The sequence below is a fragment of the Heterodontus francisci genome, chromosome 3 (assembly GCF_036365525.1).
Source record: "Heterodontus francisci isolate sHetFra1 chromosome 3, sHetFra1.hap1, whole genome shotgun sequence".
NCBI lineage: Eukaryota > Metazoa > Chordata > Chondrichthyes > Heterodontiformes > Heterodontidae > Heterodontus > Heterodontus francisci.
Window position 1 is genome coordinate 142,179,606 of NC_090373.1, and position 284,770 is coordinate 142,464,375.

A 284,770-nucleotide genomic window follows, 5' to 3' on the forward strand; every position below is an offset into this window, starting at 1 on the left:
TATATAGTTCTTTAATATGTAGTTATTGTTAAAACTTACTGAAGACTCAGTATTGCATTTTGGGAGGACTAACAAGAAAAGGGAATATACAAATGGATGGTAAGACCCTAGGAAGTACAGAAAGTCAGAAGGACCTTGGTGTACTTGTCCTTAGATCACTGAAGGCAGCAGCACAGGTAGATAAGGTGGTTAGGAAGGCATATGGGATACTTGCCTTTATTAGCCGAGGCATAGAATATAAGAGCAGGGAGGTTATGATGGAGCTATATACAACACTAGTTAGGCCACAGCTGGAGTACTGTGTACAGTTCTGGTCACCACACTATAGGAAGGATGTGATTGCACTGGAGAGGGTGCAGAGGAGATTGACCAGGAAGTTGCCTGGGCTGGAGCATTTCAGCTATGAAGAGAGACTGAAAAGGCTAGGGTTGTTTGCCTTAGAGCAGAGAAGGCTGAGGGGGGCATGATTGAGGTGTACAAGATTATGAGGGGCATTAAAATGTTAGATAGGAAGAAACTTTTTCCCTTAGCGGAGGGGTCAGGAACCAGGGGGTATAGATTTAGGGTAAGGGGAAGAAGGTTTAGGGGGGATTTGGGGAAGCATTTTATCACCCAGAGGGTGGTTGGAATCTGGAACGGACTGCCTGAAGAGGTGGTGAAGGCAGGAACCCTCACAACATTTAAGAAGTATTTAGATGAGCACTTGAAACGCCATAGCATACCAGGCTACGGGCCAAGTGCAGGAATATGGGATTAGAATAGTTGGGTGCTGTATGGCTAGCACAGACATGATGGGCCGAAGGGCCTGTGTCTGTGCTGTATAACTCTATGACTCTAATCTCTCCTAGCTAGACTAACCAAACATACAACAAAGATCAATACCATCATCTGCAGTCCCTACCATTCACATGCCATTAATTCATCTCCTTCTCCAGCCAAGCTGTCTCAGGGTAAACCAGACAGCATCCTATTTGACCTTAAGCTTATTTTCCAGCTGCAGATTGTGTCCAGCACAAAGGCTGTCTACTTCTACCTCTGTATCATTGCCCATCTTCATCCCTACCTCAGCCCATCTGTTACTGACACCGTGATCTATATGGTTGTTATCTCCAGACTTGGCTATTCCAATGCTCTCATACCAGTCTCCCATCCTCCACCTTCCAAAAACATTAGTTCATCCCGGTGTCTTATCCTGCACCATGTTACGTTTGTCCATCATCCCTGTGCTCACTCATTTACCTCAGCTCCGGGCACCCCAATGCCTCAAATTTTAAATTCTTAATCATGTTTATTTCCGTCCCAATTCTGCAACCTCCTCCTGTGTTAACCTCCCGACCTGCCTGTTGCTTTGACACTTCTGCATTTTCCCTCCCTTTGCCCCACCGTTGGTGTTTGTGTCTTCTTCTGCCTACACCACATGCTCTGGACTCCCTTCCCTAAATTCATATGCTTCTCTTCCTTTAAGATCTGTCTTAAAACTCACTTCTTTGACCAAGCTCCTAAAATCTGCTTTGTGGACATGGCATTTTTCTTTTGCTCCTGCCTCTGTGAAGCTGAGCTATTAAAGTTGTTAATTAACATTTAAATTTTGATTTATATTTAAAATTTAGTAACGGGGGAGGGAGTAGATATTAACCACTCCATCTTCTCCTAAAAAAGTGTCTTAAATGTTTTGACATTTAGCAAATACCAGAGATCTATAAACTCTCTCACTTGACTTTCATGGTACTTACAGTATTTATAGGTCAAAATGGTATATATACCAATCTAAAAATAAAGAAATTTCCATATGTTTATATATTAAACTTGTTTTTTATTCATTAGAGTATAGAAAAGCTCACCCGCCCCTCCCCACGTTAAGGTTATAAGCTCTTGCTTTGAAAAGGGTGAAGCCATACTTTCCCTTTTACTTGAGTTGTTAAAGAAAAACTAATTTGCAATTTAATTTAATCCAGGAAGGAAAGCACAATTTCAGAATTTCTGCAGCATATAATAGAAGAACAGAAAAATTCAAGAACACTTCCTTATTTTTTAAAGATACTTGTGGGATTTCCTGGTGGGCTACACCAATTACTGCTGTAAGAACTCTCATTGATCACTGGACAAATCTTGTTACTGCTTGAATTTACCAATGAGGGATTTAAATACAACAGCTGGGTGGTGCTCCTGCCGTGGTGCACCCTGGGCTTTGTAGTTCCCTTCCCCATCTCCAGGCCGTTGTGTGGGGGGTTTTAGGACTACAAGTCCCCGGAGGCGGCGCGGCCGGTCCTGGCCAGGGCTGGGCGGGGTCACGCCTGCGCGTTGCGGCGGCGTCCGGGGCCAGAGTGAGGCTGGCGTTGTTTGTTGTGGCCTGGGCCGCCATCACGGTGCGAGGCCGGAGAGAGACAGGGAGGCTGAGGCCAGGGGGGGGGGAAAAAAAAAACCATCCGTCCGCATCGGCTCCGCTGCTGGGTGACAGAGCCTCGGCTGGTGTTGCACGATTACTGTGGCGAGTGGCGCTTTCATTCCGGGAGGATATTGGAGCGAAGCACTTTCCGGGCGAGGGTAAAAAAACCAACCGGCTTTTTAGTGGTAACCGAACCGCCAGCGCCAGTCGGAGCGTCAGCGTGAAGAGAAGCCCCGGTGCCTGCAGTCGCTCTTCCTCCTTTTTTCCTGACTACCCCCGACCGACACCATGGCCTGCGGAGCCACTCTCAAAAGGACTATCGATTTCGACCCTCTGCTGAGCCCCTCGTCTCAGTCTCCGAAGAGGAGGCGCTGCACCCCGCTCAGCTCAGCGGCCGGCTCCCCGCAGAAATACCTGAAAATGGAGCCGTCTCCCTTCCGGGAAGTGACCCCCCGCCTTACCACAGGTCAGTTAGTGCCCGGGGGGAGGTGGAAGGGGAAGGTAGCCGAGGCTGGGGGCTGGCGGCTGGGCGCTGTCTAACTGAGGGCGGTGCCTGGAGCCCGCTCAGATCTCCGGGTTACAGGCTGGGCGTGTGTCCCACAACTCGCATTTATGCCCACCTCTTCCATCTCTCCACCCCTCTCTTTCCCCCACTCCTCCCCCCTCTTCCCTCACCCAGATCTCCCCCATCCCACCCAGATCTTTCCCTCCCCCCAGATCTCCCCCATCCCACCCAGATCTTTCCCTCCCCCCACGTTCCCCCATCCCACCCAGATCTCTTCCCCCCCCCCCCACGTTCCCCCATCCCACCCAGATCTCTCCCCGCCCCCCCCACGATCCCCCATCCCACCCAGATCTCTCCCCGCCCCCCCCCCACGATCCCCCTCCCACCCAGATCTCCACCCCCCCCATGTTCCCCCATCCCACCCAGATCTCTCCCCGCCCCCCCCCACGTTCCCCCATCCCACCCAGATCTCTCCCCGCCCCCCCCCCACGTTCCCCTATCCCACCCAGATCTCTCCCCGCCCCCCCCACACGATCCCCCCATCCCAACCAGATCTCCCCCCCCCCCCCCACGTTCCCCCATCCCACCCAGATCTCTTCCCCCCCCCCCCACGTTCCCCCATCCCACCCAGATCTCTCCCCCCCCCCCCATGTTCCCCCATCCCACCCAGATTCCCCCCCCCACGTTTCCCCATCCCAACCAGATCTCCCCACATTTACCCATCCCAACCAGATCCCGCCACAATCCCCCATCCCAACCAGATCCCGCCACAATCCCCCATCCCACCCAGATCCCCCCACAATCCCCCATCCCACCCAGATCCCCCCACAATCCCTCATCCCACCTAGATCCCCCCACAATCCCTCATCCCATCCAGATCCCCCTACATTTCCCCATCCCACCCAGATCCCCCCATATTTCCACATCCCACCCAGATCTCCACATCCCACCCAGATCTCCACATCCCACCCAGATCTCCACATCCCACCCAGATCTCCACATCCCACCCAGATCTCCACATCCCACCCAGATCTCCACATCCCACCCAGATCTCCACATCCCACCCAGATCTCCACATCCCACCCAGATCTCCACATCCCACCCAGATCTCCACATCCCACCCAGATCTCCACATCCCACCCAGATCTCCACATCCCACCCAGATCTCCACATCCCACCCAGATCTCCACATCCCACCCAGATCTCCACATCCCACCCAGATCTCCACATCCCACCCAGATCTCCACATCCCACCCAGATCTCCACATCCCACCCAGATCTCCACATCCCACCCAGATCTCCACATCCCACCCAGATCTCCACATCCCACCCAGATCTCCACATCCCACCCAGATCTCCACATCCCACCCAGATCTCCACATCCCACCCAGATCTCCACATCCCACCCAGATCTCCACATCCCACCCAGATCTCCACATCCCACCCAGATCTCCACATCCCACCCAGATCTCCACATCCCACCCAGATCTCCACATCCCACCCAGATCTCCACATCCCACCCAGATCTCCACATCCCACCCAGATCTCCACATCCCACCCAGATCTCCACATCCCACCCAGATCTCCACATCCCACCCAGATCTCCACATCCCACCCAGATCTCCACATCCCACCCAGATCTCCACATCCCACCCAGATCTCCACATCCCACCCAGATCTCCACATCCCACCCAGATCTCCACATCCCACCCAGATCTCCACATCCCACCCAGATCTCCACATCCCACCCAGATCTCCACATCCCACCCAGATCTCCACATCCCACCCAGATCTCCACATCCCACCCAGATCTCCACATCCCACCCAGATCTCCACATCCCACCCAGATCTCCACATCCCACCCAGATCTCCACATCCCACCCAGATCTCCACATCCCACCCAGATCTCCACATCCCACCCAGATCTCCACATCCCACCCAGATCTCCACATCCCACCCAGATCTCCACATCCCACCCAGATCTCCACATCCCACCCAGATCTCCACATCCCACCCAGATCTCCACATCCCACCCAGATCTCCACATCCCACCCAGATCTCCACATCCCACCCAGATCTCCACATCCCACCCAGATCTCCACATCCCACCCAGATCTCCACATCCCACCCAGATCTCCACATCCCACCCAGATCTCCACATCCCACCCAGATCTCCACATCCCACCCAGATCTCCACATCCCACCCAGATCTCCACATCCCACCCAGATCTCCACATCCCACCCAGATCTCCACATCCCACCCAGATCTCCACATCCCACCCAGATCTCCACATCCCACCCAGATCTCCACATCCCACCCAGATCTCCACATCCCACCCAGATCTCCACATCCCACCCAGATCTCCACATCCCACCCAGATCTCCACATCCCACCCAGATCTCCACATCCCACCCAGATCTCCACATCCCACCCAGATCTCCACATCCCACCCAGATCTCCACATCCCACCCAGATCTCCACATCCCACCCAGATCTCCACATCCCACCCAGATCTCCACATCCCACCCAGATCTCCACATCCCACCCAGATCTCCACATTCCCCATCTCCCCCCACCTTCTCTCCCCCCACCTTCTCTCCCCCCACCTTCTCTCCCCCCACCTTCTCTCCCCCCACCTTCTCTCCCCCCACCTTCTCTCCCCCCACCTTCTCTCCCCCCACCTTCTCTCCCCCCACCTTCTCTCCCCCCACCTTCTCTCCCCCCACCTTCTCTCCCCCCACCTTCTCTCCCCCCACCTTCTCTCCCCCCACCTTCTCTCCCCCCCCCTTCTCTCCCCCCCCCTTCTCTCCCCCCCCCTTCTCTCCCCCCCCCTTCTCTCCCCCCCCCTTCTCTCCCCCCCCTCTTCTCTCCCCCCCCTTTCTCTCCCCCCCCTTTCTCTCCCCCCCCTTTCTCTCCCCCCCCCTTTCTCTCCCCCCCCTTTCTCTCCCCCCCCTTTCTCTCCCCCCCCTTTCTCTCCCCCCCCTTTCTCTCCCCCCCCTTTCTCTCCCCCCCCTTTCTCTCCCCCCCCTTTCTCTCCCCCCCCTTTCTCTCCCCCCCCTTTCTCTCCCCCCCCTTTCTCTCCCCCCCCTTTCTCTCCCCCCCCTTTCTCTCCCCCCCCGTTTCTCTCCCCCCCCTTTCTCTCCCCCCCCCTTTCTCTCCCCCCCCCTTTCTCTCCCCCCCCCTTTCTCTCCCCCCCCCTTTCTCTCCCCCCCCTTTCTCTCCCCCCCCTTTCTCTCCCCCCCCTTTCTCTCCCCCCCCTTTCTCTCCCCCCCCTTTCTCTCCCCCCCCCTTTCTCTCCCCCCCCCTTTCTCTCCCCCCCCCTTTCTCTCCCCCCCCCTTTCTCTCCCCCCCCTTTCTCTCCCCCCCCTTTCTCTCCCCCCCCTTTCTCTCCCCCCCCTTTCTCTCCCCCCCCTTTCTCTCCCCCCCCTTTCTCTCCCCCCCCCTTTCTCTCCCCCCCCCTTCTCTCCCCCCCCCCTTCTCTCCCCCCCCCCTTCTCTCCCCCCCCCCTTCTCTCCCCCCCCCCTTCTCTCCCCCCCCCCTTCTCTCCCCCCCCCCTTCTCTCCCCCCCCCCTTCTCTCCCCCCCCCCTTCTCTCCCCCCCCCCTTCTCTCCCCCCCCCCTTCTCTCCCCCCCCCCTTCTCTCCCCCCCCCCTTCTCTCCCCCCCCCCCTTCTCTCCCCCCCCCCTTCTCTCCCCCCCCCCCCTTCTCTCCCCCCCCCCCTTCTCTCCCCCCCCCCTTCTCTCCCCCCCCCCCTTCTCTCCCCCCCCCCTTCTCTCCCCCCCCCTTCTCTCCCCCCCCCCTTCTCTCCCCCCCCCCCTTCTCTCCCCCCCCCCCTTCTCTCCCCCCCCCCCTTCTCTCCCCCCCCCCTTCTCTCCCCCCCCCCCTTCTCTCCCCCCCCCCCTTCTCTCCCCCCCCCCCTTCTCTCCCCCCCCCCTTCTCTCCCCCCCCCTTCTCTCCCCCCCCCCTTCTCTCCCCCCCCTTCTCTCCCCCCCCCTTCTCTCCCCCCCCTTCTCTCCCCCCCCCCTTCTCTCCCCCCCCCTTCTCTCCCCCCCCCTTCTCTCCTCCCCCCCTTCTCTCCTCCCCCCCTTCTCTCCTCCCCCCCTTCTCTCCCCCCCCCTTCTCTCCCCCCCCCTTCTCTCCCCCCCCCCTTCTCTCCCCCCCCCTTCTCTCTCCCCCCCCCTTCTCTCTCCCCCCCCCTTCTCTCTCCCCCCCCCTTTTCTCTCCCCCCCCCCTTCTCTCCCCCCCCCCTTCTCTCCCCCCCCCCTTCTCTCCCCCCCCCCTTCTCTCCCCCCCCCCCTTCTCTCCCCCCCCCCCCTTCTCTCCCCCCCCCCCTTCTCTCCCCCCCCCCCTTCTCTCCCCCCCCCCTTCTCTCCCCCCCCCCCCTTCTCTCCCCCCCCCCTTCTCTCCCCCCCCCCCTTCTCTCCCCCCCCCCCTTCTCTCCCCCCCCCCTTCTCTCCCCCCCCCTTCTCTCCCCCCCCCCTTCTCTCCCCCCCCCCTTCTCTCCCCCCCCCCTTCTCTCCCCCCCCCCTTCTCTCCCCCCCCCCTTCTCTCCCCCCCCCTTCTCTCCCCCCCCCTTCTCTCCCCCCCCTTCTCTCCCCCCCCCTTCTCTCCCCCCCCCTTCTCTCCCCCCCCCTTCTCTCCCCCCCCCTTCTCTCCCCCCCCCTTCTCTCCTCCCCCCCTTCTCTCCTCCCCCCCTTCTCTCCTCCCCCCCTTCTCTCCCCCCCCATCCCCCCTTCTCTCCCCCCCCATCCCCCCTTCTCTCCCCCCCCATCCCCCCTTCTCTCCCCCCCCATCCCCCCTTCTCTCCCCCCCCATCCCCCCTTCTCTCCCCCCCCATCCCCCCTTCTCTCCCCCCCCATCCCCCCTTCTCTCCCCCCCCATCCCCCCTTCTCTCCCCCCCCATCCCCCCTTCTCTCCCCCCCCATCCCCCCTTCTCTCCCCCCCCATCCCCCCTTCTCTCCCCCCCCATCCCCCCTTCTCGCCCCCCCCATCCCCCCTTCTCGCCCCCCCCATCCCCCCTTCTCGCCCCCCCCATCCCCCCTTCTCGCCCCCCCCATCCCCCCTTCTCGCCCCCCCATCCCCCCTTCTCGCCCCCCCCATCCCCCCTTCTCGCCCCCCCCATCCCCCCTTCTCGCCCCCCCCATCCCCCCTTCTCGCCCCCCATCCCCCCTTCTCGCCCCCCATCCCCCCCTTCTCCCCCCCCATCCCCCCCTTCTCCCCCCCCCATCCCCCCCTTCTCCCCCCCCATCCCCCCCTTCTCCCCCCCCATCCCCCCCTTCTCCCCCCCCCCTTCTCCCCCCCCCCTTCTCCCCCCCCTTCTCCCCCCCCCTTCTCCCCCCCCCCCTTCTCCCCCCCCCCTTCTCCCCCCCCCCCTTCTCTCCCCCCCCCCCTTCTCTCCCCCCCCCCTTCTCCCCCCCCCCCTTCTCCCCCCCCCCCTTCTCCCCCCCCCCCCTTCTCCCCCCCCCCCTTCTCCCCCCCCCCTTCTCCCCCCCCCCCTTCTCTCCCCCCCCCCTTCTCTCCCCCCCCTTCTCTCCCCCCCCTTCTCTCCCCCCCCTTCTCTCCCCCCCCCTTCTCTCCCCCCCCCCTTCTCTCCCCCCCCCTTCTCTCCCCCCCCCCTTCTCTCCCCCCCCCTTCTCTCCCCCCCCCTTCTCTCCCCCCCCCTTCTCTCCCCCCCCCTTCTCTCCCCCCCCCTTCTCTCCCCCCCCCTTCTCTCCCCCCCCTTCTCTCCCCCCCCCTTCTCTCCTCCCCCCCTTCTCTCCTCCCCCCCTTCTCTCCTCCCCCCCTTCTCTCCCCCCCCATCCCCCCTTCTCTCCCCCCCCATCCCCCCTTCTCTCCCCCCCCATCCCCCCTTCTCTCCCCCCCCATCCCCCCTTCTCTCCCCCCCCATCCCCCCTTCTCTCCCCCCCCATCCCCCCTTCTCTCCCCCCCCATCCCCCCTTCTCTCCCCCCCCATCCCCCCTTCTCTCCCCCCCCATCCCCCCTTCTCTCCCCCCCCATCCCCCCTTCTCTCCCCCCCCATCCCCCCTTCTCTCCCCCCCCATCCCCCCTTCTCTCCCCCCCCATCCCCCCTTCTCGCCCCCCCCATCCCCCCTTCTCGCCCCCCCCATCCCCCCTTCTCGCCCCCCCCATCCCCCCTTCTCGCCCCCCCCATCCCCCCTTCTCGCCCCCCCCATCCCCCCTTCTCGCCCCCCCCATCCCCCCTTCTCGCCCCCCCCATCCCCCCTTCTCGCCCCCCCCATCCCCCCTTCTCGCCCCCCCCATCCCCCCTTCTCGCCCCCCCCATCCCCCCTTCTCGCCCCCCCCATCCCCCCTTCTCGCCCCCCCCATCCCCCCTTCTCGCCCCCCCCATCCCCCCTTCTCGCCCCCCCCATCCCCCCTTCTCGCCCCCCCCATCCCCCCTTCTCGCCCCCCCCATCCCCCCCTTCTCGCCCCCCATCCCCCCTTCTCGCCCCCCATCCCCCCCTTCTCGCCCCCCATCCCCCCCTTCTCCCCCCCCATCCCCCCCTTCTCCCCCCCCATCCCCCCCTTCTCCCCCCCCATCCCCCCCTTCTCCCCCCCCATCCCCCCCTTCTCCCCCCCCATCCCCCCCTTCTCCCCCCCCATCCCCCCCTTCTCCCCCCCCATCCCCCCCTTCTCCCCCCCCCCTTCTCCCCCCCCCTTCTCCCCCCCCCTTCTCCCCCCCCCCCCCTTCTCTTCCCCCCCCCTTCTCCCCCCCCCCTTCTCCCCCCCCCCCTTCTCCCCCCCCCCCTTCTCCCCCCCCCCCTTCTCCCCCCCCCCCCTTCTCCCCCCCCCCTTCTCCCCCCCCCCCTTCTCCCCCCCCCCTTCTCCCCCCCCCCCTTCTCCCCCCCCCCCTTCTCCCCCCCCCCTTCTCCCCCCCCCCCCTTCTCCCCCCCCCCCCCCTTCTCCCCCCCCCCCCTTCTCCCCCCCCCCCCCTTCTCCCCCCCCCCCCTTCTCCCCCCCCCCCCCCTTCTCCCCCCCCCCCCTTCTCCCCCCCCCCCCTTCTCCCCCCCCCCCCTTCTCCCCCCCCCCCTTTCTCCCCCCCCCCCTTCTCCCCCCCCCTTCTCCCCCCCCCCCTTCTCCCCCCCCCCCCTTCTCCCCCCCCCCTTCTCCCCCCCCCCCCCCTTCTCTCCCCCCCCCCCTTCTCTCCCCCCCCCCCTTCTCCCCCCCCCCTTCTCCCCCCCCCCCTTCTCCCCCCCCCCCTTCTCCCCCCCCCCCCCCTTCTCCCCCCCCCCCTTCTCCCCCCCCCCCTTCTCCCCCCCCCCCCCTTCTCCCCCCCCCCCCCTTCTCCCCCCCCCCCTTCTCCCCCCCCCCCCCTTCTCCCCCCCCCCCCTTCTCCCCCCCCCCCCCCCTTCTCCCCCCCCCCCCCTTTCTCCCCCCCCCCCTTCTCCCCCCCCCCCTTCTCCCCCCCCCCCTTCTCCCCCCCCCCCCCTTCTCCCCCCCCCCCCCCTTCTCCCCCCCCCCCCCCCTTCTCCCCCCCCCCCTTCTCCCCCCCCCCCTTCTCCCCCCCCCCCTTCTCCCCCCCCCCCTTCTCCCCCCCCCCCCTTCTCCCCCCCCCCCCTTCTCCCCCCCCCCCCCTTCTCTCCCCCCCCCCCCCCCTTCTCCCCCCCCCCCTTCTCCCCCCCCCCCCTTCTCCCCCCCCCCCCTTCTCCCCCCCCCCCCTTCTCCCCCCCCCCCTTCTCCCCCCCCCCCTTCTCTCCCCCCCCCCTTCTCTCCCCCCCCCCTTCTCTCCCCCCCCCCCTTCTCTCCCCCCCCCCCTTCTCTCCCCCCCCCCCTTCTCTCCCCCCCCCCCTTCTCTCCCCCCCCCCCTTCTCTCCCCCCCCCCCTTCTCTCCCCCCCCCCCCTTCTCCCCCCCCCCCTTCTCCCCCCCCCCCCTTCTCCCCCCCCCCCTTCTCCCCCCCCCCCCCTTCTCCCCCCCCCCCCTTCTCCCCCCCCCCCCTTCTCCCCCCCCCCCCTTCTCCCCCCCCCCCCTTCTCCCCCCCCCCCCCTTCTCCCCCCCCCCCCCTTCTCCCCCCCCCCCCCTTCTCCCCCCCCCCCCCTTCTCCCCCCCCCCCCCCTTCTCCCCCCCCCCCCCTTCTCCCCCCCCCCCCCTTCTCCCCCCCCCCCTTCTCCTCCCCCCCCCCCTTCTCCCCCCCCCCCCCCTTCTCTCCCCCCCCCCCTTCTCCCCCCCCCCGTTCTCCCCCCCCCCCCCCTTCTCCCCCCCCCCTTCTCCCCCCCCCCCCTTCTCCCCCCCCCCCCTTCTCCCCCCCCCCCCCTTCTCCCCCCCCCCCCTTCTCCCCCCCCCCCCTTCTCCCCCCCCCCCCCTTCTCCCCCCCCCCCCTTCTCCCCCCCCCCCCTTCTCCCCCCCCCCCCCTTCTCCTCCCCCCCCCCCTTCTCCTCCCCCCCCCCCTTCTCCTCCCCCCCCCCTTCTCCTCCCCCCCCCCCCTTCTCCCCCCCCCCCCCCTTCTCCCCCCCCCCCTTCTCCCCCCCCCCCTTCTCCCCCCCCCCCCTTCTCCCCCCCCCCCTTCTCCCCCCCCCCCTTCTCCCCCCCCCCCTTCTCCCCCCCCCCCTTCTCCCCCCCCCCCTTCTCCCCCCCCCCCTTCTCCCCCCCCCCCTTCTCCCCCCCCCCTTCTCCCCCCCCCCCTTCTCCCCCCCCCCTTCTCCCCCCCCCTTCTCCCCCCCCCCTTCTCCCCCCCCCCCCCGCATCCCCCCTTCTCCCCCCCCCCCCCCAGCATCCCCCCTTCTCCCCCCCCCCCCCCCCCCCGCATCCCCCCTTCTCCCCTTTCTCCCCCCACCCAATGGTCTGCCCAGTGATTTACATCTATTGATCTGTGCATGAGATTAGGGGAGGGGCAATCGCTTTTTCAAAGCGAGGTGAACTGTCAAGATTTCTGACAGCCTATAAATACGTCTCCCTATTTGACCTGGAGACTGTTGTACAAATGCTTTTAGTCTGTTTCTCATTGATGTGAGAATCTTTTTGTTGCCTCAATGTACACTTTAAATCCTGCTTTCCCTAACTTCGTGACCCTATAACCCAGAAGGGAAATGATGTATGGCCTGTTTTGAAAGTGTTTGCTTTGTTTAAGGCTGTATTGCATATCTTGAGTAGGATACAGAATATTTAATCATATGCTATGTAAAACCAGATCCATTTTGTACAAGATCAAAACTTGTTACTTTCCAAAAAAGAGTGTACTCTATTTGTCTGAATCCACAGATAAGACTACGTTCTGCCTATGTGGTAAGAGAGATTATTGCGGTAAAGCTCTTGAGTGAACCATATGTTTTCTTTTCTGTGCAACATTTTTGTTAACCATCACACTGTTGAATCCTGATGTGAATTGGCTTGTTTGGGCATTTTGATTTCAGTGTTAAAGCTGTTCAGAATATGTAAATTCAGTTCTAATATCCACTTTTGTTAATTTGTAGCTCAATATTTATTTTACAAGAAAAGGATAGGAGTAATTGTGGTATAATGTGTTTTTTTTAAGAAGTTAAGGTTTGACTGTGTAAGCTGGTTAGTTTCACCTTTCTGGTTAGACCTGAGATTGCAGAGGAAAACTGGGTGGGAAGATTCTATGCAATAGTGAAAGTGAAACCTAGACCTTTAGTTCTATAGTTATTATATAAATATAACACAAATTTCTACACAATGAGATAAAGTGAGATGTTGGTTTTGAGGAATGAAATGGAGAATCATGTTGGTTATCTTGTTATCAAGCACTCCTAGAACAGATGTAGGCCAGATGCTCCCTTTATTCTCCTGTGATGTGCCTTAGACTCAGAAGGGGCCCTACTTCTATTGCATCAGATTGAATATGTTTATTTACTAAACTGGCCACAATGATCTCTCAATTAAACTTCTTAAATTGTCCTGCATTAGCACGAAGAACTAGGTTATGATTACCCAAACCCATTAGTCCATAGACTGTCATTGATTTGAGCTAAGCTGGTGCCAAGTTCAGGACACAGGTGAAGGCTAATAGACTGTAGAACTCCATCCCGAGTATAACAAATGGTTGGCATCCTTCCATCTATAGAAGAAACACAGCAGCAAGCAGTCCATTTCGGTGGGGTGTCTTCTCTTGGTGCACCTTTGCTGAAGGCTGTGAAGGCCAACCCTCGAGACAACAGCTGCACCTGAATCTCTTAAGAGATGCTGAGTTGTTTTCGGTGTTGGCGCCTGTTGTCAAGCTGCTGTAGCCACTGGTCATTGTGGTAGTGCATGCCAGTCCACAGGATGTGTTGCCATTTGCCTCTTTTGCCAGCTAGGGTCTCCCAAGTGTGATAGTCGATGTTTAGGGCCTTCATGTCACGCTTGCAAGCATCCTTGAAGCAGAGCTTTGAGCACCCCACTGGTCATCTGGCCCCAGCTACCTCACCATACAGAAGATCCTTGGGTTTATGACCGACTTCCATCCTGTGGACATGTCGGATCCATTGAAGGTGCCTTTGTTTGATCCGTGCCAACATGCTTGGGAACTCTGACTTTGAGAGAACTGCTGCATTTGTCATTTATGTCCTGCTGGGATATACCATAATGTGTTGCGCACAGCTAAGATGGAAATTATGTGGTTTATTACAGCAACTCATCTGAGAATTTTGCAATTCACCTATAGTGTTCATTTCATTTACAGGAAACTGCCAGTAACAGCCATGTAGTTTTAAAATGCTGTTCTTAATTTTCAGGGATGTTGCAGTATGTAATTGGGCTAACATTTTTCATCTGTAATTTATTTTTTACTGACAGTTTTTCAGAATGAGTTTAAGATCCCTCATGTAGTAGACCGATAACTTGTTAAAGTCTAAATATGGCATACGTTTGTAATGATTTGCCCTTTTTGCTATGGGGAACCTTTGTGCAGGCAGAAGCTATATCTCTAAATTTTTGTCAGTGATCGGTCAAATTGAGAACAGGGATTTAAGATTTCTCTGCTTCAAGATGATTACTTAGAGTATCAAATTTGCCATAGTTTCACAGTTAAAGGTATTGGAAACTGGGTGTAAGCATTTAATTTCACTGTGTATTTCCAGTTGGGCTCCAATCTGCCCCAGAAGCTTTTGTTTTTAGCAATATTTTTTTTAAAAACTGTCAACACACTGGCCGGAATTTTACGCCACCCCAACGAGCTGGTGGGGGGTGGGGTAAAATGCAGCAGGAGGCCTTCCCGACCCACTCGCACCTCCATCCCGCTTTACGTAGAGCGGGGCTTGAGGGGGGTGAACAGGCTGCCTGCCCCAGACCAATCAAGGCCCTTAAGTTGCCAATTAACGGCCACTTAAAGGCCTTCACCTGCCTCCATGGGGATTTTTTACCCGTGGCAAGTGGACGTCCTAAAGCCGGGAAAGACCGCCCAGTGAAAGCTGGTGGCCTTTCAGCGCCCCGGGGGTGGGCCCTGACAAATGGGCACATGGTGCCTGATTGAGGGCTGCCCCCGCTTCCCCCAACCACAGGACCCAAGACACCTCCATTTCCCCACCCCTAAACGACCACCCTTGCCTGGCAGGGGCCCGACCAATTTCCCCCTGTGAGGCAAACCAAACTTACCTGCGCTCCTGGCTCTGTCATCAGCTGGCCTGCAGTCCCAGCAGTGGCCACCGCTGCCAGTGGCACTGCTGGGACTAAGCTGCCGGCCCGATGATTGGCTAGCAGCTCAGTGAGGTGGGACTTCCTCCCTCAAGCGGGTGGAAGCCCCGCCTCAGAACAGTTAAAGCCTGGGGACCCGTAAAATGCGGGAATGATCCCCAGGCCAGGTGGAAGCGGGTTCGCCACTGACTGTTACGTTGGTGGTCAGCTCCCGTCCATCCGACGTAAAATCCAGCCCACTGAATCTACACAAATCAGCATAATCTATCGTCTGATAGATGATTTGAGTCCTATGAGTGGATTGGTCACTGTCCTGGCTGGGGAAGATGTGAGGTATTTAAAAATGTACCACTTGGCTTGCACATCTTGCCTTATATTGCAAGTGGAGTACAAGTATTAAATGTTGCTAATGCTATACACATGGGGTGTCAAACTTATTTCATCTTTGTACGGTCTTTAACATGTGGTCTGTTTACGTTTTCCATTCCTCTGACATCAAATAGTAGGTGGAATTCAGTTGTATGCACCTTTTTTTAAATTTCCTAAACGCCAGTTAAACATGCCATCTTTCTAATGCTATTGGTTTGTGCTATGGACAACAGATGTCTTTCAGAACCATATCCAAGTGGCCATTCTTCATTTGTGAACTTAAGCAATGCGCGCCAGTAGACCACACCTTAAGGAGAGCGTCATTGACTATAAGCTGACCTTCATTTCACATTCACAACACAACTGCACTTTATGTCTATTTCTGATGCACTAAGGCATTAGTTATCCCGGGCTCATTACTGACCAGAGCACAATTCTTTTTATATATAGACAGTTGATTGGGCTGAGATGTGAACACAATGTAAAATCTGGTCATAGATCTCGCTCTTTTATTCCCATTGCACCAAATGTTTTCATTAAGTCAGCATTTGAATTTAGTACGTTCAAATTTCATGTGCAAAATTTGTAGAAAGATCACTGCTGACTGGTTTGCCTGTCTCAGTACAATACTTAGTGCAAAAAAAGACTGAATATGGTTGTGATTTATAAATATCTATTGCATTCAGTGATAGCAGGAAGGAGACAGCTCTTCATCTGGGCAAGGTTTCCAACTGGAGGATGAGATTGCCAATGCCATTGCACTCCATCTTCCTTGTAAAACTCTGTTCCATCTTTTATATCTTAGGTTATTATTTTGAGTCATTGTTTTTATAAACCACCTTAATCTTGGAAGATTTGACTGGTCAAATTGATCCTTTTTCAACAAAACTATAAATGATGCATATTGTCTGATTTGCACTTACATTAATTTCACAATTAAATTTCTGAATGCTATGCTGCCTATAGCAATTGTCTTTGAAGCAAATTACCTGAACTTTATAGATAAGGCACATTTTATAGGTAATGGGCTCCAAAGTACTGTTTTAAAATTTTTATCTGTTAGATAGCCACTACAGATGTGGTTCTCTATTGCATTGTACCAGTTCTATTGTCGACGGTATCACAAATATTTGTATTTATAGACGATTAAAAGGCAACTAGTGATGCTGTGGATTGGCATCCTAGAGATGCTTTGAAAACTAATTAAAACTTTTTATTGGTAAAATATTCTGAAAGGATAATAGATTGACTCTATTCTATGAAATTCCACGGATAGCAGCTTTGGGGGCCTCCTAGGCAGAGATTTGCATTTTAGTTTTTTATATGGGTAGCCATTATAAAGTGTAATTTTATTTTGGTTACAACACTGCAAATCATAAGTGACTTGCTGTTACTAACTTGTTTAATAAAATCCAGAGTAAACGGTGCCCACTATCTTTAGGGCTGCTTCCTCTGCTTAAAAATCCATTCCAGGATCACTGGTACCATTTCTCTCATTTCTTTCAGCCCACCCAGTTTGCAGATCATTTAAGGACTGATATAAAGTTGTGAACTCTGTGCTTTGAGTAAACTTTATCTCAGAAACAAAGGACAGGTCGTTCATACTTTACAGTCTGTTAAAGGTAACTAATGGCAGAGTTAGATTGAATTCCCAGTAGTTAACTGTAGTGCAGAATCCTGTTATTTAAAAAAACTAATCATTTGAATCAAGAAACTTTGAACTCAGAGTAACTATATTGAATAAAACTGAACACTTTTTTTGTGCTGAAAAAATTGGTATATTTGTACCTAGTCCAGTATGTTCACAAAAATACACGCTCATTATCTCTCCTTATTTTGCCAATAACATAAGTCAATGCTGTTTACTAAAATTGAAGCAGTGGAGCAAACCCATACAAATAGACTGTTGGTGCATTGACACTTGTAAAGTTGTTTTTTTTTTGAGTCGTGACCATTTTAGTTACTTACCAGAATAAGGTGGTCAGCAGAACTCTCGGGAATGTTGCTATATGCTGAATTATTTCCTGATGGCTTCAATTATATTGGCTTAAATTAAGTATACTGCTTATGCAAATATTGTTTTTGTCATGTTACCTTTTTATTTTTTAAACAGATGTTCTGTTTTTAAATGTGTATGTTGTTACTTTTCAATAACTTGATTAGCAGTGAAAACATTTTAAGTCTCAAACCAATGTATTGTTTACTGGCAGAATCTCTAGATTGTTATGCGTCTGATTTTAAAGACGTTCTTTCAGTTGAAAAGTTTTTTTTGTTTTTGTTTCCAGAACAAATTCTGTACAACATAAAACAGGAGTACAAACGCATTCAGAAAAGGAGGCATTTAGAAAGTTTCCTGCACCAAACAGAGGGCAGTTGTTCGAGTGATACACAATCTCATATTCCAATATTAAATGGACCAGCTTTGCAAGGTATGTGCAGCCTTAAGTGTGGATATCCAGATTCCTTGTTAGAATTTGCATTACTGATGGGGTTAACATTTGTCTGCAAAAACTGTTGTGATCTGTATGCTTCAGCAGCAGCTGAGATGTTTATAAAATGATCCCTGGTTTTAAACAAGGAGGTCAGGATACAAGGCACTGTGATTATCCATCACTTACTAATTCACAAATGGGCTTGGTGGAGGCTTAACATATTGCACAGAATTATCCTTGGAATTGGTTCCCTTTGTGCAAGAATTAATGTTTCACAATTTTGTATACATTCAAAGTTACATGGCTGATAGATGTGTATAACATGTTTGTTTTTAGTTCTTGGTTCATTCTGAGCAGAAACTCACGTTTGTTTAAATGCTATCAGATATTTAAGATGAGTTTAGCAACTGACTTCAGGGAAATAGAATATCTGTACAGAAACCACTCATCTGCAACGTGGATCACTTCCATTGTAGTACTCATAAAAGTAGATTTTAACAGTGAACAGAATTACTTTTTTTGTTCTTTCTGCTTAACCTGTGTAATGTAAGATGTGGTAGCTTCTTGTCACTTGGCCTTCTGTTCATGTGGCAGTTTTGAATGATGTTAGGGCAGACTGCCATTGGTAAATGACAAATTGATTATAAATGTATATAGACAACTGCTATTTAGTTCAGGAGAAATTCACAAAGACTACACAAACATTCTTTTCAAACTGATTCAAAGTTACAGTATTGTAATTTAGAATGTGTATGCAAAACAATGTAGGTCAATAATATGCAAGCAGTTATTAATATTTGTGGAAACTATTAATGTGAGTGTGTACAATTTTTGCAGTATACTGAATCGTGTAAAGATATGACTGAAATACCTGAGGTTTTAGTCCCTATAAGCAGCCTGGACTAGATTGCAATATTCTAAGCTACTAAAGGAGATTAGTAAAAATATTGTGGGATTCTGGCCATGTTCCTGAAGGAATTATTGGACAACAGTGAGGTTTCATAAGATTAGAAACAAACATGGCACCTGTACTTGGAACTGACAAATCTGACCCAAGCTACTATGGGCTCATTAGTCTAACATCAATAACATGTTAATTAATGGAAACCATTTTAATGATCAGGCTCCAGCAGTGCCTGTCCACTGATGGCATAAAATGTCTGCATGATTTAGAAGGGACAGAGTGCTTGACGCATCTCCTAGAATTCGAGACTATTGCAATTGTAGTGATGGAGCTCGCTATGATGAATTCTTCTGGACTTTTGACATGTTCCACATGAAAGATATCTAATTCTGTTAGATAAAACCACTGAACTCTAACAAAATAATATGTTTAAAATAGGAAACTCCTTATGCAGTGCAGTGTCAGGAAATTGGAGGAAAGGATATATAGGCGACATGTTTAGGTAGAGGATCTGGATCGGCACAGGCTTGGAGGGCCGAAGGGCCTGTTCCTGTGCTGTAATTTTCTTTGTTCTTTGTTCTTTTGATATTATCTGGAGTAGTGCAGGGGTTAGTGCTTCAATCCTGTTTGCATCACAGTATTGAAAAAAAAATTGTCATATTTGCAGAAAACGTGAATGCAAGTGATAACAAAGAATACAGAATGAGGGGAAATTAAGTTTGAGATACTGGCATGTAAATTGCTACACTTTAGGCAAAGAATGTGAGGTACAAGTGCACAATGAAAGGGAGTAACACAGACATATCTTGGATCCATCAGTTCACCAGCTGAGATCTGGGCAGATACATAGGCCAATGTTCATTATCGAGTGGGAAGCCTGATTGGGGAAGGAGTAGGGGGTAGAGGGTCTATTGGGATGGAAGAGCAGGTAGGTGAGCTCTGGACATAAAATGTAGACTGCCCCCCCCCCCCACCCCCCTGGTAATTTCCGGAGTCCGATGTTTGTTTGAGAGAGAAATCCTGAACTGTTGAAACTGGGATGAGCTTACCTACATAAATTTTTCTTGTCTAAAATAATGGATCTCCTCTGGTGATTCTTGAGTTGGGGAGACAGCCATTTTAAAAATTCTTTCATGGGCTGTGGGCATTGCTGGCAGGCCAGCATTTGTTACCCATCCCTAACTGCCCTTGAACTGAGTGGCTTGCTAGGCCATTTCAGAGGGCAGTTTAGAGTCAACCAAATTGCAGTGGGCCTGGAATCACATGTCGGCCAGACCAAGTAAGGACAACAGATTTCCTTCACTAAGGGACATTAGTGAACCAGATGGGTTTTACAACATTCAATAGTTTCATGGCATCATTACTGAGATTTAGAATTATGGGAACATTATTCCATGTATCATACAATCAATAATATATTAGAAATCTTAAAAGCTGCATGCCTATTCTGTCTACAAAACCCTTACTACTTGTAGTAGGTATTCCTGTATCCACCTCTATTATGGAACTACTTACGTGATTATGACTTCAGTTTCACTTTTTTTCTGTCTTCTTAGTTCTTAGCCTATATTGGCTTCTTCTGTGCTCCAACTCAACTACTTCCCAAATTGCCATCAATTTTGCTCTTCAGCTATCAATAATATAAAATCAAAATATTCCATATAAAATTTAAGGGAAGAATGTATGACTCTAAAATGGAGACTGAATTATGCTTGGATCAGTTATCCTTGCCTTCTAACCTCATTTCACCATAAAATATAAAATAGCTAATCTTGTCAGTGTATATGGAATTTAAAATTTATCTCCCATTTTCTTTTCATATCCTCCTTTTGTCTTTGTTTCATGCACCCACAGTCTCATTGTTTTGTTTCTCTTGTCACTTCTCATAACTTTGTCTCTTACATGTATTTCTTTACTGATTGCGTGCCATAGAGCTCAGAAAAAGTAAGCAGCAAGGTGAGATGCATACATTGTGTTGGATGCAATGTTCCCTCTAATTTTTTTTGAGTGCGCGGCTGCACACCTAATTTAAAGGGGCCAGCCTGTGCACAGGGACTTTCAGGTTGCTGCGCAGCTTAGTGGGAACGTTGGTTGGATGTGGTGATTATTGGGGTCAAGTATGGAGATGTTATCAGAGAAGTTCTGCAAGAGGAGGAGAGATTGGAATAGAGTTGGGGATGGGTCTGGCTTGAAGCTGCAACTATGAGAAAGTATTGGGTTGGCATGTGAGGGGAGTGGGTGAAGCAGGCCTGGCCTGGGAGAGAATAATTAGGTTTGACCTGGAAGTGATTGCGGGATGTGAACTCAGGCACTTGGATATTTTTTCTTTTTAATGTTCTGGGGCCTAAAGGGAAGGGAGCACATCAGGGGGTGGCTTTGAATTGGGGAGGAGTGTGGTGTAGGGAGGAGAAAGTAGAATAATGGGGCCTGGAATAACTTGGAGAATATGGTTAGAAGTAGTCCATAGTACAGTTATGGGCTTCAAATATACACTGGTGTCCACCAGCTCTGGAAACATACTGGGAACAGTGATACCATGCTAGAGTATGGCAAAGTTTTGGGGGACTGGAAGAGAGTCATTGCAGATAAGGTACCAAAGAGGCATTGTCATTTGCGGTACTGAAGGAGGCCATTCGGCCCATCGCATCCATGCCAGCTCTCGGCGGAGCTACACAGTCATAATTCAAGAGTGAACAGTGCCTTTTAATGGGGAGGGCAGGTTGAACATATGGATGGCACACAAAAATGAAGATCTCTCAGTGGTCCAAAACTAGCTCCATGAAAGCAGCAAAAGTGAAGTCCTGGGATCTTGGAGCAAAATGTATTGGATGGATTTCTATCAGGGTTTGGGCAATTTTAATAGGTTTAAATATTGCAAAAATTGCCCCTAGTGTAGGTAGGTGGTAGGGAAATATAGGGACAGGTGGGGATGTGGTAGGAATATAGGATTAGTATAAATGGGTGGTTGATGTTCGGCACAGACTCGGTGGGCTGAAGGGCCTGTTTCAGTGCTGTATCTCTAAATAAAAAATAAATATTTTTTTATAAATTGTACTTTTTAGGGATGTTAGCTTGCTGAGGAAACCTGACCAGCCAGAAATCAGAATTTGTTTGTGGTGGTTTTTAATTCCTGTTAACAGGAATTTTTAAAAAAAGGAGCCATTTCTTGTGCTAGTTTGTGATTGGTATTTTTTATATAGGTAGCTAGCATATGTGCAATGTTATGTTGCACATGGACTTCTTCACACCACAGCTTGCTGGTCCCCAGACATTTAACTTTGCCTTGCTTCATGTTTCTCTTCCCTGTTTTCTGTTTACAATCATTGTTTTGCCTGATCACAGCCATCCCCATGTAACCCAGAATGTTGTTTTGTGTCTGCTTGTGTGTACTTTTGGTATACAAGTATTTTTTCTGTACAAAAATTAATCGTGCAATTCAAATTAATTGATTTTACTTAATGTGAAAGCTATTGCTGGTGCTGATCAGGAATTCTGTCAAGATGTGGAAGTATCAAATTAGAAATTTATCGATATCTGGTATGTATTGTATACGTTTGCAATGATTTTTCTTTTTCTTTTTTGTAATTTATCTTGCTGCTGCTGATTTACTGTTTTGTGATGAGGTTGGTAGTGCTGTTGAGACCGACAGTATTGACAGCTGTATCAGCTCTTGTTTCTTCCCTTGTCCATTACTGACGAGTTGAGCGGAGTGCACCCGCTGTGACTGGATGCCATTTCCATGACAGTATGGTGGACTGATGGCCATGAGCCTCTAGGGCCATGTGACTGTTTCCACGGCAGACCCAGATGTCATTCAGTGATGTTCTGCAGCAGCTATAGGCATTTATTTTTGGTGAACCCCTTGAAACCTTCTTGCAGACCCTGGGTTGAGAAGTGTTAATTAAGGATAATATGTATAGTGTGCTACATGTTAATCCCAAGTGAACAGGAGCAATGTAAAATAATGATGGATGCAAAAAGGAGTTCTGGGGAAATGTTCCACCTGAAATGTTCACTGTCATCCTCTTTTAGATGCTGACTGATTTTTTTATGTACATTTCCAGCTTTTTTAAAATTAAAAAGTTAGAATAACCAGTCTTGTATTTCTTTTTTAAAACCCTAGGCACTTCATCTGGATCATTGTCACCACAGTCAAAGAAAGACCAGCCACTGTTCACTTTGAGGCAAGTTGGAATAATATGTGAACGCCTGATTAAAGAGCGAGAAGAGAAAGTCCGTGAAGAGTATGAAGAAATACTGGATACAAAGCTGGCAGGTAAACCTGTGGAGACTTCGCATTTTGCTCAGTGGAATCTCAAATAAGGCAGCACAATGGCCAGTACTGAATTAACGCATTTGGAGTGTAGTATTTTCCTTTGCCTCTTACTGAACTCTGCTTTTCCTTTGGGAATGCTGAGATAACATGGCTTATTAGGATAGTTGTTTTAATTTAATGCAGATATTTACACTTGTGACTGGAGCTGTGTAATAAAAAGATTTTTTTTTTATTGCACTCCAGTACCTCAAAAGTAAAAAGAAAAAGACTTGATGATCAATCTCAATATAATCAGTAGTTTCACAAATTTTTTTTTGGCCCAGATCTTGGTGTTTTCCAACTTTTTCATTTGCAGGTAGCATCCAACAAAGTAACATGTAGTTTGGAAATGCTAGTATACTCAGAGACCCAAGTCCTAGCTTCCAAGACCAACTCAGCCATTGAAAGGAAATCAGAGGTGTGGCCAAAAATAATTTTTATTAGCATAAAGTAACAAATATTGTGCCAGTACGTAATAATCTCAAGATCCTTTTGTGGACCCCACTTTGAAACCTCGCAATCAGCGTTGGCTTGTGTTCAACGACAAAACAGAACTGCTTTCAGTAGAAATTAAATGACTCTTGTTCTAGTCTTTGTTCCCAGTGGTGTGGAATCTGTTGCATGGTAGATTTCACAGCATTGCAGCACCATCAAAAATGCTCTGTCCATGGCCAAAAAAAAAGTAGCTGGGGTTGTGGGTGTCGAATATTCAAATTGTACTCTGTCAATGGTAAACCTAGAGGCAGTAGTTAGTGCCTGTTCATTTTAGTTTACAGTCCTGTTGCTAAAGTTGGAATTGTTCTAAGGCTTTGATAGCTTGCCATATATACATTTTGTTTCAATTTGTAGCTATAAATGTATTGAGAATGGTCTTTGCTGTAACTTGTTTCCTTTTTTAAATTGCATAAATGCTGCTGCTGTAACTGGGTTGTACCAAAAATTTGAACCCTCCCATCCCAACTCCCCAAAAGAAGTAGATGTGCTACATCCTGATTTTTTTTTTTTGTTCAAGTTCATAATTATATTTACAGATATGGTAGTTTGGACAAGTAATGGATTAATTAGTCTTGGTAGTGTGAGAAATCATTGCATCACAAGTTCCTTTTTTATTTTCTAATTTTTTCACAAAAACAAGTGATATTTGTGCAGTTTTGGTACCTTGGCTCCACAGCTGATCTGCATTTGGCTTGTGCCATGTGGTTTACTGCATTTTTTTTTGTGGGCTGTGGGTGTTCATATTATGTAGTGGTTCCTGCATCCAGACATGTTGGAAGGTATACATGGGAACGGGGTAGAGAAGAAAGGGAAGTCGTCTGAGTTTACTTGTTGGCTTTTCATGAGTATAGCATTTAGGAGCTGGGGGTGGGAAAAGAGAAGTTAGGTTGCTGGCATGCTTTGGCTCAGCAGTCCTGAGTACATTTTTAAGGCCTTCTGTCAGGCTTGATTGATTGTGCTTTCCTGACTCGACTGGAAAGGGTGATAGAGGCATCTTGGAAGCAGGAGGCACTTGTTTGGTTCCCAAATATTAATTCAACCATCTTTGCTAGAGGATATTTTTGGAGGTGGAAGATATCCAGTCTTTTCATTTGTGTCATCTGTGACTCTGCTAGGGGCAGCATGGAGAGCTGCTGTTTGAGCGCAGGGTGGAATGGGGAAGCATTCCACCACATGTTGTCAGTGCATGCTCATTCTTAATTATGGACAGAACTGCCATGTAGCATTTGAAAGAGTTTCCTTTATACATTAATTTTTTTTCATTTTTTGATCAGAATGGGGGTACCTAGTCTTTCACTGTAGCCTGGGTTAAAAGTCTTTTTTTAAAAATGGATTTCATGAAGTTGATTTGATCTGAATGTTTTTTCAGAACAATATGATACTTTTGTGAAGTTCACGCACGACCAGATTATGCGACGATACGGCGAACAACCTGCAAGCTGTATGTATATAGAACAACTTATATTTTTTTTCAAATGCTGTAATGCTAAATGTGTGTATCTCCATTTTAGGTTTGTATGTGCCCTAACCTTGACTGAGAGGACAAGATCTTCCAGTCTCTAGTCAGCAACAACTAGTTGCCTTGAATGTGGCTTGAGGTGACTCACCTTGCACTTTTCCTCCAGGAAAAGAAAAGATGCATGTCCCTGAAAAGCAAGGCTGAATCTACACTCTGCCACACTGTAGCATTGCATGTTTTATTTGCAATAATATGCCTCGTCAACAGAAAGCTGCTTTTGCAGTTACTGGGAGGAAAAAAGGAAAATCCTAATTTAAAATAGACGGCTTCTTGGCTTTTCAGCGTTCCAGCTACATACGTTCAGAGCAAATCTGATGCTGTTCTTATATTGTAGAATTATAGATGAATCTATACGATAAACTGGAGCTTCTAGTCTTTTGGAATTTGCTGCTTTATATTACAACAGGATGGCGAGCAGAGGTCTGAATGTATTTGAGCTTCTTCACTGCCCAGCCCGCGTATGGTCAGTTTATATTCTGAATCACTTCTTGTAGTCTCTAGTTCCATTTACCCAATCAGATGGCATTGACACTTGTGGCAATGTGAGACACCATATAATAGCACAGTTAAAAAAAATTCATGAGAGCAACTTTAATAAAACCCACATTGCCGGTTTGTATGGGCATGCTACACATCTAGCCAGAATAAAATGGGCAGTATTGGCTCATACAAGCGACTGTTGGTTTGCATTTTACTGTGCCTTCACAGAGAGCCGCCATTTGTCAGGTGGAGAACCTGGTGCTGTAGGCATCAATGCAGCAGCTTGCTGAAGTTCAGTTGCTTTAGCAGCTACAATGTAATTCAAAGGATGTACAGTCAATTTGTTCAAAATCTTGGGAGGGAACTAAATGAGGTGTCCTTGTTTCTGATGATTGAAAAATGGCCTGAGGAAAAGCCAGTCCTTTATGGAGTATTCAGTTATTGTCCATTGGTAGTTGGACATTAAGCTCCAGTTGTTAGCCGTTCCTGTGCAAAAGGCAGACTTCTATCTTTGCAGCAAAACAAAAATACGCTAATTTAAAACTTAGTATCTTAGTGTGGCGTGGAGTTGACATTTTCTTTTCTTATTCACAGATGTGTCATGAATTGTCCCACCTTTCTGCGGAGTGCCCTTTTCCTTTTGAACACTGCAAGTTGGCTGTTTCTGGGACTTATAGCAGTGCCATGTTAACAACCTGTGAGCAAAGGGTGTTTCCAGCTTGTGTCAATGGCAACCACTTTTCTGCAGCATATGTTTATTGGAGTGCTCCCTGATGTGTCATCACCTAATTGGACCTTTGCTACCTGTACTTATATACCAGTGGCTCCCTGTTAAAATTTTGCTGTATTAAAATCTGAAAAGCTTTTTTCTTTAATTTTAATGACTTTAAAGGAGCAATGCTGGTTCCCAGAATTTGCCCTTTGCATATAACTTCAGCATTGTATCTTAAATGTCAGATTTTTAGGAGAATAATCAGTCCAGTATGGTTTTGGTAATGAGCCTTTTTTGCAAACTTTGACTTCTAGCTACCAAAAGGCAGAAGAGGGGAACCATCAATCTACTTTTTTTATTACTATTACCTGTGTAAGTGTTCTTAAATTTTCTCAAGCTGGATTTGTGAAGGCTTTTTGTTGCCTGGTTTTTAGGAACCAATTCATATTGATACAATACTGAGGTTCACTATCTGACCTGCAGGTGAACAAGGTGAAATGTGGCTTCCTTGTTTTAATGTGATTTAGGATTTTCATTCAAACTAATTAGTGAAGCATAATTCAGTCTAGTCATACATGTTCTGAAGAATCCAAACCATTGAACTTGAATGAGTTGCAGCAGCTTGATTTGTTTTCTGACACTCAATAGGGGAGTGCCTGCATTTTGACCTTGTTTCCATTTTGGATATTTACCAATGTTAATAGTAGAAATGTTAAGTCAGAATGTTGCTTTCCAAAAACAGTTTGGATACTAGATGTTTAAATTGCATACAAATTTGACTTTAAAAAAAAACTTGAGATTCTTGATTTCTAATAAGCTTATTACTGTGGTAATTCAAGTGAATTTTGAAAATGACTTGCAAGAAACTAGGTCTGGTTAACCATAAAACTACAGATGTCCAAGAAAAATGATAATGAACAAGCTTCCAAGAGAGCAGCTGTGAAGATGCAGTAACCAGTAGCAATTGTCTTCAGTGACTGCAGGCCTATGATTAAGATGGCTGGAGGGCAAAGGTTTGCAGAGGCTTATTGTGCACTACAACACTTCTGCAGGCAAAAAGTCAGTTTGAATGTTGAATGATGAGATTAATTATCCCTACTGTAGGGTATGAGAGATTGCCTGCATGTAGCTGTGGTCTTGCCTGTCAAATGAAGGGCTCAGAAGGGAGTTTTTTCAAGGAAGAAAGAGGGGATAGGAAGGGGTAAACTGAAGCTTCATAGTAATTTTTTGAGAAATAGTAAATTTTATTTATTCTAGCAGTCTTTCAAAGTTTATTTCTGCATTTTGATGTACCATTGTTTTACTGTTCTTTGTAGTGTAATGGAATTTAGTTGACAAATAAAAAGTTTACATTCAGTTTTAAGGACTACTGTTTAAAATGTTATGTGAAGAGCCTAGTTTAAAAAAAAAGTTTAATCTCCAATGTATTTAAGACTGAACGTTCATCTTTAATACCTTGTGATGCAATGTATTTTGGTTTCTGACTACTGGGATATGACTGACTTGGGACACTATAACTGATGTACACAATTAATGGAGTACTATTGTACTGCTATTTCAGCATTTCTGGTCTGCAAAATTGGCATGCGTGGTTAACTTCTACAGTGGCTAATGCTAAACTCACTGCAAACTGTATGGGAACACAGTTTCCAGAATTATGTTCTAAGTATTAGCTTGGTTCAATGGTAGCACACTCTGCTGAGTCACAAGGCTGTGAATTCAAGTCCCATCCAGGGATTGAGCGCACAGTCCAGGCTGATAGTTTAGTGCAGTTCTGAGGGAGTTCCATTTGAATGTATTGACCTCTATTTGACCACTATAATTGAGGCTATGTTTGTGGACCCAAAGTAAAAGTTGCCTGATTAACCTGCATTGTAATGTGAGATTTTTAATACACTGATGTGAAATTAATATTAACACCTTTCTCATCCTCAAGTTGTCACAGGCAATAAATTACCATTTGACATGTAGCCTCTCAGGTAGACAAAGTTGGCAGCTAATTTGTTCACAGCAAAGTTACCACTGAGCTTCAATTTAGTGTCTTTGTCAGGCGTGCTGTTGTACAGACAATGTAGCACTCTCTCAGAACTGCACTAAAGTGCCAGCCTGAATTACTGCTCAAATCCTGGATGAGGCTTGAATTCACAACCTTGCTAATACTGGTCATGACTCTGGAAATTCATGATTCTGTTTGGAGTGACTTTAGCGTTATAGACTTATACAAAGAACAAAGATAATTACAGCACAGGAACAGGCCCTTCGGCCCTCCAAGCCTGCGCCAATCCAGATCTTCTCTCTAAACATGTCGCCTATTTTCTAAGGTTCTGTATCTCTTTTCTTCCTGCCCATTCATGTATCTGTCTAGATACATCTTAAAAGAATCCATCGTGCCCGCATCTACCACCTCCGCTGGCAATGCGTTCCAGGTGCCCACCACCCTCTGCGTAAAGAACTTTCCACGCATATCCCCCCTAAACTTTTCCCCTTTCACTTTGAACTCGTGTCCTCTAGTAATTGAAACCCCCACTCTGGGAAAAAGCCTCTTGCTATCCACCCTGTCTATACCTCTCATGATTTTGTACACCTCAATCAGGTCCCCCCTCAACCTCCGTCTTTCTAATGAAAATAATCCTAATCTACTCAACCTCTCTTCATAGCTAGCGCCCTCCATACCAGGCAACATCCTGGTGAACCTCCTCTGCACCCTCTCCAAAGCATCCACATCCTTTTGATAATGTGGCGAACAAAACTGTACGCAGTATTCCAAATGTGGCCGAACCAAAGTCCTATACAACTGTAACATGACCTGCCAACTCTTGTACTCAATGCCCCGTCCGATGAAGGAAAGCATGCCGTATGCCTTCTTGACCACTCTATTTACCTGCGTTGCCACCTTCAGGGAACAGTGGACCTGAACACCCAAATCTCTCTGGACATCAATTTTCCCCAGGACTTTTCCATTTACTGTATAGTTCACTCTTGAATTGGATCTTCCAAAATGCATCACCTCGCATTTGCCCTGATTGAACTCCATCTGCCATTTCTCTGCCCAACTCTCCAATCTATCTATATTCTGCTGTATTCTCTGACAGTCCCCTTCACTATCTGCTACTCCACCAATCTTAGTGTCGTCTGCAAACTTGCGAATCAGTCCACCTATACTTTCCTCCAAATCATTAATGTATATCACAAACAACAGTGGTCCCAGCACGGATCCCTGTGGAACACCACTGGTCACACGTCTCCATTTTGAGAAACTCCCTTCTACTGCTACTCTCTGTCTCCTGTTGCCCAGCCAGTTCTTTATCCATCTAGCTAGTACACCATGGACCCCAAGCGCCTTCACTTTCTCCATCAGCCTGCCATGGGGAACCTTATCAAACGCCTTACTGAAGTCCATGTATATGACATCGACAGCCCTTCCCTCATCAATCAACTTTGTCACTTTCTCAAAGAATTCTATTAAGTTGGTAAGACATGACCTTCCCTGCACAAAACCATGTTGCCTATCACTGATGAGCCCATTTTCTTCCAAATGGGAATAGATCCTATCCCTCAGTATCTTCTCCAGCAGCTTCCCTACCACTGACGTCAGGCTCACCGGTCTATAATTACCTGGATTATCCCTGCTACCCTTCTTAAACAAGGGGACAACATTAGCAATTCTCCAGTCCTCCGGGACCTCACCCGTGTTTAAGGATGCTGCAAAGATATCTGTTAAGGCCCCAGCTATTTCCTCTCTCGCTTCCCTCAGTAACCTGGGATAGATCCCATCCGGACCTGGGGACCTGTCCACCTTAATGCCCTTTAGAATACCCAACACTTCCTCCCTCCTTATGCCGACTTGACCTAGAGTAATCAAACATCTGTTCCTAACCTCAACATCCGTCATGTCCCTCTCCTCGGTGAATACCGAGGCAAAGTACTCATTTAGAATCTCACCCATTTTCTCTGAGTCCAAGCATAACATTCCTCCTTTGTCCTTTAGTGGGCCAATCCTTTCTCTAGTTACCCTCTTTCTCCTTATATATGAATAAAAGGCTTTGGGATTTTCCTTAACCCTGTTTGCTAAAGATATTTCATGACCCCTTTTAGCCCTCTTAATTCCTCGTTTCAGATTGGTCCTACATTCCCGATATTCTTTCAAAGCTTCGTCTTTCATCAGCCGCCTAGACCTTATGCATGCTTCCTTTTTCCTCTTAGCTAGTCTCACAATTTCACCTGTCATCCATGGTTCCCTAATCTTGCCATTTCTATCCCTCATTTTCACAGGAACATGTCTCTCCTGCACGCTAATCAACCTCTCTTTAAAAGCCTCCCACATATCACATGTGGATTTACCTTCAAACAGCTGCTCCCAATCTACATTTCCCAGCTCCTGCCGAATTTTGGTATAGTTGGCCTTCCCCCAATTTAGCACTCTTCCTTTAGGACCACTCTCGTCTTTGTCCATGAGTATTTTAAAGCTTACGGAATTGTGATCACTATTCCCAAAGTAGTCCCCTACTGAAACTTCAACAACCTGGCCGGGCTCATTCCCCAACACCAGGTCCAGTATGGCCCCTTCCCGAGTTGGACTATTTACATACTGCTCTAGAAAACCCTCCTGGATGCTCCTTACAAATTCTGCTCCATCTGGACCTCTAACACTAAGCGAATCCCAGTCAATGTTGGGAAAATTAAAATCTCCTATCACCACCACCCTGTTGCTCCTACATCTTTCCATAATCTGTTTACATATTTGTACCTCTATCTCACGCTCGCTGTTGGGAGGCCTGTAGTACAGCCCCAACATTGTTACCGCACCCTTCCTATTTCTGAGTTCTGTCCATATTGCCTCACTGCTCGAGTCCTCCATAGTGCCCTCCTTCAGCACAGCTGTGATATCCTCTTTGACCAGTAATGCAACTCCTCCACCCCTTTTACCTCCCTCTCTATCCCGCCTGAAGCATCGATATCCTGGGATATTTAGTTGCCAATCATGCCCTTCCCTCAACCAAGTCTCAGTAATAGCAATAACATCATACTCCCAGGTACTAATCCAGGCCCTAAGTTCATCTGCCTTACCTACTACACTTCTTGCATTAAAACAAATGCACCTCAGACCACCAGTCCCTTTATATTCATCATCTGCTCCCTGCCTGCTCTTCCCCTTAGTCACACTGACTTCATTATCTAGTTCCTTACAGGCTTTTGTTACTACCTCCTTACTGTCAACTGACCTCAATTGGTTCCCATCCCCCTGCCACATTAGTTTAAACCCTCCCCAACAGCGTTAGCAAAAGCACCTCCAAGGACATTGGTTCCAGTCCGGCCCAGGTGTAGACCGTCCAATTTGTAATAGTCCCACCTCCCCCAGAACCGGTCACAATGTCCCAAAAATCTGAACCCCTCCTTCCTGCACCATCTCTCAAGCCACGCATTCATCCTGACTATTCTTTCATTTTTACTCTGACTATCACGTGGCACTGGTAGTAATCCTGAGATTACTACCTCTGAGGTCCTACTTTTTAACTTGGCTCCTAACTCCCTAAACTCTGCTTGTAGGACCTCATCCCGTTTTTTACCTATATCATTAGTGCCTATGTGCACAATGACAACTGGCTGTTCACCCTCCCCCTTTAGAATGTTCTGCAGCCGATCTGAGACATCCCTGACCCGTGCACCTGGGAGGCAACATACCATTCGGGAGCCTCGTTTTCGACCACAGAACCGCCTATCTACTCCCCTTACAATCGAATCCCCTACGACTATAGCCCTTCCACTCTTTTTCCCGCCCTTCTGAACAGCAGAGCCAGCCACGGTGCCATGGACCTGGCTACTGCTGCCTTCCCCTGGTGAGCCATCTCCCTCAACAGTATCTAAAACGGTATACTTGTTTTGGAGGGAGATGACCGCAGGGGACTCCTGCGCTGCCTTCCTGCTCTTTCTCTGCCTTTTGGTCACCCATTCCCTTTCTCCCTCAGCAATCCTAATCTGCGGTGTGACCAATTCACTAAACGTGCTATCCACGACCTCCTCAGCATCGCGCATGCTCCAAAGTGAGTCCATCCGCAGCTCGAGAGCCGTCATGCGGTCTAACAAGAGCTGCAGTTGGACACACTTCCTGCACGTGAAGGAGTCAGGGACATCAGCCATGTCCCTGAGCTCCCACATTGAGCAAGAGGAGCATGACACGGGTCTGAGATCTCCTGCCATTTTTAATCTTAAGCTTAACTTAGTTAAATGAAAAAGGAACGAAAAGTTTTTACCAATCACAATAAAACCAGAGAAATCGAAAAAGCCTTACCTTATAAACACCCCACCGAGTCCTTTTTTTTTGGTTAGAGGAGGAGGGCGGGTGGGAGACACGACAAGTGTGGTGTCTCGGGTTCAGAAACCGCCCAAATATATAGTGTTTTACTTACCCAGCAGCCCCCTGGCCTCCGCCGAAAAACAAAAGGAAATTAAATTTACTTTCAAACTGACCTTCCCAGCTGCTCACTCGCTCACACTCTGCTCCCGAAAAAGCTGCTTCCCAGCTGCTCACTCACTCACACTCTGCTCCCGAAAAAGCTGCTGCCTGTAGTCTACCTGTAGACTACCTGTAGTCTTAAATGTGATCAATCTAGATTCTAAATGTCTAAATTCCAAATCTAGATTCCCGTATCCTGGAGAACCATTTGTGCAGGAAGTGTAGTCAATTGAAGCAGATTGAGCTCTGGGTTTTGGAACTTGAGAGGCAGCTGGCGACACTGTGGTGCATTCATGAGGATGAGAGCTATGTGGATAGCACGTTTATAGATGTGGTCACCCCACAGCTTAAGAGTATGTAGGGAGAGAGGGAATGGGTGATCATCAGGCAGTCAAAAAGAATCAGGCAGGTAGTGCAGGAGACCCCCGAGTGCATCTCACTTTCCAACATGTATTCAGTTCTGAATACTGAGGAAACTGATGCTTCACCAGGGGAGTGCAGCCAGAGCAATGTCCGTGGCACCATGGGTGGCTCAGCTGCTCAGGGTGGGTACAGGTAAGACTGGAAGAGCCATAGTGATAGGTGATACAATAGTCAAGGGAACAGACAGGTGTTTCCATGGCTGCAGACGTGAATCCAGGATGGTGTTGCCTCCCTGGTGCCAGGGTCAAGGATGTCATTGAGTGGCTGCAGAGCATCCTGAAAGGGGAAGGTGAACAGCCAGCAGTCATGGTCCACATCGGAACCAACAACAGAGGTAGAAAGAGGGATGTGGTCTTCAGTTAGAATTTAGGGAGCTAGGGAAGAAATTAGCAAGCAGGACCTCAAAAATAGTAATCTCCAGATTACTCCCAGTGCCACGCGCAATTGAATACAGAAATAGAATGATAAGACAGATGAATGTGTGGCTGGAAAGATGATGCAGGAGGGAGAGCTTCCGATTCCTGGGACATTGGGACTAGCTCTGGGGAGATGGGACCTGTACAGGCCGGAGGGGTCACATCTGATCAGAGCCGGGACTGAGTTCCTTGCGGGATGTTGTGCTAGTGCTGTTGGGGAGGGTTTAAACTAGTTTGGCAGGGGGAAAGAGACCTAAGGGTAGACTCAGTTGGGACAAAATCAGAAATGAAGATGGAAGGCAGAAAATTAATGGATGAGTCTGGAAGACAGAGGAAATGAGGATTAGAAAATTAAAAAAAAGTTTGGCAGTGCTCAAGGATTTCAATGCAAGGAGTATAGCAAATAAAGCAGATGAGCTGAGGACACAGATAGACATGTGGCAGTATGATGTCATAGCTAATCCAGAAACATGGCTTAAGGAGTGATAGGAATGGCAGCTCAGTGTTCCTGGTTACAGGGCTTTCAGACACGATAGGGAGGGGGATAAGAAAGGATGGGGAGTGGCAATTCTGGTCAAGGCAACTATTACAGCTGTGAGGAATGATGCTATGTTGGAAGGTTCATCAAATGAGGCCATATGGATTGAGCTAAGGAACAAAAAAGGGGCAATCGCACTGCTGGGACTGTACTATAGACCCCCAAACCCAGGCAGATAGAAGAGTAGATATTGAGGCAAGTCTCTGAGAAGTGCAAGAACTATAGAGAAGTAATAGGGGATTTTAACTACCCCAATATTAACTGGGATAGCTTTAGTGTGAAAGGAATTGAGGGAGCAGAATTCTTGAGGTGCATTCAGGAGAACTTTTTTGCCCAGTATGTAGCAAGTCTAACAAGAGAGGGTGCAGTTTTAGACTTAGTTTTAGGAAATGAAGATGGGCATGTGGAAGGGATGGCAGTGGGAGAGCATTTTCGTGATGGTGATCCTAATTCAGTCAGTTTTAACATAATTATGGAAAAGGATGGAGAACAGAAGTTAGAGTTTTCAATTGGGGCAAGGCCAATTTTACTAAACTGAGGAGTGATTTAGCGAAAATGGACTGCAAACAGCTACTTGAAGGTAAATCAGTGTCAGAGCAGTGGGAGGCATTCAAAGGGGAGATTTAAGGGGTTCAGAGTAAACATGTTCCCACAAAGAAAAAGGGTGAGACGGCCAAATCTAGAGCCCCATGGATGTCAAGGAGCCGACAGGGTAAGATGAGGCAGAAAAGGAAAGCTTATGTCCGACACAGAACTCAATGCTACAGAAAGCCGAGAGGAGCATAGAAAGTGGAGGGGTGAAATCAAAAAGGAAATTAGGAAAGCAAAGAGAGGGCATGAAAGAATACTGACAAGCAAAATCAAGCTGAACCCAAAGATGTTTTATCAATACATTAAGAGGTAAGAGGATAACTTAGGAGAGGGTAGGGCCCATAAAAGATCAAAAAGGTAACCTTTGTGTAGGGGTGGAAGGTATTGGTATGGTTCTTAATGAGTACTTTGCGCCTATCTTCACAAAAGAGGGGGATGATGCAAATATTGTAGTTGAGGAAGAGTGTGAAGTATTAGATGTGATAAACATGGGGAGAGAGGAAGTATTAATGGGATTAGCATCCTTGAAAATTCATAAATCACCGGGGCCAGATGAAATGTATTCTAGATTGTTAAAAGAAACGAGAGGAAATAACAGAGGGTCTGACCATCATTTTCCTGTCCTCGCTGGATACAGGTGTGGTGCCGGAGGATTGGAGAACTGCTAATGTACCTCTGTTTAAAAAGGGAGCGAAGGATAGACTGAATAATTACAGGCCAATCATTCTAACCTCAGTAGTGGGCAAATTATTAGAATCTGTTCTTAGACAGGATAAACTGTCACTTAGGCACAGGTTAATCAAGGATAGTCAGCATGGATTTGTTAAGGGAAGATCTTGTTTGGCCAACTTGATTGAATTTTTTGAAGCAGTAACAAGGAAGATAGATGAGGGTAGTGCAGTTGATGTGGTCTACATGGATTTTAGCAAGGCTTTTGACAAGGTCCTACATGACAGACTGGTTTAAAAAAAAACTCCCGTGGAATCCAGGGAAATGCAGCAAGGTGGATACAAAATTGGCTCAGTGGCAGGAAACAAAAGGTAATTGTTGACGGCTGTTTTAGCGACTGGAGGGCTGTTTCCTGCAGTGTTCCGCAGGGCTCAGTACTAGGTCCCCTGCTTTTTGTGGTATAAACAATTTGAACATAAATGTAGGGGGCATGACCAAGAAGTTTGCAGATGACATAAAGATTGGCCGTGTGGTAGATAACGAGGAGGATAGCTGTAGGCTGCAGGAAGATATTGGTGGTCTGGTCAGATGGGCAGAAAAGTGGCAAATAAAATTCAACTTGGAGAAGTGAGGTGATACATTTGGGGAGGTCAAACAAGGCAAAGGAATACACGATTAATGGGAAAACACTGAGAAGTGTAGAGTAAGTGAGGGACCTTGGAGTGAATGTCCACAGATCCCTTAAGTTAGCAGGACAGGTCGATAAGGTGGTTAAGAAGGCAAATGGAATCCTTTCCTTTATTAGCCGAGGTATAGCATACAAGAGCAGGGAGGTTATGCTGGAACTGTATAACTCATTGGTTAGGCCACAACTCGAGTACTGTGTGCAGTTCTGGTCACCTTGTTACAGAAAGGACGTAATTGCACGAGAGAGGGTACAGAGGAGATTTACGAGAATATTGCCTGGGCTGGAAAAATGCAGCTTTGAGGAAAGATTGGATAGGCTGGGGTTGTTCTCCTTGGAACAGAGAAGGCTGAGGGGAGATCTGATTAAAATGTACAAAATCTTGAGGGGCCTGGATAGAGTGGAGGCAAAGGGTCTATTCACCTTAGCAGATAGGTCAGTGACGAGGGAGCATAGATTTAAAGTGATTGGTAGAAAAATTAGAGGGGAGATGAGGAAAAACCTTTTCACCCAGAGGGTGGTGGGGGTCTGGATCTCACTGTCTGAAAGATAGTTGAGGCAGAGACCCTCAACTCATTCAAAAGGAGTGGATATGCACCTCGAGTGCTATAATCTGCAGGGCTACGGACCAAATGCTGGAAGGTGGGATTAGAGTAGGTGAATTATTTTTTGGCCGGCTCAGACACGATAGGCCAAGTGGCCTCTTTCTGTGCCTTTTTAAACTTTCTATGATTCTGTGGTTTTACTGCACCATTTATAGGCCTAATGCATTACACAATTTATGATTGTCCTATAACTTGCTTTTAGGACTTTTCATCTCTGGACAATCTCCATTGGTTTGTTAATTTAAAACTGCAAACATATAGTGTAAATTGTTTGAGTTCATTACGTATAAACTAGTGCACGGTCCTCCAATCTGCCAGGGCACTGTGACCTCGATCAGTTTGGCTGTGAAAAGTTACGATGCAGTTGTAAGAGTTGGATACAATGTGAGCTGTGCGTGTGGAATGGGAGTGTGATGGTGACATCAGTCCCTTTCCAAAGTATTGTGACCAGCAAATTATCTTTACAACCTATGAGCAAATTTGATAAATCTAGGAAAATGTTCTACATTGAGAATTTCACAATCGTATAACACAGAAGGTGGCCATTGCGCTCTTTGAAAGAACTATCCAATTAGTCCCATTCCCCTGCTCATTTTCATAGTTATGCAAATATTTCCTTTTCAAGTATTCATCCAATTCCCTTCTGAATGTTACTATTGAATCTACTTCTTCACCCTTTCAGGTCATGCATTCCAGTTTGTAACTTGCTGTGTTTAGAAAAATTCAAGTCTTTTTGGCTCTTCTGCCAGTGTCAATTCTGTGTCCTGTAGTTGCTGCTGCTCCTCTGTGGAAACAGTTTGCCTATGTATGATATCAAAGCACCTCTATCTGATCTCCCCTTAACCCGCTCAGCTGGAAAGAGAACAATCCCAGTTTCTCTAACCTCTCCACGTAACTGAAGTTCCTGTAATGTTGAAAGAACACATGACCTGTTCTGATAGAGAAGGAAAACTCTTCAGACAGAGTGCATAAACACGGAGTTTTAAATCATTTACCATGTATGGTACAAAAATCACAATTGTGTGCCTTCTGGAGCATGGAGTAGAATCTGACTTTAAATTGGAATATACGTCTGCCACAAAACACAGGAGGATATTTCCCACTTTGGGTGCAGTTGACAATCCAGGTGCAGATTATGCCCATTTTTCACTTTTTTTCCCCCCTCAACTTCCACTCACTGGTTTATGCATCACTAAATGCAGAATCTGCCATGAACTAGTACAATTAGCCAGAGTTTTGAAACTTTTTTTAAGTTTTGCTTTAAAAGATATTCTTTGGTTATATATTGAGTACAGTTTGATTACCACAGCTAAAAATGTGTTAATCACTGTTGATCCAGCGTCTGAGTAATGTGCTTTTTAAATTACTGAATGATGTAAATATACATAACCATTTGTTGGGGTACATTAGTTACTTTGTAATTTAAAAAAAAACTTCCAAAAGCAGTTAAAATGTTCCTATTGACTTTGTGCCCAAAAGCTCCAGTTTAATTTTTGAGTCACTCCAAAGGCCTGCGAATGAGTGTAATTAGCAGAAACTCTCAATGATTAATTCATCCTGGGGGCATAGTCAGCTTTGTGGGTAGGGCTTCTAGCACAATGTTTTTTTAAACTAGCACAAAAGATTATGGAAACGAGTTGTGTTGAACATAATTTGCACTTAAAATTCACGATCTTTTACATCGGTTGTGCTGTTTTCAAAACACTAAAAAAAAAAGCAGTGCAACCGAGTAGAAACTCTACCCCTGGGTATTTTACTGTAGTAGGCAAATATTCTTCAGTGTGTATTTTACTATGAGATATGCATATAGCAAGTTTGCTATATTTTGCCATTACCTAGCAGTTTAACATATATGATGGAAAATTTAATCTGAACAGTGAAAGTAGAAATACACTCCATTCATATTGGCTATAGTGATCTTAAAAATTCATTCATGTTTCTACAGTTTACAATGGCCACAGGTTCAGTGAAGGGAGTTACTTAAAAGTGCATGTATGATTGAGTCAAGTCCCTAAGTGGCGAGGGGAATGTAAACAATTGAACGCCACCTGGGAACTGTTATCACAACCTCTGCAGATAGTTTCACTAATTCTGAGCTTGATTTTTGCAATATTGACAGACAAATGGATGTCACTATTTCTTGCATTAGGAAAGGTATCAATGGAAGCAACTGAGATTTTAAGTAACAAAAACAAAGTGCTGGAAATATTCAGCAGGTCTGGCAGCATCTGTGGCGAGAGCAGTGTTAACATTCAGATTGGTGACCTTTTACCACAGCATAAAACTGCTTACAGCAATTCCTGCCACCCTTAGTTAATGGCCATTCTGGCTGCTGATCGTTAGTAAATAATTTATAAACATAGAATTGTAATACGGAGTCTCTTCAGCTGACTAATTTTTGGGAGGCTCAACGATAGACATAGGATTTGGACAAAAACCATTGAGGCATTCCAATTTCTAGAATCATACAGCATAGAAGGAGGCCTTTTGGCTCTTTTGAAAGCTATTCATAGTCCCACCTCCCCTGTTCTTTTCCCATAGCCCTACAAAATTTTCAAGTATATATCCATTCCCTTTTGAAAGTTACTAATCAATCTTTTACCACCACTGTTTCAAGCACATTTGTCTTTATTGTAATACAGATCTTATTTGCAGTACCAAGTCTTCAGTGCAGAAAGAAAGGCAACTGAAAAAGTATGGGACTGCCTACTTTTGAACTTTGTCATTTTCATTCCTGCTTTTCTCATTTTGATTCATACATTCTTTCCCTGTTTAGTTATGATTTATAGCTGTTTAGTGAATAGATTTGAGCAAATTAAGTGCAAGAAATCTATTTAGTCTAAAAGGGGATGAACAAAATGTATGAGAGCAGTAATATGACAATTGAAGCTCGTGTATTATTCCAAGTAGCATCATCAGTGATAATTTTATTGGGGCCAGTGATGTGGGAACATTGAGAAAGGGGCTTGATTTGTACTATTAGGAATGTGGTCCAAGGACCTGAAAGTACTTTGAGGAGCTAAGGGCACTGTTGAGAGGAGCCTTTAGAAAGAGGGCCTCAGTCTACAAGAAACGAGAAGAGCGCCCGAAGGTTTGGGAGCATTCAAGGTGATCCAAAGTTACAGGAGCGATGGGGTGACAGGCTAGAGGTTTGTGAGCAGTATCAGGATTTGCAATGAGGGAGAACAATGTCCTGCGGTCTCAGGAGGGGGAATGGGAAGAAAAGTCTGCTCCTTTAGGGAGCCTGCTTTCTAGCCTCCTGGAGAGGCAGGGAAAGGAGAAAGGATGCAAATGCAGGAGAATGTTCTGAAATACCTTTGGCTTCTTTTGGACTAGCCAGACGCTTCCTAACCATGTTTTCACTTGTTAGTTGCAACCCTTTTCAGGCCCCTTCTTGTATTGCTTTTTCTGTCGTTAGCTGGTTCATGCCTTTCAAAGCAGTTACATCATAACCTGCTCAAAAATCTATCATTTATGCAGTTACCAATGCTTAAAGTTACACCCTGAAAGTGGTTTACTGTATATCTCAAAATTTAACTTATTTTCCCATAACTTGTCTGTTTTGCATTATAAGTAACAAATCACTAGTGCTGTTATTTGCAGCTATTGTCTAATTCTGATTAAGCAGTTCATAATAGAACAGGGGTAGTTGTCACCTATAAATATGTGGAAAAACCAAACTCAAATCTTCACACCGTATGAGAACATCCTTTAATTTAAGCCAGAAACTTGCAGGTGCAAGCTGCAAAATTTTGCAAACTGCACATGCTGAGAAGCATAAGTTGGTAACTGGTCAGCAAGACACAAAAGACAATTTAATGGGCTAATTCAGTAGTTTTCATTGTTAGGGCATTCAAAGTTCTTGACGGATTAATGGACAGAACCATCCTATTTACCCTAAATAGCCAATGAGATTGACTTCCCAAAAATCTTGGATTAGTGGGTTTTACTGACAACTGTAATTGAGGTTAAGAATTCAGTCTGATCTGAGGCGACAGTGCCAATAATTCTTTGTAGTGTCTTTGGCAAACTTCTGATGCCAAGACCTCCTGATTTTGGGCTCAGTACCAGTTCAGGAAAAAATGGGATTCCTGAAGACGGATCGTGTAAGATGTCCTACACTATTCCCTCCTTTGAATACTTCTAACAGCCTCTGCTGTTCGGTACTGCCTTCCTTGCTGCTGTTGCTCCTCACCTCCAAAGGCTGACCATACACCATAGCCATCTTTTAAGTTTATGCTGAAGCTAATCCTCATGACTGCAGTACCTCCTGAAACTCACTCAAGGCTTGTCAAACAGCAGGAAATAGCCCAAAGGGGCACCAACAGCATAGAAAGGCTAACCAGATACTTTAATGGAGGTGAGGATCCCTTTAAAGGCTGCCACCTACTTAGTGACTATTCCCTGCATGATACGCTGGATAAGCCTAAGTTTGAACAAAAGTGGGAGGGCAAGTTGAGAAAGCTATTAAAATTGGATCCTAGGTTTATACATTGAATTAGAGTACAAAAGCAAAAATGTAATACTAAACCTATAGAAATTATTGATGAGGCTACAGTTGAAAGAGTATTTTGTGCAATTTAGGGTAGCCTATTTAAGCAAGAATGTCGAGGCCATCAAGACCCCGAATACATACACTAAGGCATAGGTTGATGGGTTGGAGCTTCAGTTATAAGGAACAAAGCAAGCTAGACCTCTTTCATTAGAACAGAGAATGTTAAGAGGAGATCGGTATAAACTTATGGAGGGGTTTGATAAAGTGAAGAGGGAAGAATTATTTCCACTTGATGAGTCAGAAACTGGAGGACATTCATTAATAAAGGGAAAAGTTAGAATATTTTTAAGCAGAGGAATGTTGAGAAACAATCTTCTTTCTTTGGCCTCCTTGTCTCGAGAGACAATGGGTAAGCACTTGGAGGTGGTCAGAGAAACAACACCCTACAAGAAATAGAAGGGGAACAAAATCCAATAGCTTTTAAAGGGAAGTGGGTAAAAATGTTAAGTAAAATTTTGAAGGATTTGGGAAAGGGCAGGAGAATGGAGACGAGCAGATAGCTCTTTGATAGAGTTTACACAGATGGCCTCTTGCTGAGCTGTAAAATTGTTATTCTATGAGGGTAGTAAAAGGTGACTGGATTAATTTGTTATCGCGAAACATGTAATGTTTGTTTTTATTTTGTTTAAAGTCTTATAGAACCTGTCAGAAATGTAAGACAATCATTCTCATTCATTATGTCTAGTACTGTTAGGTTTTGGGGTCTCTAACTCCAGATAATTTTCCTGGGTTCAACATTTCAGATTGTTCTCAAAAGCAGATATTTTCTCCCGAGGACCCAGAATATATCTTTACCTATCCAATATCCAGGGCAATTCTAGCAAGGCCAAAGATGGAACAGAAAAACTTTGCTACTCATTATATCAAGTGAACAACTGTGATCATCATTGACTTCAGCAGGTGGCAGAATAAACACTTCACCACTGTGGCTTATGACTAAAAGCTGCCAAACAGATTTATTGAACACTAACAATAATACTCTACGAAGAGTATTCCAGCGCACTCCTGACTTGTACCTTATTGAGAAGTCAGGAGGTGAGTTATTCGCCTCAGAATTCCCAGTCTCTGACCTCCTACAATATTTATATAGTCATTCACCTCACAGAAGGAGGCCAGTTGGTCCATCAAGTCCTTGCTGGCTCTCCACGGAGCTACGCTGTCAGTTCCACTCCCCTGCTCGATCCCCATAGTCCTGCAAGTCTATTTCTCTCAGGTGGCCATCCGACATCCTCTTGAAGTCATTGATCGTCTCTGCTTCCACCGCCCTTGTGGGCAGCGAGTTCCCGGTCATTACCATCTGCTGCATAAAAGAAGTGCTTCCTCATATGGCTGGTCCAGTTAAGTTTCTGGTTAATGGTAACCCCCAGGATGTTGATGGTGGGGGATTCAGCGATGGTAATGCCTTTTAATGTCAAGGTTAGATTCTTTTTTGTTTGATAGTCATTGCCTGGCACTGGTGTGCCATGAATGTTACTTGCCACTTATCAGCCCAGCCTGAATGTTGTCCAGGTCTTGCTGCATGTGGATACAGACTGCTTCAGTATCTGAGGAGTTGCAAATAGTACTGAACATTGTGCACTCATCAGCAAAAATCTCTAATTCTGACTGTATGATGGAGGAAAGATCACTGAAGCAGCTGAAGATGGTTTGGGCCTATGACACTACCCAGAGGAACTCCTGCAGCAATGTCCTTGGGCTGAGATGATTGGTCTCCAACAACAGCAACCATCTTCCTTTGTGCTAGGTATGACTCCAACTATTGGAGAGTTTTTCCCTTGATTTCCCATTGACTTCAATTTTGCTAGGGCTCCTCGATGCCACACTTGGTCAAATGCTGCCTTGATGTCAAGGCCAATCCCTCTCACCTCACCTCTTGAATTCAGTTCTTTTTTTTCCATGTTTGGACCAAATCTGTAATGAGGTCTGGAACACAAACTGAGCAGGTTATTGTTTAGTACGTGCCACTTGATAGCACTGTCGACGACACCTTCGATCGTTTGGCTGATGATTGAGGGTAGACTGATGGGGCGGTAATTGGCCAGATTGGATTTGTCCTGCTTTTTGTGGACAGGGCATGTCTGGGCAATTTTCCACATTGTCAGGTAGATGCCACTGTTGTAGCTGTATTGGAACAGCTTGGCTAGTTCTGTAGCACAAGTCTTTAGTACTCCAGCTGGACTGTTTTTGAGGACTGTAGCCTCTGCTGTATTCAGTGCGCTCAGCCACTTTTTGAAATCACGTGGAGTTAATTGAATTGGCTGAAGACTGGCACCTATGATCCTGGGGACCTCGAGGAGGCCATGATGGATCATCCACTTGGCTCTTTTGGCTGAAAATGGTTGCAAATGCTTCAGTCTTGTCTTTTGCACTCACGTGCTGGTCTCCCCCATCATTGAGGATGGGGAAGTTGTAGAGCCTCCTTCTCCAGTTAGTTATCGTCTGCAAACTTGGATATATTACATTTAATTCCCTCATCTATATCATTAATATATATCGTGAATAGCTGGAGTCCTAGCACTGATCCCTGTGGTACCCCCCTAGTCACTGCCTGCCACTCAGAAAAAGACCCATTTATTCCTACTCTTTGTTTCCTGTCTGCCAACCAGTTCTCTATCCATGTTAGTACCTTACACCCAATCCCACGTGCTTTAATTCTGCATGCTAATCTTTTATGTGGGACCTTATCAAAAGCCTTCTGAAAGTCCAAATACACCACAGCCTCTGGTTCTACCTTATCTATTCTACTAGTTACATCCTCAAAAAATTCCAGTCGATTTGTCAAGCATGATTTCCCTTTCGTTATATATCATATCTGTGCTGGCTCTCCGAACGAGCAATTGCCCTAGTGCCACACCCCAAGCTTCTCCCTGTAGCCCTGCACATTCATTCTTTTCAGATCACAAGCAAATTCCCTCTTGAATGCTTCAATTGAATCTACCTCCACTACCCTCTCAGGCAGTGCATTCCAGATCCTAACGACTCACTGCGTGAAAAATTTTTTCTTTATGTCGTCATTGCTGCTTTTACCAATTACCTTAAATCTGAGCTCTCTTGTTCCTGATCCTTCTGCCAATGAGAACAGTTTTTCCCCATCTGTCCAGACCCCTCATGATTTTGAACACCTCTATCAAATCTCCTCTCAATCTTCTCTTCAAAGAAAACAGTCCCAACTTTTCCAATCTATCCACGCAACTGAAGTTCCTCATCCCTGGAACCATTCTCGTGAATCTTTTCTGCACTCTCTCTCATGCCTTCACATCTTTCCTAAAGTGTGTTGCCCAGAAGTGAACACAATACTTCAGTTGAGGCCAAACCACTGTTCTATACAAGTTTAATATAACGTCCTTGCTTTTGTATTCTATGCTCCTGTTAATGAAGCCTAGGATGTGTGCTCTATTAATTGCTCTCTCAACCTGTCCAGCCACCTTCATGATTTATGCACATATACACCCTGGTCCCTCTGTTCCTGCACCACCTTTAGAATTGCACCCTTTATTTTATATTGTCTCTCTGTTCTTCCTACTGAAATGAATCACTTCATACTTCTCTGCATTAAATTTCATCTGCCACTTGGCCGCCCATTCCACCAACCTATCTATGTCGTTTTGAAGTTCTACACTATCCGCCTCACAGTTCACAATGCTTCCGAGTTTCGTATCATCTGCAAATTTTGAAATTGTGCCCTGTACACCAAGGTCTAGGTCAATATATATCAGGAACAACAAGGGTCCTAACACCGACCTTTGGGGAGCTCCACTACATACCTTCCTCCAGTCCGAAAAACATCCATTAACCACTACTCTTGTTTCCTGTCACTCAGCCAATTTCAGATCCATGTTGCTACTGTCCCATTTATTCCATGACCTATAACTTTGCTCATAAATCTGTTTTGTGGCACCTTATCAAATGCCTTTTGGAAGCCCATGTACACCACATCAATCACATTACCCTGATCAACCCTCTCTGTTACCTCATCGAAAAATTCTAGTAAGTTGGTTAAAAACGATTTGCCCTTCACAAATCTGTGCTGGCTTTCCCTAATTAATCTACATTTGGCCATGAGACTATTAATTGTGTCCTGAATTATTATTTCTAGCAGCTTCCCCACCAATGACTGGCCTGTAGTAGCTGGGCTTATCTTTACATCCTTTTTTGAACAAGGTGTGACATCTCCTGTCCTCTAGCACCACCCCAACTGGAAAATTATGGCCTCAATTTCCCAGATGCATTTCAGCTGGTCCTGGTACTTTATCAATGTAAGTACAGACAGCCTATCCAATACCTCCTCCTTAACAATCTTAAACCCTTCAAGTGTCTGAATTACCTCCTCTTTCACCATGACCTGAGCAGCATCTCCTTCCTTCGTAAGGACAGATGCAAAGTATTCATTTAATACCTCCACATACCCCCTGCATAAATCCCTTTTTTAGTCCCTAATCAGCCCCACGCCTTCTTTTACCATTAATATGCCTATAGAAGGCCTTTGGATTCCCTTTTACATTGGGTGCCAGTCTCTTCTCATACTTTTTGCTTCTCTAGTTCCCCTCTGAACCTTCCATATTCAGCCGGGTTCTCACTTGTAGAGTAGTTTCGTAGTTTTATGATCATCATAAGTGAGACTAGCTTTTTATTTCAGATTTATTAAGTTAATTGAATTTAAATTCCACTTGCTGCTGTGGTGGGATTTGAACTCATGGCTCTGGAGTGCTAGTCTAGTAACATTACCACTGTGCTACCATTCCCATGAATTGCTAGAGATATTGTCTATCTCAAATTACTGCCTTTGATTTTTTTTTAACTTTTTTTTTTAGAAAAAGCACAGCTCTAATTCTTGCTTTTATCACCTCACTTCCCCAATGCTCTCCTAATCAAAAATCTCTTTGCTTCCACTATCTGAGTTATGTCATTTAAAATGCTGCAGCCCAGGTTCAATGAAAAGTGCAGGAGGGCATGCCAGGAACAGCATACCTAAAAATGAAGTGTCAGCCAGGTGAAGCTACAACACAGGACTACTTGTATGCCAAACAGCAGAAGCAGCATGCAATAGACAGGGCTAAGCAATCTGACAACCAATGGATCAGATCTAAGCTCTGCAGTCCTGCCACATTCAATCATAAATAGGGGTGGACCATTAAACAACTGGCAGGAGGAGGAGGAGGCTCCACAAATATCCCCATCATTATCAATGGGGAGCCCAGCAGATCAGTGCAAAAGACAAGGCTGAAACATTTGCATCCATCTTCAGCCAGAAGTGTTTTAGTTTTAGAGATACAGCACTGAAACAGGCCCTTTGGCCCACCGAGTCTGTGCCGACCATCAACCACCCATTTATACTAATCCTACAGTAATTCCATGTCCCTATATTTCCCTATCACCTACCTATACTAGGGGCAATTTTATAATGGCCAATTTACCTATCAACCTGCAAGTCTTTTGGCTGTGGGAGGAAACCGGAGCACCCGGAGGAAACCCACGCAGACACAGGGAGAATTTGCAAACTCCGCACAGGCAGTACCCAGAATTGAACCCGGGTCGCTGGAGCTGTGAGGCTGCGGTGCTAACCACTGCGCCACTGTGCTGAGTGGATGATCCATCTCGGCCTCCTCCTCAACATCACAGATGCCACTCTTCAGCCAATCCAATTCACTCCACATGATAGCAAGAAATAGAGTCAGAGAGATACAGCACTGAAATAGGCCCTTCAGTCCAACGAGTCCGCGCCAACCAGTAAGCACCTATTTATACTAATCCTACATTAATCCAAATTTCCCCTCTCACATCCCCACCTTCCCTCAATTCTCCTACCACCTACCTACACTAGGGGCAATTTTTACAATAGTCAATTTACCTATCACCCGCAACTCTTTGGCATGTGGGAGGAAACCCACGCAGTCACAGGGAGAACTCGCAAACTCCGCACAGGCAGTACCCAGCACTGAACCTGAGTCGCTGGAGCTGTGAGGCTGCGGTGCTAACCGCTGTGCCGCCACTGGCTACTGCAAAGGCTATGGACCCTGGCAATAGTACTGAAGACTTGTGCTCCAGAACTAGCCACGTCCCTAGCCAAGCTGTTCCAGTACAGCTACAACCTTGGCATCTAACCTGGCAATATGAAAAATTGCCTACACAAAAATCAGGACAAATCCAACCTGGCCAATTACTGCCCTACCAGTCTACTCTACATCAGCAAAGTGAAGGATAGGGTTGTCGACAAGTGGCATTTTCTTAACAATAACCTGCTCACTGACACTGTTTGGATTCTGCCAGGGCTCCTGACCTCATTGCACTTTGGTTCAAACATGAACAAAAAAGCTGAACCCCTTTACTTCAAGGCAGCATTTGACTGAGTATGGCATCACAGAGCCCTGGAAAAACTGGAGTCAATGGGAATGAGGGAGAAAACTCTACGCTGGTTGAAGTCATGGTTGTTGTTGTTGGAAGTCAATCATCTCAGTCCCAGGACATCACTGCAGGAGTTCCTCAGGGTAGTGTCCTAGGCCCAACCATTTTCAACTGCTTCATCAATGACCTTCCTTCCAACATAAGGTCAGAAGTGTGGATGTTCACTGATGATTGCACAATGTTCAGCACCATTCGCAACTCCTCAGATACTGAAGCAGTCCATATCCATACGCAGCAAGATCTGGACAACATCCAGGCTTGGGCTGCTAAGTGGCAAGTTACTTTCATGCCACACAAGTGCCAGGCAATGACCATTTCAAACAAGAGAGAATCAAATCCCCTTGATGTTCAATGGCATTACCATCACTGAATGCCCTACTATCAACATCTTGGCAGGTCACCATTGACCAGAAACTCAACTGGACCAGCAACATAATTGCTGTGGATACAACAGCAGATCAGAGGCTGGGAATTCAGCAGCGAGCAACTCACCTCCTGTCTCCCTAGTGCCTGTCCACCAACTACAAGATTGTGATGGAATACTCTCCATTTGCCTGGATGGATGCAGCTCCAACAACACTCAAGAACCTCGACACGATCCAGGACAAAGCAGCCCGTTTGATTGACACCCCATCCACTACCAACATTCACTCCCTCCACTACTGACGCACCGTGACAGCAGTGTGCACTATCTATAAGATGCACTGCAACATCTCACCAAGGCTCCTTCGACAGCACCTTCCAAACCTGCGATCTGTACCACCTAGGACAAGGGAAACAGATGCATGGGAACATCACCACCTGTAAGTTCCCCTCCAAGCCACACATCCTGACTTGGACCTATATCGCCATTCCTTCACTGGCTCTGGGTCAGAAACCTGGAACTCCCCAACAGAACTGTAGATGTACCTACACCCCCAAGGATTGCAGTGGTTCCAGAAGGTAGCTCACCAGCATCTTCTCAAGGACAATTAGGGATGTGCAATAAATGCTGGCTTAGCCAGCGATGTCCACATCCCACAATCAAATAAAAAAAGCCACTTCACCCCATTCTGGTTAAGCTCTACGGGCTTCCTCTGCACCAATCAACTGATATTCTTGGCCTTGACTCAATTTCTTCCATGGACTTGATCTCCATTTGCCTCTGATCTTCTCCAGTCTAGCGTCCTTACTGGCTTCTTCTAACAAGTTTACCTATAATTTTCTGCTCTGCCAGGTACTTTGCTGTTCCCTCAGCCACTATATCCCTACCCTCTGGAATTTTCTCCTTCAACATCTCCCTCTTGCTAACTCCCTTGCTGTCTTCAAAATCTCCCAAAACCCTTTCCCTTTGATTGTGCTTTTGCCTCCTCCCACTTGGTGCTATTAAAAATGACTGGATTGTCTCTCTGTTGTGAAGTATGTGAAATGCACTCTAGCTGTACTGTTATTAATAGATCACCTTTTTCTCTCATTTGCCGTTGGGGCCATGTTGCACAAATACATCAAATGCCTTGAAACCTAAGCTGACAACGATTGCTTTTTTTTTCAAAAAAAAATTAAATCCTAGCATTGGAATGAGATCACCTGTTGAAAAGCCAAGCAGCGTAATGCAGTCTGATGAGGGTACATAGCACAGGCTTATATTAGAAGACTTGCATTTATATTGCATCTTCCGCTGGATGTCCGAAAGCATTTTACAGCCAATGATGTACTCTTGAAGTGTAGTCACTGTTGTAATGTAGGAAATGTGACCGCCAATTTGCACACAGCAAGTTCCCACAAACAGTGTTAAATGACAAGATAATCTGTTTTTGTCATGTTGACTGAGGGGTAAATATTGGCCAGCACACTGTTCTGCAGAATAGCACCATGGGATATTTTACATCCTCCTGACAGAGCAGATGAAGTCTTCGTTTAACATCTCATCTGAAAGATGGCACTGTGCTCACGTCTCTGGCAAGGGACTCAAACTCATAACCTTCTGAATGAGAGGTGAGAGTGTAAGCAACTGAGCCACAGCAGCTTCTTTTACACTTTGCCCAATTTTCTGTTCTATTGACTTAAACGGACTGCCGATTTGCTATCGCCCAAGATGACTTCCTATTCTTCCATCTTTTGTAGAGACTCTTATAGTTAAGTTTCATCTCTTTCAGGTAAATACCTGCATAGTGTTACTCTCTACTACCATTTCTAATTTAGTAATGTATTATAATCTAGGTTTTGCAAACTGGTATAGATTTCTATGTTTTTAGATTAAGTTTTTATAAGTTGCCAAGCATAGCTAAAATACATTTCTGCTTAACCATCAGATACTCATCTTACCCTTTCTGTAAGCTTTGTATAAACAGTAGATGAATTTCAGACATTAACTTTAGTTTTAAAGAGAAATAAATTTCACTCATACAATACTAATTTAGAACCCACAATTACTGAAAGCTAATAAAACTCTTTCTATAATGCTTGAAAAAGGTCTTAATGTTTTTCTGCCCATGGCCATCACAATCTCCACAGGTGAGCAAGGTCAAGGATATGTGTCCACAACTCCCTGGCTGCCAGTCTCAGCTGGGTGGTTGTGCAGAGATAGAAAGCAGAGGACTTTCTCAAACAGTAGGAAGAAAATATTATGCAGTCAGTCAACTAGGTTATTGTCACAGACTTTTTTGTATCTGATCAAAGAATATTATGGTAAAAATTTGACTGCAGGCCCCTCATAATCTGTTAATGTGAAGATAGAAACAATGCCTTTATAAAGTCCAACAACACATCTGAAATAGACATTTTATTAGTTATTGTAAATGTTCACTTTGCATTGTAGCACACATGCTACCAATATATTTGTTCAGGATCATGTTTTCCAGTTCTAGCACAAAATGTCTAATGAACCAGATAGGATGTCATTTCAAGACTTTTGAGGCTATGATCAGACGCCACCCCACGTTAGCCTTGCGACATGATCAGTCTTCTGTTTGGTTGCTTTAATAAAACCCAAGAATTCCAGCTCAGAAACAGCTCGAATAAAACGAGCACTGATAAAGTTAGTCAAGGAAAACTGTGCATTTAGCACTTTTAGCAAATCATATGGCATTTCCCATCACTGAATACTTTTTTCTATATCCATTCCTTCACTTTTGTTACATCACTTATAAAATCACACAATCTTACAGAAGGAGGCCACTTGGCCTATCAAGCTTGCATCAGCTCTTTGAAATAACTATCTGATTAGGCCCATCCCCTTGCTCTTTCCCCATAGCCCTGCAAATGTTTCTTTTTCAACTATATATTCAATTTCCATTTGAAAGTTACCATTGCATTTGCTTCCAACACGCTTTAAGGCACATAGTCCAGATCACAACAAATAACCAGCTAATCTGTTTTTGGAGGTGTTTGTTGAGGGAGTAGTACTGCCCAAACATTGGGAGAACTCCATGCTCCATAGACTTTGTGCGGTATCATAGATTTGAATTGTTCAAATGATAACTGAAGCAATACAACACTGACTTACTCATCAATAAAGTGGCTGATGATAGCTGCTAATGTAACAGCAAAGGTATTAATTGTTTTTGAATACGAGAGCTTAAACATGATTGTTTTTGTAATAGGATCTTTCCCATAAATTAAAATTAATCTGCAAATTACTTGCCCCAATCTTCATTTAAAAATATAAACCCCTTGGGTAGGTCAGTGAGTAAATGCACCATTATGGTGTGTACTGACCCACAGAATCTAAGAAGATCACAAGTTCAATTCTTAATCAGTGCTTCATAGTCGGTCTTGACTGGGGCAGTGGCGAGGTGCTATAATTGGCCTCAAGAGTCCCTGGATAAGACAGCATGTGGAAAAAAAAACACTCAACTCTTCTCATCCCAAAAATATCAGACAGTAAGTGCAGATATCAGTATACTGGGGCAGGGCAGGACCAGACATGGCTATGGATAGCCCCTGAAATACTGTAGCTGTCTGAGGATCATATGGATAACAGATGAAGAAAATGAGCTAGACCTTGCAGAGTGGAATATACAGTTAGTTTCAGTCCACAGCTCTAAAGCACATAGCATTTTAAGAGTGCTTTGTATCTGTAACAAAACATGGCATTTATGTGCACAGCTGTATAAGTTTTAAATGTATTAACAGCAGGTCTCCTGGTGTTGCTCAGAATAAATTGTCTGATAAGGACAGGAACATTACACCATGTAATGAACAAAAGTAGTATTCTTGTAAGGAAGGGCTTTGTATCTTTAAATTCATAAATCTAATTGCTATTAAGTAAACAGGTTTAAATGCCACTCATTTACTTGTTTGGTCAAGGAGCTGTGGAGATGAAATGTATTGGTGAGAGTTTTGTGCCCATCTCCGGAGAGAAGCTAACCCTGCCTGACTACTTCATGGTTAGGTAGAAACGAACCGACACAACACACACATCATTTATAGGTTGCTTTGTATGTATTAGAAAGCGTGATGAGTAGGCTGTAACATCTGCATGTGCGCACATACCATTTTCAATATCCCAATGAGTTGCTTGCACGAGTCAGAGGATGCATTAAAGTGTAATTTATTGCAACATCTGAAGAGTAATGGCTGAACTATGGGAGAAAGTGTGCACAATACAAAAGACTTTAAATATATCATATAGATAGATGTAAACTACCTTTGCCGCCGTGAGTTCCTTATGGAACCAAGTGGCATGTAATTGTACAGAAAGGATACTGTAGAACTTCATCCACCTGTCCGCTACTCATTTTGTCTGGGTCCTTGCCTTCTGCAGCACTAACCACTGTAACAAATGCCTAGAAATAAACAATTCTAGTTCAAGTAACAGGAAAAGCAGCAGCACACGATAGTCATAAAACTGCAAAGGGATCCATATAAGTATGTCACAGTTTTTTGGCACAGTCCATCCATCCACACAACCATTTTCAGTGAAAGCCTCAATATAAGCAACTCCTGCATGGAAAAATACAATTAAGGTATAAAGTGTATTTAAGCTTGTGAGACACTAAAATGGAAAGCTTACGATGCTACAAGTTAAAGCATTTACCAATGTGGCGTGTCAATCACAGGATAATTATAACGAATGTTTACCAGAAAGGGATGAAAACTTTCACTTTTACAGTTGTTGTTTTTTTTCTGGTGTGCAATTAACATTCACTGCAACTTGACATGTCTTGATATCAATATGGCAGGATTTTCAAAATGCACACAAGATGCAGCTATAAGTACAAAGAAAATTCTAAACTATATACAAGCAAATACTAAATTTCAAATAATAAAAATAACAGGGCAGCTTAGCACCACAGCATGACAGGAGCTGTACTGCTCTGCACCATGATAACAGGACACACGAGTTGGTGCATTTCCCCACATGGTGAATGTCACACCTTTCGCTCATTATACTATATATCCTCCTCGGTCACCGGCCACCCTCTTATAGTCCAGCATGCACCTTTATTTGCCCGATATCTAGGTATACAATATCACAGCTCGTGGGTTGTTAAGAGAGAACCCTTACTCTTTACACCAGCATTCCAGCAGCCTGTGTACAGAATGAGCATTCTTTGTCACAAATCCTGGTTTGCAGTATCGTTTACCTCAAAATCAGGCAGAATGAAAGTTACACTTCACCACATCAATGTTCCTCTCTATCTGAATTGCAGACTCCAGAAACACTCTGGTTAAATTGAAATGCACCCTTTTAACCAATAAATTATATTATTTACAGAAGATAGATAGATGAACAATACACAGTGCAACAGTGATATTTATACTAAAATAAAAGCAAAATACTGCGGATGCTGGAAATCTGAAATAAAAACAAGAAAGGCTGGAACCACTCAGTAGGTCTGGCAGCATCTGTGGAAAGAGAAGCAGAGTTAACGTTTCGGGTCAGAGACCCTTCTTCGGAACTGACAAATATTAAAAATGTCACAGGTTATAAGCAAGTGAGGCGGGGGTGGGGCAAGAGATAACAAAGGAGAAGGTGCAGATTGGACAAGGCCACATAGCTGACCAAAAGGTCATGGAACAAAGGCAAACAATATGTTAATGGTGTCTTGAAAGACAAAGCATTAGTACAGAATAGGTGTTAACGGACTGAATATTGAACAGCAGCAAGTGCAAACATGAAAAAAAACAGTAGGTAAGCAAACTGAACAAACTAAGAAGAAATGAAATAAATGCGCAAAAAAAGGTTGTAAAAAATGTAAAAAAGAAAAAAAAACAACTAAAAATGAAAGTAAAATGGGGGGCTGTCATGCTCTGAAATTATTGAACTCAATGTTCAGTCCGGCAGGCTGTAGTGTGCCTAATCGGTAGATGAGATGCTGTTCCTCGAGCTTGCATTGATGTTCACTGGAACACTGCAGCAATCCCAGGACAGAGATGTGAGCATGAGAGCAGGGGGGAGTGTTGAAATGGCAAGCAACCGGAAGCTCAGGGTCCTGCTTGCGGACCGAGCGGAGGTGTTCCGCAAAACGGTCACCCAGTCTGCGCTTGGTCTCCCCAATGTAGAGGAGACCACATTGTGAGCAGCGAATACAGTATACTACATTGAAAGAAGTACAAGTAAATCGCTGCTTCACCTGAAAGGAGTGTTTGGGGCCTGGGATAGTGAGGAGAGAGGAGGTAAATGGGCAGGTAATATTGATATTTATACTCCTTGATGCATAAAACAGATGCAACTCATTTCCTCTTACTGAATCTTAAAAAACAGAATGCCACTTTCTGTAAACTCAAACTCAATCTAGCAGAGCTCCCCGGATAAGCTGTCTAGACTTGTTTACACAGACAATCCTTTGGCTATTGTCTACAAGTTTTGCACCCATTGCCAATATAAATGTGCAAGATTAAAACCTCTGCCCAACAAGCTGTCAATCATAGAGGGTTCCAACCAGATAAATTGTCAATGGGTATCGGGGGAAAGATTTGAACAGGCTGGAGTCATACGTAGCACAAAAGAAGTAAGTTGTGGTTGTTGGAGACCAATCATCTCAGCCACAGATATCAGGACAGTGTCCGAGTCCCGGAACATCTTCATCAATGACCTTCCCTCTACCATAAGGTCAGAAGTGGAGATGTTTGCTGATTGATTGCAGTGTTCAGTTCCATTTGCATATCCTCAGATACTGAACCAGTCTGTGCCTGCATACAGCAAAACCTGGACAATATCCATGCTTGGGTTGATAAGTGGCAAGCAACATTCGTAGCACACAAGTGGCGAGTAATGACTATCTCCACCAAGAGTTGGTTTAAGCACCTCCACTTGATATTCAACGGCAATGCTATTGCTGAATCCCCCATGTCAACACCACAGGGGCTCACCACTGACCAGAAACTTAACTGGACCAGTCACATAAATACCCTGGCTATAAGAGCAGGTCAGAGGCTGGGAATTCTGCAGTTAGTGGCTCACTTACTGATTCCCCAAAGCCTGTCCACCATCTACAAGGCACAAGTCAGGAGTGTGATGGAATATGCTCCACTCGCCTGGATGAGCGCGGCTCCAACAACACTCGAGAAGCTCAACACCATCCAGGTCAAAGCAGCCCCCATCCACCACTGGTGCACCATGGCTGCAGTGCGTACCAGCTACAAGATGTACTGCAGCAACTCACCAAGGCTTTAATAGCACCTTCCAAACTCACAACATCTACCGCCTAAAAGGACAAGGGCAGCATGGGACCACCATCTGTAAGCTTCCCTCCAAGTCACACAACCATCCTACATTGTCACAGGGTTAAAATTCTGGAACTCCCTATCTAACATCTCTGTGGGTGTACCTATACCACATGGAATGTGGCTCACCAACACCTTCTCAAGGACAATTAGGAATGGGCAATAAATGTTGGCCTTGCCAATGATGCCCACATCCCATGAATGAATAAAAAAAAGCCATGCCCTCATTTTAAAGGATTTAGAGACAGCCATCAATTAAAGTCTCTGCACCAGGCTATGGCACTGTTTCTGTACTGTAACCAGGGGTTTCTTACAGGCTAAGTAACAGTGTACCACACCAGGCCAATGGAATAAAATGACATCTTAAGCAGTATGATATCCTAAAGTAATTCTGAGCAAAGAAAGCACAAGATTTTTGAGACTGTAAATGGCCCCCTTGGGATGACTAATCAATCAGCACTTCAGGCTGCTATTACATGGGGCAAAACAAACTTACACCATAGGAAAATCCAGCAGACAACAGTCTATCTCCAGTGAATGGCTTTCAGTTGAAAAGAATGCTTAATGCAGTCCTCAGAGTTAACCCCTTACATGTTAATTCTAGCAATTAAAAAAATACAAGTTAAAAAATATCAAAAGAGGCAAAGAAATAATTTTGCCACAGCGAGTTTGGAGGAACAATCATCCCAACTATGCTCAGGCTCCTTCTGTTGTCTGTTGTTTCAATGGAAGAGCAGTAGCTTGCTTTATCACTGTATGCTACTATTGCACATATGCTGGTGATATCCATGGGAGAGGGAGAACTCATCCCGACCCCCTTTTCTTGTCAATGTTCCTCCCTCCCCCAAGCACTTGGTTCCTTGTTGAGACATGATTCTATGGCTACATGGACTAAGTGGCCATTGTTGTATGAATGGTGATTCGAGAGTTGCATGCTACTGGACACATGGAGCTTCTCATCACCCAGTGCACTTCCAGTTTGGGTCACTGGATAGCAATCAGGAGTAGAAATCCTCCACTATGACTTCCTAACCCAGAAGCAAACTGTAGCACCATCATTATAGTCCTAGCTGTGATAAAAAGATTTTTGCTCTTTGCTGAATTATCTTAACAAAAAATAGTTCATATCTTGCCTATATTCTGAAACGCAAGCTTTGTAACAGCTGACGGAGAAAAATAATTGTGATCACACACACTTCAATAGAGCAGGAATTCAAAGGGAATGCAGTCTAGCTCCTTGTGTGGTATAGGTGGTTAGAGCTGAGTTAGAGCTCTCTCTGAAACAGATGTTCCCACCACCAGTGGATTACATTCAAAAATATTTTGCAATTTTTTTTCCAGAAAAAAACATTTCTATCTTGGTTTGTAATGGTTATACCATCTCCATTAAATTATGATTTTAGCATAAAAGATACATGATACAAATTTAACTGAAGTAAAATCACAGGTGTCAGGAATTGTCATCATCCAGCTGTGCACATTAGTATAAGTTCATGCACAGCTGTCAAATTACTGTGACTTCCTGCGAAGGGATGTAAAACTGGGAAACTTTCTGTTTGCCTGAATTTGAACAGAATTTAACCACTGCATTTATTGTGTGGGAGAATTGGTGGTAATATTGGATGACTGGAGCCTCAGGGCCTCTACATTAGCCAAACATGCAGCTAAATGATTAATGTGGTACCAGCTGGAGATACGCTGGCTTTGGTTACTTTTCCACGTTTACTTTGCTCTTCTTCAAATTCTAGTTTCCAGGTAGAATTGCATTTCCCGTCCGAAGAAACTAATTGGACCTGTGCCTCTGCGGATGTTTTTGCTGTCTTCTAGGTTAATAAAGCTCAGAATTTATAGCTGCAAACAACTGGTCTGCGTCTTAGGTCTAAAGGTCAGTCCAGCTCAGTACAAAGCTGAACAGAAATACAAAAAAACAAACAACACTCCTGTTTTTACAGCTGAGATGGACGGCTCTTGAAGAGGAGTGTGACAGCTGGTCAAGAGATCCTAGGTTCTCAGGATGTAAGCAGCAATTTATTGCCATGACGATGGCAATCATAAAACCTTACATAAACCCCTTCAGTTTGATGAGCATTACTGTAGGTCAAAAAGGGTCTGCTTTTGTTAATGGAGTTGCAGCTGTATCTGATTAACCTCTTCTTACCCAAGCAGAATTCTGCTCAACTTACATAACTACAAGAAAATCTCCAAAAATAAAAATACATCAGCTTAAAAGGAGGTGTATGCTTTAACCTTTTCCTGATAGAATTGATAGCACACTAATTGTACAAATAATGTGTCCAATAATATCTGGTCAGAATCATCATCATACTGAAATGCAGGCAGGTGGCAATGACCCTATTTCTGTGGCAGAATGTGGTTGTGGAACAGACATGAAGGTCTCATTATTGTGTGTAGTTGACCGAGAGAGATTGTGGAAGAAAAATAGAACTGCCTGGGTTTAGGACATGCCAGAGCAATTCCCTTTTTCCCGTCAAATTTTTTTTGGCTTGGCCTTCCTCTTCAAACCATTATTATGTTCTGACTGACCTTCTGAAATTATTTTGCAGTCATCTGACGTGGAATTAGCGGAGCAGAGGAAATGTGAGCTACAACTTTCAGTTTCACAGTTCCACATGAGGCTCTGTTGACATGTGATCCTGGACAGTAGGTATCACCGCGCTATCCAACTGTGAGGCCATCATAGCCCAGCTTCATGTTGTCCATACTTCTGGTTAGAATTGCTGTTAGCTATTAGGAGTGTGAACTCCTTGATGGCTCCCCGCATCCCCCACCCGCCAATCTCATCACCACTGCATTACCTTTTCACCTCGGAGCACAAAGGCCTGTTATAGCTTTCCCAGTAAGTTCAAGCCAAGGTCTCTAACTCACTATAGCCCAAGGATCGGTCCAGGGAACTTACTGCCCTGCAAGATCATTGCTACACATGCAGAATTAGTCATCACTTTAAAGAAATAAAATGATATCCCCTGGAAGGAAGAGGCTACATTAAAATTCAATTTGGGAAATCAACAACAATTTGGGGGAAAAAAATGGCATGATGTTCCTTTAAACTGGGAAGTTACGATAAACATGATGAACATAATGCATCAGCTCTTTACATCCAAGGATCATGCACAATATATACAGTGCATATTTCTTTAAATTAGGAGGAGACCTGGGAAAGATCCATTGGACACAGTTTATATATCACAAGGGAGATGGACTACTAACACTATAGAAGTAGATAAAAGTCATTTCCTACAGATCTGTTATATTCTGGTTATTTCAGATGGCACATCTTTCTCCGCCTGTTCTACCACTGAGGACTTGTTTGCCAGAGCCCCAACTGCTTAGTATCTCTAGGTAGAGGCCTGCTCAGGTCAGGAAAAAAGAACCCGACTGGAACCTGAGTGAACCACAGCGGACCCAAGCCCGACCATCGTTTACTTACCTTCCTGACACCGAACCTGCAAGAAGCTGCAGCTCATATGTGATGACGTCATAGTAACGTCACTCGCTCACTGCGCAGACTCAGTTTCATCCCGGACTCCCAGCTCAGGTAAGTTTTTTAATTTCGATACTTGCCAGCGGAGCACTTATCGTGTGTGTCCGGCCTGACCCGACCCGACTCAACCTAGACTCGGCCCGGCCCGACACGAGCCTGAATGCCATACCCTGAAGACGGGCCTGACCCGACCCAGACACGTCATCGGGTTCGGGTGGGGTAGCAGGCCTCTATTTCTAGGCTTCCTAGCAGGCCTTCACAGTAACCAAAACAGCCCAGGACCTAAAAGAGTCCCACCGTACTTCACCCTGTTTTGATCAACCCTTTCTTACTCATTGCCCAGGTTCCGTGGCAAGGATGAGGGGATGGACTTTGAAACCAGCTCCTGTCGCCATTTGCTGGTTGCCGAAAGGCTTGGAGCATGTGCTTGGAAAGGAAGACGCCTGTGCATGACACCTTTTAACGTGGAGAACCCGTTGCATGCCAGCTTCCACAAGTATCTTGACAGAATGACAGCTTGATCCAATGCAAGGAATTGGAAACGTCAACCCCAATGGCAATATTCTCCTTACCAAATGTGCAGAACATGGGCTTATCATCACCAATACCCTGTTCCGCCAGAAGAACAAATACAAAACGTCACGGCAACACCCACGGTCCAAACACTGGCACCTGATCGATTACATCATTGTCCATGCCCGGATTCGCAAAGATGTTCACACCACTAGAGCAATGACAGAAGCTGATGACTGCTGGACTGATCACTGACTTATTTGTTCAATCATGTCCATCAAACTGGCTCCCAAACGATGGGTGCAACAGAAGAGATGTCCACGAAAGATCAACATCGAAGCTCTGAAGGATCCTAAAAAATGAGATCAATTCCAACAATGTCTTAGGGAAAAACTTTCAAACTTCAATCAAGAACAGAAGAAGTATCCACAGTGCTTGGGATCTCCTTAAGTCCAATATCAATGCCTGCAAAGATACACTTGAATTTTCTGCCAGGAAACATCAGGACTGGTTTGATGAAAATGATAAGGATATCAATGGAGTGATCGCAAGCGCAGGACTTTTTGTGTTTGGCAGAATGACCCAAACTCAAAGCAAAAGAAACTGGCTTACCAGCAAGCAAAGGCAGAGATACAAAGGAGCACCCGCAACATGAAGAACAGGTGGTGGGCAGACAAGACAAAGGAAATTCAACATCTCGCTGACATGAATGATATCCGTGGCTTCTTCACTGCCACAAAGACCATTTATGGCCCAATTACTCAAAGACCAGCTCTTTTGAGACCTAAGGATAGGGGAGATCTGATCAAGGAAAGGGAAGCTGTCAATGCCTATTGGAGGGAGTATTTGTTTCAAACAAGAATCCATTGAGAGCGTTTTCAACTCCATCCCACAAATGAAGACCAACAAAGAGGCAGGAAGTGATGGAAACCCCGCTGAAATATTTAAGCACAGAGGAGAGGAACTAACATTACAACTCTAAGCCCTCATCCTAACTATCTGGAATGAAGAGGAAGTCCCGAATGATCTCAAGGATGCTACGATTGTGAGAATCTTCAAGAAAGGGGACAAATCCAACAGTGGAACATACGAATTAGGAGCAGGAGTAGGCCACTCAGCCCCTCGAGCCTGCTCCACCATTCAACAAGATCATGGCTGATCTGATTGTAACCTCAACACCACATTCTTGCCTAATTTTTCATCCCCTTGATTATCAAATTACAGAGGCATCTCCCTGCTCTCCAGTGCAGGAAAGATCATTCCAAGAACTCTTCTGAACCAACTCATTACACACGCTGAAGAGCTACTCCCCGAATTTCAACGTGGGTTTAGGCCATCAAAAGGCATTGCTGACATGATTTTCACAGCTCGCCAACTACAAGAAAAATGTCACGAGCAACATCAACCTCTCTACAAAGCATTTTTTGACTTGACAAAGTCCTTCGACTCTAAATCGTGAGGCACTCTGGAAGATTCTGTTAAAGTATGGATGTCCTCCAAATTTCGTCACCATCCTTCGCCTGCCTCATGATGATCTGCGAGTGGTGATCCTTAGCAACGGGTCCATTACAGACCCCTTTGAGGTCAAGACAGGAGTTAAACAAGGTTGTGCCATCGCCCCAACTCTTTTTTTCGATCTTCCCAGCAGCCATGCTCCGTCTGACTAGAGACAAGCTCCCTGTTGGAGTGCAGCTTATTTATCGAATGGATGATAAACGATTTAATCTCAGGCGACTCCAATCAAAATCTAAGACCACCCCGACTTCAGCTGATGAAGCTGCAGCTGTGTCGGAAACGGATCTTCAGAGAATCGTCGATGTATTTACTGAGGCATATGAGAAGATGGGACTTACAGTGAACATTCAAAAGACCAAAGTCCTCCATCAGCAAGCACCAAATGCACACAGCCCAGTCCCATTGATTAGGATTCATGATGAGTGCCTGGAAAATGTGGAACATTTCCAGTATCTTGGAAGTTATTTCTCGCAGAAGGATGACATTGACGAAGAAATCCATCATCGCCTGAAATCTGCTGGTGCAGCCTTTGGCCACCTGAGGAAGCAAGTGTTTGAAGATTGTAACATCAAAACTGAAACCAAGCTCATGGTCTACCATGTGGTCGTGGTCCCTACCTTGTAGTACGGGGCTGAAACATGGACAACGTACAGGAGGCATCCCAAAGCATTTCATCAACCCTGCCTGCAGAAGATCCTAAATATCAAGTGGGAGGACAGGCGCACCAACATCCGTGTCCTCTCACAAGCATCGAGGCTAAGATTATCCACCATCAGCTTTGTTGGGTCAGTCATATAATTCAGATGTCAGATACCAGGCTCACAAAGCAGGTCGTCTTCTCCCAGCTCAGTCAGGGCAGATGCACCAGAGAAGGACAAAAGAAGGGCTTCAAGGAAGTGCTGAAAGCCAACATGAAGAAATGCATTGACATTGACATCAACTCCTAGGAGACCATCACCCTGGACCGAGACCGATGGAGGCAGAGTCTGTGGGAAGTATCCCAGCATTTTGAGACCCAACAACAACAAAATGAAGAGGAAAAGCAAGAGCGGCGGAAAGAATAAGCCATGACCCGAACTAATAATACACAATCAGACATCCCACATGACAACAAATACCCTACGTGCCATAAAGTCTGTAGATCCCGAATTGGTCTCATCAGTCATCTTCAGACTCACCAAAGACAATCATCCTCGCCTGCGAGGTATAGCCAATAATAATATATTCTGGTTATTCCTTACATTATATATGGAATAATTCCTTGGTGTCAAAACAATGGCCCATGAGCCAAAAGCAACTCTTTTGGCCAAGCACTCTGAGCCGGGAAGCTATGGAAACTCTTTTTCTATTTGATTCTACAATATGTGTTAGCGGGCCATGTTCAAATTTCATGGGCTTAGAAGTTTGGGCAAAACTATGAATATTGACTGGTGAATAAAGCCTAAATCAGAACATCAAGATCTGTTAGTACCAAGACCTAGCTTGAAAGGTGTGCAATTTAATAGCCTGCACTGAGAGGGATTCATGAAGATGAAAGGCTCAAACACTCCCAGTAAAATTACCACACCAACTATTAAGCAAGGGATGAATACAAATGGATTTAATTCTACACGAATTAAAGAAACAAACCCACCTGCAACCAGTCGTATAGATTAATCAATCGTCCACATTCCAGGTGAAGCTTATAGACTATACAGATATCGGGTGCTGTACTGGTAATGGTGCCGCCATCGCTCCTCAAGACATCATTCTGCTCAGTCACAAAAGAGTAAAATTAGTTAAATTTTTTTTTAAAAAGCTGGAGCAAGCCGTATGATGGCATTTGTGGAATGCAGCGAACAGACTTCAGACATTAGAAACAAATGACAGATGCTAAGGTCTGGATTTTCCTCTGCTATCGTGCCCCAAAGTGGAGGACTGTTGCTGCCTACCCAGCCTGTCCTGGATTTCCCTCTCCCTGCCCCTGTCATGAATACTGGCGGCTGCCCTTTGTTCCCCAGACACTGGATGCAAATACTAGCAGAGCCTGGCCTCCTGGCCCATTGCCCTCCCATTCATCTCTCACTGCTGCTCTTTGGGACATCTTGGTGGCAGTGGGCCCTGAGCAGAGGTGGTAACGGCCCTAGTGTCTGTAGATGTAGTGAGAAGGGGCCTAGTACAGCTTTCTTCGCTCGGAAATTTGACCTCCAGCAGTTATCTTTGTAGGAATTGATCTTTGGCAATTTGCACTAAACTGTACATTAACTAGGAGCAATTAGACTACCCAATTTCACTTCATGCAGTTGAAAGAGGAAATGCTTTTATCTCAGCAATATGGCTTGCATTCCAATTCTCAAATATGAAAGGACAGTGCTACCTGCTCATTCTATAAAATCCAACATAGACTCCTAACCCTGGCAGTATTCCCTAAACCAGCTTTTTCTCTAAAATGATCTAAGGAGTATCCATTTATAACCATATAAATCCTGGTCCTGATATTAATGGGGGGATGGGTGAAGCCAAAAGCAGCCAAAAAACGTGGCCTGACTTTGGATCTGGATTGACAGAGTCTCATTAACAAGTTCTGTCTCCTGAATGGACAGTCTGGCTGGCAGGTGTGAAAGAACACTGGTGGCAGGAGCCCACTGCTGGGACCCTTGAGGCCAGAATATGGTAATCAGGGGTGGGAGGAAGATTGGCAATTGGTGGGGTGGGTGGGGGGGGGGGGTTGGTGAGGAAGCTCCAGTTGGCAATCAGGAGGTGGAGGGGGGGGGGGGGGGGTTGTGGGTGGGCCTGTAATCGATAGGCTGGGCAAGGGGTTTGGGGAGGCCCAAGACATCCTTGAGGGACTTGGGGTGCACTCCTGCTCCGGGAATCCCACAGTTTGCGCCTCTCCCTAGTTACCTGTTAAATTTAAGTCACAGCACTGAATGTCATCAAGCCACGACTTTAGATTGGTAAATGGGCCCCTTCTGTAGGCACTCGTCTATGCCCTGAATCATGCACTTTAACATTTAAAATGGGTGGAAATGGGGTCTGGTTGGCCGATCCTGCTATTTTAACCGCCACCCCTCCCAAATCCCTGCTTTTCCTCTGCCTGTCTGGGGGAGTGGATGGGATGATGGGTTCAAATCGAGATTCAGAAGGCTGCTCAGTGCTCAGATAGTTAACCTGGTAGCCTCTCTTTTTGTAGCATTGCTTAATCCAACAGAGGTCTGATTTAATTAATTGCAAACTTTATCAGAATCTGGAATGGAAAAACCTGTACTCATATCACACATTAATTTTGTTATGGTCATTTATAGTGCGTCACTTCAGGGCATAAAACACTTACCAGCAAGTCCAACACTCCAGTAATTTGTCACTATTGCTCTTCCCCACAACTATTGTGAAAGTACTTTTTTCCCCTCACCATTATATTTTCATGGTTATTTCTACAAAATAACTCATATCTAGAGTCATTTTGTCCATTTGGTAATAAAGCTAACCATAAATTTTATTTATTCCTACTTTTTGCAAAGCTGTTAGGGGGGATGCTCTTGATGTACTGATGACTCAAGCTGAGGAATAGTTTCAGCTCCCCAAGGTACTTTACCCAAGTGGCACAGTATTTTCTTCTTTCTCCTATAATTCCCAAAGAACGTATGCAAAAGATTTGTATTTAAATATGAAACTAGTACTACATAAGTGTGGAAGAATGATGCATGTTGGTGCTGAATCAACTACTGCTCGCGTTGAAGAGCAGCAAGTATTGGCCTCAGAACCTTTGACAAGGGTGGGGGGAGGAAGCACTTCCCTTCACTTACATAAGTATTTACAGCACAGAAACAGGCCACTCAGCCCGACAGGTCCACGTTTATGCTCCTCCCAACCTTCTTCTTTAACCCAACAACATATCGTTCTATTCCTTTCTCACTCATACGTTTATCTAGCTTCCCCTGAAATACATTCAGTTCCACTCCACTGCTCTTTCCTCATAGCCCTGCAAACCTTTCCATTTCAAGTATATCATCCTCAGTTTTGAGTCCATTTGCATCTTTTATGGCTCTCACTTTTTCTCTATTACCCTCTCACTACTGTAGTACTAAAACTTTTTTTTAAAAATAGTAATGTTTTGCCTCAACAGTTGTGTATTTTTGCATGTCTCTCTTGGCCTCTCGATTACCCTGTGCCTTTCTGGGAGTTCCTCTACGCATTGCAGTCAACCCTTTATGTGTAGTCTATTGATGCTAAAGAATGGCCACTTGGGCAAGGTACCAGACAGTAACTGGCACCTGTGGCACAGTGCCCTGCCATGGGTCAACATATTAAAGACAAGGACCGCTACAAACCGACAGCTTTAAAAAGGGAACGGTTAGTGAGCACTGTTGAGATGAGGTATTCTGAGCCCCTAAGATTATTTATGCCAACCTTTTATTCAGTGGGTTACAATGTACTGTAAACTCTCATGCATTTTTCTGTCCTGTAAGGGAACCACCTACTTATTGGTAAGGTGACACAAGTGTTTGAAAGAAATGGAAAGCATTAGAATGCTTTATAAAATCAGAAAGAATTATAAAGCAAATATATCTGTAGTTAACACCCTTGTCCCTACACTAAAATGAAACAAACTAGTCAGAGACAGCTATTTAGACTTAATTTTATACTTATTAGGATCAAGGCGAATTATTTTGGGGAAGATATTAAATGTTTAAATTATTAATAACAGTTAATAATAAACAATCAACTAATAAAATAAATCTGGAATGAAAAGCTAGCATCAGTAATGGTGACCATGAAACTACCAGATGGTTATAAAATCCATCTGGTTCACTAACGTCCTTTAGGGAAGGAAATATATTAAATACTTAAATAATGAACTGGTTGTTTGCAGTGCATTACCCGTAGATAGTAGTATGGGTTACTTAAAGCTGTCTGCAAGGCAGTGCGAGGTGCAGCATTTAAGTGTCTACGAAGAGTGCTAGCAGCACTGAAATATACAACCTCATGGAGTGGCTGAGTCTCTGGTGGCAAAAGGTATTGCCTGCAAAAAGCACATAAAAACATAGATGCATTATTATCTGACACTTAAAATAGAGCAAACCATCCCCAGAGGCTTCACAGTTGAGGATGGGGGCGGGGGCGGGGAAGACATCCATTAAAAATGCACCAAGCATCTATATCAGGTGCTTCCAGGTTAAATTACTGGTTAAGAGTCTACTTCACTCCAACAAAGAGCCTTATATTGTTATGCTATGAGCACAGCAAGAAGTGAACACGCTCCCAATATTCTTCCTCTTTATTTCTGTACTTTGTGTAGTGCAACTGTATAAAATATAATGCATAAGGGGTCCATAAATATAAGGCAGTCACTAATAAATCCAGTGAGGAATTCAGGAGAAACCTCTTTTCTTAGAGAGCAGTGAGAATGTGGAACTCCCTAGCCCCTGGAGTGGTTGAGACAAATAGCACGGATGCATTTAAGGGGAAGCTAGGTAAGAACATGAGGGAGACAGGAATAGATGCATATATTGATAGGACGAGATGAAGCTCACATGCAGCATAAACACCATCATAGACCAATTGGGCCGAAAGGCCTGTTTCTATTCTACAAATTCTATGTAATAAGTCACAACTTGACAAGATTTTTCTGATCTGCAAGCTTGGGGGCGCAAGCAATGGTTTGTTGGCTCATTAGTGAGCCTGTCGAACAAATGCCATCCATACCACCTCTCCTGTACACACTTGATTGTCAGTGGGACAGAACACTGTCTGATAAGCCCTTGGGTTCAAAATTTAAATCCTTTACACACCGATGGAACAAAAAGCTCCTTTTGCTGAAGCTGCCTGAGTCTGGGGTATTAGGGCAAAGCAAGAGAGATAGCATTATCCTGAAGTTAATCTGAAACAACTGGGCCACAATTGATTTGACAGATGTCCTTGCTACTGACTCAATGTCATCCCCTCCACCAGTAGTGTATTATGGCTGCAGCAGGTACCATCTACATGATCAGCCCCAAAGTCCTTCACAGCCAGTAAGTTATTTGCCTCCTGCACCCGCTGCAATTTTACGCGGGAAGGTGGTGGTGAGCAACAGCCCAGGCCAATCAAGGCCCTTAAGTGGCCAATTAACCAATTTGTCGGATGGCAAAGGCCTCAAGAGCCCGACATGGTAAAACCAGGCGGCCTTCTTGCTTGCTGGGGTGGGCCTCCTGATAGGGCACCCTGTGCCCTATGGAGGGCCGCCCCCAACGCACAACACACCACCCCCCTCCCCTAACCGACGCCCCTTTGCCTCACTGGGGCCTGGCCGATTGAACCCGGTGAGGCCCTAAAAATTTACCTGAGTGAGTTCCGGGGCCGTCCTTCCTCTTGCCTCTGATAGCTGGGTGTAGTCCCAGCAGTGGCCACCGCTCCCTGTGGCGCTGCTGGAACTAAGAGCTGCCAGCCCACTGATTGGCCGGCAGCTCCATTAGGTGGGACTTCCTGCCTCAAGGAGGTGGAACTCCACCCAAGGCCAATGAAGGGCCTGGGGAGCGAATAATCCTGGCCTGGCTGAGGCAGGCCTCGCCACTGACTTTTCGGCCGGTGGGCAGGGCCTCCCGCCCAACGTAAAATTCTGGCCCACATGTGCAACTCCCGGAGTGGGGCCTGCACATCCCTGACCTTCTGACTCAGAGGTGGCACAGTCCTACCACCATTGTGACCAACGATGACGCTTAAATACAATTTCAACAATAATATCCAGCTCTTGCTTGGAATGTGCATTTCAGGCTGGCCTAAAAGCTGGATGAAGATTAAGCATTGTGGGTGTTTTGGGTGGGGGATCCAGAAATATGGATCAACATCTCTTACTTGTTCCTCACTTCCATGTTTCTTGCAGGTGCCAGCAATCCCAATGACTGTAAAAAGACTGTATGGCCCTCATTCTAAAGTAGAGCCAAGACTGTCTCCTGACATTACAGCATGGCAGCTGACTAAGTTTGCAAGTTAAACATTTATATCATTAATGCTTCTTCAAACATCAGAGAGAGTTTCCAAGTCATTGCCTAGCAACAGAGGAAAAAAAAACAATAAAACATTTTAAAAGCAAACACCGATTAAGTCAGGTTTAGTGAAGCAATGAATATTCAGCTCTGGCTGACATGATGAGGGTAAAAAGTCCAAATGAATCAACAGGGTACAGGCAAGCAGCAACAACAACTGCTTCTTAGCAGATTGTAAGTACAATATTTGAAACATTTAATGCTAGATTGAATTTCCCTTCTTTTCTTAAGGCACTGCTTTTTAATTTGCTTCTTCAAAATAATTTTTCAGTTTTGTTTGCAAGTTGACTGATTTTTCAGCCCTGTTAGTTTTAACCAAGTTAAGAAATGTTAAATGAATTTATTTTAAAATTGGGGAAATTGCTCACAAATAAAGAGAAAACAGGTTGTAAGTTCTATGCAAAAGGATAATACTGTGGATTCTGGAAATTGGAAACAAAAATAGAAAATGCTGGAAATACTCAGCAGGTTAGGCCCATCATAACCTCTGCCACCACTTAATTTCTTTTTTTGTGTTTTTTTGCTGGGTTGTTTTGCACCCCCCCACCCCCGTTTCTTGCTTAATCCCTTTATTTTGTGCTTGGACAGCTACTATCCTGCCATCTTTTGTTTCTTTACTTGGCTTTGTACCATGGAACCTTTTGTCATTTAATCTCTCCTGCCCTCCACCCTATCACAGACCTTCCCTTTTGTTCTTCTTACCCCCTCGCTTCTCCCTTTTCACTTGCTCAAAACCTATTACCTTTTGCCAGTTCTGCTGAGAGGTCACTGACCTGAAACATTAATTCTGTTTCTCTCTCCACAGATGCTGCCAGACCTGCTGAATATTTCCAGCACTTTCTGTTTTTATTTCAGTTTAACATCACCTGCAAGTTCCCCTCCAAGTCACACACCATCCTAACTTGGAACTCTATCGCTGTTCCTTCACTGTTGCTGGGTCAAAATCATGGAACTCCCTTCCTAACAGCACTGTGAGTGTACTGTGGGGGCGGCACAGTGGCGCAGTGGTTAGCACCGCAGCCTCACAGCTCCAGCGACCTGGGTTCAATTCTGGGTACTGCCTGTGTGGAGTTTGCAAGTTCTCCGTGTGTCTGCGTGGGTTTCCTCCGGGTGCTCCGGTTTCCTCCCACATGCCAAAGACTTGCTGGTTGATAGGTAAATTGGCCATTATAAATTGCCCCTAATATAGGTAGGTGGTAGGGAAATATAGGGACGGGTGGGGATGTGGTAGGAATATGGAATTAGTGTAGGATTAGTATAAATGGGTGGTTGATGGTCGGCACAGACTCGGTGGGCTGAAGGGCCTGTTTCAGTGCTGTATCTCTAAAAAACTAAAAACATGGACTGCAGCAGTTCAAGAAGGCAGCTCACCACCACCTTCTCAAGAGCAATTAGGGATGGGCGATATATGCTGGCCCAGCCAGCGATGCCCACATCCCAAGAACGAATAAAAAAAAAATTAGTTATGGGTAAAGTCTTAGAATGCATAATTCAAAATAAGATTAGTGAGCATTTAGAAATGAACATTAATCAAGGATGGACAGCATGTGTTTGTCAACAGTAAGCTGGGTTTGATAAATTTAAAGGTGTTTTTTTGAAAAAGTGACCAATGGAAATACAGTAGATGTAATGTAAATGGACTTACAGAATGTGTTTGACAAGGTGTCTCACAAGAGACTTGTTAGAAAAATTCAGGCATATAGGAGCAAATATAGCAGGATCCATAGAAAATTTGTTCCAAACAAGAAACAAAGTTAGGTAAAATGGGTGTTGTTTGTATTGAAGATGGGTTGGTGCTTTCGTTTTCCGCTTATAGATGATTTAAACTTGGGCATCGGAAGCACAATCTCAAAATCCGATGATGACAAAAAACCTATTGAGTTATACAAGACTTAAGGAGAACGAAGTCATAGTAACACAGGCAGGAAGGGAATGGGTGAGCACCAGGCAGAGCAAGAGGACTAGGCAGGCAGTGCAGGAATCTCCTGTGGCTATTCCCCTGCAAAACAGATATACTGCTGGGGAAAGCAGCAACAGCCCAATTTGTTGCACCACGGTTGGCTCTGCTGCACAGGGGAGGAGTAAAAAGTGTGGGAATGCAATAGTTATAGGGGATTCAATTATAAGGGGAATAGATAGGCGTTTCTGTGGCCGCAAAAGAGACTCCAGGATGGTATGTTACCTCCCTGGTGCTAGGGTCAAGGATGTCTCAGAGCAGTTACAGGACATTCTGAAGGGGGAGGGTGAACAGCCAATGGTCGTGGTACACATTGGTACAAACGACATAGGTTAAAAAAAAAGGATGAGGTCCTAAAAGCAGAATATAGGGAGTTAGGAAGTTGAAAAGTAGGACCTCAAAGATAGTGATCTCAGGATTACCACATGCTAGTCAGGGTAGAAATAGCAGGATACATCGGATGAATACGTGGCTGAAGAGACGGTGTGAGGGGGAGGGTTTTAGATTCCTGGGACATTGGGACCAGTACAAACTGGACAGGTTACACCTGGGCAGGACCGGGATTGATGTCCTAGGGGGAGTATTTGCTAGAGTGGTTGGGGAGGGTTTAAACTAGAATGGCAGGGAGAGGGGAATCTTTGCAAGGAGTCAGAGGAGGGGGGATCAAAGACAAGAACAAAAGACAGTAAGGGGAATAAGAAAAGTGATAGGCAGAGAAATCAAGGGCCAGAATCAAACAGGGCCACAGTGAAAAATAGTGGGAAGGGGACAAGTAATGTTAAAAAGACAAGCCTCAAGGCTTTGTGCCTTAACGCAAGGAGTATTCACAATAAAGTGGATGAATTAATCAAATAGATGTAAATAGGTATGATATAGTCGGGATTACGGAGACATGGCTGCAAGGTGACCAGGGATGGGAAATGAACATCCAGGGGTATTCAGTATTTAGGAAGGACAGAAAAAAAAGCAAAAGGCGGTGGAGTTGCATTGCTGGTTAAAGAGGAAATTAACGCAATAGTGAGGAAAGATATTGGCTCTGATGATGTGGAATTTGTATGGGTAGTGCTGAGAAACACTAAGGGGCAAAAAACCTTAGTGGGGGTTGTATGTAGACCCCCAAACTGTAGCGGTGATGTTGGGAATGGCATTAAACAGGAAATTAGAGACACACGTGATAAAGGAACATCTGTAATTATGGGTGACGTTAATCTGCATATAGATTGGGCAAATCAAATTAGTCACAGTACCATAGAGGAGGAATTCTTGGAGTGTATACGGGATGGTTTTCTGGACCAATACGTTGAGGAACCAACTAGAGAACAGGCCATCCTAGACTGGGTATTGTGTAATGAGAGAGGAATAATTAATAATCTAGTTGTGCGAGACCCCTTGGGGATGAGCGACCATAATATGATAAAATTCTTCATCAAGATGGAGAGTGACGTAGTTGATTCTGAGACGAGGGTCCTGAATCACAGTAAAGGAAACTATGAAGGTATGAGGCGCGAGTTGGCTATGACGGATTGGGAAACATTACTTAAAGGGATGACGGTGGAAAGGCAATGGCAAACATTCAAAGAGTGCATAGATGAACTACAACAATTGTTTATCCCTGTCTGGTGCAAAAGCAAAATGGGAAAGGTAGCCAAACCATGGCTTACAAGGGAAATTAGAGATAGCAATAGATTGAAGGAAGAGGCATATAAATTGCCAGAAAAAACAACAGACTTGAGGAATGGGAGCAGTTTAGAATTCAGCAAAGGAGGACCAAGGGATTGATTAAGAAGGGGAAAATAGAGTACGAGAGCAAGCTTGCGGGGGAACATAAAAACTGTCAAAGTTTCTATAGGTATGTGAAGAGAAAAAGATTAGTGAAGACAAATGTAGGTCCCTTACAGTCAGAAACAGGGGGAATTTATTATGGTGAACTAAGAAATGGCTGACCAACTAAATGCATACTTTGGTTCTGTCTTCACAAAGGAGGACACAAATATCATACCAGAAATGTTGGGGAACACAGGGTTTAGTGAGAGGGAGGAACTGAAAGAAATCAATATTAGTAGAGAAATGGTGTTGGGGAAATTGATGGGATTGAAGGCCGATAAATCCCCAGGGCCTGATGGTCTGCATCCCAGAGTACTTAAGAAAGTGGGCCTAGAAATAGTGGATGCATTGGTGGTCATCTTCCAAGATGCTATAGACTCTGGAACAGTTCCTACAGATTGGAGGGTAGCTAATGTAACCCCACTATTTAAAAAGGGAGGTAGAGAGAAAGCAGGGAATTATAGATCAGTCAGCCTGACGTCAGTAGTGGGGAAAATTCTACAGTCCATTATAAAAGATTTTATAGCAGAGCACATAGAGAACAGTGGTAGAATCGGACAGAGTCAGCATGGATTTACGAAAGGGAAATCATGCTTGACAAATCTACTAGAAATCTTCGAGGATGTAACTAGTAGAGTTGATGAGGGGGAGCCAGTGGATATGGTTTATTTGGACTTTCAGAAGGCTTTCAACAAAGTCCCACATAAGAGATTAACATGTAAAATTAAAGCGCATGAGATTGGGGGTAGTGTATTGCGATGGACAGAAAATTGGTTGGCAGACAGGAAACAAAGAGTAGGGATAAATGGGTCTTTTTCCGAAGGGCCAGCAGTGACTAGTGGGGTAACGCAGCGATCGGTGCTAGGACCCCAGCTATTCACAATATATACTAATGATTTAGATGAGGGAACCAAATGTCATCTCTCCAAATTTGCAGATGACACAAAACTAGGTGAGAGGGTGAGTTGTGAGGAGGATGCAGAGAGGCTTCAGAGTGATTTGGACAAGTTGAGTGAGTGGGCTAATGCATGGCAGATGCAGTATAATGTGGATAAATGTGAGGTTATCCACTTTGGTAGCAAAAATAGGAAGGCAGATTATCTGAATGGCTATAAACTGAGAGAGGGGAATATGCAACGAGACCTGGGTGTTCTCGTATGCCAGTCGCTGAAGGTAAGCATGCAGGTGCAACAGGTGGTAAAAAAGGCAAATGGTATGTTGGCCTTCATAGCGAGAGGATTCGAGTACAGGAGCAGGGATGTCTTGCTGCAATTATACAAGGACCTTGGTGAGGCCACACCTGGAATATTGTGTGCAGTTTTGGTCTCCTTATCTGAGGAAGGCTGTTCTTGCTACAGAGGGAGTTCAGCGAAGGTTTACCAGACTGATTCCTGGGATGGCGGGACTGACAATATGAGGAGAGATTGAGTCGGTTGGGATTATATTCGTTGGAGTTCAGAAGAGTGAGGGGGGATCTCATAGAAACCTATAAAATTCTAACAGGACTTGACAGGATAGATGCAGGAAGGATGTTCCTGATGGTGGGGGAGTCCAGAACCAGGGGTGATAGTCTAAGGATATGGGGTAAACCTTTCAGGACTGCGATGAGGAGAAATTTCTTCACCCAGAGAGTGGTGAACCCGTGGAATTCACTACCACAGAAAGCAGTTAAGGCCAAAATATTGTATGTTTTCAAGGAGTCAGATACAGCTCTTGGGGTTAAAGGGATCAAATTGGGGCGAAAGTGGGAACAGGTTACTGAGTTGGATGATCAACCATGATCATAATGAATGGCGGAGCAGGCTCGAAGGCGCCGAATGGCCTACTCCTGCTCCTATTTTCTATGTTAACAGAATAGGCAGACAGGTGACGCTTCAATTTAATGTGAATAAGTGGCAGGTAAACGTGGAGAAACAAGGAATGTCAACGTACACTCAATAAAAAGAAGGTATTGTTTGTGGATGGACAGAGAGACCCAAAAAATCAAATCCATAATTCCCGAAAAATGAAAGTTCATGTAGATAATTCCATTAAATAATGTCAACAGTATTTTGGGTTTATAAGTAAGGATAAAGTACAAGAGTTAAAAAGTCATGATACATTTGTACAAAACCTTAGAGCAGTTAGCATGAGGTTTTGGTCACCCCTTAATAGAAAGCACCTTAAAGCCATAGATAGTATACAGCACAGATTCATAAGGATGATGATGGTAGAGAAGGAAAACCATAGTTACGAGGAAAACTTGAGATAATTGGACTATTTTAATGGAGCAGAGAAGGCAAAGAGGAGACTTAACGGGGCTTTTAAAATTATGAATGGTTTTAATAGAGTGAACAGGGAAAAGCTGTTTTGTCTGGTTGGGAGTCAGTGATGAGGAGTCATCAAATTTAAAGTGGTCAGTAAGAGAGTGAGAGAGGTTAAGAAAAGGACCTGCTTGGGACTCTCTGGGGTCCTGGGGCAGGCTATGCATTAAGCAGAGAAGTTTTCAAATATTTCTTGACACTGTTAGCTCCCCCCACCCCCTCCTCAACCAGGGAAGCTCTAGAGGCCTCAAAGTCTTCTGGCTGTTGCTTTCCAGAAAGGAAGGAAAAGAAAGAGACAAATGATGAAACCAGAAAGAGAGAGAGAGGGGGAGAGAGAGAAAAAGAGAGAGAGGGGTAAAGAGAGAGAGTCATAGACTCTGAGAGATACAGCACCTAAACAGGCCCTCCGGCCCACGCCGACCATCAACCACGCATTTATACTAATCCTACACCAATCCCATTTTCCCTCTCACATCCCCACCTTCCCTCAATTCTCCCAACACCTACCTACACTAGGGACAATTTTTTTTTTTTTTTTACAATGGCCAATTTTCCTATCAATCCACAAGTCTTTGACATGTGGGAGGAAACCGGAGCACCCGGAGGAAACCTACGCGGTCACAGGGAGAACTTGCAAACTCCACACAGGCAGTGTGGAGAGAGAGAGAAAAAAAGTTTTTAAAAATGGCTGGTGCAGAGGTCTGCCTCAGGACCCCCATGGACTGGATACAAAAGTGTTCAAAATTTTCTTGACACGTCTCTTCCCGAGACGATCTCAAGACTTTAGGATCTTCGGGCCTACAACTGCACTCAAGTTTCCTCCACGATTTTTAGGGGCACAGCCAAGGCAAGCCTATGGGGCAGGAAAATCACAGACAGCTCCTTCGTCACAGGAGCAGCACACTTCAGATATGCTAACTGAGTCAGGCACCCATTGAAGAAAACATATCTCTTAATCAATCATACCAGTGTAACTCTTCTCATCAACTGCCCTTTTATCTCACCTTACAAGTTTGTCCACAAATTCAAGAACCTCTATCCGCAGTACCTCAAACCTGCTTAGTTTCTTGGATCTTCTCGATTTCTTCATTTCCATCAAAGTCTATGAAATTCAGAATAATACAATAACTTTCAACAACTACTCATTGGTATAACTGTTGCTTACCCCTTGGGTGTTGACTGGGTATGGTGCCTTGGTCCCAATTAGCTAATATTATGGGGAACGGTTTTATAAATATAAACATGCTCTTGTTACAATTGGCTTGTAAGCCTTGTACTGTATTGACCTTTTCCTCAGATAGAGAAACCAATTCGACGTGTGCAATGACACAATTTCACCTAATGTGGGATGGAATAATAGATGACTAGAAGGGCAATAACTTAAAGTGGTTGAGACGACCCTACAATAAGAAGTCGATCTGCAGGTCATTGGAACTGCTTAACTTTACTGCTGCCTTGGAACTCCCTGACAGGCACTAAATATGATTAAATGTCCTTTAAACAAGACTTGCACTTTCAGTACATTTTTGCACAGTTGCACATTTCAAACACACAATACTACGACTGAACTGAAATTATTAAAACAACAGCATTTTGGGAACCTGAAATTATGTGGCATTATATGGCTAACTGTTACAATAGTAACAGCCCACTTTGCCCACCTGCTGTCCACTGGTAGCAGATTATCAGAATATATATTTTAAGTCACAGATTTAAAAAATGCCTTAGGATTCTTTAAATTTACTAAATTCAGGTTTATAATACTACACATTCACGCAAAGGTGTACATTCCACTGAAATGTTTGCAATTTGGAGTTGAAGACTATTCACCATTGTTTTCAATTACTAGGTGCAGATCAAATACAGAGCTACGTAATTGCCCAATTACTGAAAATTAAAAAAACATGGTGCTGTATGATTTTTTCCCCCTGTATTCAGCAGGTGCAAATCTTATGGCTAGAATTAAAGGAACAGGAAAGAATGCAAAACATTAGCAGAAGTATTTATAGTCTTGACTTGATAGAGTTACTATGGATGTGCAGATCAGAGAGGCCTGCAAGGGGAAAAGTGTGGTAACAATGGTGCATCTTGGGACATATGGCAGTACAAGTAGAAAACAAAATTGATTTATTGAATGCATTCAAGAGCATTTCCTAAAACATGGGGCAGATATTGGTCCTCATGTGGCCGATTTCCAGTTGGATGCCTGAAAAACATCCGGTGCTGCACTGGTCGTGGACGCATTACAGGCATCCAAGGTGGCTGCCTAAAACAGAGGTTAGGTCTCTTCCACATGTTAATGAGAAGCTCATTAGGACCTCTCTGATAGAGCTGCTCTGAGCAGAGCAGGCACTCAGCTTAGCAAGTGGCTGTCACCAAAATGAGCAGCTGGTTTAAAAAATTTGATGTGGAGCCAGGAGGAGCAAGAGTGTTTCTCCCAGATACGCAGCATTCCCAATGGCTGCTGCCAGCCTGCGATCAACTTCCCACCCACTCTGTCCCTCTCTTCCCCAGGGATCACTGCCGGCAAGGCAACATTGACAGATGTGTGCAAACAAAACAAAAAAAAAAATCATTATAACTTAGCTACAAAAATTGTTCAAGTGAGGATTTCAACTAAATATGCAGTGCCAGTTTGATTTCCTTTTAAAAAAAACCCAGCAGAAACAACCTGGAAATGGAAGATGGCAACATTACAGAAAAATGAGCAAAACGTTAATTGAAAATTGAAGAACCTTTTGGAGTTGATAAAGGTCAGTCTTCTTTTGTAGTGATTTCCGTGGTGACGTCTTGTGATCTTCATCTTCTTTGACTTCTACTCCAGGAGCTACGTCTAGACACAAATGAGAAAAGGTTATTGCAGGATACAGCTAGATAATTTCTTCCAAAGAGCACTTGTTGAGACAATGCCTTTGAGACAAAAGAAAATAAAACTTGAATGAGACAAAAAAATTCCCTAGTGATGGTGTTAATTTAATGCCATTCACAATGTCAATCTGTTGCTTACCTAGTGTTGAACATTCTCATTAGAAACACTTTGCAAGAACACAAGAAATAGGAGCAGTAGAAGACTATATGGCCCATTGAGCCTGCTCCCCCATTCAAAATGATCATGGCTGATCTTAGGATTCAACTCCACTTTCCTGCCAGCTCGCCATATCCCTTGATTCCCCGAGAGACCAAAAATCTATCTATCCCAGCCTTAAATGTATTCAATGATGGAGCATCCACAACCCTCTGGGGTAGAGAATTCCAAAGATTCACAACCCTTTGAGTGAAATAATTTCTCTTCAAATCAGTCCTAAATGATTGGCCCTTTATCCTGAGACTGTGCCCCAGTGTTTTAGATTCCCCGACCAGTGGAAATAATCTCCGAGTGTCTACTCTATCCAGCCCCTATAGAATCTTATATGTTTCAATGAGATCACTTCTCATTCTTCTAAACTCCAGAGAATACCGACCCAATTTACTTAGCCACTCATCATTGGACAACCTCCTCATCCCAGGGACCAATCTAGTGAACCTTCACTGCACCGCCTCCAATGCAAGTATATCCATTCTTAAATGTGGAACCCAATACTGCACACAGTATTTCAGATGTGGTCTCACCAAAATCCTATACAATTGTAGCAGTATTTCTTTATTCCTGTACTCCAAGCCCCTTGGTAAAGGCCAACATGCCATTTGCCTTATTAATTGCTTGTTGTACTTGCATGTTAACTTTGTGTTCCTTGTACAAGTGCACCCAAGTTTCTCTGAACATTGATACTTACAAGTTTCACAAATTTCAAAAAATATTCTGTTTTTCTACTCTTCCGACCAAAGTGCACAACTTCACACTTCCCTACATTATACTTCATCTGCCATCTTGTTGACCTCTCACTTAACCTGTCTATATCTCTTTGCAGTCTCTATGTCCTCCCCACAGCTTACCTGTCCACCTACCTACTTTTGTATCATTAACAAAATTAGATACATTACTCTGTCTCTTCGTCTAAGTCATTAATATAGATTGTAAAATGCTGAGGCCCCAAAACTGATCCTTGCGGCACTCCACTATTTACCGCCTGCCAACTTGAAAATGCCCGTTTAGCCCACTCATTACTTCCTGTCTGTTAACCAATTATCTATCCACGCTAATATATTACCCCCAACTCCATGAACCCTTATCCGAATAATAGATTCCAGCATTTTCCCAACGACTGATGTTGGGTTAACTGGCCTGCAGTTCCCGGTTTTCCCTCTCTCTCCTTTCTTGAAAAGCAGTGCAACATTTGCCAACTTCCAATCTGATGGGATCGTTCCCGAATATAAGCAATTTTGGAAAATCATAGCTAGTGCATCCACTATCTCTGCAGCTATCTCTTTTAGAACCCTAGGGTGTAGGCCATCAGGTCCTAGCGATTTGTCAGATTTTAGTCCCTTAGGTTTCTCTAATACTTTTTCTCAGCTGATATGAATTTCATCACTTATTTTAGGCCCTAGGTTACTGTCTGTTTCTGGTATGGAACTTGTGTCTTCTACTGTGAAGGCAGACATAAAATATTTGTTCAATGCCTCTGCCATTTCCTCACTCCCCACGATGATTTCTCCTGTCCCTGCCTCTAAAGGACCAACATCTACTTTAGCTACTCTCTTCCTTTTTAGGTACTTATAAAAGCTCTTACAATCTGTTTTTATATTGCTGGCTAGTTTACTCCAATATTCTATTTTTTCCCTTTTTATCAACTTTTTGGCGGCCCTTTGCTGGTTTCTAAATCTCTCCCAATCCCAAGCCCTTAATTGGTCTGAGTCGGGACTGCCACCTCTTTGAGGCAGGAAGTCCCGCCTAATGGAGCTGCCAGGAGCAGTGGCCACTGCTGGGACTGCAACTCAGCTTCAAGAAGAAGGTCAGCCTCGGGAAAAGGTAAGTTTTTGGGGCCTCGCTGGGGGTGATTAGTCAGGACCCAGCAAGGCGGGTAGTTGATTGGGGGATGGGGGGGGGGGGTGAGAGGGCCTGTTGGGCGTTGGGGCTGGTTGGGGCATCAGGGGCAGCCCTTTGTCAGACACAGGGTGCCTGATTCCCCCCCCTTTCCCCCAGGCCGCCTACTTTTTACAGGTGACCTTTCTCAGGCCTGGGCCGCCCGCCTGCCAACAGTAAAATCCCCGTGGCAGTGGGCAGAGGCCCTTAAGTGGCAGCAGCCACCCCGCGTAAAATGGCAGTCAAGGCGGGAGTGGGTCGGGAAGGACTCCCCGAGCCTCCCACTCCATTTTACGCCTCCTCCCCCATCCCGCTCTTTGTGGGGGGGGGGGGGGGGTGCGTAAAATTCCGGCTATCATGTAGCTCTGTCTGATAAGGAGCAAAGCTTCCTGAATTGTAATCATGACCAATTAGCAGGCACTTTTTTTTTACCAAAATGCCTGGCTAGTTTCTTACAGATGAAACTCTGCTGCCTGCTGGAAAACTCTCATCACTGGCTAAACAACTGTATTTAACAGATATGAAATAAACTGGCCCAGCTGGCAAAACAGTCTGAGAATACCCTTTCAACTCTGAAACCAAGGTCAAAACGCAGTACTTTACAGACCGACAGTCAAAGGTCTATTTCTCTGTAGTCTTTGTACCAGCTATATGGGTTATACATGAAAAGAGTTTAGGATGTAAGTTGGTACAGGTCCATAAAATGTTCATAATTCATACAAAACTGGCAACCTCACTCAAAGGCCATGGAGAGAAATTGTGGAAGAAGTGAAAAAATTCACATTGTCGCTATTAATTTTACTTTACTTCTGGCCTGCGTCTTATCTCATCCGAGATTACTCAACTTAGAGTGCCAAATGTGTTCCACTTCTCCAGCACTGACATTCCTCAGCATGATAAACAACGCAACTCGTGATAAATACGTTGTGACCATAACAATTAACTGGAACAAAAGATCTTGTATCCATTTCCATATTCATTGCAGCAAATGATGACCAGTTCCAAACTGACTGTGTACTCCACTCAGATGACAGTAACAGACGTTAAGCAGTGATTTAAAAACATTTTGCAAAAGAATGACCAGACACATGGCAGATGAAACTTAATGCTGAGGAGTGTGAAGTGATGCATTTTGGAAGGAAGAATGAGGACAGGCAATATAAACTAAATGGTACATTTTTAAAGGAGGTTCAGGAACAGAGAAACCTCAAGGTTTGGATATGGAAATCTTTGAAGATGGCCTGAAAAGTTGAGTAAGCCGTTAAAAAAGTGTATCCTTGACTTTATTAATAGAGGCATAGAGTAGAAAAGCAAGTAAGTTATGCTAAATCTTTATAAATCACAGGTTAGGCCTCAGCTAGAGTATTATGTCCAATTATGGGCATTACACTTTAGGAAGAATGTCAAGGCCTTGGAGTAGGTGCGGAGGAGATTTTAATTTATTAGAACTTTACCAGGAGTGAGGGACTTCAGTTATTGAGAGAGATTGGAGAAGGTGGGATTGTTCCCCTTAGAGTAGAGAAGGTTAAGATGAGATTTTATAGAGGTAACTGGTTTTGATAACATTAGATAGGGAGAAACAATTTCCACTAGCAAGAGGGTAGTAACCAGAGGACACAGATTTAAGATAATCGTCAAAAAATTCCAAGGAGTACTGAAGAGAGTTTTTTGTTTACTCAACGAGTTATGATGATCCGGAATGCATTACCTGAAATAGTAATGGAAGCAGGTTCAATAATAACTTTCAATAGGGAAGTGTATATATACTTGAAAAAGAAATTTGCAGGAATATCGGAAAGAGCGGGGGAGTCTGACTAGTCGGATATCTCTTTCAGAGTGCTAGTACAGGCACAATGAGCTGTATGGCCTCCTTGGATGATTCTAAAAATTGGAATTAATTTAGGGAAATAGTAGGGAATAAAGTGTTAAATATGTAAGAATTTGTCAGGTGACAAACATTGTATCGGCTGAATACATTGCTCAGCACTTACCATCCAGTTTCTGAAACTTTGTGAGGAATTCTTTTAGCTTTTGCATTCTGTCAGTGAGCACTTTCTGCTGCTTGTAAGACTTCAACACTTCTATGCACTTCTGAAGCAGACACACCAGTTCATCTTTTGCCATCATTCTGTGCCAGATAGAACAAAAAAAAACATCCTTTTAATCGCACCACAAATGCAACAAAAGTACTGACATGAGCATCCTTTCCCACCTAACATAAAAAACAGGGACAGGCCATTCAGCCCATTGAGTTTGCTTCATCATTCATTGAGATCATGGCTGATTTGACAGTATGCCACTGTGTTTTACCCATTTTACAGAATATACAGGAAGCTTAGTACCCCACATCTTAGAATGCTCCATTGTATAATTATTGCAATGGCAAAATGGAAACTACTGCATGCAGCAACTGATTAAACAAAGATTAGAAGTGAAAAGCCCATGCCACAGTGGTGCTGAACACCGGAAGGGAATAATCAGCCCAGGCAGTTGTCTCATGCCTCCTAGTGGTTCACCTCAGGGCTGAAGTGGTTGGAGCGTCACTGGACTGGCTCACTCACCCTGCACCCAACCGGAAAACAACAGAGAATTCCACCTCTTAAAACTTAAAAATGAAAGCCAAAGACACAACAGGAAGCAGCTCTGACTTGGTGTCTGTGTTTCAAGTACTTAAACTGCAGATGTAAAAAGATTAAAATAATGATTAATCTTACACACATCTTAAAACACATTTGGCAAACAGGCCATTCTCTTGAGGCAGTGAAACTTGAAGTCTCATAATGACATTCCTATTAAAAGCTATGCAACTTTATTGTGAATACTTGGAAACTATTAAAGCAGCGAGTCCTAGAGTCAGACATGAATCAAAGAGATGATTTGGAATTGCCTGTGTGAAAGAACTGAATTAACTTAACAAAGATGCTTTTAAGAAGCGAGATAAACACGAGGGAGAATGGAACAGAGGGTTTATGTGGATAGGGTTAGATGAGGTCGATATAGAGCTGTCGTGCCAAATGGCCTGTTTCTGTGCTGCGCATTCTATGGGCTGCATTTTACCAGCCCCTCGACACCGTGGGTCGTGGTGCGGAGGCCCCTAAAATGCTACCGGCAGTGGCCCGCCACAACCCATGACGCCGAGAAGGCCCTGCTGGATATTCGTGGCGGTGGTGTAGCCTCAGTGTGGCCCCTTCATTAAAATATTAAAATGAGGTTAATTAAAATGCAGATGAACTCACCTGCCGCCGGCCGTCCCACGCTGATTTTACGGCAACTGGCCGCAACGCGCACGCCTTCAGAACTCCGTACGGAATTCCGAGGCAAGACACTGGTGGGAGGAGGGAGGAGTCAAATTATCAGGGCGTTGGGGTGGAAGCAGGAGAAACAATAATCATTGGCCGTGGGGATGGTGGAAAGGGATTGAAAGGCTAATGTGGTGAGGTTGGGGGAGGAAAAGCTCGTGCTGAGACTAAAATACATTTCAATAAAAACATCACTGTGGGGGTTGGGAAAGGGCCTCCATGTTTTATTGGAACGGGCGGCACAGTGGCGCAGTGGTTAGCACCGCAGCCTCACAGCTCCAGCGACCCGGGTTCAATTCTGGGTACTACCTGTGTGGAGTTTGCAAGTTCTCCCTGTGTCTGCGTGGGTTTTCTCCCACAAGCCAAAGACTTGCAGGTTGATAGGTAAATTGGCCATTAGCAATTGCCCCTAGTATAGGTAGGTGGTAGGGAAATATAGGGACAGGTGGGGATGTGGTAGGAATATGGAATTAGTGTAGGATTAGTATAAATAGGTGGTTGATGGTCGGCACAGACTCGGTGGGCCGAAGGGCCTGTTTCAGTGCTGTATCTCTAAACTAAACTAAAGTGTTGTGACAGCACTTTAAACATTTAAATTTACCTGAAGGGCTTGAAGCCTTTTAAAAATGGCGCAGGCGCCTTTGTGGTGGCGCCGGACAGCGTTGCCGGGGACATGGTGCCACCGCGCCCCCCTTATTCATCAGGGATGGCCGCTCCGCACCCGCCATTTAAATGAGCCCCTGCATGTAATATCGTGGGGACTCTGCAGCGGCCGCCAACTACAAAGCATGCCGCCAAGATGTGTGGCACGCTAATAAAATTCAGCCCTCTGTAACACGAACAGCTAAACAGACATTACCGAGTACCATAGTCAACCAAAATAAATGAGAAGGCAATGTTGACAGTGTGGCAGGAGGTGCATGAAAGCAGTAACTGCAGTGCAACTACAGCTGCAAAACTTTGCATAACTGTGGCTCTTAATGAGCTGGTGAATCTAAAGTATCCAATCACTATCTATCATAATTACCCAAGTAGTTGGAAGGCAGAGCTGTACTCCTCAGTTTCCCATACATTCCTCTCCAAACATGTGATATGGAGTTCCCTGATCTGTGGAGAGTCATGGGTCATGTATAAATTGCATAGAGACATTCACTGGACAACTGAATAAAGAGTAAAACAAAAGTACTGTGAAAAACCAACACCGTCACAAGTAAATAATAAAGGTTTACACAATGTTTGTATGTAACACTTGTAGCCTAGAACAGGAAGTTGCTGCTTTCTCATGACTTCGCTGAGCATTCTGTCGTGGCCATAACTACAAATTACACATTATTCTTTTGGGAGAAATCGGATAGCCTGCTTCAGTCATAGGCCCTGGTTGCCTACTATACCCTGTACCAATATGGCAGGTGGCACAATTCTGGCATGGAATGTGCCCGCACAGCGCCCACTCAATGATTAGGTGCCCGCTTCACACCTGTAAAATGGGTGCGGCATCAATGAAATTCTAGGCCCATGTTTCACGACCAATCTCTCATTTCCCCCATAGTGACTGAAATGCCTATGTAATTGCTTTCTAGGGTATGTTTTCCTCTATGTGCAACAGTAAAGAAAAATTATAGTTTAGTAAAATAATTTTATATCCCCTCAATGTCCAAAATAAACATGTCACCAGCTCACTATTTGCACGAAGCTCCTGGACCAAAAAAACCTCCCAAACAAGACTACTTCATAGCAACCTGCATGCATTCAGGATAATGGTGCTCCCTTGGCTGCAAGAATGGTCTCCCCTAATAACTGTAGAGTTCATCCATTCCACAACTCTTGACAGATGGGCTGAATTTTTGAGCTCAAAAAAATGGCGGCTCGCCCCTCAATCAAGTGGAGGGGGTGGGTTGTCCGTCCCCAGCAATGGCATCAGCTACATGCGTACAGGTGCTGGTGCCATTTTTAAAGGGCAGCCAGCCCTACGGCTCAATTTAAATTTTTAAAGTAAGATCCCCCAAAATTAAATAAATACATTTTTTATTTCCCTTTTCCACCTGCCCAATAACAATTTGCACATACTGGAAGCTACATATATTAGTGCACAGGGCTCTGTTCTTTGCAGACAGAAAGAATATATACAAACATTGCGCCTGTTTCAGCTAAACAAAATAAGTGACAGCCATTCGCTGGTTCATTCCTCAGGGCAATGCCTTGACCAGAGTCAAGCTGCCCAGTTTAAATTTCAAACACAGCTTGGCAGTTAACCACCAGTCACCGTAAACTGGTGCATTCTTCATGGCAATGCCTCTACCAATCAGAGTTCACTTGCCAACCAGTGCTTTCTTCTCATACAGTATAAAGTTGTTGTTTTCCCTCATATTGGTATTCTTGCGGAACGTCCTGATGAGTGCAAGACGAAAAGCTTCGACAAGATGTCTCTTTTCAGCAATACTCAAGTTCTGTACCAGCAATCGCCTATTAATAACAAATACAATAAGTATTTGCCCTCCCTCCCCCAAAACACTTCCTTCTACATCTGACCTTCCACTGCCTCCCCCCCCCCCGCCCCACTCAAACTGCACAAGTTTAAGGTTCAACCCTTCCTACCATCCCCTACACCCATTAAGTTTATTTGACCCTCCCCACCAGTGTGGCACCGCTTTCCCCGGATGGGGATCTGAAGGCGCAGGAATGCCAGCCACCACACGGCATGCCCTCAAGAATGGAGGTAAGTGTATTTAACTTTATTAATTATATTGATTTGCGTATTTAAATTGTGGTCCCGTCGCCCAGTGGCGGGGGGCTGTCACGGAGCCTCGCCGCCGCCGGAGGATTGGGCCGGACCCTGGCGGTATCAAGTTCTGTGGCAGGCCCCATCTAGAGCCATCTTCAAGGGCGCACCCCCCACCCCGCCGCAGATCATGACATCGAAGGCTTGTTAAAATCCAGCCCGTGACTGTGTTCCTGACCACAATTCTGTTCATAAGCCACAAGTTTCTTAACTTTTTGTTTTTAAGTAATATACTGTCATGCTAGGCCCCCCCACCTGCCAAGAATGAGGCACATTAATTTTGTCATGAACATTGATTTTAAACTGTTACTGAAGTGAAGAAAGGACTTGTTAAACAATCAGCAGTGGCTGGAAAATATATTTGCATATTAACAGGTAGTGTTTGGAAGGACAATCATAGAAACGTAGTAAATAGGAGCTGGAGTAGGCCATCTGCACCGCCATTCGAAAAAGATCATGGCTAATCGTCTAATTCAGTACCCTGCTCCCACTTTTTCCCCATATCCCTTGATCCCTTTGGCATTAAGAAATATATCTACCTCCATCTTGAATATATTTAATGATTTGGACTCCACTGCCTTCTTGCAGTAGAGAATTCCACAGGTTCACCACCCTCTGAGTGAAGAAATTTCTCCTCATCTTGGTTCTAAATGGCATACCCCGCATCCTGAGACTGTGACCCCTGGTTCTGGACACTCCAGCCGTTGGGAACATCCTCCCTGCATCTAGCCTGTTTAGTCCTGTTAGAATTTTATAGGTTTCTATGAGATCCTCTCTTATTCTTCTAAATTCTAGTGAATATAGGCTTAGTTGACCCAATCCCTCCTCATACAAAGGAGCCATTCCCTGACACATTCAACCCACAATGGACTTTTGATCACCAGACATTGAAGGTGGGTGAGCTTGCATTCCAGGTTGACTGCTAAGGTGGCCGAATACACAAACGGACATGGTCAAATCAGCTAGTCACATGACTAACCTGCTGGGCAACCTGAGTTTTTTGAATTTGTACAAACAGTTTGGGCAGAAAGTCTGTTTGCTCCTGGACTGAGAAGATTTCTCTCCTGTCTGCTTCCATCTCCTTCTCACAAGCCTCTGAATCCACTGATCACACATGAACCCCAAGTGAGAAAAGTCTCCTATAGTGAACAAGGTTTAAGAATAATACTGGGCCCCAATGAAAAGCAAGATCTACCTACAATCAAGGACTCTACAGTGAGCTCGAAGAACCGTAACAACAACTCTTCAGATATTGCCTCAAACCTTATCACTTTATTTTTCTTTTGCTCTTTTCTGTCTCTATTTGCATGTGTCTATCGCGTATGCATGCTAGCGTGGGGGTGTCGTGTATGCGTTAACCAAATTAGAGTTTAAGTTTAAATTTAATAAATTTCAACTTTTCTTCTTTAAACCTAAGAAAACCTGTTTGTGCTGGTTTCTTTACCTTACAATTGGAAAGTGGTGAACAAGGATTCACCAAGGGGGAGCTAAAAACACGGTGTGTTTAAAATTAACCCATGTTACGGTAAGACCAGGTAAAGGCTGAAAGGGACCCTTAGAAACCTTTCTCACCTGGTCGTAACATTACACATAAAAACTTTACACAAACATGAGATTGAATAATGTAGAGAAGTTTGTCGCATTTGATGCTTACTCCACAAGTAATGGAGACCCAGATAAAACATATGCATGACTGTTACAAGTTACAGGTTTTCCTTTACACAGGGAATAAACGTCATATTCAAGAACATGTTATGCCAAACCCACCATTTACTCTTTCGCTTATTAATTGTTTTATAACAATTAACATGTTCGATAAATCATTACTGACCCTCTGAATATTGAATAAGCAATGCACACTGAAGTAGTGCTGTGCAGACAAGTTTTACAAAGTTAAATATCTGAAACCTATGCTGCTCAGTGACTCACCTGGTGAGTGCAATGCATCCCTTGAAAATAGATAGCAGTTCTGATTGCATTTTTTTTCCTTTAGTGGGTGCAAATATTCACATTTGCCTGACTGAAAGTTAATATCAATCAGCAGTTGATTTTAGACACCCCCTCCTTCCTCTCAATTGCCAAAATTTGATAAGCTGATGAAAAAAAATTCAGTCTGATATGATCAATTATAGATTGCAAAGGTTCTTTGTCACCTTATGCTTACAGTATCATTGAAACAGCACAGATGGTTTCCTATAGTAGCTCATGTGTATGAGAGGAGCAGCATAATAAGGTAAGTACTTGTATATCTTTTCATTTTAATATAAATGACTGATGATAGTTCACACAACCAGCTTTCCATAATCCTGAACATAACACTTAAAAAGGTGTTGTAATCTTTAAAAGAGCAAGAGATAAGAAATATTGAGTTGTGTTTTACAGGTACTATATAAGGGAGCACCCACCTGTTTACCCAAAGGATATTTTGGAAGAGATGATATGAAAACATGCAGACATTTCAGAACTAGGAAGTAATTCTTGTGGTAAACGTGAAGGCCTGTCAGCAGCTTCTGTACATCATCCTGCATCATTTGAAGGAATATAAAGGAAGCAGCTTTTACTACTTTATCTTGGATTAACATACATCAATGAACTGAAAATTCTCAGATACTCAGCATACATTTTTGTGTACCCTTAAAGCATCATTAGGTCTTCATCATTTGGATATATGCAATGATATTACTAGGACCAAAATCCATTGTTCTTGCCAGTTTTCATGATGGCTGGTTTGTACAACTTTTGTAGATCAGGAAAAAAGTTTATTACCTTCAATTTATTGCATTTTTAAAAAATGGCAGTTTATTATCTTCAATAAATACAATGACTGGTCAGTCATTAAAGGTAAACAACAGATAAGGCTTTAAATTGTGCCCACAAACAGAACTGTAGCAATTTACAGTACATAATAAGATGGTCAATCCATCACATCTGCGCCCATCTCTGCCAGAGCAATCCAAAATTAATCCCACTGCCCTGCTCCCTCTTGCAAAGATACCTTACATTTTAAAGGTATCTTCCTCCATTTATCCAAAGTTTCCATGAAATAATCAATGATCTATGCGTTAAGAGAGTGCTTCTATTTTCTGTAAAATATGTTTTTAAGGACTTATAGTTGAATTATGGACATGATTCATCTGGAGACTTTAAGTGATGCTGAACTTTGTGTGCTTTTTTTTTTAAAAAGAGGTCAACAGAAGGTTTTTAGACTGAGCTTGTAAACAAGCCCTTACTGGAAGGCACCGGTTTTCAGATAAAATATCAGCAGGAAGCTTGTTGTTTTGATTTGGAGAAGATGTTTACAGAGAAGTAACAGGTCAAGATTTATAGAGGTCAGGAGGCTTGACTTCTGGAATGTTTTTGGTTTCACTTTGAATTGTTACAAAAGACAGCTGTTTTCTGCCTGCCAAGAAAACCCAGCTCATCTCTTTTTCTCTTGGAAAGAAACCCTGCGTATCCTGTGTGTCAGTCTCCTATTTCCTGCTGTATTTGAAGAAACCCTGTGTATCAAATGTGTGAGAATGGAAACCCCTGTTGCCGCGTTTCTGCTGTAAAGCCTGTCTGAAGCCTCTGTAGCTGCATTTCTTGGAAAGCCTACCCAAACTGATCTTCAACATTGCCTGGAAATAACTGTTCTAGGAAGATTCCAGTAACAGTTGCCTATACGCAATTGGGACGCCAAACTAAAACAACGGACATCTTTCCATATCTTCTCTTTTTTTCCAAGAATGAGCAAATATTCAGCCTAAGTGTTTATTTTGTCTGTTTATTTTTGTAAGCGTTCTAAAACAAAAATCCCTTTATTTTTTCTGGTCAACCAGTGTGTATGTATGAGTGTATGTGAGGGGCTAAGGTAAAAAAGGAGCTTTTATATTTCAATCTGTGTGTTTATGCATTACTTCATTACTGGTTAAGAATTGTTTTATAATGGTTGGTGTGTTTTATTCTTGGATAAAAAAATAGAGACTATGATTGACTGTAACGGTAAGTGGGAAAATTTCAATATATGTTGTGACCTGTGGAGAAGTGGGACTAGAATATCTGTTACAACAACTCTCTGTGGCAAGGCTTTCCATGCTCCAGTAACCCTGTGTAAAGAAATTTCTCCTAACCGCTTTCTCTCTTCCTTAATGACAATTTTAAATTGATTACTCCTCATCGCTGACTCTCAGCCAGAGAACCATAGAAAATAGTCTTTTTCCCTATTCATTTTACCAAATTCCTTTATAATCTTAAAAACCTCTCAATGAATCTCCTTTTACCTTCTCTTCTGCAATGAAAGTAGTCCTGGCATTTATTTTTTAATTTAGAGATACAGCACTGAAACAGGCCCTTCGGCCCACTGAGTCTGTGCCGACCAACAACCACCCATTTATACTAACCCTACAGCAATCCCATATTCCCTACCACCTATCTACACTAGGGGCAATTTACAATGGCCAACTTACCCATCACCTGCAAGTCTTGGCTGTGGGAGGAAACCGGAGCATCCGGCGAAAACCCATGAGGTCACAGGGAGAACTTGCAAACTCCGCACAGGCAGTACCCAGAATCTAACCCGGGTCTCTGGAGCTGTGAGGCTGCGGTGCTAACCACTGCGCCGCCCCTATCTCAAGTGTCTCTTCATAACAATAGTTTCTCATCTTTGGCATCATCCTGGTGAATCTAAGTTGAATGTTCTCTATGTCTATTGTGGTTTGACCATATTTAGCATAAACTCATCATTATTTCTTTACTCGTGTACTCCTTTCAAGTAAATCCTTCTGCTTTGCAGAATCAACACCCAGATCAACAATCTTCTGAAAGATAACAGACTTCTCGATTGTGTTGGCTTGAGGAGGCAGAAGTTGTTTCAACAGAAACTTGCATTTATAACAGCACCTTTTTATTGTACAAATATCCCAAGGTGCAGTACACGGTGCAGAGTGGGAGTGCAGAAGAAATAGCTGAGAAGTAATTGAGTGAAATTTTAATGAATTATGTGAGGGGTAGAAGAGATGAGTGAAAGACTGGTTGGTAAAATGGGTTTTGATAAGGCTGTTAAAGGTACAGAGAGTTGAAAAGTGCAGGGATATTGGGAAGGAATTCCAGAGGGTAAGTCTTAAGCAGCCAAAGGCTCTACTAGGAAAGCAGGCGCAAATGCATATAAAGCCAGAGCACGAGGATCAAAGGTTGCGGGAAGATGTGCAAGACTGAAGGAGGATGCAGAGATCAGGTAGGAATGAAGAGATTTGGAGGTGACAAAGATTTTAAATTTAATGCTTTTTTTCCAAATTCATCCATGGGATGTGGGCATCACTGGCCAGGCCAGCATTTATTGCACATCACTAATTGCCCTTGAGAAGGTGCCAGTGAGCTGCCTTCTTGAATTGCTGCAGTCCTTGGGGTTTCAGTACACCCACAGTGCTGTTAGGAAGGGAGTTCCAGGATTTTGACCCAGCGACAGTGAAGGAACGATGATATAGTTCGAAGTCAAGAAGGTTGTGGCTTGGAGGGAAATTTGCAGGTGGTGGTGTTCCCATGCATCTGCTATGTGGTAGAAGACATGAGTTTGGAAGATGCCGTCAAAAGAGACTTGGCGAGTTGCTGCAGTGCATCTTATAGATGGTACACACTGCTGCTACTGTGTGTCGGTGGTAAAGGGAGTGCCGAACAATCGGGCTGCTTTGTCCTGGATGGTGTCCTGGAGTGTTGTTGGAGCTGCACCTATCCAGGCAAGTGGAGAGTATTCCATCACACTCCTGACTTGTGCCTTGTAGATGGTGGATAGGCATTGGGGAGTCAACCGCAGAATTCCCAGCCTCTGACCTGCTCTTGTAGCCACAGTATTTATGTGGCTGGTCCAGTTCAGTTTCTGGTCAATGGTGACCCCTAGGGGGTTGATAGTGGGGAATTCAGCTATGGTAATGGCATTGAACATCAAGAGGAGATCGTTAGATTCTCTCATGTTGGAGATGATCATTGCCTGTACTTGTGTGGCATGAATATTACTTGCCACTTATCAGTCCAAGCCTGGATGTTGTCCAGGTCTTGCTGCATCTGGACACGGACTGCTTTGGTATCTGAGGATTTGCGAATGGTACTCGACTTTGTGCAACATCAGCAAACATCCCCATTTCTGACCTTATGATGGAAGTTTTCCCCGATTCCTATTGATTCCAGTTTTGCTAGGGCTCCTTAATGTCATACTCAGTCAAATGCTGCCTTGATGTCAAGAGCAGTCATTCTCACCTCAGCTCTGGAGTTCAGCTCTTTTGTCCATGTTTGGACCAAGGCTGTAATGAGGTCAGGAGCTGAGTGGCCCTGGCAGAACTCAAACTGAGCGTCACTGAACAGGTTATTGCTGAGCAAGTGCCGCTTGATAGCACTGTTGATGATCCCTTCCATCACTTTGCTGATGATCGAGAGTAGACTGATATGTGGCCAATTATCGCCCTTGGATTTGTCTTGTTTTTTGTTTACACGACATACTTGGGCAATTTATCACCTTCCCAGGTAGATGCCAGTGTTGTAGCTGGCATTGGATGATAAGAAGCCAGTGTAGATAAGCAAGGATGAGTAGGATAGGCAAATGGGCCTCATAACATATTTGGAATACACAGTAACCAAATTACCTTTAAACATTGATCATTAGTCAAAAGTCCAACCTGCTTCTCTGCATCCTGATGTTCAACGTATCTAAAATTGAAAAGCATACACAGATTAGTTCTACTGGTTGAGCATTAACGATAACAGGGCTAACACATTGGATTTATAAGTGGCAGTGCTGCAAGACAATAGCATTGAATAAAACATATCTCTTCTGACTTTTAGACTCAACACATGGTCTATGTTTTTACCATAAATAAAGTACAACATATACCCATACAGTGCTCCTCTCAATTTTGGCTACGATTTAAATCATATCAGTGAAACACAAACAAACTGATTTTCTTTAGTCAGCCAGCAACCTCCAACTCTCTTTTCTTCTCCTGGAGGTGCTTCTTCTTTGGCCCAGTGTAAAATATTCTAGCACCCTCCCTGCACTCTCACAATGAGAGTCAGGGAGTTCCACTTTAAAGCAGGTTATTGCAGCCTCCAAGCGCTTAAACTGATATATGCTCACTAGAGAAGGTAGACTGCTTCTAGAATACATACACAACCGGGATACCCTCACCACCCGGTAGCATTCCAAAACTGAGAGAATAACAGCAGGAATGCTCTTGCCTTGTAAAGTATTACAGTGGTCTTTATCAGGCAGAAAAGGGGCCAAGAGGCATGGGAAGGTACACTGGAGAGAGAAGCAGAGAAATGAGGAGGGGCAAAAGCACATATTCAGAGGATATGTATTGTTACAAAATATTTAAGTGGGACAGAATGGCAGTATTTTTTTTTTTAAGAGATACAGCACTGAAACAGGCCCTTCGGCCCACCGAGTCTGTGCCGACCATCAACCACCCATTTATACTAATCCTACACTAATCCCATATTCCTACCGCATCCCCACCTGTCCCCCTGCGGGGGGTCATGGAGTATCATGACGAGGGTGGCGGGGGGAGGGCCCATCACCTCCCTGCCGCCAAGTGATCTTCCTGGGGCAGGATGGGCTGACGATGGCCTTCCTGCCCAGTTGTCAATTAAGGCCCTTAAGCCAATTAAGGGCCTCTTCCCACCACTGCTAGGATCTTACTAGCGCTGGGGGGGTGGGGGGTGCCTCCGCCGCATAGGGAGGAAGTCTTTCAACACAAGGCACCCTCTCTGCAGGCTTTGGGGTTGGGGGGGCGGGGGGAAAAAGAGTCCCCCATTGTGGGTAATTTATTGGCCCACAGAGGACCTCCACCAGGAACAACTTTATCTCCCCCCGCACTGGGACACCCCTCCCCCCACCCCCCCTTCTCCATGGACTACATGACCACCCTCCCAGTCCCCCCTCGCCGGGGCCTTCCTGTCTGGCCCCGGCGACCCTGCCTCACCTACCTCATCTAGCTTGATGATCAGCAATAGGTACCTACGTGTCCACTTGGGCGATAAAGTCAGCTCGTCCTGGTTCCTCAACAATGGATTGCCACAAGGCTCAGTCCTCGCACCGATGCTCTTCAATATCTACATGAGTGGTTTGCCGCCAATGAAATTATGCAAATCTGCATATGCTAATGACGTTGCCCTGGCAACGCAAACAGCCACCTCTACTGACATCAAGTCCACCTTCAACGGGGGCCTAAACCCCATAGAGGAATATTACCAGAAATGGAAGCTCAAGCCAAACCCCTCACTAAACAATAATCACTGCATTCCATCTTGATAACAGGAATGCCAAGCACACCCTGAAAGTGACCTTGTGTGGTAATACTATCCCATGTGACCCCATTCCAACCTATCTTGGACTGAAGCTGGTTCGCATACTAACCTTCCAGAACCACAAGAGGTGATCACCAAGATGAAGACAAGGATCAACCTGGTCCAGAAACTTGCAAGGACAAGCTGGGGAGCATCAGCACCAGTGATTTGGAAATCAGCGATGGCCTGTGTATACTTCGCAGCTGAGTACTGTGGAACGGTATGCACCAAAAGTAGCCGAACTCAACCTGTTGATGTCCAACTGAACACTGCAATGTGATGTATCACTGCAACTCTCAAATCAACCCCAGCAGCCCATGCTGTTACACACTGTTCCCCCTGCCATTCACCGCGATGCTGCAACCCTCCAGAAAGTCCAGCAAATCGAAGAAAGTTATCTTTGTCCCATCCACCAGGACCTCAACAATGTCATTCAACACCACTTGAAGACATGCAAGCCCTTTTGGATCCAATGGCTTAACCTTTGACAATGCAACTTAAACGGCGATGAAGCTTGGAAAGCTGAATACAGTTCTCAAGAAGCCACAAACAAACACTTTGTGAAAGACCTGAAGTAGATAATCCCTGACTTCGTTCTTCCACTAAGCTCACAGGAAACCCTAAACCGAATCTGCAAAAACAAGGCAGATATAGATACCTGATGCACAAATGGGAAACTATAAACTCTCCAGTGTGTGACTGTGGTAACCCAGAACAGACCATGGAACATAAAATGACTCAATGCCCAATTCACAAATATGAAGGAGGCATCACAGCGATACACTCCGCTACTGCTGACGCAATTACCGGACTTAACCACCCGAATGCCAAATTATAGTAGTTGTTCTACATCAGGCATAAGAAGTGTTCAGTCATTCATGTAAATATCTAATAGTTTATTAATAATCTTCAAATGTCTAAATACTGTATGTGAACTATAAGTATGAATGAAGGAAACGGACAGATAGTTCTGACATTGAAATGTCCATTCAGGTGTCAACTTGGCTCAGTGCTGGCACTCTCTCCTGAGTCAGAAGGTTGTGGATACAAGTCCCACTCCATTCACTTGTGCACATACAACAGCCTGACAAAGTCGTACTCACCAAATCATACCTTACAGCCAATGGTGGTGGACAATTAAACAACTAATTGGAGAAGGAGGTTCCAAAAACATCCCCATCCTCAATGATGGGGGAACCCAGCACATCAGTGCAAAAGACAGGTCTTGAGCCGGAAGTGCCAAGTGGATGATCCATCTTGGCCTGCTCCCGAGATCCCCCGCATCACAGATGCTAATCTTCAGACAATTCAATTCACTCCATGTGATATCAAGAAAAAGCTGAAAGCACTGGATACAGCAAAAACTATGGGCCCTGACAACATCCCAGCTTTAGTACTGAAGACCTGTGCTCCGGAACTAGCAGCGCACTTAGCCAATCTGTTCCGATATGGCTACAACACTGGCATTTAACCAACAATGTGGAAAATTGCCCAGATATGTCCACTTCACAAAAAACAGGACAAATACAATCCAACAAATTACCAGACCATCAGTTTACTCTTAATCATCAGCAAAGAAATGGAAGGTGTCATTGACAGTGCTATCAAGAACACTTACTCAGCAATAACATGCTCAATTTGGGTTCCGCCAGGGCCACTCAGCTCCAGACCTTATTACAGCCTTGATCCAAACATGGACAAAAGAGCTGAATTCCAAAGGTGAGGTGAGAGTGACTGCCCTTGACATCAAGGCAGCATTTGACCGAGTTGGCATCAAGGAGCCCTATCAAAATTGAAGTCAATGGGAATCAGGGGGAAAATTCTCCACTGACTGGAGTCATACCTAGCACAAAGGAAGATGGTTGTGGTTGTTAGAGACCAATCATCTCAGTCCCAGGACATCACTGCAAGAGTTCCTCAGGGTAGTGTCCTGGACCCAATCATCTTCAGCTGCTTCATCAATGACCTTTCCTTCAACATAAGATCTTATGTCGCTGATGACTGCAGAGTGTTTGGTACCATCTGCAACCCCTCACTTACTGAAGCAGTCCATGCCAACATGCAGTAAGACCTAGACAACATTCAGGTCGGGCTGATAAGTGGCAAGTGACATTTGCACCACACAAGTGCCAAACAAAGACAATCTCCAACAAAAGAGAATCTAACCATCTCCCCTTGACATTCAACAGCATTACCATCACTGAATTCTCCTACCATCAACATCCTGAGGATTATCATTGACCAGAAACTTAACTGGACCAGCCACACAAATACTGTGGCTACAAGAACAGGTCAGAGGCTGGGAATTCTGTACCGAATAGCTCACCTCTTAACTCCCCAAAGCCTGTCCACCATCTACAAGGCACAAGTCAGGAGTATGATGGAATACTCTCCACTTGCCTGGATGAGTGCTGCTCTAACACATGAAGCTCGACATCATCCAAGACAAAGCAGTCTGCTTGATTGGCACCCCATCCACCACCTTAGACATTCACTCCCTCCACCACCGACACACAGTGGCAGCTATGTGTACCATCTACAAGATGCACTGCAGCAACTCACCAAGGGCCCTTCGACAGCACCTTCCAAACCCGTGACCTCTACCAAGTAGTAGGACAAGGACAGCAGACACTTGGGAAAACCACCACCTGCAAGTTTCTCTCCCAAGTCACACACCATCCTGACTTGGAACTAAAGCGCCATTCCTCCACTGTCATTGGGTCAAAATCATGGAACTCCCTACCTACCAGCACACTGGGTGTACCTACACCCCAAGGATTGCAGCGGTTCAAGAAGGCGGTTCCCCACCGTCTTCTCAAGGGCAATAGGTATGGGCAATAAATGCTGGCCTTGCTAGCGATACCCACGTCCTATGAAAGATTAAAAACCTCAAATTTTTAACCTGAAGTGCCTGCAGTCCTCTAGTAATATTCACATGCTTTGCTTAAGTTTATTCAGTAAGAAGTTGAGTCATAAAGAAAGGCAAGATTCCAGGTTTGATCCTTGATTTTGTCTCAGCTGCAGTGCTTTAACTGGCCTCACCATCCTTGTATTAGGTATGGGCGTGGGGCAAGGGAAAGAGGATGGGATAGGAAAAAGGAAATAATAAAAATCAGCCAATGCGGTCACAGATTGCTAGTGACTGACCACTGTTGGAAATGTGTTGTGAATGAAAGCATCAGGCTAGAAAAGGACCAGGGTTGGGTTATGATGCCACCTGTAGTTGAACAACCATTGCCAAGGCTTACACATTTTGAATAGCTACTTGGGTGTAGTTCGGAGTGAATCAATGCCTTCAGGATACAATAGATGAGAAAATAGGATGGGAGTGAAAAATTGGCAAGAGAGAGAAAAATAAATCACTGTCTTCTCTGACTCACCCCATGAAAGATGGCACTTGACGGATTAGTTCACAGTCATCATGGGTAAGATTCTGTACCCTGGCATTGGCTTCTTCTGGTGTACAGCACAAAACACTAAGAGGCTGGGAGTAGAGGTGTTCTAACAGAGATAGCTGGGAAAAGCAAGAGATTGCAAGAGGTGTGAGGAAAGAAATAAAAGATATTAAATAACCATAAATTTAAATTCTTGTCATCTAATCATCTGTTTTAAACTTGCTCAGCCTTGCCAACTTTGACTTACCTGAAAACCTTTAACAAAATTCCTCACAGAAAAATCATGGTACAAGAATATGCTGATTAGAACCTGAAGCACTTTTCCACTCAACTTAAAAGGGAATTCAGTTGTCAGCACCAACTGTGAAAGAGTACAAAAATAGAAAGAACATACATTTTTATAAAGAGTTACTCTCAAATGTCTGCATTAATAGGTACAGTATATGCATTAAATAATCTAAATTATAACAATTAGAAGTTAGAAACAAACTCCATATTGGTATTTGCAAATTCAAAGTTTGAAATAAAGCACCCTTATCTACTTTTTAAAAACATGTTGTTAAGCTTTTTACTTTTTCTATTACAAATAAAACATACTGTAGAATCATCTTCCTAATCTGTGAATGGCACACCAACTATAACCAAGACATCTGCTTAAACAAATTGTTTTAAACTTTTCTGTGTGGTGGAATCCCTTTGAAATATTGACACCATCCTGATGCCCCAGTACTACCCCTCCAAAAAAGAAGTGTTAGCGAGTTAACAAATGCAGAAACGCGATAACCTAGAGGGCCACTCAGCTGGATGAATGCAGCACTATAATACTCAAGAGGCTCAGTACCCTCGAGGACTCAGTTGTTGCACAGTGGCTGCAATATGTACACCCTGCACTGCAGAACTCAACAAAGTACCTTTGACAGCAGCTCCCTCCCTCTGAGATCTCCACCACAGAGAAGGTTAAGCATCATTTTCCCCTCCAAGTCACAGGTCTTGCTGACTTGGACGTAATATCGCCACTCTGTCATCACTGACAGATCAAAACCCTGAAATTCTCTACTAAACAGGGAAGAATGATCACCACGTGGCCTGCAGCAATTCAAGGAGAAAGCCCATCGTCACTTACTATTAATGAGCAATGAATGCAGACTTGCCATTGCTGCCCACAAGTCAAGAACAGACTTTTTAAAATCCAGTTTGATCATCTGTGGCTTCTACTTTGAGAGCAAAATACAACATTTACATTTGCAACTTGTACTCTCTCATAACTGGTCGAAATTCTTCCATCTGCTTCCGGAAAGAAATGATTCCAGAGCCCAACTCAAAAATGTCTTTTTCTTTACTCTCAGTTTTTATGCTGATGAAACGTTCTCAGCTTGTGTGTGATTGTGACAGTATATTCTGACAGATTGCCCCAACAAAAGAGAACTAAAGGTGTATTTAGGGAACTACCATCATTCTATGGCAAAATTTCAGTTTACTCCTACTCAACCTTCCCTGCTTAGGTCATCCAAAAGGGGACCAGGTGGGTGGAAGCTTTCCTTGTTCCAAACTAAGCAAGGAAGTGTTTAATTGGACTATGCTATATGCTACTTGGATATTAGTTACATTTCTACTGCAGGAGCTTCTTGGTGTTTCCATCTCAGCCATATGCACGTGCAAGTTATTAACAACAGAAACTCTTAGCAGTTCTTTCAGTTTGCCCACAGTGGATCTGGGGAATCTCTAGCAACAGGACCCAGTAGACAGTGAGCTGTGTCTAAATTGACACTAATTTGTGCACAAAGACATTTCAGGTGAATCCTGCCCCAAAACAGTTGAACAGATGGAGAATTTAATCAAACTGGAGTTAGTCTAACCACAGTTCCTCCGACAATTTGATGTGACCCACGGGCTTGGGGCAGTTTGCAGTGTAATAGTGCAGTGGATCGGCTTGATCTGCATGTCTCATGGTAATCTGTGAAGGAAGGTCTTCAGCACTTCATCACATACTGCGTCCATCGTCCCTCATCCAACTCCTTGTTCAGAACTTTCTCTTTAGTTTTAAGCATCTTTAGTTTTTTTTTAAATAAGGAGGTTTTACCCTCTAAATATACTACCCCCATGTTTTAGTTGTGATTCAAATGAAGCCTCCTGCCCAGTTCAGCTAATATCAGTCCAAGCTGGCTGCCAGGTGGTGTACAAGAGGGGCCTCCAGACAATTCTCCTGCTCTGTGGTGAAGTTGCAGGTCTCTGCTCTGCCCCTCACCAGAATGAAATGACAGAGACAATGAACTCAGCAGCAGAACTGTAGCCTAGTCCTCCAGTGTCTATTTCCACATAACAAAAGTGAAAAGAGTAGACATGTCCTTTCCATAAGGAAATCAAAGCTTCAGAGTGGCTTGGGGACATTTATAAGGCTGCATTTACACTACAATGGCCATCAGTGAGAACATAGGAATAAGAGTAGGCCATTCAGCCCCTCAAGCCTGTTCTGCCATTCTATTATTTAATGGCTGGTCTGTATCTTAACTCCATCTGGTTCCGTAATCGTTAACACTCTTGCCAAACAAAAACCTATCAATCTCAGTTTTGAAATGTTCAATTATCTAGCCTCAACAGCTTTTTGGAGAGTTCTAGATTTCCACCACTTTTTGTGTGAAGGAGTGCTTCCTGACAACAACCTTGAACAATCTAGATCTATTTTTAAGTTTGTGCCCCTTTGTTCGGTAGTGGTTTTGCGTTGAACTTAGTTTTCTAGTGCAAATTTACTCCCTCCTTCAGGCCCTTAAGCCAGATTTACACTATAACTTTAGCACTGGTGCAAATTAAACTATCAATATAGTGTAAATGCTTCTAAAGTGGTCCGATTCTGCAGATAAATATGAGGTTATCCACTTTGGTAGCAAAAACAGGAAGGCAGATTATCTGAATGGCTATAAACTGAGAGAGGGGAATATGCAGCGAGACCTGGGTGTTCTCGTACACCAGTCGCTGAAGGTAAGCATGTAGGTCCAACAGGTGGTAAAAAAGACAAATGGTATGTTGGCCTTCATAGCGAGAGGATTCGAGTACAGAAGCAGGGATGTCTTGCTGCAATTATACAGGGCCTTGGTGAGGCCACACCTGGAATATTGTGTGCAGTTTTGGTCTCCTTATCTGAGGAAGGATGTTCTTGCTATAGAGGAAGTGCAGCGAAGGTTTACCAGACTGATTCCTGGGATGGTGGGACTGACGTATGAGGAGAGATTGAGTCGGTTGGGATTATATTCGCTGGAGTTCAGAAGAGTGAGGGGGATCTCATAGAAACCTATAAAATTCGAACAGGACTTGACAGGGTAGATGCAGGAAGGACGTTCCCGATGGTGGGGGAGTCCAGAACCAGGGGTCATAGTCTCAGGATATGGGGTAAACCTTTCAGGACTGAGATGAAGAGAAATTCACCCAGAGAGTGGTAAGCCTGTGGAATTCGCTACCACAGAAAGCAGTTGAGGCCATAACATTGTATGTTTTCAAGAAGGAGTTCGATATAGGTCTAAAGGGATCAAAGGGTATAGGGCGAAAGCGGGAACAGGTTACTGAGTTGGATGATCAACCATGATCATAATGAATGGTGCAGCAGGCTCGAAGGGCCGAATGGCCTACTCCTGCTCCTATTTTCTATCATCTCTCCTTACTGCAGTAATTGACTGCTTGATCAACAGTGCAATACCACCTCCTTTCTTACCCCCTCCCGTCATGCCTGAAGATTCTATACCCTGGAATATTGAGCTGCCATTCCTGCCCCTCCCTCAACCATGTCTCTGTGACAGCAATAATATCATAAACCCATGTGCTAATCAATGCCCTCAATTCATCTGCCTTACTAGTAAGACTCCTTGCGTTAAAATAGATGCAATTCAGACTTGCATTTTTCACTTGTGCCTTAACAGGTCTATATTTGCTCTGCCTTCCAGACTGATTCAGTTTCTCTTCTATATTTGACTGTGCATCACCCACTACTGTACCTTCACTCTGTATCCCATCCCCCTTTCTGCACACATACAGTCTAAAATCCTATCTGGGTCAGTACAAGTACACAGTGGACCAGAAAGGGGAAATTAAAGCTCAGTCCCACCAACCCCTTCCAAGACCATGTACAATCTATCCCTTGATGAATTGTATTCCATCCGCTTCATTGTCAGAGGGAAAGTGCTGAATAAACATTCCTTGCTCCTCAGTAGTTATCAAGTAAAATTGCAGAATATTCATCTATTCTTAAGGTGATACTGGAGAAAGGAAAGGGAGAGAGGCAAGAGGAAAAAGGAAATATTAAATGTTGCAATTGATGTAACAGTGCTGGGATTGCAAACAACATTTCGTTTTAAGAATAAAAAAAATTTGCTTTGACAAGAACTGAACAGTTCACATAAAAGAAGCCACTTTGGAAGCATGGCCCTACAGTGAACTACTTCGGATAAACAAGGACCATTGCAGGTTGGCATACAGTACTTTCAACAGTTCTTTTTCAATTAGCAGGTAGTGGTTACCTTATCAATAACTGTAGCCAAGTGATCGGTGCAGGAAAGAGACTGGAAAAGCTCAATACAGAGCAACGAGGAAACTGCATGGGGCAGCATTCGGTGTATGGTGATCGGAGATGTGGCAATTCCAAAAACCAGCACCAGTGGGAGTTGCTGGATGTAGTTACTGAAACATTAATAAAAAGATGCAGAATTAATGACGACTTCTTCGTAAGACATTTATAACCTGTCTGGAAATATCATGAATCAACCTGATTAGACCTATCAACCTACAATCCCTATTTCAACCTATTTCTTTCCACAAAAATGTATCCACTTGCTTGGAATATACAAGAAAAAAACACACATATTTAAAGTTTTGACTGGAGACAACACTTCACACAGAGGGTAGCAGAAATCTGGAACTCCCAGAAAGGCTGTTAATGCTGAGTCAATGGAAGCTTTCAAGACCCAAGATCGACAGATTTTTGTCAGGTAAGAGTCTCGAGGGATATGGAGCAAATATAGATAAGTTGGGGTTCAGGTACAGATCAGCCATGACCTAACTGAATGGTGGAATAGAATAGAGTGCCTGAATGGCCAGCTCCTGTTCCTATGATCCTGATTTGCATGGTAAAGATGGGCAGGATACTCATCCATTTACAGACCTACCTGAAGATGACTTCAGACGTGCCATGGGCATCAGTGAGATGGACGAGGTGTCCCTGCCCCAATTTTCAATTCCTACCCTTTTCATGTGCAAATTGGATGACTGAGTTGAATTTCTTCCACTAAGAGTACCTTGGCCCCTTTAGTTTCTCTCTTTCACTGTGCTTTATCCAGACCATGAAGTTCAAATACTTTAATTACTTTGTAAGCTATTTATTTTTCCAGGTTCACTTGGTCCCATCATTGCTGACTACCAAACCATTTCAAATTTTAAGAGCAATTAACTTTCCCCCTCAAAAATAATGTTTTCTAGGTTATTTAGTTACACTTAGTGTTAAACACTGTAATTTAAGGAGCTCTTCAAATTCTTTACAACCAGCAATATAAAATAAGCTTTTGTAATCTGCTATTACCTGCTGATGATGATGAAGTCCTGCAGCACTTTGGGTAGGAAGCTCTCAAGGTCTTTGAAGATGATGACAATGGGAGGGGCCTGATCTTGCCCAAGAGAGGAGAATTTCCTCTTCTTATTTGGGCTATTTGAGGTAGATTTCTACATCAGGACAAAGTACATTTAAATTAATCCCTTTCAAGTAAAACCAGGCCTCTAACTGATATTCGTGAGGTTAATTAAAAAAAGTCATTGCAGGAAAACCAATAAAATCCTCTTCCCCTAATTTGAAAAGAAAAAGTTAAAAAGTTATGCCGTGCCACAAAAAGGCAACCCCGAATTCCTCATCCCTGCTATATTGCTGTCAAGCAGAGGGGAACTATTCACCATGGAGCAGGAGAGACTGGGGAAGGCAGATCGACAGGGAAGGGCGAAAGAACCCATAAAGAGAGAGTTGTCCCAGGCTACCTCTGCAGTTGAAAGTGGCCTGGGAGCTGGTCAACTGCCCTCCTGGCCACCAGCAAAACCAGAGCAAATAGGAAGAAATATTTGATACGATCAAAAAACAATTTGAAAATGAATACAAATTGTAAATAAAGGACTTGCATTTAGTTATATAGCCCCTTTCACAATCTCAGGACATCCCAAAGCACTTTAAAACCAAATCAGTTCTGGTCACCACATTACAGGAAGGACATAATTGCTCTGGAGAGAATACAGAGGAGATTTACAAGAATGTTGCCAGGACTGGAAAATTGCAGCTATGAGGAAAGATTGGTTCAGCTCGAGTTGTTTCCCTTAGAACAGTGGAGGCTGAGGGTTGACTTAATTGAGGTGTACAAAATTATGAAGGGCCTAGATAGAGTAGACAGGAAGGACCTGTTTCCCCTAGCAGAGAGGTCAACTACTCGGGGGCACAGATTTAAGGTGACTGGTAGAAGGATTAGAGGGGACTTGAGGAAGAACTTTTTCACCCAGAGGGTGGTGGGTGTCTGGAATTTGCTGCCTGGATCGGTGGTGAAGGCAGAAACCCTCAACTCATTTAAAAGTGCTGTAACCTACAAGGCTACGGACCAGGTGCTGGAAGGTGGAATTAGAATGGGGGTGGAGGGGGGGGGGGGGGGAAAGGGGCTAGTTTTTCAGCCAGTGCAGACACGATGGGCGGAATGGCCTCTTTCTGTGATGTAACTTTTCTATGGTTCTATGATGTACTCTTGAAGTGTTTTCACTGTTGAGACAATGATTTCAAAAGGAAACTGGATTGGCAATTGAAGGAAAGAAACTTGCAGGGCTACAGGGGTCGAGCAGGGGAGTGGGACTGACTGGATTGCTCAGTGGAGAGCTGGCATGAACTTGATGGGCTGAATGGCCTTCTATGCTGTAAATGACTCGACAACTCCATATGGAAATGCAACAATCCAAGTTACACATAGTAAGCTCCCACAAACAGCAATGTGATAATGACTGGATCATCTGTTTTCATGGGGCTGGTTGATAGATAAATATTGTCCAGGACAAAGGGCAAACTCCCCTGCTCTTCTTCAAATGGTGCCATGGTATTTTTTACATCTACCCGAGAGGGTAGGCAGGGCCTCAGTTCAACATCTCATCTGAAAGACGGCACCTCAGACAATGCAGCACTTCTTCAGTACTGCACAGAAGTGTCAGTGGCTTGAACTCTCAACCTTCTGACTCAGATCCAAGAAGACTAGCACTGAGCCAAGGCTGACATCCTGATTGTAAATAAAAGCAAAATACTGCGGATGCTGGAAATCTGAAATAAAAACAAGAAATGCTGGAAATACTCAGCAGGTCTGGCAGCATCTGTGGAGAGAGAAGCAGAGTTAACGTTTCAGATCAGTGAACCTTCTTCAGAACTAGCAGATATTAGAAATGTGAAAGGTTTTAAGCAAGTAAAGCAGGGGTGGGACAAGAGATAACAAAGGAGAAGGTGCAGAGAGGACAAGGTCACAGAGAATAACCGACCAGAAGGTCATGGAGCAAAGGCAAACAATATGTTAATAGTGTGTTGAAAGACAAAGAATTAGTTTGTTCAGTTTGCCTACCCACTGTTTTTTTTCATGCTTGTGCTTGTGGCTGTTCAGTTTTCAGTCCATTAACACCCCATCTTTACTAATGCTTTGTCTTTCAACACACAATTAACATATTGTTTGCCTTTGCTCCATGACCTTCTGGTCGGTTATTCTCTGTGACCTTGTCCTAGCTACACCTTCTCTTTTGTTATCTCTTGTCCCACCCCCGTTTTACTTGCTTAAAACCTTTCACATTTCTAATATCTGCTAGTTCTGAAGAAGGGTCACTGAACTGAAACGTTAACTCTGCTTCTCTCTCCACAGATGCTGCCAGACCTGCTGAGTATTTCCAGCATTTCTTGTTTTTAATCCTGATTTTAAATATGCATTAAAAATACAAAGACAATCATGAAGACGGCTTTAAAAAAAAAAACAGGTATGCTGTGAGAACGCAATATATACAAAGAAGAAATTTATATAGTACATCCTCAGGACATCCTAATGGGCTTCACGTGCCACGAAACATATTCAAAGTTGAGTTATTGTTGTTAAGTAGGGAAACCTAGCAGCAAATTTGCACATAGCTGGTTCCTACAAACAGCAATGAGATGTTTTTAGTGATTTGATTGTGGTATAAATGTTGGTCAGGATGTTGAGAGAACTCCACTGCTCTTTGAATAGTGCCATGGAATCTTTTACACCCACTTGAGGGCAGATGGGGCCTCGACTGAACATCTCGTTCAAAATATCGCATCTCTGACAGTGCAGTACTCCCTCCTAATCTAAGCTGACATTTCAATGTAGTTATACACTCAAGTCTCTGGAGCGGGAACTCTCAACTTTCTGACTCAAAGGCAAGAGTTCTAAGCACTGAGCCAAGGTTGATTTTTTGTAGTGAGTCAGATCCCAAGTAGGATCTGGTTTATTGCAGAATGCCTTTCTTTATTTTTACGCCTTTTATTTGTCTTTGGCAAAACAGTGCTGCTTTGATTATGGAGTTACATTATGGTGCTCTCAGCCTTGCACAGCTTGAAACATAAAGGAGAAATGATGGGAATGTAATTATAATCAATTAGTCAAATCAGTCAGAAATCAAACATTCTCAAAGCTGGATGACAAGAATGATAGTTGTCAGAAGCTGAGGCATCACCGCAAGAATTCTGCTTGTGGCTAAAATACTAACTAGTGACATGGAAAATGCACTGATGCTCATAAAAGTCAAACCCTCACAAGTTGCTTAGGTAGTCCTCATGTGCTTGGAAATATGTCAATAATAATAAAAAGGTGGTTGCTGTCATTTACCTGTGTCGTAGCATTGTACCATGCAGACAGGGAGGCCATGGAGCAATGTATTTTTCTTTGGGAGAACTGAACAGAATGGTGCACACCCTCCTCATCTTCCTCTTCGTCATTCACACTTCCACCCATGAGGTTCATCAGAACTTTCTGTAAAACCTGTTTCACAGCTAGTCAGAAAAATAAAGAAGCACCATCAGGCAGTAACTGACACAGCTAAGACACGGGGGGTGAATTTTTAGGCCCCAAGGTGGGGCGGGCACACGCGCGGGGAGGAGGCGTAGAATTTCACGCCGCCTGCCGGCGCGCTGTTTCCCCGGCTCCATTTTCTGCCCCGGACCATTTTCCCGGAAGCTGGATGTTTGTTGTTGTTGGTGGAGGGGGTAGGGAAGGAGGAGAGTGGCAGGGTGAGGCAATGGGTAGCTGATTCAACTAATTAAAGGCCTATCTGGGATTTTCCAATTGGCATCCAGGTCCCCGGAGGCGGTGGTGAATAGGCCACTGCCTGGAGGTGGCCCTCTGGTGGCCACTGACCAGGGGGTCAGTGCTCCAGGCAGGTTTAGTGACCCTCCCTGCCTGCCTGGCTTCAGCTGCAACTACAAACCGCCCTGTGGAGGAAATCCCCCTCCACAATGGTAGCCCGGCTGCTGATTCTATTTTTTATTTTAAATTTTAAAAAGTTGGAGATGGCAACTCCATCTTGGGGTTTCCTCTCCCTCACTAACCAGCAATGACATCCTGCTGTTGCTTTCAAGCTGGAGGGCTCCTGTTGGCCCTCTAGCTTAGAGAGCCCACCCACTGTCTTTAATTGGATGACGAGCCCACTCTCTGGTTACTAATTGGCTAACTTGGGGAATATCACAGATGAGGGACTGATCCCCATACCGTGCAGGCTTCTGACCCCCACTCAGCCTGATAGTGGGGTCCTGAAGCCTGCAGGGAAAATTGATATTTTATAGTATTACATATGATGTCAAATAAGGAGAACAAGTTATTCCATGGCCATTTTAAACACCAGGCAGCGCTGTACTAGCAAATGCATATTCGCCTGTTCCACTAAAACGTCACAGTCTGTGCTGTTCAGGCAACTGCCAGGACTAAAGATGGAGCTGCTCAAATAATCACAGAAAGGCAACATAAACCCATTGTAGCACATTATAGCCGGAGAAGGGGGGGGGGGGGGGGGGAGGTGGCGGGGGGGCGCGCGGTGGCATGGGAGTTGGAGAGAGCAGGCTGGGGGGGTTGGAAAGAGCGGGCCATAGCACTCTCCGGCTGCTCCCACACCCGCAGCCACCAAGGTCTTCGGCTGCTTTCTCCCAGCATCCCCCCCCACTCTCTCCCCGCGTTACGTGATGACGTCTTCTGCACGCGCCAGCCAGTCCAGACAATGCGGAACGCCACACACGCGCAGAGAGCGGGAGACCGTTTGCACAGCCTGATGACGTCAGCGGCCGCCTGCATTGTCAGGAATCACTTTGTTTTTTCTTATACATTTTCAAATTATCTTCAAAAAGTGTCAGATAACACACAACCCAGTGGAACAGCACTATCTTTTATCAAGAAATGCTGGAAATACTCAGCAGGTCTGGCAGCATCTGTGGAGAGAGAAGCAGAGTTAACGTTTCAGGTCAGTGACCCGCAGATGAAGGGTCACTGACCTGAAGCGTTAACTCTGCTTCTCTCTCCACAGATGCTGCCAGACCTGGAGTATTTCCAGCATTTCTTGTTTTTATTTCAGATTTCCAGCATCCGCAGTATTTTGCTTCTATCTTTTATCAAGTTCGTCAGATCTTAAAATATCTCTAGTTTCAGTGGCTCATCACTCTGACAGTCCCATACAACTGAAAATATCAAAAGTAGCCCCTTGCTTGCAGTGGCATTTATAAACAAAAAGAAAAAATATATAAACAAATGGGGCTGAACTTTGTTCTGGCAACAGGGGTCCCGCTGGTGGGCCTAAAGGTGGGGGGAGGGTGTGGGGGAACCGCCTTGGTCCTCCATTGGACTCCTGTTGCAATTCCATGGTGGACAGAAAATTAATTGCCTGTTGTCGGGGACACAGTCCCTTTAAGGGACGAGTTCACACCTCCTGGCCAATCAGAAGGCTGGCAGCTCTACAGCACTGTCAGCACCATTAGGAGGCCCTGCGGTACCAAGGAAATCGGAGACCGAGGGAGGGATATGTGGGGTCAGGGTCGCCAAGGCCATTGAGACAGGGTGATCGCTTTACCTGGCGGCATCCTCATATGTTGGTCCCCTCCGCCTTCTATTAAATTGACGTGGAGGTGGGAAAAGGCCCTTAAGTGGCCATTTAAGGGCCTCAATTGGCATGGGGTGGGAAGGCCGTCCTTGACCTTCCTCGCCCCGGACTACATCGGAAGGAGTTGGGAAGGCAATGGGCACTCCGCACCCCCTCCTTCCGTTGCAATTTTATGGGTCCCCTGCTGCCACCGTTCCCATTTCTCGGGGGCCCATATAATTCATCCCATGGAGTTGGAGCAAGTTTTATAGTGGGACCCCACAGCTAACTTGTAATGACAAGCACAAGTTGAATTAACTCCATTTTCATCACTGCAGAGATGGTGCAGGAAGGAGGGGTTCAGATTTTTGGGACATTGGGACTGGTTCTGGGGGAGGTGGGACTATTACAAATTGGACAGTCTACACCTGGGCCGGACTGGAACCAATGTCCTTGGGGGTGCTTTTGCTAACGCTGTTGGGGAGGGTTTAAACTAATGTGGCAGGGGGATGGGAACCAAATGAGGAGGTCAGTGGACAGTAAGGAGGTAGTAACGAAAGCCTGTAAGGAACTAGATAATGAAGTCAGCATGACTAAGGGGAAGAGTAGGCAGGGAGCAGATGATGAACGCAAAGGGACTGGTGGTCTGAGGTGCATTTGTTTTAATGCAAGAAGTGTAGTAGGTAAGGCAGATGAACTTAGGGCCTGGATTAGTACCTGGGAGTATGATGTTATTGCTATTACTGAGACTTGGTTGAGGGAAGGGCATGATTGGCAACTAAATATCCCAGGATATCGATGCTTCAGGCGGGATAGAGAGGGAGGTAAAAGGGGTGGAGGAGTTGCATTACTGGTCAAAGAGGATATCACAGCTGTGCTGAAGGAGGGCACTATGGAGGACTCGAGCAGTGAGGCAATATGGGCAGAACTCAGAAATAGGAAGGGTGCGGTAACAATGTTGGGGCTGTACTACAGGCCTCCCAACAGCGAGCGTGAGATAGGGATACAAATATGTAAACAGATTATGGAAAGATGTAGGAGCAACAGGGTGGTGGTGATAGGAGATTTTAATTTTCCTAACATTGACTGGGATTCACATAGTGTTAGAGGTCTAGATGGAGCAGAATTTGTCAGGAGCATCCAGGAGGGTTTTCTAGAGCAGTATGTAAATAGTCCAACTCGGGAAGGGGCCATACTGGACCTGGTGTTGGGGAATGAGCCCGGCCAGGTGGTTGAAGTTTCAGTAGGGGACTACTTTGGGAATAGTGATCACAATTCCGTAAGCTTTAAAATACTCATGGACAAAGACGAGAGTGGTCCTAAAGGAAGAGTGCTAAATTGGGGGAAGGCCAACTATACCAAAATTCGGCAGGAGCTGGGGAATGTAGATTGGGAGCAGCTGTTTGAAGGTAAATCCACATGTGATATGCGGGAGGCTTTTAAAGAGAGGTTGATTAGCGTGCAGGAGAGACATGTTCCTGTGAAAATGAGGGATAGAAATGGCAAGATTAGGGAACCATGGATGACAGGTGAAATTGTGAGACTAGCTAAGAGGAAAAAGGAAGCATACATAAGGTCTAGGTGGCTGAAGAAAGACGAAGCTTTGAAAGAATATCGGGAATGTAGGACCAATCTGAAACGAGGAATTAAGAGGGCTAAAAGGAGTCATGAAATATCTTTAGCAAACAGGGTTAAGGAAAATCCCAAAGCCTTTTATTCATACATAAGGAGCAAGAGGGTAACTAGAGAAAGGATTGGCCCACTCAAGGACAAAGGAGGAAAGTTATGCGTGGAGTCAGAGAAAATGGGTGAGATTCTAAACGAGTACTTTGCATCGGTATTCACCGAGGAGAGGGACATGAAGGATGTTGAGGTTAGGGACAGATGTTTGATTACTCGAGGTCAAGTCGGCATAAGGAGGGAGGAAGTGTTGGGTATTCTAAAAGGCATTAAGGTGGACAAGTCCCCAGGTCCGGATGGGATCTATCCCAGGTTACTGTGGGAAGCGAGAGAGGAAATAGCTGGGGCCTTAACAGATATCTTTGCAGCATCCTTAAACACGGGTGAGGTTCCAGAGGACTGGAGAATTGCTAATGTTGTCCCCTTGTTTAAGAAGGGTAGCAGGGATAATCCAGGTAATTATAGACCGGTGAGCCTGACGTCAGTGGTAGGGAAGCTGCTGGAGAAGATACTGAGGGATAGGATCTATTCCCATTTGGAAGAAAATGGGCTTATCAGTGATAGGCAACATGGTTTTGTGCAGGGAAGGTCATGTCTTACCAACTTAATAGAATTCTTTAAGTGACAAAGTTGATTGATGAGGGAAGGGCTGTAGATGTCATATACATGGACTTCAGTAAGGCGTTTGATAAGGTTCCCCATGGTAGGCTGATGGAGAAAGTGAAGGCGCATGGGGTCCAAGGTGTACTAGCTAGATGGATAAAGAACTGGCTGGGCAACAGGAGACAGAGAGTAGCAGTGGAAGGGAGTTTCTCAAAATGGAGACGCGTGACCAGTGGTGTTCCACAGGGATTCATGCTGGGACCACTGTTGTTTGTGATATACATAAATGATTTGGAGGAAAGTATAGGTGGTCTGATTAGCAAGTTTGCAGACGACACTAAGATTGGTGGAGTAGCAGATACTGAAGGGGACTGTCAGAGAATACAGCAGAATATAGATAGACTGGAGAGTTGGGCAGAAAAATGGCAGATGGAGTTCAATCAGGGCAAATGCGAGGTGATGCATTTTGGAAGATCCAATTCAAGAGTGAAGTATACAGTAAATGGAAAAGTCCTGGGGAAAATTGATGTACAGAGAGATTTGGGTGTTCAGGTCCATTGTTCCCTGAAGGTGGCAACGCAGGTCAATAGAGTGGTCAAGAAGGCATACGGCATGCTTTCCTTCATCGGACGGGGTATTGAGTACAAGAGTTGGCAGGTCAGGTTACAGTTGTATACGACTTTGGTTCGGCCACATTTGGAATACTGCGTGCAGTTCTGGTCGCCACATTACCAAAAGGATGTGGATGCTTTGGAGAGGGTGCAGAGGAGGTTCACCAGGATGTTGCCTGGTATGGAGGGCGCTAGCTATGAAGAGAGGTTGAGTACATTAGGATTATTTTCATTAGAAAGACGGAGGTTGAGGGGGGACCTGATTGAGGTGTACAAAATCATGAGAGGTATAGACAGGTTGGATAGCAAGAAGCTTTTTCCCCCAGAGTGGGGGATTCAATTACTAGGGGTCACGAGTTCAAAGTGAAAGGGGAAAAGTTTAGGGGGGATATGCGTGGGATGTTCTTTACGCAGAGGGTGGTGGGTGCCTGGAACGCGTTGCCTGCGGAGGTGGTAGACGCGGGCACGATAGCGTCTTTTAAGATGTATCTAGACAGATACATGAATGGGCAGGAAGTCAAGAGATACAGACCCTTAGAAAATAGGCGTCATGTTTAGATAGAGGATCTGGATCGGCGCAGGCTTGGAGGGCCGAAGGGCCTGTTCCTGTGCTGTAATTTTCTTTGTTCTCTACCATTGATAACAGTGCCTACAGCTGCCAGGCCCTAAGCTCTGGAATTCCCTCCCTAAACCGCTCTTCCTCTCTCTCCTCCTTTAAATCACTCGTTATTTGTCCTAGCTTTTGGTCACCTGTCCTAATGTCTCCTTATGTAGCTCGGTGTCAAATACTGTCTGATAATGCTCCTGTGAAGGGTCTGAGGACGTCTTTACTACATTAAAAAAGTGCTATACGAAGGGAAGTTGTTGATGTTATTGTTAGCTGAATTTCACCTCCCAGTTTCCTCTATAAACAATTGAAAACAATCACCTCGGAAGATGGCTTGGTCTTCTAGCACAAAAATTCTCCCTGCTCGTTAAAACTATCTGCTTAACTGATTCTGAACTCACAAGGGAAATTTAAAATCAAATTACAGAATAAAAAAAAAAAGAGTTTTTATTTTGCATCTTTTGGGAGTACAAACATGAGCTCGGGAGGAAGCAAACTCGAACGTCGAGCCTAGGTTTCAGCACAAAATCTCAGCTGAATACAATATAAAATCTCAGCTGGCATGCAAATAATGGCCAAAACACGGAATATGGACACAAGTGCTGCAGAAAATCTAAGATTGCACTCGTTTCTGATTATCTGACGCAGAAAGTACAAATTAGGTGTTGCATCAAAGTAGACCTGTCCTTACTTGTACACTCTTTTCCCTGCAGAGAGACCACATGCGGTGTAAGCGACTGCTGCAGAAGGTCTGATAAACTTTGAAATGTCATTTCATGGTCAGGCACATTCACACCTGCAGGATAAAGGGATGAACAAGAGACAAATAGTACGTTTGCAAAAAGAGAGGTGCAGGTGCACCACACAGTTTTGCAGAGATGGACAAGAAAATGCTTTACTCATAGCCATTGACTAATTTCCGCACCCCTGCCCCCCCACCCATCAAAAATAATACTTCATCTCCTTGCACAGCTATAGCTAAATTGCCCGCCAAAATAAACTAGTTAATTGATCCCTGTGGGGTGAGACTGCCGTGCTGTGCTCTGATATAACCACAATTACAACAAATATGTCAGAATGGCAATTTGAAAAATTATGAATTTCTCAACAGTTCTTCCTGAAATTATTCACTCATATGGGAAAGGAAAATTAGAGGTAATGTCATCCCCAAGCTGCCCCACCAATGGACTAGATTTCAGCAGCCCTGGTGATGGGCTGCATGCCTAGTCTGTGCTTGATAGATAACAAAGGAATTCAGATATCAATAAAAGAGATGCAGAATACTTCATTAATCAGCATGTTGGAACTGATCACTAGGGAGCACAGTTTCATCTGCTCATTTTTTTTTTAAGGAGAAAAGCAGGCACGAACTTGAAGTGCAGTTATTCACATCTTCTTTCCAGTAAAATAGTAGAGAAGGAATTCTACCTGTACATTTGTATTTTCATGGTGACCTATCATAGCATGACAAAAGTTAAAACCAAAATAAATCCTCATCAGCTCTCATTTTCCATTCTCAGAGAAGGCAGCTGCAGTTTACAGAAAAGAAAAACTTTTCAAGTTTCCAATCAGTGTCAATGTCCTTAAAATATCATTTTTTGGCAAAGTTACATTTGTAACAGCAGCACCAAAAGAAAAAACAAATTCTACCTCTCGAACTAGAGATCTGAAATTTAAAATTATCCAGGCTGGAACCTGCAATCCCAAGACCAAAGAACACAATAAAAGACAGCAAGAAAATAATGGAAATACACACGATCAGTATGTGTAGAAGAAAAGACTATTACTGCTCTCCTTCGGAACTGAAAGGATAAACATTTTAAGAGAACTGGAAAAATGGAAGGCAGGTGGGGTGGAAAACAGCAGATACTGTAATCAATGAGGAAGTTAACGTGTTGTATGACCTGTAACCCGTTTAAGCGATTATATGATATAAAAGATCATCCCAGTGAAGGAATGGAAAGACACCGAAAAAACAAAACATGTAGATGGCTAAGATGGTGAGAGAGACCCAAAGAACTAGGTAAGGAAATGGTGAAAATTGAAAGATCAAGACAGCCTGCAGATGGAGGTGCAAAATGAACGCTGAAATGCTGAAAGCACACAACAGGTATGTAATGTCCGACACGGAGGAAAAACACACAGGCCAACAGCAAGTGCACAGCCCTAACTCTTAAACCAGAATTGTGCGCAACAAAGGGAGCTCAACCACCTCCACACCCCCACCCCATGCCCTGGGTTACCAAAAAACAGAAGGATTATATCTAAAGTCTGAAGCTAAGACCAAAGGGAAGTAGGGTGGCTGCAGGATGATGACATTGATGCTAAAATTTGGATTGAACTTGGCTGGACTGAGAGGTCAGAGTGCATATCAGGATAAGGGAATTGAATTATGGCAAATCACAGGAAGCTCAGGGTCACATTTGTTGACAAGATGAAGGGGTTTGGCAAAGCAGTCAGGTCTCCCCAGTGTAACACAGACTGCACAGTGAGCAGCAAATACTAGATAGGTGGAAGCTGCCTCACACGGAAGGAGTCTTTGGGGCCCTGGATAGTAAGATAGAAAATAGGAGCAGGAGTAGGCCATTCGACCCTTCAAGCCTGCACCGCCATTCAATACGATCATGGCTGATCGTCCAAACTCAGTACCCTGTTCCCGCTTTCTTCCCGTATCCCTTGATTCTTTAGCCCTAAGAACTATATCTAACTATCTCGTGAATATATTTAATGATTTGGCCTCAACTGCTTTCCATGGTAGAGAATTCCACAGGTTCACCACTCTCTGGGTGAAGAAATCCCTCCTCATCTCAGTCCTAAATGGCTTACCCCTTATCCTCAGACTGCGACCCCTGGTTCTGGACTCCCCCGCCATCAGGAACATCCTTCCTGCATCTAGTCTGTCTAGTCCTGTTAGAAATTTGTAGGTTTCGATGACATCCCCTCTCATTCTTCTAAACTCTAGCAAATACAAGCCTAATCGACCCAATCTCTCTTCATATGTCAGTCCTGCCATCCCAGGAATCAGTCTGGTGAACCTTCGCTGCACTTCCTCCATAGCAAGAACATCCTTCCTCAGATAAGGAGACCAAAACTGCACACAATACTCCAGATGTGGTCTCACCAAGGCCTTGTATAATTGCAGCAAGACATCCTTGCTCCTGTACTCGAATTCTCTCACTATGAAAAAGGGTGGGGGTGTGGAGCTGGTTGAGCTCCCTTTGCACCTGTTTGCTTACCTTCAGCGACTGGTGCACAAGGACACCCAGTTCTCGCTGCACCTCCCCCTTTCCCAATCTATCGCCATTCAGATATTAATCTGCCTTTCTGTTTTTGCCACCAAAGTGGATATCCTCACATTTATCCACATTATGCTACATCTGCCATGTATTTGCCCACTCACTCAACCTGTCCAAATCACACTGGAGCTTCTCTGCGTCCTCCTCACAGCTCACACTCCCACCCAGCTTTGTGTTATCTGCAAACTTGGATATATTACATTTAATTCCCTCATCTATATCATTAATATATATTGTGAATAGCTGGGGTCCTAGCACTGATCCCTGTGGTACCCCACTAGTCACTGCCTGCCACTCGGAAAAAGACGCGTTTATTCCTACTCTTTTTTTCCTGTCTGCCAGCCAGTTCTCTATCCATGTCAGTACCTTACCCCCAATCCCATTTTGCAAGCTAAACTCTTATGTGGGACCTTATCGAAAGCCTTCTAAAAGTCCAAATACACCACATCCACTGGTTCTCCCTCATCTATTATACTAGTAACATCCTCAAAAAATTCCAGTAGGTTTGTCAAGCATGATTTCCCTTTCGTAAATCCATGTTGACTTTGTCCGATCATGTCATTGTTTTCCAAGTGCTCTGCTATTACATCTTTTATAATGGACTTTAGCATTTTCCCCACTTTCAGGCTAACCGGTCTATAATTCCCTGTTTTCTCTCTGCCTCCTTTTTTAAATAGTGGGGTTACATTAGCGACCCTCCAATCCATTGGAACTGTTCCAGAGTCTATAGAATTTTGAAAAATGACCAGCAATGCATCTACTATTTCAAGGGCCACTTCCTTAAGTACTCTGGGATGTAGATTATCAGGCCCTGGGGATTTATCGGCCTTCAATCCTATCAATTTCCCTAACACTATTTCCCTACTAATACTGATTTTATACAGTTCCTCCTTCTCACTAGACCCTATGTTCCCCAACATTTCTGGGAGGTAATTTGTGTCCTCCTTTGTGAAGACAGAACCAAACTATGTATTTAATTGGTCTGCAATTTCTTTGTTCCCCATTATAAATTCTCTCGTTTCTGACTGTAAGGGACCCACATTTGTCTTCACTAATCTTTTTTTCTTCACATATCTATGGAAGCTTTTACAGTCAGTTTTTATGTTCTCTGCAAGCTTACTCTCATACTCTATTTTCCCCTTCTTAATCAATCCCTTTGTCCTCTTTTGCTGAATTCTAAACTGTTCCCAATCCTCAGGTTTGCTTCTTATTCTGCCTATTTTATATTTCTCCTCCTTGAATCTAATACTATCCCTAATCTCTTTTGTAAGCCACAGTTGAGCCACCCTTCCTGTTTTATTTTTGCGTCAGACAGGATTGAACAATTGTTGCAGTTCATCCATGCGCACTTTAAATGCTAGCCATTCCCTATCCACTGTCAACCCTTTAAGTAACGTTCCCCAATCTATCAGAGCCAACTTGCGCCTCATACCTTAATTGTTTCCTTTATTTAGATTCAGGACCCTAGTCTCGGAATCAACTCTCTCACTCTCCATCTTCCCCAAGGGACCTCGCACAACAAGATTGTTAACTAATCCTTTCTCATTACACAATACCCAGTCTAGGATGGCCTGTTCTCTAGTTCCTCAACGTATTGGTTCAAAAACACCATCACGTACGCACTCCGGGAATTCCTCCTCTACAGTGTTATAGCTAATTTGGTTTGCCCAATCTATATGTAGATTAAACCCACCCATAATTACAGTTGCACCCTGATTGCATGCATCTCTAATTTCTTGTTTAATGCTATCCTCTACATCACCACTGCTGTTTGGGGGTCTATATACAATCCCCACCGTTTTCTGCCCTTTGGTGTTTCTTGGCTCCACCCATACAGATTCCACATCAGGATTCTCTGAGCTAATATCCTTCCTCACTATTGTATTGATTTCCTCTTTTACTAACAATGCTACTCCACCTCCTTTCCTTTTTTGCCTGTCCTTCCTAAATATTGAATACCCCTGGATGTTCAGTTCCCATCCTTGGTCACTTGGTAGTGAGGTTGATGGCGAATGAGCATTGCTAGCACTGAACTGCAAAGTGCCATGCGAAGAGAACAGAACGCTGGGTCGTGAAAGAGAGTATTGCAGAGGGACTGGTCTCACCACAAAGCAGAGAAGGAAGGGAAGAGGATGATGTGCATGCAGTGAGTTCATAGTGTAAATGGTAGCAACGTTACCTGGTAAATGTGGATGCTGGTGAGTTGAAAGACAAGGGAGATCTTATCTGCACTTGCCTCATTTCCAACACTCAGTCTGATGGAGAAATTGAAAGAAATGTATAGAATCTCTACAGGAAGCAGAGAGGGAAGAATCAAAAATAATTGTTGAAATAGTGGGCTTCCACAGTAATCTAATACAGGCCCACTGCCAATGATACAGAGAAAGAACTTCAGAAAGGGAAGAGCTTACTAGACTGATATCTGGAATGAGCGGGTTGTCTTACGAGGAAAGGTTGGACAGACTGGGCTTGTTTTCACTGGAGTTCAGAAGAGTGAGGGGAGACTTGATTGAAGTTTACAAGATCTAACGGGCGGCACAGTGGCGCAGTGGTTAGCACCGCAGCCTCACAGCTCCAGGGACCCGGGTTCAATTCCGGGTACTGCCTGTGTGGAGTTTGCAAGTTCTCCCTGTATCTGCGTGGGTTTTCTCCGGGTGCTCCGGTTTCCTCCCACAAGCCAAAGGACTTGCAGGTCGATAGGTAAATTGGCCATTATAAATTGTCACTAGTATAGGTAGGTGGTAGGGAAATATAGGGACAGGTGGGGATGTTTGGTAGGAATATGGGATTAGTGTAGGATTAGTATAAATGGGTGGTTGATGTTCGGCACAGACTCGGTGGGCCGAAGGGCCTGTTTCAGTGCTGTATCTCTAATCTAATCTAATCTTGAATGGTCTTAGGGGGATGCCCTTTTAGGACAGAGATGAGGAGAAATTTTTCTCTCTGAGGGTTGTCCGACTTTGGAACTCTCTGCCTCAGAAGGTGGTGGAGGTGGGGTCAGTTAATATTTTTAAGGTGGAGGTAGACAGATTCTTGGTAGGCAAGGGAATCAAAAGGTTATTGGGGTAGATGGGAGTGTGGAATTCGAGACACAAACAGATCAGCCATGAATGGTGAAGCAGGCTAGAGGGGCCGAATGGCCTACTTCTGCCCCTAATTGGTATGTTTGTAGTTAGAGAGATGGATTGAATGAAGGGAGGCAAGGTTGAAAACTGGAAGCATAACTTGTGAAGTTCACAAGATCAAACTAAGAGTCAGAAGTACCACCAACACAATTAGCAATATAATAAAGGAACTGATCAGAAAGGAGGTCTCCACAGGATTGGAACAAAGAGTGTTTCATATATACTACAAATAGGCAGGCAAGGATGGGACCTATGCCAGTTCCAATAGCGATAGCCCACTCACTTCCTCCAGAAAAAAGGTAAGAGTTGTTTAAGGTGATCATAGACTGAGCCAGGCAGAGGAAGACGCTGGGAGATGAAGCCTGGTTGGTCTGTTGTTCAAGAAGTAAAAATCTAAAGCACATTATTTCAAACAAGTCAGACAGCTCAACTTTAAGCACTTACTAAAACTGTTGATCATAGTCTCACCCAAAACATTAATCTGCATATCTCCTTGAGGTGTTTACTGGCCTGCTCAGTACTTTCAGCACAAAGAACAAAGAACAGTACAGCACAGGAACAGGCCATTCGGCCCTCCAAGCCTGCGCCGATCTTGATGCCTGTCTAAACTAAAACCTTCTGCACTTCCAGGGTCCGTATCCCTCGATTCCCATCCTATTCATGTATTTGTCAAGATGCCTCTTAAACATCGCTATCGTACCTGCTTCCACCACTTCCCCCAGCAGCAAGTTCCAGGCACTCACCACCTTCTGTGTAAAGAACGTGCCTCGCACATCCCCTCGAAACTTTGCCCCTCGCACCTTAAACCTATGTCCCCTAGTAACTGACTCTTCCACCCTGGTAAAAAGCTTCTGACTATCCACTCTGTCCATGCCACTCATAACTTTGTAAACCTCTATCATGTCACCCCTCCACCTCCGTCGTTCCAGTGAAAACAATCTGAGTTTATCCAACCTCTCCTCATAGCTAATGCCCTCCAGACCAGGCAACATCTTGGTAAATCTCTTCAGTACCCTCTCCAAAGCCTCCACGTCCTTCTGGTAGTGTGGCGACCAGATTGCACGTAATATTCTAAGTGTGGCCTAACTAAAGTTCTGTACAGCTGCAGCATGACTTGCCAATTTTTATACTCTATGCCCCAACCAATGAAGGCAAGCATGCCGTATGCCTTCTTGACTACCTTACCCACCTGCATTGCCACTTTCAGTGACCTGTGGACCTGTACGCCCAGATCACTCTGCCTGTCAATACTCCTAAGGGTTCTGCCATTTACTGTATACCTCCCATCTGTATTAGATCTTCCAAAATGCATTACCTCACATTTGTCCGGATTAAACTCCATCTGCCATTTTCCGCCCAAGTCTCCAACCGATCTATATCCTGCTGTATCCTGACAATCCTCATCACTATCCGCAACTCCACCAACCTTTGTGTCGTCCACAAACTTACTAATCAGACCAGCTACATTTTCCTCCAAATCATTTATATATACTACAAACAGTAAAGGTCCCAGCACTGATCCCTGCGGAACACCACTAGTCACAGCCCTCCATTCAGAAAAGCACCCTTCCATTGCTACCCTCTGTCTCTATGACCGAGCCAGTTCTGTATCCATCTTGCCAGCTCACCTCTGATCCCGTGTGACTTCACCTTTTGTACCAGTCTGCCATGAGGGACCTTGTCAAAGGCTTTACTGAAATCCATATGGACAACATCCACTGCCCTTCCTTCATCAATCATCTTCGTCACTTCCTCAAAAAATTCAATCAAGTTAGTGAGACACGACCTCCCCTTCATAAAACCATGCTGCCTCTCGCTAATACGTTCATTTGTTTCCAAATGGGAGTAAATCCTGTCCCGAAGAATCCTCTCTAATAATTTCCCTACCACTGACGTAAGGCTCATCAGCCTATAATTTCCTGGACTATCCTTGCTACCCTTCTTAAACAAAGGAACATCATTGGCTATTCTCCAGTCCTCTGGGACCTCACCTGTAGCCAATGAGGATACAAAGATTTCTGTCAAGGCCCCTGCAATTTCTTCCCTTGCCTCCCTCAGTATTCTGGGGTAGATCCCATCAGGCCCTGGGGACTTATCTACCTTAATGCTTTGCATTTTATCTTAGACTTCCAGCATTTGTGTTTTTTTCTTTTCTATCTTTACTATATAAATTTAGACACGTCCGTTGACATCAGAAATCAATGCACTTACCCAGAACAATTGCTGCTGTGGGAATCTCACTGCACCGCATCCGATAACTCCAATCATTTACTTTTGAATGAAGTTGAGTGTGGGATTTTTTAATAAATGATAATAAGCTATCAAATATCTTCTCATTTAAATTATCTTGCAAGCTCTGTAATTTAAAAAAAACACAAAATATAATGCCTGAAAATAACAGATTAATCCAAAAAAACCCCAGCTATTGATGTCAAACTGCCCCAGCAAAAGAAAGTGCCTTCAAATTATCCTCAGCACACAGGTGGCTGTAATTTCTGCCAGGATTCTCAATCTTCCACTGCAATTTTGGTGGAAACCCCAGGGAAACGGCATAAGCAGCCATTTGTGTGGGTTCTCAGGGGTTTCTGTTGAAGTTACAGTCGCAAAATTGAGAACTTTGCAGAAAATCTATCCCAGGATATCAGCCTCAGCATATTCTGGCAATTAGGCCTCAGTCTTAAAACAACAGACCAAGTGAAACACAGCCGGACCATTAGCAACAGAATAATGTACCCTGCATAATGCAGCACATTCCTGTCATTGTAAAACACTGTATCTTACCTAAGCAAGGCTACAGATCCCCAAAATACTTAGTAACTCAAGTTTTTTAAAAATTCATTCGCAGGATATGGGCGTCGCTGGTGGACCAGCATTTATTGCCATAACCAAATTACCCTTGGTACAACTGAGTGGCTTGCTGGGCCATTTCAGAGGGCAGTTAAGAATCAATCAATCAATCAATATCAATCACATTGCTGTGGATCAAGAGTCACCTGTCGGCCAGATTGGATAGGGACAGTGGATTTACTTCACTAAAGAACATTAGTGAACCAGATGGGGTTTTAAGACAATCCAATAGTTTCATGGCCACCATTACTGGATACTAGTTTTTAATTCCAGATTTATTTAATTAATCAAACTTAAATTATCTAGCTGCTGTGGTGGGATTTGAACTTATGTCTCTGGAATGCAAGTCCAGCAACATAACCACTATGCTACAATACCCCAATCCTCTCCGTGGATTGCCACCTTGACGTGGTGGAGAGGCTTGTGCGTCCCGGTGATCCCTTGAGCGATGTTGTCGGGAGCTCCTTGCTCCTGGTAGGGCCTCCCATGGCGGCAAGGTCAGGGGAAGGTGTCATATAAAATGCATTCCCCAAAAAGTCCTCAACGGCAGGACATGGAAAGGAAGACTGTGCATCTCACTGGCTGTGAAGGCGGCTGTGGCAATGGAGGATTGGTGACGGGGAGAGCACTGTGAACCTGGGAGTCCCTAGTCAAGAATCTACACACAGGCGACAGATACATGAAGGTCGTTGGACGTGTGTTGGGATTACAGCAGCGAGTGTTTTGACAACAAAGACCTCCACAAATCAACAAAATTCTTAGTGTACGGAGCAGTTGTCGTCACCACACTCCGGTACTGCAGCGAGACCTGGACTGTGCATCAGCGACATCTAAGAGCACGAGAGAAATTCCATCAACTTTGCCTCCGCTGCATCCTCCGGATTCTACGGGAGGACCGTTGAACAAATGCTGGTGTCCTTATTGAAATCAGATCCACAAACATTCAAGCAGAACTCCTGCAAAATTATTTCTGATGGACTGGCCACTGTGTCTGCATGGCTGACAATCTTCTCCCCCTACCAGGTCTTGTTTTCACAACTCTCAAATGGCCAACATTCCAGTGGAGGACAAAGAAAATGCTTCAAAGACACTCTGAAGCTCTCCTTGAAGTGTGGCTGTATCGACCTTAATGAATGGGAAGAGCTTGCTACCAACTGATCAGAATGGCGATACAGGTCCACCAAGCTGCATCATGCTTCGTGTCCCAACGCCTCAATGATGAAGCAGAGATGGAAAGAAAAGGAAGCAAATCCTGCACTCTGGATCCCACTACCTCGCGGGAAAGCCTGCCCCAAGTGCCCAAAGATCTGTGGGTCGAAAATCAACCTGCTCAGTCACGTGAAGACCGATGGCAGAAACTTACAACACTGAGTAGATGTCCTCAAATCGGGGAGACATCGATGGCGACAGTACCCCCAAGTTTTCAATTAATTGTATTTTAAAATAAAAAATGGCACATTCTGATACTTAATCTACTAGTTTTGCGTATATTCAGAGTAAATGCAGTGTTTTTACATTACATGAGTCTTTCAGCATGCAACATTTTTATTTGAAACTTTGGTTGTACTTCACAGGAAGTATGGGCACTACACACAAGATGAAAATTAGTCCATTAAAAAAAATCCATCTGAACTGTGCACCCGTGTCTGTAACAAACCCATTTTACAGGGTCTGCAGCAGTTTGGGTATTTGCGTACTGTAACAAGACAAAGCAAGATTTCATGTTTTGCAGTTACCTCACCAGGCTGCATGCCTCGATCTATTTTAAAAACTGGCTTGTTCAAACAGAAAGAATCTATGCTGCTTAGCGTAAGTAAAGCTTAAGAGTGTTTTCAACATAACAACGCTTCAGTAGATAATATACACACCTCGTGTTGAATGTGGACTGAAGAAGAGCACAGCCGAGATAGTGGCTGTGGAAATATGGCTTCTGCCAGGCATTATTAATCATTAATTCATTCTGAGCTAAAGAGTGAACTGGGTAAAATAAAGAAAGGCGTAAATTTGTGCACAAGAATTAAATTTTCAGCAAAGCTTTGAACCAAAGGTCAAAACTGAATTCTAAGTAAACAAAACTTAAAATGTTGAAGATTTGTTGAAACTCCAGCTTTACCAATTAGGGTGGCACAGTGGCGCAGTGGTTAGCACCGCAGCCTCACAGCTCCAGGGACCTGGGTTCGATTCTGGGTACTGCCTGTGCGGAGTTAGCAAGTTCTCCCTGTGACCGCGTGGGTTTTCGCCGGGTGCTCCGGTTTCCTCCCACAGCCAAAGACTTGCAGGCGATAGGTAAATTGGCCATTGTAAATTGTCCCTAGTGCAGGTAGGTGGTAGGGAATATGGGATTACTGTAGGGTTAGTATAAATGGGTGGTTCTTGTTAGGCTCAGACTCGGTGGGCCGAAGGGCCTGTTTCAGTGCTGTATCTCTAAAAAAAAATATATAGTATTCTATTGACCCGGCATATTACCATTTGGGATGATCAGAGCATGGATCATGCTGCATCCATTTAAACAGACAGAAAGTGGTGGCCTAAGGATCCAACATGGCAGGCAGCATGTGCAATCTCATTCCACACCAGATGTGCAGCAGCCACACAATGATAACAGTTCCTCCACAAGGCTCCACAGCACATGCCTGAAATGTGTTAGGCTCTCTGCAAATGCAGATGGGTTGGGATCGAACGCCTCTTTGAGGCCCCCCTCTGGATTGCTCATGACCGCCTAGATGCTGCTGGCCATTTCTTCAGGTGACTGGCAGCCAACTCAACGGAACTGCTGGAAGATGCCATCAGAAAGGAAAGTTTGAATTTTTTTTTTTTTTTAAAACTTATCTTACTGTGGAGCTAGGAAAATCAGAAGTTCTCCTCCTAGCTCCACATTAAATCCATGTGCCATTGCCAGCTACATCTTGTCCAACCCCCATTGCCCCACCTCAGAACTCTTACTTTACCTCAGCTGGCATTCAAGCTGGTCAATTTTGCTTGTCTTGGGACAAGCAAGCTGCGTCCGACAACAAATGGTGCTTGCAGCTCATCGGTTATAAGCAAATTAGGCACGCCAACCAGTGTGCTGTGATCCTGTCGCCAGTCTCGTTCGGTGTGTAGTATGCGCTACACCAGGATTGCATTCCAATTTGAGCGTGCTCCAATTCCTAGGCCCATATCTTTGCAGAAATTGATTTAAATCTCCAGCCTTTGTAATCGCATTTTATCCATTAAAATTCTTAAAATCACTGTTGCCATGCAGAGCTTTCTCAATCTAAACACGGGCGAGAACAAAGCCATCCTGTTTGGCTCTCACCAGCAACTACACCCTAGTCTCAGATTCCATCTCTCTCCTCTGTTGTTTGTCAAGGCTGAATCCACACTGCCCTGCTTGATCTCAAATGGAAATTCAAACCCAATTCATCCCAAAGAGTGCCCATTTCTATCTTCAAAACATCATTCACCCCACTGCTACTGAAACTCTCCACCGTCTTTAATTCACCAACTTTCCCAGCACGCTCCTTAGCTCCACTTACCATCCAGCTCAAGTAAACTAAACCGTACCAACTAACGTTCATCCATCTCCCCACCAGTACTCATTGGGCTGAATTTTACCTTGGGCAGATGGGAATTCGCCACCTGCTTCTGCCTAGCCTGGGGATCCGTCCCGTATTTTACGGGTCCCCGGGCTTTAATTGGCCCAAGGCAGGACTTCCACCCACTTGAGGGAGGTGGTCCCGCCTCAGTGAGCTGCCGGCCAATCAGCGGGCTGGCAGCTCTTAGTCTCAGCAGCACCACCGGGAGCGGTGGCCACTGCTGGGACTGCAGCCCAGCCAATGCCATGGACCCTGGAGCGTTGAGTGAGTTGGTCATGCCTCACCAGGGGGAATCAGTCCTTCCCTGGTGAGGCTGGAGTGGTAGTTTTGGGGGGGGGGGGTGCGTCTTGGGTCCCATGGGTGGGTTGGGAGGCGGGGACGGCCCTCACTCGGACACCCTGTGCCCGACTGCCATGCCCCCACCCGAGGCAGCTATCGCTGGACGGCCTTTCACGTCCCCAGCACGCCCGCTTGCCACGGGTAGAATACCCATGAAGGTGGGCACTTAAGGGCCTTGATTGGACTCGGGCGGGCGGGCAGTTTCCCCCCCGACGCCTGACTGCCGTAAAGTCAACCGGAGGCGGGAGGAGGGCGGGTAGGCCTGCCGGAGCCTCCCGCTCAATTTTACGCTGTCCCCACATCACCAACTGACCCGCGGTGTAAAATTCAGCCCATTGACTCTGTCTCTCTCACATCGTACTGATTTTAATCTCCACTTCCTCATATACAATTTCCACCTTTCCCTCATTCTATTCTTCCTCTCCAACACTTCTAACTTTGTGACCAAGTTCACATCCCCTATTCTTCTGATTCTGGACTCTGTGCATCACCCTCCGCTCCAGGACTGGCTGCACAGCCTTCAACCATTGAAAGAAAATTTCAGCATATAGGGTTGCAAACAATTTAACCTTAAACATTACTCCAAACCTGCAAGTGCCATTGTTGCAACCACCTTCTCCAACTCTGTGACACTTCCTGCTCAGATTAGCCTTAGAACGTTTTAATACCCAACAATGTGGAAAATTGCCCAGGTATGTCCAGTCCACAAAAAGGTCAGGTCCAATCCAGCCAAATACTGCCCCATCAGTCTACTCTCAATCATCAGCAAAGTGATGGAAGGTACTGTCAACAGTGCCTTCAAGTGGTACTTACTCAGCAACAACCTGCTCACTGATGCTCAGTTTGAGTTCCACCAGGGCCACTTACAGCCCTGGACCAAAAATGGACGAAAGAGCTGAATTCAAGAGGTGAGGCGAGAGTGACTGCCCTTGACATCAAGGAGCCCTATCAAAACTGGAGACAATGGGAATCAGGGGGGAAATTGTCTACTGGTTAGAGTCATAACTAGCACAAAGGAAGATTGCTGTGGTTGTTGGAGGCCAATCATCTCAGTCCTAGGACATCCCTGGAGGAGTTTCTCAGGGTAGTGTCCTAAGCCCAACCATCTTCAGCTGTTTCATCAAATAACCTTTCCTCCAACATATGGTCAGAGATGGGGATATTCGCTGATGATCAGTGTTCAGTACAATTCGCAACTCCTCAGATACTGAAGCAAGATCTGGACAACATTCAGGTTTGGGCTGATAAGTGTGGCATGATAACTTGCCACAAGTGCCAGGCAATGACCATCTCCAACAAGAGAGAATCTAACCATTTCCCCTTGACATTCAACAGCATTGCGATCGCTGAATCCCCCACTATCAACATCCTGGGGGTTACCATTGACCAGAAACTTTACTGGACCATCACATAAATACTGTGGCTACAAAAGCAGGTGAGAGACTGAGAATTCTGCAGTGAGTAACTCACCTCCTGACTCCCCAGAGCCTGTCCACCATCTACAAGGCACAAGTCAGGGTGTGATGGAATACTCTCCACTTGCCTGGATGAGTGCAGCTCCGACAACACAAGAAACGAAACACCATCCAGGACAAAGCAGCCGCTCGATGGGCACCCCATTCACTCCCTTTACCACCAGAACAAAGGGGCAGCAGTGGATAACAACAAAGAACAAAGAACAGTACAGCACAGGAACAGGCCATTCGGCCCTCCAAGCCTGCCTAAACTAAAACCTTCTGCACTTCTGGGGTCCGTATCCCTCTATTTCCATCCTATTCATGTATTTATCAAGATGTCTCTTAAACGTCGCTATCGTACCTGCTTCCACCACCTCCCCCGGCAGCAAGTTCCAGGCACTCACCATCCTCTGTGTAAAGAACTTGCCTTGCACATCCCCTCTAAACTTTGCCCCTCGCACCTTAAACCTATGTCCACTAGTAACTGACTCTTCCACCCTGGGAAAAAGCTTCTGACTATCCACTCTGTCCATGCCGCTCATAACTTTGTAAACCTCTATCATGTCGCCCCTCCACCTCCGTCATTCCAGTGAAAACAATCAGAGTTTATCCAACCTCTCCTCATAGCTAATGCCCTCCAGACCAGGCAGCATCCTGGTAAACCTCTTCTGTATCCTCTCCAAAGCCTCCACGTCCTTCTGGTAGCGTGGCGACCAGAATTGCACGCAATATTCTAAGTGTGGCCTAACTAAAGTTCTGTACAGCTGCAGCATGACTTGCCAATTTTTATACTCTATGCCCCGACCGATGAAGGCAAGCATGCCGTATGCCTTCTTGACTACCTTACCCACCTGCGTTGCCACTTTCAGTGACCTGTGGACCTGTACGCCCAGATCTCTCTGCCTGTCAATACTCCTAAGGGTTCTGCCATTTACTGTATACTTCCCACCTGTATTAGACCTTCCAAAATGCATTACCTCACATTTGTCCAGATTAAACTCCATCTGCCATTTCTCCACCTAAGTCTCCATATCCTGCTGTATCCTCTGACAATCCTCATCTCCACCAACCTTTGTGTCGTCCACAAACTTACTAATCAGACCAGCTACATTTTCCTCCAAATCATTTATATATACTACAAACAGCAAAGGTCCCAGCACTGATCCCTGCGGAACACCACTAGTCACATCCCTCCATTCAGAAAAGCATCCTTCCACTGCTACCCTCTGTCATCTATGACCGAGCCAGTTCTGTATCCATCTTGCCAGCTCACCTCTGATCTCGTGTGACTTCACCTTTTGTACCAGTCTGCCATGAGGGACCTTGTCAAAGGCTTTACTGAAGTCCATATAGATAACATCCACTGCCCTTCCCTCATCAATCATCTTCGTCACTTCCTCAAAAAACTCAATCAAATTAGTGAGACACGACCTCCCCTTCACAAAACCATGCTGCCTCTCGCTAATAAGTTCGTTTGTTTCCAAATGGGAGTAAATCTTGTCCCGAAGAATCCTCTCTAATAATTTCCCTACCACTGACGTAAGGCTCACCGGCCTATAATTTCCTGGATTATCCTTGCTACCCTTCTTAAACAAAGGAACAACATTGGCTATTCTCCAGTCCTCTGGGACCTCACCTGTAGCCAATGAGGATACAAAGACTTCTGTCAAGACCCCAGCAATTTCTTCTCTTGCATCTAGATACAAGATGCATTTCAGCAACTCACCAAGGCTCCTTTGACAGCAGCTCTACCACCTAGAACGACAAGGGCAGCTGTAGCATGGGAACACCGTTACAGACAGGGAGGAAATGATAGGAGTGGTTTCCTTTTTCACCTCTCAACTGACCGCAGACAGAGTTTTTATTAGAATTGTGTTTTAATCCCTTGAATCTTTTCATGGTCAATAAACACAAATGACAGATTTTCCCATCAGGTTTAAAAAAAATAAATGTTTAATAAACAAAACCCGAAAATTTGCAACTTCACACACACACACACACACACACCAGAAAAGTTGACGATTAAAAGATAGCATGCATTTAAGTATGTTTTAAAATAAAATCATTGTGAAACCTTGCTTGTTTACCCGGCAGGAAAATTTGAGCAGTGCAGACCTGTTCTTCCTTTTCTCCTGGTTCACTGGAATCAAGCTTTGGAGAGTTTCAGGTGGACGGATGCTTGGTTGCAGACTTCTTTGGTTAAAACTCAGACAGTCCGATGACAAGGATCCTGTTTCAATCTCCATGGTGGGGAGCCGTCAAAGGTCATCTTTTCGTCTTTGCGTCTTGGCAGTTTTTAAAATGGTATTCAGCAGGGTCTCCTTCTTGGCTGGAATAGATCTCTCTCAGCCTCCTGACTGGCTGGCTTTCCGTCTTCTGCTCTGCTCTGGGTTCCCGCACTGAAAATTCTCTTGTTTATTACAACATTCTTATCAGGCTTGCTTCCTGCCAGGTGACCAAAAAGTTGCTCTCCTCTGGTGTTTTCATACAATGTCTCGAGATGTGTGGCAATTGTTAGACAATGCTGTTTGAATGTTGCTCACCTTACTGAAGTGGTGTTTGGTCACACCTATTATCCAGAGTTTGAGTCTGGAGACTCTAAGTCTGCAAACATCAATGTTAGTCCAATTAGTTGAAAAGGTAGCCATTAACATTGACTGGGTGATTAGCATTTCTCATGCTTTCTTCAAGGCTGGTCTAGACATGGTGGTGGCTTCGCAGTACAGGAGAGGTCTCGTGATCTCTTACTCCATTTTGTCTGGTAGCAAAAGTTTGTCTATTTTTTGGAAGGTTAAGTTTCCAACTCATTTTTTATATAGTTCATAACTGTCCCTTGTGTGTGCGTGACAACACCACCAGCTGCAAGTTCCTCTCCAAGTCACTCACCATCTTGACTTGGAAGTATATTGCTGCTCCTTCACCGTCACTGAGTTAAAATCTTGGAACTCTCTCCTTAACAACACTGAGGGTGTACACCAGGTGGACTGCAGCAGTTCAAGAAGGTGGCTCACCATCACTTTCTCAAGGGCAAAAGGGATCGACAATAAATCATGTTTTGCTAGCAATGCTCAAATCCCATGAACGAACATGAAAAAAGGAGTTATGTAAGCACAGTGTGGGAGTAGACAAAATAGGGAGGATTTTATGTAGGCGACAGGCATCTCAGCCACCAGCTGAAGTGCTGGCGAGAGCCCCACATTGGCTCCTCTGGGGAAGGCCCACCGCATTATGTGCAAATTAGGCACTTAAGTGGACAGCAGCAGAGCTTCCCTGGGATTTAGGACCCTGGCGACAGAAGTCCCACCTGCTGACAGCTACCAGCTAATCAGAGGCCAGCAGCTCTTTTACTGAGCAGCGCCACCACGGAGGCAGTGGCTGCTGCCAGTATTGGACCCATCAGAGGCGAGGGACCCAAACCACAGGTGAGTCAAGGTGAGAGAGGTTGTGGGGTGAGGGTCGCAGGGGAGGGGGATGTAGGGGGCTTGACAGCAAGGACAGGGGTTGACTTTCAGAGGGCACCCCAACCCTTCCTGATGCTGCATTCCTCAATCAGGCACTAAGTGCCTTTGAACGAGGGACCCTCCAACTGGGGAGCTGGCAAGCAACCTGCAAAGGTTTACCTGGCGTGCTCCTTGTATGGCCACAGGCCCACCCACCGCTGGGCTAATTGCGGCAGCGGCGGGATGAGCCTCTTAATTGGGCATTAAATGCCCAGCTAAGGGCCTCAACTGGCGGCGGGATGGGAAAGCCGTCCACAGGCCTTCCTGTCATAAGCTTAATTAGGATGGAGGCAGGGGGACCGCATTACCATCCCGCCCAATTAAATGCTCTCCCCGCCTCCAAACTCGCCGCAGGGGAGAGCATAAAATTCACCCCATGTGTGTAATGTTTCCTGATGTGACACCACAAAATTCCATTCCAATACAATCATTTATAGGAATGGTTGATTGTCGATGTTGCTGCTCATTTCTGATGCCATGACAAAACAGCTGAGGAGTTCTACACAAAATATCAATTGTTTATCACTATTTAAAGTGCAAGGAATAGGCTCGCGGCACCAAAAGGTGCACAGCCTTTATTTAGGATAGTTAGGATTATAAAGCAGCTGTGAAGGAGAGCAAACCCGTTTAATGACTAACAATGCCCTCCCATCTCTCTCTCTTCCTTATACTAAGAGCAAATGGAAACTGCATATCTACAATAAAAACTACTGAAATTATCTGATTAATTTGCACCGAATTAGGTTCCCAGCACAATTAAATTCAGTGATCCTAGGCTACATTTATTTAGACAGAAGAACAGCAATGATCCAGTGAAGTGCAGAATGCTTAAGTGGAAAGAGCAATTTTATGATCATATAAATCAATTAATGACACCTTCTGTTGAATTCAGTCCAGCCTTGATGCATTATTAAAATCTAACCTAGACTCCTATAGAAGAGCTTACCTCGGTTTCCTCTTTCAGCTGTTGCCATAGCGACTCGTAAGTACTAAACCGCAACGTGTCATTCACTGAAACAGCTTTGCCTTTATTAAAGAAGTCAGCTATAATATAGAAAGCAGAGTGTATATTTGGTCAGATTAAACAAGACATGATACATATCTCAACTACTCAATAAGCAACAGTTCTCATCAACCGTCCAACCATTAAAAGCTCCACACAAAGTTTTAGAAATAAATATTTTAAAATACAATACAACCTTTCCTACTTTCTTTATATATTCAGTAAATACCTTCTTTATCCAATATAGGCAAAAGGTCCAATCGTGAGCTGGGCAGATTTTAACAATGTTCAGCTTGACTTCAGATGGTAAGTTTTTGTAAGTTACAACCAAAGTGGATAAATAATTTAACTGCAATTCTAACTAAAACTCAATGTATGTTTTCAGATCATAGAAAACTGTTCTAACTCACATCTGATATAAATAAAATTTGATACATGGGACACTGGACCAGAATGGTATGCCCCCGCCACCCCCCACGCACCCTGGGAGCAGGCGGAGAGGTGGGGAGGAGGGCGTAAAATTGGGTGGGACGTCAGGGTGCCTCACCTGTTGCCTACCCGCTTCCACCAGTATTTTACCAGTGGCATGGAAGTGGCAGGCAGGTGAATCGAGGCTCTTTGGGGTTATTTGACAGCCACTTATAGGCCTCTTCCGGATGCTGATATTTTACCAGCGACGGATGGGCACTTCACCACTGGGGAGGCCTCCCTGTAAAACAGAGCAGCCTCCCTGTGGCCACATTGGGGGTGGGGGGGGGGGTGGGGTGGTGGTCTCTCCTGATTGGGTACCCACCACCCCGCAGCGGCAAGTGCCACCCCTGCTGTAAGATTCCTCCCCCCACCTTATCCTCGCAATCGACCCTCCAACTCCTCACCGGGGCCTGCTTCATTGCCCCCTGGCGATTCCTGACCTGCACTCCAGGCCTCCTTGATGACTGCTGCTCTGGGGACTGCTGCAATCCCAGCAGTGGACACTGCTCCTAGTAGCGCTGTTGGCCCTCTGATTGGCTGGCCGCTCTTGGAGGCAGGACTTCTTGCCTTTGAGGGGTAGAAGGAATGGCCTCAGGGAATTAACTGCCTGAGGACTGTAAAATATGGTCGGGGGTTCCAGGGCGAGTGGAGGCAAGCTCACCTTGACTTTCCAGCCAGAGGGCGGGGCCATCGCCTCCTCATTAAATTCTGGCCATATTTCCTTGAAAACTCTTTGGTATCTGCTGTATCACTTACCTCAGTAGGTGACGCTGTGATAGATATGACCAATGTTAAAGGAGGCACATATTTTATAGGTTGAATATATTACCCATTGATCTGTTTTTTTTAAAATTCCTTGATTAAAATTTTAACTTGAACGTACCAGCCCCTCCTAAAATCTGGATGTGGACTTGACTATTTTTGCCCAGAGCTGCGAGTTGAGTTTAATTGTGCAGCCTTATTGTGCCATGTACTTAGGTAACATTAGGTATTTTTGTCTTCACCTGCTAGCAAGAGGACAAACTTCCAAAACAGAGTTTTTAAATTAAAAATAGTCTGCATGTGGTGAAATTTGAAAAAAAATAAACTATTCCGGTTGCACACCTGTTGTAGCTTTTTTTTGTGCTTTATAAACTTTGAAAAAAAAAGGAAGATTAAACTGAAGGGGACAGAGATACAAGTAAAAGGGCAGACAGAAAAAGTAGAAATTTGAAAGTAAAACAAACCTCAGGATAGGAACAGGGGAGCAAGAAGATAGGAGGGAAATGTGAGGGGGTGACTTTGTGGCATAGAATGGATGAAGGCTTAAGAATGAGGTGACTGGCAGCGAAGCAAGGGGCAGAGGAAAATAGAGGGGCTGGCAGTACCATTCAAAGAAGAGGTGGGGCAGTGACGGGCATACGTGTGATAGGGAGGAGAATGGGTAGTGGGAAGATAAAGGGATGGGGTGTAATGAGGTGATAGGAAGCATGAATGATTGGGGAAGGGGATAGGAGGGCAACCACTGGGGGGGGGGGGGGGGGGCCACATTTTCCCCATAATCCTCACCCCAAATGCAGTCTGCAGTCATTGGCGGCTGCTTTCCTCATCACATGGCATGCCACCTACTACCTCCCACCCAAAAGGAAAGAAGAAAGGGCATGAGAGGAGATTGGAAAGAAACTAGAGAAAGATGCGAGTTGAGGGTGAGGGTAGGAAGTAACTTGAAGTAGGTTTGGCTTGGTGGGCAAGAGAAATAGGGAGGGAAGAACAGAGGCAGTTTAATGTCTCAATCTGAGGATAATCCCGTAGTAGTGAGCAATTTTTTCAAAGGAGAGCAAGGCCTAATTATGCTTGATGTGGTCCAGCCAGACATGGAGATGGATGGCTAAACCAGTTGTGCGCCAGATATTTTCAAGTCTTCAGGCAGATGAGAACACAGATAGGTTAAAACCTGCAGCAAGAGGCAAACTTGAAATTGGAAGACATGTTTAAAGCCTTGTATTTGTGCTAATCTTTTGTCACATTTAACATAGCAGTGTATGTAAAACAAAACAATTACTTCATTGATATAGTGGAGCATTGGGTAATATTATTGGCACATTTTTTTTTGCACATAGTGTAGTTCTTAATTGGCTGCAAGGTGCTTTAGAATGTCCTGTAGTTGTGAAAGGTGTTGTATAAATCCAAGTTCTTTTTTATTTTACTGTTCACATTTACAACGGGCAAAATAAATTGTTCTGAATAAAAAGTAGCTAAGTGCTGATGGTGGGGGGGGGGGGGCAGGAGTGATCATTACAATCAAATAAAATCAATATTTTGTACTTAAAAGACTTTTGACTACTTGCTAAATAAATTAAAAAAATGGAAATATAGACAGTAGCAACTCTTCTTCTTCTTCGGCCTCCTTGTCTCGAGAGACAATGGGTAAGCACCTGGAGGTGGTCAATGGTTTGTGGAGCAGCGCTTGGAGTGGCTATAAAGGCCAATACTAGAGTGACAGACTCTTCCACAGGCGCTGCAGATAAAATTGGTTGTCGGGGCTGTTACACAGTTGGCTCTCCCCTTGCGCTTCTGTCTTTTTTCCTGCCAACTGCTAAGTCTCTGACTCGCCACACTTTAGCCCCGCCTTTATGGCTGCCCGCCAGCTCTGGCGATCAATGGCAGCTGACTCCCACGACTTCTGATCAATGTCACAGTACTTCATGTCGCGTTTGCAGACGTCTTTAAAGTGGAGACATGGACGACCAGTGGGTCTGATACCAGTGGTGAGCTCGCTGTACAATGTGTCCTTGGGGATCCTGCCATCTTCCATGCGGCTCACATGGCCAAGCCATCTCAAGCGCCGCTGGCTCAGTAGGGTGTATAAGCTGGGGATGTTGGCCGCCTCCAGGACTTCTGTGTTGGAGATACAGTCCTGCCACCTGATGCCAAGGATTCTCTGGAGGCAGCGAAGATGGAATGAATTGAGACGTCGCTCTTGGCTGACATATGTTGTCCAGGCCTCGCTGCCGTAGAGCAAGGTACTGAGGACACAGGCTTGATACACTCGGACTTTTGTGTTCCGTGTCAGTGCGCCATTTTCCCACACTCTCTTGGCCAGTCTGGACATAGCAGTGGAAGCCTTTCCCATGCGCTTGTTGATTTCTGCATCGAGAGCCAGGTTACTGGTGATAGTTGAGCCTAGGTAGGTGAACTCTTGAACCACCTAGTACATACAAAACACTTCTGCTAAGATATGGCCTCGTGCACATCATTCCCCCGATGTTAGATTTTCTATCTCTACATTGTCATCTGAGGAAGTATGGGGTAGCAGCCAGGCATGAAAAACCAGGAGAGCTGCCCAGCACCACAGCTCCCAGTACTTACTGTGAACTTGCTTGTGCTCATCCTCAAATTGCCACTTTATTTCATGCTATTGTGGAATGCTAATTTTTTTCAGGGGTGGGGGAGGAATTAAAAATATGGGGAAGAAAACATAAACAAACAGGTGATCGAAAAAATGTGGAATGCCATTAAAAATAGCAGTGCATTTTGTTATAAAATACAGTACTTATTTACCCAATGTTGTACACATGAACTGCAAATAATTCTATCTAACTAAATTAGTGGGTACAAACCTGTGACAGATATCTTTCTCTTTTTGGAGTCTTTTGGCTTGAAAACAAAGCAACCCTGTATGGTAAAAGGAAAGAAAAATCAAACAGTCGGCAGCTACATAGTGTTACAATGCTTAACAGTGTGAAACAGTTCACTAATCTCAGACACTAGTAACAGATGAGGAGATGGTTAGGACTTTGAACAGCTGCCTACATTCATTATAAAAACTAAATACTACAGATACTAGAAATCTGAAATTAAAACAGAAAATGCTAGAAATACTCAGCAGGTCTAGCAGCATCTGTGGAGAGAGAAACAGAGTTAACGGCTGGAGGTTTACGCCACCCCAGCAAGCCAGATGATGGCAGGGGGGTGGGGGGCACGGGTGTTTGGCGTAAAATGGAACGGGAGGCTCCGGGAGGCCTTCCCGCCCCACTCCTGCTCCACTTTACGTGGGCCACGGGGGGGGGGGGGGGGGGGGGGGGGGGGGGAGGGCAGGGGGGAGAAGTGGGGGGCGGGAAATGGGCCCCGGGCCAATCAAGGCCATTAAGTGGCCAATTAAGGGCCTTCGCCCGCCTCCACAAGTATTTTACCTGTGGCAAGCGGGCGTCCGGTAGACGTGAAAGGCCGTCCAGTGATATCTGGCGGTCTTTCAGTGCGCCGGGGGTGGGGGGTGCCTGCCATTCGGGCACAGGGTCCCCGATTGAGGGCCACCCCTGCTTCCTCGACCACCCCCAGGACCCGAGAAGCACCCCCCTTTCCCCCAAATGACCACCCTTACCATCTGCCCGGCGAGGCAAACCAAACTTATCGCGGTCCTGGCTCCAAGTCCTTGGCTGGGATGCAGTCCCAGCATTAATCATGTTCCCGGTGGAGCTGGTGGGACTGAGAGCTGCTGGCCCAATGATTGGCCGGCAGCTCAGTGAGGCGGGACTTCCTCCAGCAGGTGGAAGTCCCACCTCTGAACATTTAAAGCCCAGGGACCTGTAAAATGTGGGTCGGATCCCCTGGCTGGGCGGATGCAGATTTGCCACCAACTTTTACATTGGTGGCCAGCTCTCGTCCGCCCGTCGTAAAATCCAGTCCAATGCTTCAGATCGAAAACCCTTCATTAGACCCTACAGTGTCATCAACCTGAAACGTTAACTTTGTGCCTCCATTAATTAATTTCTTGCGTTGTAACATTCCAGAGGAATTTAATTTAAATAAACTCAATCAAATGGAAGCATCATGGAGCTTTGAGGATACAGAGATGGAGAATATATCTCGTGTCTGCAAGTGGCTTGTAGGGTTTTGCTAATCTAGCTCTGGAACATTCAGGCGTACATATTCACAGAATAATACAGCGCAGAAGAGGCCCTTTGGCCCATCGAGTCTGCACCGATGCATTAAAGACACCTGACCTGTCTACCTAATCCCATTTGCCAGCACTTGGCCCATAGCCTTGAATGTTATGACATGCCAAATGCTCATCCAGGTACTTTTTAAAGGATGTGAGGCAACCCGCCTCTACCACCCTCCCATGCAGGGCACTCCAGACCGTCACCACCCTCTGGGTAAAAAAGTTCCTCTTCAAATCCCCCCCAAACCTCCTGCCCCTCACCCTAACCTTGTGACCCCTCATAACCGACCCTTCAACTAAGGGGAACAGCTGCTCCCTATCCACCAGACCACTATGACAAAAGAATCTTTTCCATTCCAAATTCCACCCCTCCTCCTGAAGCTGCTGACTCACGATGGGATACAGGTCCTCGGGTGCCTTGTCTAGGTGGCTATTCATGTATGGGTCTAGACAGTGCTTGCTGGCATGAAAATCAACAATGGGGAGTCCCTCTTCAGTTGAATCTGATCCTGCCCTCACCTTGCATCTACAAGATGATGGCATGTTTTCAAGTGAGAGCCACTGAACAGCAATCAGCAACAGGAACACTGGCTGAATTTTCCTCTCCAGGGCTTCAAGTGCTATAGCCAATTCATCTGAATCAGCGAAATCAGCACCTATCAGCAATTAAACTCAGTGCTTCCAAGTTTGTATGACTCAGCTACATGCTACCTTCACCAAAAGAAACCAAGAAGTAATAATTTATACAAAGAATGCTCACTGATTTAAATCAAATTAGCATCATGTCCATGGAGACAGACACATTGAAAGATAAGATAATGGAGGGCATTAAATTGGGGCGGCACAGTGACACAGTGGTTAGCACCGCGGCCTCACAGCTCCAGCGACCAGGGTTCAATTCTGGGTACTGTCTGTGTGGAGTTTGCAAGTTCTCCCTGTGACTGCATGGGTTTCCGCCGGGTGCTCCGGTTTCCTCCCACAGCCAAAGACTTGCAGGTTGATAGATAAATTGGCCATTGTAAATTGCCCCTAGTATAGGTAGGTGGTAGGAGAATGGTGGGGACGTAGTAGGGAATATGAGATTAACGTAGGATTAGTATAAATGGGTGGTTGTTGATTGGCATAAACCCAGTGGGCCAAAGGGCCTGTTTCAGTGCTGTATCTCTAAATAAATAAATACTAATACAATCAAAGCAGCAATTTGTTAAGCAGAATGGGTTAAACATACTGGCAAATCTACCCATGTCATTGCTAGTGGAGACAGTGGCTACCCCAACACTGACAACATGGTTCCAAGCTGTACGTAGGGATAGAAAGCTGTTACTAAAGTGAGCAAATAGATGTAGCTTATGTGCTGGACTCGTGCAGTGAAGTAGTCACTTCTGTATACCAATGTGCTTGGGAAAGTGGCAGTGAGAGTGCACATAAGCTGTATCCCTAGCCAAGATGTTCCAACAGAGCTAGGACTCTGTATCTATTCAATACTGTGCAATATTGCCAAGGTATGTTCTATCCTCAGAAAAACAAGATAAATCTAATCTTCTCAAATCGCACACAAACAGCTTCCTCCCAAGCATCGACAAAGTAACAGAAGGAGTAATCAATAATATCAAGCAACACCAACTCACCCATATTTCTCAGCATGACATAGTCCAGGTTCTGCCAGAACCACTTGGCTCCAGACATAATCATAGATTTGATCCAGATGCAACAGCTGAATACTGGAGGGGATGCAAGAACAGCTACCCAAAACATCAAGCCAGCAATCGGCCAAGTATGGCACAAAAAGCCCTTAGCAAAACCATTGTCTGGGGCAGGGTGTGGAGGTTGCGAGTTATACATGATGCAAAGGAACATGGCTGATTGTCAGAGTGCAAGCATTCCTCAGGTAAGTGTCATTGGAACAAGCATCTTCAGCTGCTTTATCAATAACCTGAGCTCCCTTGGTCAGGAGTGGGGTTGTTCAATGGTGATTCCATAGTTCCATTCACAACTCCTCCTTTGGGGTATTCAAACTACAATCTGAGAGCCAAATGTGGTTGACATGCCCTGTCAACTCAGTTCTATGTAAATTTCTTACTTGCTGATTTGTATTGTTTGAATTTCAAAAGGTCATGGTTTCAAGCCCCACTCCAGGATTTGAGTACATCATTTAGGCTGACACTTCTATGGAGTACTGCATTGTTGAAAGTGCTGTTTTTGAGAGGAACTGCTAAATTGAGGCCCCACCTGCTTACCAAGGTAGATGTAAAATACCTCACTATCCTATTTGAACAAGAGAAGGGGAGCCCTGATCAATATTGATACCTCAATTAAAATCAATAAAAATAGGATTCACTGGTCACTTATTTAATCTCTTGTTCGTGGGACCTTGCTTTGTGAACTGCCTCCTGTGTTTGCGAACATAATGACCATGGCTGTCCTTCAAAAGCAATTAATTTGTTGTGAAGCATTTGCGATATCAGGAGAAATTGAAAGATGCTATATAAATTATTTATTTAATGGGCATTGGAGGTGATGCAATAGACTGTTCTTACTGCTGTTGTCTCAAGTGATAAATAATGCAAAATCAGCTGCCTGGGATATAATTAGAATATCCATTTAAATTTTCTGTGCTGTATGAGAGTTCATGGCATGTACCCAAAAGGCTCACAAGAACAAAACATTTGGGCACTTCTTCTTCATACCTTGTCTAATACAACATCAGAACGGTTTGCTACACAAAAATGAGATTGAATACACATTTTTTACATTAGTAACTACATGTTAACTGGCCTCCAATGTAAAACAACTAAAGTTGGAATGCATGTATGGAGTCCCCAATCCATCTACAACTTTACTGCAGTCCCTAATTCCTCTAGTGACAAACCTCAATCTTGGCAATTCCCAGTTCGGAGCTAGCCAATCTCATTTCAGTCACCACTGACACAGGATGCGGTGCTGCAGATCCCTAGTTTTACTGCACAATTACTGATATCCTCAACACTGAACAATCACCTATCATTACTGATATACAAGCTCATCCCATTGTTCAATAATATCAGACAATACTAAGAGTTTGCAACAAGCTAAAGCAAGAGCTTCCAATGAAAGGTCACATTCTGACACGTTAACTCTGTTTCGGTCTACACATGCTGCCAGACCTGCTGTGTATTTCCAGCACTTTCTGTTTTTATTAAAGCAAGAGCCCCTAAATTACGCCCTCCTGCAACTTTCCTCATGTGGATCTCAATATCACCTTCGATACAGAAGAAGTGGCCATTATCTCCGCGTTCTGTCACATTCTCCTTCCGAACACTGCTACAGTCACAAGAATCCCCCGACACACGCGCGTTCCACAGCTCTCCGGCCCGCCTATCAAAGCGACGCTACTTCCCGCCACCAAGCCACAGAGGCTGGGAGGGGCATCGCGATTGGTTGAGTGTGTTCCTGGTCACCGTTCAGAGTTCGGAGGTCAGAAGGCGGTGTCTGCAGCGCGCGTGAGTTTGTGCTTGAGGGCAACTGCAGCTGGGAGCTGTGAGTTTGCAGATCCAAGCAAGTGAATGACACGAGCAGAGAATAAGTCGGGGAATTGAGTGTGGATTCCTGAAATTTATTTCCTAGACAAATGTTATGGCTTGTCTTTTTCGAAGGTCTATAGCAGCGCAGGTATGTAACAGCAGGCAATGTTCTTAAGATGCGTTCGATCATCTAATTCTATATGGCTTCCATATTGTGTGACCTTCAGTTGTTGTGTGCCATGGGTTTGTTGCGTATCATGGGCTAAATACATCAGCTCTGTCGCTTTTCTAATCATAGTTGATGAAAAACATTTCCAAAACAATTTGAAAGTATGTGATAAATAGGAAAAAACTGAGCTTTGTGCCTTGTATATTATAGTAATTGGCATGCCTAAAGACGTTACTTTTAAGCTGTTATGCTTTCTCTTCAATGTAAAATGCTGATTGTTTTTTCAGGTTGGAAATAATGTACTGATAATCAGTAGTATACATTTCAGATTTACAGCATCCACAGTATTTTGCTTTTGCTGTAGTATATAATTTTGATTAAGTTATGCCAGATCAGCTAATTACAATTAGTATGAACAGTGAAATAAGGAAGAATATTTGGCAGCAAATGGTTACATCATGAAATAATTTAGTTTTCTGCATTCTAAAGCGCCAAAGTGTTTTTTAAAGAAATGAAGTTAATAAAGTAAGTTAAATGGACTTTCCACCATCAGTCATTTCACAAACTCTGCCTGGGACATTGTATCTGTGAGTTGATGCTGTTAAGGAATTCTTCATTCCAAGTAACCAAAGCTGTACCCCATAATCTAGGTTGGCACTTCAGTGCAGTATTCCTGGAGTTCTGTGTTATTGGAGGTGTGATTTAGACTACAACCATGTCTGTGTAAATATTGTAGGTCATATGGTACTATTGAAGAAGAGCAGGGAGTTGTCCTGGTGTGCTGGCCCCCAAGCCAAAAATTGCCAAAAAACATTTAATTGGTCAAAAAGTAAAATATTGCAGGTACTGGAATTCTGAAATGAAAACAGAAAATGCTGGATACGTTCAGCAGGTCAGGCAGCATCTGTGGAGAGAGGAAAGTGGGGTTAACGTATAAGATCATTGGTCCTTCATCTGGAGGTTCAAGTTACTGACTTGGAACATTAATCCCATCTTCATCTTTCCATAGATGCTGCCTGATCTGAGTATTTCCAGCATAGTTTAATTGGCCATTCATCTCATTTGTAATTTGTGGGACCTTGCTGTTCGCAATTGGTTACCTGGTTTGTTTACATAGCAATAGTATTTTCAATTCAAATGCAATACATTGGTTATGAAACACTTTTCAATGTTCTGAGGATGTAAAGTGCTATATACATACACCATTTAAAAAAATGTTCAGTACACAATGAACATAATCCATGGTTTACAGCATTTCAAGTAAACTTCATAAGACAATAGGACTAGCCAGTCTAATAGATTTTAACTATGTATAGATAGTTTGCAGCTTTGAAGTTCTATTTCCTGCTATATCCTGCTATAGCATCTATGCTCCAACACTCTGTTCCGCACCTGAAGCTAAAGACCAGTTCTATGAACAACTCCATAACATCATTAGCAGCATCCCCAACACCGAACACCTATTCCTGCTGGGGGACTTTAATGCCAGGGTTGGGGCCGACCATGACTCATGGCCCTCCTGCCTTGGGCGCTATGGCGTTGGAAGGATGAATGAGAACGGGCAGAGACTGCTTGAGTTGTGTACCTATCATAACCTCTGCATCACCAACTCGTTCTTTCACACTAAACCCTGTCACCAGGTTTCATGGAGGCACCCAAGATCACGTCGTTGGCACCAGCTAGACCTCATTGTCACAAGGCGAGCCGCCTTAAACAGTGTTCAAATCACACGCAGCTTCCACAGTGCGGACTGCGACACCGACCACTCCCTGGTGTGCAGCAAGGTTAGACTCAGACCAAAGAAGTTGCATCATTCCAAGCAGAAGGGCCACCCGCGCATCAACACGAGCAGAATTTCTCACCCACAGCTGTTACAAAAATTTCTAAATTCACTTGTAACAGCCCTTCAAAACACTCCCACAGGGGATGCTGAGACCAAGTGGGCCCACATCAGAGACGCCATCTATGAGTCAGCTTTGACCACCTACGGCAAAAGTGCGAAGAGAAATGCAGACTGGTTTCAATCTCATAATGAAGAGCTGGAACCTGTCATAGCCGCTAAGCGCATTGCACTTTTGAACTACAAGAAAGCCCCCAGCGATTTAACATCCGCAGCACTTAAAGCAGCCAGAAGTACTGCACAAAGAACAGCTAGGCGTTGCGCAAACGACTACTGGCAACACCTATGCAGTCATATTCAGCTGGCCTCAGACACCGGAAACATCAGAGGAATGTATGATGGCATGAAGAGAGCTCTTGGGCCAACCATCAAGAAGATCACCCCCCTCAAATCTAAATCGGGGGACATAATCACTGACCAACGCAAACAGATGGACCGCTGGGTTGAGCACTACCTAGAACTGTACTCCAGGGAGAATGCTGTCACTGAGACTGCCCTCAATGCAGCCCAGCCTCTACCAGTCATGGATGAGCTGGACATACAGCCAACCAAATCGGAACTCAGTGATGCCATTGATTCCCTAGCCAGCGGAAAAGCCCCTGGGAAGGACAGCATTACCCCTGAAATAATCAAGAGTGCCAAGCCTGCTATACTCTCAGCACTACATGAACTGCTATGCCTGTGCTGGGACGAGGGAGCAGTACCCCAGGACATGCGCGATGCCAACATCATCACCCTCTATAAAAACAAAGGTGACCGCGGTGACTGCAACAACTACCGTGGAATCTCCCTGCTCAGCATAGTGGGGAAAGTCTTTGCTCGAGTCGCTCTGAACAGGCTCCAGAAGCTGGCCGAGCGCGTCTACCCTGAGGCACAGTGTGGCTTTCGTGCAGAGAGATCGACTATTGACATGCTGTTCTCCCTTCGTCAGATACAGGAGAAATGCCGTGAACAACAGATGCCCCTCTACATTGCTTTCATTGATCTCACCAAAGCCTTTGACCTCGTCAGCAGACGTGGTCTCTTCAGACTACTAGAAAAGATCGGATGTCCACCAAAGCTACTAAGTATCATCACCTCATTCCATGACAATATGAAAGGCACAATTCAACATGGTGGCTCCTCATCAGAGCCCTTTCCTATCCTGAGTGGTGTGAAACAGGGCTGTGTTCTCGCACCCACACTTTTTGGGATTTTCTTCTCCCTGCTGCTTTCACATGCGTTCACATCCTCTGAAGAAGGAATTTTCCTCCACACAAGATCAGGGGGCAGGTTGTTCAACCTTGCCCGTCTAAGAGCGAAGTCCAAAGTACGGAAAGTCCTCATCAGAGAACTCCTCTTTGCTGACGATGCTGCTTTAACATCTCACACTGAAGAATGCCTGCAGAGTCTCGTCGACAGGTTTGCGTCTGCCTGCAATGAATTTGGCCTAACCATCAGCCTCAAGAAAACGAACATCATGGGGCAGGATGTCAGAAATGCTCCATCCATCAATATTGGCGACCACGCTCTGGAAGTGGTTCAAGAGTTCACCTACCTAGGCTCAACTATCACCAGTAACCTGTCTCTAGATGCAGAAATCAACAAGCGCATGGGTAAGGCTTCCACTGCTATGTTCAGACTGGCCAAGAGAGTGTGGGAAAATGGCGCACTGACACGGAACACAAAAGTCCGAGTGTATCAGGCCTGTGTCCTCAGTACCTTGCTCTACGGCAGCGAGGCCTGGACAACGTATGCCAGCCAAGAGCGACGTCTCAATTCATTCCATCTTCGCTGCCTTCGGAGAATACTTGGCATCAGGTGGCAGGACTATATCTCCAACACAGAAGTCCTTGAAGCGGCCAACATCCCCAGCTTATACACACTACTGAGTCAGCGGCGCTTGAGATGGCTTGGCCATGTGAGCCGCATGGAAGATGGCAGGATCCCCAAAGACACATTGTACAGCGAGCTCGCCACTGGTATCAGACCCACCGGCCGTCCATGTCTCCGTTATAAAGACGTCTGCAAACGTGACATGAAATCGTGTGACATTGATCACAAGTCGTGGGAGTCAGTTGCCAGCATTCGCCAGAGCTGGCGGGCAGCCATAAAGACAGGGCTAAATTGTGGCGAGTCGAAGAGACTTAGTAGTTGGCAGGAAAAAAGACAGAGGCGCAAGGGGAGAGCCAACTGTGCAACAGCCCCAACAAACAAATTTCTCTGCAGCACCTGTGGAAGAGCCTGTCACTCCAGAATTGGCCTTTATAGCCACTCCAGGCGCTGCTTCACAAACCACTGACCACCTCCAGGCGCGTATCCATTGTCTCTCGAGATAAGGAGGCCCAAAAGAATAGATAGTTTGCAGCTTTGAAGTTCTATTTCCTGCTATATTCTTTAGGAACTTCAGGAACAACAAATACTGTATAATTTTTGCAGGTCTTCAATTGGAAGGATTGGGATTGTCACTTTTGCTGTTTCACTGACTTAGTTCCAACAATTTAACCATGTGAAGAGGTGAATGGGTACAGCAAAGTATATTAAGATGTCTGAATATTTAAGCACATTCTTTTCCTACCTGTCCCTGCATTTCAGATGTTCTGAGAATTTAATGTACTGTTTCATGTGAATTTCTCAATCCTAGCTATAACATTTTAAATTGTGGATAGAAAGCTACATAGTGTGAAATACAGTAAATCACAAATACTGTATACACCTTATTTAAACAGTTTGCTAACCATGGGATTTCCTCGTAATTAGCTGCAAGTTTAGTGTAAAGTCACAGTCGGCAACTCTGTAATGTGAGCATCAGCATAAAAAACTCATTCAAAAGTAAATTTAAATGTTATACAAATAAAAGGTGCCAGGGAACAGTTCCGAGGTATTAATGTAATCTTGAGTTTAAAATGGTTGTATAAGCCAATCTTCATTCATAATTTGCCATTTTGATACTTTGTGATTAGATTACTGTCTTATCATCCCACATGCCTATTGCTGCTTATGTATTGAAATTACGCTTTTTTAACTAGAAATTTAAGTGATCTGGTGCTTCCTGCTTATTATTTCAAATACTTTTCAGAAAGTCGGGTCTGTGTTTTTTTTTCTTGGCACCATTTTAATTTAATTGTTTTTCTTAGCTTTCCAGAGTTCTGGGGACGTCAACAGAGAAGCTTATTCCAGTGGTGTCAGCCGTTCCTGTCTCCAAAAAACAGTAATTTAACAGTTTTATACTTTTTATATGCCACTGATTTTGATTGCATTGATAAAACTTTAAAATGTTTTGAGTCATTAATGTCTTTAGCAGATTGATTGTTATGTGGCCTAGTGTCTGTAGTTGGCTAATTGGTCTATGATAACTACATGCCTGATAATCACATGGTTGTTAATGCAGTAGCAGTCACATTAGGAAGGCATCCTGCCTTCAGCTGCTCTGCTGCCTCCCCTCCCTCCTCCAGCCATTCCACTCCCATCAATTCTTAGCCCACTCTATACCCATGCTGTGCTGGTCGTTGTACACACAGTCGTCTTTCCTCTGTGCTTTGCTGAGCACAGCACGCCTAACAGTTTGCTCCTAACGCAATTAAGATGGTGCAAGTAATGAATGGTGTATGAACATTGGAGAAATGGAACATAATTAAGATTTTAAGACATAAGAAAGGAAAAAACATGGTAAAGGGAAAGTGAATGATGCTCTGATTGCTGTTTTTGCTCAGGAGGAAGTTTTGCTAATCGTATAGTCTTCATGACATTTATTTCAGAGGCATCTTTACAATTAATGAAAATTGACAAGTAATATAAATCTTTTGGGAGTTACTTGATTGCTTTTTAATCCTGATTCTGGACAAGGTGCAGGGCACAGCCAAGGTTGACGTGTAGGGCAGAATGCTAGGTAAATCTAAGTTGTGATTTGCTCATGGCAAACTTTGGTCTTTGAAAGCCTGAAGGCTGTTCGATGAAGGGAAACTTGAAATAGTTTTGTGGTCTTGGGGAAAGAATGAGTTCAATGTCACAGATTGTAAATATATTGCACCTATGTTTGGTATGTGAATATACAGACAAATAGTTCTGAGGGTGTTGTGCATGTTGTTTTCATGAATGTAATGTAAATCATTGAAGGCAGACTTCAATATTTCTTTAATTTACTTTCCTGGATTCAGATTTATCTTTTTGTATTTTCTATTTTGTAATACATCGGATCTCATTACCTGTAGAAACAAATTTCCGATTCAATCCCAATCTCTATCTCTGTCATATGACGACATCTGCAGGAAGTGTACCCAGTTGCAGCTCCTCACAGACCGCATGGATCGGTTGGAGCGGCAACTGGATGAACTTAGGAGCATGCAAGTGGCAGAAAGTGTCATAGACAGGAGTTTTAGAGAAGTGGTTACACCCAAGGTGCAGGCAGATAGATGGGTGACCGCTAGAAGGGGCAGGCAGTCAGTGCAGGAATCTCCTGTGGCTATCCCCCTCTCTAACAAGTATACCGTTTTGGATACTGTTGGGGGGATGGCCTATCAGGGGAAAACAGCAGCAGCCAGAGCAGTGGCACCACGGCTGGCACTGTTGTTCAGCAGGGAGGGACAAAGCGCAGAAGAGCAATAGTTATAGGGGACTCCATAGTCGGGCACAGATAGGCGCTTCTGTGGACGTGAAAGAGACTCCAGGATGGTATGTTGCCTCCCTGGTGCCAGGGTCAAGGATGTCTCTGAACGGACAGGGGGCATTCTGAAGGGGGAGGGTGAACAGCCAGAGGTTGTGGTACACATCGGTACCAACGACATAGGCAGGAAGAGTGATGAGGTCCTGCAGGGGGAGTTTAGGGAGTTAGGTAGTAAGTTAAAAAACAGGACCTCGAGGGTTGTAATCTCTGGATTACTCCCTGTGCCACGTGCCAGTGAGGCTAGAAATAGGAAGATAGTGCAGCTAAACATGTGGCTGAACAGCTGGTGTAGAAGGGAGGGTTTCAGATATCTGGACCATTGGGCTCTCTTCAGGGACAGATGGGACCTGTACAAGAAGGACTAGTTGCATCTAAACTGGAGGGGCACAAATATCCTAGCTGCGAGGTTTGCGAGTGTCACTCAGGAGGGTTTAAACTAGTGTGGCAAGGGGGTGGGAACCAGAGCAGTAGGACAGCTAGTGAAGTAAATGAAGGGGAACTAGTAAATAAGGCCAGTAAGACTAAGAGGAAGAGCAGGCAGGGAGATGTTGCGGAGAACAGCGGGACTGGTGGTCTGAAGTGCATTTGTTTCAATGCAAGAAGTATAACAGGTAAGGCAGATGAATTTAGAGCTTGGATTAGTACTTGGAACTATGATGTTTTTGCTATTACAGAGACTTGGTTGAGGGAAGGACAGGATTGGCAGCTAAATGTTACAGGATTTAGAAGCTTCAGGCAGGATAGAGGGGGATGTAAAAGGGGTGAGGGAGTTGCATTACTGGTTAAGGAGAATATCACAGCTGTACTGCGGGAGGACACCTCGGAGGGGTCATGCAGTGAGGCAATATGGGTGGAGCTCAGGAATAGGAAGGGTGCAGTCACGATGTTGGGGGTTTACTACAGGCCTCCCAACAGCCAGCGGGAGGTAGAGGAGCAGATATGTAGACAGATTTTGGAAAGATGTGAAGGTAACAGGGTTGTAGTGGTGGGTGATTTTAACTTCCCCTATATTGACTGGGACTCACTTAGTGCTAGGGGCTTGGATGGGGCAGAATTTGGAAGGAGCATCCAGGAGGGCTTCTTACGTAGATAGTCCAACTAGGGATGGGGCCGTACTGGACCTGGTATTGGGGAATGAGCCCGGCCAGGTGGTCGAAGTTTCAGTCAGGGAGCATTTCGGGAACAGTGACCATAATTCCATAAGTTTTAAGGTACTTGTGGATAAGGATAAGAGTATTCCTCGGGTGAAGGTGCTAAATTGGGAGAAGGCTAATTGTAACAATATTAGGCAGGAACTGAAGAATTTAGATTGGGGGTGGCTGTTTGAGGGTAAATCAACATCTGACATGTGGGAGTCTTTCAAACGTCAGTTGATTAGAATCCAGGACCAGCATGTTCCTGTGAGGAAGAAGGATAAGTTTAGCAAGTTTCGGGAACCTTGGATAACGCAGGATATTGTGAGCCTCGTCAAAAAGAAAAAGGAAGCATTCGTAAGGGCTGGAAGGCCAGGAACAGACGAATCCCTTGAGGAATATAAAGACAGTAGGAAGGAACTTAAGCAAGGAGTCAGGAGGGCTAAAAGGCATTATGAGAAGTCATTGGCAAACAGGATTAAGGAAAATCCCAAGGCTTTTTATACATATATAAAGAGCAAGAGGGTAACCAGGGAAAGGGTTGGCCCACTCAAGGACAGAGAAGGGAATCTATGTGTGGAGCCAGAGGAAATGGGCGAGGTACTAAATGAGTACTTTGCATCAGTATTCACCAATGAGAAGGACGGTGGATGATGAGCCTGGGGAAGGGAGCGTAGATAGTCTCAGTCATCTCATTATCAAAAAGGAGGAGGTGTTGGGTGTCTTGCAAAACATTAAGGTAGATAAGTCCCCAGGGCCTGATGGGATCTACCCCAGAATACTGAGGGAGGCAAGGGAAGAAATTGCTGGGGCCTTGACAGAAATCTTTGCATCCTCATTGGCTACAGGTGAGCTCCCAGAGGACTGGAGAATAGCCAATGTTGTTCCTTTGTTTAAGAAGGGTAGCAAGGATAATCCAGGAAATTGTAGGCGGTGAGCCTTACGTCAATGGTAGGGAAATTATTAGTGAGGATTCTTCGGGTCAGGATTTACTCCCATTTGGAAACAAATGGACTTATTAGCGAGAGGCAGCATGGTTTTGTGAAGGGGAGGTCGTGTCTCACTAATTTAGTTGAGTTTTTTGAGGAAGTGACAAAGATGATTGATGAAGGAAGGGATGTTATCTATATGGACTTCAGTAAAGCCTTTGACAAGGTCCCTCATGGCAGACTGATAGAAAAGGTGAAGTCACATGGGATCAGAGGGGAGCTGGCAAGATGGATACAGAACTGGCTCGGTCAAAGAAGACAGTGGGTAGCAGTGAAAGGGTGCTTTTCTGAATGGAGGGATGTGACTAGTGGTGTTCCGCAGGGATCAGTGCTGGGACCTTTGCTGTTTGTAGTATATATAAATGATTTGGAGGAAAATGTAGCTGTCTGATTAGTAAGTTTGCGGACGACACAAAGGTTGGTGGAGTTGCGGACAGTGATGAGGATTGTCAGAGGATACAGCAGGATATAGATCGGTTGGAGACTTGGGTGGAGAAATGGCAGATGGAGTTTAATTCGGACAAATGTGAGGTAATGCATTTTGGAAGGTCTAATGCAGGTGGGAAGTATAAGTAAATGGCAGAACCCTTAGGAGTATTGACAGGCAGAGAGATCTGGGCATACAGGTCCACAGCTCACTGAAAGTGGCAACGCAGGTGGATAAGGTAGTCAAGAAGGCATACGGCATGCTTGCCTTCATCGGTCGGGGCATAGAGTATAAAAATAGGCAAGTCATGTTGCAGCTGTACAGAACTTTAGTTAGGCCGCACTTAGAATATTGCGTGCAATTCTGTTCGCCACACTACCAGAAGGATGTGGAGGCTTTGGAGAGGGTACAGAAGAGGTTTACCAAGATGTTGCCTGGTCTGGAGGGCATTAGCTATGAGGAGAGGTTGGATAAACTCGAATTGTTTTCACTGGAACGACGGAGGTGAAGGGGCGACATGATAAAGGTTTACAAAGTTATAAGCGGCATGGACAGAGTGGATAGTCAGAAGCTTTTTCCCAGGGTGGAAGAGTCAGTTACTTGGGGACATAGGTTTAAGGTGAGAGGGGCAAAGTTTAGAGGGGATGTGCGAGGCAATTTCTTTACACAGAGGGTGGTGAGTGCCTGGAACTTGTTGCCGGTGGAGGTGGTGGAAGCAGGTACCATAGAGACGTTTAAGAGGCATCTTGACAAATACATGAATAGGATGGGAATAGAGGGATACGGACCCCGGAAGTGCAGAAGGTTTTAGTTTAGGCAGGCATCAAGATCGGCGCAGGCTTGGAGGGCCGAATAGCCTGTTCCTGTGCTGTACTGTTCTTTGTTTGTTCTAGGAGTAGAGGGTGGGTAATGTTGCAGAGGTGAATGTCTTGGTACAAGAAAGGGTTTTGCACATGACCTTAGTTCAGGGAAGCAGAGATTATGGTGAACCCTGAAAGCAATGGTTTTCATCTTCCCAAAGCTGATCTGAGAAGTTACCACATGTCCAAAATTTGATGCAGGTCATGCAGTATGACAGCACAGGGATGGGGTGAGTTCAAAGAAGTGGTGCTGTAGTGGGTCATGGAAGCTGATCCGGTGCTTGTGGATGATGCAGATAGTTATCCTCCTACAGTCATACAAACCTTCAGTTTTTTTTATTGCTCCACCATTGACAGCCATGCCTTCAACTGCCAAGGCCCTAAGCTCTGGAATTTCACCTCCCCCCACCCCCTCCTCCAAACCTTTCAGCATCTCTACCTCTTTTTCCTCCTTTCTAAGACGCTCCTTTAAACCTGCCTCTTTGATCAAGCTTTTGGTCATCTGCCCTAATATCTCCGTACGTTGCTTGATTTCAAAATGTTGTTAGCCCTTACGAAACTACGTTTAAGGCACTGTATAAATGCAAGTTATTGTTAACGCTGCTGAGGAGCAGTATTGAGATATGGGGGTCCAGTAAGATCCTTAGGGGTTTGGGTGATGAAGGTGCAGGAGAGCAAGAAGACGTTGCAGAATAAACATGCACAAATTCAGTGGCCTGGATTTTGCTGTAATGATGGAACTGTCAGCGTTTGTTGTCATTACTCCTCTGAAACTGACAGCAACCTCTGGAGTCTGCACATGTGCAGTTAAACATGGAAATCCCAAAGTTGCTGTCAGTGATTCCGTGCTTCTCCAGAGAGTGTGATGCTGAGATTCTCCCCAGACTGTAATCAATTGGAAATCATTGAACCGGTGAGAACTTTCCACTCTTACGCTTAGTCTTGCTGTAAAAACCTTTGAAAAAAGTTGCAGCTTGTTGCCTGAGATGTATTTGGGTTCTTAACTGCATACTAAGTTCATAATTACTGCTAAACAGCCTCACTGGTCCTGAAAGAGCTGCTTTATATTTGTTGAATCCTAGATTTCTCACTATGAAAAGAAATTCTACGGTTTAAAACAGTTTTTAATGACACCGCTGACATCAAATCAGCGGTGCACACTGAGTGACGTTAGAATATGCCTCCTTGTTATACCTGCGCTGCATGCTCCTAGCACAGGCACGACTGACCTACCTAAAGTGACATCTGGCGTGGCCCGTACCGGGGGGAAGTTTTATGCTCTCCGCACATCGGGTTTGGAGGCGGGGAGAGCATACAGTTGGGCTGGATGGTGGCGGTGAGGGACCCCATCACCTTCCCGCCTCCATCCAAATTAAGTCCAGCGTAAGAAGGTCTGTGAATGGTCTTCCCGCCCCACCACCAATTGAGGCCCATAATTGGGCAATTAATGCCCAACTAAGGGCTTCATCCCGCTGCTGCCGGAATTAGCCCAATGACGGGTGGGCCTGTCGCCACATGGGGAGCACGGCAAACAAGCCCATGTGGATTTCTTTCCGGCTCTGTGGGTGGGGAGGTCCCTTGTTAAAAGGCACATCATGCCTGAACGAGGCAGGCGGCATTGGGAAGGTGCGGGGGGGGGTGCCCACTGAGAGCTACCCCCACCCTGCAAAACCCCTCCCGCTGAGACTTAACTGTGGCCTGGTTTGAGGGCCTCTGATGAGTGGTGTACCGGCAGCAGCCACCACCTCTGTGGTGGTGCTGCTCAGTTAAAGAGTTGCTGGCCTCTGGCTGGCAGCTGTCAGCAGGCAGGACCTGCATCGCCAGTGTCCTCGATCCTGGGGAAAGCTGTCCACTTAAGTGGCTAATTGGCATTTAATCCAGCAGGCCTTACTCAGAAGAGGTGACGCGGAGCTCTCACTGGTGCTTTTGCCGGTGGTCAAGCCCCCTTTGCCCAGATAAAATCCTGGCCCAGAAGTGTGTGCGCACGATCCGGATGCCATTTTGGATGTGAAACGGCACTGTAGCACCAAAAACACGGGCGCCTATGGAGCCATATTTTGCAACAAGAATCTTTAAAGTTAAGTAGCCTCATTTGAAGAAAAAAAAAATTCAGCCCTTCCAAAGGCTATGTAGAATTTTAAGTTCTAGTGTGAACTTTTCCAATGCTTGTAAGGAATTCTATTTGTTTTTCATCATGTCCAAAAACTGTATTAGACAAATTAAATGAATGGCAGTTTATTAAGGCTGGAAACAGAGTTTGTGGAAAAAAAATGGAATAACCAGGCACCAAACCACCCCTTTTTGATGGTTGGCAAAGTGGAGATGCTGCTGCATGCTTTGTGTTAGGGGAGTTGCCCTGTTCCCTATTCTACAACACCCTTCCAGCATGCCTGAAAGGAGGTGGCAGCTTAGGTAAATGTTGTCCTTGGATTATTTCAGCAAAACATGACATATTTCTTTAGGGAAACCACCTGTCAAACTTTTTGTTGCATGTTTACTGTTGATTTATGCCATGCCCTCACAAAACTCTACAACATGACCATTATCCAGCAGGGCACACGTTCAAGCTGCATCTTACAGTTTAAAGCTTTGGCACACTTGCACCTTCGAAGTGCTTTATTCAAAATCATTGTTACACAACCAAGGCACATAATGTGTGGTCATGTACTGACGCACAGGGCAGACTGTAGGTTTGACAGGTTTGTCACTGTGTATATGCTCTTTCAACCTTCTGTTAAGATTACTTCTCTACTTGCACAACAAGTTGGCATTTAAAATGGATGCTTGGAAGGACATCCAACACGTATCCATATTTCTGATATTTGGCTTGTGTGGACAAGGCTCAAGTTGAAAACTACCTCTAATAACAAAAGGGAACAGCAAAGTTGGGGAGAGCTCAGGAACTACGTCCATAATTCCCTTGCAGGAAGTCACCCTCTGCATCCTTGAATACAAAAACATGAATTGAGGAAGGTGAAATTATCACCCTTGCTCAGTGCTAGTACAATGCTGCTCATATGTCTTTCTCCTTCTTACTCACTCCTGCACAGGCATGCACACAAGTACATAAACATCACACAGAGTAACTTACAATGGAAGTCTTGTTTGAACATAGGAAAGTAGAGAACTGGAAAAAAAAAACCCTGCAATCCATCTGGCTGGTGCCAACCACTAATATCTTGGAATGCCAACATTTTTTCGATGTCGTAAATGTTGTTGCCCTGATGGTTTTGTACATATGCATTGCTTTTGTTTCAACATAAATGTTACCTCTGTGTCCTAAACAAAAATACCTTGGGCCTTCTCGCCCACTTGATAGGCAGGCGGCTGGACCACTCTGTCGATCGACTATCCAATAGTGCAAATCAGCCCCATTCGAAGCAACCAGCTGAACCCTGATTGTGGATGTGGTAATAGATTCTGGTAATACTTTATCCTCATTCAAACAATCACAAGCCAGCCAATAATTATGCATGGCACACCCACCTACTGAGGAAATATTTCCTCATGTGGTTCACGTACCAGAAACTAAAATCCCTCAATGTTGCTTCCACCAACAGCCACTTGTGTGCTGTATGCTCATTGGTTCATATGTATTTTGGGAGGCAAGATACCACTTGCATTACAGTAATTGTGTGCTTCAAAGCTACACCACTGTCAATTTATTTATATTAGCACAAAAATGGAGCACATACTATAAGGGAGAGAATAACAGGCGATGGGTTCCCAATCTGAAGCCCCCAATCTGCCTCAAGGAAATGATCCTCTAGCTAGTAATCCTAGAATCAGTTGAGTCAATTGGAAAGGGTCACATAAGAGGGTATTGCCCAGCTCCAAGATAATATCTATCATTGATGCTTATTCTTCCATCTCCTACTCATTCAAAATTCAAACACTCTGCCAATCACAGGATGTCTTGGAGTGGCTGCAGGACATTCTGAAGGGGGAGGGTGAACAGTCAGAGGTTTTGGTACACATTGGTAGCAACGACATAGGTAGAAAGAGGGATGAGGTCCTGCAACAAGAATTTAGAGAGCTCGGTAGCAGATTAAAAAGCAGGACCTCAAAGATTGTACTATCTGGATTACTCCCGGTGCCACGTGCTAGTGAATATTGGAATGGGAAGATAGGGCAGATGAATGCGTGGCTGAGGAGATGGTGCAGGAGGGAGGGCTTTAGTTTCCTGGATCACTGGGTCTGTTTCTGGCAAAGGTGGGACCTGTACAAGTTGTGCGGGTTGCACCTGAACTGGAATGGGACCAACATCCTTGCTGAGAGGTTTGCTAGTGCTGTTGGGGGTGGGGCGGGGGGGGTTAAATCTAATTTGGCAGGGGAATGGGATACAGATTAGAGGTACAGTAGGCGGGGATGCACAGTCAAATATAAAAGAGAAACTGAGTCAGTCTGGAAGGCAGAGCAACTATAGACCTGTTAAAACACAAGTGAAAAATGCAAGGCTGGATTGCATCTATTTTAATGCAAAGAGTCTTACTAGTAAGGCAGATGAATTGAGGACGTTGGGTGGGGTGGGCCGTAAAATTCCTCTGTGAGAGGACCGCCATGGGCCTCGATGCCAGGATGGCCCAGCCCCATATTGCCGGTGGGGGTGAGACCTCGTGGCGGCCCCCCCGCCACTTGGCAACGGGAGCCGCTTTTAACTATGGTAATCAATGTAAATTAAGGAATTAATGAATTAACCTGGTGCCACTGGCCGTCCTGCTCCTATATTGCAGTCAGTGGCTGGCACACGTGCAATGCTGAATGGCGGAACACTGGTAGGGAGGGAGGAGGAGGTAAGTTTATCAGTGCGAGAGCTGGGGAGCGGGGTCAAACCTATCTGGTCTAGTGTGTGATGGGAAGGGGTAGAGTTAAAAGTTTCTGATCTTTGTGGGAGAGGGAAGGTCAGGTACACAAGGTGAGTGTTTTTTTTGTGGGGCGGGGGGAAGAGAGGGCAAGGGATGAAAGGTAAATTTATTGGGGAAGTGGGAGAGGGACTGGGAACATTAATAATTTGTAATAAACTTTAAGGCAATATAACTTTAAATGAAATATAAGGAATGGAAGCCCTTTAAAAATGGCGCCATTGCCGGGCACAGATTGCACACCCACTCCACGTCATCGGTGGGGAGGGGCTGTACGCATCGGCCATGTATAATATCATGGCGGCTCTGCGGAGTACAGATCGACGGCGAGCTAGTAAAATTCAGCCCAATGTTCCGGGTCAATGACCTTTCAACAGAACTCATGGGAGGATATCAACCATGCCAATCACATGTGCACATGCTTTCTACCACGTGTCACTAGGTAGTGATCCAGAGTGAGAATTCCGCCTGTTTTTTCCTCACCCTAGCCTGAGGCTAACTGCAGTGTTCTTACTGCTGTCCAAACTGAAACTAATTCATTCATCCCAGGTTGGTAATTGTGACTTTCTGGTCTGTAACGCCTTAGCGTACAAGGCTACGGGCCAAGTGCTGGAAAATGGCATTAGAATGGATAGGTACTTGATGGCTGGCATGGACACGATGGGCCGAAGGTCCTGTTTCTGTGCTCTATAACTCTATGACTTTATCTTCTACATTAATCCCATGTGTATATCCCAATCATTTATTTTACTCGCTGTAAAATCTAAATATTAAAGATGAAGGGATTCAGTGGTTTATGCTTACTGGTTTGCTGTCTGTGAAAACACTTCAGTGTGATTGGCTGCTAACCCTGCATGATGACATCTGTGTTGCTGGATGCCTGGAGATCCCCTTGACTTGGTGCCAGATTTAAACTGCTTTTGGAAAAGGGGAACTCCGCACCACGCAGATTGCTAGATCTTTGTGGGCAGCTATCTTAAAGGTCAGTGGCGAGGGCATTGCTTTGCCACTGACGGCAAAATTCAATTAAATAATTCACGCAATCAATAAATCTTCCTATCTCGTGATGCTTTTCCCACCCTGGAGCAAAATCAACAGCCTGAACTCCAGTTACACCCTTTCCCACTGACAGACAGCACCACACCGCTGCATTTCATTGACTGGCCCAACTAAGCCCTGGAGTGAAGGAGTGCAAGGCAGATGGCAAGAACCGGCACGAGAATAATGTTTTTGACATAGAAAATGTCCCAAAGTGTTTCACAGATGAGAAACCGGCAGTGAGCAGCAGTATTTGAATTAGGCTAGATGACCAAAAGCATGTCAAAAACAGGTTTTCAGGAGTTTTTTTAAAGGCGGAGAGATTTGGGGAGAGAATAGCAAATAGACTAGGCTGAAGTATGGAGTGGGAGAAGCAGGGGAACTCCAGGTAGTCAAAATTAATGGACTGGAAAGCAAAAACTGGGGCATGAGGCTGCAGGAATAAGGAGCAATGAGACTATGAAAAAATTCTCATCCTCATTTACAAATCTTAAATTTTATGTGTTTGGGGTCACTGAGTCAATAAAGGTGAGCAAGCAAGAATTAATGCAGGACAAGATGCAAGCAGTGGATTTTTGGCTAAATTTGAGTTTATGGTAGATGAAAGCAAGAGTGTTGGAAAAGTTGAGTTTGGATATAACTGCGTGATTTGCGTGACTTTTTTTGCATGCCCAGTGCAATGGACCGAGTCCACAGACAAGCCCATGCTTTCTCAAGAGTTGAAAGCTGATTTTGCGACACCTTTATCTACCAGGTAGCATGCCTAGGATGAACAATAAATCCTTTATATTGCCAATAGGCTCTCTGGAAATTAGTACAAGATGCTTCACAATCTGATCTCTCCAGCTAATAAATAACACTGACCAAGTAGAAAGTACAAATTATGCTTATTCGATATACTAACAACCATGGCAATGTTCATTAACTTATATTTCAAATAATCTCCCATTGTCTCTTTCAAAACAAAACCAAAAAAATTTAGCATATTTTACAGTACTTTAAACAACTTGCTTCTTGATGAAATTATCTTAAGTGAGAAAGATGAGCTCAACTCACCTGTACCTGAATGGACTGGTTTCCTAGGAAATTAATGACATCCATTATAATCAGGCAGCTTGTAGCCAATCTTTTTCATCATCTCCTCATCTTTGGCCTCCTTATGTCGAGAGACAATGGGTAAGCGCCTGGAGGTGGTCAGTGGTGTGTGGAGCAGCGCCTGGAGTGGCTATAAAGGCCAATTCTAGAGTGACAGGCTCTTCCACAGGTGCTGCAGAAAAATTTGATTGTCGGGGCTGTTACACAGTTGGCTCTCCCCTTGCGCTTCTGTCTTTTTTCCTGCCAACTGCTAAGTCTCTTCGACTCGCCACACTTTAGCCCCGCCTTTATGGCTGTCCGCCAGTTCTGGCGATCGCTGGCAACTGACTCCCACGACTTGTGATCAATGTCACAGGACTTCATGTCACGTTTTCAGACGTCTTTAAAGCAGAGACATGGACGGCCAATGGGTCTGATACCAGTGGTGAGCTCGCTGTACAACGTGTCTTTGGGGATCCTGCCATCTTCCATGCGGCTCACATGGCCAAGCCATCTCAAGCGCCGCTGACTCAGTAGTGTGTATAAGCTGGGGATGTTGGCCGCCTCGAGGACTTCTGTGTTGGAGATACAGTCCTGCCACCTGATGCCAAGTATTCTCCGGAGGCAGCGAAGATGGAATAAATTGAGACGTCGCTCTTGGCTGACATATGTTGTCCAGGCCTCGCTGCCATAGAGCAAATAGCTTTCAGGTAAAATAGGTTTCAAAGGTACCAGGTTGTTCCCCTCGAGACCTGTCCCCAGTCAATCAATTATATCTCATACCAAGCCAAGCTGTGTGACAGCTGCAGGCCCTTTGAAGGCTTGGTCTATAGCATACAAAGTAGAATATAAACGTGGGCAGATCAGTGCTCTGGTGATCCACACTAAATCACTTTTATCTGGGTCATCTCTTGCATATTCAACAATAGTGTGCTAAAATTTCATTCAGCCTGTTTAATTTCATTACTCAAACAAAATCTTGCGATGCACTTTCCCTTTGTAGACATGCGGGCATTCTTCTTGACGGTGGAGGCATCGACTTTAGAACTCAAATGAGCAAAGAGAAGAAAAATTTAAGTGTGATAAACAAGCAGGAAGGAAGGAAATTGCACTTGCACGGGGCCTTTTGTCTCCTGAAGATATCGCAAAGCATTTCAGCTAGTGAATTACTTTTTGACGTGCGCTCAATGTTCTGCAGAATATCAGAAGCAGGAGTAGGTCATAGGTCTCCATGAGTCTGCTGCGCAAATGTGTCAGCCAATTTGCACACAGCAAAGTCCTGAAGACAGTTAGATGTTTTTGGTTGTGTTATGCGATAAATGTCGGCTGGGACACCAGGCGAACTCCCTTACTCTTCAAATCGTGCTATGTGATCTTTTACGAGCCTCAATTTAATGTCTTGTTTTTCCATGCTTCTTCAATACTGAGGTACTGCATTAAAATGTTAGATTATGTACTCAAGTCCCAGAGTGGCATTTTAGACATTGAGCCAAGGCTGACACTGTATAGATATCTGAAACAGTTACTGACATCACGTGTTATCACTTGGAGTATCACAAAGAGAAGGCGCTTCCTCATTGGGGAACCACAGTGCCACTAAGCCTGGCCCACTTTTGCTTGTAGCTATTTTGGTGGCGGTAGGTTGCCATCTGTGTTCTTGATTTGGTAAGGTATGTTGCGTATAGAGTCAAAACAGGGGTAAGAAAAGTAATAAAATTAGAAAACAAAAAAAGATTGATTTTTTTTTTCCTCTCCTGATTTTTTTTTTCTTACCCACTTCTTGTTTCTATATCCAACACACTTTCTGATTTTATTACTGTGCATATTTTCCATCAAAGTTTACCATCTTTTTTTTCTATTTTGTGTGAAATATTCTTGTTTAAATAATGATGCTCCATACTTTATCAGAGGAACAGTGACTGACTGGCAGAAGTAATGGAGCTCAGCGATGTGATGGCCCATAATTAATGTAATAGTCATTACCTTCAGCTAAGGACTAACGGTTAAAAGAATCAGTCAGTATGTCAGACTCAATATTTTATATCATTAATGTTCACTTTTTAAACAGTAACCTCTTGCAACACTTTTTAACAAAGGTATGTATTAGTTAGCAGTTACTAATGAATTTAACAGCAGGCGATCTGCAAGTTGCTGGCAGTAATGCTTCCTTCTGCTGCACCACTGTTTTAGATATGGATTAGGCTGAGCAGACGACATCTGCATATTTCCACCATCCTTTTTAATTAAAAAAATGGTTTTCTACATAATAAGGTGCCAGCAGAAGAATTGTAGCAAGGCCAATTGTCTCATTGATTTGATCCAGGTGGTGCCGTTGGCAAGATAAAATGTACGGGAATATCAGTGGGCAGGTTACATAGTAAAACAGAGTCTAAGGTGTACTCCAGAAACCTTGGATCAGTAGGTGATAGTTAACTCTGTGGTGCTGTGCTTGCATTTGAACCTGTTGTCTGGCTCTGTCTCTGTAAGCAGTAACATGAGATAGGGTTCTGATTGCTACTGATCCTCTACCTGTCCTGGAGTCAGGCAGAGGAAGGAATGCACGGCTGCATTAGGGACAAGTTAATGCAGTAATTCATTAATGAAATAGCAGCCATTTGAAGCACATGTGACATTGTCACTGTCCTCCAATTTTCTACAAAGTGCCTTGGAAAGTTGATAATATGAAAGGCTTCATAAATGTAATTTTTTTTACATATACCCTGTTTCTACAATGAGGAAATTGGGTGGCACCCTGATTTAGAGCACTCTTTTCCACTTCACTTCTTGGACAATGGAATTAGAATGACTGTGCTGTCTGACTATAAAGGCCCAATGTGAAATGAGTTTGGGCAGCCTCCATTCATTTCCGACCGCAATTGTTGACAACGCGATCGGTAGGTGGCGGTGTTTTGGCACATGCGCAAATACAGCCTGTGCCACGAAAACGTCACAGCTTGCGACTGCAGCAGCTGCCAGGACTAAAGATGGCGCTGCTCAAAGAATCACAGAGATGAAACCTGACAAACACGTGGCAGAATACAATGGCCGGAGTGAGAGAGTGGAGCGGGCCGGGGAGATCAGCGCGGGGGCCGGGGAGATCAGCGCGGGGGAACCAGCGGTAGCGGTGCCAGGGGGAGGAGAATGAGGGAGGGGGAGGAGAATGAGGGAGGGGGAGGAGAATGAGGGAGGGGGAGGAGAATGAGGGAGGGGGGGGGAGAATGAGGGAGGGGGAGGGGTAAGGAAGGAGGAGGGAGAGGGGGAGAAAGAGGGAGAGGGAGGGGTAAGGAAGGGGGAGGGGGAGAAAGAGGGAGGGGGGAGAGGGAGGGGTAAGGAAGGGGGAGGGGGAGAAAGAGGGAGGGGGGAGAGGGAGAGGGAGGGGTAAGGAAGGGGGAGGGGGAGAAAGAGGGAGGAGGGAGAGGGAGGGGTAAGGGAGGGGGAGGGGGGGAGAGAGGGGGAGGGGGGAGAAAGAGGGAGGGAGGGGTAAGGAAGGGGGGAGGGAGAGAGCTGGGGGAGAGGGAGGAAGGGGAGAGAGTGGGGGGGGGGGAGCAGCGGAACGGAAGAGGAGCGCCTTTTTCTGTGCATGCGCCATAAACACAACAGCAAAAGACTTACTGGCCAGTCCCTGGACCCGGTGACACCAAGGTCTTCGCACGCTCGTTCCCCGCGGCTCTCTACGGCCTCTCGCTTCTGGCCCTCTCCATTCAGACGTTCCCTTCAGCTGCGGATGCCCAATCCAGTTGCTTTCTCCCCTACCCAGTTGCTTTCTCTCCTACCCAGTTGCTTTCTCTACTTCTCCACAGTACTTCAGGCATTGCAACTGTTTGGTCCCTGCATTTTGCATGCTCCCTCTCCCCACCCCTCCCCGCTCTCCCCACCCCTCCCCGCTCTCCCCACCCCTCCCCGCTCTCCCCACCCCTCCCCGCTCTCCCCACCCCTCCCCCTCTTCACCCACCCCTCCCTCTACCCCCCCACCATAATTGAATATCTGAAGTGCAGTTGCAAAGTCGGGGAAATAGCATGCAAAACAAAACCTCAACAATTCTGGGTTTAATTATTGAAAAGTTTTATTAAGTTCATTAAGTATCCGAGGAACTGCTGTGCATGGATACATGAGTGTTGTGTCCAGCATTCCCGTTAGACAGACAGGCCGAGTCTCTGCTATGCACAGCTAAAGAGATTGTTCCTGGAGAGCCTTGTGGTGAATAAACGCTTGGCTCTCTATTCCACTACTGTATTGTCCATGTGAAGAAGGCAAAGTCACAAGAGTCTGAGCTCAGTCTATTCTTGGTGAATGTTCCCCAAGCGCATCCCAATGTGCATTCCCAATTCATCCATAAATGCAATGTTCCTTTCCACATCGTGATGAGCTCCGCAGCATGATCTAGTTGCCTTCGTTGCTTGAATGCTGACCGTAAGTCTCAAGGATTGTTTTCTCGACGGCATGTTTTACATGAAAAGAAATAAAGCAAATCAGAGTCAGAGCTTGCCTCCCTCCATCCACTGAAATTACTGTTGTGCACACCTTTTTAAGTTCTGCAGTGAAGGCACCAATTGATAACATCGCCAATTAAGCACTTATTACCCACCTCAGATGCAGGAATCAGCACATCCTTGTGTCCTCTCCCGCACTGCCTCCTTTGCTTGAATGCCGTCCTTAAGTGTCAAGGATTGTTTTCTCAAGGGCACATTTTACATGAAAGGAAATAAGGAAAGAACATCAGTGTCAGAGCTTCCCTCCCTCCAATGAAATTGCTGTTGAGCATGCTTTGTGTTCTGCGGTAAAGGCATGTACTGATAACACCGCCAATGAATCACTTAGTACCCACCTCAGCTGTAGGAGGCAGGATGATGTTACTGCCCCTATCTCGTGATGGTTCAATGCTGCTCTCAGGGAAAACATGAATGATGTGAGGGTGCTGGAAAAGAAGCACATTTCTTTTGGGCTATGAACATAAAGCTGGCCATTTAGCCCAGCAGTTCCCTGCCAGTGGTTATGTTACTCGTGTGTCTTTCCATCCATTCCCATTTAATCCTGCCTACTACTACCAGTTGTGTTCACAGCAAGAGCATTCACATTTCTGCTACCACTGGACATGGCATGCTTGTTTCTTTTAGTGCTCAGTCTCTTCTTGCTGAATGTTCCCCAAGTGCTTGACCCCTTTGGACGCCCTCTCTGCTTGACAGGCAGCAACTGGCAATTGCGGAGTCTCACAAGGCTCTGCATGGTTGTTTCAACGTCGGATGGGGAAACAGGTGGCTGTGTGTCCATGAGCACTGCCCTGATGGGTGTAGGAGCAGGTAACTGTGTGTCCATGTGCACTGCCCTGATGGGTGTAGGAGCAGGTGACTGTGTAACTGAGCAGCAAGGAGAGGGTACCGCAGGTAGGGGAAGTGGAGATTTGAACAGGCAGGCATATGTATGGTCCATCAGATCATTAGGCCAGGGGGTGAGACGCTCAGGATCCAGGGTTTGTGACACGTGACTGATGTCCAGCGGCGGCCATCTCCATCCGAAGGTGCTTCCGGGCAATTGTTGGGCATAGTAAATGGCTCCATCTCATCAGCCAGTCCTTGCTGCCAGCGGAGAGTCTGTTGCCGCAGCCAGTCCAGTCTCCTCATGAATGCTGCCGTTCCACTCTGCAGAACGGCCTGTTGTAGCTGGTACAATTGATCTGAAAGCAAGCGGTATTTTTCATTGTGGCTTAGGGGCCTTGGCTGTTCCTCTGTAATCACAATGGCAGCAGCCATGCCTGTCGTCGTTGGTGTCTGAGATGCACGCCAGCGACAATTGGGGGCGAGCCTGTCCAAAGGCAGACCCAGATGCCTCTGCACAACAACAGCATGTTTGCAGGGCAACAAAGTCTGAATGGAGAAGATGCAGCTGCAGGTAGCCTGGCCATCATGTATCTGCAGTGTGTACTGTTTGGCGCCAGAAATCACAGTCACTGTGCCTTCATCCTGCTACATGCGGTGGCCCAGCCAATGGAAATGTTTTCAGAGCAACTCACAACAGGGACTGGAGAACATGCGGTGGCCCAGATAATGGAAATGTTTTCAGAGCAACTTACAAAGGCAGAGCAACTTACCTTGGAACAATCTCCTGTGTCAAATAAAAATGAAGCAAGTCTCCAAAACGAATAAATAATTCAGATAAAATGCGAGAAAATGCCCGACGAAACCTCCCCTCCTTCCACTTTCAAAAAGTCGCGCCGAAGCTTTGACGCATGCGCAGAGGCCAAACAGGCGCGTCGGCGAGGAAGACGAAATAACGCGATGACGTCATCTGCGCATGCGCACAACGGTCCTGGCAGGTTGGGCCGCAGCGCATGCGCAGAGATGAGGAGACTGTATGCGCATGCACGACTGCAGCGCATGCGCAGGGGGCATGAGACCGTCTGCACATGTGCGCACCGCGGCGCATCCTGATGACGTGTCCGATGAAGTAGCGTTGTCATGAATTACTTTGTTCATTTCCTAGTTAACAATGGATTGGCAGTAAAAATTGCCCACCATTTTCCACAAATAGGCTCTGAATTGGCAATCATAGTCAGAGAGCCCATAAGATAGCTAGTGTAGAAAATTGTAAATTAACATTAAGATCATAATGGATTTTCCCTTTGATTTGGGTTAATTGATAGAGTAGGAATACTCAATGCTGGCATAGATTATAAAATAAGAGTCCCATTCTATAGCCTGCCAATTTTCGCTGTAGCAGATTAAAAATTGCTACTAAAAAGGGCACTGAATGTTCGTGAAGAATAACAAATGACTTGGCATTAAAGATGCTGAATCCTTAAAGGATTAAAGGATTTGTTGGGTGAAAATATAATTTTGTTTTTGTGCGTGTTCCTGCAGTTCGTAACAAAGTAAACAGTTTGAATGTAAAGTGATACTATTTGGCTGGTGCAAAGTGGTTTCAGATGTAAAAGAAAGACTTGCATTTATATAGTGCTTTTTACGACCACCAAATGAATCAAAGCACTTTACAGCCAATGAAATACTTCTGAAGTGTAGTCACTGTTGTGATGTAGGAATTGCGGCAGTCAATTTGCGCGCACAAGCTATCATTTGTGGGACTGTGATAACGACCAGATATGTTTTTCTGTGGTGTTGATTGAGGGATAAATATTGGTCTGGACATCAGGGATAACTCCCTTGCTGCTGTTTGAAATAATGCCTTAGGATCCTTTTACATCTACCTGAGAGGGAAAACGGGGCTTCGGATTAACATCCCATCCGAAAGATGACACCTCTGACAGTGCTGCACTCCCTCAGTACTGCACTGGAGTGTCAAACTCAATTATTGTGCTCAGTGGGACTTGAACCCAAAACGTGACTCAGGCGAGTGTACTACCAACTGAGGCATGGGTGCCATCCTGTAGTTTTTGGAGAACAGCACTAAGACTGCATTGTTCACAGGATCACGGGTAATTAGAGACGTTGCCCATTCAGCCCATCTTAATCATCTGTCCAGAAACTCCATTACAGCACCCACTTGTTTCATAAATGATCCGAGTTTTTTTGCCTCCACTATATCCAGAGGTCCATTCCAAGTCAAGTCATAGAGTCGTATAGCATAGAAACAGGCCGTTCGGCCCACCACGTCCATGCCGACCATAATGCCTATCTGTACTCATCCCACCTGCCTGCATTAATTCCATAATCCCTCTATGCCTTGCTCATTCAAGCACCTGTCCAGATGCCTCTTAAATGTCGCTACTGTTCCTGCCTCCATCACCACCTCAGGCAGCTCATTCCAGATACCCACTGTTCTTTGTGTGAAAAATTTACGCCTTTGATCCCCTTTAAACCTCCTCCCTCTCACCTTAAATCTATGCCATCTCGTTTTAGTCACCCCTACCGTGGAAAACAGACTCTGGCTATCTACCCTATCTATGCCTGTCATAATTTTATATACCTCTATCATGTCCCCTCTCAGCCTCCTTCGCTCCAGGGAAAACAGACCCAGCCTATTCAATCTCTCTTTATAACTCAAGCCCTCCAAACCAGGCACATCCTTGTGAATCTTTTCTGCACCCTCTCTAGCTTAATCACATCTTTCCTGTAGTGCAGCGACCAGAACTGCACACAGTACTCCAAGTGCGGCCTAACCAACGTTATGTACAACTGTAACGTGACGTCTCAACTCTTGTACTCAATGCCTCGGCCGATGAAGGCAAGCATGCCAGACACCTTCTTCACCACCCTGTCTACCTGTGTTGCCACTTTCAGGGAACTATGTACTTGAACCCCAAGGTATCTCTGCTCAAGAACACTCCCCAGGGCCCTGCCATTCACTGTATATGTCCTGCCCTAGTTTAACTTCCCAAAATGCATCACTTCACACTTGTCTGTGTTAAATTCCATTTGCCAATCCCTTGCCCACTTTCCCACTTGATCTATATCCTGTTGTAACCTTAGACAACCTTCTTCACTTTCCACTATACCACCAATTTTGGTGTCATCTGCAGACTTACTAATCATGCCCCTTACATTCACATCCAAGTCATTAATATATATGACAAACAACCGAGGGCCCAGCACCGATCCCTGCGGCACACCACTGGTCACTGGCCTCCAATCTGAAAAACAACCCTCCACTACCACCCTCTGCCTCCTGTCACCAAGCCAATTTTGTATCCAATTGGCTAGCTCACCCTGGATCCCATGTGTTCGAACCTTCTGGACCAGCCTACCATGTGGGACCTTGTCAAAGGCCTTGCTAAAGTCCATGTAGACAACGTCCATCGCCCTGCCCTTGTCAATCCTCTTGGTCACCTCCTCGAAAAACTCAATCAAATTCGTGAGACATGATTTCCCACGCACAAAGCCATGCTGACTATCCCTAATCAGACCATGCCTTTCCAAATACATATAAATCCTGTCTCTCAGAATCCCTTCCAATAACTTTCCCACTACTGATGTAAGGCTCACCGGCCTGTAGTTCCCTGGCTTATCCCTGCTGCCCTTCTTAAATAAAGGCACAACATTAGCCAATTAGCTCCAGTCTTCCTGGTACCTCACCCGTGGCTAATGATACAAAAATCTCTGCCAGGGCCCCAGCAATCTCCTCCCTTGCTTCCCATAGCATCCTAGGATACACCTGGTCAGGCCCTGGGGATTTATCCACCTTAATGCGCTTCAAAACCTCCTTGTAATGTTGATATGCTCCAGGATATCGGTGTTCCCTCCCTTGAACTCACAAGCTTCCATGACCACCTCCACGATAAATACGGACGAGAAATATTCATTTGAGACCTCGCCTATTTCCCGTGGCTCCACACACAGATTGTGACACTGATCATTAAGGGGACATACTCTCTCCTTAGCTACCCTTTTACTCTTAATATACCTATAGAATCTTTTAGGATTCTCCTTTATCTTATCTGCCAGGGAAATCTCATGGCCCCTTTTCGTCCTCCTAATTTCCTTCAATGTGTTGATTATTTTTTGTGTGAAGAATAATTTTCTGTTAGCAGTACTAAATTTAGCCCTTTACTAACTTGAATCTGTCTCCTTGTCCTACCCTTGCAATTTAATTTGAAGTAATAACTGAGATTTGCCTTATTTATCCCTCATACCTCCTATAAGGCCACTTCCCGAATGCTTCCTTTCAAAGCTTAAAAAAAACTCAAGAAAATGGCTGAACTTTTATATCAACTTTGCTTTCCTGCTCTATCCCCTTAATCTCTTGATTCCCTTAGCACCCATAGATTTATCCATCTCGGTCTTAAATATGCTCATCGCTGAACATCCACAGTTCTCTAGGGTAGAGAATTCCAAAAATTCACAACCCTCTGATTGAAGAAATTTCACCTCATCTGAGTCATAAATGGCCATTCCCTTATCCTGAGACGATGATCCCTAGTTCTAGATTCTCCAGCCGGGGGAAACAGCTTCTCTGCATCAACCCTGTCAAACCCTCTAAGAATTTTATACATTTCAATGAGATCACCTCTCGTTCTTCTAAACTCCAGAGAAAATAGGCCCATTCTACTCAATCAGTTGGTCATTCCTCATAGCTCCGACTGCTAACACTAAGGATTAGCCTTCAGCTCTTGAATCTCATATCTGTGACTAGAACTGTATGCAACACTCTGTGGATCTGACTAGAGCACTCTACAGTTTAATTATATTCCTCTCTACTCTTGGCTATGATTGTTGCTCTGCATTGGTTGCACATGTTTAGTGTTGAGTCTACTGGAGCTCCTAGGTCTTTTTCAGTTTTATCCTTGGCTGCTTCAACACCATTCACAGAGTACCTGTATTTTTTTTCCTTCCTCTCTACATTGTTTTTTACTTGTCTGCATTAAATTTCACCTACCAATGTCCTTTTTGTTTTTGTTTTGTCCAACTCATTCTCTTAATTTCTGAGCTGCTTCCACCCATTCCACTGCCTCTTCTGGTTTGGTATCGGCAAATTTGTCCACTTTGCATGAGTTTCTGCATCCAGGTCATTTATATATTTGAGAAATAGTAGTGGTCCCAACACTGATCCCATATATTACTCCCCCTACTCATCCAACCTTGGCATAACTCCTCTGGTGAGTACTATCCTTATCCTCAAAGTACACTGAATCTCCACAGCTTGGGGTTTGACCAATAGCCTTTCATATGAAACTTTATCTAATGTACCACATTGACATTTGGCCCTGCCATCACCTAAGTTGCTCCCCTGAAGTCAGCAGATGGCGAAGTACTCGCCGACAGAAGTAAACAGATGTCCCTCTGGGCTGAACACTACTGTGAGCTGTACCCCTGTGAGTCGGGCGTCTCCGAGTCTGCGCTCGACGCTTTCCCACAACTTACTGCCGTGGATGAGTTAGATGAAGAGCCCTCATTACTGGAATTCGATGAGGCCATAGACTGCCTAGCGAACAGAACAGCCCCCCACAAGGATGGAATCCCAGCCAAACTGCGCAAGCACCGAAAGTCCCATCTATTGCCACGCCTTTATGACCTCCTCCTCCTCTGCTGGAAAGTAGGCTCTGTTCCACAGGAGATGTGACACCAAAATCATCACGCTATACAAAAACAAAATCCACAGAGGAGACTGCAGCAAATACAGGAGCATCTCATTCCTTAGCGTCACGAGGAAGGTCTTTGCTCGGGTCATACTTAAAGAACTCCATTTACTTGCAGACCGAGTGTACCCAGAAGCACAGTGAGGTTTCAGTGCCAGCAAATCTACTGTGGATATGATCATCTCCATGTGCCAGCTACAAGAAGAAGTGTAGGGAACAGAGTTATACTCCTTTTACTTTTCATAAATCGCACTAAGGCATTTGACACCATCAGCAGAGCAGGGCTCTACAAGATTTTGGGAAAAATTGGTCCACCGAAGCTCTTCAGTCTCATCCGCTCCTTCCATGACAACACGCACTGCACTGTACAGTTAGATGACTCCACATCTGACAGTTTTGGAGTGAAGAATGGAGTGAAACAGGGTTGTGTTCTAGCCACATTCTGTTTGGCATCATGCTCCTGACCTTCACCTTCCCTGCAGATGTGGAAGGAGTCTACTTCCCAATAGGAAAGACAGCAAGCTCTACAATCTGTCAACGCTGAAGGGAAGGCAAAAACACATCGAGTCCTGATCAGAGAATTCCTCTATGCTGATGATGCTGTGCTTGTCGCTGACACGGAAACTTAGCTACAAAGACTGATGGACTGTCTCTCCCGTACCTGGCGAAAGAAGGATATTGCAACACATCCTGTGGACTGGTGTGCACTGCCACGACGACCAGTTGCTACAGCAGCTTGGCAACAGTTGCCAAAATCCAAAACAACGACTCAGCGTCACTTGGCAGCTTCACCTTATAGCACTTGTGGCAGAGCCTGCCTCTCAAGGATTGGCCTTCATAGCCATCAGCAAAGGTGCACTAAGAGAAGACACCCCATCTAAATGGATTGTTTGCTGCATATCCATCATCTTTCATAGATGGAAGGATGCCAACCAAGTAACCTGTTTCCAATCTTTTGATACCTCACCAGTGAGGCCCTCCTAATAGCTGTCGGTCCCTCACAAATCTTCTCCCTTGTGTCTGTGCTCTGCAATAATTCCACCTGTCAGTGATGATATTAGTTTTGAGCCCTTTTAGTCTGGCTCAGAGTTCTATCTCATTTAACACAAATTTATTGATTTTATTTTGGTTATCTGTTTGGGGAGGGCATGTTAATCATGTCTTCCCTTGTGAGTACTTAGAAGAAGTAATCATTTAGCATCACGTGCTCAGATTCATTCTGTTTTGATTCCGGTTGCATGTTTCATAATTTTACCTCTTCTCTGACGGTTCTCTTACTGTTGTAATAGTGAAAGAATTCTTTACCATTGGATTTTGGTGTTTTTTTTTTTCTTTGCTCCTCTGCCATTTTCTTGTATTCATCCCAGTGAACTCTTTTTGTAGAGGTACTTTTTATTTATTTCACTTTTTTAATTTGTATAATAATCCATTAAGAGCATTACTGTTATGACCAGGTGAGAAAGGTGTCTAGGGATCTTATACTGTCTTCACCTGGTCTTATTGTAACAGGGTTTAATTTTAAACACACTGTGTTTTGAGCTCCCCCTTGGTGAAACTTTGTTCACAGCTTTCCAATTATAAGGCAAAGAAATGAGCATAAACAGGCTTTTCTTAGGTTTAAAGAAGAAAAGCGAAATTTATTAAAACTTAAACTTAAACTTTTTAATGTGGTTAACGCCTATGGATATGCGACGCACCCACGCTAGCATGCACACACGATACGCACATGCAAATAGGGACAGAAAGAGCAGAAGAAAATAAAGTGGAGAGGTTTGAGGCAATATCAGAAGAGTTTCTTGTTTACTGTGCTTCGAGCTCACTGTAGAGTCCTTTTGTAAGTAGTGCTTTTCGTCGGGGCCCAGTATTCTTCTTAAACCTTGTTCATTGTAGGAGACTTTTCTTCTTGCGGTTCATGTGTCTTCAGTTCTGTGAGAAAGAGTTAAGAGCAGACAGGAGAGAGATCTTTTCAGTCCAGGAGCAAACCGCTTTCTGAGTTCAAATTCTCTGTGGCAAGTTCAAATTCAAACAATTCCATCAGCCAGTTAGTCACGTGAATAAACTGGTCTGTCCACGTCTGTTTGTGTATTCGGCCATCTTAGCAGTTAACCTGGAATGCGAGCCTCTCCACCTTCAACGTCTGGTAATCAAAAGTCCATTGTGGATTAAATTGAAGAAGGGAGTGGCCCCTTTGTCCTTCCCAAATACTGTATGTTACTATGCAAATGTCTTTCCACTCGAGAGTCTGTTTTTTTTTTAAACAAATTCTTTCTTTACTCCAGTAACAGTTTAAAAGTCAATGTTCATTTGGTGAAATATGAGTACCTCATTCTTGGCAGGTGGGGGCCTGCATGACAATTAGCTGTTCACATGCCTGCCTCTTTCTCTAATGCCTTTCCTTAACTGGCCTCTACAGCCCTTCACAAACAACAGTTAATCCATAATTCATGACCTGTATCTACTCTTGTACCAAACCATGTTCTATTATTCCTCTCATTCCCAATCTCTACTGGTTCTCTGTCCCCCTCAGTGTCATTTCAAAGTCTTCATTTTAAATTCCCTCCTTATCTGATTAATCTTTCCCAACCATTATTCTTGCTGAAAAACTCTATTCTTCTAGTCCTTGTTTTCTACTCATCCCGTAACTCGGTTGGCCTCCAATTGGTAACAATCATTCAGCCACTCCACCCTGTCCATTGAAACTTTTTCACTCATGACTTGTCAGTCATTTATTTACAGCACAGAAGGAAGCCATTTGGCCCATCGAATCCTGGCCAGCTCTCCAAGGAGCTATTCAGTCAGTCCCACTCCCCCGCTCGATCCTGTAGCCCTGCAAGTCTATTTCCTTCAAGCGGCCATCCAATTTCCTCTTGAAGTCATGCCTCCATTTCCACCACCCTTGTGGGCAGCGGGTTCCAGGTTATTACTGCCCGCTGCTTTAAACAAAAGTTATTCTTCATATTCCCCCTGCATCGCTTGCTTAAAAACCTTCAATCTGTGTCCCTTAGTCCTTGTACCATTAGTTAATGGGAACAGTTTTTCCTTGTCCAATTTATCGAAGCCTGTCATAATCTTGTATATTTCTATTAAATCTCCCCTCAATCTCCTTTGTTCTAAGGAGAACAACCCCAGTTTTTCCAACCTAACCTTGTAACTAAAATCCCCCATGCCTGGCATTATTCTGGTAAAACTCCTCTGCACCCTCTCAAGTACCCTCACATCCTTCCTGAATTTTGGCGACCAGAACTGGATGCAATACTCCATGCTACCTCTCTGCTTCCTTTTGAAAGCATCTTTAAAACTTGGAACCTTGATCTTGTGTTTGGTTTTTCCAGTTTCTTAATCTTTCCCATTGTCCTTGCCTGCTTGCTCCGAGAGTGTCTTTTTAATGTGCTGTATAAGTGCAAGTTGTGTTTAATGCTCTTACAAATATTTTTCAGGCAAACCCTAGATTTCCGGGTATCGGTAAGCTCTCTGCTGGCGAATGGCTGTTTAAATTGGGGATCAACTGTTCAAAGTCAAGCAAAGCAACTGTCTGAACAGGTACTATTACTTTAGGATGCCAAATTATGTGTGTTGTTATGTTGGATAGGATGGGGGGGAAGCAGGTGGTGGTTATTACTGACTTTGAGGAAGAGATATTCCTGGCTCTGTATCCAAGCCCACTAGATTAGCTGGGTACAGTGAATATAAGGAAATCAAATGGAAGGGACATCATTGGATTTCTTTCAGAGGCATGGATTCTGATTTGCATGACTTTCCAATACTAGTTGCAGCCAGGCAATCCAGTGCGCTTGGGTGTAGACGCAGGAAATTCTCCCCTTGAATCTTACCAGAGTAAATCTTTGCAGGTAAAGGAAGAGAGGATGCAGTCTTAGTACAGCATTTATATTTGAAATATGAGCTCCTAACCACAGAATTGGCAATCAGCAAAAGTGAGAGTTGGCACAGTTCCTGTTCAGAAGCATCTGCGACAGGGATATAACCATTGACTTTGGCAGAAAGGGGGTTGGAAACCCTGAAAAATTGGAGTAAGTAGTGTTTGTCACTTTACCACTTTTCCAGAGTTTTTATTCAGCTCGTCTGCCAAAGTTTGTCATGGATGTGCAGGAGCACCCCTGCAAAATTCACCCCGGCAATCTGATTTGAATCAAAAGTGGATAAAATGGAGTTGAGATACAGATATTCCATGAAGGTCAGAACCGAATTGAAGGGTTCAATACCTAACTCTATTCATATAACCGGGCTTGGTTGTATTGTAAGGACAGGACAGAGTGGAAGTTTAATATAGAAGATGGAACAGATATGGCGTCTTCATGTAGCTCAACCAAATACACCTTTTGTTCTTGCTAGGAAGAACAGAGGAAAAAAAATCAATTTAAATTCAATACATTAAAAAAATTTCTATTACAATCAAGGATTTTTACTAACGATAAGGTTAGAAAATTCATATATAGTTCCGCCCTTAAATGGACAGGGAAGTGTACATGTCTTAAAGCATTCACTTTCTTCTGATTGCCAAACTGCAGTACTTGTTGTTTTAAAAGAAACCATTCCTCAGGATGTGGGTGCTGCTGGCAAGGCTGACCTTGTTGCCCTAAGGAGGTAGTGGGTCACTTTCTTGAACCATACCAGTTTGTGTGGTGAAGATACTCCCACAGTGCTGTTCGTTCGGGAGTTCCTGGATTTTGTAGTGAAAGCACTCTGGTCACAGACTGAAGGGTCATACCAGTTCTCATTGAGTAGAGAAATGGTCATTGACATCTGCATTATTTAGGTTCCAATCAAATGTACCCAGTTAGGTGAAAGAGCATGATTTACATGGTGTCTGCTCTGTAGAGTTTTTTTTGCAATCAAGGCTACTATTTCTGGAACCAAATCACCTCCTGGTACAAGTGAGACCCAGAAGAATTCTCTCATAATGGTTATGAAAGTGCCTCTCTGTTTTGTTAAATATATTTTTTGAGAATTCATTTTTGAAAGATTGAAGAAATGTTAAACTTTGGGGTTTTCAAAGGGGGTCAGTTAAAGGCCACTTGACTTTGAAAAACAGTCCCTGGAAATGTTTTTTGAAAGGGGCACTGTGAAGAAAACAAGCCTTTCTGGGAAACCACCTGACTTCCAGCAACAACAACAAGCCTTTCTGGGAAACTACCCTGTTTCCAGCTCAATAAACAACAGAGAACTTTGGACACCTGGAGAAGTTGTTTACGAAGAAGTGACAGATCAAGGTTGCTGGAGATTAAAAGATGGACCTCTTGTAGTCGGTTTTGCTTTTGAATTGTTTTGAGTTGGGGTTGAACTGTATAAAAAGGGAGATAACTTCCAAGGAGAGAAAGGAACTTCCAAGGAGTGAAGACCACAACCAGCTTAGCTTTCCAGCACCTTTCCAAAAGACCCTGAGAAGTCCACTGTGTCAAATCATCTCATCTCCTATCTTTCAAGAAAAGCCTGCTAAATTAATTCTCAATGCTGCCTGAAAAGAACTGTTTGAAAAGATCCGAGTTACCCGTCTACGTGTACTTGGAGGCCAGACTGTATGCCCGTTTTGGAACACAGCATATCTCATCTGCTGTTTCTTCAAGCATGAGCAAGTATTCAGCCCAAGTGTTTTTTTTGTCTGTAATAAAGCTCTAAAAACAAAAATCCCTTTATTTTTCCAGTTAACCTGTGTATGTGTGAGTGTGAGGCGCTGAGGTAAAAAGGGAACTTTAATATTTCAATCAGTGCATTTATGCTTTACTTCTTTACTGGTTAAGATTTGTTTTATAATAAACTGATAATTTTGTTGTTTATTAAAGAAAGCTGATGGGTGTGTTTTATTTTGGGATAAAGATAGAGGCTATGATTGACCGTATCGGTAAGTGGGAAAAAGTTAAATATGTGTTGTGACCCGTGGGGACGTGGAACTAGAATAAACAGTGCACTCCTCCCGCTTCAGTCGTAACATAAATTCTGTTTTCTTTAAAAGTTGTCCAGAAACACACACATTCTTGCCAAGTCATAAAGTTTACCCAGTACTTTCCAATAAAGGTGATGACCCAATGGGTATTCAAACACATGGAAATCTAATCTCCACTACATCTGAGTATTGACTGGTTGGACTTGCATGAATAAGTAGATATAGACGTGTGTTGAAATCTTGGTAATGTTTGCTCTCACTGTTGCACTGAAGCCAGTGCTGTGCCAGTGCAGGACCAGCCTCCTGTTGAACTTGATAGAGACCTGCAACAAAACACAGTGACATTACTATGGGTGCAACTTTGGTGTGAATGTTTTAGTATCACATATGGTAGGATAAGACTCCAGGTAACTAAATTCTTAAGTTTCTTTCAACTATTTAACAAGTCTTCAAAAATGAAGTTACAATATTGTTTTATTGTATTTTTTTTAATAAACAAAGCTTCAAGTCTTGGCTAGGTCTAATGAATTTTTTTAATTATTTTAGTTGACTTGTGATGATGTGGTTACTGAGATTGCTGTTGGGCAAGGAACTATTAATTTCAAAGTGAACCGATCCTTACTTGCTGAGGTGAGTGCTCAAGGTTGTTTAGCTGTGTATGTTCATTTTCAGTAGAGTTCCAGGTTTCTTTCAGACTTTTCTTTCTGGAAACTTAATCAATATGGTAATGGACACCTGTCATGCTTGAAGGCTTAACATTGTAGTTATGGTTGAAGCACTCTGTTTCTTAACTAAAAATAGAAACTGCTAAAAATACTCAGCAGGTCAGGCAGCACCTGTGGAGAGAGAAGCAGAGTTAGCATTTCAGATCTGTGACCTTTCATCGGAAGTGGGAAAGGTTAGAAAAGAATTAAGTTTGAAGCAGGTGAAGGGGAGAGGGGTTGTTGGTGGGGAAGAGAACAAAAGAGAAGGTGTGATAGGGCAGAGGGCAGGAGAGATTAAATAACAAAGATATCACGTGACAAAGGCAAAGAGTGTGTTCATGCTTGTGGTGAAAGACAAAACATTAGTCCAGAGAGAGAGTTAATGGCAGAATAATGAGCAGCTCGGTCTACATGTAAAACAGGCGCATGGTTAAAAAATCAAATTCAATAAAAAGGGCAATCATGCTCTGAAGTTATTGAACTCATTGTTCAGTCCGCAAGACTGTAGAAAGATGAGGTGCTGTTCCTCGAGCTTGCATTGATATTCACTGGAACGCTGCAGCGGGCCAAGGACAGAAATGTGGACATGAGAGCGGAGGGTGCGGGGGGGGTGGGTAGGTGTGTTGAAATGGCAAGCAACCGGAAGCTCGGGGTCATGTTTTCAGACTGAGCAGAGGTATTCCGCAAAGCGGTTACCCAATCTGCGTTTGGCCTCCCCAATGTAGACGCAACTGCATTGTGAGCTGTGAATACAGTAAACTAAATTGAAGGAAGTACAAGTAAATTGCTGCTTCACCTGGAAGGAGTATTTGGGGCCTTGGATGGTGAGGAGAGAAGAGGTAAAAGTGCAGGTATTACACCTCCTGCGATTGCATGGGAAGGTGCCGTGGGAAGGGGACAAGGTGTCGGGGATGATGGAGGAGTGGACCAGGGTGTCGCATAGGGAACAGTCCCTTCAGAATGCTGATGGGAGGGGAGGGGAAGATGCGTTTGGTGGTGGCATCACACTGGAGGTGGTGGAAATGACAGAGGTTGATCCTCTGGATGTTTAGGCTGGTGGGGTGGAAAGTGAGGACAAGGGGACCCTGTTGCGGTTCTGGGAGGGAAGGGAAATATGTCAGATATGGTTGAGGGCCCTGTCAATCATTGTGCGGGGGAATCCTCAGTTAAGGAAAAAAGAAGACATGTCAGAAGCTCTGTTGTGAAAGATTGCATCATCAGAATAGATGCGTCGGAGACGGAGAAACTGAGAATGGGATGGAGTCCTTACAGGAAACAGGATGTGAGGACTCTGTTTCTTGTTTTTTTATATATTGTATGTCTTTTTACTTTACAGATTGTGATGCAAGAAATCTCTAAGAAGGGTTCAAAATATGGAATAGAGAGTGAACTCTTCAGAGGCTATCCCTGTGGGCGTGTTATAGTGGAATTTAGGTAAGTTTCTGGCACAGAAGTAAAAGACCATAAATTACAAATTAAGTCAGCTTATCTTGTTGTATTTCAAATTGGTCATTTTAAGTGCTTTCATTCACATTATATTTGCAAAAGAATGTTAAATGTTAATTTTCTTAAATCCAGGCCAATACTGTAGGACACCACTGGCAATAAAAAAAGGTGTAGAAAATGAGATAAAGTAAGACTTAGTGGTCAGGTGATAAGAAGCTAGGGCTTTAAAAGCAAGTAGATTGTACGAGGGAGGTAAGACACTCCGATAGGAACATAAGTAGGCCGTTCAGCCCATCTAGCCTGCTCTGCCATTCAGTACGATCATTGCTGATCATCCACTTCAATGCCTTTTTCCCACACTATCCTTATATCATTTGTATTTAAAAATCTGTCAATCTCTGCTTTAAACATACTCAATGACTGAGCTTCCACAGGCCTCTGGGGTAGAGAATTCCAAAGATTCACAACCCTCTTAGTAAAGAAATTTCTCCTCATCTCTGTCCCAAGTGGCTTCCCCCTTATTTTGAAATTGTGTTAATGAGGTTCCATAAACAATGAATTAAATTAGAAAATGGCGTGATAAGTCTCAATTTCAACAAGGTGAAGATGGAGGGAGAATTAAGAACGTGTAGGATGACTTGTTTGGAGCCAAGGGCTGCTTTCTCATGGCTGATGTTGAGCTTCTTGAACGTCGTTGTAAGTGCACCTGTTAAAGCAAGTGGGGAGTATTCCATCACGCACGTAATTCGTGCCTTATGGCTGGTGGAGAGGCTTTGAGGTGTCAAGAAGTGAACCACTCAGCACAGAATTCCCAGTCTCTAATGTGCTCCAGTAGCCACAGCTGATGCCTGGGCCTAGGATGCCACCCTGCGCAACAGCTACAGAGATATCCTAATTAGCCTCCAACAACCACAATCATCTTTCTCCGTGCCGGGTGCAATTCTAGCCACTCTAAGTGGGCTGGATCAAAGTAGTGTAAAGGGAGGATCACATTGAACTCAGATGTGTTTTATATTACTATATTTTAAGGAAACATTGAACATATTAACTTTTTCTTTGCAGTTCACCAAATATTGCAAAAAAATTTCATGCTGGACACTTGCGTTCAACAATTATAGGTAAACATTTCCTGTTCTTTGCTTTATGTAATAGTGTATTTATCCCATAATTACTTGTCAGTTGAATAATTCTAATCTGAAAGTTTAATGCAGTATTTAAGACCAATTCCAACACTGAATTACATTAATGGCCCAAAGCTACTTTTTTGGATAAAATTACTAACTGTTACGACCGAGGTTGCAGTAATGCACTGTCAATTCAGTCCTACTACTTCACAGGTCACAGCATATTATTTATGTTTCCCACCTACCAGAAATTAGCCAAATTAAATACTTTATTAACCACTAGAATAAAACCAAGCTAGGTATCTTTAACAGCAACAAATTAACTATTTATTAGTAAACTAAATCTTAAACAATATTGAGATAAATCTATGTCTGAAAAGATTTTATAACTTCTTATTCCTCCTAACCCTCATGCACCCGCACATACATTCAAAACCAATGATTAACCGGTTCTAAAATGATATTTTGAAAATTGGAGCTGTTTCTTAGGAATAATAAAACAACTGGGTTGTAAGTCCTGTTGGTTACTTTCCTGGATCAGTGAGGTGTCCCAGAATCGAATAGTCGGATGCCACTCGAAGTCTCCGGGCGAGTTGATCAACAGTCTGGTCGTGGATAGGCTTTCAAGGCACTTCGGCTACAGTAGGTGTCACACAGATCTTTCAACAAGGAGTATACAAACAGGTCTATTTAGATTTTGAATTAGTAATCTATTAGTAGAAACTTTACTGAGTTTCCAGAACTCCCAGAAACACAAAAGACAACAGAAAGTCATTCTGGAGGCAGAGACTTCTTAGAGGTGGGAGTAAAAAGGAATTTGCTACCTCCAACAATGCAAAGATTCCTTTCCAGGGGTCTTTTCCTCTTTAGGCAAAACACAGCCTGTCGGCCAATGTAGATTTTCTGCTGAGAGAGAGAGACAAATCCTTCCTTCAAGGAGAGTACGCTTTGCTGGTCTGCCAGATCAAACCAGTTCTAGCCAGTCTTTACACACAAACTGATACAATACGGCATGTGAGCTCATCTCTCTTGCTGTTGCTTAGGAACAGGCTTGCAGCTCGCACACACTGTTCCCAGAGAATATAAAAACTTATTTCGGTCTTAAAGGCACACAGACCCCCCCCCCCCCCCCCCAAAGTTTTTAAACAGAGGGGGGACAAACTCCCATGACACCAACATAAAAGTTAAATCCTGTATTCCAAAATTCATCACTAAAAGTAAATTTTAAACCAAGCATTGGATCATCTGATCACTTCCAGAAGATATTTAACTTGCAATATATTCAAATAAAATATGCTGATCTGGGCTCTAATGCTGCTTGACTAGAACATATTAATTTCTTACAAAGACCCCAGAACATAAATATAACTTGGCAGAAAAACAGAGGGTTCGATGAGCTAGTGCATTTTATCCCAATTTGCTTTATTCAGTCAGTACTGTGTACAGCAGCTCTGCATTTTAACCTGAGGTTCTACCTCATTCCTTGTCCTTCGTTTTACTTTAGACATTCTTGCACTTGAAGGAGCAACATTTCCACCAGGTAGATGTTGAGGAACTGCTCCTTTTGGCGCCATCAATAAAGTGTGGCAGCCTGTCTCTCACTGAAGGGAAATCTTTAGCTATTCTAGTGCCAAGCAGGAGCAAAGTCATTACCTCGTGCTTTTCTGTTACTTATTAGAGTTGGACGCCTCATGTCGAGCATAAAGAGAAATTCGCCTCAAGCAGTAGCTACCAACAATCTCAGGCAGATGGCAGTTCAAGATTTCTGTAGGTTTCAATGCCCATCACATTAGAGTATGCTTTATATATGATTAATCAAAGGACCTTAGAGATGACCCTCCTAAAAATAACATTTCGTTGCATTGGTGATACAAAAATATAGTTGAAGGAAAGAAAGCGCATTTATTTAGTGCCTTTCACGTTCTCAGGACAGAGAGATTTTTTGAAGTATACTCATTGTTGCAATCAAAGCAAATGCAGCAATTGCAAACAGCAACAAAATAAATTATTGAATTATAGAATAGTACAGCATAGGAGGTCATTTGGTCCATCGGGTCTGTGCTGGCTCTTTCAAAGAGTAATCCAGTTAGTCCCATTCCCCTGCTCTTCGTATCCCTACAATTTTTTCTCCTTCAAAATTTAGCCAATTCCCTTTTGAAGGCTACTATTGAATCTGTACCCACCACCCATCAAACAGTGCATTTCAAATCCTAACCACTCATTGCTTTAAAAAAAAACTTTTTTCACAGAATCATTACAGAGCAGAGGGAGGCCATTTGGTCCATCATGTCCACACCAGATCTCTGAAAGAGCAACTCCCTCAGCTCCGTTCTCCTACCTTCTCCCCATAACCCTGCACATTCTTCCTTTTCATACAACTGTCAAATTGTCTTCAGGCAATGCATTCCAGACCTTAACCACTTGCTGTGTGAACATGTTTTTTTTCCACGTCACTTTTGCTTCTCTTCCCAAATGATGTAATCCCTGGTGCTTTTGCTAATCACCTTAAATCTGTGCCCTCTGGTTAACAAACCTTCAGCCATTGGAAACTGGTTCACTTTATTTATTTTAACTAAACCCTTAGTGATTTTAAACATCTCTACCTAATCTCTTTAGCCTTCTCTGCTCTAAGAACAACACCAGCTTCTCCAGTCTATCCATATAACTATAATCCCTCATCCATGGAACCATTCTATAAATCTCTGCTGTACCATCTCCAAAGCCTTCAAGTCCTTCCTGAAGTGTGGTGTCCAGAATTGGAATTGTCCAAAATGACCAGATTATTTGTTTTATAGGTGTTGATTGAGTGCTAAATGTTGTCTAGGACGCTGGGAGAGCTCTCCTGGCTGTCTTCGGTTAGTGCCATAGGATCTTTGCTGAGAGGGCAGACGACACCTTGGTTTAACGTCTCATCCGAAAGACAGCACCTCAGACACTGTCGCACTCACTTTGCACTGCACTGGAGTGTCAGTCTAGATTATGTACTTGTGTCCTGAGAATAGGCCTTGACTCAGATGAAAGGGCCACCACTGTGAGCCAAGGATGAATAACTTTTGAAACATGGGTGGGGAGTGTAAAGTTTCAAAAGATTATTAGCATCAAAGTAGGTCTATAAATGGCAGCAGTAAAGTAATATTTTAGTATTTAGAAAAATAGTCATAATGTAGCTGGGATAAATTATATTTGTGTTATGCTATTTTGTTAGGTAACTTCATAGCTAACCTAAAGCAAGCTTTGGGGAATGATGTGATCAGGATCAACTACCTTGGAGACTGGGGCATGCAGTTTGGTAAGTTTTATATGGGTGGAGGAGACATTTTTGTATTGTATCATATTAGTTATCATTTGAACTCCTTGAGGTGGTGGATATACATTTACTTGAGCCACTGATGCAACATTAGTAGGGGACTGTAGAGATTATGGTTCGTTACAATATCTTCCGCCTTTCTTCAGCTATCTCTTGTTTTCATGGTAATTGGCTTGTAAGTGTTCCTCCTCTAGAAGGTGGCATGAAATGCTGGCTGTGCTATTGCTGTGGGTAACAGGAGCATCTAATCTAAGGTGTCATGGATAACATTCTCATTCTCCTTATGATGTAGGTATCTCAGCTAATGGATACATCAGTAAATTCAGGTCAAGTTGGGTGTGTTACCTTTGGCGTGACTAATTGCAGATGTTTCTGTGAAGTTGGTCTCACTGCTGCATTGCTAAATTGTGGTAATTTAGAAAGACAAATGGTTTTACTTTTCTGGGTGTTTTGTTCTTTGTCACTGATTTAGGATTGCTAGGAGCGGGATTTCAACTGTTTGGCTCAGAAGTGAAACTGAAAGCAAATCCATTACAACATCTTTTTGAAGTAAGTAAAAATGTGAAAATGTGAACATAGATTTAATGGAGGGCAGTTTTATTTTCTATAAACTTTTGAGGTTGTCTTCAATGCTGAAAGGCTTTGTGTTTAAAATTGTAATGGCTATTATAAAGTTAAATTTGGAAAATGCAGAAAGTCTTCGCATTGAACATAACGTTCATAGATGAACCAGAATATTTGAGTATTATCACAGTTCTTATTTTTGATGCAGAGATGTTCCTGTGTAACTCAAAGGGTTAGATGCACAAAGTCCAATAACTGGCTCAACTCATCCAAACAAAGCATTCAAAACTGAAGGCAGAGTTGCAATCAAGAGGCACATCCAAATCTTGGTACTGCACATCTTTAATTAAGAACATAGCAGGAAATGGTGCACATAGAAGAATGTCGAACAATCAATAACAGTTATCCTGTGGGAGAGAAAAAAAACCTAAAATCTTTATGATACACATGAAAAGAATAACTTCAGTTTTCCTACTTTAGCTTGTTTCAAACTGGAGTTACATCTTGTGTGATATATATATATATATATATATATATATATATATATATATTAATATTAGCCTTTGGAACAGAAAAGAGGATATTAAGACTTATGTTCTTCATTTTAGCTGAAATAACCATGTATAGATTACTTATAGCATGGTGGATTATTGGAGGGAGTTTTAAACCCCAAGGACAGCTGAATTAAGGGTGTGTGGGAGGTAGAAAGTTTGCATTTGCAGCACTATTTATGAGTCAGAAGGAGCAGCAGTATTTCCCAAGGTCCCTCAAACTAACCTCGTTACACACCCAGTGTTCTGACCCCAGAACTCCCACCATGATCTTCAGCTGTTCAACCCCGCTCCCGCAATCTCCAATTGCTTCTGTTTCCACCACCTCCAACTGTTCCCATCCCTCCCCAGTCTGTGATTTCTGAATTGGATTCAAGATGGCTCCAGGGCAGTCAGCTCCCTAGTGGGCTCCTTCCTGTGCACCTCTATCCTTGGCCATCTGATGCCATCTGTTGCCCTTTCTCCCCATCCCCTTGACTCTAACAGTGTGTGCATTTTAGTCTTAGATACTATTTAATTGCTAGTTTAAACCACCACTGCCCCCCCCCCCCCCCCCCAAACATGCTTGCACTCTGCTTTCTTCAGTGAGCACTGGATCTTTTCTCAAATTTTCAAGACTATACTTCTGCACTGGACTACACTGTAAGACTCAGTTGCTGTGTCTCAGATCTTTTGCTTAAATTTTAAAGTAATCTTGATCAGTTTACAGCCCTTCCTCCTAACTGCTGCTGATTCCTGCTGAGCCTGTGACTGGCCTACTGTTTTTTCACTAGTTTTTCAACTTCAGCTGCAGTTTGGTTCCTGACCAGAGATTCACTTTCCTGGGCTGAATCGTCTGGTGAAAGTTTCCTGTTTCTGCTCCGCAACACCTGGATCTTGTTTCCCATGGAAACACCTCCATCAGTGCGTTCCCCGATCCTCTATCCTTCTGGACTTCACTCACCTGCCACACCTGTCTCCGAACTGGGACGACAATTTGTTGACTGCACCCTACCTATGTCAACTTTATTCCACCACGAGGCCTCTAACTTTAACAAAAGCAAAATACTACAGGTGCTGGAAATCTTACATAAAAACAGCAAATGCTGGAAATACTCAGCAGGTCAGGCAGTATCTGTAAAGAGACGAGCAGACATTTCTGACCATAGGTCATCACCTGAAATTTTAACTCTTTCTCTCTCCACAGATGCTGCCTTACCTGCTGAGTATTTCCAGCATTTACTGCTTTTACCGCTGAATTTACTTCTGGACTCCCTCCTATTGTCTCCTCTCTCTTGCCCTTTTATTACCAGGATATATACATCCTAGTTTTTTCCACGTAATCAGGCCCATGCAACTTGAGTTTTTCCTATGCCTGCTTTTGCGTTTTGGCCGCCTCTGCAGACTTCTATTTCCCATTTTTTCCCTACTTTTATCATTTCTCTTTATCCCTTCTAGATCCCTCTCCTGTCATCATGTTTCCTTTCATTTCTCCCCTCTTGGGTACTCTGTCCTCCCATATACCTACCTCAATCCTTCAGCACTCATCAACCTTCCTACTCTCCTGCCACTGTTGCAGGCTTGAAGGGAAGCCTATAGTTTGCCTCTGAACCTCTCTTGGCATCTTCTAAAGGGCATATCAAGGCAGTCGTTGTTGCCAAAACCCCAGTTGCCCCATCCTATTCTCTCACCTGCCTACCTGCTGGGGGCTAATATTACAAATCTCCTCCCCATCCAACTCATTGCTCGCACTGCCAACCCTGTGGACTCTGCCAGCGGATCAGCTCTCACCGCTCCTCTCCACATCTCCCTCTAGAATCCTTGCCATCCATGAGCTTATTGTGGCCTTTCTGCGAACCTGGCTGAGGAGTGATGAAGCCTTCCCACCTGGCTGTACTTTCCATCAGTTGTCCTGCCCAGACCATCGTGGTGGCAGTGTTGCTTTTATCACCAAATCACATCTTGGTCTGTCCCCCTATTCCTCTGGGACGTTTTTCTCCTTTTGAGCATCTCATCTTGTTCCACCCCTCTCACCTCTCATTTAAAATCCTTGTTCTTTACCACCTGCCCAAGTATCATAAAAGTTTTCTTACCAAGATATTTTCACTGCTTTCCTTCCTCAGCCTCTGAACTGAGCGATTTCTCATCCTTAGTGATTTCAACCTCCAGCTCATCAATTCAACATGCTGTTTGTACTGAGTTCACTGCCCTCCTATCCTTACTTAACCTCTCCTTTCATATAAACTCCCTAGCCCATATCCACTGCCACCCCCTTGACCTTGCGATCGCGCATGGCCTCGTTACTCCTATCGTGTCAATCACTGATGAGGCCATTTCTGATCACTTCTTTGTATCACTCTCCACCTACATCCCCCTCCCCCTTTCAACCCTCTTTTTGTGTCCTTCCCTGGGGGACAAAACTCTCAATTTACTTAAAATTGCTCTTTCAAAATCCCAACGTTCTCGCCTTTGGCTTTTTAAACTTCTGACGAAAGGTCACAGACCTGAAACGTTAACTCTGTTTCTCCACAGATGCTGCCAGACCTGCTGAGTATTTCTCGCATTTTCTGTTTTTATTTCAGATTTCTAGCATCTGCAGTATTTTGCTTTTATCCACCTCCACCTTAATGCTCTAGTCCCCATTAAAACCATTACTTTCTCTCTCACCCTAGCCATTCCCCCTGGTATGACCCTCATCTCTGCTCCCTTAAGTTCAATGGACGCAGACTTGGAATGGATATGGCAGGCAACTGGTTTAGTCGTTCACAGCAAAATCTGGCTGGACAACATAAAGCACCATTGTGTCCTGCTCGCATGCCAAAACTGCTCACTATTCTAGGGGATCATTCTGGAATGCAAAACTTAACCCCCGACTTCTTTTCTCTACTGCAAAGCGTCTTCTTAAACCCCTCTCCCAGTCTCCTTCACTCTCTGCTCCAACAAGAAGTGCGGGGAGCTCATGGACCTCTTTGTCACTAAGATTGAGACCATCTGACCAGCTGCCTCTGCCACTTCCCTCCCTTTTCCTAGCCAATTGGGCCAAACTTCCTCTCAGCCTTTTTTCTCATCCTGGCTGCAGCCTTTGACACATTTGACCATGCCATTCTCCTCCAGTACGCCTCCACTGTCGTCCAGCTGGGTGAGATTGCACTCGCCTAGTTCCATTCTTATTTGTCCAGTGAATATAGCCAGTGAATCACCTGCAGTGGCTTCTCTTGGCACTCCTGCACTGTTACCTCTAGTGTCCCCTTAGGATCTAGCCTTGGCTCCCTCCTATTTCTCATCTACATGCTGCCCTCAGTGACATAATCTGAAAGTTGACACATGTACGCTGTCCTCACCCAGCTCTACCTCACAACCACTTCTTTCGACCCCTCCACTGTCTCCAATTTGTCAGACTGCTTATCCGACATCCAGTACTGACGAGCAGAAATTTCCTCCAGTTGGGAAGATCGAAGCCATTGTCTTCAGTCTCCATCACAAACTGTTCCCTAGCCACTGACCCCATCCTTTACCCTGTCAACTGCCTGAGGCTGAACTTCGCAACCTTGGTGGCACATTTAACCCAGAGTTGACCTTCTGATGACATAGCTGCACCATCACTATCATCGGCGATTTCCACCTCAGTAACATTGCCTGAACCACCCCTCCCTCAGCTCATCTTCTGCTAAAAACCCTCATTCGTATCTTTGTTGCCTCTAGATTTGACCATTCCAAAACACTGCTGGCTGGCCTCCCACGTTCTAACCTCCGTAAACTTGATGTCATCCAAAACTCCCCTGCCCATGTCCTAACTCACCAAGTCCTGTTCACCCGTCATTCATGTGCTCGCTGATCTACCTTAGCTCTTGGTTAAGCATTGTCTGGATTTTCAAACTCATCTTTTTTTTTTTTAGATCACTCCATGGCCTCGACCTTCCCTATCTCGGTAATCTCCTCCAACCCCACAACCCTCCAAGGTACCTGTAGTTCCCAAATTCTAGCCTCTTGTGCATCCTTGATTTTAATCGCTCCACTGTTGGTGGCTGTACCTTCAATTGCCAAAGCCCTAAGCTCTGGAAATGCCTTCCAGCATGTATCTCTCTCTTCCTCTGGTTCCTCCTTTAAGACACTTCTTAAAACCTACATCTTTGACCAAGCTTTTGGTCATTTGCCCTATAATCCCCTTATGTGGCTTGGTGTCAAGTTTTGTTTGTTAACACTCCTTGGGGCATTTTACTATGTTAGAGGCACTACGCAAATACAAGTTGTTGGTATTGTTATTAACTACTCCCAAAGAAGTGCCGTTTCCCCACACCACAGTCTCCGACTTTCACACCTGATAGGCAGGAAGACTGTCAGTCAAACTGGCTGTCGGGCAGAAACTTTGTGAAAAAATTATAAAATGGGTTCCAGCATCAAACGATGATCGGAGCTATGGGAAGCTCGTACTTCCGTCTTCAGAACTGCGTCCGCTCTCTTCCCAGCTGCAAGTAAATGTTGGGATCACTATCTTCCACATGATTTGCTGTTCTATGAATGTAGTTTAATAAGTTTTTATGCTTTGAGTACTTTTTGGCAAGAACCAGTAGAAGCTTGAACCTAGATCGGTTTATACTTTTAATATTTAACTCTCGTCCCACCTCATAACAAAGTTTCATTTTCAGCCATATCACGGTATTTGTTGTCAGTATTACTTCATATGTGCCAAACAAAATTGGTATGATTTATAGAGTAGAATAGGCATTTTTTTGGCTATTTGTTTTCTCCCTTCCCTTCCCTTGAGTGTGAGTACTCTGGCAGTGAACCAGGGCATCATTCGTTTGAGGTGAACCTGAGTTTGGATGGCTATCGATTGAAGTTAAGATTAAAAGTGTGCCATCTGGTCTTCCGAGAAAAATATAATAATAGGTCGGAGGTTTAAAATTGTTTTGAAAGAAACATTTAGTCAGGGCTTGACAGTAAAGCTTTACTTGCTATCTTTACAGTCGCGTACTTCATCTGACTAGTTCTCATATGACTTCAGCTGGTTATCTAATTGGAACTAAGATTTTTCTCCACTGAGGTGAAAGTTCAGATTACAACAAAAACTTGTTGAAAAATAGTGTCTTTAATGTAGAAAAACATCCCAAGGTGCTTCACAGAAGCATAGGAGAAGCGGGTTGATAGAGAGGCAGAGAGCTATAGAGAGTGATTTAGTTTAGTTTAGTTTAGAGATACAGCACTGAAACAGGCCCTTCGGCCCTCCGAGTCTGTGCCGACCATCAACCACCCATTTATACTAATCCTACACGAATCCCATATTCCAATAACATCCCCACCGGTCCCTATATATTTCCCTACCACCTACCTATACTAGGGGCAATTTATAATGGCCAATTAACCTATCAACCTGCAAGTCTTTGGCATGTGGGAGGAAACCGGAGCACCCGGAGGAAAACCACGCAGACACAGGGAGAACTTGCAAACTCCGCACAGGCAGTACCCAGAATCGAACCCGGGTCCCTCGAGCTGTGAGGCTGCAGTGCTAACCACTGCGCCACTGTGCCGCCCAGATTTCCAGAGCGTAGGACTTAGATGACTTGAAGGCATGGCCACCAATGGTGACGCAAAGGAATTGGACAGAGTTGGAAGAATGGATAGGATGCAGGCAGTTGAGTTTTATGTGAGCTGCAGTTTATAGAAGGTGGAGGATTGAAGGCCGATCATTGGCATGGTTGAGTCTGGAGACTCAACAGGGTGGTTGAGGATTTCAGCAACAGTTGGACAGTTGCAGAGATGGATAGTACCGAGTTGGAAGTAGGCATTTTTGTGATGGAGAGGATATGAGATCGGAAGCTCAGCTTAGAGTGAGATAAGATGCCGAGATTGTATACAATCTGGTTTAACCAGAAACAGTAACTGTGAGGGTGGTGGTGGGTGGTGGGAGGCAGCGTGGAAGTGGTAAGGTTACAAAGCCTAACGTAGCAAAGACGATGATTGCTTGGTAAGTGAATACTTCCAGTTACAATTTTTACATTTCTGTATTCCCAGTCCACAACTTTTTGTCCCCCTCCTTTTATTTTATTGATGGAAAGACACTGACTGGGGTGTGCAGAAATGAAAAATCCCAGACTTGGCCTCAAGCAGACCAATTTTAAGGAACTTAAAAATGCTTATGTATTGCAGAGTAGAGAGCAAACTAAGTCACTAGTGGAGAGAAATTGTGAAAGACAAATAGAAAGCTTTGGTAGATAGTCATTAAGAAAAGCTTAAACAGCAAACAAAAAAACCTACTTAACCAGTTCATCGGCTCTAAATGGTCTTGTATTTGACTTGCAGGTTTATGTTGAAGTGAACAAAATGGCGGAGAACAGTGAAGACATTCAGAAAGAAGCACAAGTATTCTTCAAGAAATTGGAGGGAGGGGACAAACTGACCTTGGCATTATGGGAACAGTTTAGGACCATAAGCATCGAAGAATATAAAAAAATTTATCAGGTGTGGAATAATGGGTTATGATTGTTCCGGCTATGCTGATACATATCAGTAGTTCTCCAGTATCCAGGTATCTTAGCTCCCACCTCCCCCCTCACCCCCAAAGCATGATGGGCAGAGGTTTGACTGTATGGTCAGTTTGCTAATGTCTCTGCTTCAGAAACTTCACTGCATTGCAAGCAAGCTCCACATATAACCTTCATCTATAAATTGTCTTGTTGATGCCCTGATCTGAGGATTCTACAGAACAGTATTTTATTGATGTTAGCTGTCCCATGGCATTGCACTTGGGATTACACCAGGCGCAGTCATCAGGTGAAGTGGGTTTGGAGCATGGGACGTAATTATATCGGTATACGAATGTAATCCAGTGCCCATTTTAAAGCCATGCTTTCTGTCTTCATTATATAATGCTTTAATATTATTTATGGTTTAAATTGCAAATCTGAAAGCAGTTTTGGAAACAGAGAAAGTGTTGCTGGAATGCAAGAGTTTCTCTGCAGTACAGGCTAAGGAGCTGAGAATCAGAAAAGTATTAGAGTTACTACTGTTGAGAGGGTGTAATTACATTCCATTATAAATGAGAACGCAGGAATTTATAGTAGAAAAAGTTGACACAAAGTATGACAAAAAGTGACAAAGTATTTCCAGATGTAATATTTTTATTTGGTCAATTTTATTAGTCATAACGGCACAGAAGACGGCCATTAGGCCCATCGAGACCATGCCGGCTCGATCCCCGTAGCCTCGTATGTTTATTTCCCTTAAGTGTCCATCCGATTTCCTTTTGAAATCATTAATTGTCTCTGCTTCCATCACCCTCTTAGGCAGCGAGTTCCAGGTCATTACCATCTCACTACATAAACAAGTTCTTCCTCACATCCTCCCCTGCATCTCCTGCCCAAAAACTCTAAATCTGTGTCCCCTAGTCCTTGTACTACCAGCTAATAGGAACAGCTTTTCTTTATCTGTCCTATCCAAACCTGTCATAATCTTGTACACCTTTATCAAATCTCCCATCAATCTCCAAGGAGAACAACCCCAGATTCTTCAACCTAACCTTGTAGCTAAAATCCCTCATTCCTGGAATCATTCAGGTGAATCTTCTCTACATCCTTTCAAGGACCCTCACTTCCCTGCCACAGTGTGGTGACCAGAACTGGATGCAATACTCTAGTTGTCACCTAACCAGAGATTTATAAAGGTTCAGCATAACTTTCCTGCTTTTGTACTCCATGAAGCCCAAGATCCCATATGCTTTGCTAACTACTCTCTCAATATGTCCTGCCAACTTCAAAGATCTATGCACATGAACCCCCAGGTCCTTCTGTCCCTTTATACCCTTTAGAACTGTATCATTTAGTCCATATTGCCTCTCCCTATCCCTTTTGCCAAAATGCCTCAAACTTCTTTGTATTAAATTCCTTCTGCCACATTAGGCTAGCCCATCTATGTCCGATTGCAGTCGATTGGTATCATCCTAACTGTCCTAGCACCTCCAAATTTGGGTATGATCGGCAAATTTTGAAATTTTACTCTGTATTCCAATATCCAAGTCATTTATGTATATCCAAAAAAAGCAATGGTCCTAGCACTGAACCTTAGGGAACACCACTGGCTACCATCCTCCAGTCTGAAAAACAGCCATTAACCACGACTTGCTGTTTTCTGTCCTTAAGCCAATTTTTTTTTATCCAAGCTGACACTGACCATCCTATTCTAGGAGCCTCAATTTTGTGGTACTTTGTCAAAGGTTTCCTTAAAATCTATATCAACAACATCCATTGCTTTCGCTTCATCAATTATCAACCTTATCGCTTACAAGGTTGCCAGAAAAAGTGGTAAGTCCAAGGATTGGGAGCAATTTAGAATCCAGCAAAGGAGGACCAAGAAACTAATAAAGGGAAAAGAGAATATGAATGCAAGCTAGTGAGAAACAGGGCGGACTGTAAAAACTTCTTTAGGTATATGAAAAGATTAGCAAGGACAGATGTGGGTCCACTACAGGCAGAGACAGGAGAATTTGTGGTGGAGAATGGGGAAATGGCAGAGCGGCTAAATGATTTGGATGTGGGGACCAAATGTAATATTTCCACATTTGCTGATGAGACAAAACTAGGTGGGAATGTGAGTTGTGAGGAGGATGCAAAGAGGCTTCAAGGGGATTTGGACAGGCTAAGTGAACGTGACAGATGGAATATAATGTGAATAAGCGTGAAGTGATCCACTTTGGTAGAAAAAATAGAAAGGCAGAGTATTTCTTAAATGGTGAGAGGTAGGGAAGTGTTGATGTCCAAAGGGACCTTGGTGTCCTTGTTCGTGAATCACTAAAAGCTAGTATGCAGGTGCAGCAAGCAATTAGGAAGGCAGATGGTATGTTGGCCTTCATTGCAAGGGGTTTTGAGTACAGGAGTAAAGATGTCTTGCTGCAATTGTATAGAGCTTTGGTGAGACGCACCTGAGTATTGTGTACAGTTTTAATCTCCTGATCTCAGGAAGGATATACTTGCCATAGAGGAAGTGCAACAGAGGTTCACCAGACTAATCCCTGGGATGGTGGGATTGTCTTATGAGGAGAGATTGCAGAAACTGAGCCTGTTTCCAAGAGTTTCGAAGAATGCAAGGTAATCTAATTGAAACTTATGAAATTATTATAGGGTGTGACAGGGCAGATGTGGATAGGATGTTTCCGCTGGCTGGTGAGTCTAGAATCCGGGGACACAGTCTGAGAATAAGGGGTAGGCTATTTAAGACCGAGATGAGGAGGAATTTCTTTACTCAGAGGTTGGCGAATCTTTGGAATTCTCTACCCTGGAAAGCTGTGAAAGCTCAATCATTGAGCATGTTCAAGACAGAAATTGATAGATTTCTGGATACTAATGACATCAAGGGATATGGGGATGGTGGGGAAAAATGGCGTAGAGGTAGATGATCAGCCATGATCCGAATGGTGAAGTATGCTCAATGGGCCGATTGGCTTCCTCTGCTCCTATGTTCTCTGTTACTTCATCAAAAACATTCAATTAGATTAGTCGAGCATGACCTGCCTTTTACAAATCCGTGCTGGCTATCCTCAATTAACTCCAACCTCTCCAAGTGCCTGTTGATTTTTTTCCCCCTGATTATTGTTCCTAAAAACTGACTGGCCTGCAGTTAATAGGAATCTGCTTACACACTTTCTTGAATAAGGGTGTCACATTTGCTACTCTCTAATCCTCTGCACTTCCCCCATATCTAGGGAAGATTGTGACAAGGTTTTCTGCTATCTCCACTCTTACTTCCTTTAGCAACCTGGAATGCAAGCCATCCAGACCAGACAACTTATCCACTCTAAGCATAGGCAGAATGTACTGGAAAAACAGGCTATCAACTTTCACCTCATCCGTTACCTGTACCACCTCCGCTTCTATGTTTTGTCAGCATCCTCTTCCTTAGTAAACACCAATACAAAGTACTCATTAAGTATATTAGCTTTGCCCTGTGCTTCTAAGCATATATCACCCTCTTTTGTCCCTAATAGGCCCCATGCCATATTTTACTACCCACTTACTATTTACATGCCAGAAGATGATTTTTTTGGTTCCCTTTTATGTTAACTACCATTCTGTTCTCATATTCCCTCTTTGCCAATCGTACTTTCCTCTTCACTTCCCTCTCAACTTATATTTGGCCTGATTCTTGCATGAAAAATTCATCTGATATGCATCATACACCCTCTTTTATTGTTTCATCATATTCTCTATCTCCCTCATCATCCAAGGAGCCCTGGCTTTTGTTCCCTTGCCTTTTGCCCTTATTGGAATGCACCTAGCCTGTACCTGAAGCATCTCCTCCTTAAAGATCACACATTGCTCTGTTACAGTTTTTCCTGTTAGTATTCGTTCCTGGCTAGATCCCCTTTTCATCCCATTGAAGTCAGCCCCGTGTGTTTATATGTTTGTATTTTGTTGGTAATTTAGAAGTTCTGCTTTAGATTGTTCCTTGCTCTTCTCCATTGCTCATCTAAGCCTTATGATACGATGATCACTCTTGCCCAACTTTTTCCAGGCACTTGGTCCAATTGGCCTGCCTCAGTCCTCAGCACCAGATCCAGCAATGCCTCCTTCCCAGTTGGACTGAGAACGTACTGGTCAAGGAAGTTCTCCTGAACACACTTCAGAAATTTCTCCCCTTCCTTTCCCTTTACTTTAACATTATCCCAATCAATATTTGGGTAATTAAAGTTCCCCAATATCATCACTGTATAGTTCTTGCACATCTCTGATTTCTCTCTTTCTAACTCACTCACTCTCAGTTGCTCAGCCCACCCACCCACCAACTATCTCACTAGCCACTTCTTTTAGGACTGTAGGATGAAGTCCATCAGGACTTGGATCCCATGGGCTTTTACTTTTGTGATCAGTCTGCCGCATGGGATCTTATCAAAAGCCTTGTTAAAATCCATATGGACTACATCAGATGCCTTTCCCTCGTCGACCCTCCTTGTTACCCCCTCAAAAAAAAATTCAATCATGTTAGTCAGACACAACCTTCCCTGAACAAATCCATGCTTAATCCGTGTCTTTCTAAATGAAGATTAATTCTGTCCTCAGATTTTTTTTCCAATAATTTTCCCACCATCAAGGTTAGGCTGACTGACCTGTATTTATTTGGTTCATCCCTTTCTCCCCTTTTGAATATTGCTACAATGTTAGCTGTCCTCCAGTCCTCTGGACTGTAGCTAGAGAGGATTGGAAAATGATGGTCAGAACCTCTGCTATTTCTTCTCTTGTGTCCCTTAACAGCCTAGAATACATTTCATCTGGGCCTGGGGATTTATCCACTTTCAAAGATGTTAAACCCCTTAATACTTATTCTCTCACAATGTTAATTTCATCTAACATTTCACACTGCTCCTCCCTGTTTGCAATGTCTATATCGTCCCTTTCTTTTATGAAAACAGACGCAAAGTATTCATTAAGAACCATACCCATGTCCTCTGCCTCCAAACCCAGGTTACCCTATAGTCTCTAATAGGCCCTAATCTTTCTTTAATTGTCCTCTTGCTCTTTATGTATTTATAAAAAGTCTTTGGGTTTTCTTTGCCAATATTTTTTCATGCCCTGTCTTTGCTTTCCTAATTTCCTTTTTATTTTCGCTCCTGCACTTTTTATACTCCTCTAGATTTTCTGCATTATTGAGCCCTTGGCATCTGTCATAAACTTCCCTCTTTTTCTCTAACCTCTCCGTGAAGCCCCTTGACATCCAGGGGACTCTGGATTTGTTGGTCCCATCGTTTTAAGGGAACATACATGCTCTGAACCCTCACTATCTCTCCCTCTAAAGCCTCCCACTGATCTGGCACTGATTTACCAAAAAGTAGCTGCTTCCAGTCCACTTTAATTAAAATCACATCTCAGCTTAGTAAAATTAGCTTTTCCCCAGTTGAGAACTTTTGTTCCCGGTCTATCTCTCTATCTTTTCCATAGCTATCCTAAATCTAACTGAATAATGATCACTTCCACCAAAGTGCTCCCAACTGATGTCCCTTCCACCTGCCCAGCTTCATTCTCTAAAACTAAATTTAGAACTGTCTTGTTGGGCTTGCTACGTACTGGCTAAAAAATAATTTTACCAGTAACGATCTCATTTTAGAAATGCATTGTTTGTGTGCATGTTAGCATGGTGGATATGTGTGTGTGTCTCCATGGTTGGCTGTGTGTGCACATTTGTGTCACCAATGTAGAAATCCAGAACTGGTAATGTTTTACTATACTATAAGGCTTTACTATACAAGCTTGAGTGCCACTGTCCGCAAGGATGTGAGTGCAATGAGCCTTCCATTTAAAAGTGTGGGTACATATTTTAAAAAGCACATTAAGATATCATGAATAATTATTTTTCCTTCACTTCAAAAATAAGCTTCTGTATGTACTGCTTTGCTCACTGTGTTGACCAGAGGAAATAATAGTAAATGGGCTAGTATTGTGACCAAGTAACTTTGAACATTGAATTACATTTCCGAATAGTTTTTGATATGGTTGCTGCAAATTGTTTGTGGTTGATCTAAACTGAATAAAGTAGTCTTTTGAAGTTAATCTAATTTTTAAATTTATATATATTTAAATAGCGACTTGATGTGCATTTTGATGAATATTCTGGAGAATCATTTTACCAAGTGAAAGCACAGGAGATCCTATCGCAGATGGATCAGAAAGGACTGCTCAAGAAAACAAAGTAAGGTTAGACTTTGGTTGCATTTTATAAAAACTGTAACTTCATTTGGAAGTAAGCGTAACTACCCAGATTTCCTTTTTCAGTTCTGGTGAAGAAGGTCCAACCAAAAAGGAACCTATCTTTATCTCTTTTCTAATGCTGACTGAACTGTTGCGTATTTATAAAAATACAGTTTATAAAAATGCAACCGTAGAACTTCATTTAAAAAAATTAAAACATAAATCAAGACTGCTGGAAATACGCAACAGCTCAGTCAGCATTAGAAAAGAGATAAAGATAGGTTCTTTTTTGGTTGGACCTTCTTCACCAGAACTGAAAAAGGAAATCTGGGTAGTTACGCTTACTTCCAAATGAAGTTACAGTCTGACAGCTCTGAACATGGGGCCTGGACCTAAAGAAGCCTTGAGGCAATAAGTTGAAATGTCCTAGTGGAATTTCAACATGTGTTCTCCCAAGGCATGTAAAAGATGTTGGAAATGAAGATAATCTGTGTTCTCCCAAGGCATTTGCAACATGTTGGGTCCAATTCACAGTCCTGAAAATCGGGAATGACCCATGCACTTGAAAGGCCAGCTCACTTCTTGACTTTCACACAGCTTTGTGTTGTGTGATTTTTGTTCAAAGCTTTATGTTAACAAATATTTTGTTGGAAAAATAATTAATAAAGGGGCTGATGCTTTGGCAGATGTACAGAGTTTGTGGCTTCAGTCTTCCCAATGTTTAGCTGGAGGAAATTATGGCTCATCCAAGATGGCATGTCAGATAAACAGCACCAAGGGGTCAAAAGAGGTGATGGGGAGGTAGAGCTTGGTGTCATCAGCATCTTATACGGAATCTGGTCATATGGCTTTGGATGATATCGCCAATGAGCAGCCTAAAGATGAGAAAAAGGTGGGGTCTAAAAATGGAATCTGATGAGTTTGGGAGGGCGGGGGTGGTTAATGGGTGGGTGCATGCAGGGGTGCTGCTTCAGTGGTGATTGTGCATGGGTGGGAAGAGAAGCCATTTCTAGAGCTACTCTGGTTTCAGTTTGATAAAATGTGATGCAAAGCAAGTGCAGTCCCACCGAACTGTACAATGAAGGAAAGATATTGGAGAAGGACTGTGTGACCAACTGTTCAAGGCTGCATAAGGATTGAAAAGTCTCCACTGTACAACTCGGGCCATCTGACATTACCATGCTTCCTGCATATTCACTAACGTAGTGAAACAATTTTCTTATTGCTTATCTTAATTGGGAATTTTAAATTCTGTGTTCAAATTCCAAGTAGACATACCTGCATGGTGTCGAGTACTTCAGAAACTGGATCCCATCTCCCTTCCTCTTTTCCAATAAAAATTAGTTCAGTTCTGATCTTTCTACATAACTTGGAACCTAAATCTTACAATTTTCTTTGTTACTATTTTCTAACCCTTTCCAATACCTCAGTTATCCTTTTAAAAGCCCTATTGCCATTGTGTTTGGTCCTGTCACAACCTCCGTTCCCTGGCCACTGTTTGAGGTTGAACCAGACCATTCACAACCTTGCATCCTGTTTGGCCTTGAGTTTAACTTTTGACCCTATATCCTCTACCAAGACCGCCTACTTCCACCTCTGTAACGGCACCCATTTCCGCCCCTGCCTCAGCTCATCTGCTGCTGAAACCCTTATCCATGCCACCCATCTTGTATCCTCCAGAGACATGAACTCATCCAGTACTGGGCTCATATCTTAACAGGTCCCATTCACCCATCTTCCTTGTGCTTGCTGGCCTACATTGGCTCCCGCTTAAGCAATGCCTCGATTTTAAAATTCTCACCTTTGTTTTGAAATCCTTCCGTGGCCTCGCCCCTCCCCATTTCTGCGACCCTACAACCCTCTGAGATCTCTGATTTCCTCCAATTCTGGCCGCTTGCGCATCCTCAATTTTCATCACTTCCCTTGGCGGCCATGCCTTCAGCTATCTAGGCCCTAAGCTATTACTTCCCTAAATCTTTCTACCTCAATACAGCTCTGTTCTCCTTTAATCACTCATTGAAACCTATCCCTTTAACCAGGTTGTTGATTGACCGTACTAAGATGTGGCTTGGTGTTGGATTTCATCTGATAACATCTTGGGGTGTTCAAGGTCCCTTATAAGAGCAAGTTACTTAGATTCTTCTTTTAGTTATGCAAAACTTCAAATGCAGTCGCATACTGGTTATACAGGTTGAATATTTTATTTGTTCTTGTCGTGCCAGTTAGGAAAATACTGTTATTTTTTGCCTATTGCTAATTGCCCTAAGGACAGTAAAAGGTAATCATGTGACTCCAGTTCCACAATATGTGTAAGCCAGACTGAGTATAGGTGATAGGTTCCCTTTCCTGAAGAAAATTAGTGAGCTAGTTGAGCTTTTTACGACAACTTGGCTGCTTTTGTAGTCATTTGTGGTGGCAGTTTATATGTTACCAGATTTTTTGAATTCAAATTAGCAACTTGCCTTGGTGGGATACTGGCAATATCTGGGTTGCTAATCCAGTACCCTAACCACTAGGCTACCTGCTTGCACCAAGAGTTAAATCCTCTTGAAATTGAATACTAGCCTTGTTGTCTAGAGCTTCATACTGACTTGCTGAAACCATCTGATCTGTGATAATTACCCCCAAATACTTTTTTCTTTTTTTACAATGTTGTTATCACTTGGTCATTGTGCAGCCATGTTTCCTGATGTATCCATTCGTTATAAAATGCTTTGGGATATTCTACGGATGTAATAAATGTAGCAAAACTGCTTTCTTTTCTTTATTCCTCCATTGAAAATGAAAACTTTGTGCGTTCAAAGTAATGGAAAGTTGCTTCTGTATCTTTTTTTTTCTAAAGGCAAGGAACTGGAGTGATTGATCTTTCACCAAATGGTGATCTCTCCGTTTATGCCAAAATGGTTCGTTGTGATGGGACAACCCTCTATTTGACCAGGTAAGATTTTCTTTCATTTTTTAAAACTTAGTTACTGTACATGAAAGTATTGTTGAGTAAATATTTATCCATCCAGCCATCATTGTCCCACTTATGCGATTAGGTAAAGCTGTACTTGACCAGCCATATATCTGCTGTGGCAATGCCTTGTTCTTTTCTGTAGATTTCCTTTTTAATTTTCAAATTTAAAGGGATTTATGAGACTGCTGCAATTATGTTCAGGAACCACTTTTTTTTTAAGTAGTGAAGAGGAACCCAGTCTTCACTTACTACTATCCTTGTTACTGGTCAATGTTTTGAGCTCAGTTGTAATTTACATAATTGGTAAATAGATTTCCCCTGCATGTAATAAAAGTAAATATCAAATGTTTTAAGTTGGAAAGTACAGCTGCAATTAAATAGTAACTCAGTGAGATAGCAAGAATGCTGGTATAGAAACGTAGAAACATAAAAGCGGGAGTAGGTCATTCGGCTCTTTGGGCTTGCTCTGCCATTCAAAAAGATCATGACTGTCTAATTCAGTACCCAGTTCCTGCTTTCTCCCTATACTCCCTTGATCCCTTTGGCATTAAGAAATATATCTATCTCCTTCTTGAATATATTTAATGACTTGGCTTCCACTGCCTTCTGCGGTAGAGAATTCCACAGGTTCACCATCCTCTGAGTGAAGAAATTTCTCCTCATCTCGGTTCTAAATGGCATACCCTGTATCCTGAGACTGTGACCCCTGGTTCCAGACTCCCCAGCCATCGGGAACATCCTCCCTGCATCTAGCCTGTTCGAATTTTATAGCTTTCTCTGAGATCCCCTCCCATTCTTCTAAACTCTAGTGAATATAGGCCTAGTCGACCCAATCTCTCCTCATACGTCAGTCCTGCCATCCCAGGAATCAGCCTAGTAAATCTTCTTTGCACTCCCTCCATGGCAAGAACATCCTTCCTCAGGTAAGGAGACCAAAACCACACACAATACTGCAGATGTGGTCTCACCAAGGCCCTGTATAACTGCAGTAAGACATCCTTGCTTCTGTACTCAATTCCTCTTGCAATGAAGGCCAACATACCATTCGTCTTCCTAACTGCTTGCTGCACCTGAATCCTTGCTTTCAGCAACTGGTGTACAAGAACACCCAGGTCTAGTTGCACCTCCCCTTTTCCCAATCTATTGCCATTCAGATAATTTGCCTTTCTGTTTTTACAACCAAAGTGGATAATCTCACATTATACTGCATCTGCCATGCATTTATTTGCCCACTCACCCAACTTGTCCAAATCACATTGGAGCCTGTTTGCATCCTCCTCACAGCTCACTTTCCTCCCCAGCTTTGTGTCATCTGCAAACTTGGAAATGTTACATTTAGTTCCCTCACCCAAGTCATTAATATGTATTGTGAATAGCTGGGGCCCAAGCACTGATCCCTGCGGTACCCCACTAGGCACTGCCTGCCACCCGGAAAAATACCCGTTTATTCCTACTCTCTGTTTCCTGTCTGTCAACCAATTCTCAATCCATGCCAGTATATTGCCCCCCAATCCCATGTGCTTTAATTTTGCACTCTAACCTCTTATGTGGGACCTTATCAAAAGCCTTCTGAAAATCTGAATACACCACATCCACTGGTTCTCCCTTATCTATTCTACTAGTTACATCTCGTAGAATACCTGTTCTCCATACCAGAGTGGTAGAGTATATGTTAATATTCACAGTTTCTTGCACAGTGAGTTCTCAATCCTGACCATGTCATTAGAAGGATATAAGAGGTGAAGAGGGGCTGCTTTCTCCATGTGAAAGAGACAAAATCAGCCTGATATTGTTCAACTCATTTAGAAATTCACTGGCAGAGACTTGGGAGTAAAAACGTAACTAACTAACTCTTGATAGGAAATATGATGTTGTTAAGGAAAGAAATTTATAAAGAAAAGGTTAGCCATACCATAGAAGTAGTATATTTAAGCGCACGCTAATCATTAATTCCAGGTGATAGTTTGCTCAGCTGTTGCAAAACAAGTTGTTATGGAAGTGGTGCTGTTTTGTTAAAATATTCTTTTGAGGAATTCTTAGTCAAACTGAAGAAATGTTGGACCAGTTTTTTTTTCCGAGAGGGTGTTATGATCAGGTGAGAAAGGTGTCCAGGGGTCTGTTAATGTCTTCAAATGGTCTTATTGTAACGAGGTTTAATTTTAAACACAGTGTTTTGAGCTCCCCCTTGGTGAATCCTTGTTCACCACTTTCCAATTATAAGGCAAAGAAATGAGCATAAACGGGCTTTCTTCGGTTTAAAGGAGAAAAGTGAAATTTATTAAAACTTTAAACTTTAATACAGTTAACGCCTAAGGAAATACGATGCGCCCACGCTAGCATACACATGCGATACACACATGCAAATAGGAACAGAAGAAAAATAAAATAGAGAGGTTTGAGGCAGTCTCTGAAAGGGGGTTTCTTGTTACTATTTCTGTGTTTCCAGCTCGCCGTAGAGTCCTTGATTGTAGACAGCTCTTGCTTTTTGTTGGGGCCCAGTATTCTTCTTGAGCCTTGTTCACTGTAGGATACTTTTCTCTTTTGGGTTCATATGTCTTCAGTGGTTTCCGAAGCTGGTGAGAGCGAGATGAGAGCAGACAGGAGAGAGGTCTTCTCAGTCCTGGAGAAAAGTGCCTTCTGACTTCAAACACTGTTTTCTTCAATTTAAAACACAGTTCAAAAGTCTGCAACAGCCAGTTAGTCATGTGACTAAATACTGGTCTGACCACGTCTGTGTTTGGGGATTCTGCTATCTTAGCAGTCAACCTGGAATGCTAGCTTCCCCACTTTCAACGTCTGGTAATCAAAAGTCCATTGTTGGTTGAATATGTCAGGGCATGGTCCTTTGTCCCTTGTTCCAACACTGTCTGTTACTATGCAAATGTCTTTCCAGTCTGGGGCTTGCAATTTTAATGTTCATGTGACGAAATAATGTGTGCGTCAGTCTTGGCAGGTGGGGGGCTTGCCTGACCAGGGTCATCAAGAGGACGCTGAGAACTGGTTTGGCAACAATGTTTATCGGTTGTCACATGAGTCCAGTTAAAAGTAGAATAGAAACCCTGGTAACTTGGTAAGATGTGGGCAGAGAAGCGTGACAGTCGCGCGCCCCTTGACAGGACAAGCTCGGGAGCAGCAGTACACACCTGAGAGAGCAGCAAACTCGCAAGCTTTTGGTTGTAGTGTCAGTGTTTAACTTCTGGAATGAGATAAAGCCAAGCCTGCTGAAGAAGTGCCATGGAGGAAGAGAGCAGATTCTTGCTGAATGTTTAAAGAGTTAAGCCTGCAGAAGAAGAGAATTCCCAAGGACGGAGGGAAAACCATAACCCAGCTCAGCTTTCCAGCACACCTCTCAAAGACCTAGAGAAGTCCACTGTGTCAATTTATCTCATCTCCTGTCTTTGAAGAAAAGCCTGCTAAATTAATTCTCAACGCCGCCTGAAAAGAATTGTTCTAAAAGATCCTAGTAACCTGTCTACATGTACCTGAGACTAGACTGTATGCCAGTTTTGGAACACTACATATCTCATCTGCTGTTTTCTTCAAGAATGAGCAAGTATTCAGCCCAAGTGTTTTTTTTTTGTCTGTAACTGAGCTCTGAACAAAAATACCTCTTAATTTTCCGGTTAACCACTGTATGTGTGTGCGAGGGGTTAAGGTAAAAAGGGAACTTTAAAATTTCAATCTGTGTGTTTATGCTTTACTTCATTACTGGTTGAGACTTGTTCTGTAATAAACTGATCATTTTGTTATTCGTTGAAGAAACCTGGTTTGTGTGTTCTATTCTGGGAAAATTAGTATACGATAGACCGTATCGGTAAGTGGAGAAGTGGAACTAGATTAAACAGTGCTCTCCTCTCACCTCGGTTGTAACAAAGTCAATGTTGATAACATTGATGTAAAATGGAAATATTTCTCGAGTGATTTTTGTTTTTGAAGACTGTGGGAAATGAAGTGGCTGCATGGTCTACCATTAAACAAAAAATAAAGATGGTTAACGCATGTTGACAATCAAACCCTTAACTCCAAAACCTAGTGTGTCATCAAAAGAAATCTTAGCAAGTAGAAACTTTTAGGGAGAATGCTCAGAAGCATCTGAAGTGGTCACAATGGTCGAATGTTTCAATTATCCCAATTCATCAGATCAGGAGTGATATTTCACCACACAGACTGCTGTGCTTCAAGATGAAGGCCCACCACCACCAGCTTCTCAAGGGTAACTCGGGATGGGGAAATAGACAAGCCTAGAAATGCAAGCCTTTCTTTATTTTTCCCTAACTGCCCGGTGAAGTTAGAAGTTACCAATTTGAAAATCTACATCAATCCAGTCTGAGGTTATTTGTAGGCTCTGCTGATTATATCTAATCTCTGTAGCACAGCCATCATCAAAACAAATGGAGTGTTGAACTATAGCCAAAATAGTGCAAGTATTGAAGTAAGAGGAAGTCATGCTCTGTCTGCTTGGTTCCCTGATCAACTCACACTGAGTACTTAGTCATTCTCTGGTCACTGAGACACAGGGAGGCATTCAAGCCCTGGAACTGGTGGATGAAAAAGCCACAAGACTTATCCCTAAAATCGGACAGTTGAGTTAGAACCAAAAACTAGAGAAACTCCATCTAGATTGGCATTGATTGAGAGGAATATCAAAAAATTAGGTAGGCTGGTAAATTTAATTCTGGAACATGATTTCAAATTAAGCCCTTGACTGACAAGGAGATCGCAGTTCAAATTAGTAAAGGGCAACTTAGTGTTTTTTTAAATTCTTTCATGGGATGTGGCAGTCAGTGGCAAGGCCAGCATTTGTTGCCCACCCCCTAATTGCTCTTGACAACTGAGTGACTTTCGAGGCCATTTCAGAGGGCATTTAAGAGTCAACCACATTGTTGTCGGTTTGGAGTCTTGTGTAGGCCAGACCAGGTAAGGACAGAAAATTGCCTTCCCTAAAGGACATTAGTGAACCAGATGGGTTTTTACAACAATCGATGATAGTTTCACCATTAATTAAAAACAGTGTCCCCAAGGCAATAGCCTGGGCCTCTGGATTACTTGTTCAGCGGTATTGCCACTATGCCACTGTCTCCCCTATTCATACAGAAATAAAATACATATGATGGAGGCAAAAATTCTGGAATTGTTTATTGCTGAAAATCTGAGAGAGGATCCAGCAGCTGCACAAGGTGTTATTGAATCAGGGCTAGTACAAGTTTTCTGGAAGAGTCACATTATTGGGATCTTTGGTTGCCAAAATGACACAGTAGTGAGCTAAAACCTGCCTACCCGACCTGAACCCAACAAGACCCAACTACATGTGTCAGGTTTAGGTCGGGTCTATATTCCGAGTCCAGCATTCAGGCTCTGGTCGGGTCTGGACAGCGCTGCTTCCGGGAAGTCACTGGATCAGGCTTACCCATGATTCCCCACACCGCCATTTGCAGGAATAGCCTGCTGCTGGAACAGATGAACGACATTCGGGTCGGGTCAGGCATGATAAAAAATTAAAGGACTCTGGCCTGGGTCGGGGTCGGGTTGGGCCCGGGTCGGGTTTTAATTTTATACCCGAGCCAGGCTTTATAGTGAGCCACTTCATTTGAAAATCTGTGTAGTTCAGCATGGGCTGCAAACCAGCGAGCTTCCCAGAGCTGGATTCAGCCCATTGCCTTTATGCTGTTCATCAGTGGGCTCATCAAATGAGAATTTGGGAGGGCCCTTTTAAATTTTCTCCCATCATCATCATAGGCAGTATATTTGATCCATTATGCAGAAAGTATATTATGTAAAATCTACAACTTTAAACTTCAGTGGGTGAAAAGAATTAGATGTACTTTTAACAACTGATGTTTTAAAAAAAAAAGAATTAACTGCATCCGCCTCCCCACGCCCCCCGCTCCCATGCGTCTGGCTTTGTTTTGCGATTAGGAGATGCATAACAAAGCTAGATCATGGGTGGGTTAATTATATTGCATAGTGGCATCAATTCATATTTTTCTTTATCTTCCACTGCTGTATCAGCCAGAGGCCTGCAGATCCTAATGTTTTCCTGTAAATCAGATTGAAATTCCCTGTGTTCTGGGAAACATTACTCTTCCCAGAGCATAGCAAATTTGAAACCACAGAAAACTCCATTGCTACATAGATGTTTTCAGTCTTTCACCCTCCAATATTTGGGGTAAAGTCAGTGCCCATGTCTAAAAGGGTATACTATCTCAAAAGTTCAGATAGTTTGACTTGGTATTTTTAAAGGTGTATTTCTTTTCTCTCCCCACAATCCCCTCCTTCCCTGAAAAAAAAGTGCAGAAAATACTGCTGCATTAACATGTTGAATTGCCATGCTACCCTTCCGATATATTACTACTTTTGAGGTGTGAGCATACAGTCCTTTCATCTTGACCACTATGTAGGGGTGACAGGAAACAAAATGCAAAGCAAAGTTCTTTTATTATTCCACTAAATTTGTTACATTTTTAACCATGGTAAAGTATTTAGCGCAAATAATTTCCACCTTCATAAGCTGTATTTTGGTTGAATGAGAATAGAGAAATGCTTATGAATTATCTTGTAAATGTGCCAATAATCTATTTAAGCTTAAAGCTCCAGTTAATCATCAATGTAAATGTGTTTTTCTAGTTTGTTTGCCAGTAGGCGGCGGATCCTCTAATTTCTGTAATATTTGCTTACTTGATGGTTTTGCAGAGAGTTGCTATGATAACAAAGCAATAAAAATTTGTATAATGCATGAAGAGATTTTAAAGAGTTGTAATTAGAGGTCAGTGCACCTCAGTGCAGTACAGGAGTTAATTATAAGCATTCTAATATTTATGATAGGACATCTCAAACACAATGGGATGTTCTTCTACTAAAAGAAATGCAAAATCTACCTTTATTTGGAAATGTTAACATGTAAATAACTAATAGGAAATATAATGAAAAGGAACATCGACATCTGTTTTCAGTGACATCTATTAAAAACTGTACTGAGACAGGACTTAAAAGCAAAAACAAAATTGTAACTTTCAGATAACTCAGAAGGAAGATCTTTAATTCCTCCACCTGAATTAACAGAGAGCGATCAAAGTGGAACGTCATTAAAAAGGTTTCTGGCATCTATCTTAGTGATGATTGTTATTACTTAACTTGGGATGGCTTGTTATCAGAACTTGCCAATTGACAGTCTGTTTGTCCAAGTTTCCAGTACAGTTAAAATAGCAGATTAGGTGACTTACAGGCCAGTTCTGTGGAAAATGGGCACTTTGGATCTGCTGATTTTAATTACAATGCTCTTCTAGTTCCTGAAGAAGCTAGTAATAATCCATCTCAGATCATATGTTTTCAAGCTTGGAAGACATCGGGGATGAGATTTTAACTCATTCAAAGCCCATCCACTTGTACATGTTAAAAATCAGGCCCTAGATTTCTATAATGTTTGGCATTTTGTCTTAATACCACATTATTTCTGCTCAGGTAAAGTAATAAAAGTAAAGTAATAAAAGCATTTTCTTTGCAATTACATTATTTTCATTTGGACAGCTGGCTTTCACCCTAAAGTTGGTACGGGGCTCCTGGGTGTATATCAACATTTGCAGAGAGTTGTCCCCCTGCCCCAAAGTTTGAAAACCAGTGGATTAACATTATCAATGTTAACATTTCTGAAAACATTTGCTCCCATTCTTCGGTGGTGTCTATGTTTTGGATAATGACTGACAAGAAATTAACAGTTCACCACATAACACATTATTTCATTGTCAGAGTTGTGAAGATTTATCGCTGCTCTACCTTGTGAAAGGAAATACCCTTTTTTGTAAAATTTGATGCCTGTATTACTTGATGAAAGGTTTTGTGATTATCAGTCACCTAATTTGTTGAAACAACAAATATCATCCATGGGAATAATGCTGTCACTTCACAATTTTGTTTGCAGAGATGTTGCAGCTGCTGCAGACCGAATGGAGAAATACAATTTTGATCAAATGATTTATGTGGTAGGTAACTAAAGAATTGCTCTTGGAAGACAAATTGAGAATGTATGTACTTGCTGCAGTCTGGTGATTATAAGTAGTTTGTTTGGCTGTACAATCATTACTCATAGTTCCAAAACCTGTTTTTTTCCCCTCTAGAGGATTCTTTTTAACTGAAGTTTTCACAAGGATCTGTTTGAAAAGCTTATCGACTTAAATAAAAGTTCTGCTGAAACTTGAGTTTGAAAATATCTTGGTAAAACTTGAAGCGCTGCTTTTGACAGAAAATATTTGTCTACAAGTTAGAACAAAATATCATTCAAACACTGTATTTTGCAGGAATTCATAAATTGTATGCATTAATGGATCTACTTGAATTTATTACTCATGTTTAATTTTCAAGACCACTTCAACTCCGTTTTCTCCTATGCCCCTCACCAAACCATCCCCCCCCCCCACCCCCCAAAAAAAACACTGAAGTAGCCTCATGCTCGACTTGCTCTTGAGCCATTGACTGGGATGTGGGATTGCGTGTTTTAAATTGTTTACAAAAGATGTTGCCTCCAATGAAACTTCCTGGCATATAGTTGGTGTGAAATGTGAGACACTTGTGTCAGTACAACAGGTGCACTTCAATAAAATGAATAAGGCTGAAAGGTCAGTCTTTCTTTAAAACCAAATATTGTTCACCACGTAAAGGTGGTAAATGTATTTCTTGTCAGTGAGAACTGAAAATAAAAGCAGCAACAGTAAAACAACTGTACGTCTCTGTGAAACGTGATCAGACAAAATGGATGCTCAGCCAAAGGAGGAGATGTTGGGAGGAGTGACTAAAAGAATGTTCAAAGAAGTAGGTTTTAAGCAGGGTCTTCAAGGAGGATAGGGAAGTGAAGGAGCGTAAGGGAATTCCAAAGCATGATGCCTGGGTGACTAGCACCACATTAGTGGGGTAAAAGGTTATAGGGATGCACAAGAGGCCAGAGCTGAAAGTGTGGAGAGTTCTGGTGGGTTGTATGTAGGACTAGGGAGCAACAAGACCATGAAGGGAAACAAGTTTAAAATTGGATGCATTCCAGGATTGAAGGCCAGTGTAAGTTAACGAGTGATGGATGAGCAGGATTTGATGTGCAATAGGAGACAGGCAGCAGAGTCTGAGTGTGCTGAAGTTTGCAGAGTGTGGAGGATGGGAGGCTGAGGCAGGATTGGAGGTGGGGCAGTGTTATGGTGCAGCATGCAATAGCCAAAGCTAAGCAATCCCACAACTAACTGATCAGGTCAAAACTCTGCATCCCTTCTACATCTGGTCATGAATGGTGATTGACAGGTAAGCAACTAATGGGAAGAGAAGACTCCATGAATGTTACCATCCTTAATGATGGCAGAGCCAAACACTTGAGTGCAAAAGGTAAGGTTGAAGCTTTTTCAATCATCTTCGGCCAGAATTGCCAAGTGGAAAATCCTTTTTGGTCTCATCCTGAGGTCGCCACTATTGAGATGCTAGCCTTCAGCCAATTCAATTCATTCCATGTGCCACCAAGAAATGGGTGATTGTACTAGACATAGCAAAGGCTACAGCCCTCCACAACATCCCAGATGTGCTAAAGACCTGCTCCAGAACTAGCTGCACCCTTAAGAGACGGTTGCCCACCTCTTTCTGGAATGCGTCTTTGCAAAGCAGGTGTGGAAAGAGATGCAGTGGTTTTTGTCGAGGTTCATCCCAAGCAGCTCTGTAACACAGGAGTCTGTGCTCTACGGGCTGTTCCCAGGGACGCACACCGAGATAAACATCAACTGCTGCTGGAGGGCTATCAATTCGGTGAAAGGCGCCCTTTGGTCTGCCCAAAACTTGCTGGTCTTCCACCGGCGCAAAGAGTTGTCCACGACCGAATGTTGCAGACTGGCACATTCCAAGGTCCAGGACTGCGTGCTGAGGGATGAACTGAAGCTTGGGGCAGCCGTGGCAAAGGCTCAATGGGGAAAGACCACTGTGTAAGGTCCCCCCCACCAAGCTGAACTGAGGGGCTGGATCCATGGAAAACACCTCAGGCTGTATCCAGAAAATATTTGTTTGCTGCACAAAGTACATGGCAGGTAAAATGAAATGGAAGGGTTGTGAGGCAACTCGCTCCTGTATTGAAGGAAACTGATCTCCTTTGCACTCTTCGTATTGTTGACTCGGTGCTGTTATTGAACTGCTTTGTAATGTATTTTTTACAGTTTTTTTTTACCAATAAAGTATATTTTGGAAATTAAAAAAAACTAACTGCACCCTTAACCAAACTGTTTCAATACAGCTACATCTACCTGACAATGTGGGAAATTACCCAGGTATGTCCTGTCCAAAAACAAAAGCAGGACAAATCCGACCTAACCAATTATCTCACTGTCAACCGACTCTCAATCATTGCCAAAGTGATGGAATGTGTCCTTGACAGTGTTGTCAGGCGGCTCTTCTCACCAATAAGCTGTTCGCTGAGTTTGGGTTCTGCCAGGACCATTCAGCTCCAAACCCCATTACAGCCTTGGTCCAAATGTGAAAGAAGAGGAGGGGTCAAGATAATTCTTTAGACAGGAAAACGAGCCATTACTGGAAATGCTTTGGCTGCGTTTGATGTCTAAGAATAGAACCAAACAAGGGCTGTCTCAATGTTCTGAACAACAAATGATTACTCCATTGTCAAGCTTGACCAGGAAGCAATAAAAAGATAATTCATAGTTGGTTACACAAAGGCATATTGGCCCAGATTTTACGGACAGCGGCAAGCAAATGGTGCTCTCTGTTTGTTACACATACACTTGCCCGCAGAATTTCAGCAGGCTTTTACACTGCGATTTGCTGTGATTAGAAATTCCATTCAGTATGGTGCCTCAACTGGGGATCTGGAACCTGTGTGAATAGGGCAGAATTGAAGAATCTTTACTGAAGCATACAGAGTCTAAACCAGGAAGTGCAAGTTAGAATATTTAATTCAATGTAAAATCATTTACAGAAAGCAAAATAAAGAGCAGGAAAGAAAGATGTGAGTAGGAGAGAGACACAAAAGACAAAGAGGTAAAATAATACTTTAATTTTTGTTTTAAATCTCCAACAATAATTAAAATCTGAAGGAATGAGACTACATTTGTAGAAGTTAATTTGCAGTACCAGATAGGTGGTTTGGCAGTAATTAAGACTTATCTTGCCGTTAAAAATTAACTTACACTTGAGTGGACAACCTCTAACTTTTTCTGATGTATTTAGTGGGTAAGTAGTACCTGCAACTTCATACCCTTGTTGTGTTTGAATGCTCAGACTGTTGGTGAGGTACTTGTTTAGTGAAGCATCTGGAGGAGCAGAAAATTCCTGATTTCTGTGTTTAACTGCGGACGTGTGGACACTGGACATTGCTGTCCGATTTACTTTAATAACGGTGAGTGCTGATAGTCTCACCCTTACTCATCGCAAAATCCAGTCCATCAACTACCATTAGTCCATGCATCAAAATAGGTTAATGGAACAATCAACAAAATTTTGCCTGCTTTTCTTTGAGTGAAGAGAAGCTGTATTTGGGGAATTTGTGAAAGCTTTGAAAGCCAAGAAAAGATGAAATTTTTAGCATTCTACACATTCTGAATCCATGGAAATGTCCAATGTAGGAGTATTGGAAAATGTTATTGCAAGTGCAAAGATATTTGCAGCACCAGAGGCTAATAGCAAGGTTCCTTTATAATCAGGATGTCGAGCAGTTGATTGGTTTGATTTTTATACTTAAAAATACAATCCTCTGTAAATTAGGATTCTCAATCAACCTGCTTGAAAAATCACCAAAATTTGAGAGGAGGTTAGGGGAGGAGAGGGCCTTCTCCTTTCGATTCACTTTTCATGAGTTCAGTGAAACTATTCCTTGTTGCATAACTTTGTTTCAAATAATCTTCCATAACTTAATTTGCTATAACTTGATAAAATTATCAGATGAGATTTAAACTAATTCTCAATTTCATTTTCTCTCTTCTGCAGTAAGACTGCATTTGTTTAGTTATTTTCTTCTTTTTCTGATCACCTCATGCCACTCCAGATTGAGAGGCAGGCAGACAACTCCACCAGTACGAGCCTAAAACTTGTACAAGATTTTTACAAGCAGCCTGGGTTACTTTTTATTCTCCTTTTCCTGTGGGAAAACATCTCACTTTAGTTGCATGACTTCATGGAGGCATGCCTGAGATTGAGAACTCTCCATGCAAGGAAGTATTGTGCCATTAGACTTTTCCTAAATTTTTTATTTCAATGTCTATTTGCTTCCCAGAAATGTACAACTGTTCTGTATTTGATCAAATGAAGCCACCTGTTATAGAGCAGTTGTAAAGCTGGTTTTCTTTGTATTTGACTTTGATCATATGTTGCAATGATTAGGATCATAGATAGGGCCCTGGAGCATTCATGTTTCAGCAATTTTAAAAAGCAACTGGTAGTATGTTGTTTTCAATTTGATTATTTTGGGATGCATCTTGGAATTCGGTTGGGAAAAGAACATCATTGAAACTTTCAGCTTTTAATATTGATGCAACTTTTTTATTAATAGCTGTATTTTTTTTCAGACAGATAAAGAACAGTGTACTCATTTTCAGCAACTGTTTGAAATACTGAAAATCATGGGCTATAACTGGACAGAACGGTAGGTCACAAATAAAGAAAGCACATTGTAATTACCCCATCCTATCGTAATGTGAGCCCTCCCTCTCAGCCTACCCGAACACTGATCCCCTCTTTTTTAGATTGAAGAAATTTTGGGGTTCTCTGAGCCAGACTTTGTGCTCTGACCCTCAAGTCTTTGTAGGAGGAGAAAACGGTTTTGGGGAAGCAGGGAGAGGGAGCAAGAAATACAGAGGAAAATTTATAGAAACTGAGATGGGGGTGGGGAGAGAGAACGTGAGGGATTCTGCAGAAGATTGGGGGTGGGGGGGAAGATGGGAAAACTCACATAACCGAACCAAAGTATGTAAGATGTACAAGAGAAAAGAGAGGGAGACCAAGTACAAATACTGCTAGACAGGTAATTAGAGAGGAGAAAAGTAGAGCGATTTATGTAAAAAAAAATAGACTTTTTAAAAGAATTAAATTGTCCATCATCCACAAGAGAATGACATGTTTGTAGTATAAATATAAGAACTGGGAAGCTTCACCAATTAGTGCTGAGAAAGCTTAATCCACAGGACACATTGGTTGCATGTTCTTGTTGACTTTGCCTTTGTTTTTCCACCATTATCTCCCCCTCTTTTTGTCTCCACAGACCAATTAATATTCCCTGTCTACCGTTTTCTCTGCCTCACATGGTCTCCCCAGGCCAGTCACTAATCCCTGAACAAAAGGTGGGTAGGGTCACCACTCCTAGGCCTTTGACAAAGCTGCTGTGTAATGGTCACGCAATTCGTCCAGGTTGTGAAAACAGCTTATCAGTGGGTAAAAACTTGACCTCTGCTTGACTTTTTACACCTGCAGCTAAGAACAGAAACCCACAATGTTGGTAAATGCAGACTCAAACTCACGATTACCAGTGCTTTACATTGGCCCTAATTACATCAATTGTTGACGTTTTAACAAACCAGTGGTAAATTCGAATAGCATGTGAGATCATACACTATCAGCATTGTTTCTGAAGTGTAAAATAAATCTGTAGTAAAAGGCTGGAATTTCAGGGCACTGCATGTAGAATGACCTCAGTTGGCTTCTTTATCACAAGTTAGCCTTAAGCAGATCCGCAAACTAAGAACTCTTCTTTTGGGAACTAATTTGTGACAGTTTATTAATATATATTTTTCAGTATTGTAATATACTTTTGTCTTTTCTTTCTCACATTAGCATTTTTCCAAAATTTAGAATTCCTGTGTTTCATGTGCAACACCTACTCTGGGATATTATGGATTATTTTGTGACCTAGAGCTAATATTGCTGTACAGTACCTTCTAATTTGAGGCAATGTTTACAATTTGCACTACTTCTGATTACTTGTGTTTTTTTTGTGCTTTCTACGAAAGTCAGCTTCCGTAGGCAAACCTGTACATCCTGTGGCTGAACCTTTTGTTTGTGTAAAATATTTGAGGTAATCGACTACGGAGGGAAATATGAGGGAAAGCAAGGGATAGCAGACTGCAGGGTGAAATATTTGAGGTAGGCACAGCAAAGTACAGGATAACACCCTTATACATCTGTGCCGTGATTTTACGAGCCCCCCGAGGCAGGGGAGGCATGGAGTATCGCGACGAGAGGGGGGAGGCGGAGGCGGAGGGCCCGTCGCCCAGCGATCTTCCCGGGGGGCGGGATAGGCCGACAACAGCCTTCCTGCCCAGAGGTCAGTTGAGGTCCTTAAGTGGCCCATTTAGGGCCTGTTCCCACCGCAGCTGGGATCTTACCAGCGGCGGGGAGAACATCTTGTGGCCCACGGAGGGCTCCCACCTTTAACCCCCGGGACCCTCTCCCCTTGGATTGAACAACCACCCCCTCAGCCCCCCCCCGGCAGGTCCTTCCAGACTGGCCACGGCACCTACATATGCTCCAGGATTCCAGCACTGGGCCTGGGTCTGAGCCTTCTGCAGTACCGGCCGTGGCCACTGTTCCCAGTGGCACTTTCGATACTACTGAATTGCCTGCCCTGTGACTGGCCGGCAGCTCTTGGAGGCGGGATCCCCGTCCCTTTAAAGACTTTAAAGGGACAAGGATCCCGTCTCTTGATTCTTTGATTTAAAAAGACCGGAGGATCGCTCTGGAGGGGCACGAAAAGGCAGAGGCGGGGATCCCCCTGCCTTTTCAGCCTGGCAGCAGGAGTCCTGCCTCCAGCATAAAATCCAGCCCCCTGATCTCTCCAAATGGTTGCTGATGGACCGTGTAGTTCTGGCCAAATTAATGGAAAATTTATTCTAAGAAGTAAAATTGTACAAAAGCAAAAAAAAGGTACCAAATAGATTAGTAAATGAAAAGGAAAAAATTCTGCCTTGTCATTTTACTGGTGGAAGTGCACAACCTCTGTCCACTGCTTTCACCTCGAATATAATCAGGGTGACGGACAACGACCATTGAGGCAGCTGAAAGTTCAAGCAGCACTCTGCTGCTGTAAGGCAGAACCCGAGGTCTGGATTGACCACTAAGAAAGTGGCCAGGAACCTTTATTAATCTTAATTAAAAGCAAAATACTGCGGATGCTGGAAATCTGAAATAAAAACAAGAAATGCTGGAACCACTCAGCAGGTCTGGCAGCATCAGTGGAGGTATCTTTGTTGAGGTAATGTACAGCCCCTGTGGGTCTGCCAGTTGATGCCTCTGATGTAAATTTGCATTTACCTTTTGCAGCTGCAGGCCGCATCTACACTTGCTGTTAGTTGACTTAGATGCCGCTGGGCCTATCGCATGCACATCTGGCAGGATACCTGAGGAAGCCCGGGAGTTCCCCAAGACGTGCCGCCAAACTGGCGGTTTCATGTAATGGGGCAAGCAGAAGAAGTGCAGCTGTTGCACTCACCACCTGGGCAGCGCAAAGTATACTTTTTATAACATCCGTATATGAAAGTGTTGAGATTAAGTTGTCAGTTTGTTTCAAGGTTATTTGTTTTTTTTCTCCAGCGTGCATTGAACTGAGTTTTGATGAAGCAATACATGGTTATAAGTACCATATAGTCCCTGCTCACTGTCATGCCTCAGATGTGTAATTTCCAAGTTAACTAAAGGCACTCAGCCTGCCTTGCAGAGATAAACCTTGTCCAGAGAGATCAAAAGAAGTTTTTAACACATCATATTTTTCAAGTAGATTGAGCCTGAGCTGTCTTTTGGCACCTCAAAGGTTAGAATGACACATCTGCTATCCTATACAGGGTCTAAAATTTAGCTGACTTTATTAAGGCATTCTGTTGCACCTACATGAGTTCCTTTGTTAACAAATACTTAAAAGGTAGGGAGTAAAATGTGTGCATTGGCAAATATAGGTCCTGGTGGTTTATTGATTTGTAGATCTGACACCAAAACTCTTCTCACAATCTGCCACTCGTTGCTCAGCTAAACTGGGGAGGTTTCTTTGGAAGTAGAGTTTTCTGATAATATTTCTGACACTAGTTTCAGTCTCGGTCTGCAGTTCTCCGTTTAGTTCTAGTTCTTGTTGTTAGTACTTTGTCTGCTACATGTAGGAGGGTGCCTCCATACTACCAGACGGTCATCTCCGACAAACCGAAAGTAACAGATGTTAAGCTTGAATGGTTGTATCAGCCAGCTTTAAATGCGTCACTTGAATAAACAAATTTCATTAAGACCAAGGAGGCCTTGGTCCAGATATGGATACCAGTGTGGAAGATGAATTTACCCAGGAGCAGAGGATCCATGAGAATTTCTGGGCTTCAAACAACATGACCTGACATCATAAACTGCAGATATTGGGAAATCATTAGCTGAAGTCCATTTTATGACCTTTTTTTTAATTCGTTCTTGGGATGTGGGTGTCACTGGCAAGGCCAGCATTTATTGCCCATCCCTAATTGCCCTTGAGAAAGTGGTGGTGAGCTGCCTTCTTGAACCGCTGCAGTCCTTGGCCTGTAGGTACACCCACAGTGCTGTTAGGAAGGGAGTTTCAGGATTTTGACCCAGCGACAGTGAAGGAACAGCGGTAACGTTCCAAGTCAGGGTGGTGTGTGGCTTGGAGGGGAACCTGCAGGCGGTGGTGTTCCCATGCATCTGCTGCCCTTGTCCTTCTAGTTGGTAGCATTTGTGGGTTTGGAGGTGCTGTCTAAGGAGCCTTGTTGAGTTGCCAATTAATGAACCAGTTCCTTCCTTACCTGTGGTCTTGAAGGCTTGACCTTGGGCCCTGGTTACATTAGTATTTGACATTTACTTTGCTGGCATTTCACCTGACTATGCTTTGAGGACACATTTCAGGCACTTCTTTAGGATATTTTTCCCACAAGCCCACCTTTTATAGTGAGCAGTGAAAATCAAAGGGAGGGTCAGTATTGGAATCTCTTGCGCATTATCTAGTAATTAGTTTTGTACAGCAATTTTGCCTATAAAGCTAACATTTAAAGTCTCTCGCTGCAATCTCCTGGGGTTTTATTTTCAAATGGTTAATTAGAAATTTAAAGATTAAAAGAAAGTACCTCAGGGTTCTCGGTAATCTCAAGATTACTTCCAGTGTCACGTGCTAGTGAGCATAGAAACAGGAAAATAGTGCAGGTAATTACATGGCTGGAGAAACGGTGCAGCAAGAAAGGTTTTAGAGTCTTGGGGCATTAGGACTGGTTCTAGGTGAACAAAGCTGGGACCAATATCCTTGCTGAGAATTTATAACTGGTACTGGTGGGGAGGGTTTAAACTAATTAGGCAGGGGGAGGGGAACTAAAGAATGACAGAGAGGAGCAAAAATGAGATCAAGTGACTGACACACAAACAGCAGTAAAATTAGAAATATATTCCAAAAAATTGCAGCGACCAGATTGAGGCAAATAGCAAAAGTGACGAAGGAGTTTTAAATTGAATGTACATTGGTGTCAGTAGTATAACTAATCAGGTTGGTGAGCTGCAAGCACAGATTTCTACATGGGATTATAATCAACATCCCCTCTAATTTTTGTTGTGTGCAGCTCCATTCATTTCAATGTGTGGTACTTTAAAATATTTTGCATGGCCATGCACGCATGGTATCTTAAAGGGGACGGCATGCGAGTGGCCTGCGAGGTAACTTTCAGGTCATGGCACAACTGTGCATGCATATATGCTTAGAAGGAACATTGTTTGTGACGTGGTTGCATTAACAGAGACGTAGTTCAAACAAGGTCAGGAATGGTTCTTAATATTCCTGGTTACAAAATATTCAGGAATAATAGAGAAGGAAAAAGAAGAGGGACATAGCAGTATTGATTCAGAATAATACAGTTCTAAATATGAAGAATTTACTAGATTGTTCTAGGACTGAATCTCTTTGAAATGGGTTGAGAAACGGTGGGGGTGCGGTGGGGAATGTTGTTGCATTGTTGGGAGTTTTTTTTATAGAGCTCCAAATTGTAAGCAGGAGATATATCTGCAAATTTCAACGGTGTGTAACAAAAAAAAAGGATAGTAATGTTAGGAGACTTCAATTACCCAAATATAGACTGGGAAGAACATAGCATTAAGAGTAGGGAAAGAGAGGAATTTCTGCTCGGTGTACAGGAGAACTTTCTTAAACAATATGTCTCCAGTCCAACAAGGAAAGAAGCATTGTTAGATCTGTTTCTGGGAAATGAAGTAGGGCAAGTTGAGTGTGTTACAATAGATCATCATCTATCTAACAGTGACCACAACGTAAAGTAATTACAGAAGGAAGACCAGTAAATATCGAAGCTAAAAGTTCTCGACTGAAGAACAGCTAAATTCAGTGATTTAAGAAGGGACCTAGCACAGTTTGTTTGGAAAAGGTAATTGCAGGGTAAAGCAATACTGGAGCAATGGAGGGCATATAGGGAAGAGCTAATTCGGATACAAACTCGGCACATTCCTTTGAAGGGAACAGGTAGAGTATCCAAAGCTAATGCACCCTGCATGGCAATGGAAATAAAAGGTAAGTAGAACAGGAAAAGGAGGCTTTTGATAAATGGCAGCAGCAAGAGTGTGGAAAGTACAAGAGGGAATTGAAGAAGCTAATGTGGAAAGCGAAGAAGGGTAACAAGAAAAGATTAGTTGGCCACATTAAATTAAACCCTAAAACATTTTATAAACGTATAAAGTAGTTAGCTAGGGAAAAGTTTGGGCCTATTAAGGACCCAAAGGGAAATCTTCTTGTAGAAGCAGAGTATGTGGCAAAAGTATTAAATGAATACAAAAGGTGGATATATGAAGGTTACACTAAAAGAGGGGAAGGAAATTATGAATGAGGTAATAGAGAAGGCGTACTACAAATATTATCATTACTGAAAGTTGGTAAGTCACCTGGTCCAGATGGACTGCATCCTAGGTTGCTGAAAAAAGCAGAGATATTGGTCACAGTCTCTCAATCCTTATTGGATACAGGAATGCTGGAGGGCTAGAGGGTTGCTAATGTTATACAGTTATTCAAGAAAGGAGGAGGGGATAAACCAGGAAACTACAGGCCAGTCAGCCTAACACTGGTAGTGGGCAGAAATATGGCAGATGGAGCTCAATGTGGAGAAGTGAGAGCGATGCACTTTGGGAAGTATAATATGGAAAGACAGCAACCATGGGCTGGATTTCGTGCGTGGTTTGAAGGTGGGTCCTATGGCGGGGGGAGGGCGGAGAATTGGCAAATTCGTCTGCATGGAACCCAAAGCCGTAATGCCGGTTTCCGATTTTATCGGAAGCAGCAAAGCTCCAAAGCGGCACCTCTGCCGGTCTGCGACGGGACCGTACTTTAAATATGTTAAATACCGTTTTGCATTAATTAGAATGTAATTTGCCGCGATCCTACCAGCTGATCACAATCTTCTGCATGATGTGCGGCACTCACGTGCTGTCACTTCCCCATCTTTGAAAAGCTGGCATCTCCTAGGTGAGAGTCCTCGGCATTTGCAAAGGTTAGGTAAGTTAAGCGGTGTTATACTCTTGAATTTGTTTTAACATCAGATATTGCCACTAAGGTCCTTCTGCAAATGAGAGGGGATGATGGAACTCTGCAAGTGGATACTGTTGTGGGTGGGGGAATTCTAAGTGGATACTGTTGGGTGGGGTGGGGGAAGGGGGGGATCTCTGCAAGGGTATACTGTTGGGGGGTGGGTGCGGGGAACACCAAGTAGATACTGTTGGGGGAGGGGGCAACACTACAAGTGGGTAGTGTTGGAGCGGGGAGGGTTGCACTCTGCAATCCAACATCAGGGGACGCTGTAAACGGCATCGCCAAAGTCGCCCCGCCATGTGATTGGGTGGGACGGTCACGATGTTATATGCAGGACGGCCGACATTTTGCACACCCGCCGCCACTCCCAGCAGCACGATAACAAAATCCAGCCCTATAAATGGCACAATTTTGAAAAAGTGTAAATAAGTAGTGAGATCTTGGTGTCCATATACACAAACCCTTAAAGGTGGTAGGGCAAGTTGATAAGGTGGTTAAAAATGCATCTGGGTTGCTTGGATTTATAAATAGAGGACTAGAATATAAAAGCAAAGAGATCAAGATAGAACTTTAAATATCATTGGTTCGGCCTCACCTGGAGTATTGTGGACCATTCTGGCACTACTCTTCAGGAAAGATGTAAAGGCATTCAAAAGGATTGCGAGGAGGTTTACTAGGATGTTATCAGGAATGAGGGACTTGAGTTATGAAGAGCAATTGGAAAAGTTCGGAATGTTCTCCTTGGAAGATTAAGAGGTGACCTAATAGAGGTTTACTAGATAATCGATTTTGATAAAGCAGAGGAAAAAATATTCCCTTTGGCGAGTTAGTCAATAACTAGAGGTCATGGATGCAAAATTATTGGAAAAAGATCCAGAAGGGATAGGAGAAGACATTTTTTCACTTGAGTTGTTGGAATCTGGATATTGCTACCTGAAAAGATGGTGGAAGCTAATTCCACAAATAATTTTAAAAGGAAGTTGGACAGGTACCTGAGGATGAGGAACTTGCTGGGTTACGGACAAGAAGCGGGAATGTGGAACTAAGCACAACTGCTGTAAGAGCCAATACAGGCACGATGGGCCTAATGGCCTCCTCATGTGCTGTAAGTTTCTATGATTCTAATGCTTTGAGAATACTACCGAGAATAGAATAGATTGCTGGCCATGCTACAGTTACTGTTTACTGATTTTTCTGTTGCTGAAGTTAGCTGCCTGACTCTTTTCCAAGATTCAGCCCGAATATGACAGGTGCCCAGAAGAAGGATGTTAAATATTATGTAGGAAAAAGTGCTACATTATATTGAAATTACTCCCATCCCCGAGACACGCATACCCCAGGCTGGTAATCCCACAGAATAACTTGGAAAAGGGAAGAAGATAAATAAAAGGAGCAAAGAAAAATCCTACAGATTCACCACAAAGTCTTTGAAAAAATTATTTCAGGAGCTTGTGGAATAAAATGTGAATGCTGTTGAATTTTCATTGTCATACAAATTCAAAGCAATAAAATCTTAACATTGTTTGACTTCATCTCTATTTTTTTGTAACATTCACTTAAATATAGCAAATATTTTTCCTCAGCTGCATTCACCAAGCAACATTAAACAGTGAGAAGTTAGCAAGAACCAGTGGCGGGGCTCTTAAAAATGTGCTTCTTGTTCCTGAAGTGTTAAAGTTACCTTGCAGTTAATAGAGTTAAGGAAACTTGAACCATCTTTTTAACCATGCACAATATTTTTATTTGACATGCTTGCAGCTGTCAGCATGTTCCCTTTGGGTTAGTTAAGGGGATGAAGACCCGCAAAGGAGATGTTGTCTTCCTAGAAGATGTTCTGAATGAAGCCTGCTCCAGAATGCTGCAAAACATGGCTGCCTCAAAGAGTGAGTATTCCAATCCTAAAGTTTGAGGTTTTGTGCATTACAGTCTGACTGTTTCCAAAAGGACTGTCTCCTCCCCAGTTGGAGGCCAAGTGGCACTAGAATTATCCTGGCTGATAGCAGCTAGCTCCAAGAATTAACCTTGGGAGCAACTGGTTTACCACCTGAGCCATCAGAGAAGCCTGTGCTACCACTGAAGATTTTATGAATTATGCTCAAGAAACTACTTCATTACTTTGTCATGAGCACATCGATGTGCCAAAAAAACCCATATAATTTTCCATTTAGATTTTAAAATACTTTTATGTATCCAAAAGTCTTGGTACCCAATGTGTTGAGATATTTAGAGTCTCTGGTTGTAAACATCTGTTGTCCTGCTGCGCATAATGTACAGTTTAGTGTTTTAACAAAGGTGGAAGTCGTTTGGTAGTACAGAACTTGAGTTTTGCTGAAAACAGGAACTTGCAGTCGAAGCTTTTCGTCTTGCACTCATCAGGACAGAATGCCAAATTTCAAGGGGAAGCAACAGTTTGTACTGCATGAGAAAAGGGTGCTGATTGGCAAGTTGGCTCCGGTCAAGGCGTTGCCATGGAGAATGCACCAGGGAACTATTGTCTCACACGCTTTGTTTAATTCAAAAAAGGTGCAAAGCCTGGACATGTTCCTTTTGCCTGCAGAGGACAGGTCCCTGTCTATGAATATATGTAGCTGCGAGCAAGTGTAAGTAAGTCACGTTGCAAGCCCGACTGATTATCTCATATTGGTTGTTAGTGTAATTCTTAGCACACCCAGGATTGTTCAGTCAGTGCTGTCCAATCGCAGAATCACATCTAATGCTAGACAATGTGTTCAGAGTTTTGCAAGTGCGGGTTGGTTGAGTATGGTCAGTACTCTGCGTATTGCGAACAGCAGAAGGGACGTGCTGTTTGATACAATCCACTAGCCATTGAGATGTATGGCCTACATACCTGGCATTGCCCCTGGAAGGGTAAGCTATCAAAAATTTGAGCAACAGTTGAAGCTAGCGGTTTCAAGCTACTACTATGCAGTAACATCCCAAGTGGTATTTTCCAATAACAGGATGCTGCTGTCGAGCCAAAAAGAGGTCCTACCTACCACACGAATGTGTAATGTGGTATATGAATTTCAGTGCCAGTGTGATGCCAGGTATGTAGGCCATCCCAACGATCATATCAAACAGGACATTCCTTTGGCTGTTAGCACTTGGCCGTACTCAACCAGCCTGTACTTGCTTGCAAAACTGTGAACACGTTGTCTAGCGTTAGAAGTGATTCCACAATTGGGCAGCACATACTGAACAATCCTGAGCATGCTAAGAATTCCAATAACAACCAGTTTAAGATGATCAGTCAGGTTCACAATGTGGCTCACTTACGCTTGCTAGCAGCTACATATATTCATACTTAGGGACTTGTCCTCTGCAGGCAAAAGCAACATGTCCAAGCATTGTGCCTTTTTTGAATTAAACGAAGCATGAGGGACAATTGTTCCCTGGTGCATTCTCCATGGCAACGCCTTGAATAATCACAGTTGACTTGCCAACCAATCAACACCCTTTTCTCATGCAGTATAAATTGTTGCTCCCTTCGAAATTTGGCATTCATGCATCTGTCCTGATGAGTGCAAGATGAAAAACTTCGACAGCATGTCTCATTTTTCAGCAATACTAAAAGTAGAAGTGATGAAACACAAGTTCAAAAGTTAAATGCAGGATTAAAAATTTGAGTACTTACGAGCAAACAGCAGAAAAAAATTCCAGATCTCGTGTACAAAACATAATAAAGCTGAAGGTCCCAAACATAAGGTTTTGTTTTTATTTCCAAAATGAGGATAAATCCATTACAAGTTTTTTGAGGTAATGATTCACGTGTGTCAGGATAACTTAAGTGTTTGCATATTATTTGTCTGTAATTGTTTATTTTTATTCATGCAAAGCAACAAAAGAACTGGAAGACCCTGAAAATACAGCAGAAAAAGTGGGTATTGCTGCACTTATTGTTCAGGTAATGACTGACCGTGGGTAATGTTCATGGCATTGTGGGAGATTAAATGATTCTTAAACAGTTTAGCACCATCCTTTTTTATGGTTTGTAAATGTTGTGTATGTGATTTTTCAAACTGGGCTAACCTAGAAAATTCAGCATTGGAAAATAATGTGCCTGGGTTACATGGATTTGTCTTAAAGTTATTTTCCCACACCATGCAAAATGTGACACAGCTAAAATTCTAGGAAGATGATGTTATGGCTCTCGGGATCTGATAACAGGAAAGAAGGAAAGAAAATTGTGCCTGCCAGACTTCAAGGGTCCAGAACTGGACTCTCGGTACAGGATCAGTGTGCCTCTTGGCCCACATCTGAACACCAGGCCAAGTCTGAACAAATTCCCAAACTGAGAATCCCTGCTCACCAGCCATGCCAATGTCATAGCTGACCTTGTATTGCACACACAAGGGTTTTAAACTTTGAGGCGCTCCCCAGATATTAGCTGTGCACGCCGGGATCCAGTATATCCAGAGTTGCAGTGGGTGTGCACCTTGGAATTTCTGCCTCATTGTGTTTATTTTCTTCTGTGAGGAACCATCTAACCTCCACTTGGCATTTCCCAATGGAGAGCGGAAACTTAGCAACATTGAGGCATAACAGCTGTGAATTCACCACCTACTACTCTGTCACTGCAGATGGTTGTTCCAGTACACTGTCCTGCTGCAGCTGGCCTTTAGAAGCTCCAAATAGCTTTTCCCCATGTTGGTTTCACATAAAAAAAATTGAATAACAAAATTCTTGGCTCATGTACACTTCTGCCATTGTGACTGTTGGGCCTACAAATTGTGTGTTGTCTATTTTGGAGCCAGCAGGGGCCACAATGGATTTGCATGTAAAAGACACCTAAGCAATTTAAGTTTACAACTGTGCAGGATGTAATAGAGAGTTTGTCAGATTGTTTGTTTGTGAAATACTATATTGATCACCTGATTTTCAATTCTTTCTCAAAGTCAACTTTTCTTGAGTTTCTTTTCAAGTTGGTAAGTTAAGCTACTTTGTTTAAGAAAAGTAAGTACATTTTAAATTCTAATTTATAGGACTTCAAAGGTCCCCTATTGTCTGATTATGAATTCGACTGGGATCGTGTCCTACAGAGCCAGGGAGATACAGGAGTGTTCCTACAATACACTCATGCAAGGTTGTGTAGGTAAGGCATGCATATAAAAGAGTCAAGAAAACCTTGAGCAGGGTATTGAGCCAATGTAAAGCAATTGCCCATACAAAGTGCCCAAAGGGGGGAAAATTTGCAGGACAATGGGGAAAGAGCAGGGGAGTGGGACTAACTGGATAGTTCTTTCAAAGAGCGTGATGGGCCGAATAGCCGCCTCCTGTGCTGTATCAGCACTGCTCCAATTCTGGCCTCTTGAGCATCCCCAATTTTATTTGCTCTGACATTGGCATTCTGTCCTAAGCTCTGGAATTCCCTCTGTAAGTCTCTCTGCTCTGGAATTCCCTCCGGAAACCTCTCCACCTCTCTTTTTCCTCCTTTAAGACACTCCTTAAAACTTATATCTTTGACCAAGCATTTGGACACCTGTCCTACCTTATGTGGCTCGGTGTCAAATTTTGTTTGATAATGCTCCTGTGTAGCACCTTAGGATGTTTTACTTCGTTAATTGCACTATATAAATGTAAGTTGTCGTTTGTAAGATTAGGCATGAACAGAACCCTCAACTATAGATGTAGCTAAGGGAACAAAACAATTGCACAGTACAGTTTCATATAACACTTCCAAAATGGCTGCTATTTGATGCCACCTACATCCATTACTCTGAGCATGGCACTTGCATAGTGGCAATATTGAACACTCCAGCTCCTGTGATTATGGAGGAATTTAGGGATGTTTTATTGACTATAGCTATGCAAAGAATTCCTACTACTGTCTAGTCATTCTTACTCCTGACTGACTATGAAAGACAACCACCTCTGCTTTTAACGGAGGCGGGCAAACAATCTGCTTTCGGTGAGGCGGGTTCATACGACCATACGAATTAGGAGCAGAAGTAGGCCATTCAGCCCATCGAGTCTGCTCTGCCATTTAATAAGATCATGGCTGATCTGTTTCTATCTCAAATTCCACTCTCCCATCTACCCCCGATAATCTTAGATTCTTGTTAGGCAAGGAAATCAATCTACCTCTGTCTTAAAAATATTCAATGACCCCGCCTCTACCACCTTCTGAGGCAGTGAATTCCAAAGTCGCACAACCCTCTTAAGAAAGATTTCTCCTCATCTCTATCCCAAAAGGGCGACCCCTAATTTTCAAACAGTGCCCCCTAGTTCTGGACTCAACCACAAGAGGAAACATCCTTTCCACATTCACCCTGTCAAGACCCGTTCAGGATCTTATAAACTTTAATCAAGTCTCCCCTCACTCTTTCAAACTCTAGTGAAAACAAGCCCGGTCGGTCACTAAAATCTTTTAAGCTGCTTGTGTGCCTCTATTTTCACAAGTATTCTTACTAGGGAACATGTACATTTGTGAATGTTAGACAGGCCTCGATTTTAAATGCTCCCCCACCCTTAACGGATGGTAGAGTGGGGGATAGGGTGGGATTCAAGTATCTAGATTGGGCAATCTGACCCCATTCGTGTCCCTTTTAAATGCTAAAGGGCACAGATGGGCATTCTGCAAAAGGCAGGCGGTGGTCTAATTATCAAACCAAAGTCAGGGCCTGATGACCTCATTGGTGCCATTACTTAAATGTAACTGAAACTGACCTTTAGCTGTGGGATTCCCAGCTACTGAACTGAGGCGGGTGCTGCCGCCTCCCCAAAGTAAATGGCTCTTTCAGAACTCCTTGTGGGGCAGGATGATCAGGAGTGCTCCCCTCAGCAGGCCCCTTCGGCCTCCCCAACCCTGAACTCCAGCAGCTCCACCGAGCTGAACAACAGAGAGGCTTTGGATAGAATGGTGCGGTCAACTGCATCTGATGGCTGCATATAGAACACGAAACATGAGGAGGCCTAGTTTATCATTATTAGTGATTTTGACCAGGGCAATTTCAGTACTGTGGCTGGGCCAGAAACCTGACTGGAGCATTTCAATCATGAAATTGTGGGAAAGATGGGCACCATTTTGGGAAGCGCAAACCCATTCAGGGACTGTCGAGAGGAAAAGGAGGTTGGAAATGGGGTGGTAGTTCGCAAGGACAGAATGGTCAAGGGTTAGTATTTTGAGGTGGGGTGATGATAGCAAATTTGAAAGGAAAGGTGGAATCATAGCAACGACCATGAGAAATCAATCAACAACTAAGCTATAAATAGTTGATCCCTTTAAATAGCGCTGGTGGATTTCCTTCTTGCTGCTTGACACGTGTTTAGTTGTGTGAGGTTATGTGCGGGAGTCAACTGGAACTTTGAGCTCCAAAATGTCACCTCTGATGTCAAGTCAGGTCATGATCTGCCTGCTCAGCATTCTTGCAGTTGATGCTCACTGGACACGGTAACACGCTCACCAAGATGGAGTCTTGTGTGATTCACGGCTGCACGTGCAGCAGGTGCCGTTTTGGTATCCAAATGGCAGCCATAGTCCAAAAAACAGGTGTCCTGATCCCAATTTAGCACCAATAGTCATCAAACACATAGGTTTATCTACCAGAACTATGCAAATAACAAAACAAGTATCTTAATGGCGACAATGGTACCAGCCACACGAGGCCTTGAAGATTTGGACTATCTTGTTGACCTCCTTCATATACTGATTGTTTTGGCAAATTTCTGAAGAAACTGGTTTTTAACCACAAAATGGAGTCATGAACATAAAATAGATTCTTTAATACGAACTTTCCTGCCCACGCTTCCAACACTTCAGTAAAGACAATTAAAGCCAAATAGCCTCCCTCTGCTGTAATATAATTAGCAGAGGTGACTAAAGAATGAGGTAGTTCTTGTCCATCGTGAAATCGCACTACAGCATGTAACCTGTTAGAGTATTGATCCTAAGGCTGGAATTTTACGCTGGGCGGGAGGCCCCATCCACCAGCAGTAAAGTTGGGGGCAAGCCCGCCTTCGCCGAGCCTGGGGAGCCAGGCTGGGATTTTTTGCTCCCCAGGCCCTTAATTGGTCTTGCCTCCTTGAGGCAGGAAGTCCAGCCTAATGGAGTTGCTGGTCAATCAGAGGGCCAGCAGCTCTTAGTCCCAGCAGCGCCACTGGGAGTAGTGGCCATTGCTGGGACTACATACAGCGATTGGATGCAACAGGAAGGACGGCACTGGCACTCGGGTAAGTTTTTAGAGCCTCGCCGGGGACGATCAGCCAGGCCCCAGCGAGGCAAGGGCGTCGATTGAGGGGGAAGGGAGGGGGAGAGTGGGGAATAGTCTTGTAATGGGGGTGATTGGGGCGCCCGATCAGGAGGCCGCCCCCTCCCACCTCCCAGAGGCTGCCTGGTTTTACCAGGTGGGTTCTTGGGGCCTTTGCCACCTGGCGCGCCGTGTGTAAAATACCTGCGGTGGCAGGAGGAGGCCCTTAAGTGGCAGTTAATTGGCCAGTTAAGGGCCTTGACTGGTCTGGGGCGGGCGGGCCATTTATCGCCACTGCGCCCCGTGTAAAATTACAGCGGGGGCAGGAGAGAGTCAGGAACAGCCACCCGTCCCCCCACCTCCCACTCAATTTTATGCCCCCGCCACCATCTCACTCGTTGGGGGGCCATAAAATTCTGGCTTAAGTGTCATAGATTAGTCTTAACACTAATATTTTGTACAAAGATTCCTATTAAATAGCCAGCAAATTGGGAATAAAATGCACAATATGTGTAATAATGGTTAATGAGTTCTAATAAAACTCTTTTAAAAATAACTGAGACTGATCAGTGGCATTATTGATGCTGGCTGCAGCTCTGAAGTATCCTATCTGATATATTTACAGCTGTTTTTTTTAATTTAGTTTACAGAGAGCATGTGAAAATGGAGTACAGACACAATTCAACCCTGTTTATTTACAAGATCCTCAGGCAATTGCTTTACTGCAACATCTCCTCAGGTACCAAGCTGACGACAGATACAGATATATTTTTTGGGGAGGGATTCTATAACTGTAATTCCTGATATGATAGCAGTAAGTAATGGGTTCCTCTTTTACCTCTTAGTGAAAATTATTCTTCTTTTATCACAGAATTGTTACAGTGTAGAAGGAGGCCATTCGGCCCATCGTGTCCACACTGGCTCTCTGAAAGAGCAATTCCCTCAGTTCCATTTCCCTGCCTTTTCCCTGTAACCCTGCACATTCCTCCTTTTCATATAACTGTCTGATTCCCTTTTGAAACCTTGAATTGAACCTGCCTCAACCACGTTTCTCAGGCAGCGCATTCCAGACCTTAACCACTCGCTGCATGAAAAAGATTTTCCTCATGTCACTTTTGCTTCTCTTACCAAATACTTGAAATCTGTGCCTTCTTGTTCTCGATCCTTTCACGAGTGGGAACCGTTTCTGTCTAGCTACTCTGTCCAACTCCCTCGTGATTTTGAATACCTCTATTAGATCGCCTCTCCGCCTTCTCATCTCCATGGAAAAACAGTCCTAACTTCTCCAATCTATCTTCGTAACTGAAGTTCCACTGTTGCATACTTTACTGGGTCAAAAACCTGGAACTCCCTCCCTAACAGCACTGTGGGTGACCTACACCACATGAACTGCAGCAGTTCAAGAAGCTGGCTCACCACCACCTTCTCAAGGGCAATTAGGGATGGGCAATAAATGTTGGCCTAGCCAGCGATGCCCACATCCCATGAAAGAATTTTTTAAAAGTGCAAATCTTTTGTACTTTAAATTTATGGAGCAGTCTTGATCATTTCTTTCTTTAAGAAGGCCTTTTAAGAATTTTCTTTGAAGGAGCGTATGAAATGTTATGACAAGCAGTTCATATATGTGGTCTTTTTTTAAGGTATGATGAAGTTCTGTACCAAGTTTCGGAGGATCTCCAACCTAAACATCTTGTTAACTACCTGATAATGTTGAGGTAAAGACTCTAGCTGCCTCAGTAATATTTGTAGCTCACATTCTTAAATGCCTGAAGCTTCATCTCAATGGAATACATGGTTTCTAAAAGCTCCTTTAAAGTCTGCAGACTTTCGAGCTGAATAAAATATGTATTAAAATCAGAGGTAATGTTTTGGCGTTGCATTGGATTATCATTGGGTTTCACGATATCTTGACCAACCTAAAATGACCACCCGACAATTGGTGGTCAGTAGCAAAATGTCATGTTTATTTCCAGACCGTAAAAAATGGTCATTTGTCATTTTTAATTGTTGTCATGCAGTCTAAACCATTGCTATTCTTGTGATAACCCTTCGATGTGCAGTCAACACGCTGCACAAGTCATCAATGTACTCCACAGTATCTACACCAGATGCAGGTAGAGACTGAAATGCTGCCTTAACCTTGGACTTGGTTTTTAGTTTCATTGAATCATCCTGGCTGTTTATTTTTGTTTTCAGGATGTGGGTGATACTGGAAAGACTGCATGTATTGCTGAACCCTCATTTCACTTCTTGAATGATAAGCTTACTTTTTTGAGAGATTTTCCTGCAGATTTTCAGAGGTCAGCATTTTATATGCTGTGTTGGAGCAATAGGCTCTTCTCTCAATTGACTTTGACTTCATTTTTTTTTTAAGAGATACAGCACTGAAACAGGCCCTTCGGCCCACCGAGTCTGTGCTGACCATCAACCACCCATTTTTATACTAATCCTACACTAATTCCATATTCCTACCACATCCCCACCTGTCCCTATATTTCCCTACCACCTACCTATACTAAGGTAAATTGGCCATTATAAATTGCCCCATCAACCCGCAAGTCTTTGGCATGTGGGAGGAAACCGGAGCACCTGGAGGAAACCCACGCAGACACAGGGAGAACTTGCAAACTCCACACAGGCAGTACCCAGAATTGAACCCGGGTCGCTGGAGCTATGAGGCTGCGGTGCTAACCACTGCGCCACTGTGCCGCCCATCAATTCCAACTGATTATCAATAATCAGTTTGAATTTCATAGAGTGGCTTTTGAAGATTTACCATTTATAATTTAAAAAAAATCTAAATTCTAAGTTACTTAGTTGTAATTAAATGTATTTTCAGCAAAGGTCAGTATGTTTTTTCTTAGTTTCCTCCACCTTTCCTTTTATCCTAAAAAGACTCTTTTATTGAGTTATGGTTCAGTTCACAGCAGTAGCCCTCCAGTGCCTCATCCAAGAGTCTAGGTGAGCTTTTTGACTGGAGAGTACCACAACCAAGTCTGATCCTGCACTTACCCAACTTTCATAACTCAACACTTTTCAGCCAACATGACTGAATAGCAACCTAGAATAGACTCTATCTTTTCTGCTCTGTAGTTCAGGGAAGTCTTTTTGTAGGGCCTCACGGAATTGCAAAAATAAATGCAATGGTAAAGTTTCTGAATATCTTGTTAAACTATGAATTTGCTGAATTTTTGTTTTCTTTTTGCAGCCGTCTTGCTTCCATAGCTCATCGGACTCTGCATGTCAAGGGCAGCTTACCTGAAGTAGCAACGGTTAGTATGTATTACCTATAAAATCTATTCAGCTATTATAAGATGTTATTGCACAGTGTTTATATATTTTAAAAAAAATCCAATAAGCATTTTTGTTCTATAAACTTAAGATCACATGATTGAATCCTGAGGCTGCCTGATGCTCTAATCCTCCAACCATAGTCTTTTTTTTAAAAAAGCATTAACTCTTGATTCGAGATAACCCAGAAGGAATGGATGTATTTCATCTCTGGAATTGGCAAGCTGTTATTTACTACCATGTACAGCTAAAATGAGAATGGGTGATGATTATTAGAGGCCTGCTTTATGCCGGGAAAAAGAACCCGACCGAACCACAGCGGACCCGAGCCTGACCCGACCATCCCTTTACTTACCTTCCGACTGGGAAGCTCCACGAAGCTGCAGCGCATGCGCGATGACGTCATAGAGACATCACTTGCTCACTGTGCCGACTCAGTTTCGTCCTGGACTCCCAGCTCAGGTAAGTTTTTATTTTTAAATTTTTAATACTTACCAGTAGAGCACTTACCGTGTGTGCCCGACCCGAGCCCGAACGTCGTACCCTGACGATGGGCCCGACCCGAACCCAACACATGTCGTTGAGTCCCGTCGGGTTCAGGTCAGGTTGCAGGCCTCTAATGATTATTAAGAAGGTTGTCCTGGTTGCGATAGATTGTATGGAGAGGGCAAAGCCTTTTGGAAGCGCAGGGCTTGGCAAGAAGCTGTGAGAATTAGTATAAGTAGTGTGGTGGCACCAGGAATTTGTGCAATGGCTAAACTGGATTTGAATGTCCAGAATCGCATTCCAGCTCTTAGCTGCCACACACCATTATGGTTCTTCTATTTTTCACTACTGCTACAGATCGAGACAGTACCATATTCATTAAATTGGAGTTTACTCATTCTGCTCCGTGTAAGTGTAATTGCTCAATGAGCATTAATGATACAAAGCATTTTCACACCTGCAAGAGAGTTTGGTTAAATACTGTCCCCATTAACATGAAACTGGCACCTAATGGAGTTAAAATTTACCCATATTGGTCAGCAGGAGTCTAACATTTCAAAGGTATTTCGATACAGTGAGGTGGGCAGCAGAGAGGGTCAGGTCTCAATGAAGCTCAGGTTTCTTACAATAAAGAGCAGAGGGGCAAAGCTAAATTCTGGTATTGCTTCTGGCTTTGTGCTGTGCTGTGACAGAGTTTAGATTGAGACTCAAGATTCTCATCATAGTAAACACCCAACTGCCTCAGAAACCATTGGAGCTGTTAAGGGCTAGAATATTCACATTTTCACTCATTCTACTGTCTGATTATTAGCCGTTAGCTGTATTGTGTAGGGGACATGAATCACATTCTTGGATTAGTATTGCATGGCTTAATGTCACGGTACCTGAGAGTTTTACATGCATTAACACAGACTGTTTTCTTTTATATATGAACTATAGTTAATTGGCAGTATCTATTCAAGATTTTTTTTTTAAAGGCTGTGTGGAAAAACTAATAAAATGGCTACTAGTTTTTTTTCTTTGGCAATAACATACAGTTCTTGGATTAATCAGTTGTTCATCTAGTATTAACATACCCAAGAGATACTTCACCTCTATTCATCTTTATTCTAGGCAAGATTTCTACTTTTCAAGGGAACTGCTTCTGTACTCGCCAGTGGAATGAAGCTGCTTGGTATAACTCCAGTGGAGAAGATGTGATGAAACATCTGCTTTTATATTCTAGCTAATTTAATGACACAACTCAGCATAACTTAAGTAAAAATGTGATTCGACACATACGTTTACTACTTTGCTTTTATGAGTACCCACAAGGAAGAAGGGCAAACCAGATGGAAGAGTCACCTTGAGCTGCACTTGTACAACATTCAGCTGAGAGCAGGTGCCCCTCTAACTCAGCTCCACATGGTGCATGGCCCGCAGTCTGGAGGGAAGAAAAATGAAGAGCAGAGGAAAATCCTCCAGGTTTCAGACAGTCTATTTCACAGAAATAACCATTTGTTAAGTTTCTGGTTGGATTTTGTAATAGGTGAGGTTATGTACTAGTGGATCATTATTATTGCTGTGGGTGGGGTGGGCCAGCCAGGACCACATTCTAAATATATAGCAGTACAGGGCTGAAGAAAATCAGATCATGTGGGCTAGGCTAAATGAGATCTTGAATGTTCAGTCAGCACCAAGCTCAACAAGCAACTTGCTTTAAAAATCTCTTGAGCTGCTCTTTAATGTTCTACCCCTTGCATATTGGCTGCCTAGATTATACTGTACCATGGGTTTCTACCCTGGATGGAATATAGCTAAAGCAGCTTACAAGCACCTGGTCAACATTTCTGGTAAGTATTCTGTTGGAATTGTGTGATTTATAGAGACAGTGGGCTGAATTTTGTCAGCCCCTCAACACCATGGGTCGTGGCGGGGAGGCCTGTAAAATGCTAGTGGGAGCGACCCGCCTCGACCCATGACGCTGAGAAGCCCCGCCGGATATTAGTGGCGGCAGCAAGGCCTTGGTACAGCCCCCCACTGCTTGGCGGCAGGGCCTTCATTAACATATTGAAATGAGTTAAATTAAAATGCATATTAACCTGCCTGCCGCTGCCGGCTGTCCCATGCTGATTTTACGGCCAACCAGCCGCAGCTCACGCCTTCGGAACTCCGTTGGAGTTGAAAGGCAAGACACCGGTTGGAAGGGGAAGGAATAAAATCATCAGGCTGATGGGGGGGGTTGGGCTGGGCAGCGGAAAAAACTATTCCTATTGGTTGTGGGGATGGTGGGAAGGAGTTGAGGGTCAAAGATACTGAAGTTCGGGGCGGGGGGAGAGTTCAGAATTTCATAGTGTATTGTTGGGGGGGATAGATCAATTTATGTGTTTAGGACTCAGTGGGGGGATGGGAGAGGGGAGTCGATGTTAAATTAAAAGTTTATTAATTAAGCTCGCTGGCACCTTTAAATATTTAAATATATCCTGAAGGGCTTGAAGCCCTTTAAAAATGGTGCCAGCGCAATGGCGCCGGGGACGTGGCAGCCGCCCCCTCTATGTCATCGGGGGCGGTTGCTCTGCCCCTCGATTTTAAATCAGCCCCTGTGTGTAATATCGTGGGGGTTGTGCGGCAGCACTTCCGTGTAGGAAGGCCAACGCCTTCACAGCACGCCGCTGCGGAGTGCGGCACGCTGATAAAATTCAGCCCATTCAGTTATTTGAGATGAGACATGATATATTAAGAATGCTACCATCGTACACTCGTCCAAAAACAACATTTTTTTTTATTTTGCAATCAAGTTTGGAATCTTGCATGAAAAATCAAAGACATGAATTGGCACAGCAGGGTCGCTATTATTTTGTTTCATGGGAATTATTCATTAGAATTGACTGGAAGTATTACTTATTATAAAGATTGCTGGTGAGTGGTATATTGTCCATTTAGCTCTATAACCTGGATTTCCATACAGCCCAGATCTCTGGGATACAATCTCCTCTGGTTGTAAATGAAGTTGGCCAGTATTAAGGAGGCACAGGTTTAGAGGTTCAAAAAAGAATGTTCACAATCTGCAATCAAAGCGACCATGAAAAATAGCTGGTGTGGAAAATGGCCAGAACTGTTTGGAGTTTGATTTGGGATTACAGCAGAGTACAGGAGCTTTTACTCTGCATCTGGCTATACTATAGCTGATCTGGAAGTACAATGCAGGAAAGAAAAATCAATGTTAATTGGACAGGGTGAAAAAAGGAGTTACAAACATTAACTCTGTAAGCAGTAACCTGTTGATATTTCTTTTCCTGACGTAATGCTGCTGTTTTATACAGGATGAAAATGCAAGATCTCTTTCTGCACTCCCACCCCAAATTATTTTATCAGATAAAAGTTTGTGGGTACATTTACTGCACCTTTGCATCCAAGGAAACTAATTTGAGGCACACTTCAGCGTGAAATTGCTAACATTACTCAGGTTTTATGTCCAGTCTGATTGATGAATGCACTAAAGCCAAGTGCATGAGAGTCCATGCAGAAAGCCACCTTATGCTTTGTTTGGAATAATTTATAATTGTGTTTAACAATTTAGCAATTTGTAAGCTTAATTTCCATGAAGTGACAATCCCTATTGAGCTCTCCTAACATTAAAGATTAATCACCCAGAGAAAGCAGAGCTCTGAATGTGTTCAAGTATAACGTGGCTGACCTCCATGCAAGCCATTTGGCAATTACACTTACACAGGACTGCTAACTGAATGTCTAACAGCAGTAACCATGGCCCAAGATAGAACAACAGCACTGAAGTTTTGAACTGCTTGCAAAACTATGTGCCTGGCTGTTTTGTACACTTTGCAGTGCTCATAGAAACTGCTGTGTTTAACTGTGAGCTATTAAAGAAGCTTCAATGTAAAAGCTGGCAGTGGTTTATTTCCTTCTTTGAAGTTGTCTCTACATCTTGTTTCATTGCATATTTTTTAATTGGGCCAGATTTATATCTAAAATATGATTTCCAGTTCTGTGATCTGATTGGTTCCTATTACTGACTGATGTGAATGATCTTGATTAATGTGTCACCTTAGGAATATTGTAGCAATTTGGGGCTCCCCATAATGGATAATTTTCTTTGACTGCTGTCGGGAGCTTTCTTTCATGCTCATTAACTGCTATGACCTTATTTCTGACATAAGTTATGTACATAATCTATATCTGGAATGGCATGGAAGTGGATGATCTTGTTTCTCTAACCTTAGTAAGATTTGGTAACCACATTGATGGGAACGGTCGGATGCGATAGTCATGCTCATTTACGGCACAGAAGGAGGCCATTCGGCCCATCGAGTCCATGCCAGCTCTCCACGAATCTATGCTGTCAGTCCCGCTCCCCATCTCGATCATTGTAGCCTTGCAAGTCTATTTCCCTCAGGTGGCTGTCCAACTTCCTCTTGAAGTCACTGATTGTCTCTGTTTCCACCACCCTTGTGGGCAGAGAGTTCCAGATCATTACCACCAGCTGCGTAAAAAAAAAATGCTTCCTCATATTCCCCCGTGCATCTCTTGCCCAAAACCTTCGATTTGTGTCCCCTAGTCCTTGTACCATTTGTTCATGGGAACATTTTTTCCTTGTCTAACTTACCTAAGCCTGTCATAATCTTGTACACTTCTATTAAAAATCCCCTCAATCTCCTTTGTTTGAAGGACAACAAACCCAGCTTTTCCAACCTAACCTTGTAACAAAATCTTCCATCCCGGAACCATTCTGGTAATCTCTTCTGCGCCCTCTCAAGGACCCTCACATTCTTCCTGAAGCATAGTGACCAGAACTGGACGCAGTACTCCAGTTGGAGCCTAACCAGAGCTTTATAAAGATTCAGCATAACTTCCCTGCTTTTGTACTCAATGCCTCTGTTTATGAAGCCTAAGATCCCATATGTTTTACTAACTCTCAATATTTCCTGCCACCTTCACAGATCTATGCACATGCACCCCCAGGTCCCTCTGTTCCTACACACTCTTTAGAACTGTGCCATTAAGTATATATTGCCTCTCCCCATCACGTCATACATGTCCGTATTGAATTCCATCTGCCACCTGTCTGCCCATTTTGCTAGCTTATCTATGTCCTGTTGTAGGCAGTTCATATATTATGGACAGATGGTTGCCTGTGTGTCTGCTGCAATATTTGCCCTTGATAGTTGTTTAGAGTTTGGAAACAGGAGGAAAAGGGGTGGGGAGCGGCAGCACATTTCTGTACATAGCAGAATGCTGGAATCTGCATTCTGCTAAATTTAAGTGCGTTTAAGACGTGTATCTTCTGGCAAAGTAGACATGTGCGTTGAGCAGAGATCAGGAAGATGAGGGTGTGTACATCACCATTTTTAGGGGTGTTTTCCAGCCAGCCCAGCAATTATAAAAAAATTCTCAGGACATAGGTGATGCTTGCAAGGCTTCATTTATTGCTGATGACTGAAAGTGATGGTAGACCTACTCTTTGAGCAACTGCATCATTGGATTGTTGGTGCTGCTTGAGGTTTCGGTCAGGAATTTCAGAATTTTCCCACACTGGCGATGAAGAAATGGCAATATATGTCCAATGTTGTGTGATGTTACAGTGATGGTATTTCTATGATTCTGCTGCTGCTGTTCTTGGCAGCGGTTGTGGAGATGGGAGGTGCTATGAAAACCTAACTGAGTTGCTGCAGTTTATGTTAAAGACAAAAGAGCTTTATTCCAGAGGTGAGGTGAGAGTAACTGCCCTTGACATCAAGGTGGCATTTGACTGAGTATGGCATCAAGGAGCCCCAACAAAATTGAAGTCAATGGGAATCGGGGAAAATTCTCCACCAGTTGGAGTTATACCTAGCACAAAGGAAGATGGTGTGTTGGAGGTCAATCAAATCAGCCCCAGGACATCACTGCAAGAGTTCCTCAGCATAGTGTCCTAGGCCCAACCATTTTCAGATGCTTTATCAATGATCTCTCCATTATAAGGTTATAAATAGGGACATTCACTGATGATTGCACAGTGTTCAGTATTATTCACAACTCCTCAGATACTGAAGCAGTCGGTTTTCAGATGCAGCAAGACCTGAACAACATTCAGGCTTGGGCTCATAAGTGACCAGTAACATTCATGCCACACAAGGGCCAGGCAATGACCATCTCCAACAAGAGAGAATCTAATCATTCCCCTTGGTGTTCAATGGCATAATCATCACTAAATCCCCCACTATCAACATCCTGGGGGAGTCACCATTGACCAAAAACTGAACTAGACCAGCCATATAAATACTGTGGCTCAAGAGCTGGTCAGAAGTTGGGAATTCTGCAGTGAGCAACTTACCTCCTAACTCCCCAAAGCCTGTTCACGATCTGCAAGGCACAAGTCAGGAGTGTAATGGAATACTCTCCACTTGCCTGGATGGGTGCAGCTCCAACAATACTCCAGAAGATTGACAGCAACCAGAACAAAGCTTGATAGGCACTCCATCTACCACCTTCAACATTCACTCCTTCAGCCACCAGTGCTCAGTGGCAGCAGTGTGTACCATCTACAAGATAGGAACAAGACTAGGCCATTCAACCCATCAAACCTGCCCCACCATTCAATACAAGCATAGCTGATCTTCCACTTCAATGCCTTTTTCTTCCACTATACTCCTATCCCTTCTGTCATTTGTATTTAGAAATCTGTCAATCTCTGCTTTAAACATAATGACTGAACTTCCACAAAGATTCACAACCCTCTGAGTAAAGACATTTCTCCTCAGCTCTGTCCGAAGGTGCTTCCCTCTGATTTTGAAATTATGTCCCCTGGTTCAAGACTCCCCAACCAGGGGAACATCTTAGCTGCATCTACCCTGTCTATCCCTTCGAAATTCTAGAGAATACAGGCCCAGTTTCCCCAATCTCTATTCATGGGACAGTCCTGCCATCCCGGGAACAAGTCTGGTGAACTTTCATTGCACTCCCTCTATGACAATTATTATGACCAGGTGAGAGGGGTCTAGGGGGTCCCTTTCAGCTTTCACCTGATCTTACTGTAATAGGGTTTTATTTTTAAACACCTTTTTTCGCTCCCCCTTGGGTGAATCGTCGTTTACTGCTTTCCAACTATAAGGCAAAGAAACAAGCATAAACAGGCTTTCTTAGGTTTATAGAAGGTGAAATTTTATTAACCTTACTTAAACTCTAATTTGGTTGATTCCTACGGATACATGATGCGCCCACGCTCGCATGCATACGCACTGCAGCAACTCACCAAGATTCCTTCCACAGCACCTTCCAAACCCCGGCCTGTACCACCTAGAAGGACAAGGGCAGCAGAGGCATGAGAACACCACCACCTGCAAGTGCCCCTCCAAGCCACACACCATCCTGACTTGGAACTATAATCGCTGCTCCTTCACTGTCACTAGGACAAAATCCGGGAACTCCCTCCCTGTACCTATACCAGATGGACTACAGCAGTTCAAGGCGGCAGCTCACCACCTTCTGAAGGGCAGTTGGGGATGTGCAATAAATGCTAGCTTTTCCAGCGATGCACAGATCCCATGAAAGAATAAGTCAGTCCTAAAAAACAGTATCAGCGATTTGCTAAAGATGATTTCAGTTAATACACTGCTGTCCAATTGGTGAGAAATCACATTTTACTAATTATGGTGTAATTATTTTTAATGTAGCTGTAAAATAAGCTGTCTTCCATGCCAAAACAATTCTAATAAGTATTAATTTTATTGGAGCTGGTCAGCTGAATGCAGGGTTTTGATTACTCTGCTATGATAAACAATGCAAATTCAACATTAAACCAAAGTGTCACCTTTTCCTTTGCAAGAGTTCACAACATAGGTAGCTTCCCCATGTATTTAGCTGGCACCCAGTTCTACCTTTCCATCTCCCCCTTTCACTTGCCCCCCACCTCCACCTACCATTGCCTCTGTGCTGTTCAAATACATCATGCTGAACAATGGGAAGACCAAAAATAGCATCTTCAACTCCCACCACAAATTCAACTGCCTCACCACAGATGCCACCCCCTCTCCAAGGCACCATCTGAGGCTGAGCAAGACTGTTCCTAACCTCAGTGTCGTCTTCGTGCCCAAGTTGGCAATGCAGCCTTGCCTCTTTCCACAAAATACAACTACTTCTGCCCATACTTTAAGCCTTCCACCACTTCCTTACTTCCACGCTTGACTATTCCAATGCTCCTAGCTGGGCTCCCATCTGTAAACTTAAGTCCTTCCACAATTCTGCTACCCTTATTCCACCATTTGAAGTCCTGTACACCATCACCCCAGTCCCTGTCGACCTATGTTAGCTCCTGCTCCCTTTCTTCCTTAAAACCCACCTCCACCCAAGTTTTAGGTTACCCGAATAACTTCTCCTTTGGTGTATTTTATATTTTTTCCCTGACACCACTCAGTGAAGCACTTTGGGTGTTTGTTTACATTATAGGCACGATATAAATACAAGTTATTAACCTTTCTTGTACTCCATTTATATTTATTGACTCCTGATTAATGAAGTAATTAAAAATTGTCATTCCATTCCAATCTGATGACATTGTGTTTTCCATTTTTGAATTATTTTTCTGATGGGGACTTAGTGGAAAATTGAGTCCTAGAATATATTGAGAGGCTGCTGATGGACAAGCAAAAGGAAGAGATAAGATCAGGGAGAAGCATGGCAGATGAGAACGTTTTGAATAGTAGTATCTGGTACTGTGGTTTTAAGTGGACATTGCCCAATAAAGTATGTAAAATGTGTCTTTACAACTTCAGTAGTGTCTGATAGGAACATAAATCCTGTTCCCATGCAGCTATGGTATTTCATTGTTATCAATGTACCATTGTAAGCTAATAAAAGGCTTAATGTGACAAAACAACCACCAATTCTATATAAATATTCTTTCCTAAGGAGGAATTTGTCAGTTCAAAAATGCTCTTTCCTTGTTTTTAAGTTTCTCTTTGAATTTCTCTCCAATTTTTGCTTTTTTTGTTAGCTTGTTTGGCCCATACTGCAATTAAGCAGTATTGCTTTTACTTCGTTCCGTAATTGCATTTCTATTGTAACCATTTTATTTTTCCTACAAGGCTTCGCTGCGTTAAAGAAGTGCACCACCTGCAGAAGAGTGCTAACATCTAGTATTTATATATGGAGTTCAGTTTTAAACTGCTAATTGTGCAGGCCACTAACTAACTATTAACCCCTTCCCAAACTCCAGGATAAAAATAGAAAATGAAAGATTGTTGACTTGAAACATCGACCCTACATTTCTCTCTACAGCTACTGTAGTATTTTACTTTTGTTTTATTATTTGTGAAGTCCTGGGAATAGGTTGCCTGCCAGTCTAAAAATAACAAAAGTACTGGAAATACTCGGCAGGTCAGGCAGCATCTGTAGAGATAGAAACAGAGTTAATGTTTCAGGTCTGTGACCTTCCATAGTCTCATTTCATAAATTAGCCAATACATTGGGATAAATTTATCAATAGCAGCTAGCAATGTATTTTTTAAATTGTTCAACTTATTTTTCTATTTTCAATCAGTACTGTCCCTAATACTTTACCTCAAAATCATTTGAAGGAAGCGTTAATCAGAGCAGCAAAAATTAAAACAGGAAATTGCTATAACCCCAGGAAAACTGTCAGGGAAAGGTGAGAGCGTGAGAAGACAGGGAAGGGAGAATTGCAGGAAGTGTGAGTAAGAAATTAGGAACATACATGGAGATAACGATGAAAGAAAGCACTTAAGGCATCCAGAAAGAGAATGAGAAATAGAGACACAATTAAATGATGAGTTTTGTCCAGGAACAAAGAAAATTAATAAAGATGCCAGCCAGTGCAAGTCTTTCTTAAAAATGATCCCATCATCAGTAATGGACCAGGATGATAGCTACATCTATGCCTTAAAGACTTGCATTTATATACTGCCTTTTGTGACAGAAGAACAGTACAGCACAGGAACAGGCCATTCGGCCCTCCAAGCCTGCGCCGATCTTGATGCCTGCCGAAACTAACACCTGCACTTCCGGGGCCCATATCTTTCTATTCCCTTCCTATTCATATATTTGTCAAGATGTCTCTTAAACATCAGGACATCCCAAGGCACTTTATAGCAGTGACTACAGCCAACTTTTGAACTATAATGTAGGGAAAAAGCAGTAGCTACTTTTCACACAAGGTCGCACAATGTGATAATTGCTAGCTAACGTTAGCGATGTTGGTTGAGGAATAAACGTTGGCCAGGACCCCGGAAGAACACCCTTGTTCTTCAAAATAGTGCCAGGGGAACTTTTAACATCTGCCTGAGGGAGTAGAGTGGCCTTCAGTTGAAAGTCTCATTAAAAAGACAGCCCCTCCAATTGTGCATCACTCCCTCAGTACTGTATTGAAATGTTGGCCTCGATTATGTGCTCTGAAGTACTAAACGTTTGGAAATTACTTTTGATGTTGGAAGATTTAACCGATCAGTTTCTTAAAATAATAACCCTTCGGGTTTAAAAAAAAAGATAATCCTAAATGGCGAGAACGGGCAGGGAAGAAATGACAAAGGGATATGAGGATAGTGTGGAGGAAAAGGCATTGAAGTGGATGATCTTATTGAAGGGCAGGCCAGGCTCGATGGCCTACTCCTGTTCCTATGAAAACAGCGAAACATCTAGTTCAGCTAAGGAGATCATGAGCAGACAGAAAATGTAAATTGGATTCTGGGTTTTTATATAAATAATGCTGAAATATAAGACACTCGTTAAGCTACATTTAGAATGTGACATGCAGTTCTCCCCCACCCTGTCCTTATAAGGATATTGCAAATATTCACTAGAACTAAGGTGGTACTATTATGGAGAAAAGTTTATGTAAAGTGAAGCCATTTTAGTTGAAAAAGAAAAGATGAAGGGGCCACAATTAGCTAACAGGTTTTCAAAATGATGGGAGTTTTGAGAAAATAACCGGTAAAACAGTTTCTGCTGTATTGCAAATTGGTAACAAGTGGCAGTAGAGTGAGGGTTATCACTGAATGAATGAAGTGAAAAGTTACATAGAAGTTCTTCGCATAAATGATCAGAACATGGAATGCTTTTCTACAAGTGTCATCAGCAAGTGGTGTCAGCAGGGGTGCTGGAGCCCAGTAACCAAGGCCAGGGAGCAGCAAGAAGCAGAGGCCAATAAGGTGTGTGTGCCAAGCTCTGCCCACCAAATCAACCCATCCACCAATCAAACTGCGAACAAACTATTTGTGTACAGAAATTACAGATTAACTTGTCTTTATTAACACATGTAATGAACTCATCCATTTACAGTACTAAAATATCACCCAATGACCAGCAAATTCCCATTATGATGGATGAAACCTATTACAGATTCCCTGAGACTATAGTTTTAAAGTTAACCATTTAGATTGTACTAGATAATTTCAAACTACATTCAGAATAATGGTTTAAAATACAACAGAAAAGTGCCTATTCGATCACTGCTGCGGTTTGCTATGAAGGCTCATTTGTCCATACAATACTACACTAAGTAACCTCCACTTCATGCTTTCTTTCTTCTTTGGACTCCTTATCTCGAGAGACAATGGGTAAGCACCTGGAGGTGGTCAGTGGTGTGTGGAGCAGCGCCTGGAGTGGCTATAAAGGTCAATTCTAGAGTGACAGGCTCTTCCACAGGTGCTGCAGAAAAATTTATTTGTCGGGGCTGTTACACAGTTGGCTCTCCCCTTGCACTTGTCTTTTTTCCTGCCAACTGCCAAGTCTCTTCGACTACATTCATGCTAACATTTAGAGTAACTCAAGGAGCTTTCCTCAGCATTAGTGTCCGAGGTAACCAGTGCTTCTGAAGGCACTGAAAGTCAGTGAATAATTATTGCCCTACTTCATTTAAGAACATTTAAAGGAGTTTCATGAAAAAAGCCAAGATAGAAGTGAAGAAGGGTCACAGACCTGAAACGTTAACTCTGCTTCTCTCTCCACAGATGCTGCCAGACCTGCTGAGTATTTCCAGCATTTCTTGCTTTTATTTCAGATTTCCAGCACCCGCAGTATTTTGCTTTTATTAAGATGGAAGAGAAGTCAGGGATGAAGACAATCAACAACCAGTACATGCAATGTTTGACACTAAAATGGCTCAGACATTTTTATTTTAAATGAGTGGGAAAATCACAGGAATTCAGATAGATACTTCATTGGGGCCTTTATGTTCATATGCAAGTTTTTTTGCCTGAAATAATTAAAAAGGGGTGGGGATCTAAATGTTGAGGTTTTTGTCATTTTCTTGAATACCTCGAGTTCAAATTCAACATGAGCAAATAATTTTACTATTTAACCAATCCGATACATTGACGGAGCCAGTTACAAAGGGCTCAGCCACACTTTGCTAAGGTAATCTGAGGGGTTTGTGAAAATCAAGGGGCGGTGGAATAAAACATATACATAACTGTGTACAGTAACAGGCATTACCCCAAAAGATGTATGCAATGATCAACTGTTAATCTATGACACTACAACCTACATTTACCTCACTTTATAATGAATGCACCATTTTATACCAGTTATAATTAGAATTAGAACATTACAGCGCAGTACAGGCCCTTCGGCCCTCGATGTTGCGCCGACCTGTGAAACCATCTGACCTACACTATTCCATTTTCATCCATATGTCTATCCAATGACCACTTAAATGCCCTTAAAGTTGGCGAATCTACTACTGCTGCAGGCAGGGCGTTCCACGCCCTTACTACTCTCTGAGTAAAGAAACTACCTCTCACATCTGTCCTATATCTATCACCCCTCAACTTGAAGCTATGTCCCCTCGTGTTTGCCATCACCATAACAATCCCAAGTGATCAGGGAAAGGAAAGAAAATTGACTCGACTAGGTGAAGATCAACTGTCAAATAACTAGCTGTTAGCTTGAACAGTTGTGCCATTCTTTTACCTAAGGACAGGGGTGAAAACATTTTATTTTCCTCAAGATGTACTAATCTATTAAAATTAGAACATTTCTTCAACTTGTGAAGTGCCTGCTATAAATTTAGGTTTACTCCCTAAATTTTTGTTTTTAATTACAATTACATAAATCTTTTAACTACATAGTAAGAGGCACATGATGATGTGGAGTGCCACTGCACTACGAGAGTAGCAGTGTGCAGTTCACGCCAGGCCAAATTTCCAGCTTTGACTATATATATCCCTGTGACAAAGTTTCAAATGGAGACTAAGCACTTTCACGTAGGGAAGAAAAAAAAATTTTTTTGGTCTTTAATGTTCATGGTACAGACCTTTGCAATAACTTACGATCAGCCTTCAAATTAGAACTCCAAGCAAATGCTATTAATACCAACCCCTTCTCCTCTGTAAAGGGACAGCTGTACTTGAAAGAACATATTATTCCCTTTGGGCGTGAATGTGTCATACGCTTGTCAATTATAGGGTGATTTAAAAAGTTACTCTGCTCTGCCCAACAATGTGCTCCAAAAGAAAGAAAAGCACATCAGCCCCACCTTCAGCAGAAGAATGCATCATAAGCAGGACTGCTAACTCCATGCTAACCTGTGTCAAACTACAGAGTTTTGCACTGTAAACCCACAGGAACTCAGCTCAAACTCAGACAGAAGTGGACGACAGCCTGCAGTGTTCAAACCCATATACTACATATCCCACTACGATAAAATTAGATTTTTCTTATGTCTGAAACATGAATACACTTTTTCCTTCATTGTAAGAATTTACAATAAAATGCAAGATGAATGCAGCAAATTGATAACTTTCTCATTCAATAAACAATTTCAACTGAGGCCTTTTTTAATGCCAATCTTTTGTCATTATTTTTCAACTGTATGAAAAAATACAATCATATTCTTCTCTGCAATTTTTGTTTCCTACCTCTTTAGGCACAACAGATAATGCAACTCCTGTTCTGAGGGATGTATGAATGTCTGATTTTTATCAACATTTCCTAGATGGGAAAGCCCCTAATCTTCAAAAAACCCCACTTTAATAATTGTTTTTTTTTTTTTGCAGAGGGGGAGAATATTTACCATGAATACGAGAAGATCCTTCTCATATTCCTTAGCCTCAGATTAGAAAGGATGTTCATAAACAGAGTATTTTCACTGCAGTCCCTCCCTTTTCCCCACAACAGCATTACTTCATAACCATTAAGATTAAATAGGATTACAAAAGATTTTACTTGATGGATTAATTCCTGTAACAATAAAAACACATCTAGTCAGATAGCCAGCGTGCTACTGAAGGTTACAGAGATAAAAGAGGATTAATAGTCGTTTGGTAGTACAGAACTTGAGTATTGCTGAAAATAGAGGCATCTTGTCGAAGTTTTACGGCTTGCACTTATCCGGACAATTTGCAAGAATACCAATGTAAGTGAAGCAACTAATTGATAATCGAGGGTTAAATTGGTAAGGGTGGGGCAGTTTGCTCAATTTTTTGGAACTGGGAGAAATCTTGAATCACCCACAGAAAATGTCTGCAAGAGTTATGGCACAACAAAATGCGCAGCACCAAATGCAGGGAAAGAACAGGTTTGACAGGATGAACAGATTGTCTTGTTAATTTTGTCACTGCCATGAAAGAAATTTCATAATTCACAGAATACCTCCCAGTACCAAATTCTGTAACACCAACTATACTTCTCTAGGCTATTCCAGTATATCATGCTATTGCACATAGACGAATTAGAGTTGAAAAATTAGAAGCAGTCACTACCCTGTTAGATCGGGGTGGGGGGTGGGAGACATGGTGTCACTGTTGACTTATCTATTTAACCTTGTGAAAGATAAAAGAACCTGAAGTTTGAATGTGATTTAAATAACTAATCTTGGTTTTGTGTAAAATGCAAGTGACTATATAAATTTAAAAAAAGGCTTTGCACATATTCAAGCCAAATCATATTTTGGATTTAATAAAAGCAAAATACAGTGGATGCTGGAAATACACAGCAGGTCTGGCAACATCTGTGGAGAGAGAAACACAGTTAACGTTTCAGGTCTGTGACCTTTCATCATAACTCTTCTCTCTCCACAGATGCTGCCAGACCTGCTGAGTAATTCCAGCACTTTCCATATTTTGGATTTACAAGTAGGCTGTACTGCCTGCTTTCAGATGCAAAACTAACAGCTCAAAATTAATCTATTAAGTAGTCGGAGGAGAAAATTACACAGGAGTAGCACCAGTCCTTGCACAGGACTGTTCCACAGACCAATAGGGAAAAAACATTTTGAGCAATTCAGCAACTGAAAAAATAGTAAACGTCATGGCTGAAAAGCATGTGACTTTTAAAGTTTATATGCTACCTGAAATGGCATCCGAAAAAATAGCAAAGTCTTAACAGAGCATTTTGGAATTATTTGATCACCAAATGCGACCTACCTAAGACACTGTATTAACAGCATCTTCAGTAAATACCATATTTTAAAAAATTACAACTTTATAACCTTGATAAATAACTTGTGCATGTTCCTCTGTTGCCATACTGCATCAAAAACATTCCTTCACCTAGCTGGGACTAAGTGCAATAAAAATACATCAATGAGTCAATAACATGAGTTTTTTTTTAAAACGTTATGTCCCTCCAATAGCTGGGTTGAGAGAAGATGCAGATAAGGTCGTCTTTTGGCCTTTTCAGAATGAAGCGTTCATGATCAGACATTCACCAGTGGCTTTTTCGACTTCTCTGTTTCAACCTGTTCAACTGTGGTTGTATTTTGCTTTGGTAAACCATAATAGTATATTGAAATACAGACGAGAATAGATCCAGATATAAAGCTTAGAGCTGAAATTAAACACAAAGAAAGTGAAGTACTTCACTAGCATTTAAAAAATGTCTAACATTTGCTCATACATTGCACAACATAGGAAAAGTTCTTAAATGCATTATTCTTTAGCCATGTCCTCTGTAATTTGAGTATCTTGCTCACAGTTTTTGTTTCTTAAGTGCTGATTGTTATCTCTATCTCATTTATTTATTTAGAGATACAGCACTGAAACAGGCCCTTCGGCCCACCGAGTCTGTGCCGACCATCAACCACCCATTTATACTAATCCTATACTAATCCCATATTCCTACAACATCCCCACCTGTCCCTATATTTCCCTACCACCTACCTCTACTAGGGGCAATTTACCTATCAACTGCAAGTCTTTTGGTGGTGGGAGGAAACCGGAGCACCCGGTGAAAACCCACGCAGACACAGGGAGAACTTGCAAACTCCACACAGGCAGTATCCAGAATTGAACCCGGGTCGCTGGAGCTGTGAGGCTGCGGTGCTAACCACTGCGCCGCCCGCATGATGGGGCCAAGACCGGAAACACACTGGGGGCGATTTTCGATGCTCCTTCAGACACTAAAGAGGTGGCCAAAATGGGATCTTGTGCTGAAACGCCAGTTTAGCCCATGTTTTGCACAAGACACCATCTTGGTAAAGCAGTCGAAGCTTGCACTAGGAACATCCACCCGGAGGATTGTTAAGGAGCCAATTGGTAGCAGGCAACTCAAGTGGTATACATTAAGGAGGCTGCACAGCCTTTTGGTGGCGAGCATTTGACCTAACACCCCCTCCTAACAGCGACTGCAAATAAACAAGTCGTTGCTGAAGATTTTGAGTGCTACTTAAAGGTATATCATCTTTTACTGTTCACGTGCTGTTGGAGGTTTGAAGAGGCCTTTTGAAACAGTGGGAGACTTTTGGGACACTGTCAAGAGTTCAACACTCAAGCAATATTTATTTGCGAAATTCTGTGAGGACTTCAGATAAAAGTGTGTGTGTTGTGCAACTCTACCTCATTGGACACCTTATAGGGGTCACCAGCAGAAAGAGAGTGCTTGGTCATGGGCATCTTGCTAGGGATCTTAGGGATCTGTGTTTAGTTTGCGGGAGGAATGGGAGGAGGACGAGGCCAGTTTATTAGCATTTAGCACCTGTTTTTACCCTTTCACCAAAATAACCCCCAATGTGCATTCATGTCAACGAATCCTATTCAAGAGGCATAGCACATCACTACACATCATTCCAACAGCAACAGCTAACGTAATGAATTTTAATACTTACTTATCTGCAAGCCAAACAGCAACACAGATGCGACTGTGGAAATGACAATTGCTGCTGCAGCTGAAAATCCCTTCATGATGTTATCAGTGTATTTCACAACGACAGAAGTATACAGGCCTCCAAGACTTGCTAATACTGTGGCGATGAAAGAAAGGTTACCTCAATAAAATGATCCACTGTTATATGTAGTTAACTGGAAGAGTTACCTACCAATTATAGTTTAGGTTTAAACAGTTAACTCAGAATGTGGGCAACACCAACAAGGCCAGCTGTCCTGAGATGATGGTCGGGAGGCCTTCGCCTTGAATCACTGTAGTCCTTCTGCTGATGGTGTTCCAACAACGGTGTTAGCTAAGTAATGCAGGATTTTTACCCAACCGCAATGATACTATATCAATGCATGTCTCAAGTGGCTTGGAAGGGAAATTGGTGATGATTGGCCCTACGATCGTGCTGCTTAATCTTTTTGGTGGTAGAGGGCATGGGCATGTAAGCTGAAGTAGGCTTGCATGCAGTGTATTCTACAGATCGTACACACTACCATGCATTGGTGGTGGATGGGATGAAAACTGAATTCAATGGCAGGGACACATAACAAGAGCACGACCGAGTTACAGTTTAGATGCACACTACATTACTGGAGTGCAGGTAACCGCAGATACGTATTTTTTTCATTCACTGACTGCAGCTCAGAGCATAAACCTGTAAACTGAGTGCCACAGATCCATGAAAACATGATTCTAGAATGACTATAACATTTGCACCTTAGTAATGCTGGGCCCTAGGATCATTTTCAATCCTGGCATCTAGGGCAGCTAAAGCAACAAAGGGAGGTTTAAAGTTTAAAAGAGCCACAGCAACAACTGACTGCATATGATAAGGCATTTTCTAGGCAGCCAAAGAGTCCACAGGCCACAATGCATGGTAGCTAAGTATTCAGGAGCTCCCACAGCAATTTTCCAATTCCAGCTCAGGGTAGGCTTCCCAACGGAGGAATCCTACCAAGCGTCGCCATCCAAATTACTGAAATCACAATGACCCAGAAAACTGGCCTAGATTGCAATGGGCACTTGTCTCTCTGAAAATGTACTGGGATTCCACCAAAAAGTAAAATTCCATGTCTCAAGATACAAGATCAATGTTCGTTTATGGCCTTATCTATTTGCATAGCCACCTTTAAAGAATTGTGTCTGCAAACAACTGTTCCTTTACTCCACATAAATCTTACCATTTCAGGATATTTCCTTTCCTCAAATGTGTTATTTTATATTTTTCTACATTGAACTACATCTGCCAACTATCTAGCCTATTTTTAATTTGTTTCATGGGATATGGGCATTGCTGGCAAGGCCAGCATTTATTGCCCATCCCTAATTGCCCTGGAGAAGGTGGTGGTGAGCTGCCTTCTTGAAACACTGCAGGTACACCCACAGTGCTGATAGGAAGGGAGTTCCAGGATTTTGACCTAGAGACAGTGAAGGAACGACGATGCCAAAATGGAGATTGGTTACATCACTGCAGAGTTTCATCATAGCATTAATTACTGCTTTTTTTATTTAATTCTTCACTAGTCTCTCAGCTATAGCTAAAAAGTTTTCTACCAAGTCTATCAGTTTTCGTTGCACAGGGGAGATCGTGTCCTGATGTGAAATATAAAAAAGTACAGAACAGCAACAGACAAAAGTCACCTTTCCAAAAGGATACAAAAATTCTGACTGTGTAAAAGTGCTTTAGGCCATTTAAGGCCAGTCAAGCTTCTTCTATAAGTGCAATGCTTTGTCATTTATTTAGTGTACACAGACAGTTTCATGTTTGGGAGTTCGCAGAGATTCCTGATTTTATAATTTATATTAAAACAATTGCACTTTTTTATTCATTCTTGGGATGTGAGCGTCGCTGGCAAGGTCAGCATTTATTGCCTATCCCTAACTGCCCTTCAGAAGGTGGTGGTGAGTCGCCAACAACTGAGTGGCAGAGGGGGGCACTGAAGAGTCAACCACATTGGTGTGGGTCTAGAGTCACATGTAGGCCAGACCAGGTAAGGATGGGAGATTTCCTCCCTGATGGACCTCAGTGAACCAGATGGGTTTTTTACAACAATCCGGTAGTTTCATGATCAGTATTAATGAGACTAGCATTTTATTCATGATTGTTAAATAATTGAATTTAAATTCCCCCAGCTGCCATGGTGGGATGTGAACTTGTGCCTCCAGAGCCTTAGTCTGGGCCTCTGGATTATTAGTCCAGTAATCTAACACTATGCTACCATCCCACACTTTATTATGAATAGAACAGTACTCACATACAACAAACCAGACCCAGTGGGTATATCCAAAGAAAAAGCCCTTCTCCATCACTTCGGCACCATCACTCACATAAACTCCAACTGCAGTTACCACAATGCCAGAGATATACATCTGTATGTTCCGCACCCACAGAGAGGTATCAGAACTTTTCAAAACCTTCTCAAAGTAAACACCTACAATGGAGAAAAATGAAAGTGATTGGCTGAATATAAAAATGACAAGGACGATGTTAGACCCACACTGTAAGATACTAATACACCAGATCAGTTAACCCCTAAAATCCTAACCACTCTCAACCCAGGGTTACACTTTTGCACTTATACTGGAGTGACATGGAACTCACCCTGAGCTCCAGCCCAAGATCAGCAGTCCAACCATATCCTGGGAGATAACAGGCTTAAAAGAGCTGTAATCTGCTCTTTGTGCACTTAATACCCTGTTGTCCAGCACAGTGAATGTCACTCACTACCTTTAGCACTTCTTTTACAATATACCTGACGAATCACTAACTTTCGAAACATTTCCAGTTCCTATGCCATAGCTATTTTCAATTTCCATTGTTGTAAAGTCCTTTAAAAGACTACTGTGCTGTCTCAAGCTGTACTCTGTGCAGCCTTAATGCGCAAGTCTCCAAATGGGGATTGGTCCATTTAGCCCCAGCTAGTTCTGTAATATTCAATCTACACAGGATCTCTTGCTCATTTGTCTTTGCCCTTCAGAAATCTCATGCAGGGAACCCTCTACCCTTTCGTACGTTTGCAATAAGTTCTGAGTCATCCCCAGAGACCTCTACCGCTATTTTGTTACTGCCCCTTGTTAATATTGTGAAAGCCATTACTCCTGCACCAGACGATAAATAGCACAATTAGCTGTGTTGAAGCTACCTTGGCCAGGTTTAGGTTAATTACAAAATAACTTATTGAAAATTTAAATTATCCAATAACGTATCCTATTAAATGTTTCCATAACTTCAGCCACTCAGCCATCCAACATGCAACAGCTTAAGCATTAATTTAGACAAGGGTAATCTTCCTGTTTAGGCTCCAATGTACATTTCAGGAAGGAGCATGAAATTGAGAACAAATTATTGACTTGGTTAGGAGATTGGTTGAGTGTCAGGATACAGAGTAGGGATAATAAGCAGGTACTCTAATTGGCAGAATGTGACCAGTGGTGTCCTACAGAGATCTGTGCTGCAGCCTTAACTATTCACTGTATTTATTAACGATTTAGATGACAGGGTAGAGAGCTACATACAAAGTTGTCCGATAACACAAAAATAGGTAGTAGATGAAAGCATAAAATTACGAAGAGATATTAATCGATTAGATGAATGGGCAAAACTGCAGCAAATGCATTTCAAATTAGGCAAGTGCGAGGTGATCCATTTTGGACCTAAAAAAGGAATGATTAGAGTACTTTCTAAATGGATAGAAGCTAGTGGAGGTCCGGGCAGACGTAGGAGTCCATGGACACAGATCATTAAAATGTCATTGACAGGCACAGAAAATAATCAAAAAGGCTAATGGAATGTGGGCTTTTATATCTAAGAGGACTAGATAAAACAGGTTAGATGTCATGCTACAGGTACGCAAAGTCCTTGTTAGACCACACCTGGAGTACTGTGTTCAGTTCTTGGCACCACACCTTAGGAAGGATAAACTTGCGTTTGAGGGAGTGCAGTGTAGATATACTTAAATGATACCTGGACTCCAAAGGATTAAATTACAAGGACAGATTACACAAAATAGGGTTGTATTCATAATCCCAAGATTAAGGGATGATCTGATCTTTAATCAAGAGTTGACATAGCAATACAAAATGCCAAAAATAAAAGTTTCTTGGTTGTGCATGGTATTATCTTACTCAAATGGGAAGGAGATGATGATGTGTTAAATATCAGGTAACATCTACTTACCAGCAAATCCAGAACACAATACTGCAATGGCTATGGCAACAAATCCCAAAACTGGATTCTGTTCAACCTACAATGAAAAGTGAACATGCTGTAAAGATTCACCTCTTTATTCTACAAGAATAACGCCAGGCTATTTTGTGAATCAGATAAGCAATATTCAGCTGAGTACGTCTGCAAAAATTAGTTTGACTTTTCTGTGCGAAGAACAGAAACATACAAAAAAAAGTTCACATCAATTGTCTTTTCAGTCTCATTTGCATATTCTTTCTTAACTTGTCTTCCATCAATGAAAGTAAACATGCAGAAGAGTTATGGTTGGACTCACTTCATTCAAATCAATACAACTTACGGTTGCATAATAATGTAAAATAAATACTCTGCCCATCTCCACAGTGAATCATATTACTGGACCTAAACATGATTACTTCTAACTGCCCTCCAGCATTTCTAATTTCTGCAGCTTTAGCACCAGACTGCCTTGCAGCATTCTGTTTTGAAATCCTGATTACCTGTGTCTGTTTTACTTTCCTCTGTTCACAGTTGGAAGGGGAGGTCTCCAGACATGCTGCTGCCTGCCATCAATAACTCCCAACATAGTGGCAACAAGGAGTTTAGTGATTACTCAAACAAGTTAAAGAACTGATTATTATTTAGTCTATGTGGAAACACCAAAGTTATTAAGATGTTAATTGAATTATCTCCGAACATTTTTCTTCCACGAATACACTATGCTTTAGAACACATCACAAATCTTTTCTGTGGAAAAAATAGTGCTAGAAAGTGTCAAATGCAGCACCATTCCTTTTCTGAGAGTAGTGACTTGTGCAAAAGTAGGTTTCCACAAGCATTAGCATGTTTTTCAGTATCTCACTCAAGTGCTGTTCCTCATGTGAATTAGTAACACCCAGCTCTGACCTCACCTGACATCCACACACATACTTACAGCAATGGTGATTGTATATTACTCTGCTCAAGATGGCAAAAGCAAATCTTAAACATCACAAATATATAAAGAAAATCAATGCTGCTGTGGCATAGTTGGATGGCTTGAAACAAACACTACTATAGTGAAATAAAAGCAAAATACTGCGTATGCTGGAAATCTGAAATAAAAACAAGAAATGCTGGAACCACTCAGCAGGTCTGGCAGCATCTGTGAAAAGAGAAGCAGAGTTAACGTTTCGGGTCAGTGACCCTTCTTCGGAACTGACAAATATTAGAAAAGTCACAGGTTATAAGCAAGTGAGGTGAGGGTGGGGCGAGAGATAACAAAGGAGGTCTAGATTGGACCAGGCCACATAGCTGACCAAAAGGTCACGGAGCAAAGGCAAACAATATGTTAATGGTGTGTTGAAAGACAAAGCATTAGTACAGATTAGGTATTAATATACTGAATATTGAACAGCAGCAAGTGCAAATCTGAAAAAAACAGTGGGTAAGCAAACTGAACAGACTAAGATGAAATGAAATAAATGCAAAAAAAAAAAATTGTAAAAAATGTCAAAAAGAATGTAAAAAAAAGAAAAAAGGAAGAAAAAATGACTAAAAATGAAAGCAAAATGGGGGGCTGTCATGCTCTGAAATTATTGAACTCAATGTTCAGTCCGGCAGGCTGTAGTGTGCCTAATCGATAAATGAGATGCTGTTCCTCGAGCTTGCGTTGATGTTCACTGGAACACTGCAGCAATCCCAGGACAGAGATGTGAGCATGAGAGCAGGGGGGAGTGTTGAAATGGCAAGCAACCGGAAGCTCAGGGTCCTGCTTGTGGACTGAGCGGAGATGTTCCGCAAAGCGGTCACCCAGTCTGCGCTTGGTCTCCCCAATGTAGAGGAGACCACACTGTGAGCAGCGAATACAGTATACTACATTGAAAGAAGTACAAGTAAATCGCTGCTTCACCTGAAAGGAGTGTTTGGGGATAGTGAGGAGAGAGGAGGTAAATGGGCAGGTATTACACCTCCTGCGATTGCAGGGGAAGGTGCCATGGGACGGGGACGAGGTGGTGGGGGTAATGGAGGAGTGGACCAGGGTGTCGCGGAGGGAACGATCCCTTCGGAATGCTGACAGGGGAAGGGAGGGGAAGATGCGACTGGTAGTGGCATCACGCTGGAGGTGGCGGAAATGGCGGAGGATGATCCTTTGGATATGGAGGCTGATGGGGGGAAAAGTGAGGACAAGGGGAACCCTGTCACGGTTCTGAGAGGGAGGGGAAGGGGTGAGGGTAGAGGTGCGGGGAATGGGCCGGACACGGTTGAGGGCCCTGTCAACCACAGTGGGGGGAAATCCTCGGTTCAGGAAAAAGGAGGTCATATCAGAAGCACCGTCATGGAAGGTAGCATCATCAGAGCAGATGCGTCAGAGACGGAGAAACTGGGAGAATGGAATAGAGTCCTTACAGGAGGTAGGGTGTGAAGAAGTGTAGTCGAGGTACCTGTGGGAGTCGGTGGGCTTATAATGGATATTAGTAGACAACCTATCCCCAGAGATGGAGACAGAGAAGTCGAGGAAGGGAAGGGAAGTGTCAGAGATGGACCATGTAAAGGTGAGAGAAGGGTGGAAATTGGAAGCAAAGTTGATAAAGTTTTCCAGTTCGGGGCGGGAGCAGTAAACGGCACCGATACAGTCATCAATGTACCAGAAAAAGAGTTGGGGGAGGGGGCCTGAGTAGGACCGGAACAAAGAATGCTCGACATATCCCACAAAAAGACATGCATAACTAGGACCCATGCGGGTACTCATAGCGACACCTTTTACTTGAAGGAAATGCATGGAGTTGAAGGAGAAGTTGTTCAATGTGAGAACAAGTTCAGCCAGGCGGAGGAGGGTGTTGGTGGATGGGGACTGGTTGGCCCTCTGTTCCAGGAAGAAGCGGAGAGCCCTCAAACCATCCTGGTGGGGGATGGAGGTGTAGAGCGATTGGACGTCCATAGTGAAGAGGAGGCGGTTGGGACCAGGAAACTGGAAATTGTCAAAATGACGTAGGGCGTCAGAAGAGTCACGGATGTAGGTGGGAAGAGACTGGACCAGCGGAGAAAAGATAGAGTCTAGATAGGAAGAAATAAGTTCAGTGGGGCAGGAGCAGGCTGACACAATGGGTCTGCCGGGACAGTCCCGTTTGTGGATTTTGGGAAGGAGGTAGAAGCGGGCTGTCCGAGGTTGTGGGACTATGAGGTTGGAAGCTGTAGAGGGAAGATTTCCAGAGGAGATGAGGTCAGTGACAGTCCTTTGGACGGTGGCTTGATGTTCGGTGGTGGGGTCATGGTCCAGAGGGAGGTACCGCCACCTCCAGCATGATACCACTACCAGTCGCATCTTCCCCTCCCTTCCCCTGTCAGCATTCCGAAGGGATCGTTCCCTCCGCGACACCCTGGTCCACTCCTCCATTACCCCCACCACCTCGTCCCCGTCCCATGGCACCTTCCCCTGCAATCGCAGGAGGTGTAATACCTGCCCATTTACCTCCTCTCTCCTCACTATCCCAGGCCCCAAACACTCCTTTCAGGTGAAGCAACGATTTACTTGTACTTCTTTCAATGTAGCATACTGTATTCGCTGCTCACAGTGTGGTCTCCTCTACATTGGGGAGACCAAGCGCAGACTGGGTGACCGCTTTGCGGAACATCTCCGCTCAGTCCGCAAGCAGGACCGAGCTTCCGGTTGCTTGCCATTTCAACACTCCCCCCTGCTCTCGTGCTCACATCTCGGTCCTGGGATTGCTGCAGTGTTCCAGTGAACATCAACGCAAGCTCGAGGAACAGCATCTCATTTACCAATTAGGCACACTACAGCCCGCCGGACTGAACATTGAGTTCAATAATTTCAGAGCATGACAGCCCCCCATTTTTAGTCATTTTTTACAATTTTTTTTTTGCATTTATTTCATTTCATTTTAGTCTGTTTAGTTTGCTTACCCACTGTTTTTTTCAGGTTTGCACTTGCTGATGTTCTATATTCAGTATATTAACACCTAATCTGTACTAATGCTTTGTCTTTCAACACACCATTAACATATTGTTTGCCTTTGCTCCGTGACCTTTTGGTCAGCTATGTGGCCTGGTCCAATCTAGACCTCCTTTGTTATCTCTCGCCCCACCCCCACCTCACTTGCTTATAACCTGTGACTTTTCTAATATTTGTCAGTTCCGAAGAAGGGTCACTGACCCGAAACGTTAACTCTGCTTCTCTTTTCACAGATGCTGCCAGACCTGCTGAGTGGTTCCAGCATTTCTTGTTTTTACTACTATAGTGAAGCCCTTACACAAAAGCCAGTAAAAACATTTGAACAACTGCTTTTTGTGAAAATGGCAGATTTTAATGGAGCTGAAAACTTTTATTCTGCCGAGAGGTTAATTGACAGAGAAAATACAGCAAAGAAACAGACCATTCTGCCCAACCAGTCCATACCAGCATCTATGCTTCGCTCGAGCCATGTCCCAAACTGCAATTACTTACTTGCACCTTTGTAGTTTCCACAGGCTTCCACTGGACTAACGTTACCCCAGCACACAGCATAAACACAGAGGCCCACTGCAGCTTGCTGAGTGAGCGGTTCAGCATAAGGACTGTGCAAACAGCCGTGCTGGGGATCTTTAGTTGGTATGTCACCTTAAAAAAAAATACAAAAATAATTAAGGACAGAAGCTTTATTCTCTTCTAATAGGTCTAGCTGGAAAACTATGGTGTATCATATTATTTTGGTGATTAACCATGCTAATAATTTTTTTTTTTTTTTTATAAAGAGACACATTAAATTGTCTTTAAGTGAGCAATTTTTGCTTTAATGGGGACTCTTTCAGGCCGAATATACAAGCTCCATATTATTGATCGTGACTGCCCTTGATATCAAGGCAGCATTTGACAGAGTATGGCATCAAGGAGCCCTGACAAAACTGGAGTCAATGGGAATCAGGGGAAAACTCTCCACTGAGGTGTAGTCGTACCTAGTGCAAAGGAAGATGGCTGTGGTTGTTGGAGGTCAATCTTCTCAGTACCAGGATATCACTGCAGGAGTTTCTCAGGGTAGTGTCCTAGGCCCAACCATCTTCAGATGCTTCAAAAATGATCTTCCCTCCATCAAAAGGTCAAAAGTCAGGATGTTTGCTGACGATTGCACAATGTTCATTACCATTCGCAACTCCTCAGATACTGAAGCAGCCCATGTCCATATGCAGCGAGACCCGGACAACATTCAGACTTGGGCTGATAAGTGGCAAGTTACATTCACGCCACACAAGTGCCAGGCAATGACCATCTCCAACAAGAGAATCTAACTCCCCTTGACTTTCAATGACATTACCATTGCTGAAGCCTCCACCATCAACATCTTGGGGGTTACCACTGACCAGAAAGTAAACTGGACCAGCATATAAATATTGTGGCTACAAGAGCAGGTCAGGGCTGGGAATTCTGCGGCGAATAACTCACCTCCCGACTCCCCAAAGCCTGTCCACCATCTACAAGGCACAAGTCAGGAATGTGATGGATACTCTCCTCTTGCCTGGATGAGTGCAGCTCCAACAACACTCAAGAATCTCAACACCATTTAGGACAAAACAGTCTGTTTGATCGGCATCCCATTCACTATCAACATTCACTCCAGCACTGATGCACAGTGGCAGCAGAGTTTACCATCTACAAGATGCACTTTGCCAACTCACCAAGGCTCCTTCGAGAGCACCTTCCAAACCCGCGACTTCTACCATCTAGAAGGACAAGGGCAGTAGATGCGCAAGAACACCACCACCTGCAAGTTCCCCTCCAAGCCACACACCATCTTGACTTGGAAATATATCGCTGTTCCTTCACTGTCGCTGGATCAAAATTCTAGATCTCACTTCCAACAGCACTGTGGGAGTACCTGCATCACATGGACTGCAGTGGTTCAAGAAGGCAGCTCACCACCACCTTCTTAAGGGCAATTAGGGATAGGCAACAAATGATAGCCTTGCCAGCAATGGCCACATCCCATGAAAGAATTTTTTAAAAAGGCCCAAGGGTCAAGACATACCTGATGGGCTCAGATCATCTTTGATGTGGCTGGCCAGCAGACTCAAAGTGCAGTTAGGATACTGCACAAAAACCGTGCTCAAGGCCCATTGAAACCACAAAAATAATTAAATTAGGGGGCTATTCCATTATTTGATTGGACACCTGAATCCATTCCCAAACTAGCGCTGAAGATGAGGACTAGTAAAGATTTTTCTTTTGACCGCGTGGCCCTTACCTTCCCAGTGGCCCACTCAGTTTAGCTGTTCTTCTGCACTTTGACCTTATGATGCTGAAGAGTGCTGCCGCCATCGTCCTGCCCTCCTCACCAAAAATCAAATGTCATCACTCCAAAGGAGTACTGCAGTTGTGGCCTAACCAGCGTTTTATACAGTTCCAGCATAACCTCCCAGCTCTTATATTCAATGCCTCAGCTAATAAAGGCAAGTATCCCACATGCCTTCTTGACCACCTGTTCAGCCACCTTCAGGAATCTATGAGCATACACTCTGTCAAGAAAACACCAAATGCCAAATGAGAAATATTAATTCATCAGTTGGAAACTTTAATTAGATTATTAATGGAGAAAATCCTACAGTTAACTTTTTAAAAAACAGGCAACCAAAGATGACCACCGCAATTTGCATTTGAAATACTTTTGCACATTCCAAGGCCCAACCGAAGCCAGATCACAGAATAATAGTGAAGAGGCCCTTCGGCCCATCGAGTCTGCACCAATGCATTAAAGACACCTGACCTGTCTACCTAATCCCATTTGCCAGCACTTGGCCCATAGCCTTCAATGGTATGACGTGCCAAGTGCTCATCCAGGTACGTTTCAAAGGATGTGAGGCAACCCGCCTCTACCACCCTCCCAGGCAGGGCATTCCAGACCGTCACCACCCTCTGGATAAAAAAGTTCTTCCTCAAGTCCCCCTTAAACCTCCCGCCCCTCACCTTAAACTTGTGACCCTTCGACTAAGGGGAACAGCTGCGCCCTATCCCCCCTGTCCATGCCCCTCATAATCTTGTACACCTCGATCAGGTCACCCCTCAGTCTTCTCTGCTCCAGCGAAAACAACCCAAGCCTATCCAACCTCTCTTCATAGCTTAAACGTTCCATCCCAGACAACATCCTGGTGAATTGCCTCTGCATCCCCTCCAATGCAATCACATCCTTCCTAATGTGGTGACCAGAATTGCACACAGTACTCCAGCTGTGGCCTTACCAAAGTTCTGTGCAAATCCAACATGACTTCCCTGCTTTTGTAATCTATGCCTCGATTGATAAAGGCAAGTGTCCCATATGCCTTTTTCACCACCTATTAACCTGCCCTTCTGTCTTCAGAGATCTATGGACAAACACACCAAGGTCCCTTTGTTCCTCAGAACTTCCCAGTGTCAGGCCATTCATTGAATACTTCCGTGTCACATTACACCTTCCAAAGTGTATCACCTCACACTTTTCAGGATTACATTCCATCTGCCACTTTTCTGCCCATTTGACCAACCCGCCTATATCTTCCTGTAACCCAAGACACTCCACCTCACTGTTAACCACTCGGCCAATCTTTGTGCCATCCGCGAACTTACTGATCCTACCCCCCACATAGTCATCTATGTCGTTTATATAAATGACAAACAATAGGGGACCCAGCACAGATCCCTGTGGTACGCCAGTGGACACTGGCTTCCAGTCACTAAAACAGCCGTCTGTCATCACTCTCTGTCTCCTACAGCTAAGCCAATTTTGAATCCACCTTATCAAGTTACCTTGTATCCCATGTGCATTTGCTTTCTTGATAAGTCTCCCATGTGGAACCTTGTCACAGGCTTTGCTGAAATCCATGTAAACTACATCAACTGCACTACCCTCATCTACACACCTGGTCACATGCTCAAAAAATTCAATCAAATTTGTTAGGCATGACCTCCCTCTGACAAAGCCATGCTGACTATTCCTAATCAAATTTTGCCTCTCCAAGTGGAGATAGATTCTCTCCTTCAGAATTTTCTCCAATAATTTCCCTACCACGGATGAGAGACTCACTGGTCTGTAATTCCCTGGCTTATCTCTACAACCTTTCTTAAATAGTGCGACCACATTAGTTGTTCTCCAGTCCTCTGGCACCTCCCCCGTGGCCAGAGAGGAATTAAAAATTAGGGTCAGAGCCCCTGCAATCTCCACACTCGCCTCCCACAGCATCCTGGGACACAAATCGTCCGGACCTGGAGATTTGTCCACTTATAAGCCTTCCAAAACCTCTAATACCTTGTCACTCCCTATGACAATTTGCTCAAGAACCTCACAATCTCTCTCTCTCTAAGTTCCATATCTACATCCTCATTCTCTTGGGTGAAGACAGATCTGAAGTATTCGTTCAACACCCTACCAATGTCCTCTGGCTCCACCCACAAATTTCCCGCTTGGTCCCTAATGGGTCCTACTCTTTCCCTGGTTATCCTCTTCCCATTGATATACTTATAAAATGTCTAAGAAGGCCTGGACCCAGAACAATGGCTTGCTCTACGTAACTGAATTACCTAGGATTGCTTCATTATCATGGCAGTCAAGGCAATCCTGACACATTGACTGTGAAAGAACAAACCCTCCCAAGTGTAAATACTGGTATCCTGGGCCTGTGGAGCCAATTCTGAACCTGGTATGTCATTAGAAGGCTCGAGAATACCCTGAGACAGTCATGTGACCGTCTGTCCATTTCTGAAAAAACTGGGCGTTTTGTTACACACAAAGAGACAATCAGTAACTGAGACAGCAGCAGCAGACAAGGCTGTGCATCTCCCTTTCTCTCTCCCCAAAAAAAAAATCAAGTTTGAAAACCGTCTGCGACTGTGGACCCTCCAAGTCTACAGACTGCTATAGCCAGAGACTAGGGGAAGAAAAGCCACAAAGTGCATTCTAACCAGCCAAAGACTTCAAGAATACAACTCCAGGCTGAAGATCACTTGAATCATCCAACCTCAGACTGTGTATTTAACTTATTTATTCTGGACTTTAATCCAACCAAAGAACCAGCACTTCACTCTGTAATCTATTTGTGTGTGTGTGATCCTCATGTGAATGTGTGTGTGAGAATGTGTAGAGTCTTTTTTATTATTTTAGATCGGGTTCAGCTTGTTGAGTATAATAAACTCATCTCTTGTTTAAACTCAAGAAAACCTGTCCGACTGGCTCTTTCACGATCATATTAAAGCTAAAAGGTAAAACACTCACTGAGGTGGGAGGAACAAACCCTGTTGCGGTCAAATAAAGGAATGGCAAGAGGGGCAACTGTGACCCCCCTCCTCACCTTGGCCGCAACAACTCCTATGTCCCTCTGTTCCGCTATCCTTCTCAGTATCCGACCATTTATTGTGTATTCCCTTGCCTTGTTAGCATTCCCCAAATGCATTACCCCACACTTCTCCAGATTGAACTCCATTTGCCACTGTTCCACCCACCTGACTAGTCCATTGACATCTTCCTGCAATCTACAGCTTTCTTCTTCATTATCAACCATTTTTGTCTGATCTGCAAACTTCGTAATCATGCCCCCTTCATTCAAATCCAAATCATTGATATATACCACAAAAAGCAAGAGGCCTAGTACTAAGCCCTGTGGAACCCCAGTAGAAACAGCCTTCCTGTCACAACACCCAGCCATATCCTTTACTTCCTGCCTGAGCCAATTTTGGCTCCAACTTGCCATTTTGCCTTGCATTCCATGGGCTTTTACTTTTGTGACCAGTCTTCCACGTGGAACCTCATCAAAAACCTTCCGAAAATCCATATAGATTACATCATATGCACTACCCTCATCGGCCCTCCTTGTCATGTCCCCAAATAATTCAATCATTTTAGTCAGACAGAAATTTTCCTCAACAAATCCATGCTGACTGTCTTTGATTAATCCGTGTATTTGTACATGAAGAATGATCCTGTTGCTCAGAAATTTTTCCAATAATTTCCCGCCATTGAGGTTAGGCTGACTTGCTTATATTTACTCGGTCTATCCCTTTCTCCATTTTTAAAGAATGGTACAATGGTAGCTGTTCACCAGGCCAGTGGCATCACTGGTGTACAATACATCGCCATTGTGCGTAGAGATGCATTGGATAGCGATTCTTCTTCTTCTCCTCCCTCTCCCTCCTTGTCTCGAGAGACAATGGGTAAGCGCCTGGAGGTGGTCACTGGTTTGTGAAGCAGCGGCCGCAGTGGCAATAAAGGCCAATTGTAGAGTGACAGACTCTTCCACAGGTGCTGCAGATAAAATTAGTTGTCGGGGCTGTTACACAGTTGACTCTCCCCTTGCGCTTCTGTCTTTTTTCCTGCCAACTGCTAAGTCTCTTCGACTCGCCACTCTTTAGCCCCACCTTTATGGCTGTCCGCCAGCTCTGGCGATCACTGGCAACTGACTCCCACGACTTGTGATCAATGTCACAGGACTTCATGTCGCGTTTGCAGACGTCTTTAAAGCGGAGACATGGACGGCCGGTGGGTCTGATACCAGTGGCGAGCACGCTGTACAATGTGTCTTTGGGAATCCTGCCATCTTCCATGCAGCTCACATGGCCAAGCCATCTCAAGCGCCGCTGGCTCAGTAGGATGTATATGCTTGGGATGTTGGCCACCTTGTGGACTTCTGCGTTGGAGATACAGTCCTGCCACCTGATGCCAAGGATTCTCCGGAGGCAGTGAAGATGGAATGAATTGAGACGTCGCTCTTGGCTAACATACATTGTCCAGGCCTCGCTGCCATAGAGCAAGGTACTGAGGACACAGGCTTGATACACTTGGACATTTGTGTTCCATCTCAGTGCGCCATTTTCCCACACTCTCTTGGCCAATCTGGACATAGCAGTGGAAGCCTTTCCCATGCGCTTGTTGATTTCTGCATCGAGAGACAGGTTACTGGTGATAGTTGAGTCTAGGTAGGTGAACTCTTGAACCACTTCCAGAGTGTGGTCGCCGATATTGATGGATGGAGCATTTGACGTGCTGTCCCATGATGTTCGTTTTCTTGAGGCTGATGGTTAGGCCAAATTCGTTGCAGGCAGTCGCAATCCTGTCGATGAGTTTCTGCAGACACTCTTCAGTGTGGGATGTTAATGCAGCATAGTCAGGAAAGAGGAATTCCCTGATGAGGACCTTCCGTACTTTGGTCTTCGCTCTTAGACGGGCAAGGTTGAACAACCTGCCACCTGATCTTGTGTGGAGGAAAATTCCTTCTTCTGAAGACTTGAACGCATATGAGAGCAGCAGGGAGAAGATCCCAAACAGTGTAGGTGCGAGAACACAGCCCTGTTTCACACCACTCAGGATAGGAAAGAGGTCTGATGAGGCGCACTATGCTGAATTGTGCCTTTCATATTGTCATGGAATGAGGTGATGACACTTAGTAGCTTTGGTGGACATCTGATCTTTTCTAGTCGTCTGAAGAGACCACGTCTGCTGACAAGGTCAAAGGCTTTGGTGAGATCTATGTAAGCAATGTAGAAGGGCATCTGTTGTTCGCAGCATTTCTTCTGTAGCTGGCGAAGGGAGAACAGCATGTCAATGGTGGATCTTTCTGCTCGAAAGCCACACTGTGCCTCAGGGTAGATACACTCATCCAGCTACTGGAGCCTGTTTAAAACGACTCGAGCGAAGACTTTCCCCACTATGCTGAGCAGGGAGATTCCACGGTAGTTGCTGCAGTCACCGCGGTCACCCTTGTTCTTATAGAGGGCGGTGATATTGGCATCGTGCACGTCCTGTGGTACTGCTCCCTCATTCCAGCACAGGCAAAGCAGTTCACGGAGTGTTGAAAGTACAGCAGGCTTGGCACTCTTGATTATTTCAAGGGTAATGCCATCCTTCCCAGGGGCTTTTCCACTGGATAGAGAATCAATAGCATCACTGAGTTCCAATTTTGTTGGCTGTACGTCCAGCTCATCCATGGCTTGCAGAGACTGGGCTGCATCGAGGGCGCCATCAGTGACAACATTTTCCCTGGAGTACAGTTCTAGGTAGTGCTCCACCCAGCGGTCCATTTGCTAGCGTTGGTCAGTGATCGTGTCCCCTGATTTAGATAAAGGCAGGGGGGGGGGGGGGGCGATCTTCTTGATGGTTAGCCCAAAAGCTCTCTTAATGCCATCATACATTTCTCTGATGTTTCCGGTGTCAGAAGCCAGCTGAATATGACTGCATAGGTGTTGCCAGTAGCCATTTGCACAACACCTGGCTGTTCTTTGTGCAGCGCTTCTGGCTACTTTAAGTGCTACGGATGTTAATTCGCTGGGGGCTTTCCTGTAGTTCAACAGTTCAATGCGTTTAGCGGTTATGACAGGTTCCAGCTCTTCAAAGTGAGATTGAAACCAGTCTGCATTCTGCTTCTCACGTTTGCCATAGGTGATCACTGCTGAGTCATAGATGGCGTCTGCGATGTGAGCCCACTTGGTCTCTGCATCCCCTGTAGGAGTGTTTTGAAGGGCTTTTTCAAGTGAATTTAGAAACTTATGTAACAGCTGTGGACAAGAAATTCTGTTAGTGTTGATGCGCGGGCGGCCCTTCTGCTCAAAGCGATGCAGCTTCTTTGGTTTGAGTCTAACCTTGCTGCACACCAGGGAGTGGTCGGTGTCGCAGTCCGGACTGCAGAAGCCGCGTGTGATTTGGACACTGTTTAAAAAGGCTCGCCTTGTGACGATGAGATCCAGCTAGTGCCAACGACATAGGTAGGAAGAGAGATGGGGATTTAAGACAGAAATTTAGGGAGCTAGGGTGGAAGCTTAGAGCGAGAACAAACAGAGTTGTTATCTCTGGGTTGTTGCCCGTGCCACGTGATAACGAAGCGAGGAATAGGGAGAGAGAGGAGTTGAACACGTGGCTGCAGGGATGGTGCAGGAGGGAGGGTTTTGGTTTCCTGGATAATTGGGGCTCTTTCTGGGCTAGGTGGGACCTCTACAAACAGGATGGTCTTCACCTGAACCAGAGGGGTACCAATATCCTGGGGGGGAGGTTTGCTAGTGCTCTTCGGGGGGGTTTAAACTAATTCAGCAGGGGAATGGGAACCTAAATTGTAGTGCCAGCGTACAGGATGTTGAGAGTAGTGAGGTCAGGGATATGGTTACAAGGACGCAAGAGGGCACTGGCAAGTAAGAACCTGGTTTAAAGTGTGTCTATTTCAACGCCAGGAGCATCCGGAATAAGGTGGGTGAACTTGCAGCATGGGTTGGTACCTGGGATCTCGATGTAGTGGCCATTTCGGAGACATGGGTAGAGCAGGGGCAGGAGTGGATGTTGCAGATTCCGGGATTTAGATGTTTCAGTAAGAACAGAGAAGATGGTAAAAGAGGGGGGGGTGTGGCATTGTTAATCAAGGAGAGTATTACAGCGACAGAAAGGACGTTTGAGGACTCGTCTACTGAGGTAGTATGGGCTGAGGTTAGAAACAGGAGAGGTGAGGTTACCCTGTTGGGAGTCTTTTATAGACCTCCGAATAGTTCCAGAGATGTAGAGGAAAGGATAGCGAAGATGAATCTCGACAGGGGTGAGAGTAACAGGGTAGTTGTTATGGGGGACTTTAACTTTCCAAATATCGACTGGAAATACTATAGTTCGAGTACTTTAGATGGGTCAGTTTTTGTCCAGTGTGTGCAGGAGGGTTTTCTGACACAGTATGTAGACAGGCCAACCAGGGGCGATGCCACATTGGATTTGGTACTGGGAAATGAACCCGGCCAGGTGTTAGATTTAGATGTAGGTGAGCACTTTGCTGATAGTGATCACAATTCGGTTAGGTTTACCTTAGCGATGGGCAGGGACAGGTATATACCGCAGGGCAAGAATTATAACTGGGGGAAAGGAAATTATGATGCGATTAGGCAAGATTTAGGATGCGTAGGATGGGGAAGGAAACTGCAGGGGATGGGAACAATCGAAATGTGGAGCTTATTCAAGGAGCAGCTACTGCGTGTCCTTGATAAGTATGTACCTGTGAGGCAGGGAGGAGGTGTCGTGCGAGGGAGCCGTGGTTTACTAAAGAAGTTGAAGCGCTTGTCAAGAGGAAGAGGAAGGCTTATGTTAGGATGAGACGTGAAGGCTCAGTTAGGGCGCTTGAGAGCTACAAGCTAGCCAGGAAGGATCTAAAGGGAGAACTAAGAAGAGCAAGGAGAGGACACAAGAAGTCATTGGTGGATCGGATCAGGGAAAACCCTAAGGCTTTCTATAGGTATATCAGGAATAAAAGAATGACTAGAGTTAGATTAGGGCCAATCAAGGATAGTAGTGGGAAGTTGTGTGTGGAATCAGAGGAGATAGGGGAAGTGTTAAATGAATATTTTGCGTCAGTATTTACAGTAGAGAAAGAAAATGTTGTTGAGAATACTGAGATTCAGGCTACGATGCTAGATGGGATTGAGGTTCACAAGGAGGAGGTGTCAGCAATTTTGGAAAGTGTGAAAATAGATAAGTCCCCTGGGCCAGATGGGATTTATCCTAGGATTCTCTGGGAAGCCAGGGAGGAGATTGCAGAGCCTTTGTCCTTGATCTTTATGTCGGCATTGTCGACAGGAATAGTGCCGGAAGACTGGAGGATTGCAAATGTTGTCCCCTTGTTCAAGAAGGGGAGTAGAGACAGCCCTGGTAATTATAGACCTGGGAGCCTTACTTCGGTTGTGGGTAAAATGTTGGAAAAGGTTATAAGAGACAGGATTTATAATCATCTTGAAAAGAATAAGTACATTAGAGATAGTCAGCACGGTTTTGTGACGGGTAGGTCGTGCCTCACAAACCTTATTGAGTTTTTCGAGAAGGTGACCAAACAGGTGGATGAGGGTAAAGCAGTGGATGTGGTGTATATGGATTTCAGTAAGGCGTTTGATAAGGTTCCCCATGGTAGGCTATTGCAGAAAATACGGAAGTATGGGGTTGAAGGTGATTTAGAGCTTTGGATCAGAAATTGGCTAGCTGAAAGAAGACAGAGGGTGATGGTTGATGGCAAATGTTCATCCTGGAGTTTAGTTACTAGTGGTGTACCGCAAGGATCTGTTTTGGGGCCACTGCTGTTTGTCATTTTTATAAATGACCTGGAAGAGGGTGTAGAAGGGTGGGTTAGTAAATTTGCAGATGACACTAAGGTCGGTGGAGTTGTGGATAGTGCCGAAGGATGTTGTCGGGTACAGAGAGACATAGATAGGCTGCAGAGCTGGGCTGAGAGATGGCAAATGGAGTTTAATGCGGAAAAGTGTGAGGTGATTCACTTTGGAAGGAGTAACAGGAATGCAGAGTACTGGGCTAATGGGAAGATTCTTGGTAGTGTAGATGAACAGAGAGATCTTGGTGTCCAGGTGCATAAATCCCTGAAGGTTGCTACCCAGGTTAATAGGGCTGTTAAGAAGGCATATGGTGTGTTAGCTTTTATTAGTAGGGGGGTCGAGTTTCGGAGCCACGAGGTCATGCTGCAGCTGTACAAAACTCTGGTGAGACCACACCTGGAGTATTGCGTGCAGTTCTGGTCACCGCATTATAGGAAGGATGTGGAAGCTATGGAAAAGGTGCAGAGGAGATTTACTAGGATGTTGCCTGGTATGGAGGGAAGGTCTTACGAGGAAAGGCTGAGGGACTTGAGGTTGTTTTCGTTGGAGAGAAGGAGGAGGAGAGGTGACTTAATAGAGACATATAAGATAATCAGAGGGTTAGATAGGGTGGATAGTGAGCGTCTTTTTCCTCGGATGGTGATGGCAAACACGAGGGGACATAGCTTCAAGTTGAGGGGTGATAGATATAGGACAGATGTGAGAGGTAGTTTCTTTACTCAGAGTAGTAAGGGCGTGGAACGCCCTGCCTGCAGCAGTGGTAGATTCGCCAACTTTAAGGGCATTTAAGTGGACATGGGATAGACACATGGATGAAAATGGAATAGTGTAGGTCAGATGGTTTCACAGGTCGGCGCAACATCGAGGGCCGAAGGGCCTGTACTGCGCTGTAATGTTCTAATTCTAACAACGTGATCTTGGGTGCCTCCAAGAAACCTGGTGACAGGCTTTAGTATGAAAGAACGAGTTGGCGATGCAGAGGTTATGATAGGTACAGAATTCCAGCAGTCTCTATCCATTCTCATTCATCCTTCCAATGCCAAAGCACCCAAGGCAGGAGGGCCATGAGTCATGGTCGGCCCCAACCCTGGCATTAAAGTCCCCCAGCAGGAACAAATGTTCAGTATTGGGAATGCTACTAATGATATTATGGAGTTCCTTGTAGAACCGGTTTTTAACTTCAGTTGGGGAGCAGAGCGTTGGAGCATAAATGCTGAGTTGGTGTACTGGACCAGAGGCAGTGAGCAGTCGGATGGACAGTATGTGTTCCGAGCCATTTGAAGGTGGCTCAATCATGCTGAGCAAAGGGTTTCTGATGGCGAAGCCCACTCCATGCTGTCTTGGTTCTTCAGGATCCCTACCCTGCCAGAAGTGTAATCTTGCTCCCTTAGAGATCCGCTCGCAGGGAGCCATGTCTCCTGAAGTGCTGCGATGTCCACATTGAGTCTACTGAGCTCGTTGTTAATGATGGCGGTCTTCCGAGAATCATTGATTTGTGTAAGGTCTTCCGATAGGCCAGGACACATTGTTCTGATGTTCCAGCTTTCAAAACGAAGGGCTGGTACCTTCTTTCCTTTTTTTGTCGTGCTGTTTGGTGTGGTGTTACAGTCCACTTGTCGGGCAATGACCCTGAGCTCCAAACACCCATTGAAGCAGATGGACTGTGGCGGGACAGAACCTTACTGACCGGGGGCTGCCCGGTTTGAGGCGGGCGGTAGCTGTCCAGTGAGATGCGATGACCTCTCCCACCGACAAAGGCAACTCACGGCGCCCAATCTCTACGCCAATTGAGCTGGGCTTATAACCCGTAACTGCTGCCTTCCGTGTTGTTTTGTTCGCTGTGAGGCAACTATTGAGTGACCTCTCCATGGTGCATGCCTGGGCGGATGTGTGGAGGTTGTGAGTCGCTCAAGCGTCAAAACCCCCCTCTTGGCCTTCCTGGTGGGGTCCAAAGGAGTGCAGAGCACGACGTTTGGCACCGGTATGGCTGCAGGAACTGCCGGAAACATGCCAAGGGTGACATATGACTGCCTTTGGGGTTCTGCTCCGGATTTTCTGTTCGGGTTTACTCCCTCAGCCTTGGCCTCTCTCGAGACACCCACAAGGCAATGGGGTTGTTCAGGCCCCTGCTCAGGGACAGGAGCTAACAAGTAAGCTGTGTGATTTCATGGAGGGAAAGGGAAGAGGGGATGGGATGCGGGAGGAAGGGGGTGCAGTGGATGCTGGGGGAGGGGGGGGCGGGGGTGGGAGGAAGGGGCTGTGGGGGGGTGGGGGGGGGGGGGGAGGGGGGAAAAAAAAGGGGGGAGGCATCTGGCGGGGGTCGCGACCCTGGTGAGCGGGCCAGCACGCAGCCTGCACGCAGCCTGCACGGCCTCAATATCAGCGTCCTCCAGGCTGACGCTGCGCTCGTGGTCGCCATCCAGCTCACGGTGGAGCTTCTTTCCCGGCTCCCAGCAGCGACAGCGGAAGGAATCCGACTGAGGCCGGATTGATGCCCTGAGCCTCGACGACCGCCTCATGGGCACATGGGGCAACCTTTCATGTCCCTGGCCAGCGCCGTCCAGGTGAGCGTCGTTCACATAGTGACCGCACCAGGACGAGTAGAATTCCTTCACAATCAATATATTCCTCTAGATTTTCTGTAGCATTGAGCCCTCGGTATGTCGTAAACTCCCCTTCTTTTCCTTTATCCTCTCCTTTACACCCCTTGACATCCAGGGGACTCTGGATTTTTTAGTCTCATCCTTTTTCTTTAAAGGAACATATCTGAACCCACACTATCTCTTCCTTGAATGCCTCCCACTGATCTGGCACTGATTTCCTTCAAGATGCTGTTTCAAGTCCACTTTAGCTAAATCAAACCTCCACTTAGCAAAATTAGCTTTTCCTCAATTGAGAACTTTTACTCCTAGTATATCTTTCTCCTTTTGCGTGACTGCCTTAAGTGTAACTGAATTATGATCACTTCCATCAAAGTGCTCCCCAACTGATGCCCCTTCCACATGCCCAGTTTCATTCCCTAAAACTAAGTCCAGAAACTCTTGGTTGGACTTTATGTACTGGCTAAAAGAAGTTCTTAAAATGCATTTCTAGAATTCAGCTCCCTCGGTGCCTTTCACACTAATTCTATCCCAGTTAATTAAGGTAGATGAAATCCTCCACTATTACAGCCCTTTATTTCACTTCTCCGAGATTTGCCAATATATTGGCTCTTCTATCTCCCTCTGACTGTTTAGTGGTCTATAGTACACACCCAGTAACGTGATTGCCTTTTTTCATTCTTCAGTTCAACCCATATGGTCTCATTTTATGATCCTTCTACCATATCATCCCTCCTCTCAGCTATAATTGTTTCCATAAATTATATTAATTTTAATATAATATACTGCAACCCCTGCTCCTTTTTTATCCCCCCTTTCTCATCTGAAAACCCTGTAACCAGGAATGTTGAGCTGCAATTCCAGCCCTTCTTTCAGCCATGTTGCAGTAATAGCTTTATCATACTCCCATGTGTCAATCTGTGCTCTCAGCTCACCTGCCTTATTCCCTAGATTTCTTGCATTGAAGTATAGACCATTTAGCACTGCCAAACTTCCTTGTTGTCTATTTTCTACTCCTTGTTTCCTCTGCCTTCCAAACACACTTACTAATTTTCTGCTTCCATTTCCAACTTTTCTTCTCTCCCTTCTGAATCTACTCTCAGGTTCCCAACCCTCGCAAAACTAGTTTAAACCCTCCCTAATAGCACTCACAAAACCCCTTGTGGATATTGGTCCCGGCCCTGTTGAGGTGTAATCTGTTCGGCTTGTACAGATCCCACTCCCCAGAGGCAGTCCCAATGCCTCAGGAATCTAAAGCCCTCCCTTCTGCACCATCTTTCCAGCCACGTATTAAGAACATAGAACAGTACAGCACAGTACAGGCCCTTCGGCCCACGATGTTGTGCCGAACCTTTAACCTACTCTAAGATCAAACTAACTACCTACCCTTCATTCTACTATCATCCATGCACCTATCCAAGAGTCGCTTAAATGCCCCTAATGTATCTGCTTCTACTACCACTGCTGGCAGCGCATTCCACGCACCCACCACTCTCTGTGATAAGAACCTACCTCTGACATCTCCCCAAAAACTTCCTCCAATCACCTTAAAATTATGCCCTCTGGTGATAGCCCTTTTCACCCTGGGAAAAAGTCTCTGACTATCCACTCTATCTATGCCTATCATCTTGTACCCCTCTGTCAAGTCACCTCTCATCCTTCTTCGTTCCAATGAGAAAAGCCCTAGCTCCCTCAATCTTTCTTCGTAGGACATGCCCTCCAGTCCAGGCAGCATCCTGGTAAATCTCCTCTGCACCCTCTCTAAAGCTTCCACATCCTTCCGATAATGAGGCAACCAGAACTGAACACAATATTCCAAGGGTGGTCGAACCAGGGCCTTATAGAGCTACAGCATAACCTCGTGGCTCTTAAATTCAATCCCCTTGTTAATGAAAGCCAACACACCATACGCCTTCTTAACAACCCTATCAACTTGGGTGGCAACTTTGAGCGATCTATGGACATGGACCCCAAGATCCCTCTGTTCCTCCACACTACCAAGAATCCTGTCTTTAAGCCTGTATTCTGCATTCAAATTCGACCTTCCAAAATGAATCACTTCACACTTTTCCAGGTTGAACTCCATCTGCCACTTCTCAACCCAGCTCTGCATCCTGTTAACGTCCCGTTGCAACCGACAACAGCCTTCCACACTATCCACAACTCCAGCAATCTTCGTGTCATCGGCAAGCTTGCTAACCCAGCCTTCCACTTCCTCATCCAAGTCATTTATAAAAATCACAAAGAGCAGAGGTCCCAGAACAGATCCCTGCGGAACACCACTGGTCACCGAGCTCCAGGCTGAATACTTTCTATCTACTACCACCCTCTGACTTCTATGGGCCAGCCAATTTTGTAACCAGACAGCCAACTTTCCCTGTATCCCATGCCTCCTTACTTTCTGAATGAGCCTACCATGGGGAACCTTATCAAACGCCTTGCTAAAATCCATATACACCACATCCATTGCTCTTCCTTCAGCAATGTGTTTTGTCACATCTTCAAAGAATTCAGCAAGGCTTGTGAGGCATGACCTGCCCCTCACAAAGCCATGCTGACTGTCTCTAATCAAACCATGCTTTTCCAAATAATCATAAATCCTGTCTCTCAGAATTCTCTCCAATAATTTGCCCACTACCGACGCAAGACTGACTGGTCTATAATTCCCAGGGTTATCCCTATTCCCTTTCTTGAACAAGGGAACAACATTTGCCACCCTCCAATTATCCGGTACTACTCCAGTGGACAGCGAAGACGCAAAGATCATCGCCAAAGGCGCAGCAATCTCTTCCCTCGCTTCCCGTAATATCCTTGGGTATATCCCATCTGGCCCCGGGGACTTATCTGTCCTCATATCATTCAAAATTTCCAGCACATCCTCCCTCTTAACCTCAACCTGTTCGAGCATATCAGCCTGTTCCACGCTGTCCTCACAAACGACCAGGTCCCTCTCACTAGTGAATACTGAAGCAAAGTATTCATTTAGGACCTCACCTACCTCCTCCGACTCCAGGCACAAGTTCCTTCCACTATCCCTGATCGGCCCTACCCTCACTCTGGCCATCCTCTTGTTCCTCACATAAGTGTAGAACGCCTTGGGATTTTCCTTAATCCTACCCGCCAAGACTTTTTCATGTCCCCTTCTAGCTCTCCTAAGTCCATTCTTCAGTTCCTTCCTGGCTACCTTGTAACCCTCTAGAGCCCTGTCTGATCCTTGCTTCCTCAACCTTAAGTAAGCTTCTTTCTTCCTCTTGACTAGCTGTTCCACATCTCTTGTCATCCAAGGTTCCTTCACCCTACCATCCCTTCCCTGCCTCATCGGGACAAACCTATCCAACAGTGGCAGCAAGTGCTCCCTAAACAACCTCCACATTTCTGTCATGCATTTCCCTGAGAACATCTGTTCCCAATTTATGCTCCCCAGTTCCTGCCTAATAGCATTGTAATTCCCCCTCCCTCAATTAAATATTTTCCCATCCTGTCTGCTCCTGTCCCTCTCCATGACTATAGTAAAGGTCAGGGAGTTGTGATCACCATCACCGAAATGCTCTCCCACCGCCCGAATATATAGGTTTACTTACCCAGCAGTCCCCTTGTCCGCCGAAACAAAAGGTAAGTTATTTTAAACTGAAACTCACCTTCCCAGCTGACACCTCGCTTGCACTATCGCTGCTTCAGAAAAAGCTGTTGCAACAAAAATTCATCAGCTCTGTCTTCCTATTTCTGCACTCACCAGTATGCGGCACCAGGAGTAATCCAGAGATTTCTACCTTTGAGGTCCTGCTTTTCAGTCTTTCTCCTAGCTTCCAAAGTTCTGCCTGCAAGACCTCATCCCTCTTTCTGCCTGTGTCATTGGTGCAGATATGGACCATGCCATCTGGCTGTTCAGCGTCCCCCCTGAGAATGTCATGTAGCCACAGAGTGACTTCCTTGACCCTGCCACCAGGGAGGCAACATACCATCCTGGAGTCACCTCTGCGGTCGCAGAAGCACCTGTCTGTTCCCCTCACCATCCTTGGACAGCACCTTCCAAACCCTCAACCTCTACCACCTAGAAGGACAGGGACAGCAGATGCATGGGAATACCACCACCTGCAAGTTCTCCACCAAGCCACACACCATCCTGACTTGGAACTATATGGCCGTTCCTTCACTGTCGCTGGGTCAAAATCCTGGAACTCCCTTCCTAACAGCACTCTGGGTGTACCTACCCCACATGGACTGCAGCAGTTCAAGGCGGCAGCTCACCACCACCTTCTCAAGGACAATTAGGGATGGGCAATAAATGCTGGCCTAGCCAGCGACGCCCACATCCCAGGAACATATATTTAAAAAAAATCCCCTACCACTATTGCTCTTCCATTCTTCTACCTCCCTACCAGTGCAGCTGAGTCACCCATAGTGTCGTAGACTTGGCTCTGCCTGCACTGTCCAGAGAAACCATCATTCTCATCTGTATTCAGAATTGACTACTAGTTAGAATGTGAAATGCACTCCGGGGACTCCTGCACTAACTGCCTAGCGGTCACTCATTCCCTCTCTGCCTGCACTCTCTTAAGCAATCAGACATGTTAATTTACAAGGACTTGACTCCTCACTCAGGCATGATTACAGAGACACTGGGCACACCCCAGGACCTTTCTCAAGTATCCGCTGACCATAGGTAACAGCGTCTGTCCGCAGGCTAGTCGTCAGGACAGGCAACATCACAGCCAAGCCAGATATCATTCTCCCCACACATCACACTTTGCGCAGGGGCTGCCAAACACCAAATAGAAACAAAAACCCTGGCTTATTTTCTCCTGGAACCAAGGCCAACTGCAGCACCCTTGCTGAGATTAGTTTTCATCTGTTTCATTAAAATCCCTTTTATCTGAGGCCTGGTGCTGCCAATGCACTTTGCCTTCAATTAAACCAAGCAAGTCTCAACTCAGCTGTGCCATCGCAAGGTAGTGAGCATAAGTCAGACACTTCTTTGCAAGGTGAAAAAAGGACAGTGATCAAACCACTTCTCAGGCTATTATGCAACTCCATATAGCCACTTGAAGACCACCTATTCAGCAAACAATGGAATGAGATTTACAGCATGGAAAGGAGGCCATTGGGTGCATTGCATCTATGCTGTCTCTCTAGAACTATCCACTCAACCCCATTCTTCTGTCCTTTTGCTGTAAGCTTTTTGATTTTGTAATGCATTAAATAGTAAAAGAAATGTAATATGTACACCACAGGGATAACACAAATTGTTTGATAAAGACTTTGTGATCAGAGTATCCAAATAGTCATTACCTGATACACTGCTGCATCCAAATTACTAAGTGCCACAAAAGCCATATTGTTCTGAACAGCGTACACTAAAGATGGGACACTGAGCTTCAGCAATTCTCTGGGACTCCTCAGTATATGCTCATACAATGTTGACATCAACCTACTCAAACTCCCCGTGTCCCTTAGGAAGAAAAGAATAAAAGTAACGCAGCATGTTAAATCACCACAAGTAACTAAAAAGATATTGACTCAGGCTTTCTGCCCCCTCCCTGCGCATCAAGGGTAAATGGAGCTAAAAAAAAATGGTGAGCTGGGAATGTGCTCTGCTGTACCCCTGCTGCGCTATTCAAAGACCAGTCCGAAAGGTATGAGATACTTAGGTCAGTGGGCACCTGCACACTACAGGACACTGAAGGAAACACTCTGCTTTTTCTGTTTGAATGGTAAACACCGCGACCGATGTTTGGGCCCCCAGGGTCCATCGTTCAAAGGTTGGCAGAGGAGGTTTCAGCAAAATGGAGGAGACTCTGAGGGTGGTCACACACAGGCCTCATCACTAAATGCAGACATTTGCAAAGACACTTTTCTTCAAGCAGCCCAGCAAAAGCCTCTTCCTCCTAATGCACAAACCACCCCGAGACCTTCCTCCACAGTCTGGTGTCACTCCTAGTGAAGGGCAATTCTTGCTAACATTTGAGAAGGATGGAAATCCCAGTCTACTAGAGTTATCCACCCAAACTGGATGTTCTGGCCGCTGTGTTCCATACATATGTTGTCCAAGTGCAAGAGAATTATAAATAAAGCCAGGAGGTTGCCTATGTTGCACATGTGCCTGATGCTCCACGTGAACACTCACTGCAATCACCAATATGTTCAGCATTTTGTTCCATGACTGGAAATTGCAATACATCAGCCACAAATCTCAAGAACTGCTAAGAATTAGCAGCCAGAAGGTCAATTTCACCTGCAGGTCAACAATTAATCCCCAAATTACTCTGATTCTCGAAAGCCGTTCTTGTGGCCTTGAACTATGGAAGCATAAATAGTATGTGATGTGTCAATGCTAAGTATGGACTGCAGCAAAATGTACTGCGAAAATAAGGGGCCTTCAAAACAACAGGTTTCTAGCCACCTAGTCCATCACAGACTATGCACTGCAGGAAATGTGGCAACCACATGGCATACGTGTTAACGCAGCATCTGACAATCTGACCAAGTCTAAAATGTTGGGAGTTCAAACTCCACTCTGGGCCTTCAGTACATAAACTAGACTGACCCTCCAGTGCAACAAACAAGGAACATTGCATTGCGTACAGTGTTAAACTGCTTGCCAGCTCCAGTGGTTCATGCGGATGTGAAAGATCCCATGGCACTACTCAAAAAGCTGGTACTTCCACTATCCTGGCCAACATTCTTCCCTTAACCACGGTCAAAAACAGATCAACAAGTTATTAATTTTAATCCCATTTGTGGATTCTTCCCTTGTACAATAACCTTGCCACATTTGCTTACAGTCATGACATTTTAAAGTAATTTACTGCATAGAAATTCTTCCTAGAGTTGTGATTAGGTACTTTATAAATTTGGGTCTGTTTCTACCATCACTCAATACAACAAAGCAGACTTATGTAGTGTAATGTTTACAATGACAAGGAATTATTCTACATAAGTGTATGCAACAAAAGCACTACAGATCTTCCTATTCACAAATCAGTATTACAATACAGTACATGCTTTGCAAATATGAGATAATAGATTTCACACATACCTTGTTAACATACCTAAACTCAGAATTAGTTTGATGACTTCAGTGATGCAAACAGCAGTGGTTGCAAAATACATCTCTGTTAAGACTGTCCTCGTGTACCGCAATACCACTGTATAGGTAGCAGCCACAAGCGTCATTACTGTCAAGCAGTACACTTTAAACAGTAAGCTGACATTCTCTGAAAGATAAAAGGAAAAATAGGTCTCTAAAAACTTGTAAGAAACAGAAAAAACCGGCAGGACTACAAAAGGTAGATATGATGTGGGAAGTCATTCAACCAAAACCAGCTTGTTCATCCAGTGACACTGATGTTATCCCTATGTTTTGAAAGCATTAGTGATTTATTTCCTCCTCTGCCCTACTGATTCCACATTGCGATCATTCTTTTTCCAAGCTTACCTGTTCCCCTCCTTTCATGACCTTTAAGAAATCCCCTCTTTTTTTTTATATAGAGATACAGCACTGAAACAGGCCCTTCGGCCCACCGAGTCTGTGCCGACCAACATCCACCCATTTATACTAACCCTACAGTAATCCCATATTCCTTATCATCGACCTATACTAGGGGCAATTTACAACGGCCAATTTACCCATTACCTGCAAGTCTTTTGGATGTGGGAGGAAACCGGAGCACCCGGCGTAAACCCACGCAGACACAGGGAGAACTTGCAACACATGCTTTTAAGGCTGAATTGACCAAGCTTTTTCACCCTCCACACTGCCCGCCACCACCACCCTCCCCAGTTTCTTTCTCATAAATCCATTGGGAAGCAGTGATAATGTCACTGGACTAGCAATCTGGAGACCCAGGCTAATGCTCTGGGGACACGGGTTCAAATCCCATCATGGCAGCAGGTGCGATTTAAATTTGATAAATAAAATCTGGCATTAAAAAAGCTAGTCTCAGTCAAGAAACCATTGTCAGTTGTCATAATAACCCATCTGGTTCACTAAAGGCTTTTGGGGAAGGAAAACTACCTGGTCTGATCTACATGTGACTCCAGACCCACAGCAATATGGCTGACTCTTAACTGCCCGAGCAAGCCACTCAGTTGTACCAAACCGCTGGAGAAAAGTCAAAGGAATGAAACCGGACGGACCACCTGGCATCAACAATAGCAAACCCAGCCCTGTCGACCCTACCTGCATTTGACCCTGACTAACATTGGCGGGGGGGGGGGGGTGCTTGTGCCAAAATTGAGACAGCTGTCCCACAGACTAGTCAAGCAACAGCCTAAACAGTCATACTCACAGAATCATACCTTACAAAGTCCCAGACCATCACCACCAGAGGTGGCAGCACAGTGGTACAGAGTCGGGAAGGAGTTGCCCTGGGCGTCCCCAACATTGACTCAGGACCCCATGATGTCTCATGGCATCAGGTCAAACATGGGCAAGGAAACCTTCTGCTGATTACCACCTACTGCCCCCCCTCAGCTGATGAGTCAGTACTTCTCCATGTTGAACAGCACTTGGAGGAAGCACTTAGGGTGGCAAGGGCACAGAAAGTACTCTGGGTGGGGGATTTCAATGTCCATCACCAAGTGTGGCTCGGCAGCACCACTACTGACCGGGCTGGCCCAGTCCTAATAGACATAGCTGCTAGACTGGGTCTGCGGCAGGTGGTGAGAGAGCCAAGAGAGAAAAACCTACTTGATCTCATCCTCACCAATCTGCCTGTCACTGACACATCTGTCCACGTCAGTATTGGTAGGAGTGACCACCAAACAGTCCTTGTGGATGTCTAAGAGCGAAGACCAAAGTACGGAAAGTCCTCATCAGGGAACTCCTCTTTGCTGATGATGCTGCATTAACATCTCACACTGAAGAGTGTCTGCAGAGACTCATCGACAGGATTGCGGCTGCCTGAAACAAATTTGACCTAACCATCAGCCTCAAAAAAACAAACATCATGGGACAGGACGTCAGAAATGCTCCATCCATCAATATCGGCGACCACGCTCTGGAAGTGGTTCAAGAGTTCACCTACCTAGGCTCAACTATCACCAGTAACCTGTCTCTCGAAACAGAAATCAACAAGCGCGTGGGAAAGGCTTCCACTGCTATGTCCAGACTGGCCAAGAGAGTGTGGGAAAATGGCACACTGACACGGAACACAAAAGTCCGAGTGTATCAGGCCTGTGTCCTCAGTACCTTGCTCTAAGGCATCGAGGCCTGGACAACGTTTGTCAGCCAAGAGCGACGTCTCAATTCATTCCATCTTCGCTGCCTCCGGAGAATCCTTGGCATCAGGTGGCAGAACCGTATCGCCAACACAGAAGTCCTCGATGCAGCCAACATCCCCAGCTTATACACCCTACTGAGCCAACGGCGCTTGAGATGGCTTGGCCATGTGAGCCACATGGAAGATGGCAGGATCCCCAAGGACACATTGTACAGCGAGCTCGTCACTGGTATCAGACCCACCGGCCGTCCATGTCTCCGCTTTAAAGATGTCTGCAAATGCGACATGAAGTCCTATGACATTGATCACAAGTCGTGGGAGTCAATTGCCAGTGATCGCCAGAGCTGGCGGGCAGCCACAAAGGCGGGGCTAAAGCGTGGAGAGTCGAAGAGACTTAGCAGTTGGCAGGAAGACAGAAGTGCAAGGGGAGAGCCAACTGTGTAACAGCCCCGATAACCAATTTTATCTGCAGCTCCTGTGGAAGAGTCTGTCACTCTAGAATTGGCCTTTATAGCCACTCCAGGCGCTGCTTCACAAACCACTGACCACCTCCAGGCGCTTACCCATTGTCTCCCGAGACAAGGAGGCCAAAGAAGACCACCAAACAGTCCTTGTGGAGACGATGTCCCATCGTTACATTCTGGATACCCACCATTGTATTGTGCGGCACTATTAACATGCCAAATGGGATAGATTTCAAATAGATGTGGCAAATCAAGACTGGGCATCCATGAAGTGCTGTGGGTCATCAGCAGAATTGTATTCAACCACAATTTGCCTGGCATATCCCCCACTCTACCATTACCATCAAGCCGGGGGACCAACCCTGGTTCAATGATGACTGCAGGATGGCATGCCAGGAGCAGCACCAGGCATACCTAAAAATGAGGTGTCAGCCTGTTGAAGCGACAAAACAGGCCTATTTGTATGCCAAACAGTGGAAGTAGCTTGCGACAGACAGAGCTAAGCGATCCCATAACCAACGGATCAGATCTCAGCTCTGCAGTTGTGCCACATCCAGGCGTGAATGGTGGTGGACAATTAAACAACTAATAGGAGGAGGAGGCTCCATAAATATCCCCATCCTCAATGATGGGGGAGTCCAGCACCTCAATACAAAAGTCAAGGCTGAAGCATTTGCAACAATCTTCAGCCAGAAGTGCCAAGTGGATGATCCAACCTGGCCTCCTCCTGACGTCCCCAGCACTGGATGCTGCAAAGGCTCTGAGCTCTGACAACATTCTGATAATAGTACTGAAGACGTGTGCTCCTGAACTGGCCGCACACCTAGCCACGCTGTTCCAGTTCAGCTACAACACTATCGTCCACCCAACAATGCGAAAAATTGCCCAGGTAACGTCCTGTACACAAAAAGCAGGACAAATCCAACTCAGTCAATTACACCCTATCAGTCTACTCTCGCTTATCAGCAAAGTGATGAAAGTGGTCATTGACAGTGCTACCAAGCTGCACGCTCAACAATAACCTGCTCACGGACGCTCAAGTTTCGGATCCGACAGGGCCACTCAGCTCCTGACCTCATTACAGCCTTGGTCCAAACATCAACAAAAGAGCTGAACTCAAGAGGTGAGGTGAGAGTGATCACTCTTGACATCAAGGCAGCATTTGCCCAAGTATGGCATCAAGGAGCCCTAGCAAGACTGGAGTCAATGGGATTCAGGGGGGAAACTCTCCACTGGTCAGAATCATATCTAGTTGGAGCCAATCATCTCAGGCCTAGGACATCACTGTAGGTGTTCCTCAGGGTAGTGTCCTAGGCCCAACCATCTTCAGCTGCTTCAATGACCTTCCCTCCATCATAAAGTCAGAAGTGAGGATGTTTGCTGATGATTGCACCATGTTCAACAACATTTGCGACTCCTCAATTAATGAAGCAGTCCATGCCCAGATGCACCAAGACCTGGACAATATCCAGGCTTAGGCTGATAAGTGGCAAGTAACATTTGCGGCACACAAGTGCCAAGCAATGGCAATCTCGAACAAGAGAGAATCTAACCATCTCCCCTTGATATTCAATGGCATTACCATCGCTGAATCCCCCACTAGCAACATCCTGGGGTTACCATTGACCAGAAACTAAACAGGACTAGCCACATAAATACTGTGGTTACAAGAGCAGGTCAGAGGCTAGGAATTCTGTAGCAAGTAACTCACCTCCTGACTCCCAAATCTCTGTCCAACATCTACAAGGCACAAGTCAGGAGTTGATGGAATACTCTCCACTAGCCTGGATAGGTGCAGCTCCAAGACTCAAGAAGCTCAACACCATCCAAGATAAAGCAGCCCGCTTGATTAGCATCCCATTCACCACCTTCAACACCGATGCACAGAGGCAGCAGTGTGTACTAGCTACAATATGCATCACAGCAATTCACCAAGGCTCCTTCGACAGCACCTTCCAAACCCGTGACCTCTAACACCTGGAAGGACAAGGGCAGCAGATGCATGGAACACCACCATCTGCAAGTTCCCCTCCATGCCACACACCATTCTGACTTGGAACTGTCGCTGGGTCAAAATCCTGGAACTCCCTTCCTAACAGCACTGTAAAGCCTGGCTACCCGACCGAACCGGACCAAACCTGACTACACGTGTCGGGTTTGGATCATGTCGGCTCTCTATTCTGCGTCTAGCATTCGGGCTCAGGTCGGGTTGGGCTGGTCGGTACTGTTTTGTCTCATATTGTTTTCATTTTAATCTACGATTTTTATCTGTTTCAATAATATGTTTGCTACTTTCGGGTCAGGTTGGACATTTAAAAAAAATTAAAGGACTCAGGCCCGGGTTGGGTTCAGGTTGTCTGTTGTCAGGTCGGGCCCAGGTCAGGTTTCAATTTTCTACCCGAGCCAGGCTTTACAACACTGTGAGTGTATCTACACCACATGGACTGCAGCAGTTCAAGAAGGCAAATGCAATTAGGGATGGGGCAATAAATGCTGGCCTAACCAGCGACGCTCACATCCCATGAACGAATTTTTAAAAATTTGTTGTCCCACACTAATGTATAGATGGATGAACAACAAACGAAATCTTTAAAAACTCCTTTGGCAATATTTATACCTCTGCCCCTTAGCTCTTTGTCAAAATTATTAATACCAGGGGCACAGATTTAAGGTAGAAGGATTCGAGGGAACAGGAGGAAAAACTTTTTCACCTTGGAGGGTGGGGAGTGTCTGGAATTCACTGCCGGGATCAGTGGTGGAGGCAGAAACCCTCAATTCGTTTAAAACGTACCTGGACCCGCATCTGAAGTGCGGTAAACTGCGAGGCTATGGACCTGGTGCAGGAAGGTGGGATTAGATTGAACGACTAGTTTTTTTCAGCCGACACAGAAACAATGGGCTGAATGGCCTCCTTCTGTGCCGTCACTTTTCAATGGTTCTACTCCAACGATTCAACACCATTCTTTCTACCCTTTCCCATAGCGAGAATTCCTCCTAACCTGTGCTCAACACCTTCCCAAAGCAGTACAGCCTCAAAAATCAATCTAGGAACTCGAGTGCGGGGGAAAAAAGTGAGCCAGCTTCATCCATCGGTGTTCAACAGTGTGCCTCATCAGTGATTTCGGCAATAACATGTATAAAAACAAATATAAACACATACAACACTATACAGCACCGGAATGACCTGCGTTCACCTTAAGCAAACACTAGAATGTGATAATACTTGTCTCAGGATATAGAGCCTCAAAATACTTAAAGTAACATTTATCTCAATTCTGGTGCGGATCACTCACTTGTAACCAAATAAAATGCATTATGCACTTAAAAGCAAAAGTATATTGAATCCGACATGTCTGCTTACCGGTAGCCATCTTAACGCGCTGAAAACAGTGTTATGTGTGCGGTGTGCAGATGCACTGAAGAGCAGCCAGACTTTGTCCTGCCCGCTCACGTCTAGCCCCGGAACCGTGACGCAGTCAGAAGGACAATTGAAAAGAATCCGAACGCTCCGGGCAGCGTTCCAAATGGAACATTCAACAAATTCCGACCCGCACCACTCCTCGGGGCGGAATCTTCTGAGACCCGCGGAGGCGGGACCGGGTTGGTGCGTTGCCGCCTCTGAGCGACGGGTGACTTATTGGTGGCAATTCACTGGCCATTTGGGGACGAAGCCGCGATTTCATCTACAGACGGGCCTCACGCTGCAAGAGAAGCCCAGCGGTTAGAGGCAGCCGTCTATTACCGCTCTCTTCCCGCCTCCCACTCCATAGTCATGGCCTGGCAATTGTGGCCACAAATAATTTTTAATCATTTGCGGCAAACTCGTTCTCTAGCCTGCTGCAGCAACGTTCACCTCTCCCAGACATCACTGCAGACCCTCCTATTGTGCTAACCAGGTGCCTTTTCCACCCACCGCCCTTAATTAGATGGTGCTCTTCGAGGCAGAGTCATAATTGGCCGCCTCCAGTAAGATCAGGGCAGTGGGTGTAGTATAAGGATGGAAAGGGTTAATACCGGACTGTGAGAGCAGCCCCTCCCACTGCCCAAGCAATGGACTTGAGAAGAAGGTATAGCAGCATGAAGGATGCTAGCTTAGGTGGCTTGCAAAGAGTGTATATAGTAACTAAATAATAGAGTTGTTAGTTAACCTTTACCGGAGTCTTAAGTCTTTTTCTAGAAAACCCTACAACGCTCCTAATACACCCCAACAATGGAACATGGTGGCAATAGTGAAAATGACCAGGAGAATTTGAAAATCTTACCTTTGGAAGAAACCCCAGGGAAACAACAAAGAAATATAAAGTTAAATACTGGCCCGGTATGGTAAGAAAACTACTTACCGACAGAAGAGGCTGTGAAGAGCTCTGCAGCGTCTCTGACCGCAACACAGCAGCGTGGGGCTCTGCAACGGTACTTCCAGCACATCTAGCGGTCGGGACAGTGTCTTCATGCCGGATGATGATCCAGGGTCGGTGAGACAGTGAAACTGGCCATTTGTTTTAATGGGCAACTGGAATAAAAATCAAATGCAGAATGCAATCTCTGTTGAATCGGCGACTAGGGAGGTGAGTGTACTCGGCAGCCATTGCTCAGCCTCGCCAAGGAGAAAAAAACATGGTAATCATTGGAAAGCTTGGGAGAGTCCCAACCAGGACGTCAACACCTCGAGGCAAGCCTGAAAAATTTAAAAGTAAAGGGGAACACCCTAGCAAAGCCTAGCAAACAAAAGGAAGCAATATGGATCCAAAATTGGGAATGCCTGAAAGTTTCTAGAATCAAAAAGGTCCCAATCAGGTCAAAAAATGGCTAGAATGGAGAAAAAGTTTCTTAAGGTTCAAAACTGCTTCTCAACTCCATACCAAATCTGAATAGGAGCAAGTGAACACCCTCCTGTATTCAGTAGGAGCGATAGCGGACAGCATAATTGACCAACAAGGGATCAACGAGGCTACCGATAAATTTGAAGAGGTACTCCAAGCCTTTGATAAATATTTTAATCTTCGTACCAATAAAATCTTGGAAAGAGCCAAATTTAATAAGTGGGTGCAGATGATTGGTGAATCTCTAGACTCCGATATTAATTACCTGTATAGATTGGCAGAAGGTTGCGAATATGGGAAATTAAAGGCAAAATCAGAAACAGGATAGTTATCAGCATAGCGGATGAATCTTTGTCAGACCTGTTGCAACCCAAGGAAGACCTAACACTGGAAAAGGCTATTCAAATTGTAAGACAGACCGGAGTTTTTTGAGGATGTTGTTAACAGAATTGATAAAAGGGAGTCAGTGGACGTAGTATACTTGGATTTTCAAAAAGCTTTTGATAAAGTGCCCCACAGGAGGTTGGTTAGCAAAATTAAAGCACATGGGATAGGAGGTAATATACTGGCATGGATTAAGGATTGGTTAACAGGCAGAAAGCAGAGAGTAGGAATAAACGGGTCATTCTCATGTTGGCAGGCTGTGACAAGTGGGGTAGCAGAGGGATCAGTGCTTGGGCCCCAGCTGTTCACAATATTGTTACGACCAGGTGAAAAAGGTGTCTAGGGGTCTTTTACTGTCTTCACCTGATCTTATTGTAACAGGGTTTTATTTTTAAACAGTGTTTTGAGCTCTCCTTTTGGGAATCCATGTTCACAACTTTCCAATTATAAGGCAAAGAAACAAGCAAGAACAGGCTTTCTGAAGTTTAAAGAAGAAAGATGAAATTTATTAAACCTTAAACTTAAACTCTCATACGGTTCACGCCTACGAATATATGACGCACCCACGCTACCATGCACACGTGATACATGCATGCAAGTAGGGACAGAAAAGTGAAGAAAAGATAAGTATAACAGTTTGAGGCAATATCTTGTTATTGTTTTTCAAGCTTGCTGTAGTCCTTGATTAAAGATATGGTCTTGCATTTCGCTGGGGCCCAGTATTCTTCGGAAACCTTGTTCATGTGGGATATTTTTCTCTCTGAGTTTACGTGTCTTCACAAGATTCCACGGGAAAGAGATGGAGCAGGCAGCAGAGGAGATGTTCTCAGTCCATGAGCACATGGCTTTCTGAGTTCAAATTCTATTTTCTCCAATTTAAAACTCTCAGTTCAAACCTCTGCAACAGCCAGTTAGTCATGTGACTAAAACTGGTCTGACCACTTCTGTGTATTGGGGGAACAACTACTGGGTTCCTCCATTGGTTCAACGTTGTCTGGTACTGTGCAAATGTCTTTCCAGTCAGGGATTGCAATTTTAAGTTTTTGTTCATGTGGCAAAATAATGTGTGCCTCAGTGTTGGCAGGCAGGGGGAGGGGGGGTAGCGGTTTGCCTGACAATATATATCAATGATTTGGATGTGGGGACCAAATGTAGTATTTCCAAGTTCGCAGATGACACAAAACTTGGTGGGAATGTGTGTTGTGAGGAAGATGCAAAGCGGCTTCAAGGAGATTTGGACAGACTTAGTGAGCGGGCAAGAACGTGGCAGATGGAATATAATGTGGAAAAATGTGAGGTTATCCACTTTGGTAGGAGGAATAGATGTGCAGATTATTTGTTAAATTGTAAGAGATTAGAAAGTGTAGATGTATAAAGGGACCTGGGTTGCCTTGTCAATAAGTCACTGAAAGCTAACATGCAGGTGCAGCAAGCAATTAGGAAGGCTGTCATTGAGTATGTTTAAAGCAGAGATTGACAGATTTCTAAATACAAATGACATAAGGGGATATGAGGACAGTGTGGGTAAAAGGCATTGAAGTGGATGATCAGCCATGATATTGAATGGCGGGGCAGGCTCGATGGGCTGAATGGCCTACTCCTGTTCCTATGTTATACGTACGAATGAAGGGAAGACGTGAAGGAATCGGAGGAATATCATTCCTATTCCACAAAAGCAACAGCCAATAATCCATCTGCAAGATCCAGATGAAGATGAACAAACCCAAACCAAGCGGAATACTACAACCCATAGAAACAAAAAACCAAATCAGCAACCCAGGCTTCCTACGAAGACTACTGATTGTCGCAGACAGATTACAACCAGATCGGGGAGAGTTGTCAAACCTCCGATGAGACTGAATCTGTAAAGTCAGAGATTGTGGGGAGAGAGAGTAGTAGAGAAGTCATAAATGTATATATGTTTGTAAAAATGTTGGATAAAGATCTGGGAGGAGATCTTAAGGATATAAAGGGTTAGTACTGAATACAGTGAGAGATCCCTCCCTCTGTACGAGCGATGAATTAACAGTCACATGATTTAGGCTTGAGAAGAAGGTATAGCAGCACAAAGGATGCTAGCTTAGGTGGCTTGCAGAGAGTGTATATAGTAACTGTAAATAATAAAGAATGGTTAGTTAACCTTTACCGGAGTCTAAGACTTTCTCTAGAACACCCTACAACGCTACTAATACAAATTCAACAAAGGAGCAGTGGGCAGCCAGGTATTCACCATCAGGGTTGGGATCCACTTTTGGTCCCGACCTCAGAAAATCTTTAAAGGCGGTAAGACTCCACCCCATGACAGTAGTGCTGGCGAGTCTTGCCTCTTACTCTCTCTCACTGTCTCATTTTGTTTCCCTCCTAGGCCCTGGATCTTTTTTTCATTTTCAGTTTTCTTTAGTAAGCTGGCTGTGGTAAAACTGATAGCAATTGAGGAGGATTTAAACTGACTTGTCAGGGGGATGGGAACCAAGATGTAACATTACAAAGGAAAAACAAGATGCACAATGGACTGGAGAGACAGGAAAGCACTAGAGTAAGAAATAGTAAGGCATTAGGTGGGGTCAGAGTAAGACAATGCAGTAATGTCTAAATTAGGTTTATGGTGCGTGTATGCGAATGCACGGAGTGTGGTAAATAAGGTTGGTAAGCTGCAAGTACATGTAAACATGGGGAAATATGATGTGTTAATAACATGGACCTGGCTCAAAAAAGGGTAGGAGTGGATACTAAATATTCCTTGATACAAGGTGTTTGGGTAAGATCGGGAAGGAAAGAAAGGAGGAGGGTGGCAGTATTGATAAAGGAGACTATTACAGTGCTGGAGCGAGAGAATATTCTAAATGCATCAAAGACAATCTATTTGGTTGGAGCTAGGAAACAATAGAGATACCATTATACTACTGGGTGTATTCTATTGGCCACCAACTGGTGGGAGAGAGGAACAAATTTGCAAGGAAATTAGAGAAGTGCAAAAACAATAGCATAGTTATAATGGGGTCTTTAATCCTAACATAGACAGGAATACTAATAGTGTAAAGGGCAGAGAGGGGGGCGAGTTTCTTAAGTGTTTTCAAAAACATTTTCAGGAGTATGATGGAATATTCTCCAATTTGCCTGAATGGGTGCAGCTACAATAACATTCATGAAGCTCGACACCATCCAGAAAAAAAGCAATTCACTTATTTGGCACCCTATTCACCACCAGTGTACTGTGGCTATCAGGACATACTACAGTAACTCACTAAGGCTTCTCCAACGGTTCCTCCCAAGCCTACAACCTCCATCACCTGGAAGGACAAAAGCAGCAGATGCATGGGATCACCATCACCTCCAGGTTTCCTTCCAAGTCACACAACATCCCAATTTAGACATATATCGCCTTTCCTTCATCGTCTCCGGGTCAAAATCTTGGGAGAACCTTCACCACATGGACTACAGTGGTTCAAGAAGACGATTCACCATCACCTGCTCAAGGCCAGAAAGAGATAAC

The 284,770-nt window shown here is 44.4% G+C and overlaps 4 protein-coding genes across 11 annotated transcripts; 2 read left to right on the top strand and 2 right to left on the bottom strand.

Moving 5' to 3' along the window:
- The first annotated feature begins 2,308 nt into the window (after nt 1–2,308).
- akirin2 (akirin 2) lies at nt 2,309–27,039 on the top strand. The gene is made up of 5 exons (XM_068026612.1): nt 2,309–2,852; nt 17,112–17,255; nt 22,286–22,438; nt 24,342–24,413; nt 25,566–27,039. Exons 1-5 carry the CDS (start codon nt 2,675–2,677, stop codon nt 25,574–25,576), a joined length of 558 nt encoding a protein of 185 aa, XP_067882713.1. The 5' UTR covers nt 2,309–2,674; the 3' UTR covers nt 25,577–27,039.
- A 22,728-nt stretch (nt 27,040–49,767) lies between these two features.
- orc3 (origin recognition complex, subunit 3) lies at nt 49,768–156,812 on the bottom strand. Of its 3 annotated transcripts, none has more exons than XM_068026613.1 (20): nt 155,756–156,811; nt 133,858–133,912; nt 129,731–129,828; nt 119,275–119,419; nt 111,334–111,438; nt 104,909–105,072; nt 101,596–101,735; nt 100,541–100,700; nt 96,283–96,396; nt 96,021–96,154; nt 90,939–91,002; nt 86,733–86,849; nt 82,576–82,655; nt 80,241–80,377; nt 76,025–76,122; nt 74,294–74,391; nt 65,062–65,203; nt 61,835–61,951; nt 51,708–51,787; nt 49,768–50,029 (listed from the first exon to the last, which is right to left on the bottom strand). In XM_068026613.1, exons 1-20 carry the CDS (start codon nt 155,798–155,800, stop codon nt 49,924–49,926), a joined length of 2,199 nt encoding a protein of 732 aa, XP_067882714.1. In that variant the 5' UTR covers nt 155,801–156,811; the 3' UTR covers nt 49,768–49,923. The 3 variants fall into 3 exon arrangements, with proteins under 3 accessions (XP_067882714.1, XP_067882717.1, XP_067882724.1); XM_068026616.1 differs by lacking the exon at nt 155,756–156,811 and adding an exon at nt 138,418–138,523; XM_068026623.1 differs by lacking the exons at nt 49,768–50,029; nt 51,708–51,787; nt 65,062–65,203 and having other exon boundaries at nt 61,843–61,951; nt 155,756–156,812.
- rars2 (arginyl-tRNA synthetase 2, mitochondrial) lies at nt 138,641–229,716 on the top strand. Of its 6 annotated transcripts, none has more exons than XR_010972391.1 (21): nt 138,641–138,827; nt 143,865–143,938; nt 170,235–170,337; nt 173,243–173,326; nt 174,737–174,834; nt 175,909–175,964; nt 179,176–179,259; nt 179,750–179,826; nt 186,672–186,830; nt 192,937–193,043; nt 195,885–195,980; nt 203,917–203,977; nt 208,529–208,605; nt 217,267–217,391; nt 219,345–219,412; nt 220,491–220,600; nt 224,338–224,433; nt 225,335–225,409; nt 226,903–226,966; nt 227,262–227,447; nt 228,585–228,667. XR_010972391.1 is itself a non-coding variant. In XM_068026640.1 (20 exons), the coding sequence occupies exons 1-20, from the start codon at nt 138,792–138,794 to the stop codon at nt 228,669–228,671; spliced, it is 1,737 nt and encodes a 578-aa protein (XP_067882741.1). In that variant the 5' UTR covers nt 138,641–138,791; the 3' UTR covers nt 228,672–229,716. The 6 variants fall into 6 exon arrangements, 3 of the variants coding, with proteins under 3 accessions (XP_067882741.1, XP_067882742.1, XP_067882744.1); XR_010972392.1 differs by having other exon boundaries at nt 219,345–219,385; XR_010972396.1 differs by lacking the exon at nt 179,176–179,259.
- Nucleotides 229,717–238,672: 8,956 nt separating this feature from the next.
- slc35a1 (solute carrier family 35 member A1) lies at nt 238,673–280,037 on the bottom strand. Its single transcript, XM_068026648.1, has 8 exons — nt 279,435–280,037; nt 273,425–273,602; nt 271,678–271,837; nt 253,181–253,333; nt 248,728–248,794; nt 246,806–246,982; nt 244,504–244,638; nt 238,673–243,227 (listed from the first exon to the last, which is right to left on the bottom strand). The coding sequence occupies exons 1-8, from the start codon at nt 279,442–279,444 to the stop codon at nt 243,097–243,099; spliced, it is 1,011 nt and encodes a 336-aa protein (XP_067882749.1). The 5' UTR covers nt 279,445–280,037; the 3' UTR covers nt 238,673–243,096.
- Between the last annotated feature and the right edge of the window lie 4,733 nt (nt 280,038–284,770).

Coding starts and splice junctions, on each gene's coding strand:
- akirin2 (XM_068026612.1), top strand. CDS start 2,675: ATGGCCTGCGGAGCCACTCTCAAAAGGACTATCGATTTCGACCCTCTG. Junction 2,853..17,111: donor GACCCCCCGCCTTACCACAG/GTCAGTTAGTGC, acceptor TTTTGTTTCCAG/AACAAATTCTGTACAACATA. Junction 17,256..22,285: donor AAATGGACCAGCTTTGCAAG/GTATGTGCAGCC, acceptor TTAAAACCCTAG/GCACTTCATCTGGATCATTG.
- orc3 (XM_068026613.1), bottom strand. CDS start 155,800: ATGGATGTCATTAATTTCCTAGGAAACCAGTCCATTCAGGTACAG. Junction 86,850..90,938: donor CTAATGATCAATGTTTAAAG/GTAATTTGGTTA, acceptor CAAATGATGCAG/GATGATGTACAGAAGCTGCT. Junction 80,378..82,575: donor TCTGCCTTCCAACTACTTGG/GTAATTATGATA, acceptor TATCTGGCACAG/AATGATGGCAAAAGATGAAC.
- rars2 (XM_068026640.1), top strand. CDS start 138,792: ATGGCTTGTCTTTTTCGAAGGTCTATAGCAGCGCAG. Junction 179,827..186,671: donor CATTACAACATCTTTTTGAA/GTAAGTAAAAAT, acceptor TTTGACTTGCAG/GTTTATGTTGAAGTGAACAA. Junction 217,392..219,344: donor AAACATGGCTGCCTCAAAGA/GTGAGTATTCCA, acceptor ATTCATGCAAAG/CAACAAAAGAACTGGAAGAC.
- slc35a1 (XM_068026648.1), bottom strand. Junction 271,838..273,424: donor AGTTTAGGTATGTTAACAAG/GTATGTGTGAAA, acceptor TTTCTTCCTAAG/GGACACGGGGAGTTTGAGTA. Junction 246,983..248,727: donor ATTGTGTTCTGGATTTGCTG/GTAAGTAGATGT, acceptor TCTCCATTGTAG/GTGTTTACTTTGAGAAGGTT.